The 229882-nt window shown below is 42.5% G+C and overlaps 5 protein-coding genes and 1 pseudogene across 11 annotated transcripts; 4 read left to right on the top strand and 2 right to left on the bottom strand.

The window, feature by feature from the left end:
• Positions 1-45005: 45005 nt before the first annotated feature.
• On the bottom strand, positions 45006-68831 carry foxm1 (forkhead box M1). 2 transcript variants are annotated; one of them, XM_078221180.1, is made up of 9 exons: positions 68208-68831; positions 64171-64853; positions 61149-61297; positions 60125-60283; positions 56398-56526; positions 54748-54816; positions 53818-53875; positions 51215-51414; positions 45006-47050 (listed from the first exon to the last, which is right to left on the bottom strand). In XM_078221180.1, the coding sequence occupies exons 2-9, from the start codon at positions 64844-64846 to the stop codon at positions 46187-46189; spliced, it is 2304 nt and encodes a 767-aa protein (XP_078077306.1). In that variant the 5' UTR covers positions 64847-64853; positions 68208-68831; the 3' UTR covers positions 45006-46186. The 2 variants fall into 2 exon arrangements, with proteins under 2 accessions (XP_078077306.1, XP_078077307.1); XM_078221181.1 differs by lacking the exon at positions 54748-54816 and having other exon boundaries at positions 45368-47050; positions 68208-68244.
• A 200-nt stretch (positions 68832-69031) lies between these two features.
• rhno1 (RAD9-HUS1-RAD1 interacting nuclear orphan 1) lies at positions 69032-77490 on the top strand. 2 transcript variants are annotated; one of them, XM_078219997.1, is made up of 4 exons: positions 69032-69109; positions 70147-70244; positions 73172-73356; positions 74315-77490. In XM_078219997.1, exons 3-4 carry the CDS (start codon positions 73192-73194, stop codon positions 75155-75157), a joined length of 1008 nt encoding a protein of 335 aa, XP_078076123.1. In that variant the 5' UTR covers positions 69032-69109; positions 70147-70244; positions 73172-73191; the 3' UTR covers positions 75158-77490. The 2 variants fall into 2 exon arrangements, with proteins under 2 accessions (XP_078076123.1, XP_078076124.1); XM_078219998.1 differs by lacking the exon at positions 70147-70244 and having other exon boundaries at positions 69054-69109; positions 74315-77480.
• Positions 77491-83897: 6407 nt separating this feature from the next.
• On the top strand, positions 83898-169893 carry LOC144498614 (tubby-related protein 3-like). 5 transcript variants are annotated; one of them, XM_078219992.1, is made up of 13 exons: positions 83907-84010; positions 102094-102145; positions 122830-122992; positions 134137-134265; positions 140991-141110; positions 146626-146787; positions 149038-149153; positions 151275-151472; positions 152881-152993; positions 156030-156144; positions 157643-157741; positions 163799-163970; positions 166556-169893. In XM_078219992.1, exons 1-13 carry the CDS (start codon positions 83991-83993, stop codon positions 166687-166689), a joined length of 1593 nt encoding a protein of 530 aa, XP_078076118.1. In that variant the 5' UTR covers positions 83907-83990; the 3' UTR covers positions 166690-169893. The 5 variants fall into 5 exon arrangements, with proteins under 5 accessions (XP_078076119.1, XP_078076122.1, XP_078076118.1 ...); XM_078219993.1 differs by lacking the exon at positions 140991-141110 and having other exon boundaries at positions 83898-84010; XM_078219994.1 differs by lacking the exons at positions 83907-84010; positions 102094-102145 and adding an exon at positions 105565-105655.
• On the bottom strand, positions 147500-147701 carry LOC144499334 (U2 spliceosomal RNA; annotated as a pseudogene).
• Positions 169894-186514: 16621 nt separating the features above from the next.
• On the top strand, positions 186515-196442 carry LOC144498613 (hemagglutinin/amebocyte aggregation factor-like). The gene is made up of 6 exons (XM_078219991.1): positions 186515-186602; positions 187497-187526; positions 189156-189234; positions 189574-189762; positions 193655-193807; positions 196270-196442. The coding sequence occupies exons 1-6, from the start codon at positions 186545-186547 to the stop codon at positions 196313-196315; spliced, it is 555 nt and encodes a 184-aa protein (XP_078076117.1). The 5' UTR covers positions 186515-186544; the 3' UTR covers positions 196316-196442.
• A 12087-nt stretch (positions 196443-208529) lies between these two features.
• LOC144499102 (hemagglutinin/amebocyte aggregation factor-like) lies at positions 208530-217545 on the top strand. The gene is made up of 6 exons (XM_078221179.1): positions 208530-208609; positions 210079-210108; positions 212165-212243; positions 212675-212863; positions 216256-216408; positions 217437-217545. Exons 1-6 carry the CDS (start codon positions 208552-208554, stop codon positions 217480-217482), a joined length of 555 nt encoding a protein of 184 aa, XP_078077305.1. The 5' UTR covers positions 208530-208551; the 3' UTR covers positions 217483-217545.
• The last annotated feature ends 12337 nt before the right edge of the window (positions 217546-229882 follow it).

The following is a 229882-nucleotide window of genomic DNA, read 5'->3' as shown; positions in this document are numbered from 1 at the left end:
TCTGAGGCTGGCTGACAGCAGCAGAGGTTGAGTGACCGACGTCTGCTGCTAGCAACCCGCACATGTACAGTGGCGCCCTCTGCTGCTCTCAGCCAGTGTTTGGGTGATTTAAGCCCTGCCCCCTCCCCTGACAGGCGAGAAACTGTTAATGCTGTTTTTACTCTAAGTGGATAAGATAGCAGATTTGAACTCATCCAATAGCAGATCTGAAACTCTCCCGTTTTCACGCCCATCCTGGACTTAAGATCTTTTTGGTAAGATCGTCCCCAATGTGCATTCATCCTATCTATCCACCTCATGATTTTATACATCTCAATAAGGCCACCCCTCATTCTGTTATGTTCCAAGGAATAAAGTATCATCCATAAATTTTGAAATTGTCCTCTGAACACCAAGATCTAGATCAATAACATATATCAGAAAAAACAAGGATCCCAATACTGACCCATGGGGAACTCCACTACTGACAAACCAAAACCAAACCGAAAAATATCAATTGACCATTTTACTCTCTGCTTCTCAATATTCAACCAATTTTGTATCCATGCTGCTACTATCCCCTTTACTCCATGAGCTGTACCTTTTCACACAAGCCTTTTGTCATTGAATCGAATGCCGTTTGGAAGTCCACTATACCACATCAACAGCATTACCCTCATCGATCCTTGTTGTTATCTTCTTCAAAATGCTCCCGTGAGTTAGTTAATCATGATATTCGCTTTAGCAATCCATGCTGGTTTGGCTCTTCCTAATCAATCCACATTTTTTCATGTGACTACTAATTCTATCCCAAATAATTGTTTCTAGAAGCATCCCCACCACTGAAGTTAAACGGGCTGGTTTGTAAATGCTGTGCTTATTCTTTTTTGCAACTCTCCAATCCTCTGGCACTTCCCCTGAGTCTAGAGAAGACTGAAAGGTTATGGCCAATGCTCCTGCAATTTCCATTCTCATTTCCTTCAATATCCTTGGCTACATCTCATCCAGTCCTGGTTCCTTGTCAACTTTAATCACCAACAGTCTATTCAACATTTCCTGCCTATCGATTTTGAACTCTTCTAGTGACAGAGTTTCCACATCTGTCACCATATCCTAGGTAGCATCTATCTCCTTGGTGAAGACAGATGCAAAGTATTAATTTAATCCCTCAGCCATTTCCCCAGCCTCCATGTGTAAATTCCCTTAGATCCCTCATCAACAGAGTTTATATGGAGCCAACTTTACAAGACTTTGCTGCTACAGCTTCAGTGTCCCAATATTGACCTTTACATCTCATCAGTCTGGGCCTGGTCTGAACCAAGGTCACAGAAGTGAAAAGCCCATTGAGATCATTGCTATAATCTATTAATAAGAACACAGGAACATAGGAATTAGGAACAGAGGACGACAAACTCAGCCTTTCAAGCCTGATCTTCCATTCAATCAGTTCATTGCTGATCTTTCCCTGGTCTCACATCCACCTCCCACATGTTCTCCTTATCCTCTTTCCTTTTTAATTAGAAATATATCTAACTCCCTCTTGAAACCATTCAATGATTCAGACTCCACTACGCAATGGGGCAGCGAGTTCCACAAATTCACCACCCCCTACGAGATGTAGTTCCTCCTCATCTCAGTTTTAAATCTACTGCCTCTCAACCTATACCTGTGACCTCTTGCTCTAGATTGTCCCATAAGAGGAAACATTTGGTCTACATTTACTTTATCAATCCCTTTTAAATTTTTATATACCTCGATCAGATCCCCTCTCATCCTTCTAAACTCCAGCGAGTACAAGCCCAAACTGTTTAATCTCTCCTCATAATGTCAACCCTTCATTCCCGGAATCAATCTGGTGAATCTCCTCTGAATTACCTCCAATGCCACCATATCCTTCTTCACATAAGTAGACCAAAACTGGACAAAATACTTCAGGTGTGGTCTCACTGACTCCCTATACAATTGCAACAACACTTCTCTACTTCTATACTCCACTCCCTTTGCAATAGATGCCAAAATCCCATTTGCCTTTTTAATCACATGCTGCACCTGCATACCGCCTTTCTGCGATTCATGAACATAGACACCCAGATCCCTCTGCCCGGGTGCATTCTGAATCTAGAGACACCCTCTGGATGGTAAAACCAACACCATCACCAAAAACCAAAACCAACACCTTTAAAGTTGGGCAGGATTTTTAACTGATGACACAGTCGATATCCTTTACAAATATTAAAACATTGTCAATGGATTCTTGATTTGCTGTTATTTTGCTTAGGGCACGTTTTCTTTTCATCTTTTTTACTCTTTTATGCAATCTTCACACATGCTATAGCATCACAGTATGTTAAGGATTACATGCTGTGTTGGAGGTTGCATGGTATGTGCCGATTGACGTGACAAAGGTCTTATAAAATACTGGGGTGAGCCCACACTCGCCATCCACATGAATGGTGGCAGAGGCTCAAGATTTGGTGAAACCCTGAAAGTTGTGGATCTCGTCGGTAAGATCATGACTTCCTATTTTCGCCGCCCCCTCACTGGGGCGTAATTAGGTTCACACCCATAATTCATTTGAATATATTTGCATGTCATTAACCCCCTCTCACCGTATATTAACCCCCCACCATGTATTCACCTGTCGGCACGGTTTACAACTGAGGACACAACAGGGGCCATAAATAGTCCTGGCTTGAGGGACATGACCAGGCAGAGTCCTGGCAATGCCCCCTGGCACTGCCCCTTGGCACAGGTTGGCACTGCCAGGTTGGAACCACCACTGCCAACCTGGCAGTGTCAACCTATACCAGGACAGTGCCAGGGTGGACCCCAGTGGGAGCCTCATGAGGGAGGATTCATTTATTTGTGGTGGTGTCTGGAAGTAGATGTGGGAGCTGGGGATGCTGGTGATGGTTGTATGCGGGAAGGAGACCTTCTTCCAGCCCTTCCAAATTGGGCAGAGGTCTGAACTGGGTGCCATAGCCGCAACTGTGACACCCGAATGTTGGGGGCCCCGGACCTCCAGGGGATGCCTGTCAAGGGCATCAAATGGCATGGGGCACGGAACACAGCTGAGCACCTCCACTTCCAATGTACATCCTGGGGAGTCACTTAGATGTAGTGGCAGGCCGCAGAAAATGAAGAAGTTGTCGGGTCACCAAATGGGCGTGGGTGAAGGTAGACATTGTAGTTGGGGATAGATTGCATTCTTAACGATAACAAATAAAGATTATTTCACCCCACAGCCATGACTCCTCTGTCTGTGACCCGTCTCCCACAAAGAGCTTTGTACCCACAGGCACTGAGGCATGGAGTGTCGTACAGGATGGGAGAGGCCCTTCAGCTCACCAACAATAACTACCACTGAAAGTCACATAATCCCATCTCCCAGCACCTGTGCCATATCCCTGGATGCCGCAGTTCTCCGAGTGCTCAGCCCAGTGTGTAGAAATGTCGTAAGGTCACCGGCCCCATCGCTGTCCCAGGCAATGCATTCCAGACTCCCACACGTGCTGAGTGCAGACTGTCCCTATAGATCCCCTTGAGACCCCTGTCCCGCACCCTAAAGCTGTTCCCCCCTTATGATAGCCCCCACCATGGGGAAAATCTGCTTCCTACGCACCCCACTCACACCCATGCACCTTGACAATGTCCCCCCTCAGCTTTGCGTTATAGAAAATAGTCCCAGCCCATCCTGCCTCCCCTGACGGCACCAATGCTCCATCCCAGTCAACAGGCTGGTGACCCCACTTTGGCAGCCTTCAGACATTGGTAGCACCAGGGCAGAATCACAGCTTACCTCACAGCGAGACATCATCACCTCTTGCCTGCCTAAGTCGCCCTCTGGCACGGCCAACCCAGGCCCATCACCCTGGTGTGATGTCAATGAGACCCTTGGTGGGGTGGGGGGTGGGGGCGGGTGCTGGGAGGAGTGTTGGAGCTACTGGACACCATGCCTCCTAAACTTGTGACCTTACGGTGATGAGAGCCTCCCTGATCCTCCTAGCTGCCTGACCCTTGCCACCTCCGGTCCTCCCATTATCCAATTCTTCTTCAGCCTCATCCTCCACACCCTCTTGGTCCACCTCCTCTGCAGGGACATCCGCCTGGTCCTCCAGGAACACCCTGCTGCTGCACCAGGTTGTGGAGCACACAGCAGACCACCCCCATACGGGAGATACTCTGGGGGCTGCATGGATATGACGTTGGCTAAGTGACAGGAATTAGGGAGTATTGATAAATAGTTGCTTATTGATCTGGAGGAAGATATATATTGGGATTCCCCAGGCATTGGTACAAGGACTAAATATGTTATTGACCAAGACTTCGGTGTCCAGGGCAGAATTTCAACATTTTCAGATGATTTACAAGTTGGGAATATTGTAAGCTGAGGTGATATTTCGAGAGGACATAGACAGACTGGCGGAATGGACAGACAAATGGCAGATGAAATTTAATGCATTGAAGTGTAAAGTGCTTCATTTTGGTAGGAAAAAGAAGCAGAGGCAATATAAAGGAAGGGACACATTTCAAAGGGGAATGCAGAAGCAGAGGATGCTGGAAGTATTAAAGGTGGTAGGACAGGTTGAGCAAACGGTTAATAAAGTATTCAGGATCCTGGACTTTATAAATAGAGGCACCAAGTACAAAAGCAAGGAAGTTCAGGTGAATCTTTCTAAAACTCTTGTTCAACCTCAACTGGACTATTGTATCCGATACTGGACACCACACCAGGAAAGATGTAAAGGTTTTAGAAAGGTTGCAAAAAAAGAATTATGAAAATGATTCCAGCGACGAGAGGTTTCATTTACATGGTTAGACTGGAGAAGCTGAAGCTATTTCCCTTGGAGGAGAAAAGATTGAAGGGTGATTTGATACTGTGTTAAAAATTATGAGGGATCTGGATAGGGTAGATGGGAAGAAAATGTTTCCATTTGCGGATAGATTGAGAATCAGATGACACTGATTTAAGGTGATTGACAAAAGAACCAAAGGCGACATGAGAAAAATGGTTTTACACAACTGATCTTACCATTGCGCCCTGCTGATGGGCGGGGCAAGCCAGTAAGATCACGGGAGAGCCGAGAAATCAGGTTTGTGCCCGATTCTTTGCCTCTCACGATCTTATTGGCACTGGATATCCGACACGATCAGCTGAATATATTATTTAAATATATGTAAAAAGTAATTTAAATGGAATTAGTGAGCCTGGGATGCTATCGTCCAGGTTCACTTGCCTCTGGGGCCTCGCTGGGGAAGGTTCTCTCCGGCAAGGATCAAGTATGTTCCCCCGACAACGGCGACCAGACGTGATGGCCTCGCCGGTGGAACTGGAAACCATTGAGACTCCCCCGGGAGGCCGGGGACAAGCGAGGTGCCCCTTGCGCAGTGCCAAACTGGCACTGCCAGCCTGGCACTCTGGCGCTGCCCGCTGGGCATCAGGCAGTGCCAGGGGGCATGGCCTGAGAGGGACGAGGCCTACTCAGGGTGGGGACAGACTGGAGGTGTGCCATTCGGTGGGGGGTGGGGGAATGTCTGCACACGCTGCACAGCGATCAGTTGGATGGTGGGGATGCTGTTGGGTTTGGCTGTAATCAGTCCGGGTGTGGGGGGGCTCGCAATCGTTCCAGGTGGGAGGGGCTCGCAATCGGCCGCTTGGCCCTATGGTAGTGGGGGTCAGGTTTGGGCCTTTGGAGATGGTTGAAAGCAGCAGAGGCACTGATAGGTCTCTGTTGCTCTCAAAGCATAGAAACCTGCAGATGCCCTCTGCTGCTATCAGCCAGCTTTTGGGTGATTTAGGCCCCACCCACTCCCCCTACTGGCGAAAAACAGATCAAGGGTTTTTTATTGCACTGAATGCCATAAAATCCTACTGTTGGCCTCATCGAAAAAACAGATCTGAAACTCTCTGGTTTTCACACTCATTCTGGACTTAGAATTGTTTTGGTAAGATCACCCCTACAACTGATAGGATCTGAGAGAGAGGTGGAGGCAGATTCAGTCATGGCTTTCAACAGAGAATTGGGTAATTACCTGAAGAGCAAAAGATGACAAGGCTATGGAGAAAAAACTGTAAGTGGACTAGTGAGTTACTCTTGCAAAGACATAATGGGCCAAATGGCCTCCTGTGCTCCTATCATTCTCTGATTCAATGAAATAAAGGACTCTGACAAAGGGTCATTGGCCTGAAATGTAAGGCTTAATTTTTCCAGTTGAACCACAATCCAGACATTGACCTCAGTTCTGGTTTGGTAACCCAGATATGGTAAGAGTTTTAACAACACCAGGTTAAAGTCCAACAGGTTTATTTGGTAGCAAATGGCATTTGCTACCAAATTTGCATTTGCTACCAAATAAACCTTTTGGACTTTAACCTGGTGTTGTTAAAACTCTTACTGTGTTTACCCCAGTCCAACGCCGGCATCTCCACATCATGAACCCAGATATGGCCATAGCAGGACATCGGAAGTGACTCTACCAAGTCAATTAGTGATGGTGGGTGGATCAGAAAAGCAGGAAGCCCAGTGATCGGCAGCCTTGCCAGGCAGGATATGTGGGCATTGCTGAGCAAGGCAGGAGAGAGTGCTTTCAAATGGAGGCATTTTCTGCAGCATTGGAAAAAAATGAAATAACATACACCGAAATAGCTGTCAGGCCTGTGTTTGCACCTGTGGGCATTGTATCCCAAACAGATCCATGCAGGTGTGAATGAGAGGAGGCATTGATTGTCCCCAGGATACCGCCTCCAGTTAAATGCTGACTGTATCAGGGTTCCCTTCTGCCATTCGGAAAATCAGGCCATTCATAGGCTGACTTGGATGTGATCTGTTGCTAGGCGATTAGCCTCTGCCGTGTTGACTTCATCCCCGACAGGTTCGCTGGGAGGTGGGGAACATGTCAGGTGGACAACCAGACCCATTACTTTATAACTTTGCTCATGGTCCCACCTCCTAACCTGCCTCCATGGGTCTGAGAAAATTCTGCCTGTTAACTCTGGTTTTACCTCCACAGTTGCCGCCTCACCTGTGAGTATTTCTAGCATTTTCCGTTTAAAATTCAGATTTGCAGCATCCACAGTAGTTTGCTTCCTTGCTAAATATTTGTTTATCTTTTGGTTTTCAGTTTTGGTGAGTGGCGTATTACCAAATTGTTAACTTGTCTTTTCTGAATAAAGATGCTGAGTGACGCCTGCACATTTCCATCAGATTTTATTTATAACTCCAGATTTCCAGTATTTGCAGCTTATTTTTATTTAACGCTTTCACTTCCTTGTCTGATTTAGGTATAACTACAAATTGATTGCTCTGGCATATGTTGCTTTCATGGTCTGGAATAATCCTGCCGCAGAGAATCGTGTGATCTTTATGTAGGAAGATTCTTCCCATTTCCTGAGGTTGTCTGTAAGTCAGCCTGCAGCTAATGGTAGTGAAGTGGAGGAGCCAAATGGCCTACCTGCTCTGATATATCCAGCTGGACAGGGGCAAGGCTGTGCTATACCCTGTAATGATGGGTCTTTCAATATTGACGGAAGTGAATGCACCATCTGAGTTATGATTGTGGTGTAAATGCTTAGATTCATACATTCATCCTCCTCGTCTGATTTATTGTAGCATTATGGGGATAGCTAAAGGAGTCTCAGTTAGCTGTGACTTAGAATGCTGCAGCAATTACTAAAACTGCCGAGAAGTGTTGCTTTGTATAAATACATAAATACACAAGTGGAAATGGATGCAAGATGTTCAATGCAGAAGGATATAATTACTCATTGCAAGTAAACTACACTCTAACATAAATGTAAAAACCACCAAGCTTTTGTTAAGAACAATTGTAAATCAGGCCTGGTCATTAATCAGCCACTTGCTCATTTTATATCAGTGAGGTGTATACAGAATGTTAACCCTGAATTATTGTTCAGTGTGGGATCACACTTTGATCATTTAAGTGTGCAAATCCAGTTAGTTATGCTTGTAGTGTTGCCTCCTTTCTAACCCTATAATTGTGCCTCATTGGGCTGAATTCTATCAAGCTCGATGGTGGGCAGGAGTCTGACTGGAAGTCAACGGATCGACATCCCGCCTTTGAAAGTAATCGGGAATCGTCTGATTGATGGCAGCTCAGTGTGGAGCCAACCAGCAGTTTCACAAGATGGTGGGCAGTGTGCCCAATCAACAAATGAAGATGCCAAACCAGCACAGTGGGGGCACGCTGTGACCTATAAGGAAATCACTGACATAAAGGGACCCCTGGCATGGGACTGTGTCAGGTGCACCGGGAAACAAAGGTTCTGCAAATCAGAATGTTATGTTGGTGAATTTGAATGTACTGAAAGAAGGTAAATGATCCCCACTGTTCTTATAGCCGGGAATCATCAGTACCTTTACCAGGGAAGAAACAGCAGTGGAATGCAGCTGAGCCATTACCCTGCTGAATATCGAGTGTTTAGGGAGATATTGAACATCTGGCTGTTAAGTCTCTATGTCTCGCCACAGATGGCCGAGAAGGGAAACAGGAGATGGAGAGGGTAACATTTCGAGGATGGCCGCAAAGTTTGATGATGACTCCCTGTGAGCCCTCCTCCAGGCATTAAATGATGGGCAGGAAGTCCTCAGGCCTGCTGACCCAAGTGGAGACCTCCCAGTCTGATCAGCCCGGTTGGAGGTTGCGGCGGAGATGCCTTGAGTTAATCTAGTGAAGCTGGATTCAGTGGCGCAAATGACTCAATAATTTTCTGAAATCTGCAAGAGTGAGTGTGCCACCATTCTGGAGATGGGTGTATATGGAAGGCCGCGTGCTGGCTCCATACTTGTGTGTTGCCCAAATGTGTAAGATAGCATGAAGTACACATACCACTCTGCATGGCAACAAGGCTTGTGAAAGGGTGGTAGGGGTAGGAAATTCCACACCAGTTAGTTGACAGAATGTTGAAATAAAGTGTGTTGCTGATGGAGTTCATATTGGCCATACAAGTAAAAGAATGATTGTGCCACAGAGTGATCATCATTAAAGTGTCCCTCTTAAATTGCAGGAGAAGGGAATGTACAATGTCAGGGCAGGAAACAAAACCGGAGGCACCTTGCCAAATTTATTAATTTCCATTGAGGAGGAGGAGCTGCATTGGGCTGCCAATGTCTGGTGCCCAGCCATTGGTTGAAACAGGATAGGAGGTAGGCCCCGGGGTGGTAAGATTGCAAGGGAGCAGCTTTATAAATGACTGCTGCCATCTTGAAGGACAAGTGCAGCAGACACCTGGAACAGCACAACCTGCAAATACCCCTTCAATCCACACACCAACCTGATTTGGAAATATATTGCCATTCCTTCAATGTTACTGGGTCAAAATCATGGTACTCTCTCCCTAACAGCACTGTGGGTGTACTTACAGGGGGGCTTGGAGCTCCGAAAGCTTGTGTGGCTTTTGCTACCAAATAAACCTGTTGGACTTTAACCTGGTGTTGTTAAACTTCTTACTGTGTGTACCTAAACCACATAGACATCAGGAGTTCAAGAAGGCAGCTCACCACTAACGTCGCAAGAGCAGTTAGGGATGGGAAATAAATGCTGGCATAGCCAGCAACATCCACATTCCGTAAATGACTTTTTAAAAAACGTGTTAAGAGGACGTGGGTGGGGAGTGTGCAAGATGAAAAAGCTGTCAGGAATGAATCATTGATGGTTAGTGACTTTGAAAGCTTTCATGCATCAGAGAGGAACATGTGAATGTTCAAAGATGCAAGGTTCAAACACTGAGTCATATCCCAGCCAAGGAGCCTTCGGAGCCTGTCTCCACCTCAGCTGGGGGCAAGGGGGAAGCATCTGATTTTTGCAGCATTTGGAAAGGACCCAAGAAAACCCCACATTAGTCACAAGTGGGTATGCCCGGATGTATTTGTCATTTGCACCTACAACCAGCTACATTCTCTTTCAAATCACTTATATATATATTACAAACAACTGGGTTCCCAGCACTGATCCCTGCAGTACACCACTGGTCACAGATCTCCAGTCAGAAAAACATCCTTCCACCGCTACTCTCTGCCTTCTATGACCAAGCCAATTCTGTATCCATCGCAGATCCCATGCGACTTCATTTTTTTTAATTGTTAAAGGGACTGTTTACATATTCTGCTCTATTCTGCAGGCAGTTGGTGTGTTTGGAAAATATTTAGCTCAGATGTTGGGGGAGCAGGTTAATTGCTCAGTTTATCCATGTAGCATTCACTTAGGATGGAGCTAATGGATTTTTATTTCTAAATGACGATTTCCACTGGGGGTTTTGATGAAAGTAATGGAAATTGAATTTAGGTAGGCAGGATCACGTGATGGTGTGGCTAATGGGAGGAGCTACTCCTGCAGCAGAATAACAGTTCCAGCTGGGAATTGTTTGAAGATAGGCGTTTTCTGCAAGCTGCTGAAATTATTTCTCTCTAAAAGCTTCAAGACTATCTAAACTCATTATAGCAAGTATATTTATGGTTGCAAAGTGGCATTGTAAGTCTGTAAGAGAAATGTTGCTTGTTTGGAACTGAAACAGTGATAAGTTTGAAATTAAAATTATTTCCTTTAATTCTAAAATATTGTTCAACTGTTAATAGTTGAGCTGCTTCATTTGTTAGAGTTATATTTAAACCGTGTTATTAAATGAAGTTTGTTTTATTATAAAAGATCTCTAATTTGTCAGTGAAATTACTCCTGGAACGAAGCATCCGATGCTCACATTTATCCCAAAATAGAAAAATTGTTGGGGTCTTGTCTGGCTTCATGATATACCTTGGGGTTCTGAACCAGGACTCTATCAAAAAATTGGGGGCTCTTGCCAGAATCAAAATGTATAATTCCTTGTTTGGTTTGGGATTATTGAATTTAAAGACAGTGAGTGTGAGGAAAGTGGCTTTATTTCAGCTCTTGCATTTGGTTAGTTTAAATCGGAAGTGACTCGTGAAAAATGGCTCTTTCAGTGGTTAAAGGTTTCCTGGGTATGGAATAGGTCACTTGGAGTGGCTTACCAGGAGAAGTTAAACCAAACCTTTTGGAGTTGGCAAACAAGCTGCAGTTGACTTTACCTGAAAAGGCGATGAAGGCAGAGATAATTTCAATCATAGCGCAGAATTTAAATTTGCCAGAGACAGTCTGAAGCATTGGAATTGGCTAGAATTCAATTATAAATGAGGCAGCTTGAATTAGAACAAAAGAAAAGAGAGAGATGGGCAATGGCAAAGGAAAGGGGAAGAGAGAGAAAGGCGCAATGGCAACGGAAAAGGAAAAAGAGAAAGGAAAGGAAAAAGAGATAGCGAGACAATGGCAGGTTGAAAGGAATGAGAGAGGGCATTTGAACTTCAAAAACTGGAACCGAAATCAAAACATTGACTTAAAATGGTGGAGGTAAAGGCCGCACTTGAGGAAAGTGATGAGGAAGAATTAACCATCTTAGTCAAAGGCTAGTGGGGATATGTTTAAATCTAATCAAGCACTGCCAAGTTTGACTAAAAGGACGTCTTTTTCATTTAATCCATCCCATGCATCCCTGTCACCCGGAGTGCCTGAGGATGTATGAGTTATGGCTGCTCCCTGGGTATTTTACACAAACCTGTATTATTAATTGTTAGTGGACGCACACTATCTGTACATTGATGGAGCAATACCACTTGTGGTTTATAAGTAACCCTAGCTGCCTTGCTGATACCTTCCTTGATTGGTACATGGGTACAATCAATGACTCCTTGCACCTTTTAGTGACCTCCTCATCCTTCTGCTTCGCCTCGTCTCCCAAAGAGTACACAATGCCAGAGGGGACAAATGGTGCAGTGATTTTTAAAAAATCAACAAATTTCTGGACACTCCACTGAGTTCTAATTATAATTAGGGATTTATGAACAGCAGTAGCCTGTCTTGCTAAAGTTAGTCTTGGAAGACTAAAGCTAATAATGTCTTCAGTCTATGCAATAAACGCCACTTCCTAGCCAAGGACTCCATCTCTCTCCCTGGATAAACTGGACATTTAGTGGTCATAATGCCATCACTAATGGTACCTGTCTCAGTAACATCGTTTGAGCCTAAACCTGCCTCAGCTCCTCTGCTGCTGAAACCTTCAACCGTGCCTTTGTTACTGCCAGAGTTGATCATTCCAGTGTGCTGCAGGCTGGCCTCCCAAACTCCACCCTCTGTAAACTAGAACTCATTCAAAACTCTGCTGTTCTTATCCTAACTTGCACCAAGTCCCATCCACTCGTCATCTCTGTGCCTTCTGATTTACACTTTGGTTTCTGGTTAAGTAGATCTTAAAGTTCCCCTTGTTTTCAAATCTGTCCATCGCCTCACCCCTTCCTATCTCTAATCTAATGTCCCACAACACTTTCAGACGTCTAATTCTGGCCTCTTGACCTCCCTGATTTAAATCGCTTTGCAAATGGTGGCTGTGCCCTCAGTTGTCTGGGCACAAAGTTCTGGAACTCCTTCACAAAATCTTTCTGTCTTTCTTCCTCTCTTTCCTTATTTAGGATGCTTTTCAAAACATACCTTTTTGATCAAGGTTGTTATTCCTTATACTGTCTGGTGTACAATTTTGCTTTTCCACAAGCTATGTTCTATGAGGGGGATTTAAAGGTACTATATAAATATAAGTTGTTCTTGTAAACTGCATGCATTAAGGCCTCTTTCACCCACTTTCAGCTTGCTTGAGCCTTTTCTGCCTTTGTAGTTGCCGTTCCAGGCACTCTTCATCTGGGAGCAATTGGGCCAGTCACGCAACCCATGTTTAGCAACCCTGGACAAGAAACTTCAAGAGCAAAAGCATCCTAGCTGACGAAAACAGAGGCACTTTTTGATGGAGCTGCTGCTTCGGAAAGCAGCTTCCTGGTTGTTCCTGTACTGGGGGGTTAGAGTCCCAGGCTAGCCACACCGACTCCTGCCAACTATGGCAAGGTCTGCAAGATATAACAGGCTACAAGATAAAGACATGTAAAATCGCCAGCTCCAACGCACCCCTCCCTGATGAGCTCAATGCATTCTATGCCCGTTTTGAGCAAGAGGTCAGTGAGATAATGCCCTCCACCCTGGAAGCCCTGGATGAACCTGAATCTGGGGTCACCATTGCAGATGTCAAAGCAGCTTTCTCGAAGGTCAACCCACGGAAAGCGGCTGGCCCGGATGGGGTACCCGGATGAGCACTCAGATCCTGCACAGATCAGCTGGCAGAGGTATTCACAGACATCTTCAACCTCTCTTTACAACAATCTGAGGTCCCTATCTGCTTCAAGATGATGACCATCATCCCGGTACCTAAGAAAAGCCAAGCAGCATGCCTTAATGACTATCGGCCGGTGGCTCTGACATCCATCATTATGAAGTGCTTCAAAAGGTTAGTCATGGCACAAATCAATTCCAGCCTCCCGGACTGCCTGGATCCACTACAGTTTGCCTCCTGCCGCAACAGGTCCACAGCAGCCATTTTCCTGGCCCTGCACTCAATGTTGGAACAACTAGATAACAAGGACACCTATGTCAGACTCCTATTTATTAACTACATCTCAGTCTTCAACACTATTAGTCCCACGAAACTCATTTCCAAACTCCGTGGCCTGGGCCTTGGCACCTCCTTCTGTGACTGGATCCTGAACTTCCTAACTCACAGACCACAATCAGTAAGGATAGGCAACAACACCTCCTCCACGATCATCCTCAACACCGGTGCCCCACAAGGCTGTGTTCTCAGCCCCCTACTATACTACTTATACACCTATGAGTGTGTGGCCAAATTCCCCTCCAATTCGATTTTCAAGTTTGCTGATGACACCATCGTAGTGGGTCGGATCTCAAACAATGATGAGACAGACTATAGGAATGAGATAGAGAATCTGGTGAACTGGTGCAGCAACAATAATCTCTCCCTCAATGTCAACAAAACAAAGGAGATTGTCATTGATTTCAGGAAGTGTAAAGGAGAACATGCCCCTGTCTACATCAATGGGGACGAAGTAGAAAGAGTCGAGAGCTTCAAGTATTTAGGTGTGCAGATTACCAACAACCTGTCCTTGTCCTCCCATGTCGACACTATAGTTAAGAAAGCCCACCAACACCTCTATTTTCTCAGAAGACTAAGAAAATTTGGTACGTCAGTTACGACTCTCACTAACTTTTACAGATGCACCATAGAAAGCATTCTTTCTGGTTGTATCACAGCTTGGTATGGCTCCTGCTCTGCCCAAGACCGCAAAGAACTACAAAAGGTACTGAATATAGCCCAATCCATCACGCAAACCAGACTCCCATCCATTGACTCTGTCTACACTTCCCGCTGCCTCGGCAAAACAGCGAGCATAATTAAGGACCCCACGCACCCCGGACATTCACTCTTCCACCTTCTTCCTTCGGGAAAAAGATACAAAAGTCTGAGGTCACGTACCAATCGACTCAAGAACAGCTTCTTCCCTGCTGCTGTCAGACTTTTAAATGGACTTACTGATGCGCGACAATCAAGCACGTGGAACAAGGCTTCAGTTATTGAAGGCTTTTATTATCAAACAATGGAACTAACTAACACGAGTACACCAGTTCAGACTGGAGGGGTCCTGCCGGAGCAGAGGGTCTTATACCTCTCCTCCGGAGGCGGGGCCCCACCGGGATGTGCCATAATAACATTTACCACAGGTAAACACCCTAACCCAACAACATTATACAACCCCCACAGTGACAACACCCTAACCCAACAGTAACATAAGAACAACCCCCAGTGGTAACCAACGATGGTTCACCACATTCACCCCTCCTTTAAAAACAAAGGCCGGCGGGGTGCAAAAAACAGGTCATATATGTACAAAATTCACAAGTCCAGACGGTCTGGAGGACCGCACCGTCGCTGTGATCTCCTCAACACCGGTTGCGAAACCGGAGCAGGTGCTTGCGGTGGCGTTCTCTCCAAAACAGCGTCCGGCTGTCCCCTCAAGGACTCCCGGGCCGGTTGACCCTGGTGAGGCGATGGTGCAGGGGATCCTGGAACCTTCTGTGGTGGCGCCGATCTCCGAGTCTCAGGCAAGCTGTACATGGGAGTATAACTGTTATGCACTGGTCCCGGTGCTGACCGCGCCACGTCTGGGGAAGAAATAAGTAGTAGGGGATTCGTGACAGGGGGTATGGGAGCGACAGGAGTTGCTACGTCCCCTGCGGGCGCCAGGTCTCGAATGGAGACTGTGTCCTCTCGCCCGTCAGGATATGCCACATAGGCATACTGAGGGTTGGCGTGGAGGAGTTGGACCGGTTCGACCAAGGGGTCGGACCTGCGAGCCCTCACATGTCGCCGCAGAAGGACGGGTCCTGGGTACGTCAACCAGGCTGGTAATGAGATCCCCGAGGACGACTTCCGAGGGAATGAGAACATCCTCTCGTGGGGAGTAGCATTGGTTGCCGTACACAGGAGGGAGCGGATAGAATGGAGCGCATTTGGAAGGTCCTCCTGCCAACGGGAGACTGGAAGGCCCCTGGATTTCAGCGCCAGTAGGACAGCCTTCCAGACTGTAGCATTCTCCCTTTCCACCTGTCCGTTACCCCTAGGGTTGTAGCTCGTGGTTCTACTAGAGGCAATCCCGTATGAGAGCAGGAATTGCCTCAAGTCGTTGCTCATGAACGACGAGCCCCTGTCGCTATGAATGTAGCAGGGGTACCCGAACAGGGTAAAAAGCTCACTGAATGCCTTAATCACGGTGGCAGTCGACGTGTCCGCACAGGGGACAACAAACGGGAACCGGGAGTACTCATCTATTATATTGAGGAAATAGACATTCCGGTCCGTTGAGGGAAGGGGGCCCTTAAAATCCACACTCAGCCTCTCGTAAGGGCGAGTGGCCTTGACCAATTGTGCCCGGTCCAGTCGATAAAAGTGCGGTTTGCATTCCGCGCAAATCCGACAGCTTCTCGTCACTGACCTGACATCCTCCACCGAGTAGGGCAGGTTGCGGGCTTTGACGAAGTGGTAGAGTCGGGTGACTCCAGGATGACACAGATCATTGTGGAGGGCCTTCAAGCGGTCCTCCTGCATGATGGCGCATGTTCCGCGCGAGAGGGCATCCGAGGGCTCATTGAGCTTCCCTGGACGATACATAATATCGTAATTATAGGTAGAGAGCTCAATTCTCCACCGCAAGATCTTATCGTTCTTGATCTTGCCCCTCTGCGTGTTACTGAACATAAACGCCACGGATCGTTGATCCGTGATCAGAGTGAACCGCTTCCCCGCCAGGTAATGGCGCCAATGTCTGACTGCCTCCACAATGGCCTGAGCCTCCTTCTCCACCGCTGAGTGCCGAATTTCGGGGCCTTGAAGGGTGCGGGAAAAGAACGCGACGGGCCTGCCTGCCTGGTTTAGTGTGGCGGCTAGGGCGAAATCAGATGCATCACTCTCCACCTGGAAAGGGATGGATTCATCCACCGCGTGCATCGTGGCTTTCGAAATGTCGCTTTTCAAAGCCTTGAAGGCCAATTGGGCCTCCGGCGTGAGTGGGAAGGTCGTGGACTTGATGAGCGGACGGGCTTTGTCCGCGTAGTTGGGGAACCACTGCGCATAATACGAAAAGAACCCGAGGCATCTCCTCAGTGCTTTCGTGCTAGCGGGCAAGGGAAGTTCAGTAAGGGGGCGCATACGGTCTGGATCAGGGCCAATGACCCCGTTTTCCACCACGTATCCAAGGATGGCTAACCTGCGCGTACGGAATACACACTTCTCCCTGTTATAGGTCAGATTCAGGCGAGATGCAGTGCGCAGAAAGTGTTGGAGATTCGTGTCATGGTCCTGCTGGTCATGGCCGCAGATGGTGACGTTATCCAGGTACGGGAAGGTAGCCCGCAACCCGTTCTGGTCCACCATTCGGTCCATAGCACGCTGGAAGACCGAGACCCCATTGGTGACACCAAATGGAACCCTGAGAAAATGGTATAGACGACCATCCGCCTCAAAAGCCGTATATTGTCGGTCCTCTGGGCGGATGGGGAGTTGATGGTAGGCGGACTTAAGGTCTATGGTAGAGAACACTCGGTACTGCGCAATCTGATTGACCATATCAGAAATGCGCGGAAGAGGATACGCATCCACCTGCGTATAACGGTTAATGGTCTGACTGTAGTCGATGACCATCCGAGGTTTGTTCCCGCTTTTGACTACCACGACCTGCGCTCTCCACGGACTAGCACTGGCCTGTGTGATCCCTTCCTTGAGGAGCCGCTGAACCTCAGATCTAATAAAGATCCGGTCTTCAGCGCTGTAACGCCTACTCTTAGTAGCGATGGGCTTGCAGCCTGGTACCAGATTCTTAAATAAAGAAGGTGTGGTGATTTTCAAAGTGGAAAGATTGCATGCGGGGCGCTTTGGGCAATTTGGAGGCTGCGGCTGATTCACTACTGCCAGTGAAGGGAGTGGCCCACCGTACTGTAGGATCACACTCTTCATGTGGACCATAAAATTTAGTCCGAGGAGAATTGGCGCACAAAGGTGAGGTAACACAAGGAGCCTGTATTGCTCGTAAATTGTGCCCTGTACCTCTAGGGTTACCATACACCGTCCTTGGATCGGTACAGACCGGGACCGTGATGCCATGGAAATTGTCTGCTTGGCAGGTAGAACCCGGAATCCACACCTTTTTGCAGTGTCAGGGTGTATGAAACTCTCGGTGCTCCCACTGTCAAACAGACAATACACAGTACGACCATTTACCTTGATATTCATCATTGAATTCTCAAGCCTGTGGTGCTTTGTCTGGTCCAGGGAGATCGACGCCACCGTTGGCCCCTGGGCGTCACTGCATGCAGCCGAGGTTGATGCTGAGGACCCCTGCTGGTCGCTCCTAGTCGTCGTGGACCATGATGGCCGCCCCCATGAATCGCACGTGGGTGAGGGCGCCAAACGTAGCGACTCCTGGTGGTCTTCCTCCTCCTCCGTCAGCCACGATGGCGCCGTCCTGGATTCGCACGTGGTCGGACCTCGTGGGTACTGCGACGCCAAAGGAGATTGTCTCCGCTCTGGAGGGTTACAAGCTGCACTGCCGTTTTTGGACTTCGACCTGCAAACTTTAGCATAGTGGCCCTTTTTACCGCACTGGCTGCAGATTGCCGTTTTTGCAGGACACTGTTGCCGTGGATGCTTGGCCCCACCGCAAAAATAACATCGCTGGCCGCCTGGAGCTGCCGCCGTCGTCGGATCGATATGGGAGCGCGAGCCCGCGGGGCGAGGAGGGATTTGAGCTTGCTCTTGCCACGTTGACTGCACGTGGTCCTCGGGGTACAGCGCCAAGCTTTTCGACGCCGCTTCCAGCATCTCAGCCATCTCCATCGCTTGGGTCAAGTTGAGGTTCCCTTTCTCCAGTAACTTAAGCCGGATGTACGAGGACCCTACCCCTGCTACGAACGCGTCTCGGGCGAGGTCGTACATATATTGTTCGGCTGATACGTCTTTACAATCGCAACCCCTGGCAAGCTGCAGGAGCTCATTGGCGTAGTCCTCCATGGTTTCGCCCGTGTAGCGAGGAGGTAACGAGCGTGTATCTCGTTGGGTGGTCTCGTGTATCGTTTCTTCAAGAGCTCGACGGCCCTCGGGTAAGTGGTGGCCGCACGAATCGCAAGATAAATCGTGTCGCTTACCCTTGCGTGGAGGACCTGGAGTTTGTCGCTGTCTGTAGTAATAGCTACAGAGGCTGCCAGGTAGTCTTCGAAACACTTCCACCAGTGGTCGAAGGTGTTAGCGGCACCGACCGCACGTGGGTCCAACGCCAGACGATCTGGTTTTAATATCTGTTCCATACTCCCTTTTTACTGTTGAGAGTTTTCTGTTTGATAATAAAATTGATGCGCGACAATCAAGCACGTGGAACAAGGCTTCAGTTATTGAAGGCTTTTATTATCAAACAATGGAACTAACTAACACGAGTACACCAGTTCAGACTGGAGGGGTCCTGCCGGAGCAGAGGGTCTTATACCTCTCCTCCGGAGGCGGGGCCCCACCGGGATGTGCCATAATAACATTTACCACAGGTAAACATCCTAACCCAACAACATTATACAACCCCCACAGTGACAACACCCTAACCCAACAGTAACATAAGAACAACCCCCAGTGGTAACCAACGATGGTTCACCACACTTACCTTGCATTAAGTTGATCTTTCTCTACACCCTAGCTATGACTGTAACGCTACATTCTGCACTCTCTCGTTTTCTTCTCTATGAACGGTATGTTTTGTCTGTATAGCGCGCAAGAAACAATACTTTTCATTGTATGTTAATACATGTGACAATAATAAATCAAATCAAGTCAAATCAAATAAGGAAGAGATGTATTAGGAGTGAAATGGTCACTAATTTCAGGAAAGCAGTCTGCTTCAGAGGCAGAACTCTGAAAACATGTACGACACAGTTTCAATTTCCACTCTGTTTTATTTCCGAACTGAGTCATCAGGTGAGCTAAATTTCTTCTATTGACATGAAAAATAAACTTAACAATAAATAAACACAGCTTGAACCAGAGTAACTCTCCTTTAGGTTCCCGGAAGTCAAAGGGTCCTAATAAATGTCATGCTCCTACATATATAGATTTTAAGCGATTTCATTATTTGTTGGATTCTTCACAACTTTGCAGAACTTAAACCTCACAAATAATGTTGGAATGCCTGCCCCAAGTTAGCCTGTTCAAGCAATACAGTCACCATTATCTCTGTGTCCCAATCTGTGGCCTGGTAAAACCTGTTCATATCAGACTAAGCAAGACAGACAAGGGGAAAAATCTGAGGGCAAATGAACATGTTCAAAAGAGTTCTATAAATATCTTAAGTACAAGATCAGGCTTATTTCTTTGATCAAGTTCACTGCTGTATTAACATTCCAGTATCAACTACTCCTTTAACATTGGCAGTACCTCCAACAAAGTCCAGAAGTAGAAAGTTTTCACTTCCAGTAAGTTGTGTTCCAGCAAGTAAAGAGCCAAATTATTTTCCCTACTTTTCCTATTTCCCTGCACCTCAGATGTCAAATGGGCAGCTGCACAGGGAAATGGTATCTGAAGCAGCTTTCTGGTACTTTATGCTGCAGGTAGTTGCCCTGGAACTCTTTGTATCAGAAATGATGCAGCCTGGTGGTAACTGTAGAGTACTGGGAGGGTACCTGTAAGAAATAATAACACGTTACTAACCGTATTGCAAATCTATTCAGTGTTCATATTCACTGGAGTTTAGAAGAGTGAGAGGGGATTTCATAGAAATTCTAACAGGGTATATTCAGTAAGAAGTCTCACAACATCAGTTGGTGCTGTGAGACTTCTTACTGTGCCCACCCAAGTCCAACGCCGGCATCTCCACATCAGAGTAGATTCAGAAAGAATGTTCCCAAAAGTGGGGAAGTCCAGAATTAGGGGTCATAGTTTGAGGATAAGAGGTAAACCTTTTAGAACCGAGGTGAGGAGAAATTTCTTCACCCAGAGAGTGGTGCAATTCTGTGCAATCACAGAAAGTAGTTGAGGCAAAAACGTGTGATTTCAAGAAGAAATTAGATATAGCACTTGGGGCTAAAGGGATCAAGGGATATAGGAGGAAGGGGGAATCAGGATATTGAATTTGATGATCAGCCATGATCATAATAAATGGCGGAGCAGGCTCGAAGGGCCGAATGCCCACTCCTGCTTCTAGTTTCTATGTTTCTTTGTTTCTATGGTCAAAATGCAGGCATGAAACGGCATTACGTCTCTGCAAAGTTAATAGTATCTGAAATATAAACACTTGGGGGCCAGAAAGATGATATGTTTTTTTGAACTGCTCCCACTCCTTCAGGTGTATTGTAGGTTTATGGCATTGTAGATTTGTACTTATTAGGTTTCTCTAAAAGACAAACTTTCCAAGCGTGTCAGAATTGTACATACTTGAGGATTGAACAGTAAGCACAGCTTGATCTTGAGCTATCTTTGAGGTCATGGAAGTTAAGGGGTCCCTGCTAGTTTCATAGAAGTCTACGTATATAGATTTTAGGAGAGTTCATTATAACTCAGTGGATTCCTCTCAACTTTGCAGAATTTCGAGAACTTTGCATGAATAGACCATAATACCATAAGAAATAGGAGCATAATTAGGCCATTCAGCCCATCGAGTCTGCTCCGCCATTCAATCATTGCTAATAAGTTTCTCAACCCCATTCTCCCACCTTTTCCCTGCAACCTTTGATCCCCTTACCAATCAAGAACCCATCTATCTCTGTCTTGCTATGTTAGAATCGGTTAGGGTGTTAGGGATTGGTGCTGGGGCCTCAACTGTTTACCATATACATAGACAATCTGGAGGAGGGGACCGAGTGTAGGGTAACAAAGTTTGCGGATGACACAAAGATGAGTGGGAAAGCGAATTGCGTGGAGGATGCGGAAAGTCTGCAGAGAGATTTGGATAGGCTAAGTGAGTGGGCGAGGATCTGGCAGATGAAGTATAACGTTGACAAGTGTGAGGTTATCCACTTTGGAAGGAATAATAGTAAAATGGACTATTATTTAAATGGTGAAAAATTACAACATGCTACTGTGCAGAGGGACCTGGGGGTCCTTGTGCATGAATCACAAAAACTCAGTTTGCAGGTGCAGCAGGTGATCAAGAAGGCAAATGGAATGTTGGCCTTTATCACGAAGGGGATGGAGTATAAAAGCAGGAAGGTCTTGCTGCAATTGTACAAGGTACTGGTGAGGGCACAACTGGAGTACTGTGTGCAATTTTGGTCCCCTTATTTGCAGAAGGATATATTGGCCTTGGAGGGAGTACAGCGAAGGTTCACCAGGTTGATACCGGAGATGAGGGGGTTGGCTTATGAGGAGAGATTGAGTAGATTGGGCCTGTACTCGTTGGAGTTTAGAAGGCTGAGGGGAAATCTTATAGAGACATAAACGATAATGAAGGGGCTAGACAGGGTAGAGGCAGAGAGATTCTTTCCACTTAGAAAGGAAACAAGAACTACAGGACACAGCCTCAAAATAAGGGGGAGTCAGTTTAGAACAGAGTTGAGGAGGAACTTCTTCTCTCAGAGGGTAGTGAATCTCTGGAATTCTCTGCCCATTGAAGCAGTGGAGGCTACCTCATTAAATATGTTTAAGTCACAGGTAGATAGATTTCTGATCAATAAGGGAATTAAGGGTTATGGGGAGCGGGCGGGTAAGTGGAACTAAACCACTATCAGATTAGCCATGATCTTATTGAATGGCGGGGCAGGCTCGAGGGGCTAGATGGCCTACTCCTGCTCCTATTTCTTATGTTCTTATGAATGAACATTGCTGGCATTATTATCATTTTGTATTCCTCACGCCCACCCCACCCCACGTGGTCTGGTACACGAGTTTTGCTCCTGAAAAATTATCTACCAATATCAACCAAAAGAGAATCAGGATGCCTCGGTGGAAGAGGTTTAAGGAAAAACTTAATATGCCCAGGGTGTGAAACCCTGAGATGCATTTTTTCTTTCAGTTTCAGTCATGGGTTTTATCAGAAGTATCTGGCTTATTCTGTACTTGATTCAGATGCAGCAATAACACAAGTAATATATTCATTATTCTGTAGCGGCAGACGGGACCATTATAAAAAAATAACCTATTTAGCATAGTGCTTTTCACAACCTCAAGAGCTACCAAAGTGCTTGACAATTAATGAAGCACTTTGATGCATAGTCCAGAGCAAAATACTGCATGCAGATGGTGGAAACCTGAAATAAGAACAGAAATGCTGGAAATACTCAGCAGGTCAGGCAGCAGCTGCGGAGAGACAAACAGAGTTAATGGGCAGAATCTTCCAGTCCCACCAGCAGTGGGATGTTTGGTGGGTGGGACAACCTAATTTGCTGTGTGGCCAAAAATGAGTTTCCTGACGCCAGGGTGAACTTTTGGAATTCTGTTCTTGGGACTTTATTTTTGCATGCATTAGCACGTCATGCATGCTGATTAAAAGGCCAGTTCATCGGAATTCAGTTCCCACCCCCAAGTTAAGTTCCCTGCCAGTGAAATATGAGAAAGTTGACTGTGCGCCTTTTAAATATGGTGCCCAGACCTCCAACTCCAAGAGGTAATGATGGGGACACTGACTTCCTGCCTACCACAAGAATCAGTGAGCTCCTCGCGGATGCAGTTTGAATTGAACAATGGAAGTTCACACGCTATCAGCTGTCCCACCTCCCCCTGTGGCAATCACTCCCACTTCCGCACCCATCATCAAACTTAGACTCCAGAATGGAAGATTCTGGCCAACGTTTCAAATCATTCTGATGGAAGACCATCAACCTGAGATGTTAACGCTGCTTTTCAGATAGTCAGGCATGTTGAAAAACAGGCACAAATTTAATGACACAAAGGTCCCAGATATCTCTTTTGATTTCCATTAGCTCTGCACTAGCAAAGCACTGTGTGGTGAGGAGCTCACACAAGCTCTTTGAGTTAGAAGGAAGTGGTGCTGGGCCTTTGCTAGGAGTGGAATGAATTCCTCCACGAGGCAGAAAACCTGCTTTCAATCTTGGGAGCAGAGGCTTGGTTGCTGCGTGAAAGGGAGAGGGAGAGGAGACAGCAGTGAGGGGAAACTCTGTATACAACGAGACTGAAGCCTCATAAGAGATGCTCATGTTCAGTTAGGATCATTGGAGAGCTCTTCTCCAACCTCCACCTTGGTCAGGAACAGTAAGTAACTCAGGTGTTTATGCCTCAGCAAGGAGGTGGCCACTGAACTGTGTCTTTCTCGCAGCTGGAGCTACAGCCATGGAGCAGGGTGCGGACAGTGCTGCTGTTGTCATCAAGGTTACTGAAAGTCTCAATTATTAAGCCTCAGAATCCTTCCAGGTTGGAGCCAATAACATCGTCAGCATCTCTCAGTTCACTGTGCATCACTATTCTGGGAATGTAGGTTTTGTGTCCGAAGGGAGGGACAACCCCGTCTGCCCTTTAAGAATAGAGAATTAGGAGGAGCTGCCAGGTGACTATTGGGCTTCCTAATATACCGGGAACTGTTGGCTGCATGCTCAACGTTCTGTGGGTGCCAAATCTCAGCGCAGAGATGTATATAGAACACCCTCAACATGCAGCTGGTGTGTGACTGTGCATAGAACATCATGCGGGTGAATGCCCATTTTCCTGGCAACGGTCATAATGCAATTTTCCTGTGCCATCCCACTCTCCCCTCCATCTTCAAGCCAATGGGTAGCTGACTGGCGACAAGGCCTACCAGCACTACAGATGGCTCACTGGCTCTTCTCCACCAATTGAGCAGAGGTGTACAGAGCTCCCACATGGACAGCCATGCTCCAACCAGGAACATCAGCATTCTGAATGATCTGCTACTTGAACCACTCTTGAGGAGCCTTCCAATACACACGAGAGCACGTATCCTGATTCATCTGCTCCATCCTCCAGAATATGGCAATTGTGAAGGTGCAGCCTTTGCCATCAGATCGCCGTCGACTGCCTCAAGAGGAGAAGGGAGAGTAGGCAGAGACGTCTGGAACATTATCTTGCCATCAGCTTCCAATTCCTACAATAACAAACTGCTCCTTTGAACTCTTTTAACCTGAAAAAAGTAAACCCCAAACCAAATATTCCATAACAACTTTATACATCAACGCTTCGGCATGGTGGCACAATGGTAACACTGCTGCCTCACAATGCCAGGGACCCAGGTTCAATTTCGGCCTGAGGTCACTGTCTGTGTGGAGTTTGCACATTCTCCCCGTGTCTGCATGGGTTTCCTCCGGGTGCTCCGGTTTCCTCCCACAGTCCAAAGATGTGCAGGTTAGGTGGATTGGGCATGCAGGCAGAATAAAGTGTGTGTGCTATGTGCATCAGAAGCAATGAACGCAGGCTAATTAGGCAGTACTATACCCATGCTCACCTTTGGGTCCTATCCAAGTTCACTTACTCCGTGGCCAGGATTTATGGCCCCTCTATGATGTGTCTCCCACTGGAGGAAGTGGCGGGTCATTTAAATTGCTGTTTACGCGGTGGAACGGTAATATCCCACTGGGTGGGAAGGGCTGCAAAATTTTGGACCATATCTTTGTTAAAGCCAGGGCTAGGAGTAAAGAAGAATTAATTATGATTTGTATTACTTTTTTCTTTATTCTTTCACAGGATGTGGGTGTCACTGGCTAGGCCGGTATTATTTGCCCACTCCTGATTTCCCTTCAGAAGTTGGTGGTGAATCGCTAGATTGCTAAAATGATTATAAAGTATCACTCACAGAGTAAATTTAATCTGTTGAGATATTTATAGGAATGTGCATGAGAATCACTCTGACCACAGATGATAGCGCAGAGGTCTGTCAGTGAGCATGGCTAGCGTAGATAAACTGCAATTTAAGTATTAAGTGTTGATAGAAGGTAATATGAAAGCTGCAGGAAAGTCTGTCACAAAATGAATGCCAGAACAAGTAAATAACTCACACTTTTGATTTGCTGCTACTATGCACTGTGTAAAAATTATTTTTCTTGGGATTTAATGGAGCCCGTCGGAGTGGGCTAGGCAGCAAGTGGGCCGGCCGTGCATCCCATTCCCTCCAGCTGGAAAACTGACCATTATCCCTCATCCCACTGGGATTTAGTGCTGACCCAGGGGTTGTATCAAACCCGCTTGGGTTTCTTTTGTTCCCTGAAGGTCACACAGCAAACCCTGTCTAGTTACAGGGGGGTTGGGGAGGGGGGTGCGCAGTGAGTGCTGTCCCTCTTTCAAAGGCTTAGTGCTTCATCAAAGATGCTGCGAGCAGGAAGGAGAGTGGCCGCTGAGAGCCGCCTTGCATCTGATCTTCCTCCGCAAACCCCTCTCTGTGAATCCCAACATGCTCACACTCAGCTGTCTCCAGCAATCCAGTGTTGCTCTCTGGTGAAAGCCTCACTGGATTATTGCAGCAGCCGCCACTCCCTGTCACGTAGAGCTGCCGGGGTGGAATTTCTGCCTCACTCGGGATTTAATTCTCGCAGCGGTGCCAACTCAAGTGCCTGATCACACTTAAAAAGTAGCTCAGCCAGCTCTTGCATTTCCCACCACATCTCACCAGTGGGCATCACTTACCCTAAAATCAGCCCATTGAGTAGATTAGGGACCAAATCAGAGATCCATTGGTGGAGGCAAAAGGCATCGTCCAGGAACGAAATGAGGAATTTGCCAAAGGAACGGTAACCAAGGAGATTGTCAGGGGACTGGATGAGATAAACATAGGTAGAGAGAAGGTTGTAAAGTATCTGGCATGACTTTAATTAGAGAAATCACCTGGTCTAGATGGGACGCATTTTACATTGCTGAGCGGAAATTGCCAAGGTGCTGGCAATAATTTTCCAGTGCTGCTTTTAGAGGGGCACTGTAAGAGTACTGGAGGATTGTGAATGTTACACCCTCATTAATTAAAAGGGGTAAGGATAAACCAGTCAACTGTAGCTGGTCAGTGGTGGGAATGGTTTTAGGAACAATAATCAGGAGAGAATTAACAGCCACTTGGACAAGTATAGATGAATAAAGAGGAGCCTGATGTATTTATTAAGGGAAAATTGTGTTTGACTAACTTGAGCTTTTTGATGAGGTGAAAGAAAGGGTGGATGAGGGTAAGAGATCTTATGTACGGGACTTCCAAAAGCTGCTTGATAAGGTATCAAAGGGTAGGATTCTTAACAAAACTGCAGCCCATGGGATAGAAGGGGCAAAAAGGCAGCATGGATATAAAATTGACTAAGGATAGGAAACAGAAGGTTGTGATGAATGGCTGTTTCTCAAACTAGAGAGTGGTACACAATAGCATTCCCCGCAAGTTCAGAACTAGGATCACTGCTGTTTCTGAGATCCATGAATGTCTTAGACTTGGAACTATAGGGCACAATTTCCACATTTTCAGATGACATAGAGCTTGGAAGTGCAGTCAACAGTGAGGACGATAGAGATAGACCCAAGGGAACAGGCTGGCAAAATGAGCAGGAAAATGGCAGATGGAATTCAACATCGGTGATAAGTATGAGCTCATACATTTTGGTCAGAAGAAGGAGGAGAAACCATAAATACTAAATTATGTAATTTTGAAGAGGAAGCATGAACGGAGAGACCTGGGGGTGTTTGAAAATGGAAGGATGGATTAATAAAGTATTTAATAGCGCGTAGGCAATCCTGGGCTTTATAAATAAGAGCAGATGTACAAAAATCAGGGGGTATAAACATACCTCTGGACCAGCACAGTGGTTAGCACTGCTGCCTCACAGTGCCAGGGACCCGGGTTCAATTCCGACCTCGGCTGACTGTCTGTGCGGAGTTTGCAAGTTCCCCCCATGTCTGCGTGGGTTTCCTTCGGCTGCTCCAGTTTCCTCCCACAGTGCAAAGATGTACGGGTTAGGTTGATTGGCCATCCTAAATTGCCCCTTAGTGTCAAGGAGATTAGCAGGGTAAATACGTGGGGGTTACGGGGATAGGGCCTGGATAGGATTGTTGTCGATGCAGCCTCGATGGGCCGAATGGCTACTTTCTGCGCTGTAGAGATTTTATGATTCTATGAATATGTAAGACACATGTGTGGTTCCAGCTGGCATATTGTGTTCAATTCTGGACACCTCATTTTAGAATGGGCATGAAGGCTTTTGGGAGATATGGGACAGTTTTACGAGGAAGGTTCCAGAAATAAGGGATTACAGTCATGGGAATAGACTAGTGAAGCCGAGGTTAATGTCCTTTGGCAAAGAGAAGCTTAAAGAGGAGACCTGCATAGAGGTGTTTTAAATTACAAATGATTTAGGTGAAGGGAAACTATTTCCAATAACTAAAAGGCAAAAGAATGAGGAAAAAACGTTCTTGTGTAATGCCTAGTTAGGATTTAGAATGCATTGAGTGATAGGATAGTGAATACAATTTAATAGCTGACTTCAAAAGGGAACTGGATAAATCCTTGAAGGAGAAAAGAATTGCAGGTGTATGAGAGAAAGAACAAGGGTATGGAATTAACTGGATTGCTCTTTGAATGAGCTGGTGCAGGCTCGATGGGTTGAATGGCCTTAATTTCCCAGTACAATTCTTAAAATTAATTATTAGCGTCACAGGTAAGCTTACATTAACACTACAATGAAGTTACTGTGAAAATCCCTTAGTTGCCACACTCTGGTGCCTGTTTAGGTACACTGAGGGAGAATTTAGCACAGCCAATGCACCGAACCAGCACGTCTTTCAGACTGTGGGAGGAAACCGGAACACCCAGAAGAAACCCATGCAGACACGGGGAGAACATGCAGACTCTGCACAGACAATGGCCCAAGCCAAGGATCGAACGCAGGTCCCTGGCTCTATGAGGCACCAGTGCCACTTTGCCACCCCACCACTGTACCATGTCTCTGAGTTTCTGATTCCATAGCTTGCAGAAGTGTTAGTGTCAGGTAGACACAGAAGAGGCAAAAATAAAAGAAAGAAACTTGTTTTAGAAAACATTGGCAAGCAATATTGAACATCTCTTACCCTTTCATGTGTTCTGGATGGAGAATGTTCCCGTGACTGTCAAGTGGAGGCATTCGGCTTTCACTCTTCATCTTCAGCTTCTTGTTATGTTCCTGCTCTTTTTCCAATAATGTAATTGCTTTCTTCTTCCCTTGTAAATCAATGTAAAAATTGCCACTGGACAGAAATTGCAGCCAAGTATTTTCCCCCATTTTTGAAGGGGGTGGAATGGCGATTGGATATGTTGAAGCAAGCAGCTTGGAAACACGTGCTCGTCCTGCAGTAGAACGCTGTTTGGAACCTTGGGAAACATAACATCTCCAGACATTACTGTCAACCTCTCTGTCTGACCTGTTAGAGAAGGTGGGTGTAAACTTTCCAATGTCCAGCCAATTGAGATGATTTAGAGAGGGGCATCGCTTCTGCAGAGATGCATGCAATCTTTGGAAGAATTCTTCCATCACATCTTTGTGGGAGGGTGGGTGAAGGGCATGTCTATGTCGTGCCTTGGGATGAAAGCCGCTGTATCTTACATGCTTATCTTCCAACAGAAATTCTCCGCCTGGACCTGCAAAAATTTTTGAAACCGGCACAGCATGTCGATTAGGTCTCTCCCAGGAGGAAAGTTGGAGCTGCATCAATTGGAAATAATTCTTTGTCAACTTGTGTTTAACATCAAACTTCAGAGTAGATGCTTAACTATCTCATTAAGATCGGCAGTAAATGCACGACAGTTGGTGTCAGTGACCCAGAGCTTGTAGATTGACATTCTTGATTTGCAACTCTTCATTTTGTTTATAGTTTATTTTTTTATTAGTCACAAGTAAGGCTTACATTATTGCAATGAAGTTACTGTGAAATTCCCCTAATCGCCACACTCTGGCGCCTATTTGTGTCAATGCACCTAACCAGCATGTCTTTCAGACATGGGAGGAAACTGGAGCACCCGGAGGAAACCCACGCAGACATTTGATTTGATTTTGATTTGATTTGATTTATTATTGTCACATGTATTAACATGGGGAGAATGTGCAAACTCCACACAGACAGTGATCCAAGCTGAGAATTGAACCCGGGTCCCTGGTGCCACTGTGCCACACCATGATGCTATAAACACAGATGATCTAACATTTTCCAGACCATCAGTGACGCGAATGAGTGATTTTCATACATTCCACAAATCTTAATCTTAAGAAGATACCCTTGCCTTAAGCTCACGTGCACAACACATGCCATACTATTCATGTTTAAACTCATTGTGCATTGATCCCATAAGGAGCCCAGGTGTACAGCTAGTGTGAATCCTCATTCATGCACTCTGCCTGTGGTGTCAGTAACCCACTCACCTTCCTATCACTGCCAACACTGCCTATTTATTGGGAGTGCTATTATGTAGTAATGCTTCCCATTCACTGCTCAGGCTTTGTTGGCATCTGATACGTGCTACCTCGTCCTGGAAAAGAAAGAGTAGTGGTTGTGAATGAATGTATTTGTGTGTATTCCACAGGTGGTTGAAAAGCTGTGAGATCTGTCTGAAGTATGTGTAGTGCGTAAATGTCAGTGTATAATTTGATGGTGGTTGCAGTGTGTTGAGCAGTGATGGGCAGTTTAGGCTAGTGAATGGGCTGTATGAGTGGCCCCCTTTCATCTCAGTGGGAGTGGGCCGCAAGATTGAAATCGGGTATGTGCATTAACCATTACCCCATGAATAAGGTTAACATTTAATACACATCAAATATTTCATAATGAGTTATAGAAAATGCGTTATCATTCGGCACGGTAGCACACTGGTTAGCACTGCTGCTTCACAGCTCCAGGGACCTGGGTTCGATTCCCGGCTTGGGTCACTGTCTGTGTGGAGTTTGCACATTCTCCTCGTGTCTGCGTGGGTTTCCTCCGGGTGCTCTGGTTTCCTCCCACAGTCTAAAGATGTGCGGATTAGGCTTAACACTGGTGTTGAGGTTGTGATGTTGTTGGCAGTGACGTCATTGAGCAGTAGGTGCTTATGGGATGGCCTCTTACTTTGACCATTCATGTCGTATCATTACACTTCTTGTGGCACTGGAGCCATTGGCCTGTGGCTTCCAGCTGCTCTGTTCTGGGCAATCCCTCCCATTAACATTAACATTATCTGTGGTCATTTTTTTTTGTTCGTTCGTGGGAAATTGGCGTCGCTGGCTGGCCAACATTTTTTGCCCATCCCTCGTCGCCCTTGAACTGAATGGCTCGCTAGACCATTTCAGAGGGCCATGATGTGGAGATGCCAGCATTGGACTGGGGTGGGCACCGTAAGAAGTCTCACAACACCAGGTTAAAGTCCAACAGATTTATTTGGTATCATGAACTTTCGGAGCGCTGCCTCTTCATCAAGTGAGTGAACACATTTCTGAGGGCAGTTGAGAGTCAACCACATTGCTGTGGCTCTGGAGTCACCTGTAGGCCAGACCAGGTAAGATGGCAGATTTCCTTCCCTAAAGGACATTCGTGAATCAGATGGGTTTTTCTGACAATTGACAATGGTTTCATGGTCATCAGTAGATTCTTAATTCCAGATATTTTTTATTGAATTCAAATTCCTCCATCTGCCATGGCGGGATTCGAACCCGGGTCCCAGAACATTAGTTGAGTTTCTGGATTAATAGTCTCGCGATAATACCACTGGGCCATTGCCATTGTCTCCACTGTAGGTAAAAAAGACATCCATCCTTCCCTATACTGCCTCCAACTGAATTTCCAATGCCACATCTAAGAGTCTGTGCCCTTCTCTGGGTCCCTGATCCAAACTGTGGATGCATGGAGATGACTTACTCCAGCAAAATTACTTCAAATCAGCGATTGAGTGCTAAGTGTGCAGGGGTCCAGTTTAGCCCCACCATGAATCTTTAAATCGTGTTGATCATCAATTAGCTCCAAAATGACATGCTACAATTAGGTTTTCAAACAGGTATGTCTTATTAACACAGCACACACTTAGGGCCAAACTTTCTCATCCCACCCGCCACGGGAATCATAGCGGGTGGAACAGAAAATTCGGCGAACCGTGCAAAGGTCTGGCCTTGGGGCGAACGTGGCTGGAAATCCCGTCCTTAGTGCCTGTTTATGACCATTCCCCAAATAACCTCCAAAACACTTAAATTGGCAGATATTTAGGCCTTCACTAACCTTACACTTCTCATATCGTTGAGAGCAGTTTCACCTCCTTGGTCAGATGGCAGCGCGGTGGCAAAGTGGTTAGCACTGCTGCCTCACAGCGCCAGAGACCCGGGTTCGAATCCCGGCTTGGGTCACTGTCTGTGTGGAGTCTGCACGTTCTCCCCGTGTCTCCGTGGGTTTCCTCCGGGTGCTCCGGTTTCCTCCCACAGTCCAAAGATGTGCGGGTTAGGCGAATTGGCCATGTGAAATTGCCCCTTAGTGTCAGGGGGACTAGCTAGGATAAATGCATATGGCTGTGGGGATAGGGCCTGTGTGGGATTGTGGTCGGTGCAGACTCGATGGGCCAAATGGCCTCCTTCTGCACTGTAGGATTCTAAGCACATTTGGACAACCTGTTGAGCCAGTTCTGCCATTGAATTAGATTATCGTTGAGCTGTATCTTAATGCCACCCACATTCTTTGGCTCTATAACTGTTAATACCTGCAATTTCAATTTTGAAATTGTCAATTCATATTTTAAAATAGGGAACAATAAAATCTGCTAATCATATCCAAGCTGTTCCAGCGCAGCCACAGCACTGGCATCTACCCAGTAATGTGGAAAATTGCCCAGGTATATTCTATACGCAGAAAGGGCAATGCAATCAACCAATAACCTCCCCATCAGCCTACTCTCGATCATCAGTAAAATGATGGAAGGGGTCATTAACAGTGCTATCAAGTGGCACTTACTCAGCAATAACCTAGTTACTGATGCTCAGTTTGTGTTCTGCCAGGGTCACTCAATTCCTGACCTCATTGCAGGCTTGGTTCAAATATGCAAAAAAGAGTTGAATTCCAGAGATGAGGTGAGAGTGACTGCCCTTGACATCAAGGCATCAGTTAATTGAGTGTGGCATCAAGGAACCCTAGCAAAGGGAGAAAGCTCTCTGATGGAGTCATACCTATCACAAAGGAAGATGGTTGTGGTTGTTAGAGATCAATCATCTCAATCCCAGGACATCACTGCAGGGGTTCGTCAGGATAGAAATGGGAATGGTCGCTGCTGATTGCACAATTTTCAGCACTATTCTCAACTGCTCAGATACTGAAACATTTCATGTCCAAATGCATCAAGAGCTGCACAATATCCAAACTTGGCCTGACAAGTGGCAAGTAACATTCGTGTCATACAAGTGCCAGACAACAACCACTGTCAGCAAGAGAGAATCTAACCATTGTCCCTGGTATTATCATCACTGAATCCCCCATTATCATCATTCTGATAATGATGGGGGTCACCATTGACCAATGTGGATCACCACTGACCAGAAACTTAACTGGACTAGCCATATAAATACCGTGACCACATAGGTAAGTCAGAGGCAAGGAATCATGCAGTTAGTAACTCACCTCCTGACTCCCCAAAGCCTGTCCACCATCTACAAGACGTATATCAGGTGTTTGATGGAATCCTCTCCCCTTACCTGAATGAGTGTAGCTGCAACGACACTGAAAAGGTTTGAAACCATCCAGGACAAAGCAGACTGCTTGATTGACACTCCGTTCATGGTCATTCACTCCCTTCACCACCGATGCACAGTAGCAGCAGTGTATGCTATCTACAAAGATGCATTGCAGGAACTCACCAAGGCTCCTTAGACAGCATCTTCCAAACCTACAACCACTACCATCTAACAGGTACATGGGAACACCACTATCTGAGAGTTTCCCTCCAAGCCACTCACCACCCTAACTTGCAAATATATCGCCGTTCCTTCACTGTCACTAATTAAAAATCCTGGAACTCCCTCTCTATGGCTATACCCACATCACAGGGACTGCAGAGGTTCAAGAAGGCAGCTCAGCACCATCTTATTGAGGGCAATTGGGATGGGAAATAAGTGCTGGCCTAGCCAGTGACGCCCACATCCCTTGAACAAATTTTTAAAATAATGAAATTTAAAACAGCTATACTCAACAAATTCTCCTACTAAGTGAAATACTATACCTCTGACATTACCATGTCCTTGCTGGACTCGTACTTAATTCTGTCAGCCCCAGATGACTACCTGTAGCTGTAAGTTTTCTGATGCATCTTCTCATTGCCGTCAGGAGAACAGATCCTCAATTTGTGAAACTAATAATGAACAGGAGCAGGATCTTTATTATGATGAAATAACAGTTGCTCAAGGACACTCAGACTGTCATCACCTTCCTGATTATTCGAGCGACCTTTTTATATCTGTTCTTGGCATATAAGCAATGCTAGCAAGACCATGTTTATTTCCCATCCTTAGTTGCCTGTGAAGGTGGTGTTGGATTTTCTTAAACCATTGTAACCCTTATGATGATGGTGCCCACGCTAGCATTAAGTTAGTCATTTCAACATACTTACCTAGCAACGATAAAGGAATGGATATGTACGATATCCAGGTTAAGACTGAGTGGAATGTGGAAGGGAACTTGGAGGTGATGGCATTTCTGCAACATTGCTGACCTTGTCCTTCTTGCTGGTATTGGTCCCAGAGTAGGGAAGGTGCTGTTGAAATAAATCTGGTGGATTGCTAGTGCATCCTGTAAATTGCATGTACTGGAACCAAATGTAGCAGCAGTGGACATTGCGCCCAGTGACAGGGACACTGACCAATATAAAGTTGCTGTTGTCAGTGATGCTGAGCTTGTTGAATGTTGTGGCTGAAACCAGCATGCAAACAGTGAGTATTTACACTCCTAACTTGAATCTTGTAGACGGTGATGAGGTGTTGAGGGGTCAGAAGGCAGCCACTCTCTGCTCTGCTGTTGTGGTCACTTTGTTTATACGGATAGTTAAATCAAGACTTCAAAATTCTTCCTTGAGTCGTGCCTTGAGAGTACTGTTTACAAAGTTTTACTTCTTAGCAGGATGCTAAAAAGAAAGCACTTAATTCCCAAACGGATCTGTTGATAATAATACATTGTCTCTGAAAATGAACGCTGTAACTCTTTGACAAACACTCCAACATTTATAAGACCATCCCACACATCATGGATGAATGTATCAAATGTGATGTTTTCTTTTTCTCTGAGCTGGAATTCACACCATGAGCAATGGTTTGACCAAGTCCACAAATCACTTCCAGCTTCTTTATTAGGGCTCAACGAGGTAGATAATTAGCCATAGTCACCAAGGGACCGTAGACAACTCTATTATATAGCTTGAAGGGTACCACTCCACATCAAGCATGGGCAGATGAATCTCAGTCCACTGATTTTTGACTCATCTGCCACTGGAATTAGTTTCCCTTTATGAACTGTACAAAAGCCTTTCATTATTTGAACAATTCTAACAATCTTCCATTAAGTTTCTCTGTTTTAAGATGAATAACTTTTGTTTCTCCAGTATTTCCATGTAACTGAAGCCCTTTAATCTTGGCATTATTGTAATAAATCTCTGCTGCACCCTCTTGAAGCCTTTAACATCTTACCTCAATGTGATGTCCAGAATTATTTACAATACTCCAGCTGGGCTCAAACCAGTGGTTTATAAAGGTTTAGCATAACTCCCTTGCTTTTGTAAGGTTTATAAAGCCAGAGATCTTGTATGTTTTCTCAACTTCTTCTCAAACCTTCTCAACCTGCCACCTTCAATGTTTTCTGTATGTAAAACCCAAGCCTCTCTGTTCCTCCACCTCAAATGTTGTCATTTACTTTCCATTGCCTCTCCTCATTCTTCCTGACAAAATGAATTATTTCAGTTTTCTGCATTTCCATCCACCATGCATCTGCTCAATTCATCTCCCAGTTCACATCCTCCTGATGTCTGTTACTATCCTCTTCACTGCAACATAATCCACCTCCTCTCAACTCAAAAACTGGCAAAGTGTGAGGATATTCAAGGAGGAACAGTAAGCTGATCCAGAAAGGTCAACAGACAAAACACTAGGCACTGTTTTATGAGGCAATTATTTATAACAGTGCGCTTTTTAAATTCATTTGTGGGATGTGTGTGTTGCTGGTAAGAGCAGCATTTATTGCCCATCCCTAATTGCCCTTGAGAAAATCACAGTGAACCACCTTTATAAAATGTTGCAATCCACAAGATGTAGGTATACCCACAGTGATATTAGGTAGCTCCAAGACCAGTGATGATGAAAGAACGGTGATGTATTTCCAAATCAGGATGGTGTGGGACTCGAAGGGATGGGCTTCCCATGTGCCTGCTATCCTTGACCTTTTTTGTAGGTTTGAGAGAGTCTGTCAAAGAAGCCTTGCTGATTTGCTACATTGCATCATATAGATGGTACACACTGCTGCTACAGTGGGCCAGTGGTGGAAGAAGTAACCGCTTAAAGTGATGGATGTAGCGCCGATCAGGTAAACTACTTTTTCCAGAAGCGTGTTGAGCCTCTCAATTGAGGGTCATTGGAGCTGAACCTGTCCAGGAAAGCAGAGAATATTCCTCTACAGTCTGACCTGTGCCCTGTAGGGAGTTGAAAAACTTTGTGTCAGGAGGTTAGCTCCTCACCACAAAATTCCCAGCCTTTGAACTGCTCTTGTAGCCACAATATTTATTCGCCTGGTCCAGTTAAGTTTTTGGCCAAGGTGTTCCCTAGACTATTGATAGAAATAATCCTGTGAATTGTCAAGGGGAGTTACTTAGACTCTTTTTGGAGATGGTCGTTATCCAGACTTGCGTGGTGTGAACGTTACTAGCCACCGATCAACCTAAGCCTGAATGTTGTTCAGGTCTTGCTGCATGAGAGCATGGATTGCTTCATTATCTGAGGACTCCTGAATAGAAATGAACACTCATCAAAGAACTTTTGACCTTTTGATGGCTGATGGTCATTGATGAAGCAGCTGAAAGTAGTTGGGTCTTGGACTCTGCCCTGAGGAAATCCTGCAGTGATATCCTGCTGAGATGATTGGCCACCAACAACCATACCTAGCTTTCTTGGTGATAGGGCTAATTCCATCAGTGGAGAGACTTCCCCTGATTCCCATTTACTTCAGTTTTGCTAGAGCTCCTTGATGCAATACTTGGTCAAATGCTGCCTTAATGTCAAAAACAGTCACTATCACCTCACCTCTGGAGATTAGCTCTTTTGTCCATGTTTGGACCAAGAGGCAATGAGGTCGAGGGCTGAGCGGTCCTGGCAGAACGCAAACTGAGTACTGATGAGCAGATTATTGCTGATTAAGTCCTGTTTGATAGCAATATCAACAATCCCAGTCATCACTTTGATAATGATTGAGAATAAACTGATTTGGCTGTAATTAGTCAGCATGGATTTGTCCTATCTCTTGTGGACGAGGCATACCTAGTCAATTTTCTACCTTGTAGGGTGGATGTCAGTGAGCTATACGGGAAAAACTTGGCTGAAGACACAGCTAACTCTGGAACACAATCCATCAGTGCTACATTCAGTTGTGGCCCGTAGCCTTTGCTTTATCCATTGCTCCAGCCATTTCTTGATATCACATAAAGTGAATCTAATTGGTATCTGTGATGCAGAGGAACTCAGGAGAAGGCCGAGAGGGGTCATCCACTCAGCACTTCCAGCTGAAGACAGTTGCAAAGGCTTCAGCCTTGTCTTTTGCATTCTCCTATTAGCTGTTTGATTGTCCATCACCGTTCATGACTAGATGCAGCAGGACTGCAGAGTTTTGATCTGATTTGTTGGTTATGGGATCGCTTAGAACTGTCTTTTGCACATACACCATCATACAATGTCTATTGTTTACACTAGTGTATATATGTACACTGTCATACCCAGTCCATTATTTAGTCAGTAAGACATCTGTCACTGTTATGGCTTGCATTTCACTTTAAGTAGCCCTGCTTGGTGTCCGCTTGGAGCCTAAGTAGACTGTAAAGCTCATGTCTTATCCTCTTGTAAGTTAATGAGAAATTCAGTAATGGAGTATAAAAATTACCATGTGGTAAAGGTTCTCTTTCAATCTGTTTCTCTTCAGTGAGCTTTCACATCCTGTCCGCAGCATGATTACACTTTATTTAGTCTTTCATCACGTTAGGTCTCCTTGGCAATGAAAAACACCACAATAATGTTGCTAAGTGACCAGTAGATCTGACTTTGCTGGAGGTTTATGATGTCACAGTGATATAGCTGACATTTAAACTAAGCAATGAAAAGGACTAAGTGGAGTTTAAAAAAAAAATTTACTCCAATAAATTGGCGGCACGGTAGCACGGTGGTTAGCACTGCTGCTTCACAGCTCCAGGGACCTGGGTTCGATTCCCGGCTTGGGTCACTGTCTGTGTGGAGTTTGCACATTCTCCTCGTGTCTGCGTGGGTTTCCTCCGGGTGCTCCGGTTTCCTCCCACAGTCCAAAGATGTGCGGGTTAGGTTGATTGGCCATGCTGAAAAAAAATTGCCCTTAGTGTCCTGAGATGCGTAGGTTAGAGGGATTAGTGGGTAAATCTGTAGGGATATGGGGGTAGGGCCTGGGTGGGATTGTGGTCGGTGCAGACTCGATGGGCTGAATGGCCTCTTTCTGTACTGTAGGGTTTCTATGATTCTATGATAATAGCATATTGAGATATTGCTGTCAAGTGCGGGTAAATCTCACAAACCTTGCTCTACAGACTTCAATCAGAACGTAACCAAAAAAGGATTGCTGATAACATTTTTAAGGGACACGCAAAATCAATGCTATGCAATGAGTAAAGGAGCTGCTGTGAAATGGTGCAAGAGGGAGGGATTCAGACTCCTGGGGAAGTGGGGCAATTCTGGGACAGGAGGAACATACATAGCATGGACAGGTTGCATCTGATCAGGGCCAGGATTAATGCCCTCACAGAAAGGTGAACTTGTGCTGTTGGAGAGGGTATAAACTACATTGGCAGGAAGAGGGGAACCAGGGTGAAGCGTCAATGGGTTGATTTGACAACTGAAGCCTGGTATTTGCAGAGGCATGTGAATGATGCACTTGTGGCTGCCAATGGAAGATAGTGGCAATGGCAACACAAACAGAAGTTAAGGTGTCACTTGAGACATGCAATCCTATTCTGTTACGCACACAGGAATATAGATGGTATCTGGGGATGTATTATCTCTAGACCAACTGGGATCAATGCAATCTTACCTGTAGTGCATGGAACACAAAATGCAATACTATAGTGATGGACCTATAATCACCCATCCTTCACCACAGTTTCTCTGGATTTAAACAAAGTCTGGAAAGACAAAGGGGGTGATCTTGGAGCAAAAATTCTTAGTACTAAAAGAGCGTGAAAACTGGAGAGTATTGCACCCATTTTATGGGTGAACTCTCTGACACGATCTTATGCCACTTAGAGAGAAAAATGAGGCAAAATGTGATTCACATCAGTAGAGGGAGTGGATGGAGTCTATCCACGCTGGGAAGCAGGCTGCTTGAGTGCTAGAGAGCGCCATCACGCAACCACTGATCTCCCAGTACACTCACTGTTTTCAAGAGTTCACAGTTAATGCACTGGGAGATATCTCAGTCTCCCCACTCCCCGGACATCACACAGGCACCCCCCTGATCACGACACCCCTCCCGCCTGATCGCCGTCCCCATTCCCCACATCCCTCAGTTGATTGCTGCTCCTGCGATCCCCCATCACAGAGTGTGCAGCCTGCCTCCCCTTAAGCCCTGCCCCCTCCCCTTATGCCCCTCCCTCTGCCACTGTCCGGTGGGCAGTGCCAGGCTGGCACTGCCAAAGGGGCACTGCCCCCAACTGCACCAGACCACCCAGGGGACCTCAATGGCCTTCGGTCCCACCGGCGAGGCCATCACGACAGGTTCCTGCTGCGAAGGACCATATGTGATCCTCACCGGTAACAACCTCCACCAGCGAGATTTAAATATAATCAATCTCACGCCCGTGGCTGATCACACTGGTTTCACAGTGCCGGCAGTATCGAGAGAGGCGAGAAGCCGGGCACAATCCTGGTTTTTGGCCTTTCTCGCAACCTTACCGGCTTGCCACACCGATCGATTGGTGGGATGAGCCGGTAAGATTAACCCCAAAATCTACAATTGTACTACTGGCTCTCACTGTTCATGTGAATAAACTTGTGCCTGTCCAATATTAAGCCATGTTGAATTCCCAGTGACAAATGTTTGAGATTTTACAGTCATATGCTAGCCCTGGCTGGAGAAACTATTTCCATGAGGGGTGGGATTGATGAAGGTAAAGTTCTAAGTGAAAAAATAACCAGAAATCCTTACTGTTGTGTGACATTATTGTACCTTTAAGAAAGATTTTTTTCAAAAATCATGATTTCTGCATCTCTCTGTTTCATTGGTTTCTTAGCTCACAGCTTCAGTGATGTCATTGTTACCAACTTGGCTGGAATTGCCCTTGTATTTCTTCTTAAGTGGTTTAAATGGGGTTGTTTGTGTTTACTCTGGGATTAGCTTTACGATCCTGCATTGTTAAGAGAAAAGGTCATGTGTTTTTGGACAGTTTTTTTGAGTTTAAGGTTTCAGTTTTGAAAGTTCTGAGGCTGCAGTTTAGGTTTTTTAGTTTTAGCAGGGGCATCAAGCAAGAAAGAAGCTGAAGTCTCTCTCTCTCCCTGTTCTATTTGGAAATTCTGCTTGTTATCTCAAGGTAGTGTTTTGCATTCCGGAAGGAAAGTGCAGACTTCAAAAAGACTCATTTCCAGTCAAGTGAGATTTTAATCTATGTTGTGTTAAGCCTGTGAAAAGGGTTTTGTCTATGAAAGGTTTTGGTTTGTTGGAACAACTTTAATATTCAATTAAGGGTTAATACATTATTGTGGTTGTTTTCTTTCTTTTTTTGTCTGCAATGGTTAAAAGGTATTGCTAATTTCCTTTCTATACATTTTAACTATATTCTTAAGTAAACTTTGTTTGATAACAGCTCTTTAGTTGGTTGTTGAATCATACCTGAAGTGAAATGTATCATGCTCATTCAAGCCAAATTCTAGTTGCAAAACTTATGGTTCAGGCGATCTCCATAAAGTCCTTTGGAGTTTCTAACCTGAACCATAACAGTTGCAATAAAAATATTAATGGCACCACAAATGTTTTACGGGTCTCTCTCTCTGCTAATTTATAACAATATTATTCCAGGTGACAGAGGTGAAATCCTCACCGCAGACAGCCAGCCTATACTGGAAAATAAAAATAATGAATAGCTGTGTGATATAAAACATGCACAGTACAGTATAGCTACAGAACATACCGACTCATTGCCACAATTTAGGTAAAGTCATTTTTTTAATTGACATTCCATCACTGTACAGCGGCCTTTTTTACCAATTAAAGATTAGACCAGTCTGCTTATATTTATTTTACATGTCTGAGGCACAGATTGTGTTTTTTTATTAAGGTGCATTAAAAGAATCTGGAGCATTTACAAGTAGGTTAGTATGAAATATTTACATATACTGCAAGCTGAAAAAACTATATTGTTCATAATTTACAACTATTGTTGCTGTTGCATGATCTATTGACTCAGCTGTGGGGATGTTTAACTGCCAAACTTATAGCTGTTGCATATTTGGGTCTGCATGGACTCAGAGAAAGGAGTTTCAGTAGTACATTGATAGGTTACTCATTGGGATGTAAAGCAGGAGCAGATAACACTCGATAAGAAATATACACACACACACACACAATCAGTCAACACTGCCATTCGAATATACATTTTCTATTGATTACACAGAGTCAACTCTTGCGGTTTATGATGTATGGCAGCAGTGGGAGCACAAGGCAGCCAATAATCTTGTCAGTCAGTCAATACAACCAATCGCACTATTTCAAAGTGGCTTTGATCATGATGTCACTATCTTGAACCCCACAATGAAAATTAATGCAAGATCATTGCATCGAAGGAGGCTCCAAACAGCACATGACGTGTGGAATGAGAAGAAAATGCAAAGTTTGTTAACTCGTCTGCATTATATAAAATGCAGTTTATAAACTCTCCTGCATTATAAAATGCAGTTTACTTTGCATTTCCTTCTTATTCCACATGTCAATAAATTATTTCTATGAATATCGGTTTTAATTGAATCGCTTTGGCAATAAGCTAAATGCTCCCTTTAACCAGTTGTCTGGTTAAGCATTTTAATAATGCAGTGCAGTCCATTGCTTCATTGCACAGCAGGTTCCTTGTCTTTGCTGCACAGAAACTTCGGCATGTGCCCATTTCTGAGGAAAATGTTTTCACAGGATTGACCATGAGAAAATGCAGAGGCTCAGCTGCTTCGATCTTCAGTAAACACTCCCACTACTGGTGGTGCAGTGAAAACTGTTCTTTCCTGGAATTTCAAGCTGCCTCTTGCTGCACTGATTCATGCTTCCTCAGAAGGAGGGAATGCAAGTGAAAATCTCTTGTCCATCTTCAAGCAGCATATTGTAGAACAGTAACAAGAGATACCTGGCCTGACATTTAAACTAAGCAACGGAAGGGGATGGGTGGAGTTTTTTTAAAAACATTTTACTCCCAAGAGCATATTTGACTATTTTGATCAAATAAGGATAAATCTCACTCAAATCTTGCTCTAAAGACTTCAATCAGATCAGAACGTAACTAGAAAAGGATTGAGGATAACATTTTAGGGGACAAGCAAAATCAATCCTATGTAGTGGTGAGTATAGGAGCTAGTGAAATGGTGCAAGAGGGAGGGATTCAGATTCCTGGGGCAGTAGGGCCAATTCTGGGACAGGAGGAACTACTTGTATAACATGGACAGATTGTATCTGATCAAGGCCAGGATTAATGCCCTGTTATCTTGTGCTGTAGGAGAGGCTGTAAACTACATGGGCGGGAAGAGGGAAACCAGCATCATTTAAGCATCAATGAAAAAGTAATAAGGTGTATAGAGTGGGAGAGACAAACAACATTAGAATAAAGTGTACTATAGGAAAAGGAGGAATCAGGAGGCAAATGCAAAGCAAACTAAGGCAGGATTACAATGAGAGAGCGTTGGTGAGCTGCATGCATGCAGAACTGGTCAGATAGGGATGTGATGTCTGATAATAATGGAGGCTTCTCTCCATTGCCATAGAATGCCTACAGTGCAGAAAGATACCAGTCCGCCCCTCAATTCTACACTCACTCTTTGAAACAACATCCCACCTAGGCCCTTCCTTTTGTCCTATCCCTGTAACCCTGCACATTTACCATGGCTAATCCACCTAGCCTACACATCTTTAGACACTAAAGGGGCAAGTTAGCATGCCCAATCCACCTAACCCGCACATCTTTGGACTGTGGAAGGAAACCGGAGCACCCGGAAGAAACCCACTCAGACACGGGGAGAATGTGCAAACTCCAGAGGCCGGAATTTAACCCAGTCCCTGGCACTGCGCCATTAAGACCATGAAGTGGAATTTCACATTCTAGCTACATTGTATTCAGGAGGGATGGGGAAAAATATGAGAAGTTGGAAACAGTATTAATAATAGATACTGTTAAATCTTAGAAAAAGGTGATGTGCTAGAGGGTTTAATGACAGAATCTATTTGGTTAAGAAGAGGAGTTGGGATTCCACTGTAGAACATCAAGTAGTGGGAAAGAGGTGGAGGAGCAAATCTGCAGCAAATTTCAGATAAGATAAAAATATTAGAATTGTGATGGCTGGTTACTTACAATATCCTAATACAAGTTACGGAGAAAATAAGATCAGGGTATGAGGGCAAGGAAGGGAGGTAATTCCTGAACCGTGTACAGAAGCAGCCGAGGAAAGGTCCTGGGCCGGAAAGGTCGGGAAGAATTTTGCTGGCTGGCATGAAGCAGGAACAAAGTGGGGGAGCCGATAAAAACCGCGGGGTGCTCTGGCAGACCCATTCTCCGCCACAAGGAGGTGGGAAACCAACTTAAATATGTAAATGCCCTTTTGAGAGCCCATTTACCAGGCTGTTGGCCTCCCACTGTGTGGAGGCGCTGCAGGCGGCTTCCCAGTGACAGCCTGGTGGGGATTGTTAGAGGACCTCAAGAGGCAGTCACCATGATTTCCGGGGGAGGGGTGGGGGTAGGCCTTCTCTTCACTTGAACATTTATCTTTAATATTTGTGGTGCACCTTTTCAATGCTGCAGGGCCCCTGCATGCCTCCACAGTGGGCACCATGTGGTGGTGATGCTGAGCCATCATCTCCCTAATTGTGCCAACAGCAGCTACTTAGTTATCAACCACAAAGACAGGAGGAAGATCTCACTGGCTGCCTGTACATGTCACTGACATGCATTGCTGGCTTATGTCTGGACGTCGACAATGTTGGTAAAGCGCTGCCTGTTAAACCGGTTCCTCCCCCCACAGATGCTGCCGGTCCTGCTGAGCATTTTCTGTTGTTATTTCCAATTATCACCCTTCGCAGTATTTTGCTTTTGAATCAGGTCGATACTCAACTCAAAAAGGACTAATTTCAGCAAGTTGGCTCAGGTGACTGAAATCAAATATTGGATGGTAAAACAGTAAATGAGCAATGGAATGCATTCAAGAAAGTGGTATAGGCAAGACACATTCCCATGAGGGAGAAAGGAAGGGCATCCAAAGTTTTGGCTAAACAAATTGTGATTAAAATGTAACAGAAAAGAGACTTACGGTCAGCATCAGGTTCATAAAACAATAGAGAATCAAGCTAAGGGCAAAAAGTGCAGAGGAGAATTGAAAAGGAAATCAGAGGGACAAAAAGAATGTCCTAGAAAATAGGATACGTCAGCTCTCCAAAGCTCTCGCTGCATCACAGTTCAGTGTACTGTGACAAGTTCTGACCATCACGTCTTAGAAATGATATATTTGACTTGGAGGGAATGTAGCATAAACTTACCAGAATGAAACTGAAAACCAAGGGGGAGAGGTTGCACAAATTAGGGTTGTATTGCCTGGAATTTAAAACGGTAATTTGATTGATGTTTTCAAGATACTAAGGAAACAGAGAGAAACTATTTCTGCTGGTTTTGGGGGGGAGGGGTGTCAGAATCTAGGTCAGGTGGCACAGTCTAAAATTCAGAAGTTAAATTAGGAAAAATTACTTTGGTAGAGGTTTGGAACTCAGTTCTGCAAATGGTAACTGTTGTCGAATCAATCACTGATTTTAAGTCCGAGAATGATAGATTTTTGCCAACCATACAGAAAGTAGCTGATGAGGATAGTGCTATTGGTGTGTCCCAAGGAGCTGCATTCCTGTGCCAGGGTGCCAAGCCATTGATCTGGTCTGTGATATAAACCTCCTACTGTTCCTCACACAATGGGCATCGGCCGGTACAGGCTGCGAGAGGCCAAGTGAGAGATATGCTGGTGTTCAAACAGTGAAGTGCCTTCGTTGAGATGCAGAATTTTCCTATTGGTCAAGGACAGGTGGTTTGGAAGCAGAAGGTTCAGGCCAAGGCCCAAGCATAATGCAGATACCAGTCCACATCTCAAAATCTCCAAGAGCATTTCTAGTTGCTATTGTGTAGAACTGCATCATAGTATTCTGTTACTCTATTTGTTAAAATATATTACAGGAAGGGACTGTTCACATTCAGTACCAATACCACGTTTAATCTGGAATACATCATATGTTTAAAACGCTAAACTCAAAATGGTGCACATTCAAATCTCTGCTCCAAAATATTGTAACAAGATCATTTGCATGCTATATAGCAGTGCACAGAGCAACTTGGTTTTACTGGTCAGGAAGTGGTGGGCTTGGTCTAGTGAGTAGATATTTGTTCATCAAAAGTTGAAAGCTGATATAGACACTAAATTTTTTCTGCTCTTTGGAAACTGGAGTTTATGAAGAGAAAACAAACGGCAAAAAAATTAGAAATCTGAAATTAAAAATCTGGAAAATACACCTGTTTGGCAGTTCCACACCCAAATCATTAACTAATTCCTAGCATTTTCTGTTTAATATAGTAAAAACTCTGGGGCTGGAATTGAACGCTGCTAGCTACAGGACACAGTGCAACTATTAATGTCAATCTCTGAGGTACATCAAAGACAGACAATTTACACTGATAGTGATCAACTACAACTGGCCTGCATTATCTCAAACCTTACAACAAACTTCAGTTAAGATCAGACAATCACTGAAACCAAGAAAGCCATTCTCCCCCATCCCTTCCTATGCATTACAAGGCTTCCATTCCTCTTCATATTGTTCTCTTCACATTTAAAAAAAATATATAAATTTACAAGCACAATATACAAAAGTTTCTGTCATCCCCTGAGAAGACACCAAGAATTAAGAAAATCTATAGTCAGAATCAAGGAATCTGATGAAAATAGTCAGAAATGAAGTGCTGGGGAAGCCTCGAGGCCTTTTAATCATGGCCTATTGTCCTGTGTACAGGAAGGCAAAGCAGCATCAAACATAGCGGGCACACGTACACACACACACACACTATCAAATCAATACCCTGTATGGCAGGCTCACACAGACACGTGCAAAAGATTATACATGGATAACAATGAACAGTGATTAATCTAGTTACAGTAAGCATAGTTCAGGTGGGCAAGGAACTAAGTACCTACAAGATACAGACGCTAGGAATTAATGATTTCAAAAACAACCTGGAATTTTGTCCAAGGGCTTAGTCCGGATTTTTCTAATTCTGCCTTAATATTTGTATCAGCTTGAACTTGAAACGGTTCTAACATCAAGAAAAAAAAAAATTTAAGCAGCAAGACTCCCTTCCCCCACCACACCCCACAAACTGATCTATCTCAGTTCTGGGATTAGTGTTGACCAGCTCATATTCCCAAGTTCATAGTCCTCATCCTCCAGACCGGTGAAGCTAATGTCCAGTAATATTTTACTAAGACTGTCGTTCAGGGTGTCCAAGACCAAGCCTTCAGTCAAAGACCTATTTGCTTTGGTATTACAGTTTGCATTTACCTGCAGTTCTCGGGAACACCTTCTCGAATTGTCCTCTGAAAGAGGGGAGGAGCTTGCGTCAGGCACAAGATCCTGAACCGGTGAGTTCAAGAGCTCACGCGGTGACTCAAAGAGAGCAAAGTCTTTAAAAGGTGTACTACTTAGACTCAGATATCCTGCGTTATTACGCAAGGGCGTTAGAAAGGAACCACATGGTGTCCTCACAGGACTGAACTCAAACAAGCTGTCATCTTTTTTCAAAGGGGTCAGTGCAATCTTCCAGCTGTTTGCTACAGTGACTGGAGAGCTTCCAGCGGTGCCTTTGCTGGGGGTGGAGGAGGCAGGCTGATCGCGGAGCTTTTCTTTAATGGGCGTTTTGAAGTTATAATCTATGCTGGTGCTGGCAAAATCTGAGCATTGCTCCATGGTTCTGGATTCCTGGAAGTCAGACACAAAACCCAAATCTAATCCAGTCTCTGCTGCAGGCTCAGTGGTTTCTGGGAACAGGATTACTGGCTCCTCAACAGGCTGAAGAACATGCCTCTGCTTTCGCCTGGAACTGTTCTCCCTGGACACCTCGCCGAGTTTTGCTGTTACAGTATTTTTATTCACGTCAGCAACTGGAGGGATTGCTTGAATCAGCTGTGGTTTCTCAGAGTTCTTTATTGAGGTCGCAGGATGATTATAACTCGCAATCTCACTCGGCACCTGAAACAAAAACAATCAAACCAAATACTTTGAAAGCATGGATGTTGAAGGATAGCATTACAATCTTCTTAACAATAACACTAGGGCACTAGGTGGTTGAAAGCACAGTGGGATGGCCCCTGTGCTTTTGGGGCAAAGAAACATCTTCTATATTCAGGTGATGGTCCCTTTGGGAACTAGGTTTCTCTTGAAGATTTCTTGTAAAAAGCAAGTTACTTCCAGTAACTAATCATAAATAATAGTACAGCAAAAGGCCAACAGGAAGTTAATTATTGAGTAAGTTCCTAAGTGATCCTGGTCTCAAGCAGGACTTAAGTTTAGAACAAGCGTGCAGAGTTTGGGTGAGAAACATTAGAACCAGGGAGTTCTGACCCAAAGTGGCTATGCTTTAGATGCTAGCGACACCTGTATTGACCACAGAGTTTAAAACTGGGGGATGGTTGGAACAGTTTAAAAGGACAACCTTGCCGAAGTAAGCGTAAGGCTCAAGAAATTTTAACCCATGTTCGAATCTTTGAAATAGGACTCAAAGTGGCTAACCCTCCAAGTTTTTTAGTTGGTATCTGACTTGAGTTATCAAATCAAGTTATCGAGTTGAGTTAAAGTCAAATGGGCACAGAAGGAAAGTTATGTTTAGAAGTTTGGTTTAGGTAATGGGTATCTGTATTCAGTATATTTTTAATATTTTTGATGTTAAATAACTGTTTAACAGTGCAATTATTATTATTCATCTTCTCTGATTTTTCTGGAGTAAAATTATTTTGTTTTAAACCATGAACTTTGTGGTTTCATTCTTTTAGTGAACGTTCAGGTTTTTGGATTTCCAAACAAAAAGGTAATAAAACATTACTGGTCTCAACTGAGATCATAACAGCAGCTACCAATGGTCGAGGCAGACAGAAATAGCACAGCATAAGAGACCAGCATTGGAGAAATGGCAAGTTCAAGGTGATTAGAATAATTAAGGGCACTGGAATAATCAAGTCCAGAAGAAACAAAGGCGTGGACAAGGCAGATGGGTTGCGGTAGGCAATATTATGGAGGTGCAAGTCATTTGTAATAACAAGGACATTGGGTTGGAAATTCAGTTCAGGATCAAATAGGTTATGAATAGTCTGGTTAGACAGGTGGAATGAAATTGATGGCAGATTCTTGTGATGGGACCAAACACTAAGGGTTCAATCCTCCTAATGTTTAACTGGAGGAAATTGCAGCTCAGTCTAGACTACATGTTAGACATTCAAGATGGCACAGAAGCAGTGAAGTGATTGAAAGAAATATGGTTGTGAGGTAAATTAGCATACACATAGAAACTGACCCTTTGCCTGTGATCATAGGACAGCATGTGGAGAGGGCCAAGGATAAACCCTTGGGAGATTTCAGAGTATAGACCAGGGTAGGAAGAAAAGCCAATGCTGAAGATGCTCTGACTATCTGATTAAATCTAATGCTCTCTCTGTTCCCTAAGAAGTTAATGACTTTCTAGGCCCTTTCCATGGTACTACATTCTGATCAACAAGTCAGTGTTGGTGTCTACGCTCCCCACAAGCCCCCTCCTATCCTGACAATATATCCTTCTATTCCTATTCTCTTCATATATTCATCTAGCTTCTACTTAAATGTATCTATGCTAGTCACCTCAACTACTCCTTGTGGTACCAAGTTCTCCATTCTAACCATTCTCTGACCCATCTATGAGCTACAGCAGCAGCCGGAGGGTGTTGATCTGATTTTCCCTCTTCCTCTCAATGTACACGTTCTTTGAGGCACTGTATAAAACAGGTGATAATGAGTCAGCAGCATTTGGACACTGGTTTCAATAAAACAAGCTGCCCATTCACTAGCACCCGATTTACACAATCAGATAAAGTCAAGGTCCACCCTACTGTGTGAGGAAACATCTAGCTTTCACTGTATCTCCCTATATAGCAGACTAGTGAAATGTCAGCCCAATAACTGTGAACAAGCAAAAATCATACCATTCTGGCACAACCATGTGCACTGTCACTCAGCAGCAACCTCTAACTGATCTGAGCCAGAGAGTATTTCATCCATTCAACTAAACAACCAAACTATCTGCAATGTGTTGCCTCCTGGATCCAGAGATGCACTTTCCTCTTTTTTAAAAAATCAGAAAGGAATTCAAACCTCTGGATCAGCCACTCAGTTAATTCTTGCTTTTCCCTCCGTCTCAGGTGTCTTTAAATGATAGTTTCACATTATGGAAATATACACAATATTACAATGTATAAAGTTAGTCCAGAGTAGTACTTTGTGGTATGCTCAGAAGGTTGAACTGGGGCATTAGCTAAAACTGATAATGGGACAATTTTAAAGAGATGTCACAAAGAGCTTTTCATGTAAACCTGTGATGAATTCTTTGAATATAGACTTCTGAACACTGAAGGTGAATCATGAAACAAAAAATAATGGTGGGAGTGGAGGGATTATGGAATATTTTCAAAATGGAAGTTCTAAATTGACCAAACTGCCTCACTAATCTGTATCAACGTTATGGCCATTTCTCTGTCACATAAAAACTGAACTACATTGAAAGGATTAGAATAATCTTTCTTTGCTTTATGAAAAGACAATTGTCTTAAAGGATGGGACTTGGCATTTGAGAGAGCATTATATATTTCCTTTAAAGTCACAAAACCCTTGCATGACTCACCTCTGCACTATGGAGGTCACACAAATCATATAAAATGCATTGGTGAGGCCACACCTAGAATACTGCAGTTTTGGTCTCCTTACCCAAGGAAGGGCAAACCTACCCTGGAGAGAGTGCAACCAAAGTTCCTGGGAGGAGGAGATAATGAGTAGATTAGGCCTACATTCCCTGGAGTGCAGAAGAATGAAAGGTGATCTAACTGAAACTTACAAAATTCTGACACAGGTAGATGCTGAGAAAATCTATTGAGGAATCTCGGCCATGTGGGGGGGCGGCGGGGTCACAATCTCAGAATAAAGGGTTGGCTATTTAGGACTGAAGCAAGGAGAAATTTCTTCATTCAAAGGGTTGTCAACCTTTGGAATTCTCTATCTCCGAGAGCTGTGGAAGCTCAGTTGTTGAGTACATTCAAGAAAGAGGTCAGTAGATTTTTGTATTAAGGGATATGGGGATGATTTGGTAAGGTGAAGTTGAGGCAGAAGATCAGTCATTATCTTATTAAATGGCAGAACAAGCTCGAAGGGCCAAAAGAGCTACCCCAGCTCCCATTTCCTATTTTGCCTTTTGTCTTCTAAACAGTAGAAAGTCACAATGTTTCAACACTGTGAACCAATCATGGCCAGACAGAGACCCTCACCCCATAACTATAACAATATGATTGGAACACCTGACAGTGCCAAAACTGAAACCAAAATTCAACAAACTGAAGTGTGGAACTTGCCTTCAATGCCATGTGAAGGCTCATTTAAAAAAACTTTTACAGTCCTTAGTCAGGACTAAGGGTTTGACAAAGAACTGGAAATTAGGAGAAGTAAGAACAGTACGTTGAAACTAAACAGTGGTGCACAATCACACTCTTATGTGTAATTGATAAGATGTCAGGGTTGTGCCTAAGTACCAATCCGCTGTGTTATTGAGCATATGTAGGATGCATGTGCACGCTCAATTTCCCTGATGCTGGTTCCTGAATCTTAGACAGCTGATCAGGTTGGGATGAGCAGACAGAAAACAAAGAAAAACTATGCCTCATTAATCTGAAGGTTACAGTACTGCTGCGTTGTTTCATTACGGGCTAGCAAATCCACATTTCTGAGCAGATTGTTCTTCACACAGAGGATCATAGACAGGCCATCATTACAGCTACACACTGCGATGATACAACATAATCCAAAGGCTGGCTGAACAAACTGGAAGAGGTCAAGCATTTTATCAATCAATGTTATTTGAGCCCAGATGTGTGTGGCATCCTTCAGGTACAGATTTTATACAAAAGAGAAATTTCTGGGGTGGCTACAGAATGTTTTACATCTTTGGAAAGTTTTAAGTTTCCCACTGGTAAGCATCATAGCATTAGAACCGGATACACTGATGTCAGGAGATATTGGAAGGCTGCATTCGTGGGTACCTTGGAATGCCTAAAATTAACATGTTGATTATTTGAGGACTGTATCCCGTGAGTGTGAACCACATTAAAGGAAAAATAATCTCACCTTTGGTGCAATCCGAACACGCTTGCGCTTCCTGGCCAGCTCGCTGCTGCTGGTGGCTGAGGAAGGGTGCCCCTGGATTGTTGGCATGGTGATGTGAGGAGATGGCTGTAGGATGAGGGAGGAGGTGACTGGTAGCTGAATGGGCACCAGGTAGGAGTCAGTCCGTGGCAACAGTGGCTTCATTTTTCTCAGATTAACTTCTGTGCAAAGAAAACAGTTTATCCAGCAGGCTTATTGAAGTGTAACTCACCACCTCCCCTCTAGCATTTGATAACCAACTAACATCCTTTTTCTATCTTATGGAATTCAACCCTAATTTAGCTCTATCATCATAGAATAAGGCTGGAAACAATAATTGAGCTAGACAGTGCTCAGAACTGAATACACTAATAATTGAAATAAAATAATTAAGATAATCTCCCTCTCAACTAATGACTTCATCTGCTTTGACACAAATTCACCTCTTTCACACAGCTGCGCCCTGCTTTGCTATTTGCTCCCACACCCGAGGTTGTCACCAATTTACACATCCTCAACTCCAAAATCAAGATAGATAACGACAATGTTGCGAATGGGGGTTGTAAATCCAGATCCTGTCACTTCAAAATATTGCTGGCGGATTCTAACAAACTGGGCTGATGTTGTTTGCTGATACCTCTGCAGTCAGTACTCATCTTTTTTATTCAGGTTGTCACAACAGAAGTTCCATGCAGCTTCCAGGCTGTCTCTGGCCAATATAGAAGAGGTTAACACAGATGACAGAACACAAGTGTTCTGTGTTTCATCAATCTTTAGAATGAAGGGGTAATCCAAATGAATACCCTCCCTTTAATTATTACAAATGGTCTTGTTGCTGAGCTCCCTTCAAGAGTGTCAGAATTTCCCATTTGTCCACTGTTTGGTATGGGAGTTGGAGATTGCAGCATTGGGATGTGGGCATGGTTTACACCAAAGTAACCATACACATTGTGCTGAATCTTTATATCAAAATGGTGGGTTGAGGTCTTGTCAGAGGTTTAGGAACCAAACATTGAATTAATGAAGAAATCAGCCATCATTCAATTCTAGAGAAATTTACAATGTCAACCTGAGTCCTCTTCCTGTAAACAAACACTCCTTAAAATAGGTTGATCTATTCTGTAGTATTTTAAGCCCTACACTGGGACCTGAATTTTACACCACCCTGGCTGGTTTGGGGGGCGGGGAGATGTTGGATTCTGACAAACTGGGCTGATGGGTATTTATTGCCTATCCCTAAATATCCTTGGACTAAGTGACTTGCTAGCCATTTAAGAGTCAGCCACATTGCTGTGGATCTGGAGTCACACGTAGGCCAGGCCAGGTAAGGATGGCAAATACTTTCTCTAAATGATATCAGTGAACCAGTTGGGTTTTATGACAATGGTTTTATGGTCATCATTAGGCTTTTTTAACTTCCAGATTTTTATTAAATTCAACTTTCATCTGCCATGGTGGGATTTGAGCCCAGCTTTCCAGAGCATTACCCTGGGTCTAGTCCAGAGACATGACCACTACGCCACTTCCTCCCCTCCCTTTCCCCCTCTACGAATGGTTTGCTTTGTCTTTGTAGCGCTCAAGAAACAATACTTACCACTGTATACTAATACATGTGACAATAATAAATCAAATCAAATTCAAAATCCCGTCTGCCTGACCTGGAAGCAATTTTATGATGGGGCAAGCTGGGCCTCAGACAGGAAGCTAGCGCTTGCCCCAATTAAGGCCCTTAAGTAACCACCTAGAACAGCCTATGAAACTTTGAATCCTCAATCTCGGGTGGGCGCCTTTCCTCAACGACCGGATACCTCCGGACATTCTCCCAGCCCATTCAACGATTCCCCAATCACTCCACTGCCAACTTCCCCAAGAGTCCCCTACCCTCCATGGGACGCCTGCCACTTATCTAGCCTCCATGACCCGACACTTAGTCCCAGGTATGTTGTGGCAGTGCCTCTTCCGGCCACTGCAGAATGCCAGTCGCAGCGTCACAGATTGAATCTGGTTCAGTCGGTGATAAACTGAATTGTTTTTATTTAACCTCCTATTATCTGGCTTTGCCACACCCTCAGGCTTAAAATTTTCAGATGTCAGGGGCTTGACCCCACAATCTGGGATGTGTTCCCCACTGACCTGGATGGGTCGGAGAGCTGTCTGCTCATCTGATTGGCTAGCAGCTCCACAAGGCGGGAAATCTCACCTGCTGCCAATCAATGCTCATTAAGAGTGTAACCATGCAGCAGGCCTGTTGAGGTCAGTGGGGAACACATCCCAGATTGTGGGGTCAAGCCCCTGACATTGGAAAATTTTAGGCCTGAGGGTGTGGCAAAGCCAGATAATAGGAGGTTAAATAAAAACAATTCAGTTCATTACCGAATGAACCAGGTTCAATCTGTGACGCTGCGACTGGCATTTCCTGCCCAAGTGACATTGGGTTGAACAAACAGAAACCCAACTCCCAGTCTCCCTCAGTGATATTATTAAACATGCCTAACCCTAGCAAGTGTCTGCACTTTATGGATGTTAACTCGTAAAAACACATTGAAATCGAAGCACTTCAAAGTTAAGTGGACCTTTTCACGTACCTGTGCTGATGGCTACGTTGTTCTTTGGCAGCTCAGTGTTACCAGTACGCTTTTGTTGCTAAAATTGAACAGATTTTTTAAAAGTATGTTTTCATAAATGCAAGATTAATAAACATGCCAGAACCACAGCACTTTTCTTATGCAGAGATGTAATAAGATAAGATGCATAATGCAGAAACCCTTTTTAAACTATTACAATGGATGTCAGTCAAGACAAAATTGTATTTGAATCTATGATTTAGATGTCACTGATCAATTCATTTTAATTTTTTGACACGACATGAATAGGCAATAATTTACTAAACATTCACATGCCAATATATTTGCTTTTAACGTATGAAAAATAACCCAAGGAAATGTTCCAAATATTTTTCCTTGCTTCATATTATTTTTGCTTCTGTGATCCACACACACAGTCCCATTTCCTTCCTGTACTCTAGGTCCCTTTTGCGAGATTATATTTCCTGAATCCATTTGCTTTCTGGGTTTTTAACCCATCATTTCCTTTTTTCCCTCGGTTTTTAATATCACCATTCTTTCCTGTTCATTTTCTTTCTCTTAATTCTTCCTCACCCATTTGTATACCTGACCCTTTGGTCCTGATGTAATCATATGTCATTCCTATTTTCCAGAAAAGCCAGAGTCGAAAGGCAGAAGCAAAACAACCTAATTTTAAAAAAAATCATCCACCCATAGTATGGGCAAGCACAGCTCACAGCAGCAATAGAACGCAGAGCCCACTGTCTACAAGTAAATTAATTAATGCATACTTGTTTTAAGTACTGAATTTTGTCAAAGAGAAATAAGAGCTGAGGTTATTGACGTCCCAGTATATAACATCAAAAGTAATGCCTCCCCTTCCATGGCCCACCTAAATAAAAATCAGGACAAAGAGGTGACAAGGTGCCACCAGTAGCACATGGGTCTTACTTGTTGACAGACCAGCACAGGCACTGCTTGGATCCAATGAGTCAGGTCAGTTGAGCTGTAATCCGATGACTGCATAAAACGTCGACCAAGAACGAGAAGTGTTGAAGGTTAAAATACATATATAAATTTTATAAAGCGGACATCCTACTGCAACGAGGTGCCTCCCAGCAACTGGCCATTTTTCTGAGCTCAATGAATGCAGCATGTCACTCAAGAGCCCCCTTCTATAATGAGCATCAAAAACAGCTGATACATATATCTTTCAAGTCCTCAGGATAACCCCTCACAGTCACTTAGTTTACTTTGAATGTTGTAGGCAAATGCTATAAAGGTTGAGGAGAATGGTTTGCAGAGATGAGAGACTTCAACTGTTTGGACAGATTGGACAAACTGGGGTTGTTTTCCTTAGAGAAGAGAGGGTTGAGAGGAGATTTGATTATGGTGTTCAAAATCACTTGGGGTCTGGGCAGTCAATGGGCACAAACTGTTCCTGTTGCCCAAGGATCAAGAACCAGCCAATCACCAACTTAAGGTGATTGGCAAAAGAATCAATGGTGATATGAGGTAAAACTTATTTTATGTAGCGATTGGTTAGGATCTGCCAAGCACTGCCTGAGAGTGTGATGGAGGAAGATTCAATTGTGGGCTTTTGAAAGGGAGTTAGGTAAGCACTTGAAAGGAAAATAATCGCAGGGCAATGGGGAAAGTATTGGGGGTGTGGGACTAACCAAGTTGCTCTTGCAGAGAACCACAAAGACATCATTCATTCTACATGTCGGCCTGCTTCTGTCACAAAATATTCATGCAAAACTACATCGATAGCAAATCTGGAATATTTAAATCTTGGAAATATGAAGGAACAGCTGATATAACACGAACACAGATGGATTGGCCGAGTTTACCAACTGAACAGAATAATCAACATTGCAGGTCTAATTAACATAAAACATACATAATTTAAAACAATTGTGTGCCATTCCTGATTCTCAAAGAAGCCAGAGTTGGAAGACACAATCAAAACATGCCTGGTTATAAAGACGTCATTTACCTGAGGAAAGATAGGTAAGCATACCTCAGTGACAATGGAGTCCAGTAAATTAAGCAATGTCAAGCACTTTCCTTCCGTTTGTTAGAAAGAAATTTGTCCTGGATTTTGACATTTGTTTTAATATTAATTTCAGGTAATTTCAAAAGGAGCTTTTCCCTGTTCTCCAGATAATTGAGAAAAACTCCTGACATCACCCGAACATTACAATGTATCATAACGAAATGATTAGGCATTTCCTTGACCTCAGAAACACAGATTCCAGGTTGTTCCATATTGTAATTGCGAATTGAATTGTCTTGACTAACCCTTACACTTCTCAAGATAAAAGCAACTTATTGCGGATTGCGGATGCTGGAATCTGAAACAAAAACAGAAAATGCTGGAAAAATCTCAGCAGGTCTAACAGCATCTGTGGAGAGAGAATAAAGCTAATGTTTTGGGTTTGGATGACCGTTCATCAGCGCTCTAAGATTTTCCAGCATTTTCTGTTTTTCTTACACTTCTCAATATTGTGATTAGCCAGATACTTATCCAGCTCCTGACAGGAAACTATAAATCTGCACAAACAAAGCAGTGTTTTTCAAAATAAACAATAAACGCACCTTAACAACCTGATCCAATGTCAGGAAGCGGTTGGCTTCAGCACGGATTGTCCAGTGTGAGATTTTGCCGTTGTGAGAAGTCTGACGTATGAACATGTCATGTAGAGATAGATTGTGCCGAATAGAGTTCTGAGGCAGGGAGGAAGGAGTTCGTTATGATGATAATCAGCATTCTAAGTTAACAAAGCAGAAATGAGAAGCATTGGCAACAAAAAACTTGCATTTAAATAGCACCATGACATAGTGAATTGTCCCGCAGTGCTTCACATGAGCGTGAACAGAATTTGGCATTAAAGAAAGACGCTCCTTGAATTTTTTTATTGTTTATAGGGAAACCTCCAGGATTGTCAGAACTGCCAAATGGAAGGAAAAATCTGCTCTTGAAATGGCATACATACTGGGCTGTAACTTCTAATGGAGTGGAAATGGAGATAGATTACCACTCTGAAATTACTTACCTGGAAATCCAACAAGGTACTAGTGGCGACACAGTTTTGCACAGAAGGCAGACCATATACACTTACTATCATAATGAACATTCGCCCAGCTTATAAATTATTTTTGGTTAAATGCATGGATTAAATTCAGCATGCCTTGTTGCTTATTAAATGTAATAATGTTTGGAATAAATCAATCTGGTAGGAAGAATTGAAAACAAATTATTTTTAAATGAGAAACTATTAAACATTATTGTTCAGAGGTCTATAGGTATCCTTGTACATGAAACACAAGTGAACTTGTAGGACAGCAAGCAATTAAGAAGGCAAATAAAACATTGGCCTTTATCGCAAGTCTGTTTGAGTAGAAGAGTTTTGGCGAGATTGCACATGGCTTTAGAACCACAGAATCTCTACAGTGCAGGAAGCTGATTGAGTCTGCACTGACCCTCCGAAAAAGCACTCTGCCTGGGCCCACTCCCCCATCCTATCCCTGTAACATAAGAACATAAGAAATAGGAGCAGGAGTAGGCCATTTAGCCCCTTGAGCCTGCCCCGCCATTCAATAAGATCATGGCTGATCTGATAGTGGTTTAGTTCCACTTACCCGCCTGCTCCCCATATCCCTTAATTCCCTTATTGATCAGAAATCTATCTACCTGTGACTTAAACATATTTAACGAGGTAGCCTCCACTGCTTCAATGGGCGGAGAATTCCAGAGATTCACTACCCTCTGAGAGAAGAAGTTTCTCCTCAACTCTGTTCTAAACTGACTCCCTCTTATTTTGAGGCTGTGTCCTCTAGTTCTTGTTTCCTTTCTAAGTGGAAAGAATCTCTCTGCCTCTACCCTGTCTAGCCCTTTCATTATCTTATATGTCTCTATAAGATCTCCCCTCAGCCTTCTAAACTCCAACGAGTACAGGCCCAATCTACTCAATCTCTCCTCATAAGCTAACCCCCTCATCTCCGGTATCAACCTGGTGAACCTTCTCTGTACTCCCTCCAAGGCCAATATATCCTTCCTAGTGGCAAATAAGGGGACCAAAATTGCACACAGTACTTTAGCTGTGGCCTCACCAGTACCTTGTACAATTGCAGCAAGACCTCCCTGCTTTTATACTCCATCCCCTTCGCGATAAAGGCCAACATTCCATTTGCCTTCTTGATCACCTGCTGCACCTGCAAACTGAGTTTTTGCGATTCATGCACAAGGACCCCCAGGTCCCTCTGCACAGTAGCATGTTGTAATTTTTCACCATTTAAATAATAGTCCATTTTACTATTATTCCTTCCAAAGTGGATAACCTCACACTTGTCAACGTTATACTCCATCTGCCAGATCCTCGCCCACTCACTTAGCCTATCCAAATCTCTCTGGACTTTCCGCATCCTCCATGCAATTCGCTTTCCCACTCATCTTTGTGTCATCCGCAAACTTTGTTACCCTACACTTGGTCCCCTCCTCCAGATCGTCTATGTATATGGTAAACAGTTGAGGCCCCAGCACCGATCCCTGCGGCACGCCACTAGTCACCAACTGCCAACCAGAAAAGCACCCATTTATTCCAACTCTCTACTTCCTGTTAGATAGCCAATCCTCAATCCACACTAACACTTTGCCCCCAACTCCGTGTACCCCAATCTTCTGCAGCAACCTTTTGTGAGGCACCTTATCGAATGCCTTCTGGAAATCTAAAAACACCACATCCACTGGTTCCCCTCTGTCAACTGCACTCGTTACATCTTCATAAAAATCCAGTAAATTCGTCAAACATGACTTTCCCTTCATGAATCCATGCTGCGTCTGCTTGATCGTACCATTTTTTTCCAGCTGTCCTGCTATTTCTTCTTTAATGATGGATTCCAGCAATTTCCCAACTACGGAGGTTAAGCTAACCGGCCTGTAGTTACCCGCCTTTTGTCTACTTCCTTTTTTAAACAGTGGCGTCACATTAGCTGTTTTCCAATCAGCCAGCACTTCCCCAGAGTCCAGCGAATTTTGATAAATTACAACCAATGCATCTGCTATTACTTCTGCTATTTCTTGTGCATAACCCTGTGCATTGATCATGGACAATCTACATAACCTGCACACCTTTGGGCTGAGAGGAGAAACCGGAGTACCCGGAGGAAACCCACACAGACATGGGGAGAACATGCACACTCTGCAAGATCACCCAAGACCGGAATGGAACCCAGATCTCTGGTGCTGTGAGGCAGCAGTGCTAACCACTGTGCCACCATGCCGCCCTACTTTGGCAAGACCAAAACTGTAGTGTTATGTACAGTTTGGTTTCTGTACCCAAGGAAACCTTGGAGGGACTGCATTGAAAATTTGTTGGGTTGATTTCTGCAGTGAGAAGGTTATCTTATGAGAAGAGATAACAGAATGGGCCAATATTTCTGGAATTGATAAGAATGAAAGGTGATCTTATTGAATATATAGATATTCTGAGAGGTCTTTGCGGGGTAGAACCTGTGAGACTGTTTTCCCTGGCTAGAAAGTCTACAATGCCTCTAAATAGAGGTGCCTGGAGAAATGTCTTCATTCAGAGGGTTCTGAATGTTTGGAATTCTCTACTCCAGAGGATTGTCAATGGGATGGTTGCTCAAGAGTTTATTCAAGCCTGAATCAAAGCATGTTTTGATTCTAAGGGAATTAAAGGATACTCCTGCTCTTGTTTCTTATGCATTTGTTCTCAAAGGTTTGTTCACTAGTCCTCAGCTCTGCACCAAGGTAGGACACCACACGCTCCTTTTTCTCAATGCTGCCATAAGATGTTCTGCAGTGTCTACCTGACACAACTTATCAGGAACTACTAAGAGATTTCAGGAGTGGTGACTGAACTTGTGACCCTCCACTCCACTGTTCATTTTTAAAAAATCATTGGATGTCAGTGTCACTGGCTGGACCAGCATTTATTGCCTCTCCCTAGTTGCTCTTGTGCTGAGCTGCTTGCAAGGCCATTTCAGAGGGCAGTTACAAGTCAACCACATTGCTGTGGCTCTGGAGTCACATGTAGGCCAGACCGAGTAAGGACAGCAGATTTCCTTCCCTGAAGGACATTAGTGAACCAGGGTTTTTTTTTGATAATCGGCAATTGTTTCATTAGTTGGCATTAGACTTTAAATTCCAGATTTATTTCTTATTTGAATTCAAATTTCACCATTCGCCTTGGTTGGATTCAAACCTGGGTCCCCCAGACCCTGGATCCCTTGATTATTAGTCCAATGATAATACCACTGCGCCTCCTCCAAAGCACTACCAATTTAAATACTTTCATCTTACCTTCCAACCTGGTTTGGCCACATGTTTGAAATAAGGGAAATGATCCTCAATCCAGGTGTAGATTTCTTTTAGGGTCATCCTCTTGCTCTGAGTACTGTTTATCGCAAACTGTATCATAGCCATGTAGGAGTATGGAGGTCGTTCATGAACTGACTCTGCCTGCAATAAGGAGAGCATCCATCACAGAAAATGGAAACAAAACCAAAATACTGAGGATATTGTAAAACACAGCCAGCAAGCATATATTTTGGACCAACACATCAGATTCACACAGAGCAGGGGGCAGGGGGGAATTTTACGGCTTCGCTCATCCCGAAACCGTAAAATCCCGCCTGAGATCAACAGATCTTTCCATTGTCCGCCCCTCGCCCGCTCCGATTCCCGTGGCGGTAAAATTCCGGCCAAGGTTTTTTAAACAATTGAATTCTAATGTTGGTCAGGTAAGTCCCAGGACAGTTAAAGCAAGGAAAGATTCATAGTAAGTATTCCTTTACACTGCCCCAAGCAGGTAGTCTACGTTAGTTATATACAGGGTCAAGTTAACTCTACATTCCCTAACCTTACTTAAGCCAACCAAAAGAGGCCGTAAAAAATAAACATTTAACTTCCTATACGAGCCATTCTGAAACACTAAGGAATCAAGACAAAGCTAAATACAACAGTCACAGAACTTGCTGCATAAAATATTCATCTCTTCTTTCAACATACCTGTTTCCAGCAAATCATTGCTTCTGCTGTCCCCAAACCGATTCCTGACCAGCACTCATTCACTACAGTCCAATCCCGTCACTCTCCCCTTCCAAATTCATCCCTTTTATGCGGTTTGCCTCCTCCTCCCTCAGTACTCTTTCTATCCACTTACTCAATAATTGTTCCTGACCCCAATGCGTCCTCAGATTGTTAATTGCTCTCTATGAATATGTGCATGTAAACTAAAGTTATCAAATGGGTAAATACTTCAAAAACGATGCAGCTTTTGGAATGCCTCAGAATTGAACACCAAGCCAGGATGAGCAGCACTTACAGTGGCACCTTCTGTTGGAGGCTCTTGGTTTTCTTTCTCAGTTTCATCCTTCACGCTGCAAGCACCCAGGCTATCCGTGCTCATCTTACCCAGCCACTGAATGTTGGTCAGGCTATCGTCCAGGAGAAGTCGCTCAGGAACTGTAGGAGCTAAGAGAAGGAAATAATGATAGAGCTTTTTGCATAAAAAGTAGAAACTTGCCTGACGTAGATCAGCCACTGTAGGTCACTTTGAGGCATCTTTCTTGTAGTTAGATTCTGTCATCAGGACCTATTACATTCTTGCTTTTATCCACTCCATTCCATTTATATTTTAAGCCACAATTCAAGTTTAGCCAGTTGCCCATTTTAACTGGTAGCAGTTCGCCAGAAAAATATAGCTTTCCCTGTCTGATTGTTCAAAAAAACTCAGTTTTGAACAAACTTAGTTTGACTGGTGAAAGCTACTGTAGCACTCAAACTATTTCCCATACCAAAATAACACAACCACAATTAGTTGTATATAATGGGGTTACTGGTAACGCTTCTAATTAAGGGCTACTGCATAACTACATCACCCTCTTAAGCTTTGCCTCCATAGCACATGGAGTCATCCAAATCCATTAACACTCATTGCTTGCAGAGTTTTGCACCACATTGAATGTTACAAAGGGTGCAATAAGCAGGACTTGAGTTTGAGATGCTGGGAAATGGCTGTGGTTTTGGAGGCCAAAAGACATTGCTGCAGAAATTCCTCAGGGTTCTATCCGAGGCCCAACCATCTTCAGCTGTTTCATAATGATCTTCCATCCATCATAAAGTCAGAGGTGGGATGTTTGCTGATAATTACCATTTAATTGTATCCCCTCAAATATTGAAGTAGTCTATGCTGAAATGCGTTAAGACTTGGATCATATTCTGGCTTGGGCTGAAAAGCAGCATTGTGCCACATAAGTGGTGAGCAATGATTACCTTCAACACCAGAGATTTTAGCCATCTCCTCTTAAAACCTATGGAATTACCATTACTCAATCCGCCACTATCAACTTTCTGGGTGTTACCATTGACCAGAAACTTAACTGACCTGTGTGGCTACAAGAGCAGATCAGAAGCTGGACATTCTGCAGTGAGTAACTCACCTCCTGATTCCCCTAAGCCAATGCATCATTTCAAAGTCAGGTGTGTGATGGAACGCTCTAACACTCTCCACTTACACTGACAAATGCAGCCCCAACACTCAAGAAGCTTGACACCATCCAGGACAAGGCAGCCCATTTGACCTTAAACATTCACCCCCTCCATTAGTGGTGCGCAGTGGCAGCAGTGTGTACCATATACAAACAAGATGCATTGAAGCAACTTGCCGCCTTTGTCAACATCTTCCAAATCCAAAATCTTTTCCAAGAAGGTCAAGGGCAGCAGGTGCTTGAGAACACTATCACCTCCAAATTCCCTTCCAACACTCATAATCGTGATTTGTCCCTCTTTTACTGTCAAAAGCTAGACCTCCTTTCCTAACAACTATGTACCTACACCACAGGGCTGCAGTAGTTCAAGGTGATAGCTCACCACCAAGTTCTCATGGGCAATTAAAAATGGGCAGCAAGTATTGGCATTGACAGTGATGCTTGCATCCCGTGAGTATAAACCAACGACTGGCTCCTGCCCTTCAAACTTCCGACCTTCATTGCCACAGGGGAGAGCGTGCATTGAGCAGAGAATAACCGCAATGTGTTCTGTGCGGTTTGGAGAAATGTTAGCAGAAAAAATAATGAGATTCAGAGAGGTAAAGGAAAAGCAGAAAATTCATTAATAAGCAGCAGACATAGGGGATGGTCTTACCGGTTTGCCACGCTGGTCGATCGGCGTGGTGAGCCAGTAAGATTGGGCGACAGGTGAAAACTTGGGCTCACGCCCGGTTTCTTGGCTCTTGCAATGTTACTGGCCCCGTTCTGCCACTGAAATCAGCGTCACAGCCTACAAGATACAGGCTATGTTCCAAAGAGGCGCGGGAATTTAAAACACTCATTCTTTGCATCAGAAGGTGACATTTCAAATTGGCGACCCATCCAGACTCATGGTGGTTCTAGAAGTTAATCCTGGTTTTTGGAAGGATGTTGAGGCATGCCAACATCCACAGTATCTCATTAAAAAGGTACAATTTTGAACACTGCTATTTGATCTCCTCTTCACTCTGTGAAGTTGATAAATATAGACATGTGGGTGCCTGGTTGGGAGCAGTGACAATCAGTGGGACTTGTTGCCCTGTGCATTCTGGTGCTTGGGGGGGGGAGAGGGGTGATAGAGAAGCAAACTATTTCTTCTTCCATAAAATGTTAAACATTGTAGACTTTCTTGCGTTCTGTCAGAAAGGCTTATCTTAGATTAAACAATGGTATCAGAGTAGTCTCCAACTACTGAACGAGGTTTCTACTGAAAATAGGTATGTACATGCTTCAAATCAGTAAGCACTTTTAAAGACAGCAATGTTTAAAGAGGTTGCAACTCGTTTCTGCTCAAAGTGGGAATTTAGCTTTTGTTTGCTTGAGGACTGGGGCTCATGACTTTCATTACAGCTATGGAGTCACCCACCACAGCAGGAATTTCCTCCGTATAATCCTGCCCCGCGCTTTGGAAAACTGGTTTACCACTTTGAACACATTGAAAAAGATAGCATCTAAGTTTAAACTGGAGTTACTGACTGGGGTTTATTGTGGGGGTTCAGATAACAACATTAAGTGCAAGAGGAATTCAAGTGGTTTCTAACCATTTTCTGAGGAAATCAATTTGTCTCTAATCACTCAAAAACTCAGAATAAAGAGCAAGTTCATAGTGTTTTGGTCTTTTGTCAGCAGCTAGGCTTGAACTGTCAGAATTGTTTCCATGATTATTTCAGCACATCCACATATGAACACTAAGTACATCACAGTTACTAATCTAATTTGCTGGAAATAATATGTACACACTTCCTCACAGAATATCTAGTCTAGTCTAGTCTAGTCTCCCTCTGCAGTATTACAATGAGACAAGGGACCGTTTCTTACCTGTACCAGTCTCTTGGTCATACAGAGCTGAAGATACCAGTGTTTGAGGGATGTGTACTGAGAAATCATCCTCTTTCTTGATGCTGACACTACTTGCAAAGTCTGCTACTGCCACTTTGCCACTTGGGTTAGCAATTGTTAAGTTTGACTCTTCCTGGAACTCCGTCGAATTTTGGCTTCTCTCCAGGAGTGTAGGAAAACTTCCTCGTGTTGCACAAGGATCATTACTTCCCAAAGATCGACTCTGACGAGAGGAAGAAGTTGCATTACTGCTCAAAAGAATAAATTTCTTGGGCCCATTAGAACCGCTCTCCTTTCCCTTTGCTGTGAGTGCTGCTATGATGCTTTGAAGGTCAGCATTTTTTGGAATTAACACAACTTGGGTGTTGGGCATCGATGGGTGGTTTACAATCCGAATCCTCTCAGGGAATTTTTGAGTCTCCATAGCTGTGCGCTTTTGCGTGCTTTCCATGTCATCTTTCCTTGGACAGGTGTTGGCTGTGCCAAAATCTCTGGACACAGATTTGAGTTTGCTCGGATCATTCTTGTCCTCAGCAGCATTCTCCTTTGGATCCGCTGGATTACTGAAGGTCAGGGGACGTTTCCTCCGTTTCAGAATCAAAGGCCTCCTTGGACTGGCTTTCATTATTATTGCAACTAGAGCTTCTTCAACCATACAGTGCCTGCAACATTAGAATTCAATCAGAAACTCTCCACATAATCAGAAATAAAGTTAAAATAAGGCAGAATTAAATGCCAACCATTAAACTAAATAGCTAAAGAGGAATATTTGTTAGCAACAAAAATGAAATATTTTAATGAAATAATCAGTCTCTTCTCTCTAACTCATAGGTGTGTAAAGTGAGTAAGCAGAGTATAATTCTTGCATGTGTTTGGTGCAGGTCAGAGTTCAGGTGAGTATTAGCTAAATTTTAAAATAAGATCGAAGCAAATGAAGAGCAGGGAGCCCAGTATGTCTAAATCTATTTGTACCAGTTCAATATTCTCTTCAGTCCTAACTCTTATCCATTGTCCCCCCATCACCTACATTTTGATTATTAATGAAAGCATGAAATAGCAACGGTGATAATATCATCTCTGTGTCACACAGCCAGTGACTGGTCTCCAAGTACATTCAACATCCAGCCATAAGGCTTTCAGACAGTTTTCAATCGAGCATACTAGATAACCACTAATTCCAGAAGATTTGATCAGAAAACAAAGTCTCTCATGTAGTGCCTTATCAAAAGCTTTTTTAATGTTCAAGCACATAACATGTACTGGGATTCCCTCTGTAAACTGAAAAATACAATTAGATTCATGAAATTCATGAAGGGACTTTTTGGGAAATCAGGTTGAGTGTTACTGACATGGCCTTCTCTGTCTATGTAGTCATTGTTGCACTCCTAAGAATTCCCTCAAACATCCACCCTATTATTGATGTCAAGCTAACAATTCAACAATCAGTACACTATTCCATCTCATCATAAACAGGTATTCTTTAAAAATGTCTGGAAATTTGTCAAACAAGAAATATCCAAAGCTTCAAAGGATCAGTAGGCAAAGTAGGACAGAAATTAGGGCTGGTGACCAAACTTACTGTGAAAGATGTAACCTTTGAGGAAGCTTTTAAAGATGAAGAAATTGGTGACAGGGTGGAGATTCAGGAAGATAACTCCGGAGCGCAGGAGCCACTAATGATGAAGGGAGCACAGAAACGCACAATGGACCAGAGTCAGTAAGGAGATCAACAACAAAGGGAAGTTAAGAATTGCAGATGGTGGATGCGGACAATGATTTAAAAATGAGGGTTCTGGATGGATATACTGAGGGATAGGTAACGTCAAGGTGACCAAAGAGGTGGATGAGGGTAAAGCAGTTGATGTGGTGTATATGGATTTCAGTAAAGCATTTGATAAGGTTCCCCACGGTAAGCTATTGCAGAAAATACGGAGGCATGGGATTGAGGGCGATTTAGTGGTTTGGATCAGAAATTGGCTAGCTCTAAGAAGACAGAGGGTGGTGGTTGATGGGAAATGTTCATCCTGGAGTTCAGTTACTAGTGGTGTACCGCAAGGATCTGTTTTGGGGCCACTGCTGTTTGAGATTTTTATAAATGACCTGGATGAGGGCGTAGAAGGATGGGTTAGTAAATTTGCGGATGACACTAAAGTGTTGTGGACAGTGCGGAAGGATGTTGCAGGTTACAGAGGTTATAGATAAGCTGCAGAGCTGGGCTGAGAGGTAGCAAGTTGAGTTTAATGTGGAAAAGTGTGAGGTGATTCACTTTGGAAGGAGTAACAGGAATATAGAGTACTGGGCTAATGGTAAGATACTTGGTAGTGTGGATGAGCAGAGAGATCTCGGTGTCCATGTGCATAGATCCCTGAAAGTTGGCACCCAGGTTGATAGGGTTGTTAAGAAGGCGTACGGTGTGTTAGCTTTTATTGGTAGAAGGATTGAGTTTTGGAGCCATGAGGTCATGTTGCAGCTGTACAAAACTCTGGTGCGACCGCACTTGGGAGTATTGCGTACAGTTCTGGTCGCCGCATTATAGGAAGGATGTGGAAGCATTGGAAAGGGTGCAGAGGAGATTTACCAGGATGTTGCCCTCTTTTTAGATCAAACCAAATAAACAAACTCAGATTAAGTCAGGACAAAGTAAAAGGGGCAGCTCCCCAAAAAGAGGGGGAACAGCCCGAACAGAAATCAAAGTACAAAGGAAACTTAAAAACATCAAATTAAAATGTGATTGTCAGGGTCAATAGTGCACCCCAACCCCTGCGGTGCCCAACGGGCATGGAAGGCGTCAACCGCGCCCATGGACACCGCATGCTCCTTCTCCAGGGACACCCGGCCACGAACGTAGCCGCGGTAGAGGGGCAGACAGTCAGGATGGACGGCCCCCTCGATCGCCCGCTGCCTGGACCGGTAAATGGCGCGTTTCGCCAGGCCCAGGAGCAGGTTCACGAGGAGGTCGCCATCCCTCCCCTCCCCGCACCGGGTGGATGGCTAGCACGAGGGGACATAGCTTTAAATTGAGGGGTGTTAGATATAGGACAGATGTCAGAGGTAGGTTCTTTACTCAGAGAGTAGTAAGGGCGTGGAATGTCCTGCCTGCAACAGTAGTGGACTCGCCAACATTAAGGGCATTTAAATAAACATTAGATAAACATATGGATGATATTGGAATAGTGTAGGTTAGATGGGCTTTAGATTGGTTTCACAGGTCAGCGCAACATCGAGGGCCGAAGGGCATATCCTGCGCTGTAATGTTCTATGTCGATAGGATAGAGGACGTCAATCAAGACAGGGATGGTTCATATCCAGAACGTCTAATGTATTTTCCTAGAATCGGAGAATCCCTACAGAGCAGAAGGAAGCCCACCGAGCCTGAGTCGGCAACAATCCCACCCAGGCCCTATCCCCATAACCCCATGTATTTACCCTAACACTAAGGGGCAATTTAGCATGGCCAATCAACCTAACCCAGTGTGGGAGGTAACCAGAGCACCCGGAGGTAACTCAGACACAGGAAGAATGTGCAAACTCCACAGTCACCCAAAGCTGGAATTGAACCCGGATTCCTGGCGCTGTGACCACTGTACTACCAAGCTGCCCATTTTGAAAGGGACAATAAGAGTCGTTCACCCAATGTGTTCAGCTCATATTGTCTCCGAGATGAAGACACCACCAATACAATTGGTCAAAGTGGAAATAAGTGTGTATAATGTGCGAGACAGGATGTGGGCTGCAGGGTTGAAGAGGGGTGAGGTTCAAAGTGGGGAATCCAATGTATTCTTGATGCTCCCTTAATGACTGAGCAACAACTGGATAAACATTCGTTAACAATAAAGCAGCAGTGGGCAGCTGGCCACAGTGAACAAACGGCCGGTGGGGGGGGGTGAGCTCTGGGCTGACACTGGACTCTGGAACCCGGGACCGTTGTTACAGTTTATTTCCCCCCTGAAGCTAATGCGAAAGGGCGGCATCCCGGGACAGGCCGCCCCAGGTACACACTCCCTGCTCACACTCACCTGCATATTACCGGGCTCCGCACGGCGGATCCAGCTCCCACTCCCGCTTCACGGCTGCATCCGGACCCGGGGCAGGGATCAGTGACCCAGTCAGAACTTCTCTCAGCCGCCGGCCCCTGGTTAGTGTGAAGTCCGGGATTCCCTCGCCGTCTCTGCCTGTCCTTTCGCCCGGGCCCCGGGGGTTTGCTCTCTCTGATCTCCGGCCCCGGGGGTTTGGCTCTCCGGCCCCGGGGGGTTTACTCTCTCTGATCTCCGGCCCCGGGGGTTTGGCTCTCTCTGATTTCCGGCCCCGGGGGTTTGCTCTCTCTGATCTCCGGCCCCGGGGGGTTTACTCTCTCTGATCTCCGGCCCCGGGGGTTTGGCTCTCTCTGATTTCCGGCCCCGGGGGTTTGCTCTCTCTCTGATCTCCGGCCCCGGGGGTTTGGCTCTCTGGCCCCGGGGGTTTGCTCTCTCTGATCTCCGGCCCCGGGGGTTTGGCTCTCCGGCCCCGGGGGTTTGCTCTCTCTCTGATCTCCGGCCCCGGGGGTTTGGCTCTCCGGCCCCGGGGGTTTGCGCTCTCTGATCTCCGGCCCCGGGGGTTTGCGCTCTCTGATCTCCGGCGCCGCTGCGGGTTTTTTTTGTTACAGTTTGTAGCCAGTTGGATGTTTTTTGAATTTCCAGCGTTCTGTCACTGCGGACCAATCCAAAGGTGGTGTGAAGGTCAGGTGGGTACACTCAACCAATCAGCGAGTTAGGAACGCCCAGCAAACTGACCAATAGGAGCAGTGGAACATAACCGACCAATAGGAGCAGCGGGATTAAGGCAACGGGGCGGGGCCAGGGCCAGGTCAGAGAGCGGGACAGTTTGAAGCGGACAGGCGCCATTGAGACGCTGCAATAGGAGCAGCTCAGAGTGGTAGCAGGTAAAGAGTATGTGAAAGGGGATGGGAGGGATGATAGCCAGCGGGGTAGGGAATAGTTTGTACTCCAGCACCTTGTAACTGCTACTCAGGAAGAACAACATTCTAAACAGTGCAACTAGTCAAATCAGAAATACTGTGACTCCGGAACAGGAAGGTCAGTGGGCAGTCACAGCCTGGCTTATTACATGTCATGATGTGGAGATACCGGCGTTGGACTGGGGTTAACACAGTCGGAGCCGAAAGCTTGCGTGGCTTTTGCTACCAAATAAACCTGTTGGACTTTAACCTGGTGTTGTTAAACTTCTTACTGTTATTACAAAGGCCAGCACTCTGCTACTGAGATCAGAAAAACACGGGATGGCTACTGGATGAAGATTTTTTTCTTAAACACAAGGTTTACAGAAACCGACCATTCCACCCAAATGGTGTTTATGCTCCATATAAATCTCCTTTTGCTCCACCATATGTACTCCTATCAGCATATCTGTCTGCTTCCTCGTTCATGTCCTTAACTAGTGTTTCATTAAATGCATTTGTTATTTGCCTCAATGAGATAATGCTGTATAATATAAAACAATATGATTTAACTACTATACAGATCACGCATTGTTTGCACTGTGTTGTAATGTTAAAATGCATTGGGAGGTACAACATTTAATATATCATGCCAATCTCTCCCCCGGATAGTATAACATACTGTTATGTTAGTATAACATAATACAGAGGGCAACTGAGTTAGGAGTAGCAGAGCAACGTAATACAACACAATTCAGGAAAAAAGGACCATGAAACTACACACAAGTGAGCTGCCCAACCTCCAAGTGTTTGGTATAGTGCATTCAGTGAAGCAGAGTTGTGGTATTTAATGAGCCTAACTTGTTGAGTCATTTGAGACTGTGGGGCCTCCTGCAAGATTTAGGTGGATTGTAAGCTGTGAGATAGCATATCCTTAAAGTTATTTTATTGTAATGGAGCAGTGTGAAAGTCAGAGGTTTGAGCATTATGATTTTTAAAAACATTTCTTATTTTTGATGCAGCAGGATGCTTAGAATGTCAACTAGGGAGGATACTGATGTTGCAATCCATCAGGATACATCTGAATTTTTGAGAAGACACATACTAATTTAAAAGACAGGTAAATAAAAGAATCTTATTCCAATAAGAAACTGATATTGTTGAGGCATAAATAGTTAGTGTACCTTTAAGAAAGGTTTTAAAATAAAACATGATTCCTGCAGCTCACAGATTCAGTGATGTCATTGTTGCTGGCTTGACTGGAGATGTCCTTTTATTGCTACGTAAGTGGCTTAAATTGGGTTGTTTGTTTACGCTCTGGGATTAGTTTTACAATCCTGCACTGCTAGGACAATGGTCATGTGTTTTTGGACAGTGTTTCCATTTTCAGTTTGGAGCTGCAGGTTTGAGTTTGGTTTTAGAAGGGACAGCAAGCTAAAAATAAGTCCCAGTCTCTCTCTCTCTCTCCCTGCTTTTTTTGCTTTGGAAATTCTGTTGTTTTCCTGAAGGATGAAAAATCTGCTGTTGTTGGGGGCTGGACCAGAGTGTCTCTGGTGTTTTGGGAAGCTGTCTTGTCTTCAAACCTGCTCTGAATGAATCAAGACTGCGAGTTTTCAATTCTCCAACCAAAAGACTCAATTTCCAGTAACACATGAGCATTAGTCTGTGCTCTGTTAAACTTGTTAAAAGGATATTTTGTCTATGGGATTGGTTTGATTGGAACATTGTAGATATCTTGGTTAAGGGTTATACATTATCATTGTTTGTAATTGATAAAAGTTCTTGCTAATTTTCTTACTATACATGTTAACTGTATTCTTAAATTTTTATTTGAGAAAAACTCCCTAGTGAGTCATTTGAACCATACCTAAGTGAAACATCTCCTGCTTATCCTAGCCAAATTCAAGATGCAAAACTGATCCAGGTGGGCTCCATGGAACACTTTGGAGTTTCTAACCTGAATCATAACAGACGGAACCACTGCTCTTAGGACAATCTCTTAAATTTTTCCTTAAATCCATTTGGTTTGTCGATCTTGTACAATATAGCATTTTTAAAATAAATCATAAACTCAAGTTCTGTAGACATAAGTAATTTATATTGGCTTTACATAGTTCAAAGTTATAAAACTGAAAGTTGCACTCTACACCTAAAAGGGGAGAAACCTATCTGTTTTTGTGTTTTATATTCCAAATAGAATCTTATTCTGTAATTGCCAAGAGGCCTCAGCCTCAAGACTACATGCAAACATACAAATTAGGATCAGGAGTAGGCCATTCAGCCCTTGAGCCTGCTCCACTATTCAATAAGATCATGGCTTATTTGATTGTAACCACAACTCTGCATTACCACCTAGCCCCAATAACCTTTCACCCCCTTGAATCTATCTACCTCTGTCTTAATATCCAAAGACACTGCTAAAGACTAATGACCCTCAGGGAAAATATTCTCCTCATCTCGGTCTTAAATGGGCTATCCCTTATTTTTAAACGGTGACCCCCTAGTTCAAGACCCCTAAAGATCTATGTTACAATCAAGTCCCCTCTTACTCTTCTGAACTCCAGTGGATACAAATTTAGTCTCTCCAACCTTTCCTCATGAGACAACACGCCCATTCCCGATATTGGTCTAGTAAACCTACCATGAAATGCTTTTAACTCATTTATATAAGGAGATCAATCTGTACACAGTACTCCAGATGTGGTCTCACCCATACTCTGTATAACTGGGTGGGATTGTGGTCGGTGCAGACTCGATGGGCCGAATGGCCTCCTTCTGAACTGTAGGGTTTCTATGATTTCTAACTGAAGCATAAGCTCCCCACTTTTGTATTCGATTTCCCCTTGCAATAAGTGATAATATGCTAGTAGCTTTCCTAGTTACTCGTTGTACCCACATACTAACTTTAGCGATTCATGCACCGGGAGTCCCAGACATCTTTGCAATCTCTCACCATTTAGATAATATGCTTCCTGCCAAAATGATTCTCATTGCTAAGCTGTTTTTGAGCTAATTAGGATAAAGGGTGTTTTATCACAAAAAGCCTGAGACCCAACAAGTTTATCCCCTTGTAAGACAATGTCCCCATCTATCTTGTCGTCTTAAGAAAATCAGGAGTATGTCGTTCACTCCCTCGAGCCTTTTAGGCCACTCAGTTAGATTATATGCAAATGGCTGCCAAATATTCCACAACAGAGCAGTTTGTTTTATGTGAAACTTCTTTAGACATATGATGAGGTGCTACATAAATGCAATTCTTATCTAAACTTATTTGAATCTAAATATTTCATACGTGGGGCATTTTATCACCCTTTTGTGGAAGTCGCATTGGAAGTTGAAATTATTGAAATAATTTTGTGACTGTGCTGTGCTCTCAGGATTGTCATTTTTTTGTCTGGCATGGAGAGCTGCTGTGAAAGTGGAGCATATTACTTCATTGTATATTTATGAAGGTCCTAAATTGTAGTTCTGGGGTAAAGCATTATTCCCGAAAGTCAGTTGAAGGACAGTACTGGAGTCATTTTTTTAAGCAATTGTTTACAGAGTCACACGTTACAAACATGCACCTCCTAATCTCAACAACTAGAGTTTGTTTGTGTCTATTTATATCTCTCTTTTTATCCAATTGGAAGGTTACCCATAAAGTGGAACTAAGAGCTACTTTTGAAAGGGACTCCACTAATATACTGTAACAAAATAAAACATTTTAAGAAGAAGCTGAATCACTAGGTGACATTTCCAGGGGTGATGATGCCAGTTTTCACTCCATTGTTCACTGGTGGACATCATGTACTCCCTCTGGCTGAGCAGCCAGTTTTTAATGCAGAGCAATGCCAACAGCGCAGGTCCAATTCTGCTGAGGTTATTCTAAAAGCTAGTACCTTCATTGGTTGAACACTGCTGAATTAGCAGATATCAGGGTTCAAAACTGCAGCCATTCTTGATCTTGTATATTTTTCATGCCATTTGTCCACTGTGCTATTGAAGGAAACCCAGTATTATTTACTTAACGATGTTTTTAAAAATTCTATTCAAATGAATTCCAAGGCCAAGATGCTGGGTGCTTGATGCCCCGCAAGAAGAAGCCCAGCCAATCCAAGAAGCCCCCTCTGCTGTTTCTGGAGAGTCCACAAAAAGTAGAAAAGTGCAGGCAAATGGTGCCTCTACCATCTGCCGTAAACCCACGCCAGGCATCCTGTGTGCCAGTTGACCAGCAGTCTTCATTCACTTGGGTGTGTTGTTTTGTGTTTCTCAATATTTTTAGTATAAGAATATACTACCATCTTCTACTATTATACAGTAAGATCTCCTATGCAATTTTAAAAGCCTTCAGAATGTAAATTTGGATTGTTAGATTGTGAAAGAGCATTTTTAATTGTCACAGGCCCCGAGCACTCAATTTGTGTGACTTTGTGGTCAGATCCACATTGTTAGCTATACATCTGAAGAAACTTGCTGCCCCACACCTGAATTTAATGAAAGAAAACTGGAAATTGAGTAAATGGTTTTCCTTTCAAAGTTATAAAGTAAATGTGTATTTCCCATGGACAAAATGTAACAAAATTCTACATTTTCCTCCTAAAATACATTTCCACAAGTATGTATATTTCAAGATTCACTTGGGTTTTTTTCAAAGCAGCGACACTTTGAAGTGTTAATCAATCATCCAAAGTTTATACTCTGAAGCAAAAGTAGTTCATCGTCCTTTGTTAATATTCATGTTGTGAAGGAAGGAAGGTGGAAACTGTCTTGATACTTTGTGTAATCTGTCATCTATTATATTTTTTCTATTGGCCATGGCTCAGTCGATAGAACTCTCATCTGAATCAGTGGTTGAGTTCAAGCCCCACTCTAGAAGTTGAGTGCACAAATCAAGGCTGCACTTCAGTGCAGTACTGAGGGGGTACCGTAATGTCAGGTGCTGTCAATCAAATGAAACATTAAATCAAAACCCTGTCTGTCCCCTTGGGTGGACACTAGGTGGCACTAATTCGACAAAGAGCAGGGAAGTTATTCACCGTGTCCTGGCCAATATTAAACCCTCAGCCACATTATCTGGTCATAGGCACGTTGTTTGTGGAAGCTTGCTGTGTGTAAATTGGCTAAGTTCCTTGGCTGTAAAGTATTTTGAGATGTCCATGGTCAAGAAAGGTGCTATTTAAATGCAAATCCTTTTCCTGTCTCTTGCAGGTGTTGCCACAGTTTGAATTTTCAGATACAACAATTCAAAGACCAAGACGAGGACAACACAAAAATAACACCTATGACAGCACAGCAAAACATAGGAACAGTAAAAAGAAGCAGAGTGTTGCACCAAAACCTGGAGCTGTGAGAAAAGCATATGTTAATTATGTCCCCTTGACCATTTTGGGCAGTGATGTAACAAGTAACATTATGCCAACAAGTAACACTTCAGGTATGGAAAGCACCTACCAAGGAGGTAGAGATGACAATTCCGTTGCAAGGGCTCAGAATTCGGACGCTGGGGGTCAGAAGCTCAAATGTAGGCGAGGGTCTGTGGCAAAGGGCATCTTGGTTGGTAAAATAAACGGTGCCATGAGTACAGAATGGAATATACCCTGCAGATCTGTGAAATGCTCCAGTTTCAGTTCTCCATTGTATTGTGTCAACCGCCAAACTAGTGCAGACCCTGGCGATAAGGAGATCTCCCTTTCTGATCATTTTACTCAATCATTTGATGAGGTATTCATCCTGCCACAAGTTAGCACTCCCACAATTGATGGCTTACTTCCAGTGGCTAGCATGAGAAAAAGTACTGATAGATTAAGAGACAGGGGATCTGACATTCACAATATGATTCCTTCCTATGGTAGACCAGAGGACAGCTTGGATACATACTCTGGAGTAAACAATGACTCTTCTGAAGAATCCCTGACTCCTGACGTTTGGGTACAAGACACTCCTGAGCATGAATATGGACTCAAAGCAACCTGGCGAAGACGGCCAGGCATTATGCAGTGGCTGAAAGATTGTGGAAAATTAACCAGTAGCGATGTGCTTGTTGGTACATAAGGAGACACCTGCACATTGAAAGAAATCAGTAATGCAAATTGTGACCTGTTCATTTTAAATGTTACCATCGGTATTATGATTATCTGGGTATTGGGCTTTTGTAGAAGCATCACCCTGTAACCTATGGCTGTCAAATCAGCTTATCCAGACCTGCAGTAGTTTGACAATCATCGGGTTCAAAATATAAAATCTCAATCCCTGACTTTAGTATCCCCACATCCAATCAATGCAACATTAGGGCCAGACTCCCATTTTAAATGCCTCAGATGTGGCATTCTGAAAAATCATTGTAATTGGCTCATGCCTGCAACAACCTGTGTTGTATATCTTTATTAGTGATGTATTTCAAATGATCACCCTTCTATGGATCTAAAACGTTTTTCCTTTTATTCCATATTTTTAGAATAAAAGTCACTTCCATCTGCAAAGTATAAAAATTCTATCACATGGATTTGTCAATTTCAAACCATTCCTAATGATTGTGGGTCATAATATAAAAATACCTGCAAAGTTGGCAATAAATTGATAATTTGAATCAAGTCAGTGGGTGGCTGATTGGAGAAATAAAAATGTTATACTGGTGTAGTTTTATGTTCTTCCAAAATTGGAATTACAACTACAATTTGGGAATATTTTGGCACGTTTGTCCTCCGACACAAATCTCTCTACCTTTCCCTCAGTTTAATGTGCGTTAAAATGAAAAATTACAAAAAAATCCAGGCGGAACGGAGGTTTATGTATAATTTCAACATTGTGAATTTCTCTCAAGGCTCCATTCAGAGGTAGGGAGTTGAAAAATTATCAATTGACCATCTCTGTCAACCTAGTTCCCATATTTTAAATTCTTATCTTATAAGTATCCTGACATGTCATTGTTCATTTAGAGAACAAGTAATATCTAGTGTAGCGAAAGTGAAAATGAGGAGCTGCAACAGAATCCAATAAATCAGCATATCCAATCTGTGGCCACTGTCTCTGGGCCTTAACCCACATCACACAGTCCTATTTGATCATAGATTCCTGATATCTTGGTTTGTCTTCTGAATTAGTGCCCCTGGAGGTGTTGGTGGTTTTAGTGTTGCTGCCACGCTGGTGGATAAATGCTAAAACGGAACACCTGGATTTGCAACTTTAGAAGTATACAGATTTATGTGGATTTAAACATTATAGTTGGGCCATGGTACACAGCTGTGACCCACAAGGATGAGAGTTTAAACACTCTGCAACAAAGGATTAGGAAATTCCTGTTGGCCAAAGATTTTCTCCAATCCACCAATTCTTATTGAGGAGAATGTTTGTATAGGATTAATAATGGAAAGTATTCACTAATTTCAGTACAATTCTTTAAAAAAAAGCTTACTTGTCAATGTTCTTCTCTCTTGACTCTTGTTCCTGCCCGTGGTATGGTTCCATGTGGTAAAGTGAGCCAATTGCTTTCAGCACCTTGGCTTAAATAGTTTTGAAGTGTGAGCCTTGATGTTGAGTATCAGCAGCTATTTAATAGAGAAATATCAATGAAAGCCTAAACTGTATCATTGTAATGTCTCCAACACAAACAATTTGCATTTACAGAGCCTGTAACATAGTAAAATATCCCAAGGAGCTTCATGGGAGTGTTTTCAAACAAACTTTGACACTGAGCTTCAGCGATTAGGACAGGTGACCAAAGGTTTGGTCAAATAGGCAGGTTTTAAGGATCAATTTGGAAAGAAAGGCAGAGAGGTTGAGAGTACATTTCAGAGCTAATAATGTAGGCAGCTGAAAGTAGTGTTGGCATGAAGGAAATCAGGGATGTGCAAGAAGCTAGAATTGAAGGAGTTTTAATATTTTTAAAAATTCATTTTTTTACTTGATGTCGGCATCACTGGCTAGGCCGGCATATAGTGTCCTTTAAGGTGTAGAAATCTGAGCCGCAGGGCTGGAGGAAGTTAGAGATGTGGAGGGGTAAGGCCATGAAAGGATTTGAACACACAGCTGAGAGTTGGAACATTGCCAGACGAAAGCCAAAGTAGGCCAACAAAATGGGTGAGTGGCACTTGGTATGAATTAGGACATGACCAGCAGAATATTTGCATAAGCTCAAGTTTAAGGAGTGAGTTAGGTGGGCAGTTAGCCAGGAAGCAGTCAGGTTCAGACACTCTGGCAATTTTTCATTTCTCTAACCGGTATGCTGAGGCCAATAGCAGTAATTTCTATCATAGCTTAGTGAGCGAAACATTGAATTTAGGTCTTGTATGTATGACTCAGCCATTTACTTGATAAATGCACTCAGCCATTCAGGCTGGTTTGACCCAGATTTTATAGAAATAAATTGATAAAGTGTGCGGTTTATTGAAAGGTGCCAATGTCCAGCTATTTTGACTCGAGCGTGAAAATAAACTACCACACCTCTACATATAATATTTTCAATCAGCATATAGCATTCCTAAACTGCATGCTGGGAAGTGAGTGAGACCAAGCTGAAGTGTCATGAACTTCATAAATATCTCCCTGAGAACTGCTTCCATATGGTGCCTCAGCACAGCAACTTTCCATACCAGCCCTTCTGATTTATCTTCCTTTTCATCAACTGAGGATTTCTCTTTCCATGATTGACATGGCCTGTGATCCTGTCTGTCCCTTTTCCCACACTACTTCTCTCCTTTCCTCTCCCTCTCAGAACCAATGTATGGTTCTTTTTGAGCTCATCTTCCACTTACTAGCTTATGTATTCAATAAATCAAACCCTTTGCCATTTCTACTGCTGCCACCTTTCTCCACCCCCCCCCCACACTCTTCCCTCACCACCCACATTGTGACTAAACACATCTTTTCATCCTCAGAATTCTGAAGGGATTGTTCACTCTGTGACACTCTGTTCCTGATCCTCAAATACTTTTCCATGTAAGTGGAAATGCAACCTGCCATTTTAGCTCCTATCTACTCAACATCCAAGGCCGTAAACACTGATTGCAGGTAAACAATGTTTTACATGCACTTCCTTCAATTTAATATACTGTATTTCCTGGTGTCTCACAGTTTGCTCTATAAAGAAGAATCAAATATAGATTGGGTGACTTTTGCAGACCACCTTCGTTCAGTCCACAAGCATAACCCCAAGCTCTGACTACTCGTCATTTAATTCTCCACCTTGCTCTCTCACTGATCTCCCTGTCCTTAAGCCATAGAAATAGGAACAGGAGTACGCCATTCATCCCTTCAAGTCTACTCTGCAATTTAATATCATTCCTGATCTCTCACTAAGTCCATTTTCCTGCTTCATCTCTGTAATTCTTCCCCATATGATTAAAAACATATCGTTCTCAGCCTTGAAAAGGTTCAAAAACTCGGTCTCCACAGCATCCTGGGGTAAAAAATTCCTAAGATTCACCACTCTTGAGAAAAGAAATTCTTCGTTAAATCCATCTTAAATGAGCACCACCTTATTATGTGACTATGTCCTCTGGTGCTAACCCATGATTGGAAATATCCTCCCAACATTTACCTTGTATACCCCTCTAAGCATTTTATATGTTTCAATCATATCACCTCTCATTCTTCTGAACTCCAAGGAGTATAGCCCCCAACCTGTTTAATCTTTCCTCATATGGCAGCCCCTCCATACTTGGATCATCCTAGTAAACCTCCTCTGTGCTGCCTTCAAGATAATATCTTCCCTTAAATAAGGCGACCAAAACTGTACATTGTATTCTAAATGTGGTCTCACTGCTACCTTGTATAGTTTCAGCAACACCTTATATTTCAGCCCCCTTGAAATAAAAGCCAGCATTCCAAATGCCTTCTCTTGGCTTCATGCAGTGTTCCAATGGAGCTGAACAGAAAATTACGGAACAGCGCTTCATCTTTTGATTAACGTGGAATCGTTATGGGTAGAGATAAGGAATAGTAGGGGAAGAAAGACACTAGTAGGCGTGGTCTATAGGCCCCCAAATAATAATGTTGAGGTGGGGAGGGCTATAAACAAGCAAATAATGGGTGCGTGCAAAAACAGAACGGCAATAATCATGGGGGACTTCAACCTGCATATTGATTGGCTGACTTAAGTTGGAAGGGGTGGGATGGAGGAAGAGTTCTTAGAATGCTGTCGGGATAGCTACCTTGAACAGTATGTTACAGTACCGACGAGGGAACGAGCTATCTTAGATCTGGTAATGTGTAACGAGGTAGGTAGAATTAAGGATGTTCTTGTGAAAGACCCTCTTGGGTCAAGTGATCACAATATGGACGGATTTCTGATACAAATGGAAGAGGAGAAAGTAGGGTCCCATACCAGTGTCCTCTGTTTGAACAGAGGGAAGTACGATAGGATGAGGGCTGAATTGGCTAAGGTGGACTGGGAGAGCAGACTGGTAGATAGGACAGCTGAGGAACAGTGGAGGATTTTTAAGGAGATCCTTTTCAGTACTCAGCAACAATATATTCCGGTGATAAAGAAGGACTAAGAAAAGGGATAACCAGCCGTGGATAAAAAAGGAAATTAAGGAGAGTATTAAAGACCGATGCGTACAGAGTGGCCAAAAATAGTGGAGAATCGGAAGATTGGGAAAACTTTAAGAAACAACAAAGAATGACTAAGAAAGCGATAAAGAAAGGAAAGATAGGTTATGAAGCTAGGCTAGCTCTAAATATAAAAAATGATAGTAAAAGCTTTTACAAATATATAAAAAGGAATAGAGTGGCAAGAGTGAATGTTGGACCCTTAGAGGGGGGATTTAATAGTGGGAAATGAGGAAATGGCTGAAGCTTTAAATAAGTTTTTTGTGTCGGTCTTCACGGTGGAAGACACAAATAGTTTACCGATAGAGGGTTGGTAGGAGGAGAGGTACTCAATACAATTAATGTTACCAGGGAGGCAGTGCTTGGTAGACTAACGGGACTGAAGGTGGACAAGTCCCTGGGCCCAGATGGAATGCATCCCAGGATACTGAAAGAAATGTCAGAGGTAATAGCGGATGCGTTAGTGGTTATTTATCAAAATTCGTTGGATTCTGGGGTAGTGCCGGCGGATTGGAAAACGGCTAATGTTACGCCGCTGTTTAAAAAAGGAAATAGACAAAAGGCGGGTAACTACAGGCCGGTTAGCTTAACGTCTGTAGTTGGGAAAATGCTGGAATCCATCATTAAAGAAGAAATAGCAGGCCATCTGGATAAGAATGGTTCGATTAAGCAGACGCAGCATGGATTCATGAGGGGAAAGTCGTGCTTGACAAACTTGTTGGATTTTTATGAAGATGTGACTAGTGCGGTTGACGGAGGGGAACCGGTGGATGCGGTGTTTTTGGATTTCCAAAAGGAGTTTGATAAGGTGCCTCACAAAAGGTTGCTGAAGAAGATTGGGTCACACGGAGTTGGGGGTAGGGTGTTAGCGTGGATTGGGGATTGGCTATCCGACAGGAAGCAGAGAGTCGGAATAAATGGGTGCTTTTCTGGTTGGCAGATGGTAACTAGTGGTGTGCCACAGGGATCGGTACTGGGGCCTCAACTATTTACCATTTATATAGACTATCTGGAGGAGGGGACTGAGTGTAGGGTAACAAAGTTTGCAGACGACACAAAGATAAGTGGAAAAGTGAATCGTGTGGAGGGCGTAGAGGGTCGGCGTAGAGGGTCTGCAGAGAGGGGCGGCACGGTAGCACAATGGTTCGCACTGCTGCTTCACAGCTCCAGGGACCTGGGTTCGATTCCCGAATTGGGTCACTGTCTGTGTGGAGTTTGCACATTCTCCTCGTGTCTGCGTGGGTTTCCTCCGGTTTCCTCCCACAGTCCAAAGATGTGCGGGTTAGGTTGATTGGCCATGCTAAAATTGCCCCTTAGTGTCCTGGGATGCGTAGATTAGAGGGATTAGTGGGTAAAATATGTAGGGATATGGGGGTAGGGCCTGGGTGGGATTGTGGTCGGTGCAGACTCGATGGGCCAAATGGCCTCTTTCTGTACTGTAGGGTTTCTATGATTTGGACAGGCTGAGTGAGTGGGCGAGGATCTGGCAGATGGTGTATAACGTTGACAAATGCGAGGTTATTCACTTTGGAGGAAATAATAGCAAATTGGATTATTATCTAAATGGAAAAAAAATTACAACATGCTACAGTGCAAAGGGACCTGGGGGCCCTTGTGCATGAGACGCAAAAACCCAGTCTGCAGGTGCAACAGGTGATCAAGAAGGCAAATGGGATGTTGGCCTATATCGCAAGGGGGATAGAATATAAAAGCAGAGATGTCTTGCTGCATCTGTACAGGGCATTGGTGAGGCCGCAGCTGGAATACTGTGTGCAGTATTGGTCCCCTTATTTGCAGAAGGATATATTGGCCTTGGAGGGAGTGCAGAGAAGGTTCACCAGGTTGATACCAGAGATGAAGGGTGTTGATTATGAGGAGAGACTGAGCAGATTGGGTTTGTACTTGTTGGAATTTAGAAGGCTGAGGGGGGATCTTATAGAGACCTATAAGATAATGAAGGGGCTGGATAGGGTAGAGGTGGAGAGATTGTTTCCACTTAGAAAGGAAACCAGAACTAGAGGGCACAGCCTCAAAATAAAGAGGGGTCAGTTTAGGACAGAGTTGAGGAGGAACTTCTTCTCTCAGAGGGTGGTGAATCTCTGGAATTCTCTGCCCACTGAAGTGGTGGAGGCTACCTCGTTGAATATGTTTAAATCACGGATCGATGGATTCCTGATCGGTAAGGGAATTAGGGGTTATAGGGATCAGGCGGGTAAGTGGAACTGATCCACTTCAGATCAGCCATGATCTTATCGAATGGCGGGGCAGGCTCGAGGGGCTCGATGGCCTCCTCCTGCTCCTATTTCTTATGTTCTTAACCACTGTGAGAATGGATGTTTCAAAATACCTTTGGGGGGATATTGTGTGCTTATGAAGAAGTCTGTGTGTGTGAGTGTAATTGATTTAATTAAGCTGGGGAAAGTTACTCGAGAGGTTTAAGACATTAAAGGATACAGATGTTGGTTTGTGCATTTGTAATAAGAGATTGGGATTGAGGTACAAGTAAATAGGTTGGATCAGACATTTAAATTTTTAGGTAAGTTGAGAGTTTGTTTGAATATCAAAGGAAAGTCAGTGATGACAAGAAACATTGCAGCTTACAGGAGGGTAAACAGAAGAGGGTTCGTTATATTTTATTGTCCTGAAAGCAGAGACAAAATAGAAATAGGAAAGATTTCATATTCAGAAAGATTTGAGTTTCAAAGAGGTGTGAGAACAATGGAGCCTGAGGTGAAAGGGGTGGGGGGAGGGGAGGGGAGGGGGGGGCAGTGGAAGAGAATGTATTTGAAAGTTAGTGGGGAGCTTCGGGGTTGGCTTGTGCAAGGAAGATCTCTTAAAAACAGCTCTGGGCTGGGAAAAGATGCAGTTTGAATCAGCCATCCAGTCAAGCCAGAAAACCTATCTATTGGGGCGGCACAGTGGTTAGCACTGCTGCCTCACAGCACCAGGGACCTGGGTTTGATCCCCAGCTTGGGTCACTGTCTGTGTGGAGTTTGCGCATTCTCCCTGTGTCTGTGGGTTTCCTTCCACACTCCACAGATGTGCAGGTTAGGTGAAATGGCCATACTAAATTCTCCCTCAGTGTATCTGAACAGGCGCCAGAATGTGGCGACTAGGGGACTTTCACAGTAACTTCATTTCAGTGTGAATGTAAGCCTACTTGTGACTAATAAATAAACTTTAAACTTTTATCTATCTCTGTCCGGCGACCACAACCTTCTGTGGCAATGAATTCCAGAGATTCATCACCCTCTGCCTGAAGAAATTCCTCCTTATCTCGGTTCTAAAGGGTTGTCCCTTTACTCTGAGGTTGTGCCCTTGGATCCTAGTCTCTCCTACTAATGGAAACCTCTTCCCCATGTCCAGTGTACCCAGGCTTAGTATGTGAGAATGAGTTGCATAAATTTAGACGGCATGGTGGCACAGTGGTTAGCACTGCTGCTTCACAGGAATCCAGGTTTAATTTTGGCTTTGGGTGACTGGAGTTTGCACGTTCTCCCCTTGTCTGCATGGGTTTCCTCCAGGTGCTCCAGTTTCCTCCCACACTCCAAAGATGTGTGGGTTTGGTGGATTGGCATTGCTAAATTGCCCCTTAGTTTCAGGGAGGTTAGGAGGGGGGTTACAGGGATGGGCTCTGGGTGGGATTGCTGTCAGTGCAGACTCGATGGGCTGAATAGCCTCCTCCTGCACCGTAGGGATTCTATGAAACTTGGTTTATAGTCCCTTGGGTTTAGAAGTGTTAGAACTATAAAGGGGTTCGGTGGGATAGATGCAGTTGGGTGTATGGCGGGGACATCCAGAACAATGGAGCATTATCTTTAAAAGAGCTAGTCTATCAGAAATCACTTTATAGGCTGGATATTTGTTCGTAACATTTACCAAATCGACTGGAGCAGTCAGATAGCCTGTGCATTGTCTCCTGGTTGTTCAAAGCTCCTGCCAGGGTCTCCATTGCAGCAGTGCAGTCTGAAGCTCTGTCCGCAAGCCAGGCCAGAGGGGAGCCGCCCACAAGCACGAAGATAACCCTGAACACATTGTCCATTAACTGTATAAACATCACCCAGTGAGTGGGATGAGTTCCCAGACTTTTTGGGGGGGGGGGGGGGGGGGAAATCTGGCGGATAATCCTCAGGGGACTGGCTTCAGACCGGGACTTTGATCCGAGGGCTGAATGGGATGACGTGAGGAGAGAGGGGGGACCAATGGGAATGGTTTTTGTTGGAGGGTGCGTTGCTAAGGGGGCCCGGGCTGCTGGAGTGAGTGCAAGTTGAGTGACGGAGCGGGGAGCGGGAGGCAGCAGCGGGGCCGCCAGCACCATAGCAACGGGCGCCCAGAGATGTCCTATTACAGCGTCAGGTAGAGGAAGAGCGGCCGGGAGGGTGAGGGTGGGCCTGGGGAGCGGGGTAATGGTTGCTTTATTCAGCAGTCTGAGCCCCGCAGTATCTCCGCCCGTGTGCTGGGCTGCCTCTGCATGACTTTAATCGGATGTCTGCACTCCCCCACTGAGTTTTGGACAAACATTTGTCGTTAATGTGTGGATTTTCCACTGTGTGCAATATTCGGGGCTATTTGCCACTCTTGCACATCAGAAGGCGCGGCGATTTTAGTACAAAATCCTCTTATACTGCCGATTTCCTTTCCCATTTCTGATCTTTTTAAAAAAAATTGTCGGTGCATAAATGCAGTGCAACAACTGGGAAGACAGGACTTTTATGTTGAGTTTTCTTCCCCTGTTACTTTACTACATAAACTTAATTTGCACAAGACTTTGCAGCACTTGTGTTGTCTCTTGTTGCTTTGATAACCTTTATAAAACATGTTAATAAATCCATTTGCAACGTTCCTTAGTTTGAATAGTTTTGAAAATATTAAAGTCAGTTTTGTAACGTGGAGTTCTTTTGACTGGCACAATCTTCAAATCATTTATGGGTGGATACCAGTTACAATTCTTAGTCCAAAACTATGAATTAATTCTGGGTGTCTGGCTCTGAGTGAGCGTCCATTATAAATGTGTTCCTTTGGACACTCTCTAAATACTGCTATGACTGGAATGTTAAACAACTGTATCCCATTGGTCCATGATAAAGTTGATAATGTTATGACTCAGCGGCTAATCTTTGAGGTTTTGTTGCGAATTGTAGCTTTATTGTTTGTGTTTAAGATTTAGTTACCCACATTGTAGAAATAATAAAATTGAACTATTTATGAATTTAGTTTTCAGGGATAGACAACTAGAGAAACTTTCAGATGGAGTTTTTGTAATTGATAATTCTGTGTGGGCTATTTATACTTAATTTCCATCTGCCAAATTAAACTGGAGCTGACTAATTAAAGAGATGGTGGTTAGAGGACGGTGTGCTTCCATTTGTAACATTTCTGTTCTATCCATTGTGTTTATTGTGACATTTTTATTGTTACAAACCCTTTACATCATACATGTATCCCTAGTAATACCAAGTTATTGTGATGCCATAACCTGGACTGTACAAGATATTAAGGCATTTCACTTAATATCAAAAAACAATGTGTAGTATTTATAATAACTGATGTCATAATGGTTTTGAAGCTCTGATATTTTGTGAAGTCATGAAGCAGCTTTCAATGTTGAGACCACACATGGAAGTTAATGCTTATGATCACCTAGAGTACTGTGTACAATTTTGGTCCCCTTATTTAAGAAAGGATATATTAGCTTTGGAGGGGGTACAGAGAAGGTTCACCAGGTTGATTCCAGAGATGAGGGGGTTAGCTTATGAGGAGAGATTGAGTAGACTGGGCCTGTACTCATTGGAGTTTAGAAGGTTGAGGGGAGATCTTATAGAAACATATAAGATAATGAAGGGGCTAGACAGGGTAGAAGCAGCGAGGTTATTTCCACTTACAATGGAAACAAGAGCTAGGGGGCATAGCCTCAAAATACGGGGGAGTCAATTTAGAACAGAGTTGAGGAGGAACTTCTTCTCCCAGAGGGTAGTGAATCTTTGGAATTCTCTGCCCAATGAAACAGTAGAGGCTACCTCGTTAAATGTGTTTAAGTCACAGATTTTTAACCATTAAGGGAATTAAGGGTTATGGGGAGCGGGCGGGTAAGTGGAACTGAACCCACCATCAGATCAGCCATGATCTTATTGAATGGCGGAGCAGGCTTGAGGGGCTAGATGGCCTACTCCTGCTCCTATTTCTTATGTTCTTCTCACTCTTTGTGTGAATTACATAATTGTATAAAATTACAGCACAGAGACCATTTGGCCCAGCTGTTCTTTGTCACACAAACCTCTTTCAGCCCTACCATCTAACCCTATCAGTATATCTTTTTATTCCTGTTGCCCTTGTTGAACCTGTTCTGCTATTCAGTGTGATCATGGCTGATCTTGAGCTTTAACTCCACTTTCCAGCCCATTCCCCATATCCTTTGATTCTCTGACCAAGAATCTGTCTATCTTAGCCTTAAATATAATCAACAATGGAGCAACCACAATTCTTTGGAGTAGAGAATTTCAAAGATCCACACCTTTTTAAGTGAAGAAATTTGTTCTCATCTTAGTCTTAAATGATTGACACACTATCCCTGTGTTTTAGATTTCGATGCCAGCAGAAAAAAATTCTGTGTTAACCCCGTCAGACTCTTGAATTTTGTATGATTTAATGAGATCACCTCTCATTGTTCTAATCTGTGGAGAATATAGGGACAATTTACACCGCCTCCCACTATAGGACAATCCTCTTACACCAGGGACCAATCTAGTGAATCTTTGTTTTACCACCTCCAATGCAAGTATATTCATCCTTAAATACAGAGACCAAAACTACATAGAATCATTATCTACAGTGCAAAAAGAGGCCATTTGGCCCATCGAGCCTACACCGACAACAATTCCACCCAGGTCCTGTCCTATCCCCGTAACATACAATATTCCAAGTGTGTAGTCTTGCCAAACAACTTGTACAATTGTAGCAAGACTTTCTTCCTGTACCCCAGTACTCTTGCAGTAAATTGTTTTGATTCCCTTGCACTAGCACACCCAAGTCTTTCCGATTATCAAGGTTCACACTTTAAAATAAAATCTACTTTTCTATTACAATCAAAGTGAAGAATCTCACACTCCACCACATTATAATTCCATCTGTCTTGTTGTCCACTCATTTAACCTCTTTGCAGACTCTGTCCTCTTCACACACACATTTCTATTTTGCACAATAAGCCAGAATTGGAGGAGTGCAGGTAGCTCACCAAGGGTTGTGGCATTGGAGGAGATTATTGATATAGGGAGGGGTAAGGCCCTGGAGGACTTTGAAAACAATAATGAGAATTTTAAAATCAAGTTATTGGCTTCTGTCAAACTGTAGGTCTGTGAGCACAGTTGATGATAGAGGAATGGGCAAGAAATAGCTGTGAGTTAAGATGTGGGCAGCAGAGTTTCAGATGACCTCAAGGTAATTGAAGAGACTGTGTGAATTCAGTCAGTATTTCATTGACATAGTCAAGTCTAGAGGTAATGAAGGCATAGATGAGGATTTTATCAGCACTGAGCTGTGACAGGGTGAAGTTGAGCAATGTTACATAGAAGTACCAAAGCAGTATTTATGTAGCTCAAAAGCCCTTGTATTATTGTTCCATAGCTTGTGTGGAGATGAATCTGTGGAACTCTATGGGTCATTTCTCAATCTTCACAAATTAGTTACATTACTGACAGTATTATTAAAACTAAGCAAGTATTGTCTCCTTAGTTATGCTTGGATTAGAGCCATAGTTAAAAAGAATCTGTAGAAGTACTACACACTGCGCATTCACTTGTTGTTCATTTGTTACATCTAATAGTTCTGTAGTTTATATCACCATCTTGCTGGAGATCATAAGAGGAAATGTTATATCCAGTGAGATAAGGTACATAGGATAATTGTTTTAGCAATTAATGTCTATTTTCAGTAAAATACACTTTTGTCTATTTAAATAAAAATTCCTCCTGAATTTGAGTGAGCGCTCCAGAAGTCTCCCACTTTTTCCTTACCAAATATTGGCTCTGGAGATGTCACCCACTACATTTCTGCCAACCCACACTCCTTAAACTGCTGTGTGTGCCATGCTCATGCAACGTGCACCCTCTGGGCCAGATTTTCAGCAGATGAAAAACCAAAACACCTAAATAACTTAGATTTTTAACAGCATTGATATAGCTGTGAGGACCATATTGTTTATGTTGTAGCAAAGATCACCCTTCTGTTTCTAGTTGAGCATCGATAGCAGTGAACTTGTGCAATTACCACTTGATAGACCTCCTAAAGACTAAGGTCGTCAGATCACACACTGAGGTATTGTTCATTTAAGATTGCAACTATTGCCCCCTGCATAATCTCCAACAATTATTAGTGGCTGGTAACTGGCTGGAGTCAAAACAGTTAGCATAGCTATCTGGAGGGTAGAGTTGATGAGGGAGAGCCAGTGAATGTGGTTTGTTTGGACTTTCAGAAGGCTTTTGCCAAAATCTCTCACAAAAGATTAGCATGTAAAATTAAAGTACATCGGTTTGGAGGTAATGTAGTGAGAGGGATAGAAAACTGGTTGGCAGACAGGAAACAAAGTAGCAATAAACAGGTCTTTTTCCAAATGGCAGTGGGGTACTGTTGGGATCAATGCTGGGACCCCAGCTGTGCACTACATATAAAATGAGCAAATTAAATGTAATATCTCCAGATTTGCAGATGACACAAAGCTGATGGGAGGGTGAGCAAGTGAGGAGGATGCAGAGATCCTTCAGTTTGATTTGGACAAGTTGTGAGTAGGCAAATGATTGGCAGATGCAGTATAATCTGGATAAATGTGAGGTTATCCACTTTGGTAGCAAAAACAGGAAGGCAGATTACTATCTGAATGCACATTCACCTCTCCAAATTTATGGCCAATGAGACATGGGTGTCCCGTACACCAGTCACCTGAAGGTAAGCATGCAGGTTCAGCAGGTAGTTAAAAAAGGCAAATAATGTGTTGGCCTTCATAGCGAGAGGATTTGAATATAGGAGGAGGGATGTTTTAATGCAGTTGAACAGGGCCTTGGTGAGGCCACACCTGGAGTATTGTGCAGTTTTGGTCTCCTGATCTGAGGAAGGATGTGCTTGCTGTCGAGGGAGTGCAGAGAAGGTTTACCAGACTGATTCCTGGGATGGCGGAACTGAAGTATGAGGAGAGATTGAGTCAGTCAGGATTGTATTCACTGGAATTCAGAAGAATGAGGGGGGAATCTCCTAGGTCTGCACCGACATTGTTGGTTTAGTAATGTGTATGCTGATGGAAATAGCATGCTCCGGGACCTTCGCATTGGTGATTTTGACATGTCACGTGAAGCTGAGGATACATCTGAGATGGCGAAAATGAAAACTATTCAGTCTTTTCTCCTGCCTAGTGTATGTCTCAACACTGTAGAGGAGTATGCTAAGGACTCGGGCTTATTAGACTCACGTTTTGGTGTTCTCTGGTCACTGTTGCTCCACACTCTCTTAATCAGCTTGGCCAATGACTGTTGATTTTAGCATCAATTTTCAGATTGCTGATGGTTATGGAGCATAGATATGTGAAGCAATTATCAACCTCCACCATCACATTGTCAATGCTGATAGATGGCAGGATGCTGATGCTATTTACAAACAAGAGAGAGTCTGTCCATTTTGCTGAAGGTGTTCCTCGGTGTGGAGAAACATGTATGCTAGCACAGCCTCATCAGCATAGAGCAACACTCTGATCAGGATTTGGTGCACCTTTGTTTTTGTTCTTGGGTGAGCAAGGTGAATAGCTTTCTGTCAGCTCTGGTAATCTCTGTAGATGGACAGAAGGCATATGACAGACCAGTGTCGGCCCCAGAATGCAACCTTGCTTGACACCACTTAAGATCTTGAAGCATTCCGATGTTGCCCCATCACAGCTGACCTTGCTCATCATCTTGTCATGGAAAGAAGTGATTACACAAAACTGCTCTGGTGGACAGCCAATTTTCTCCAACTTAAATAATCACTTCTGCTCACATGTTTGAATGTCTTGATGAGATTGATGAAGGTAATAGTGGGTCTCCATGGCATTTCTCTTGCAGCTGCTGGACTGAGAAGATATGACAATTGGTAGATTTTCCAGTTCTGAAACCACAGCAGGGTTTGGGGTAGATGCATTCACCCTCACTTTCTGCTACTTTAGCACAAGTATTAAAATAAAAACTCTGGAAGTAAATTAAGAATCATCATAGAAACCCTACAGTGCAGAAAGAGGCCATTTGGCCCATCGAGTCTGCACCAACCACAATCCCACCCAGGCCCTACCCCCATATCCCTACATATTTACCCTCTAATCCCTCTAACCTACGCACCTCAGGACTCTAAGGGGCAATTTTTAACCTGGCCAATCAACCTAACCTGCACATCTTTGGACTGTGGGAGGAAACCGGAGCACCTGGAGGAAACCCACGCAGACACGAGGAGAATGTGCAAACTCCACACAGACAGTGACCCGAGCCAGGAATCGAACCCGGGACCCTGGAGCTGTGAAGCAGCAGTGCTAACCACTGCGCTACCATGCCGTCCGAGTAGCGCAGTGGGCTGGGAAAACCGCACCCATTTGCATGTTTGGGGGAGCGGGGGCGAGGGGGACTTTGTCTTTTTCATTGGAGATTGGAGTGTCCTTTACTGGGTTTTCCGGGTCACGGCGTGAGCCACGCATCACGATTATTTTTCATCCAAGTGCTCACAATGTGTCAAAAAAATCTGGCACTCCAGCTGGCGAGCTGCACTCCGCTTTTCTTGCCCGAGCCAGCACTTGGCTGGAATGTCCCTTTTTTTCTTATTTGTAATTATTGAAGTCAGAAGTGCTGGGCGGGATTCTACAGCCATGCTCTCTCCTCAAAACTGGAGAATCCCGCCCGAGGTCAATGGACCTTTGCATGGTCCGCCCACCCCCCAACCACTACAATTCCCATGGCAGGCTCGACGGAAGAATTCCAGCTGTGATTTCTCAAATTCTTAGTGTGCTAGCAGCATGTCTGTATTGCCAGCTCATGCAATGTGTTGCAGCTGTGCTTCTCCCAGCAGACACTGTTGAGGCTTATTTGGTTCTATCTGACAAGGCTTGTAAGGTTTTTCAAGGTCATTAGCTAGTAAGTGCTAGGAATGTTTTGAACAAAACACAGCAGCAGGGTGTAGCTCCTGATCCTAAATTTATTTTAATACTTATTTGTCTGTCTTCAGGTCTTCCTCCCTGGAAGTCACTATTTCCTGGTTTCTTGTAAGGATCTCGCCCACAAACCTACTCCCACTTCTCATGTATCCCAACTCTATTTTCACTGAGATGGCTGCAATGGTTGTATGAAGTTAATAAAAACAGTTTGGTTTGGCAATCCTTCAGTTTATTTTCCTCCTTCCTTCCCTCTCTTTCCCTTCCAGAAATTACTGCAATCGCATATTTGTCAAGTGGAGAATTCGGTGGGAAACATTTAAAGAAATGATTCGAAAGTTCAACAAAAATGCCTTCAATTAAAAAAATAAAAACTCAGCAACAATAACCCATTTGTGATCTACCAAGGAACTTAAGAATAGTATAACATTAAAAAAAAGCTCATAATGTTCCAAAGAACAAGTAGCAGGCCTGAGGATTGGGAGAGTTTTAGAAACCAGCAAAAGGCAACCAAAATGTTGATTGGAAAAGAAAGCTGAGAATGAGGATAGCTCGTCAGGAATATAAAAAACTGATGGAGCTTTTACAAATACATAATATGGAGAATAACGGAAGTATATATTGCTTCCTTAGAGCCAGAAACCGGAGAAGTGTGGAATGAGGAAATGGCAGAGATATTGAATGGATATTCTATATCAGTCTTCACAATAGAAGTCTCAAATTATACTAGAAAACAGAAGTTAACCACAGGGCTAATAAGAATGAGGAATTTGAAGACATCAAATTACATAGGCTTCTCTGTTGGGAAAGTGTTTGAAAGGATTATAAAAGATAACATGAAGGAGCATTTTGAGGATCACGAGCTAAGTCAGTCAGCATGATTTTATAAATGGAAGTTTATACTTTGCTCATTTTTTTGAGGCCAAGGCAGGCCTAGTGGATAGGGGAAAGGCAATGATGTTGCCAGAAGGCATTTGACATTGTCCCACATAATAGGCTACTACATAAAGCCAAGCCATGAGGTTAGATTGGAATATATTAAAATGGACTTTCAGATGGCTGGTCGGTATACAACGATGAATATTGGTGCATGGTATATAGTTGATGTTTCACAAGTCAATGATGAAGCTATGGCTTCTACATTTTATTAAAAGAAATTGCGGCGCAAAAATGAAGCATTGTCATAAGAACATAAGAACTAGGAGCAGGAGTAGGCCATCTAGCCCCTCGAGCCTGCCCCGCCATTCAATAAGATCATGGCTGATCTGACGTGGATCAGTACCACTTACCCGCCTGATCCCCATAACCCTTAATTCCCTTACCGATCAGGAATCCATCCATCCGCGCTTTAAACATATTCAGCGAGGTAGCCTCCACCACCTCAGTGGGCAGAGAATTCCAGAGATTCACCACCCTCTGGGAGAAGAAGTTCCTCCTCAACTCTGTCTTAAACCGACCCCCCTTTATTTTGAGGCTGTGTCCTCTAGTTTTAACTTCCTTACTAAGTGGAAAGAATCTCTCCGCCTCCACCCTATCCAGCCCCCGCATTATCTTATAAGTCTCCATAAGATCCCCCCTCATCCTTCTAAACTCCAACGAGTACAAACCCAATCTCCTCAGCCTCTCCTCATAATCCAAACCCCTCATCTCCGGTATCAACCCGGTGAACCTTCTCTGCACTCCCTCCAATGCCAATATATCCTTCCTCATATAAGGGGACCAATACTGCACACAGTATTCCAGCTGCGGCCTCACCAATGCCCTGTACAAGTGCATCAAGACATCCCTGCTTTTATATTCTATCCCCTTCGCAATATAGGCCAACATCCCATTTGCCTTCTTGATCACCTGTTGTACCTGCAGACTGGGCTTTTGCGTCTCATGCACAAGGACCCCCAGGTCCCTTTGCACGGTAGCATGTTTTAATTTGTTTCCATTGAGATAGTAATCCCATTTGTTATTATTTCCTCCAAAGTGTATAACCTCGCATTTCTCAACGTTATACTCCATTTGCCATATCCTCGCCCACTCACTCAGCCTGTCCAAATCTCTCTGCAGATCTTCTCCGTCCTCCACACGATTCACTTTTCCACTTATCTTTGTGTCGTCTGCAAACTTCGTTACCCTACACTCCGTCCCCTCCTCCAGATCATCTATATAAATGGTAAATAGTTGCGGCCCGAGTACCGATCCCTGCGGCACGCCACTAGTTACCTTCCTCCAACCGGAAAAACACCCATTTATTCCGACTCTTTGCTTCCTGTCGGATAGCCAGTCCCCAATCCACTTTAACACACTACCCCCAACTCCGTGTGCCCTAATCTTCTTCAGTAGCCTTTTATGGGGCACCTTATCAAACGCCTTTTGGAAATCCAAAAACACCGCATCCACCGGTTCTCCTCCATCAACCGCCCTAGTCACATCTTCATAAAAATCCAACATGTTCGTCAAGCACGACTTTCCCCTCATGAATCCATGCTGCGTCTGATTGATCGAACCATTTCTATCCAGATGCCCTGCTATCTCCTCTTTAATAATGGATTCTAGCATTTTCCCTACTACAGACGTTAAGCTGACCGGCCTATAGTTACCCGCCTTTTGTCTCCTTCCTTTTTTAAACAGCGGCGTAACATTAGCCGTTTTCCAATCAACCGGCACTACCCCAGAATGCAACGAGTTTTGATAAATAATCACTAACGCATCCACTATTACCTCTGACATTTCTTTCAATACCCTGGGATGCATTCCATCCGGACCCGGGGACTTATCCACCTTCAGTCCCATTAGTCTACCCAGCACTGCCTCTCTGGTAACATTAATTGTATTAAGTATTTCTCCTGCTGCCAACCCTCTATCGTTAATATTTGGCAAACTATTTGTGTCCTCCACCGTGAAGACCGACACAAAAAACTTATTTAAAGACTCAGCCATATCCTCATTTCCCACTATTAACTCCCCCCTCTCGTCCTCCAAGGGTCCAACATTCACTCTAGCCACTCTATTCCTTTTTATATATTTATAAAAACTTTTACTATCATTTTTTATATTAATTGCTAGCCGAGCTTCATAGTCTATCCTTCCTTTCTTTATCGCTTCCTTAGTCTTTGTTGTTTCTTAAATTTTTCCCAATCACTTGTTTCTCCACTATTTTTGGCCACTCTGTACGCAGCTGTTTTTATTTTAATACTCTCCTTTATTTCCTTCGTTATCCACGGCTGGTTCTCCCTTTTCTTACAATCCTTGTTTTTTGCTGGAATATATTTTTGCTGAGAACTGAAAAGGATCTCCTTAAAAATCCTCCACTGTTCCTCAGCTATCCTACCTGCCAGCCTGCTCTCCCAGTCTACCTTAGCCAATTCATCCCTCATCCTATCATATTTCCCTCTGTTCAAACAGAGGACACTGGTTTGGGACCAAACTTTCTCCTCTTCCATCTGAATCAGAAATTCGACCATATTGTGGTCACTAGACCCAAGAGGGTCCTTCACAATAAGATCCTTAATTCTACCTACCTCGTTACACAATACCAGATCCAAAATAGCTCGTTCCCTCGTCGGTTCCGTAACATGCTGTTCAAGGAAACTATCCCGACAGCATTCTAAGAACTCTTCCTCCATTCCACCCTTACCGACTTGAGTCTGCCAGTCAATGTGCATGTTGAAGTCCCCCATGATTATTGCCGTTCCGTTTTTACACGCATCCCTTATCTGCTTGTTTACAGCCCTCCCTACCTCAACATTATTATTTGGGGGCCTATATACCACACCTACTAGTGTCTTTCTCCCTCTACTATTCCTCATCTCTACCCATAATGATTCCACGTTTTGTTCCTCAGAGCCTATGTCATCCCTCAGTACTACCCTGATATTATCTCTTATTAATAGCGCGACCCCACCACCTTTTCCTTCCTGTCTATTCTTCCTAAACGCCTGATACCCCTGGATATTCATCTCCCAGTCCTGGTCACCTTTCAGCCACGTTTCTGTAATGGCCACTAGATCGTACCCACTCGTGCTGATTTGCACCATCAACTCATTTAACTTGTTCCGAATGCTTCGTGCATTCAGGCAAAGTGTCCTTATTCCAGCTTTTATCTGGACCCGCTTTGATGAGTCGCGAACACCCTCTCCCTCTACTCCCTTATCTAAATTACCGCCTTCATTCACTTGCACCCTCTCCTCTACCATTAATTTTGTAATTCCCCTTACCCCTGCATCCTCCACCCCATCAATTAGTTCCTTGATCCTAGTCAACTCTTCTAGCTCCCCTCCCCCCAACCTATCTAGTTTAAATTCTCCCCAGTAACCTTAGCCAACCTACCGGCCAGGATATTGGTCCCCGTGTGATTCAAGTTCCACCCGTTTTTTGTATACAGATCACCCCTGCCCCTAAAGAGGTCCCAATGGTCCAGGAACCTGAATCCCTGCCCCCTGCACCAGTCCCTCAGCCACACATTCATCTTCCACCTCACTCCATTCCTGCCCTCACCTTCCCGTGGCACAGGCAGTAATCCTGAGATTACTACCATTGCTTTCCTCTTTCTCAGCTGTCTCCCTAATTCCCTGTACTCCCTTTTCATGACCCCTTCTCCCTTCCTACCCACATCAGCGGTACCAATATGTACCGCTACCTCAGGCTCCTCTCCCTCCCACCTCAGGATTTCCGGGACGCGACTAGCGACATCCTGGATCCCGGCCCCAGGGAGGCAGACCACCATGCGAGAATCCCGCCTACCTCCGCAGAAACGCCTGTCAGTCCCCTTCACCATCGAGTCCCCGATTAATACCGCCTTCCTCCTCTTTTCCTTAGCCCTCTGAGTTACAGGGCTGGACTCCACTGCGGAGACACGGCCACTGCTGCTTCCCCCAGGCGGGCTGTCCCCCCCAGCAGTACTCAAGCAGGAGTACTTGTTGTGCAGGGGCAAATCCACTGGGGTGCTCTCAACCACCCTAGCCTTACCCTTCCTGGCCATCACCCACTTGGCCTCCTCCCGTTGCCCTGGTGTGACCACCTGATGATAGCTCTTGTCTATCACCTCCTCATTCTCCCTCATCAGCCTAAGATCCTCGAGCTGCAGTTCCAGCTCCCTAACACGGTCCCTCAGGAACCGCAGCTCGACACACCCCTCACAGATGTGGATGTCCGGGAGGCCAGATGCCTCCAGGACCTCCCACATCCTACACTGGGAACAACACACTGCTTGGAAAGCTAAAGATGCACTTTAGATACTTAAACAGATCTGGAGGCCTTCACTATGAGAAAGATGATGTGCTGGAGTCCACACAACCTAGTGCTGGAGGAGGAAGAAGAATGTGGTGTAGCAAGGGCACCAGCTGTTGTCATATTACTGCTTGGGATAAGTACATATATTCAAACATATGAATTAGGAGCTGAAATAGGCCATTTGGCCCCTCAAGCCTGCTCTGCCATTTGATTAAAATCATGGCTGATCTCACTGTGGCCTCAATGCCACTTTGCTGTCTACCCCTCCTACCCTTTTGATTCCCTTGTTAATCAAGAATCTGTCTACCTCTGTCTTCAAAATATCAGTGACCCTGTCTCTGCCACTCTCTGGGAAAGACATCTCCACAGACCTTCTGAGAGAGAAATTCTCCTCGTCTCTATCTTAAATGGGAGACACCTTATTTTTAAACTCTGCTCCCATTTCTGGTCTCTCCCACAAGGGGAAATATCCTCTCAACATCCACTCTGCCAAGTTCGCTCAGAATCTAATATGTTTCAATAAGATCACACTTCATTCTTTTAAACTCCAATGGATACAGCCCCAACCTGTCCAACCTTTTCTCATACGATAACCCCTCATCCCAGGGATAGCTCAATTCTGGTAGTGTTCAGCTAGATTGAAGTGGTGTACTCATCTGGCAATCACTGTGGGAACCCATTTGCCCCCACCCCCAGTTCCCAAATATAAAGCATTGCTGTCATAGATACCCATCATGTCCCCTCAGATACTGAAGCAGTCCATGCACAAATGCAGTAAAATCTGGGCAGTATTCAAGGTTGACAAGTTTCAAGTAACATTTGTACCACATAAGTGCCAGGCAATGACCATCTCCAACAAGGGAGAATTTAACCATTGCCCCTTTATATTTTTACATTCAATGGCATCACCATCGCTGAATCCTCCACCTTCAACATCCTGAGAGTTGCCATTGACCAGAAACTTGGACTAGCCATATAAATGCTCTGGCCACGAGAGTGGGACAGAAGGTAGATATCCTGTGGCAAGTAACACATCCCCTGGCTCTCAAAACCCTGTCTACCATCCACAAGACACAAGTCAGGAGTGTGATGGAATTCTGTCCCCTTGCCTGGTTGAGAGCAGCTCCAACAATACTTAAGAAGTTTAACAGTATCTAGGACAAAGCAGGGAGCCTGATTGGCACTCAATCCACACTCCCTCCCTCCATGACCGATGCACAGTAACAACAGCATGTACCATCTATAAGATGCACTGCAGGAACTCCTTAGATAGCACCTTCCAAACCCAAAATCACTACCAGCTAGAAGGACAAGGACATCAGATACTGAAGCAGTCCCCAAAAGTGATGTAGCCGTGGCCAAGTGGTTAAGGTGATGGACTCTTAATATATTACGGTCCCCTTGGTCAGGTTCAAATCCTGAGGCTACCCTATCCATAGTTCCCACTAAGTTTAAATTTTGACTCTATTAAAAAACATTTAGATAGTTACATGGGTACAATGGGTATAGAGGGATATGGGCCAAATGCGGGCAATTGGGATTAGCTTAGGGGTTTTAAAAGAAAAGGGTGGCATGGACAAGTTGGGCTGAAGGGCCTGTTTCCATGCTGTAAACCTCTATGATTCTTTCACACTCATACTGGACACTTTATGTCAAGTAAGACAGTGAAAAGTTAATAAAAGTGTAAGGAAACAAAAACTCACCCCTGCTCGTCCAAGCCCTGTGAGCCAAAGCCCTGACAGCTCACTCAACTTCCCACTCACTCTGCTGCCCGCTACGATGCTGCCCGCTGTATACTTTGGTGCGCTTTTAAACCCTCCAAAAACTGCCCCAGGCCTCTCCTGGCCCGACTTCCGGTTTTGAAAAAAACCTCCGATTTTAAACCCAAAATTAACTGAAAAAATAAATAATTAATTAAAGTCAGAAAACCCACTCTCTTACCCTCAGCCTGCTCCTGGGAACAAATCCCTGATATTAACAACTGATATTAAACCCAAACAACTGAGATTAAACCCAAACAACTGGGATTAAACCCAAACAACTGGGATTAAACCCAGAACAACTGGGATTAAACCCAGAACAACTGGGATTAAACCCAAACAACTGAGATTAAACCCAGAACAACTGATATTAAACCCAAACAACTGAGATTAAACCCAGAACAACTGATATTAAACCCAAACAACTGTCATAGCAACAAATTGTCAACAAAAGAGTAATTGATAAAATTGGCCAGTGTGTGAGAGAGAGAAAGAGAGAGTGCGTGCCAGGCTCAGTTCCAGTCTCAAGCTGCACATTTACTCACCCTGTTGGCATATGGTGATGAGTGATAAACCTAGAGTAGGAATAAGGCAGTCACACCCTCGTGCTCTATCATTCCCACACACACACAGTCCCTCACACTCAGTTGTGGGCTTGGAAGGTGCTTCTTGTGGAGTCTTGCTGAGGTTAACTTGTATCTCTGAGATACTTTTTAACATATACTTTGTGGCCAAAGAGAGAGATTTTATATATCACACTATTGCATGTTGTTTCAGAAGGTTACCAATAAAATGCTAGATCCAACTCCAGTGCTTGCATTCACACAAGGGAAATTCTAGGCTGGACACCTCCTGTATCTTCAGCATTTGGTTCTAACATGTTTTCTGTTTTTAAAGAAGAATATAGCTCCAAACCAGTGAGAGAAACATCCAGTCACAGTCCTGCAGGCTTGAGCCATTTAACACAGTATGAAGAATCAACGCTGGAAACATTTGATTTTTAGGCAGGGAAGAGTGTAAAAGAGGAAGGACTTGATAGCTTTTTGACAGTACAATAAACCAAATGTTCAGCCTACTCTCGATCATTAGCAAAGTGATGGAAGGTGTTGTTGAGAGTACTGTCAAGCTGCATTTAACACAGCAACAGCCTACTCGGATGCTGAGTTTCATTTCTGCCAGGGCTACCTGACCTCATTATTACCACCTTGGATGTAAAGACAAAAAGCTGAACTCCAGAGGTGAGGTGAGAGTGACTGCCTTTGACATCAGGGCAGCTTCTGACCGAGCGTTGGATGAAGGAGCCCTAGCAAAAGTGAAGTCGGGATGGGGGAGATCTGTCCACTGGTAGGAGTCATACTTAGCACAAAGAAGATGGTTGCAGTTGTTGGGAGATTAATCACCTCAGTTCTAGGACATCACTGTAGGAGTTCCTCGTGATACTGTCCTTGGTCAATCCATCTTCAGCTGCTTCATCAATTACCTTCCCTCCTTCGCTGATTGTGCAATGTTCAGTGACTTCTCGGTTACTGCAGCAGTCAGTGTTCATATGCAGCAAGACCTGGACAACATTCAGGTTTGGGCTGATAAGTGGCAAGCAACATTTGTACTGCAGAAGTGCCAGGCAATGACTATCCCAACAAGAGAGAGAATGTAACCATTTATCCTTGAATGGCATTACCACCACTGAATCCCCCACTATCAACATGCTGAGGGTTACCATTGACCAGAATTTTAATTGGACCAGCCACATAAATGTGGCAACAAGAACAGGTCAGAAGCTGGAAATTCTGTAGCAAATAACTCACTTCCTAACTTCCCAATCCTATCCATCATGTAGAAGGCACATATCAACAGTGTGATGTGTGATGGAATACTCTCCATGGATAGTTGCAATACTCGAGAAATATTCAGGACAAAGCAACCCATTTGATTGGCATCCCATCCACTACTTTAATAATTCACTCTGCACAGTGGCAGCAGTAAGCAGTGTATGCAAGATGCACTGCAGCAATTCATCAGGCCCCTCTCAACCTTCCAAACCAGTGACCTCTACCACCAAAAAGGACAAGGACAGCAGAGGCATGCGAACACCAGTACCTGCAAGTTCCCCTCCAAGCCATATACCATCCTGACTTGGAAATATATCATTGTTCCTTCACTGTCATTGGGTCAAAATCCTGAAACTACCTCCCTAACATCACTATGGGTGTATGGACACCACATAGACTGCAGTGATTCAAGAAGGTGGCTCCCTACCAGCTTCTCAGGGCACTTGGGGATGGGCAATGAATGCTGGCCTGTCTAACAATACCCACATCCCATGAACAAATATTTTTAATAATCATAGATGTGAAAGTTTGGTTGATGCTAATATTGTTGGAGACAGTGCTTTGGCATGCTCTACTGTAGATTTAATTTGTATTGATATAGAGAAGCCAATCTTAAATTGCCAATTCTCATGTCTAGATTTCTTTTGCATCTCTGTCTACTTCTCTTTCAGACACTCCTTGAAATTTAACTCTGACCAAGCTTTTGGTCATCTGACTTTTTTCTGATAGATTTTCCCTCTTTATCGTGTACCTTTTACGTGGTCTAAAGCTGATCTCACGCCATTTCATTGTAGTAGCATTCTAATCATGAATGATGAAACTATTCTTTCAAACCTCATTGCTTTACCCCAATCTGAAGCTGTCAAAAGTATCAAGGTGTTCAGATCAATTTTGTAATGACAAGTTTTTTTAGGCAGAAGTATGAAAAAATACCTAGACGATAAGCATATGTTAATTATTAATGTTACGATGATTGTGTGCTATTACTATAGATATATTTTTTAAGTTGAAGGGAATGTTTAGAATACAGCTTTCTGTAGGCCCCTGGAGTGTCTGGTAAACATTTAGCTCAGATGTTGGGAGACCAGGATAATTACTCATTTTAGCCATGTAGTGTTTACTATGAGAAAGAGCTACTGGACTTTAATTTACAAAAAAAAGATCCCCTGGGGGTTTTTGACTAAAGAAATAGAATGTGGATTCAGATAGACAGGGTCATGTGATGTGGTTAATGCAAGACACTAAGTTTGTAAGAGAGAAAGTTGAGTTTTGACTTTGAATTGCTTGAAGATGGAGGTTTTCTGCAAGCTGCTGAAACTCATTCTCTCTCTGAAAACTTTAAGACTGTCTAAACTCATTATAGCAAGTATATTTATGAGTACCAACTATATTTAAAGTGGCATTGTAAGTCTAAGAGAAATGTTACTTATTTGGAACTGAAAGTGTTAGAAATTAAAGTTGTTTGCTTTCATTTTTAAATATTGTTCGACTGTTAATAGTCAAGCAACTTCATTTGTTTTTTGATTTGATTTATTATTGTCACATGCATTGGGATACAGTGAAAAATATTGTTTCTTGCATGCCATACAGACAAAACGTACTGTTCATAGAGTACATGGGGGAGAAGGAAAGGAAAGGGTACAGAATTTGGTGTTACAGTCACAGCTAGGATGGAGAGAAAGATCAGCTTAATATAAGGCAGGTCCAATTGTTTTATTAAAGTTTGCTTTACTATAAAAGATCTTTAATTTGTCAGTGAAATTACTCCCAGAGTAAAGCATCCTATCGTCACATTTATCCCAATGTTGGGGTATAGTCTGGCTTCATAATAATATACCTTGGGGTTCTGGTCCAGGACCCTAACAGTGTGTTAATTGGATGTAGTTTCACTTCTCTGGATAATTGAAAAAGCACCTGGTGTTGGCAAACCTTTTAGTCCCTCGCAATGAAGAGTGAGATCTCCGTAAAGGCAGTGTCCGAAGAGCTGCAAGGAAGATAGAATTCTCTAGGCTGTAGGTGAGAATGCAGTGAAGGTAATTTATTCACGTCAAGTAAGATGATCCATTGATAAGGAAAACATAGAACGTAGCAGATCTATTGTTTCCCTGTTCACAGAATGTGAAATGTAGCAGTTTCATTATTTGTATTAGGCCACATTTCACCAAGTATTTTCTCACTCCACCTTTTGAATGATTGACTTGTGTGAACAGCACTAATATCTGGATTAAGTCACATGGGGAAATAAGTTTGTTGCATTGCAGCTTATGTCACTGTGTCAGTATAAAGTAGTTCGGGCCAACTTCCATAAAACTAAAATGCTCAGATTGCTTAAGGGAGCAACTGAGGCTGCTGAACCCAAGATGCCATCTATAATAGACTTGAATTGAAACATTATATTACCAAACGTTTTGCCTCACAATTATTCACTAAGTTGTTGTATTTTGTATGGCCAGTAACTAGGTTTTTTTTCTCTTTTAGTGTCCTTGAGGATGAAAATATTAGTCTCCGACAGCAGAAACTGGAGAAGCAGGTATAAAATTCTTGTAGGGGGAGCAAACATTTGCTGACCAATTGACTTTATTTTATGTCAAGACTCTATTGTCAGCCTGTATTCCCAGCCATTGGTTGCATTAACTACGGTAGGAAAACATTCTGTTCAGTTATTTCAATTAGCTGTGCAAACATTTGGGATCTGTTTTAAAGGCTTTTATAATTATGGTTGAATCTGAGGGAAATTTGGAAAATTAGTTGAAATATGCTGGGCTAAAACTTTACACTTGTTCTTAGAAAAAAAATAGCAATTTCTATCCAGTGAATTGAAATGTAATGAAATATTTGATTACTTCTCTCTCCTAAAGCCATCGATAACTAGTTTCTAAACAACAGTACAACTGTGAGAACAGGTTCTGCTGAGGACAGTAGGCTAGAATGCAGAGGCATTATTCTCTTTTAAGCAAAATAATCCATTGATGTGAGGAAGTGTCATGTTCAATATTTTATATATTGCAAATATCAGTTATACCAGTATTCAAAATAAACTAAATTGCTAAATACATTTGCAGTGTTAGAAGGAGAAGTTGACACGGGACTTCAGAACAACAGTGGAAAGTTTTGTTAAAAAAATTGTGGGGTTAGCGAATAAATCTATTAGGAAGAAAGCAACTGATTTCAAAAAATTATGTATAAATGTTATAAACCAACAAAAATTAAAGAGCATTCATAAGGACTAAAAGAATAATTATGGATATATGAATTGTAATATAATAAACGAGAGTAGGAAAAGCAAAGGTGAGAATGGATGACATTTTAAAGTAATAAAGTATTTTGCTACCACAGCGGTACAAAGAAAACTGTTGAAAATTAGAGACAATTCTCACCTTTGTAGGTGATCAAAAATAGCAGCGATTTTTAAATACTTTACATTTACCTTTGGTGAAGGGGAGGATATTAGAGAGTTGGGGAATTTTGAAGTGGCTGAAAGCAAAATGAGGATACTTTGATCAATAAAAGAGATGTTTCTACTTGAGCACCGGCAGTCCTCTGTATTTTTGACATATCCAATGTCTGTACTACCTCTTCCTTTGCTGTGACATTCTCATCCTGTTTGGATGCCCTTCCTTTCTCCCTCATGGGAATATGTCTACTCTGTATCTGAACCGGTGAATTGGGCAGGCATATGACAGGATGAAATTTAATGCTCAGAGATATGATCTGACACATTTTGATGGGAAGAATGAGAGGCAAAATAACCAAATGGTACAGTTTTGAAGGGGTTGCAAAAACAGAGACACCCGGGGGAGGGGGGCGGGGGGCGGGGGGGATGAAGAGTTGCAACTGTATGTACAGAAACCTTTGAAGATAGTGAGATAAGTTGAAAATACTTTTTTAAAGAAAAGTATATTCTGAGATCCTTTGCATTCTAAATTGAGGCATGGAATGCAAAGCCTCTTTTCGAATATTGTGTTCAGTTCACTATAGGAAGGATGTTCAAGGCCTTAGGGTGCAACAAAGGGTTTATTGGCATTGTGCCACATTTATGTAGAGAGACTAGTTTGTTCTCCTTATTCAGCACCGTTTACGACTATTGAAGCAGTCCATATGCAGCAAGACCTGGACTGTATTCAGGCTTGGGCTGATAAATGGCAGGTAACATTTGTGCCTCACCCAAGTGTCAGGTAATGACCATCTCCAACAGGAAAGAATCCAACCATTTCCTTTGACATTCAAGACATCACAATCGCTGAATCCCCAACTATCAACGTCATGAGGGTTACCATTGACCAGAAACTGAATTGGAATAGCCATGTAAATACTGTGGCTACAAGAGCAGGTCAGAGGCTGGGGATTGTGTGGAGAATAACTCGCCTCCTAATCCCCAAAGCCTTCCACCATATATAAGTCAGGAGCGTGATGGAATACTTTTCACGTACCTGGATGAGTGCAATTGCGACAACACTCAGGAAGCTCAATACCCTTCAGGATAAAGCAGCCCATTTGATTGATACCCCATCCACCAACTTAAATATTCACTCCGACCACCACTGAAGTACAGTGGAAGCAGTGTGTACCATCTGTAAGATGTACTGTAGCAGCTCACCAAAGCTCCTTTGACACTACCTTCCAAACCCACAATCTCTACCACCCAGAAGGACAAGGGGAGCAGATTCATGGGAGCACCACTATTTGCAAGATTTCCTCCAAGTCACACACTATTCTGACTCTGAATTTTATCACCATTCCTTCACTGTCGTTGGGACAAAATAGACTGCAGAAGTTCAAGAAGGTGGCTTGCTACCACTTTCTCAGGGGAAATTAGGGATGGACAATAAATGCTGGCCTAGCCAGTAATTCCCATAAATAAATTTTAAAAGACTGGGATGTTCTCCTTTGAACAGACAGACAAACAGTAAGGGGAATGTGAAAGGATTGTTGAATATCATGAACAATTTTGAGATCAGTAACCAGAGGGGACACTGCTTTTTGGAGAAAGAACAAGAAGCGACATGAAATTTTATTTTACACAATCTGGACTACATGGCTTGATAGGATAGTGGGAGCCATAACAATAGGTTATTTCAAAAGAGAATTGGATCAATACTAGAAAGGGAAGAAATTACATAAGGGCGAAGAATATGGGAGTGTCACTAATTGGGAAGCTGCTTCAAAGAGCTGGCAGAGACCCGCTCATTCTGTGATTCAAAGTATATGCGAGCCAGAGAGGAAACGGGTAAAATAGAGATTGAAAGGGCTTGAAAATGGGGATTATTTTATATCTTCTTTCCTTCCATAAGCCCCAATATAAAAGATTGCATAATTTTGAAGTATGCTGCACAGCAGCATAAAATAGTGAACCAATTAACTAGTGACTAGAAATGACTCGTGTGATACTGTTCGAGCTCTGTTAGCTTTGCCCAGCCCCTGACAATGGTAATGCTTCCTGTTGAACTTATTACTAGATTTAAACCTCAACCATAAAAGAAATTCTTAATGATCAGAAGAGTTTAGTCAGGTTTGCAAGATAGCAATTTGGTATTAAAATAATGGCCTTTCTTTTGGGAATTTCAAATTAAACAAAATTCTTTTGGGAAGAAACAACATATATTGTAACAGATCCATTATTCCGGAGAACATTCTCTGAAAATTTATAGAACCTTTTAATTAAGAATTCTAGAAGATTTATAAGGTTCGTGAGGTTTACAGATTGAACCTACACCTTTTTAATGGTTACTATACTACTTTGTGATAAGTTTAAAATTTAGATTACATTGTAGTTCTTAAAATGATATTATAATATGTATACAAGATAAACAAATTCATTTAAAAGTACTGACTTTAAATCTTAAATCCACTTAACAATGAAAATACTTAAGATATCCAAACAACTAACAAAACTAATTTTATAGTTACAATCCAAAGTATAAAGCGTAACTTTTGTTCTCCCTATCTCAGTTTAGGGGGAAATCTAATGAGGCCTCAACCCTATAACTGTGGAGATCTGACTTCCTCGTGGATATCGCAGATCTGATCCAAAGATGTGCAGGTTAGATGGATTGGCCATGCTAAATTGCCCCTTAGTGTCCAAACATGTGGAGGTTAGGGGGATTAGTGGGGTAGATGTGTGAGATTATGGAGATAGGGCCTGCGTAAAATGCTCTGAGTTGGTGCAGACTCGATGGGACGAATGGCCTCCTACTGCACTGTAGGGATTCCATGATGATTCTGGCTAGTTGTTTACCTATGTTTCCAATATAAAGAAAATCTGTTGCTTTACGAATAACATACAGGCTTAATATGACGCTTCTTTGAGTGAGAATCCCTGAAAATTAAAATGCAGCTGTGCATGTGACCTTAAGCCTTTCAAGGTCTCTTATCTGTTTCTGTGTCTGTGGAAATAAAGTGCATTTCTCACTGAAGGCTTTTAGCTGTATTTTATTTGAGTTAAATTTTTAACCCTTTCATAAACTTAATCTTGTGTACAATTCCTTTAAAAATGCTGTAGTTCCAGTTTAAAAAGACATTTTGATCTTGTACTCTAAATTTAAATGGATTAGCAGTTTTCATTGCTCAGTAATGCCATTTGATTTTTTTTCTGTTGACTGGAACATTTTTCATTTGTCTAAATCCACAACAGTAATAATTTGTTTAATATAGCCAAGAACATGGTTCAATTTTGAAAGCAGCATTGTTTAATCATTTGATGGCTTAGGGTCCAACAATATCTCTGGCAGCATAGTGTTTAAGGAAGAAATTGTGTGTCTTTCACAATTCAGCAAATAACACTTCAATTTGCTTAAATAACAACTGCTCATTCTTGAAAGGCAAATTGCTTAAGAGCCTTCTAAAGAATTTCAATCTCAGCCTCAGCTTTTGACCTGTGAAGATAAGGAAATCTTCATATTTAAAGACAACACTAACGCTTTAATTTAATTTTTTTTTTGTGTTTCTGAAAGCAGAAACATAATGCTGTATTGAAGGGAATGGAATGGGCTATGTATTTAATACCACCCCTTCTGAATTCAAATGGAATGTTCCAGCTCTCGCCCTTTCCTACTGTGCCGTAGCTGATGTGGTTAGATATAGAAGAAGACAGCCTGTGCTAGGCAGCATCGCACTGAATTGACTCAAATATTCTTTTCCATATGATGGTGGTCCATGGAGCTGATGGTGGTAGACAAGGGGTGGATAATAACAATGCTCTGTCGGCCTATTTGATGCTAAATGTGTAGAAATAACTATTCCTGCGGTAGAAATTGAAATGAATTTATTGGTCTCACTGCACAGTGGCAGTTTTTAGCTTGTTTGTCACTACTCTATTGTTCTGACGAAGGATGTCGCTTGAAAAGGTAAGCCATTCTATTCAAAACCTTTTCATATTTATGTAGAGCATTAACTCTTTCACCAGCACATTGAGAACTCAGGGAGGCTTCCATAAAGCATTGAAGTTGAAGTTTGTTTTTGTTTGTTTGAGATTGAATCTTGAAAATTGTTTCTTTGGGTCAGTTGGCATGCTTGGTCATGATGATACAGAAAGCATGTTTTACCAATTACAAGAAAACAAAAATAATTTAACAAAGCAATCGCAAATGCAGTGAAATTGTCCAAAAATGTCAATGGTATAAACTGACTGGCTGTTTATTATATTCACCGAACGATTAAGAGTCAGTATTTGAAGGGCAGTTTTTAAAAAAAGAACAGCAGTGCTTTGACATTCAGGATTTTGAAATATCCGCCGCATATGCAAAGTGATACTGGGGGACCTGCACAGTTTTTAAGGCCGATCCTTTACTTTGGTTGCAAGTCTTCATGTTTGAATACTGATTACTGATGACACTACTGGAGGAATTGGTTTGGAGGAGTTCATGTGGTTGACATATGAGAGGGGAGCTGGTCAATAGAGATGGAGTAATTAACCCATAGGTTGTAACGCTCCCTATCATTAGCACCCATTTGGACAGTGCCCATTGTTTCATTCCTTCACACTTGCTAACAAAATGACCAGTTAGTGATGATCTCATCAGCACTTTTAAAACTGAATAGGAAAACATACAAGATGTTGGTGTAAAAAAGCTGTTAACTTGCTGATTTTAGGAGGGAAGCATTTGCCAAAACATTCTCCTTTTCAATGATTTAGGCAAACCTATATCGAGAGACTGCTAGCTTAAACAGATCATGTGCACTTAGTTCCAAAACTGGTAATAATTACAGATGGTTTTCATTGGAAAGCTCTATTCTGTTACAATGGCACACCATGGACAATCACTGAAAACTTATTGCAAAGGGACACCTGCAGCATTAATGTTGGCAGCCCTAATTCTGCCAACTCTAGTTTTTTTTTTACATTGGACTTGTTGGCGCTTTTTTCTGAGACTACGTATTAAGCTGGCCTTCACTTAATTACAGCTCAGCTAACACAAAGACTCGCAGAGACGGTACTCTAACATTTCTTTATTTTCCAGGCCAACGTACAAAGGAGAGAGATTTGAGGCAGTTCCAAATCACTCTGAAATAATATTACAATTATACAATTTTCAAAAGTCATTGCTCGCCCTTCTGCCCACCCCAGCCGGGCATGAAGCAATCATTATTAGTATGGATTATTTACCTTGGCCAATAACATTTACCCTCTGACAGCATGGGAATACTTCGAGTCTTTCTCACAGTCTCTCTTGATGCTTACTAGACAGCTCTTACCTCATATAATGCATGATCTATTCATTGGCCTGTCTGAGATTTCTAATACTGACCTTGGCTTAGTGGACATTCTATTCATTTAGGACCATCCAGAGATACTGATAAGAATTTCTTTCTCCGTTCACTCAGTAGCTGCATTGATCCGAAGAATGTGGTTCTCTTCACTTGATTACATCCCCTCATGTCGTAGAGCAGTGTGTCATTAGTCAAGGTGTATGCTTTTAATACAGACTATAATACGTTTTCAAAAATACATGTTTAAATTCTTTAACAGTGGCTGTATTGTGCAAACAATACCTTTTATAAAATAGTTTCTGTAAGGTTGGTCATCTAGCACAATACATATCATTGTCAACGTCAGCAAGAGAGAGACCGTGAATGTGTGCGAACCAAAAACTTTGAAACTATTACAAGAGTATTAGTATGAGGGAAGGGCACCTACACCCAGCATTTATTATTTATTTTTAGTGTCACAAGTAGGCTTAACAGTGCAGTGAAGTTATTGTGAAAATCCCCTAGTTGCCATACTCTGGCAGCTGTTTGGGTACACTGAAGGAGCATTTAGCATAGCCAATGCACCTAACCAGCACCTTTTTCAGACTGTGGGAGGAAATCGGAGCACCCGGAGGAAACCCACGCAACATGGTGAGAACGTGCAGGCTCCACACACACGGTGACCCAAGCCGGGAATCAAACCCGGGTCCCTGGTGCTGTGAGACAGCATTGCAAGGCACTGTGAGGCAGCAGTGCTAGCCACTGTGCTGCCTGCTGTATATCAACACAGACTCCAGAGCCTCTGGACCATTCTCAGCTTGATGGACTGACTGCAGCAGTTTTTAAACCTTTTTCCTCCCGAACAGTTGATTAATGAATAAATAATCTACAGTATTAACCTTTTCTAGTTGGGTCCTCAGAATCTGCTTTGGTGTCAATACCAGAGTCCAGCATTAGACGCCTCTCTTTTTTACTTATGACAAATAGACTTTACATCATTGGCAGGAAGGTTTTAGATTAATCTGCAGAGATTGTAATGAGCACTTAAAATTCTAGAAAGTGGTTTGGAGTTGGAATAGCATTACTCAACACTCCACAACAAGAACATAACCTCAATCAAAAAAATAATAAGACCAGGTCTTGAGATTACAAATAAAATAGAGACAATCTTCTTCCCTTTTTGATGACGTGATGGGAAAGTAAATCTAATGCTTGCGCATGATTCTTTGAGGCTGATGTTCACTGATACTTAAGTATCCATGGGAACTTACAGTTCAACAACTGCATGACTAAATATCATGAATGAGATGTCCTGTTGTCAAGGAAACCCTGCTGCTTGCATGTGCGTAGCTGACTAGTTTTATATTTTAAATTTAATTGAAAACAGTAAACCCTTGAAGAAATGATTATAGCTCGACTCGTGCATTCTCAGACTCATTAGCGCAGTTAGTTAAGCTGTATATTTTATGATTGTGGTATCAAAAACATGGAAGAGCTAACGAGCATTTGAAGGCAGAGACAAAGAACTTGCAAATAATTGGTTGCTGTGTGTCATTATCCTTAATGGTATTTGTTAAAGCACACTTCAAAGAATTCTCCATGCTGTATATTTTAAAAATTAAGCAAGCTGGAGTAGAATTTCTGTTTTGGGTGTAATTCGGCGAAGTTGATTTGTGCACATTTTAAAGTGCTATCTCTTTTCTCAATTTTTCTGCTTGAACCTATTTACATATTGTTGAATGTAATATCTGCTATGAACCAATGCAATTGGGCAGTTTTTTAAAAATTAAAAATGTGCTTTTTAAAATATTCCTTCTTACTTTTAAAAGAAGTGGTACCCGGATTTAGTTTGATTTTAATATAGTTGAAACTGAGTTTATCACAATTTGAATTTTTAATCTGTGTAAATCCATCACCTGTGATTAACTTAATGTTAAATGACTGAAAATAACTTCTGGAGAAAAATCCTTGTTAAAATGGGGTACGGATGTCAAATTCTTTTTTTTAAAAATTGTATTCAAAAGTTTTGAAAGCTATCCTATTGGTGAAGTAGCTTAATTTTAGACACTCCTCAAAAGCCAAAACAAGTGGAATTAGTGGAAATTCCCCATATTGATGAGGATGTGACCAGTTTTGGGACGGAATCTGATTCTAGTGCAATGTTTTCAAAACTATTGTAAAAACTTGAGTTGTGTTGAATGCAGTTCATGCTTAAAATTCTGCAATCTTTTGTGCCATTTAGTTTTCTATGCTTCTATTAGGTAGGCCTAAAAGGTAGGGATATGTTCGGCACAACTTGTGGGGCTGAAGGGCCTGTTTTGTGCTGTAGTTTTCTATGTTTCTATGTTATGTTGATTTCAGGCATTGTACTAAGAAAACCATGCAAACAAGTGGAAACTCCAGACCACTACATTTAACACAAATTCAGGCCACCATACATTTGCCTTTGTAAGGTTACTGCCATTGACTGCCCTTCATTAATTGATCTCTCCAAAAATTGCCACTACATAGGAAGTGAAGCACGGGAGAAGAATCAAAAAATATTGCTAGGTCTTTGGAAAAGTAGGAAGTCTAAGTGCCTGATAAGAGATATGATTGCTAAAATTGCTCCCCTTATGCCCAGGACTGGAAAGATCCAGTGGACTGGAAGTTCCCTCTGCCTGTCCAGGCTTTGGTGGATCAAACTGTTGACATAATCTAACAGGGCCTTGAATCAGCAGAAGCAGGATTGCAGCTGCAAACCTGGCTGCTGGACTTTGGGCCATCTGGTTGCTATGCTGCCAGCAACTATCAGAACCTTCTGGACCAAATAGTCCAAATTGACCTACAATAAGGTCACTTACCTAAGGTTCACCTCATTTGGGTGCAGACCCTACTGTAACTCTTGATGAAAGCCCTGGAAACTCTGGGTAGTGAAATGGGGTGGGGACTTAACTGGCCCCACCATCCTTTCCCCTCTGTAGAATCTGAGAAGCGAGCATTCCCCAGACAAGATGAGGGATAATATTGGAGTTTTTGTGTCAGAGAGTAAGGTTCCGATTTCTGGAGCATTAATACTAGTTCTGGAGCTGTGAGATGTATGATGGGATGACCAACACCTGAAAGGAATTGGGGCCAACTTTCTGATGGGGAAGTTAACTATCACTAAATTGGAGTATCTAAAATCATGTGGTGCAGGAAGCTAGAAAACAAGAGAGTACAAGAAGGAGAGGCAGCATGGGATAATAAGAGTAGAAAATGGTTGAAAGACATAAGGATACCAAACAAAATGGAAAGAAGGCAAATAAAGGAGAAATTGTCAAACTATGGAAATCCAGAACTAAAAGATATATTAATACGCAAAGTATAATAAAATAGGAGAGCTGGGACAGTTTTAATCTGGTTCACTAATATCCATGAACAAACTTTAAAAAAATGCTTTTTTTTGGATTGGAAGATGTGTACGTCAGAGGTTAATGTTAAAAACCTTTCACTAACTAAAATACAGAAAATTGTACCAAATACCTTAAACTGAGAAGAGTTGACCTGTTCCAAAATGAGCCATAATTTCTTTTTTTATTCATTTGTGAGGCATGGGCGTCGCTAGCTGGCCAGCATCTATTGCCAATCCCTAGTTGCCCTTGAGAAGGTGGTGGTGAGCTGCCTTCTTGAATCACTGAAGTCCGTGTTCTGTGGGTTGACCCATAATGCCACCAGGAAGGGAATTCCAGGATTTTGAACCCAGCAACTGTGAAGGAACGGCGATATATTTCCAAGTCAGGATGGTGAGTGGCTTGGAGGGGAGCTTGCAGGTGGTGGTGTTCCCATGTATCTGCTGCCTTTGTCCTTCGAGATGGAAGTGGTCGTGGGTTTGGAAGGTGCTGTCTAAGGATCTTTGGTGAATTGCTGTAGTGCATCTTGTGGATAGTACACACTGCTGCGACTGAGCGTTGGTGGTGGAGGGAGTGGATGTTTGTGGATGTGGTGCCAATTAAGCAGGCTGCTTTGCCCTGGATGGTGTCAAACGTTTTGAGTGTTGGAGCTGCACCCATGCAAGCAAGTGGGGAGTATTCCATCACACTCCTGACTTGTGCCTTGTAGATGGTGGATAGCTTTGGGGAGTCAGGAGGCGAGTTACACGCCGCAGTATTCCTAGCCTCTGACCTGCTCTTGTAGCCACTGTTTATGTGGTGAGTCCAGTTGAGTTTTTGGACAATGGTAACCCCAAGAATGTTGACAGTGGGGGATTCAGTGGTAACACCATTGAATGTCAAGGGGCGGTGATTGGAGTGTCTCTTATTCATGATGATCATTGCCTGGCATTTGTGTGGCATGAATGTTACTTGCCACTTGTCAGCCCAAGCCTGGATATTGTCCAGATCTTGTTGCATTTGAACGTGGACTGCTTCAGTATCTGAGGAGTCGCGAATAGTGCTGAACATTTTGCAATCATCGGCAAACATCCCCATTTCTGACCTTTATGATGGAGGGAAGGTATTTGATGAAGCAGCTGAAGATGGTTGGGTCTAGGACATTACCCTGAGGGACTCCTGCAGGGAGGTCCTGGAGCTAAGATCACTGACCCTCCACAACCCCAACCATCTTCCTATGTACCAGATATGACTCCAACCAGTGGAGTGTTTGCCCCCTGATGCCCATTGATTCCAGTTTTGCTAGGGCTCCTTGATGCCACAGTCAAATGAGGTCTTGATGTCAAGGTCGTCACTCTCATCTCGCCTCTAGAATTCAGCTCTTTCGTCCAATGTTTGAACCAAGGCTGTATGTAATGAGGTGAGGAGCTGAGTGACCCTGGTGAAACCCAAATTGGGAGTCACCTGAGCAGGTTATTGCTGAGCAGGTGCTCTTGATAGCATTGTCAATGAGCCCTTCCATCACTTTACTGATCGAGAGTAGACTGGGCGGTAGTTGGCTGGGTTGGATTTGTCCTGCTTTTTGCATGCAGGACATACCTAGCAATTTTCCACTTATCCTCATTGGTTTGTTTCCATCATATCAAATTACAGAAAACTGTGAAGAAAACAATCAGCAACATCAGGAGGGTATAGACTAGTAAACTAGGTAGACAGATGAGTAAACTGGGCATGTCTGATTTAAAATTAATGTTGAGGAATCAAGATTTAACAGTGGGAGAAAAAATTAAAAGGAAGCATATGTTGGGTGACAAAACATTAAAAAGACTGGGAGCATAGGGTGGATGATAAAGTTTAACTTTGGACAATAGCGTTAGGCAGTTTTGAGTTAATTACCTATTTTGCACCAAAGCTCAATTTCTTTCCTTTCATTAGGTCAATCGAAGGGTAATTGGCTAATTCTGTAGTGTTCGCTTTACACCACCGTCCATGGTTACAATTTTAAAACCAATTTTGAAACACAAATATAAAAACCTTGAAACCTGAGGAGAGTTGACCTGTTCCAAAATGAGCCCTGATTTTATTCTTGTCCTCATTGGTTTATTTCCATCACATCAAAATGAAGTAAACTCTGTTACCTGGCACTCTACCTAATGGAATTCTCTACTGTTGTACCCGTTAATTCTCAGATGCTTTCGACCAGTTTGCTTACTCCAAGGTTTTACCCCGGTGCCCTTATTTGCAAGATGGACAAAGACAAGTAAAGGTTCAATAAGTTTATGAATAATAACACTATTAACCCTTAAATTACCCACATAAAACAAGAGGATACCCCAGATTCAAATATACTACCCGCAAAGATGGTTTGGTTAAACTGCAGGCTCAATCCTCTGAGGCCCTCTGGTCTGTCATCACGAAGGTGAGTCTCGATGGCAACTTCCTTCCTTCTCTGGTCAGTCTTTTTTTTCTGGTCAGTCTTCTGAATGGTCAAGGTCACCTCCCTCGTCGAGTCTTCGCTCCTGATGTGTCTGAGATGTGTACCTTTATCCTCCTGCCTGCCTGTCTTTCCAGAAACTTCTCTGGTTTCCGGCCAATGAGGTCCCAGGAGGGGGTTCCAATACCCAATGGCTTTCTTGATGTCCGCCTGACTGGGGCCCGCCCCCAGGTGTCCATCTCCAGGCTGTTGCTTACATGTAACCTGTTGCCAGATAAGGTAACTGCAGGAACTCTAGGTGACAGAAAGTCTGGCCCGATCTGGACTTCTAACAATAGGCCGGTGCATTTCAATGGGGTACGATGATCTCCTGCTGGGTCTCAGTAGAGTGCAATGATCTTTGATGGGCCAGGCCCAGACATTTTTGTGTATTTGTATAATTGGCCTGCCGGAGGTTTGGCTGTGTTTGATTTTAATATGCCCAATTCTGAAATTTAGGATATCCAATTTAATCAGCCTTAAAATTAGGCCCTGATCATATTACCACACTACCAATCAGTATTTCTAATGTTCCCCCAATACAAATCATCACTCTATCAACCAGAAACAATTCCAATGTTATTTAGAGCCCATAGCTGTACACTGCATTGTTTTATACTTAAATTATGTTTTAATGTACTGTTGAAGATTAGAAGTATAAAGAATGCTGTTCTCAATTTTCCGAGTATTTGCATCTTTGTCAAGCTCCAAGTAATGCACTGTATTCCATTGGTAAATGGAACTCTCTGTTAACTCGCATTATTGATTAACTGGCACCACCATTCTTAGTGCATGCCAGATAATAAAGATTTTACTGTCTTAGCTGCACTATTTTAAAGTGGAGATATTTTATTTGATAATTCTCTCAAAATAAATAGGAACTTGTATTATAATTTTGTAGTCCTGGTTAGTTATTTTGACACAAAAATATGGGACTGTGAATCCCATGGACAAAGACATTTGCTTCATAGCAGGTCTTGCCAACTTTTACAATGGAAATGTATTTACTTAATTTGAATATACTACCATGCAAAAGTAGCTTGGACTGTAGCATAGTAAAAGCAAAATACTGCAGATGCTGGATACCTGAAATAAAATCAGGAAGTGCTGAAAAAGCTCAGCAGGTCTGGCAGCATCTGTGGAGATGGAAACAGAGTTAACATTTCAGGTCCAATCTTCTTCAGAACTGAGTTCTAAAGGAGAGTCATATTGGACTGTAGTATATTTGGCTAGGGAACACAAAAGCTTGAGGTAGCAGCTGCTAAAGGATTGCAGCTTACCATTTAAAAGGAGAATTTGTGGCAGGACTAGTTTGTTTGCTATATAGACGAATGGATCATGCTGGTTGCTTTTGATTCTCCTCATCTTGGTTCTAAATGATCATCCCATTATCCTAAGACTATATCCCTAAGTTTTAGATTCCCTAGTCAATGGAAACATCTTGTGCGTCTACCCTGTCAAATCCCTTCAGAATCTTGCATTTTTGAATGATATTACCTATGATTACCCAATTCCAGAGAACGTAGTCCCAATTGACTTATCACCTCATTGGAGGACAACTTATCCCAACCTGTACTGCCTTCAATGCAAGTTTATCCTTCCTTTAAAAAGGAAACCAAAACTGCACAATGGTCACCAATTTCAAACCAAAAATTCTGCTTTTGTATTCTTACTGATCAAAGTGAAAAACTTCAGACTTCTCCACATTATACTGCATTCACTATTGTGGTGCCCATTCACAACCTGTCTTTGCAGCTTCACAACTTATATCTCCACCTAGCTTTGTATCAACAGCAAACTTGAATTACTATCTATTCATCTAAGACAATATAGATTGTAAATATTGAGGCCCCAGCTCTGATCAACCCAGCACTTTCAGCCTGGGCTTTTTGAAAGTGACACGTTTATTCCTACTTTTTGCTGCCTGTCCGTTATCCATTTCTTGTGGAGGTCTAATGAGTATTGCGCTTTTCTTAACTGGGAGCTGTACAACCATTGCCTTTTAGGTAGACTTTTTCATTGTAACACACTTTTTGAAGGCATAAGGAGCAGCAAAAAAAAAATGTTCAAGCTCAGATACTCCTCAGATATTAGGACGTTTCTCCAAGGTATGCAACTCCTTGTGCAGAAGATAGCCATGTTTTGCTGACCAACACCTACCCAGTATTGTTTCTTCAAATAATGTGTGAACATCATGGGCATTATGCATGATGAAAGTATTGTAGCTGCTTCCTTGATAATGATCACTGATGGTGATTAATGTTTCTGTTAAATCCAAATTGTCCTTTTCCCATTACTTCTATACAGGAAAGAGACTACTACTATTACTCCTAGTTCCTTAAACAATACCTCCCACTATTCCCAAGCCCAAAGATTGTCTAATGCTACCAGATCCCACATCTGTTCTTTTCTAACATCAGCCTTCTTCAAACAGGACCACCACTGTGATAGTATCAAACCACCTGCACTGAAATGTGATCTGAAGCATCTTTGTTATAGACATTGAGGTTTCAGAAATCTGCCATTGACTTCTTTCTAGCCTTCAGACCAGAACCAGCTTTGAAAGAAGAAATGTGAACTGTCAGTCACTGACAGTTGCTGAGGATAGGAATTGCTTTGGACAGCTTTCTGGTTTTCAGCGGACATTTTTTTTAAAATTGGGGATGTCAGGCCTTTCTTGCTCTCAGCAGCTGTCAGTTTAAAAAAAAATATATTAACTATCAGTTAAACTGACTGTTGCTGGGAGTCGAAACTGAATGCAGAACAGTGATGGGAGAAATAGTGAGTGCAGGTAAGTCAGAGTTGCTCCTCTAACCATGGATTCTGTCTCTCCCGTGCAGACTGCTCCTCCAGTTGCAGGTTCCCTCTTTACCAATTTTGTTGCTTCTCCAGTGAGAGAAAATATATTGGAGGAGTAGCATGGGTGGGAGGGAAGGGACCTGAGGTTGATGAGCAGGTATTCTGGCTGGTTCTGCTGCCGACATGCAGGAGACAGCACCGTCGCCCATCACTTTGCTTGACAAACCATTTAGCATCCTTCATAATGCTGAAGACAAGAAGCTGAATAAGAAAAGAGAAGAAGCAAGAGATGGGTTGAAACCCCAGAGCAGGGTAGAGGTGGGAGTTTGCACTGGGCTAGTTGTCGCTCTGGAGGATCCAGGCTCGCTGTGTTCCAGAGTGGGAAGCTAGTCTGGAATTGTCATGGTGACATTCTTGACCATTCTCTTGGTTTACGAGGATCCCATGCACAGACCTTTGTACATGGGTCTATGATGAGCTTAGTAATATTGAAAATTGTAAGTGAGGGATATATGCTTTTAGAAAATATGGCTGCCCTCATTCCTGCAATACTGCAGCCAACTGAAACTTGAATGTATTGATTCGAGGCTGCAGTGTATAATTATAAATGCAGAATTTTTATTCATTCTAATATGCAGTATTCATTTTTTAAATTTAATTGGGTGGGGAGGACACAGGGCTGAAGGTTCGCCTATGGTGCCTAGTATTCTTGCATAGGCCTACTTTCTTACCATCTTGTTTGTCTTGTACCTTAAGCAAAAGTAAAGCTTTATGTAACTGAACAAATAAGTAATAATCGCTCGGGGGCTGCAATACAAAGATGATGAAATTATGTTTCAGCTCTACAGAGCTTTCGTCAGACATTACTTGAAGTAATGCATTCACCTCAGTGAGAATAGATTGGCTTTGTGGTGAAACACAGATTCGCCAAAATTTTCAAAAAAACACTAATGGGATTTCCAGGCTTTAACCATCAAGTATAGAATATAAAAACAATCCTTTATTCGTATCTTTTAAAAATGGCAATTTTTCAGAATGCACTTTGAGCATTTTTTGGTTTAAGGTATAATACGGCTCCACCCTGTGGCCTGATCATACAAGTATAGTGCGATAAGTTACTAAGTTTGCATTAGAAATGTGACCATAAGAATTTACAATAAAGAAAATAATCAATACAAAAGTATGACAACAGTAAGTCTGCACAGATTTTTTAATATTCGATATATATTTACAATTGTGTTAGCCTTGGCTCAGTAATGACACATTTGCCTCTTGGGTTAAATTTGTGGGTTCGAGCTCCATTTCAGAGACCGGAGCACATAAGTAATGCTACACTGCTTTGGGCAGTGTATTTCAGAAGAGATGTCTGCTGTCAGGTGCACATAAGAGATCTCGTTGGAATATTCAAAGAAGAGCAGGGCATTTTCTAGGTGTCTTGGTCAATATTTATCCTTAAATCATCACTAAAATAGTGAATTGGACATTTATCAATTTGGCTATTTGTGGGACTCTGTAGTGCAGCTTTGGCTAATATATTTTCCTACAATACATTTCAGCTTTGAAAGAAGAAATGTGAACTGTCAGTCACTGACAGTTGCTGAGGATAGGAATTGCTTTGGACAGCTTTCTGGTTTTCGGCGGACATTTAAAAAAAAATTGGGGATGTCAGGCCTTCCTCGCTCTCAGCAGCTGTCAGTTTTTTAAAAATATATATTAACTATCAGTTAAACTGATAGTGACAAGCTGTCAAGAACTTTGGGACATCTTGAAAGTAAAAGGTGGTATATAAAATTAATTTCTTTTTAACTGAAACTGCCTAAGTAAATGTTTACAATGGAAATTTTGTATGTAAGCTGTTGTCTGTCTGTCATGATCCGGTTGCAGTTGGTCCATCGCGTGTTGGGCTTGTCTCCATGAGTTCTACAGCCCTCCTTTCTGCAGTTATTCAACTATAGAGTTGACCCAGGGTTTTTATCTTCCTCCTGTTCTGTACATCTACATTTTGAGTCTGGGCTGCTGGATAGTGAGCAAGGAAGGAAACCTAATGATTTTCCCATTTCTGCATGAAAGCACATGGATCAACGTAATTGGCACTTATTGTTACTCTGCACAGTAAATTTATCCTGATCTGTAAACCTCTGTTCCTTTTACATTTATTTATGTGATATAGATGTTCCTGGCTAGGCTGTCATTAACTACCCAACTCTAATTGCTTTTGAGAAGTTGGTGTTGAGCTACCTTCTAGAATCGATGCAGTCTGAGGTGAAGGTACACCCACAATGCTCTAAGGAGGGATGTTCCAGGATTTTGACCCAGTGACAATGAAGGAAAGACAATATATTTCCCAGTCAGATGGTGTGTAACTTTGAGGGCAACTTAAGAGGTGGTGGTGTCCCCATATATCTTTGTCCTTCTAGAGGTCACGCGTTTGGTAGTTGCTATTGAAGCCTTGGCAAGTTGCTGCGGTAGATAGTAAGGGTGGCACAGTGGTTAGCACTGCTGCCTCACAACGCCAGGGACCCAGGTTCGATTCCTGGTTTGGGTCACTGTCTGTGCGGAGTTTGCATGTTCTCTCCATGTCTATGTGGGTTTCATCTGGGTGCTCCAGTTTCCTCCCACTGTCCAAAAGATATGCTGGTTAGCTGGATTGGCCACACTGAATTTCCCTCAGTGTATCCAAACAGGAATCCGGAGTGTGGCGACTAAGGGATTTTCACAGCAACTTCATTGCAGTATTAATGTAAGCCCAGTTGTGACGCTAATAAATAAACTTTAAAGCATATACTTCAGCCACACTGTATTGATGATGAAGGGAGTGTCAATCGTTGGGCAGTTCTGCCCTTGATATTGTTGAGTTTTGTGTTATTGTAGATGCATTCATCGAAGCAAGTGGAGAGGATTCTTACCACATCCAACCTTGTGTCTTGTAGATGGTGGAAATGCTTTGGGAATTCTTTCATTTAGTGAGCCCTAGTAAAATTTGAAGTCAAAGAAAGTGAGGGAGTGTGTCTCTCCACTGGCTGGATTCATGCTTAGCAGAAAGGAAGATGGTTGTGATTGTCCGTGTCACATACCAACTTGACTTGTAAGTGTGTTGCCATTCCTTCACTAATGTCCCTACATTACTACAGTGACTATATTCAATAGTACCTAATTGGCTGTATGGAGATTTGGGATGTCCTCTAGTCATGAAAGGTGCTATATGAATGCAAATCTTTTTCTTTCCTTTTCTGTCAGAATCCTGGAACTCCTTTCCCAGCACTGTGGGTGTTCCTACACCACGTGAACTTCCGCAGTTCAAAAAAGTGGTTTATCACTAACTGAAAGACAATTAATGATGGATAATAAATGCTGGCCTCATCAGTGATGCCAACATCCCAAGAATGACTAATAAGAAAACAAATCAGGATGAGTCACACTGCAGAATGCCCAGCTTCTGATCTGATCTTGTAGCTCCATTATTTATACAGCTGTCCAGTTAAGCTTCTGGTTGTGGTGATCCACACAGGATGTTGATGGTGGGGTATTCAGTGATGGGTAATATCATTGGATGTCAAGGGAAAGTGGTTATATTTTCTTTTGCTGGATATGGCCATGGCCTGACATTTGTGTGGTATGAATGTTACCTACCACTTATCAGCCTGGGCCTGAGTTTTGTCTGCTTGAAGGTGCGGACTGCTTCATTGACCTGAGGAGTTGTGAATGGAACGAAACTTGGTGTAATCATCAGTGTAGATTCCCACTTCTGAACTTGTGATGAAGCAGTTGAAGGTGATTAGGCCTAGGTCACATCATGAAGAACTGCTGCAGCAGTATCCTGAGGCAGTGATTGTCTACCAACTATAGCAATCTTCCTTTGTGCTATGTAATACTCCCGGTGTTAATTGTATATAAGAACATAAGAATTTAAGAAATAGGAGCAGGAGATGATCATATGACCTATTGAGTCTGCTTTACCATTCAACACGATTCTGGCTGATCTTGGGTTTCAACTTCCTTTTCCTGTTCAGTCCCCATATCTCTCGATTTGCTGAAACACCAAAATTATAGCCTTAAATACGTTCAATGATGGAGCATACCTGATTCCCTGGGGCAGAAAATTACAATGATTCAGAACACTTTGAAGAAATTTTTCCTCATCTCAGTCCTAAATGATCTAGGAAATGACATTTCAGTATCTATCATGTCAAATGCCTTCATAATTTTGACTATTTCCCTGAGATTACCCCTCAAACTCCTGAGAAAATAGACCCAATTTATTCAGCCTCTCATCATAGGACAACCCTCTTATTCCAAGGATCAATCTAATGAACATTCACTATACTGCCTCCAATTCAAGTCTATTCTTTCTCGAACATGGTGACCAAAACTGCACAAAGTATTCCAGGTATCATCTCACCAAAACCCCATACAAGTGCAGCAAGACTTCTTTATCCATGTACTCCAAGACCCTTGCAGCAAAGGCCAACATGCCATTTGCTTGTTGTACCTAAATGCTAATTTTTTTGTGTTCATTGTGTAAAAATATTTTACTTTTCTATCCTCCTGACCAAAGTTAATAATCTCACACTTCCCCACATTATCTGCCAACCTTGTTAGCCACTCATTTAATTGTATTTAATTTTATGCAGGTTGAGGACATTAATTGGGGTATCACTTATTGAAATTATTGTATGGTTGAGTTACGAGGTGTAATGTATCACTCTGTAAATAAATATAAGACTAAGTAATGATTGACTCCATACTTCATCAACTGGCTTTTTGGAATAGACCATCCATTCAGTGGCGAGCTTTCCTCCTGATGCCCATTGCCTAAGTTTTACCTTGTTGTCATACTTCATCAAATGCTGCATTGATATCAAGAGTAGTCATTTTTTTTTCACCTCGCTTCTGGCATTCAGCTCTTCTGTCCACGTTTATACCAAGGTTGTAATGAAGGCTGAAACTTAGTGGTCTTGACAGTGCAGACTGACCATTGATGAGGTGAGTAAGTGCCACTTAATATCAATGTCAATGATGCCTTGCATGATTTCATTGATGATTGAGAGTAGACTAAGGAGGCAATAATTGGCCACATTGGATTTGTCCTGTTTTTTTTGTGTACAGCATTATAGCTGAGCAATTTTCTGCTTAATTGGCTGGATGCCAATAGTTGTACAGAAACATTTGGCTAGATGTTAGTTCTGGAGCACAGGTTTTCAACACTATAGTCGGGATGTTGCTGAAGACTAAAGCCTTTCAATGTGCTCAACTTCTAAATATTGTGTGGAGTGATTCAAATTGATTGAAACGTTGGGAACCATGACTTCCTCCTTTTAATGTGAAACAGATATAAATTTTCCTATTCAAAGATTTCCTCAGGAAAGAATTCAAGCTGATCTTTGGAGAAGAGAAAGTTCAAAGGAAATGTAAGAGTTGCTTAAAATGCTGAGGGGTCTAGACAGATGGGATGAAACTGTTGCGGAAGGGTCAAAAACTAACTTGGTTCTTTTGCTGTTTGCCTTAAATCAACGGTGAGAAAATCTTTTTACATAGTGAGTAGTTAGGAATGTGCTGCCCAAGAAGGTGTGGGGGCAAATTCAGTTGTAGCTTTAGAAGTGAACAGGATAAGCATTGAGAGAGAGAGAGAATTTGTAGTGCTACCGGGAAACAGCAGGGAAGTAGTATTTGCTTTTGTAGGGAGACAGCATAGTATGACAGGTCAAATGGTCACCTTCTGTGCTGTAACCATTCTGCGATTCTATTAATGAAAGTTTCCAAAACTGATTGCTGAGTTTGTAATTAAGGTTCGATTTCCTAAAATATCATGTTTCCTAAATATATTGATTTTTATTTAATTAACATTTCCTCTTTCTCATGTTTTAAAGCCTTATTTCATAACAAATTGATTTAACTTTATTTCTCCAGCGTGCACTACTGGAACAGAAGCAAAGGAAGAAACGACAGGAACTTCTCATGGTTCAGCCCAACCTTGAAGCCAAGCCACGGAGATTGAAGCCAAAACGATGCGAGGAACAATCGCTATTAGTAGAATCCCGCAACAATATCACCAGTAACAGAATATTAGATGGTATGTATGTGTGTTTTAAATAACAGTCTGCATGAAAGGCACTATATAAATGCAAGTTGTTGTGGTGTTCTTGTTCTGTACGGTACATTAAATGTGTGCATTACTCAGTTTAACACTATCGGTAACATGATCGCAAACGTCCCATGCTGGCCAACTGAGAAGGGATCATTTGCACAAGTGAAGTCTGTGTGTTTACTGATGTGGGGCTGGCTGTTGCACATTTATATTAACAACAACCTCTGTGGTCATTGGAAAGTTTTAAAGTCCTAACCAAGGTAAAAGTTGATTTGTTGTTAAATGTTGTTTCGATTTCTTGAAAATTCTACCCAAATTTCATTCAATCTTTTTCGGGAACTGAGATTTAATTGAGGCTGTTGATAATTTCCATATCCAAGAGGATCAAGACCTCACTTAACATCGCTTTTACCTCCAAGATAGGTGTATTTTCTGTCCACTGTCTCAGAATTGGCAGGTTAATTCAGTAAATAAATTGTTGGTTCTTTTGCGTGGTTGATCATTTTCATAATTGCTCATTTTGTCAGGCTGGTAAAGCCTCTCTCAATTTGAAAAGACAAATAGACTAGTTGTATAATGGCAATGGAGTAGCCATAATGCATGTGCATGGTATTTTATTAGTACAATAAATTTGGTCATAATGCAGCGCGCTGGTTTAGCAATTTAGTAAAGCAGCTTTGACTTCTGTAGAACGGTGCTGCATGTGGTTCAGCATGATGTGGAGATGCCGGCGTTGGACTGGGGTAAACACAGTAAGAAGTTTAACAACACCAGGTTAAAGTCCAACAGGTTTATTTGGTAGCAAAAGCCACACAAGCTTTCGGAGCTCTAAGCCCCTTCTTCAGGTGAGTGGGAATTCTGTTCACAAACAGAGCATATAAAGACACAAACTCAATTTACATGAATAATGGTTGGAATGCGAATACTTACAACTAATCAAGTCTTTAAGAAAAAGAACAATGTGAGTGGAGAGAGCATCAAGACAGGCTAAAAAGATGTGTATTGTCTCCAGACAAGACAGCCAGTGAAACTCTGCAGGTCTAGGCAACTGTGGGGGTTACAAATAGTGTGACATGAACCCAATATCCCGGTTGAGGCCGTCCTCGTGTGTGCGGAACTTGGCTATCAGTTTCTGCTCAGTGACTCTGCGCTGTCGTGTGTCGCGAAGGCCGCCTTGGAGAACGCTTACCCGAATATCAGAGGCCGAATGCCCGTGACCGCTGAAGTGCTCCCCAACAGGAAGAGAACAGTCTTGCCTGGTGATTGTCGAGCGGTGTTCATTCATCCGTTGTCGCAGCGTCTGCATAGTTTCCCCAATGTACCATGCCTCGGGACATCCTTTCTTGCAGCGTATCAAGTAGACAACGTTGGCCGAATTGCAAGAGTATGTACCGTGTACCTGGTGGATGGTGTTCTCACGTGAGATGATGGCATCTGTGTCGATGATCCGGCACGTCTTGCAGAGGTTGCTGTGGCAGGGTTCAGCACCCAGGCAGTGTAGTTACCAGTGTGGTTACCAGTGTGGTTCAGCACCCAGGCAGTGTAGCTTTATATTAACTGCAAATGATTTGTTTCTATCTTTTAAGATAAAGAAAAATTTGCATTTACATTGCATCTCTCATAAACTCAGGATGTGCCAAAACCCTTTATAACCAATTAAGTATTGTTGAAGTGTAGTTACTGTTGTAAGGTAGGAAAGACAACAGCCGATTTGTTAACAGCAACTTTCCACAAGCAGCAATGTAATAATGACCAGTAATCTGTTTTATTTTCTACTGATGTTGATTATGGATAAGTATCAGCCAGGGCAAAACATAGGATTGTCATAGGATTTTTTACATCTCCTGAGAGACCTTTGTTCAACATCTCACCCAAAAGATCGCACCTCTGACAATGCAACATTCCTTCAGTGGCGCACTGGATTGATGACCCAGATTTTTGTGTTTATGTCTGAATTTGAACTCAACCTCTTGATTCAAAAGGAAGACTGCTATCGACTGAGATATTGAGATGGTGCAAGCAGCATAAAACAGAGTGCTTTTTACATGCAACTTCTTTGCATACTGCAGAAAGTGAATTAAAAGATTTTGATCTAGGGAATGCAGGTCCTTGACTTGGAAGTAAGGGATTTTGCTTGCTGGATCACAGACTGATCCTAGCGAAACATCATCAGTTTGGATAGCTCTGAAGTGAAGGTTTTGTGACTGAGTTGAAAGGGAAAAGATATTAATGAATTATGATGCAATGTGATACTTCAATAGAATATGAACAGTATTATTGTAAGGCAAAATATATAACTTCCTGACTCCCCAGTATTGGATTGGTGGGGGGGTGTTTACATCAAAGATGTGCTGGGGAATCCCTCTGATAAGTTACCAGGTAAGGACTTAGGTGGCAATTGCCCAGAAATGCTAACTTCTCCTGGACAATTGTGCTGTGCTAGGAACCACCTGACAAAGCGATTTGAATCAACAACTTCAGATTGTTCTGCCAATATTGGGCTAATAGTTACTATGAAAGAGTTAGTAGAAATAAAAACACTCATAACTTCAGCATAACCATTTTAAACACTCAGATGAGGTCACACAGGATACCACACACTGGACCCCACAAGAGTATTCCCAATCCCCCCATGAGATTTTCCTCCACCTTCTGACCTGAGCTACGTGGGCCACCCCCTCCCCAATCCGCTGGCCTGACTATGGTGGTACAGCAGTTAGCACTACTGCCTCATAGCACCAGGGATCTGGGTTTAATTCCCAGCTCGAGTCGCTGTCTGTGCAGAGTCTGCACGTTCTCCCCATGTCTACGTGAGTTTCCTCCGGGTGCTCCGGTTTCCTCCCACAGTCCGAAAGATGTGCTGGTTAGTTGCATTGACTATGTTAAATTCTCCCTCCGTGTACCTGAACAGGCGCCGGAGTGTGGTGGCTAGGGGATTTTCACAGTAACTTCATTGCAGTGTTAATGTAAGTCTACTTGTGACACTAATAAAAAATAAATAAAGTTTGCTGAAGTTGCAATACGCTGGGGTCTGCAACGATAGGGGCTCCAAGCAACTCCAGCCAGCTGAGGTTTCAACAAAGTTTTCTAGAGCAGGTAGATGCACTTTATATCTTTATATGTAACTTAAGCGGGCCATGACTTTCCGCTGCTTGTGGAAAGTTATGGCTCATTGTGTATTTATGATCATTTACAATTCATTGTTAAACTTCAGTAGAAATTGTTGCAGTATCAGTACACCAGCATTACAGTCACCAGTATTGGACATGGCACTGAATTGGAACTTGTCATGTGTTGTCATTTGTTATGTTCTTCAGCTGCTTCAGAAGTTATTTTTATATCAGTAGCGCTGTGTATTTTAGATTTCATCCTAGATTCAAAGGGATGTAAATAAAAACAGAAAATGCTGGAAAAACTCAGCAGAGAAAGAGTTAATATTTTGAGTCTGTATGACTTATTGAGAGCTAAGAAGAGGGAAAATTGTAATGAATTTTATACTGTTTCAGAGGGAGTGTAGCAGGTGGAGCAAAACCCCAGACTATGAACTCTCTCCTCCACCTTGATCGCCTTTTTTTATCCCAATGACCTCCCCACAGGGCCATTTGTCACTTGTTCTTGAGTTTTGCTTTCCAAGAGTACTGACCTTTGTTCTGCTATTAACTTTTACGCCAGTATTAGCACCTTCTTTAATCTTCAACACTCCCTTTGTCTTGAGCCCACAACATCCTTGTCAAATTTCTCCAAGTTTCCACCAAGCCCTGATCTTCTATTCTACTCTACCCCCTCTTAAACAGTATGAAATCCATCATATGTCCCCCTGTCTTCAGCTCTGAAGAAGTCATACAGTCTCAAAGCTTTAACTCTGTTTCTCTCTCCACAGGTGCTGCCAGACCTGCTGAGTTTTTCCAAGATTTTCTGTTTTGGTTTCAGATTGCCAGCATTTGCAGTAATTTGCTTTTATTTCAGAAGGATTTAATTGGACAGTGAAAATATGAATCACAGCAACAGTAACTGTCCTGTAGCTCTCAAATAATTTGTACTTTTTAAGAAATGTGAAGGAATGTTTTAATAATTATGAAAACAATGTTGTGTGAACCATTTGTTGTTACCTTTTGTGACCATCCCATTGTTAAATTGTGTAATGAACATGGCAGCAACTAATAAGCATTCATGATAGAGTATGCAGATCTTGTTTGTGTATGTTCTTGGTGATCTATGTTGTAAGACAGGAGGCAATATCATCTTGTGCATGACACAGAGTTAACAATATGAAAATTAATATGGAATCTAGTTCAAGATACCTCTCAGAAATGATCCTTCTAATTTCAGCTTTATGATACTTTGTTGTTTCAAGCTGGTGATTTAAAATTAAAGTTTATTTATTAGTCACAAGTAAGGCTTACATTAACACTGCAATGAAGTTACTGTGAAATTCCCCTAGTCGCCACAATCCGGCGCCTGTTCGGGTCAATGCACCTAATTGGCACATCATTCAGACTGGGGGAGGAAACCAGGGCACCCAGAGTAAACTCATGCGGACACGGGGAGAACGTGCAAACTCCACCCAGACAGTGGCCCAAGCTGGAAATCGAACCTGGGTCCCTGACACTGTGAGACAAAAGTGCTAACCACTTTGCTACTGTGCCACCCCTGATTAATGCAGTAAAGAGTAAAATTCTTAAGATGTGTTTCAACATATGATTTTAATATAAGCAATTTTTGTAGTGCTTTTTGCTACACTGGACCTGATATAGCAATGCTTTGAAATGATGAGGGAAGAAAAAATTGAATTATTCATCAAACTGTCCCCTCTTTTGTGGCTTGACATGTATGGAAAATAATTAGGTTGAACCTTTCATATTGTGGCTTCCTGATGAAGAGTGTGAGATCAAACAGTGGTTGTTTAAAATCCATTCAGATAATAGTGAGTTTCTCATGTGTCATTCCTTATTTAAGTTAGAGGGAACTATAAGACCTAATTAATAATCACAAAATTATCCTTTTTGTTGTGTATACCTGCAGCATTTGTTTTAACAAGCTTGTTCCCTACTGCACTATCAGTCTAACTGATTGCCGTTATGTACCATAAGGCACATGTTCAGAACTGTTTTTGAACAGCCAAAGTTTGGAGGGGGCTGCAATTTGAGTTTTCATTTTGAAGCTGTGGGTGAGACTTTGCTAGTTTCCTAGGTTGGTGCTTGCATGTTCATTATAGAATCATTGAATCCCTACAGTGCAGAAGGAGGCCAGTTGGCCCATCGAGTCTTGCACCAACCACAATCCCACCCAGCCCTATTCCCTTAAGATCACATATTTACCCTGCTAATCCCTTTGATACTAGGGTCAATTTAGCATGGCCAATCAACCTAACCCGCACATCTTTTGGAGTGTGGGAGGAAACTGGAGCACCTGGAGGAAACACACGGGGAGAATGCGCAGACTCCACCACTAACACACACAGTGACCTGAGGCCGGAATTGAACCCGGGTCCCTGGCACCGTGAGGCAGCTGTGTTAACCATTGTGCCACCGTGCCACCCTTATCCTCAAAGGACCAGAAATTGCTGCCTGAAATTTTGAAAAGAAATATGCCAGCTCTCTGCTGTTCCATTTTGGGCAAGAGAACGTGATGCAACTTGAAAGGTTGCCTGCACTAGACAACATCACAGTATTGTTATCACACAGAGGAGGCCATTTGGCCCATCATGCCTGCACTAGCTGTGTAAATGAGCATGATGACTTAGTGCCGCTCCTCTGCCTTTTTCCCATACCCCAGTTTTCTATTCAAATCATCATTCAATGCCCTTTTGAATACCTCATGTGAACTTGTCTCCACCACACTTCCAGGAAATGCATCCCATTTGCTGTGTTTAAAAAGTTTTTCCTCGTCACATTTGCTACTATTAAAAATCACTTCAGATCTGTGCCCTCTCCTTCTTGATTGTTTTATGAGTGAGAACAGTTTCTCCCTATCAATTCTGTCCAGTCCCCTCATGATTTTGAACATCTCTATCAAATCTCCTCTTAGCCGTCTTCTGTCCAAGGAAAACAGTCCCACCTTTCCAATTCATCATAACTGAAGTTTCTCATCTCTGGTACCCTTCTTGTATACCTGTTCTGCCTTCGCTCCAATGTGTTCAAATCCTTCCTATAATGTGGCACCCCGAACTGTATACAACACTCCAGCTGAGTTCTAATTCATCTCTTGTATAAGCTCAGCATAACTTCCTTGCTCTTCTACTCTATGCGCCTAGTAATAAATCCCAGGATACTAAATTCTTTATTAACTGCTCTCTCTACCTATCTTGCCAGCTTCAATGATAATTGCACATATACACCTAGGTCCCTCTGTTTGTTCCTGTACCACCTCTTTATACTGTTTCTCCATGTTTTTCGTACCAAAATGCATCACCTTGCATTTCTCTGCATTGAATTTCATCTGCTGATAAGCTGACTGATCTGTAATTGTTGGTGCTTTCCTTACAACCTTCTTTGAACACATCCTCTAATGGTCTACAGTGTCTACAGAAAGAATGGTACCCCACTAGAAGTACAAACTTCTGTGTCCATTATGTTCTAGTTTAACTGTACCTGATGTCGAGAGCATTATCTCCCTTCACTGCTCCTGATGGCTTTTAGCTACTGAGCTTGTCTTAAACACAGTGTCTGCCTATATTTTCCTTGCAATCAGCCTGTGCTGTAGCACCTCCAGTTTCTTGTAGAATTGCTTTGCTCGGACTTGACAGTGTGCTTGTGACATTATGTATATTTCCTTTGCATCATGTTTAAGTTTCTTCCTTCTCTGTCCCATTCCCACTCTTTCTTGGGTCATATTACGATGTCCAGGGTTGAAAGGGTTAATGGAAGGGACTGGAAAAACAGTATCGCCCACATGATGATGTATGAAAGAGTCACATGACTGAGTCCAGGCAGAGAATGCTCATGGTTTAGACTGAGTAATACGTGTTGTCTTGTATATCTGTAAATAGCTGTGCTCATACATTAAATGAATTACTATTCGGATTTATCTATGTTTCTTAGTCAATCACAACCAATACAACAATTTGAGGTTCTGGTCTGCTTCTTAGCAAATATGGAGTAGAGGGGTATAGCAAGCCTAAATATTGTGCCTGTTCATGTGTGGTCGTACAGTCACAATGTGAACAAGGTTTTGATGACGGGGTGCAAGGCAGGCATTCCTGGTCCTTTCAGTCCTGCAACCTTAAAAGGACCAATGATGCCAGATTTTTGATCTGATCAATGGGACAGTTATGTGATTGAGTGGCTCTTCCCATAACATGCTACTTCCGTTGTTTAATATGCATGCCTTGGTTGGCATCTAATTTTTAGGTGTGTTTCGTGTTGGTCCTGGCATGCTCTCCTACACTCATTGCATCAGAGTGGTGTTGGTCCCCTGGTTTGATGGTAATAGAGATGGTAATGAGTGATTATACCAAGCCTTGGGGTTGCAGATTGTGGTGAGATACAATTCTGTTGCTGCTGAGGGCTTATGGTGTCTCATGGAAGCTGTTGGCTCAGTTTAAATCTATACTGCTTAGCATGATTATAGTGCCACACAACATGTTAGAGTATTCTTGATGTAAAGACAGTACTTGGCATATCCAAGGACTTTCCACTGGTCAGTTTTACCAATACTGTCGTTGATACATTAATCTGCAAAAGATAGATTGTTGATGATGAGGTCAGGTAGATTTTTCCCTTCGTGATTGTGATTTCATCATCTGCCATAGTTTGGTGAATATGTTTTCAGGACTTGGCCAGCTCGGTCAGTAGTGGTTTACTGAGTCACTCGTGGTGGTAGTGGACATTGAAGTTCTCTTGCCCAGAGTAATTCTATGCCCTGATACCCTCAGTGAAAACATTCCTTGTGGTTTTCATTGGCTGAAAGATGTGATTATGATGATGCCTTGACTAGCCTGTAGGACCGCTCTCCAAATTTTGGTTCAAATATCCAAATGTTAGTCTGGTGAAATTCGCAGAATCAAATGGACTAAACCTGCCTTTGTAGTATCTGGTACCAAGGTCTGTTCAGTTTTATTATTTGCTGATTTTTTTTGTAGCAGTGTGATACAACTGAAAGGGTTGTTAGGCAAGTTAAGAATCAACCACATTTCTGTGGGTCTGGAACCATAATGTAGTCCAGGCCAGGTAGAGATGGCATATTTCCTTTCCAAAGGCCGTTAGTGAACCAGATTGGATTTTACAATACCATCATGGTTACCATTACTGTGACTAGCATTTTTTAAAATTCCAGATTTAATTAACACATTGAATTTAAATTCTCCAGCTGCTGGAGTAGGAAAGGGGGATAAAGGAATATGGAAACTGGAAAAACACAAAGATCAGGATTTTATGGTTGTCATGACATGGAACTGTCTGCACTTGCCATCATTAATCTGTGAAACTGCAGTTAGTTCTACATAGAAATCTAAAAGTTATCAGTGATTCCCTGCTCCTCCTCAGGGACACTTTTGATGATTTCCATCTGTGAGAACTTTTAGATATCTCTGAATTTATGTGAATTTCTAGTTTTCATGTTATTCTCGCCATTAAAAATCCTGGCAGAAGTTGCACCTTGTTGGACGAGGCATCACTAGATTTTGAACACATACTAAATCACAATTGCTCTCAACAACCACTCTAGTCCCAATTAACTCGTTTAAACCAGAGATCTTGTTCTCTCCTGCATCCTGCCAACTTGCTTGCAAAGGACCTGCAGCTTTCTCTTTCTGACCACACCAGCTGCAGCACTGTCTCTGTGAAACTTCTCTCTCTCTCTCTCCAAAAACATGGACACCGTGGATGTCATCTATATGGACTTTAGTAAAGCGTTTGACAAAGTCCCTCATGGTAGGTTGGTGCAAAAGGTTGGATCTCATGGGATAAAGGGGGAGGTGGCTAGATGGGTGGAGAACTGGCTTGGTCACAGGGCGGCACGGTAGCACAGTGGTTAGCACTGCTGCTTCACAGCTCCAGGGTCCCGGGTTCGATTCCCGGCTCGGGTCACTGTCTGTGTGGAGTTTGCACATTCTCCTCGTGTCTGCGTGGGTTTCCTCCGGGTGCTCCGGTTTCCTCCCACAGTCCAAAGATGTGCGGGTTAGGTTGATTGGCCAGGTTAAAAATTGCCCCTTAGAGTCCTGGGATGCGTAGGTTAGAGGGATTAGCGGGTAAATATGTGGGGTGGGATTGTGGTCGGTGCAGACTCGATGGGCCGAATGGCCTCCTTCTGCACTGTAGGGTTTCTATGATTCTATGAGAGGGTGGTAGTGGAAGGGTCTTTTTCCGGCTGGATGCCTGTGACTAGAGTGTTCCACAGGGCTCTGTATTGGGACCTCTGCTGTTTGTGATTTATATAAACGATCTGGAAGAAGGTGTAACTGGGGTGATCAGTAAGCTTGCGGACGACACGAAAATGGCTGGACTTGCAGATAGTGAGGAACATTGTCAGAGGCTACAGAAGGATATAGATAGGCTGGAAATATGGGCAAAGAAATGGCAGATGGAGTTCAATCCAGATAAATGCGAAGTGATGCATTTTGGTAGAACTAACGTAGGGGGGAGCTATACGATAAATGGCAGAACCATAAAGGGTGTAGATACGCAGAGGGACCTGGGTGTGCAAGTCCACAGATCCTTGAAGGCAACGTCACAGGTGGAGAAGGTAGTGAATAAGGCATATGGCATGCTTGCCTTTATAGGACGGGGCATAGAGTATAAAAGTTGGGGTCTGATGTTGCAGTTGTATAGAACGTTGGTTCGGCCGCATTTGGAATACTGCGCCCAGTTCTGGTCGCCACACTACCAGAAGGACGTGGGGGCTTTAGAGAGAGTGCAGAGAAAGTTTACCAGGATGTTGCCTGGTATGGAAGGGCTTAGTTATGAGGAGAGATTGGGTAAACTGGGGTTGTTCTCACTGGAAAGACAGAGGATGAGGGGTGACCTAATAGAGGTGTGTAAAATTATGAAAGGCATAGATAGGGTGAACGGTGGGAAGCTTTTTCCCAGGTCGGTGGTGACGTTCACGAGGGGGGGGAGGTTTAACACGGATATCAGAAGGACATATTTTACACAGAGGGTGGTGGGGGCCTGGAATGCGTTGCCGGGCAAGGTGGTGGAGGCAGACACACTGGGAACATTTAAGACTTATCTAGATAGCCATATGAACGGAGTGGGAATGGAGGGATAGAAAAGAATGGTCTAGTTGAGACCAGGGAGCGGCGCGGGCTTGGAGGGCCGAAGGGCCTGTTCCTGTGCTGTATTGTTCTTTGTACCCCCCCCCCGCCTCCCCACAACCATCTCCATGGTAACCAAGTCACACAGATTTGTTGTCAAGCAGGACTCTACTCTCTTCACTGTCCTATTTTACCTTGAATTAAAGGGATGATTTAAAACATAATATTGTAAAACCTCGCATTCGTAGTAACAAGGTAAAACCCACTCTAAAGAACTTGTCCGAGTTCTTTTTCACTCTAAAACACTTTGGAATCCTAACAATTAATAATTTAAGTGCCTAACAGCCCCATCTAAATGTTGTTTAAATTCCTCCTAGATCCCAGACTTAATCCCATTACTTTACACTTAATCCATGCCATTTGTCTATAATGTGAGGTGAATCACAAACTAGGGCCCAGGAAAACCACAGCACCTTAGTCTACTGCAGAGGCCCTGTCCAAACAAGTCAAGGTAAATTCTTCCTGGTCCTGTGCTATTCAGGTGCAGGGCTAATTGATAGTTGGTTCTTTGAGAGTTTTAGATCAGCTTGGTGATTGATGAAACAACAGTTAAACATTGTGAATGCTCACTGATGTGCACCTCGTTCTGCTATTAATCAGGGCTAATGTAGCGAGTTATTTCAGTGCATTTATGATACAGATGCTGGCTAACAAAAACTTGGTACTGATGTTTACAGGATTTATGATTTTGCAAGAAATAGTATGCAGAGTAAATCTTCTAAGGTCCATTTAGGGAGATGGAAAAATTATCTCCAGACGTGGATAAATTAATCCACATGCATTTTGATGTGCTTAAGCTAAATTGATAAAACATGAGGGAACTAATGTTGCGAAAGACTATGTAAAATATTCTCTTTCCTTTGTTAATTTATATTAGCGGAAGGAGATAGAAAGAAATCTGACGAGGCACAACCTACTGAGAAATCATTACGACCAGACAAGCTGAAACATTTGCGAGAAGGTATCAAATTGGACAGAGGCATCGAAAGGGACAAAGGCGAGCCAGGTTAGCTTTAAGACCATGGAGTTGGTAGTTTCTAATTATCATGAAATTTAAACTGTTAAAATCTGGTTCCCTACACACTCATTGCAATGTGATTTCAAAAATATAAACAATCTGCTTTAATGTCTCTCTCAGCATTTATAAACAATACACCAAAGTTAAGCGTAGTTTGAACCCTTCATTAAAATAGGCAAACATTACAGATGATTGGCTTAGAAACATAGAAAAACTACAGCACAAAACAGGCCCTTCGGCCCCACAAGTTGTGCCGAACATATCCCTACCTTTTAGGCCTACCTATAACCCTCCATCCTATTAAGTCCCATGTACTCATCAACAAGGAATTAAAAGGGAAGGAGGAAAATACTTGTGAAAAAAGTGGTCTGCTGAATGGAATGTTGAGAGTTGTAATGAACATAGAACATAGAACAGTACAGCACAGAACAGGCCCTTCGGCCCACGATGTTGTGCCGAGCTTTATCTGAAACCAAGATCAAGCTATCCCACTCCCTATCATCCTGGTGTGCTCCATGTGCCTATCCAATAACCGCTTAAATATCCCTAAAGTGTCTGACTCCACTATCACTGCACACGCAGTCCATTCCACACCCCAACCACTCTCTGCGTAAAGAACCTACCTCGGACATCCTTCCTATATCTCCCACCATGAACCCTATAGTTATGCCCCCTTGTAATAGCTCCATCCACCCGAGGAAATAGTCTTTGAACGTTCACTCTATCTATCCCCTCCATCATTTTATAAACCTCTATTAAGTCTCCCCTCAACCTCCTCCGCTCCAGAGAGAACAGCCCTAGCTCCCTCGACCTTTCCTCATATGAGAGGAACTTATAATATTTATGAGATACAGAAACATGAAGCAAGTGTTAGATAATTCAGGATTTTTAAAAAAATTATTCATTAATGGGATGTGGGTATTGTTGGCAAAGCCAGTATTTATTGCCCATCCCTAATTGCCCTTGAGAAACTGAAAATGGACAGACAAAATATTTGGGTAGCAGCCAAGGCTACAACATCCCAGGAATCTGAGGGGTGAAAAATGTATGTTGACATCGCTTGACTCAAGAACAGCTTCTTCCCTGCTGCCATCAGACTTTTGAATGGACCTACCTCGCACTAAGTTGACCTTTCTCTACACCCTAGCTATGACTGTAATACTACATTCTGCACTCTCTCCTTTCCTTCTCTATGAACACAAAAAACAATATTTTTCACTGTGTACTAATACATGTGACAATAATAAATCTAATCAAACGATGTCCGACCAGCACGGTATTTCTATAGAAGGTGCTCACCCAAAACACCAATCTGATTTGATTCAATACCGGGATACAGTGAAAAGTGAAATCTATCTTATTCCATCCAATGCTAGGAGAAAAGCTGTTAACTTTGTCAACATTTTCTGCTAAAAAGAACTTGGAAGCTGTAGTTAAGATCAGAAATTATTGGAGCCAATATTAATCAAAAAAAGTTCCGTGGCGCCCAATGGAAGGCTAAAATGCTGTTCTTGGCTTCATGGAACAATGTACAAGTCCAAAAACAATGTGGGAGTAGGAATGGGAACTGAAATGTCAAGTGACACGAATGTTGCAGTTACATTGTGTGACGCACTGATATTGAGTGGGAACAGATTAATTAATTGAGAGTTTTTGGAAGGTTTTTAGGTCAATTTAGGTAATTGATCAAACAAAACTAAAACGCCAAGGATGCTTAGTGAGATTCCAGGGTGTAGGGGGTGGTGGGAGGTGTGTGTTGCGGGAGGAGGGTGGGTTGGTGCAGATTAGACTGAGGGGGTGGGGGGTTCACGGTGAAAATGCTGTGGTGAGTCCCTTGAGGGGGTTGTGTCTGTGCAAGGTGGCTTGTGTAAGGCTCGGTCTAGGTGATTAGGTAGTTACTCTGGAGTTAATTTTTTTTTCCTATTCTAACTTTCAGAGTAATTACCAGGGTTAAAGTGACAGAACCATCTGAACTTAGCGACTTAAATGGCTTGTGTCAGATGGTTCCCAGCACAGCGCAATTGTCCAGAGGAAGTTAGCACTTCTGGGCAATTGCCGGCTAAACCCTCGTGTGGGAACCTCCTACCTAGAGGAATTTCTCAGTGCATCATTGGGGTACCCCCTAAATGCAACGCTGGGGAACCAGGAAGTTGTGAGCCAATATTTTGAGTTGAATATGACTCTTTGGTTTTTAATTAGAAAATCTGATTTTGATTTCAAAGTCTAAATCATTAAAATAAATTATGATCATTAGTGTTCCAAGCAGTAATGCTTGAGGGACCCCATTTTTATCTTTAAATGCTCTGAATAGTTACTCTTGACCTCTACTTTCTGCTTCAAGTCTTTTAGCCAATCTTCTACTTGTCTCCTGATTTCCCCATGCTCTGACATTATGCATAAGTCTGTTATCCTGCACCTTACCACAGCATTTCCATAACTCTCTGGATGAATTATGTCTGCCGCATTATCCATGTCAATTGTCTTTCTTACCCCTTCAGAGTTCAGCAAGGTTCATCAGGCAAGACTTCCCCTTTTGAAATCCATGCTGAACATTAATTGTTATATATTTGGTTTCTGGATGTTCTATTTTCTCCTAATAGGTATTCTTTGATATTTATTTTTGTTACCACCAATATTATGCTAACTTGTCTATAGATTCCTGAACATGTCCCATCTCCCTTCTTGAATGTAAGTATTGTTATGGACAGGAGAGAGAGGTAAAACTAAACTCCTTTATTCCCTTGCTGAGGTGTTTTCTGTTTTAAAAATAGGCAATGGTGTTTATTGTAAAACACTTTGTTTGTGTAATCAATTTTTAAAATGACTTGTAGCATTTCGGCCCACCTTGTCCATGACACCCAGTTTTTACCACTTAAGCTAGTCCCAATTAACTGCGTTTGGCCCATATCCCTCTATACCCATCTTACCCATGTAACTGTCTAAATGCTTTTTAAAAGACAAAATTGAACCCACCTCTACTACTGCCTCTGGGAGCACGTAGCAGACACTCACCACCCTCCTAAGTGAAAAAAATGCCCCTCTGGACCCTTTTGTATCTCTCCCCTCTCACCTTAAACTTATGCCCTCTAGTTTTAGACTCCCCTACTTTTGGAGAAAGATGTTGACTATTTACCTTATCTATGCCCCTCCATTATTTTATAGACCTCTATAAGATCGCCCCTAAGCCTCCTACGCTCCAGGGAAAAAAATTCCAGTCTATCCAGCCTCTTGTTATAACTCAAACCACCAAGTCCTGGTAGCATCCTAGTAAATCTTTTTCTGCACTCTTTCTAGTTTAATAATATCCTTTCTATAATAGGGTAACCAGAACTGTACACAGTATTCCAAGTGTGGTCTTATCAATGTCTTGTACAATGAGATTGTTATTCAGAAACTTGTTCCACCTGACAGGCGGATTGGGGACCAGTGGCTTCCAGATGAACAGGTATTGAGGCGGACTTGTTGCAGACCGCTTGGTGAGCCTCGAGTCCTGCTGTTAGATATTTGCAAATTGGAGGTAAATCAGCAGACTGCCCTGCTTCTGAGTTCTCAACCATTATATAGAGATTTCAAAATGGTCACTTGTGTTATAAAGGATTTGATGAAGGTTGTAATTTCATAAAGGAATGTTTATCTGGTGTCAGGACCTCGCTTTTGATTTGTGGCTTGTAATGTCCCTGTTGTTAGCATCTGAAAGAATTATTATCCATATTGATGACTCTGTTCCAGGTAGCTAATGTCAAGGTAGACTTGGACTCTGCTAGAGGGTAAGCTTATAAAGATGCACATGGCATCTGTTTAGTTTCAATAATTACTTTGTCGAGAAAGACCTCGACAGTCCCCGGTGTGAGATTCCACAATCAAAATGTCAGTGCCTGACTTCAGTGCAATCCATGTCATACAATTCTAAACATCAGGGAGCCACCCTTTGATTCAGCAAAGTTCATTTTTTAAATTAGCAAAAAATAATTAAGTTTGATTTGCGTAGTTTATGATTTCTTTCATGTCTTGGGGACATGTCAGTACATCAATCATTAACTATCTGCCTGTAGCTGGCACCACTTCTTTTACTACTGAATTAAAATGTGTACAAATGACTTTGATATCTCTTTAGATTATTTTAAAATGTGAGGATGCAATCCATCCAACAAAGGGGGTTGATCCTCCCTGAGTTTGAAATTTTAATTGCGTGCATATTATTTTCTTCGGACGTCATCCACCTGAGGTCCCTACTAAATACCGCAGCAAAGCATTTTTCAAATTTTGCCATTGTGTTAGCTGTCTGTGATTTTTATCTTCTCCATTCTTTCTCTTTGTAGCCATGATGTAGAGGTGCCCACATTGGACTGGGGTAGGCACAGTAAGTAGTCTCACAACACCAGGTTAAAGTCCAACAGGTTTATTTGGTAGCACGAGCTTTCGGAGAGTTGTCCCTTCATCAGGTGAGTGTCACCTGATGAAGGGGTAACGCTCCGAAAGCTTGTGCTACCAAATAAACCTGTTGGACTTTAACCTGGTGTTGTGAGACTACTTACTGTTTCTCTTTGTATTTAGAGTTTGCTTTTTTGTGTGCCTGTAAAATATTTTACCGTTTTTGTTGGATGTTCCTTGGTTCAATTTCATGGCTCCTCATTGTCTTCCCAACTGTTCTTTGACTTCTCTCCCAGCTTCTTATTCTCCCTTGTCCTGCAGTCTCTTGCTGTCCAGTGCTATATGTATGCCTCTTTACTTGCTCTCAAGTTTTCCATTAAATCTTTATTTATCCTTGGTGTCTCATTAATATTTGGTTTATTTTTTTAGTGGAATATATTTTCCTGGACTATGAACATAATTTTAAATATTTTCCATTGCTTTTCTGTCTTATTTGCTAATATTGTTGCCCATTTTATTTTCCCAAGTCCTGTTTGCACCCCCTCAAAACCAACTTTTCTTCAATCTATTGCCTTGGTTTTTGTCATGCCTCGTCGTTGTCGTTTGCTGTCCATCAATTTCAGGATAACATCTATTTGGGGCTGCCATCGGTCGTCATGTGACAGAACGGACTGATTCTTGCATATCTTTGGGAACATGGGGCAGGATGTCCCACAAGTTAGTGGGATCCGGAATGCAGGATTTGCATCCTTTCTTTCCTTCTCTGCTACCACTCTGCCTCATCATTAAACTAGTGGGATTCAGCAGCTTGATGGACAAGTTGCCACCATTCTGAACGATTGGTAGCCAGCTCCACACAGTCATTAAGGTCAATGTCGCCACACTACAAAGGGAACTTCAGAGTGTCTGTGAAGCATTTTCCTTGCCTTTCCCTAGAACAATAGCTTTTTGAGAGAAAAGGAGCTGGCAGCAGAAGTAATTTACAGCCACGTGGACACAGTATCCAGTCCGTAAAAGTTGACTTGATTTATTATTGTCATATGTATTGGTATAGAGTGAAAAGTGTTGGTTTCTTGTATGCTGTACAGACAAAGCATATAGCTCATAGAAAACATAGGGAAGAAGGAAAAGAGAGGGTACAGAATGTAATGTTACAGTTATAGCTAGGGTGTAGAGAAGGATCAGCTTAATATGTGGTAGGTCCATTCACAAGTCTGATGGCAGCAGGAAAGAAGCTGTTCTTGAGTCGGTTGGTACATGATCTCAGACTTTTCTATCTTTTTCCTGACGGAAGAAGGTAGAAAAGAGTATGTCCGGGGTGCATGGAGTCCTTGATTATGCTGGCTGTTTTTCCAAAGCGATGCGAAGTATAGATGGATTCAATGGATGGGAGGCTGTTTTGCGTGATCGACTGCTTTTTGTTCTCGACCCTTTGTAGTTTATTGTGGTCTTGGTCAGAACAGGAGCCATTCCAAGCTGTGATACATCCGGAAAGGATGCTTTCTATGGTGCATCTGTAAAAAAACTGGTGAGAGTCGTAGCAGACGTGCCGTATTTCCTTAGTCTCCTGAGAAAGTAGACTTTGTGGGGGGCTTGCCTCTGAATGCTTGTAGAACTGTATTCAAGAGTGGCCATGAGTGTTTGTTTGACAGTCCTTCCATTGAATCCAGATGGAATGGCAGAGGCATTGCTGATGTAATTTATCTAGTGCTCTTAAATATCAGTGATAGACAGTCCAAGCCTCTCTGAGGTTCAGAAGCATGGTGATGACAGCTGCTCTATACACAATTACTTGTTGACCTCCTTGTCTTTGTCAAACATCTGCAGCCACAATTTATAGAAGGCTATGGAAGATGTATGCTATTCTCAGTTCTCAAGTCTTAAAATATATTATGGCCATTATTGTCTAGATGCCCCCTCTACTTTTCATCCTTTTATCTGTTCTGATTAATTCCATTTCATTAGATCCAGTGACAAATCCTCCCTTACAAGGCTTCTTACATACTGAATTAAAGAGGAGTCCTGCACACATAGTTGGAACTTAATTTCCTTATCCCTTTTACCCACCTTTTCTGCCAATTGATTTTGGGGTAGTTGAAATCCACAAAGACTATAGTGTTTTTTCACTTGTTTCCCTAAATTGTTTGTGTATTTCTTCCTCCACCTGCCTTCCACTTAGAGGTGGTTTGTAGACTACTGTTATTAGTGCTAACCACAAGTGAATTATTTTGGAGGGGGTCAGTATTTTCTGCTGCTATTATGTTGTCTCATAATGAAAAGGTAAGGAAAGGAATTTTAAGAATGACATCCTCAAATGTTCTCTTTGCTTTAATTTATATTAGCTGAAGGAGATAGAAAGAAATCAATTGAGGCACAGCTTCCTGAAAAACCTTTACAGCCGAAAAGCTTGCAAGAAAATGGTAATTTGGATAGAGACATCAAAGGAGATAAAGGCGAGCCAGGTTAGCTTTAAACCCATAGAGCTGGTATTTTCTAATTATCATGAAATGTGAGCTGTTCAAACTGTCTTTACAGTAAGAAGTCTCACAACACCAGGCTGAAGTCCAACAAGTTTATTTGGTAGCACAAGCCACTAGGATTCGGAGCGCTGCCCTTTCATCAGGAAAGTGGAAGTTCTGTTCACAAACAGGGCATATAAAGACACAAACTCAAATTACAAAATAATGGTTGGAATGCGAGTCTTTACAGGTAATCACGTCTTAAAGGTACAGACAATGTGAGTGGAGAGAGGGTTAAGCACAGGTTGAAGAGATGTGTATTGTCTCCAGCCGGGCCAGTTAGTGAGATTTTGCAAGCCCAGGCAAGTTGTGGGGGTTACAGATAGTGTGACATGAACCCAAGATCCCGGTTGAGGCCGTCCTCATGTGTGATGAACTTGGCTATCAGTCTCTGCTCAGCGACTCTGCGTTGTGTGTCGTGAAGGCCGCCTTGGAGAACGCTTACCCGAAGATCAGAGGCTGAATCAAGGCGGCCTTCACGACACACTCCACCAAGTGGAGCCGAGCACCCGTTTGAACACCCATATGCTGCTGCAACCTTCAACTGCATGATAAAGTTGAATGGTCGTTCCAAAGATATGGGCAACAGAACAGTAACTTCTATTTTCCAAGGAGTATTGACAAACAGGGTACATGGGAAACTGAGGCACATATTACATATTGTTAGTATGCCCTCTTCTGTTTGACGTGTTAATGTCACTTAATGTCTGTTAACAAAGGGGCTTAGTAGATGAGCTATGTTCTGTGAGGAGTGTTATGTAGAAATTCAGGAGAGCTGAGTCTACATGCATCTTGTTTGGGGAGATGCTTTGAGGGGTGGGGAGTGTGTTTTTAGTGTTTCTATTGTCTCTTCATTTTATCGTGCTTGGTTGTCTAATGTTTTATAAAAGTTGTTTGGTATTATAACACCACTTAGCATGTGCCATATTATCTTTACAATACATACTCCCCTTACCCATCATAATGACTGAAGTTATTGTTTCTCGCTAAAAAAAATATGACTCAATCTAAAAGTTTGGGGGATGTGCTCTTAGGTTTGTCAGCTGGAATGTTATGGGGTTGAATCACCTCATCAAGCGCAAGAAGCATCTCCAAGATCTGTATGCACAAGGTTTTCTCCTGGAAACCCACTTTATAGTCTCGGATCACTTTAGACTTTGCAAAGAGTGGGTGGGCCAACGTTATCATTCAACTTCTCACAGTAAAGCAGGGGGAGCAGCAATTTTATTGCACAAGTACTTGCCTTTTGTAGCTTCAAATGTTGTGGTTGGTTCGAATGGTCGATATATCATTATGGATAGGATATATAACACTCTCTTAATTCTTGCTAATGTATATGCCCCTAATTGGGACAGTGAAAATTTATTTTGCTCATTTTTATCATCCTACCAGATATGGGTTCATATTTCTTATATTAGGGAGCGATTTTAATTGCTGGTTGAATCACACCCTTGACCGCTCCTCTACTAAAACCAGCAGACCTTCAAAGTCTGCTGAGATGATTAAATTATTCCTTCAGGAAAATGTAGTCTCAGACCAATGGTGTTTCTTCAACCCAACTAGCAGGGGGTACTCCTCCTTCTCCCCTGTTCATCATACATATACACTTATTGATTATTTTTCCTTAGATAATAAACTTCTTCCTACTGTTCCTGTTCATATAATGCTATAATTATTTCTGACCACCCTCCTCTAACAATGGATTTACTACTAGGTGGCAAAGCTGAATCATGTTTCCCCGGTGAGTTAATACACGTAAGCTCTCAGATGATGATTTTGAACTTTCTGTCAGCCCAGATGCATGCTGTTATAGCAATTAACGCTACCCCTGATATCTTCATCTCTGTTCTATGGAAATCCTTGAAGGCTTATTTAAGTGGGCAGATCATACCCTAGCTACCTATGAAAGAAAACAGGAGTTAAAAAAAAAAATCTGAACTATCAGAAAGTATTCATTTGGACAACATATATACCACTAATCCATCTCCAACTGTATATAAGGAGCATTTCCTATTAAAAGCTGACTTTGATACCATATCTACACATCAAGCTGAGGAGAAGCTATTTAAGTCATGACATGTACATTATGAACATGGTGACAAGGCAAATAAATTGTTGGCCCACCGACTCAGTCAGTCATCCTCGACTCTTTTAATTACGCAGATTCAAACCCGTGCAGGCATATCAGTTGATCCTCAGCAGATAAACAATCAGTTTGAAGAATATTATGTTCCCTTATACAAATCTGAATGTCTTACTGACACATCAGCCTTTGAGAAATTTTTTGATCTTTGAATGTTCCCACTATTGATCTCGACTCAGAGTTGCTTAGAGGAGCCTTTCATCATAGAGGAAATTACTCAGGCAGGTAGAGCCATGTAATGTGGAAAATGTCTAAGACCAGATGGATATCCGATTGAGTTTTATTTAATAAAATTCTCAGACAAACTGAATCATTACTAATTAATATATTTAATTAATAATTTGAATCACAATGCCTCTCTCAAACCCTAAGACAGGCTTCAAAATCTGCTGAGATGGTTAAATCATTCCTTCAGGAGAATGCAGTCTCAAGCCCGTGGTGTTTCTTCAATCCAACGAGCAGGGAGTACTCCTCCTCCTCCCTGTTCATCATACATATACGCTTATTGATTATTTTTTCTTAAATAATAAACTTCTTCCTGTTGTCTGTTCCTGTTCATATAATGCTACAATTATTTCTGACCACCCTCCTCTAACAATGGATTTATTACTAGGTGGCAAAGGTGAATCATGTTTCCCCAATGATTTAATACACACATGCGCTCAGATGATGACTTTGGACTTTCTGTCAGTCCAGATACAAGCTGTTATAGCTATTAACGCTACCTCTTTTTAAGATCAATTTCATTGCTCAATGTGGTTCTTAAGCTAATAGGTAAAATATTAACTATGTTTTAGAGTCTATTTCTCCTTCCATTATTTCTCCTGACCAGACTGGATTTATCAAAAATAGACACTCCTTTTTAACATTCGGCAACTCTTTAATGTTATGTATAGCCCCTCAACCACAAAACCCTCAGAGATTTTAACTTCTTTAGATGTCGACAAGGCCTTTGATCATGCCAAGTGAAGCTATCTTTTTAATGGTTTGGAAAAATTTGGATTTGACATACTTCATGTCTTGTGTTATATTGTTATATTCTGCCCCACTGTGATCGACCAAAACAAATAATACCCACTCTGAATATTTCCCTCTTTGTTGAGCTGCCAGGCAAGGGGGCTGCCATTTTCCTCAAGTAAATCATAGAAACCCAACAGTACAGAAAGAGGCCATTCGGCCCATCGAGTCTGCACCGACCACAATCCCACCCAGGCCCTACCCCCATATCCCTACATATTTTACCCACTAATCCCTCTAATCTACGCATCCCAGGACACTAAGGGGCAATTTTAGCATGGCCAATCAACCTAACCCACACATCTTTGGACTGTGGGAGGAAACCGGAGCACCTGGAGGAAACCCACGCAGACACGAGGAGAATGTGCAAACTCCACACAGACAGTGACCCAAGCCGGGAATCGAACCCAGGTCCCTGGAGCTGTGAAGCAGCAGTGCTAACCACTGTGCTACCGTGCCACCCTAGTACTTGCTGTAACGTTGAGCCCATCATTATTGCACTTTGTGATAGCCAGTGCATGACAGGAATACGAAGGGGTGGGGTGGGTCACTGAACAGCAGGTCTCATTTTATGCAGAAGGCCTTCTCCTTTATATTACAGACCCTGCCATGTCTTTGCCTAATGCTTTGTCTATTCTTGAGGAATTTATAACCTGAAATATGATCAAACAGCAATTTCTTTTCTTTGAATGCAGCAACCTTCCACTGCATACACTATCTTTTAAGATCTCCTTTAATCAATTTACCTATCTGCGGGTACATGTAACAGACAAATTTGATCATCTCCCACTGTCCCTAGCAGGTCACATTAACCCTGTCAAAATGAATTCCTTCATTTTCATACTTTTTTCAGTGTATCCCAATTTTTAATCCCTAAATCATTTTTCATAAACTTGATCGTTTCATTTCAGACTTCATTTGGAATAGAAAGATTCCAAGATTTCGCAGAGCAATTTTGCAAAGACCAAAATTTTTGGGAGGCATGGGTTTACCCAATTTCCAATTCTATTACTGGGTTGCCAACTTTAGGGTTGTCGTATATTGGTTACAGGCAGACACTCAACTGGGTGCCCCGGTCTGGTTGCGCTTAGAATTGTCATTGTATCCCTTCCTCCTTGGTGGTAGTCCTTCATTATCAACTGTAAAGACTTTATGGGAGCCAGAGTTAGGTGACTAATTCACAGATGAGACTTGGGATGCAGAATTATATCACATTCATTCCTCATCCATCTGCAGTAAACATGGCATGACACAAGGGGCGGGATTTTACAGCCTCTCTTGTCCCGAAACCGTAAAATCCTGCCCGAGGTCAACGGACCTTATCATGGTCCGCCCCTCACCTGTGGTGGCCGGTAGAGGGTGGGAGGGACATTCCGGCCAAGCTTCCACTGATTGAATATCAAGGTATCGATTGATTCTGTGACACGTGTCATCAGGCCCCTGCTACTGTAGTATATATATATTGGCCTTGCCCATCCTTTCACAGTTACTGGACGGCCATCTTTAAGACTATTTCTGAAATATTGCAAACACCTGTTGGCACGATTCCATTGATGGTACTTTTCAGTGTTCTACCAACAATCCTTCCATTGGCCAAATATGGAACTGATTTCATGGCCTTTGTGACTCCCCTGACAGAATGTTTAATTATATTTAGATGGAAGTCATGTGCTCCTCCATCCCATTCCCACTGGATTGAAGATGTGTTAAATTTCATTAAATTAGAAAAAATAAGGTGCACACTACAAGGCTTTACTACAAAATTTTACAAGATTTGGCTACCATTCTTGGCATATTTAGAGAAATTACAACTCACACCCACACCACTGTATGTGGCCTGTTGTTTTCTATTTTCATTTAAAAAAATCTTATTTCATTAGCCCAAATTCCCATTTCATTTTTCTGTTTACTAAGAAAACCAACTTGTGTATGCATGTATTTGGAGAGGACGTTGTACACAAGTTGATTTTTTGCAAAGATCATTTTTTTATACTGTTCTCCCTCCTCTCTGTATCACAAGACAATGCAACCTGATATTTATATTTTGTGTTTTTGTCTGGAAAATCTTAAATAAACATAACATTTTTTAAACATCTGTGCACTCTCGCTCTTATTCCTTTTGTGAGTGGGAACAGTTTCTCCCTATCTACTTTGCCCATCTCCTCAGGATTTTGAACATGTGAATTTATAAAATTCATTCTTGGGATGTGAATGTCACTGGCAAGGTAATATCAGTATTATTATTAATGAGACAGGCATTACTGTGAATTACTAAAAAAAATCGTTTTTCTGCTGCAGGTATTGATGGGCCAGGAGCCTTCATTAACAATGAGGTACAGGAAGTTAGCACCAAAATCCAAATCCTTTCAGTTGGACAATCCATGACCGCTTGTAATGAAGTAGAATCAGTCCTGGACTCTGCATCAAAACCAGACATCCAGGAAGTAATGGAACAAAGAGGTAAGGCGGTTCACCAATCTTGTTTGTCTCTGTTTCTTTTAACCGAATGTAATCTAAATAATACCATTGTGAATATGCTAAACAGAGGATGAGCTGGATAACTGTTGTACCTTATTATTGATTATATCTTTACATTTTCTACTTTTATGCTGGCTGAGTAGTCACGTGCTTTCCTCCAGTCATATGAGTACCTAATTCCAGGTCAACACTGAGGTACAATGTTCAAGAAGTGCTGGACTGTCAGAGGGGGCTGTATTTTGAATGAGAGCTTAACCCAAGATTCTATCTACACTCGAGTGAATGTAACACATTCCAATTGTAATATATCCAACAACCACTGTTAGAATTGGCAAATTACTGTTTGTTTAGAATGACTCAATCCATCCATTCATAAATTTAGATAATTTTATCAGCATGTCCCTTGATCTCTTCTGTTCTACAAAAACAGCCACAATTTCTCATCTCTATCTTTGCATTTGTGGTTTCCTCATAGTAACAACTTCTGGGTTACACCTCCTGTATTGCCTCAACATTTGTATAGCGTGGAGTCCAAAAATGGAAAGGATTTTTTATTTTAAAAAATTTTTTGTTATACTTTTCCAATTCAATCAAATCAAGTCCAATTCAGAGTCTCAACAAGTTGAGACATTTCCGATCCAGGCTGGCAAGACAGGGCAAGCGACCATTTACCCTGTCCCGGGCCTGATCTACATGAGCCAAGCTGATTGGAGGAGGGAAAGCAATTCCTCCTCCAAGACTTGAGCTCATTTGCATCTTAGCCAAAAGGCCGAGATACTGCTTTTAAAAATTGCTTCATATGAAACATATGAAGCTTCAATGTAACCTAATGACCTCAACCAAGTGCAGCATCTGCATAACTACACTTGATCTTAGCCAAAAGGCCGAGAAAAATGGAAAGGATTCTCACATTTGATTGTATACAATGCAGGTGACGGGATCTCACCTACTGGTTGGAGAGCTGGCAAGAGCCCTGCGTCACCTCCTTTTGGAAAGGCTTATTGCATTAAGTACTCATTAGGCACTTAAGTGGACAGTGATGGGTCTTCCTTGGAATATAGAACTTTCATAGAAACCCTACAGTACAGAAAGAGGCCATTCAGCCCATCGAGTCTACACCGACCACAATCCCAACCAGGCCCTACCCCCACATCCCTACGTATTTTACCCGCTAATCCACGCATCCCAGGAAATTAAGGGGCAATTTTTTAGCATAGCGAAACAACCTAACCCGCACATCTTTGGACTGCAGGAAGAAACCGGAGCACCCGGAGGAAACCCACGCAGACACGAGGAGAATGTGCAAACTCCACACAGACAGTGACCCAGACCGGGAATTGAACCCAGGTCCCTGGAGCTGTGAAGCAGCAGTGCTAACCACTGTGCTACCTGCCTACTTTGGCAGTGGACGTCCTGCCCACGAGAGATAACACCAAGTGGAGACTGGAAGCTATGCTTTGTGGGCACTGCCAGAGGGAGTGGTGGCTGCTGCTGGCAGTACACCCAGGGTTGAGGCTTGGGATCAACGAGAGATGCAGGCCACAGGTGTGTGAGGGCAGGATTGGGATTGTGGAAAAGGGGTTATGGAAAGTAGTTGGCAGCAAGGGCAGGGGATGGTTCACAGCGGGCCTGCCCATTCCCAACACCAGGTCCCTCGAACAGGTAGTGTGCCTTTGAATGAGGGACCCACTCCCCACTCCCGAGAACCTGGTTTGCAAAGCAACAGGGCCTGACCACCACCCTCCCACCCAATTAAATTCCACAACCCACCTCCAAATTCGCTGAAATCGTCTTACTAAGGTTTTATATAGATTAAACTCAAATCATATATTCCATATCACTCTATAAAGCTAAGTGTTCTAGTTAGCTTTTTCTAATTGCCACATGAGGTGCCACTTTCAATGACGGTGCAGGCTTGATGGGTTGAATGGCCTCTTTTTGCACTGTAGGGATTCTATGATTCTATTCCATGGTTCTAAACTTTTCCTATTCCCCATTCAAAATGCAATCTTTACTCTTTGTTTTTCCCTCGGACTTAAGTGATGTCGAAATCCATATACCCCTTTTTGTATTGACTTCTCTAATCGCAAGAGACAGTGATGTCTATGTGGTCAAGTAGCCTACTGGCATTCACTGTCAACTTTTTATTTGTGTAGAAATTCCAATTTTTAAAAAAGTATACATTTTTTGAAACCTTTAAATATGGGGTAAATAAACAATTTATAAATACAGGAATCTCTGGAAGCATGAACTTTGAAGAAGCTGATGAGGAGAATGACAATACTTCAAGCTCACAGAGTTATGAAAATGTAAGGCCCTTGTCTGCAACCAGCAAGCAATCAAACAAGGTAAGCGATTAATTATGCTTAAGAAGTTTGACTTTAAAGAAATACTGTAGTCCCTTCAGAAGAGAAAGCGGTAAAACAATTATGTGATGCTGCTTAAAATAGTCCAAGATGTTAATAGTACTTTCTCTCCATTGCATAGAATATTTTCTGAAATTGAACACAAAAAGGTCACAACACCTAGGCCTCTTGCTGAGTTATTTTGTAATTATCAATCTGGTTCCTAATTTTCATCCTTTGTTCTCCTATTTATATAAAAATATATTTTTTTCCCCCCATTCTCAGGAGAAATTTACAGCATCCTGTCAGCAACTTCTCTGACAATGTAGCTTAGAATTCACTGTGGTCTATATGGGCATGAAGTTAAATTTCTTCATTCTATGATATCGCGCTGCTGTGCATCTTACAGATAGGCTTTTAGCTCTGAAGTGAAATTAAAATCTCTGCACTTTTGTATAACTGGGTCATGGTTCTGGGGAATATGCCTGGTGGAGGTATTGATGTGAGGGGAGATGTGTTTCTGGGCTGCTGAGAGTGGGTTTCATTTTGTAACCAAAGAAGAAGGTGTAGCTGGTATTTTTCTATGCTCTGTTGTAAACCTGTCAAAAAGCACCAGTGCTTTGAAATGCCAGACATCGTCCTGAAGGAAAATTTCTGGAAGAAAGCACTGACCTAAGTAAGTGGGCAAAAAAAAACCTTCCCGAAAGAAATGTTCAAAATATTAGATCATATTTTTTTGTCCACGGGACCTAAATTAAAATCCCAGGGGTGGATTGTAAGCGTCCCTTCTGGCTATTAGTGTTATTTGTATTACTTGAGGTTAAGCACATACAGGTGGAGTGCATTGACTGGATGGTTACTTGAGCACATATAAAGAGACATTTACTGATTCAGGAATGGAGTCAGGAGATGTTTCCCTGTAATGTTTCACTCTGTGGCTAAATGTATTCCAGGTAAAGACTGGTTCTGGTTTCTTCCTTCAACAACTGACTATCAGGACAATAAATTAGGGCCCCATATGAAAAACGTTTAGACAATTTAGTCTTGAGGATATAAGTATGTTCTCTTTGTCATGTAAGTGATGTCCCAACTCAATTCTTTAGCAATTTCTCAACAAAGGCCAGCAATTTTCACTGAGGAAAAAAGAAGATAGAGAATTGTTTTAATATAAATGGAATATGAATTTTTTGCAAAAATATGAACTGAGGTACTTCCCCAAGCTGCTGCTCGAGCTTCAGAAATAGTTTTCAGTAGCCTAGAGACTGGTTAAATTCACCAATTCTGCACCTCTACTGGGAGCTGGACTCGGAGTTGAGTCATTAGAGATAGGGTCACTCACTATAGCTCTGATTCATTGACCTGTATTCCTTTTCAGCATAGTTTCCAAATGGTAAATTTATCTCTTGTCTCAACATTGTTTCAGTGAGTACAGCCCGACGACGCAAATTTGCCAATATTTGATAATACTCTCAATTTTGTGATGGTCAAGAAGATGATGGCAACACGAGTGTATTACTCAGCCGTAGACATCAGATGTCTCTGGTTTAATTCTCAATTCTTACTGCCCTCCCCTGGAGCGGCAGCTGAGATGCTATGTTTTTCTTCAGTTCCCAGTCTAAAGCGGAGAGAAAATCTGTCGGCTTTTTCACTTCCATTTTCAAACATGACTGCTCGAAAGTCCTTCAGTGCAGATTGGTTACACAGAGGTTTGAGACTCCATTGTGATGTCCTGTTTGTCTGAATTGTCTACCACCTCTATTCCGACACTCATGAAGAATGCTTGCTTAATCAAGATATCAAAAGGGTACTGGAACCATACCATCATCCAATAAATTAGAACCTTCAGATGTGGGTAAAAGAAAATTGCTTTGAAGAAATTAGTAATGTGTCTCTGAACTCCTAATGAGGGAAATAAGTGTTCTGCTTTAGTGGGTCAAGACTTTTTTTGAGCAATCAGAAGAATGGGTCACTAAAGAGTTGGGTTAATTGCTGTGACGAGCAGGAAAATTCATGATCTCCGTTAGTGATCCTGTTTTTGCTTGCAAAGCTTCTGGACTCAGCCCAAGCAGTGCGACACTGATTTGACAGATTGATTATATTTAGTTCTCCACTTCTCATTTATAGGAATCAGCTGCTGCCTCAGTTCCTTCTCCTGGCTCTGGCTTAAGCTTGATTGAGATCGACAGTTTGGAGGAGTTTGCACTAAGGCCTGCCCCTCGGGGAATAACTGTCAAATGCAGGATAACACGGGACAAGAAGGGAATGGATCGAGGTCTCTATCCAACCTATTTCATGCATCTTGAACGGGACGACGGAAAAAAGGTGAGACAGCTCATGTCCGTAGCTGTAAACTTCGGTGGCAAAAGCATAAAATATAAATTCACAATCTTCAATAGTATTGATGTTTACCAGTGTTTCAAATCAAATTTCAGCACACTCTGTGGAGGAATTTGAGAACTTTTAAAAGAGGGCAATTAAATTGTCATCTTATGTTGCCTGATAAGACAAGAAGTGTTAAGAGTAGGATCTTAAATGATTAGGAAAAATATCAATTAACAGGAAAATCACACTTGGTGCGAATTATAAATTACACCTGGAATAGCAGACACCACAGAAACTATTTCACGAACCTTCCAGACCAGGAGTTCCCAAACCGTGGATTGTGACCCTGCTCAACAACTCTTCCCCATTGCTCACATTCTGGGATTGCACCAATTTCAAACATTAAATGAGGCCACCGTGGGGAAAGGGGGAAACGCTGTTATTCGCAATCCTAACACCTATACGATCCCAGTTCTAGCTGATCAATTCGGCTAAGGTGAATTCTAGTTCCTTTCCTTTGAGAGCTTAGCTGATTATCCATAAGCAGCAACTTCCATATAATTGGGGTTCTGCCCATGCAATCTTCCCTATATTCAATTTCTCAATACCACACTCTAGCTCTCCTGTTTCTAATTCTCTTTATCCTGTCTGCCACACAGTCTCCATACTTCAACCGCCGCCTTGTTGGTACTGCTTCCAGGTCAAGGGTCACCAGATCACATGGGCCCATATTTATCATCCAAAAATTATAGTTGGTCCTTTTGCATATGTTACAAACTCTTAAAAGTAGCTTTCAAACATTTTTAAGAACAATTATACATTCCCTAAACATAGTTAAAAAGTTTCCTTACTGTCACTGCCTCGGGATCAAAGGTTGCCACAATTTGACATTGCAGGTGTATTGTTTTCTTTGTATCCGAAGCTTATGTTCATACAGTATCTGGAATGGTACAGACATCATGGGTTAACATTGCAATTCAGTTTTTTTTTAACAGACATGTTGAGCATATTCAGTAATTCCCTAATAATTTTGATAACGTAGATGAGAAAACTTTACTCCGAATCTGACTTGGGCGCGGTGGGGGGAGGCGCTGGTCCTGTCTTGAAGCTGATTTGGGGTGTGGGGATAATTTTCCCAATTGTGGGGATAATTTTCCCAAATATGTTTCCCTTGGGACCTCACCTGACACTAATACATACTTGGAAGATTAATCTTGACTGCCATTAGTATGCCTATTTTTCAGCAGTGTTCATTGTATAGCTGGATGAACACATTGAATAACCCAAAGCTTTGAAGAGAAAACGCATTTCCTACTGGGTTGCTGTTCTGTCTGGAGAATGATAGAGTGGAGGAACTGGCTGTGATGAGAGGAGAACTCTGAAAATGTTATTGCTTTATTTTACACAGCTGTTTTTGTTAGCTGGAAGAAAAAGGAAAAAGAGCAAAACTTCCAATTATCTGATATCCGTTGATGCAACAGACTTGTCAAGAGAAGCTGACAGCTACGTGGGGAAATTAAGGTTGGCATCTTTTGATGGGAAAGTAAATTACAAATTATCATTTATAAAGTCTTGTACAATCCTGTAAAGGGTTTTGTGACCTGTGCATTGACATGATTAATGTCGCTGAGTTGCATTAATATGTTATATGACTTTCATTGGTCCATCAGTACACTGGGTTTTGTGGTACATGATGTGGAGATGCCGGCGTTGGACTGGTATAAACGTTGGGCTGACTCACCTGACGAAGGAGCAGCGAGCGCTCCGAAAGCTAGTGGCTTTTGCTACCAAATAAACCTGTTGGACTTCCGTGGTGTTCCGCAGGGCTCTGTACTGGGACCTCTGCTATTTGTGATATATATAAATGATTTGGAAGAAGGTGTAACTGGTGTTATCAGCAAGTTTGCGGATGACACGAAGATGGCTGGACTTGCAGATAGCGATGAACATTGTCGGACAATACAGCAGGATATAGATAGGCTGGAAAATTGGGCGGAGAAATGGCAGATGGAATTTAATCCAGATAAATGCGAAGTGATGCATTTTGGAAGAACTAATGTAGGGGGGAGTTATACAATAAATGGCAGAGCCATCAAGAGTATAGAAACACAGAGGGACCTAGGTGTGCAAGTCCACAAATCCTTGAAGGTGGCAGCACAGGTGGAGAAGGTGGTGAAGAAGGCATATGGTATGCTTGCCTTTATAGGATGGGGTATAGAGTATAAAAGCTGGAGTCTGATGTTGCAGCTGTATAGAACGCTGGTTAAGCCACATTTGGAGTACTGCGTCCAGTTCTGGTTGCCGCACGACCAGAAGAACGTGGAGGCTTTAGAGAGAGTGCAGAGAAGGTTTACCAGGATGTTGCCTGGTATGGAGGGTCTTAGCTATGAGGAGAGATTGGGTAAACTGGGCTTGTTCTCCCTGGAAAGATGGAGAATGAGGGGAGACCTAATAGAGGTGTACAAAATTATGAAGGGTATAGATAGGGTGAACAGTGGGAAGCTTTTTCCCAGGTCGGAGGTGACGATCATGAGGGGTCACGGGCTCAAGGTGAGAGGGGCGAGGTATAACTCAGATATCAGAGGGATGTTTTTTACACAGAGTGGTGGGGGCCTGGAATGCGCTGCCAAGTAGGGTGGTGGAGGCAGACACGCTGGCATCGTTTAAGACTTACCTGGATAGTCACATGAGCAGTCTGGGAATGGAGGGATACAAACGAATGGTCTAGTTGGACCAAGGAGCGGCACAGACTTGGAGGGCTGAACGGCCTGTTTCCTGTGCTGTACTGTTCTTTGTTCTTTGACTTTAACCTGGTGTTGTGAGACTTCTTACTCTTTTTGTGGTACATACATTGGTCACTGATGACTTCAATTTATCTTAAAAAGCTAGCCTATTTAAAGAAAGCACATTGAGGAATGGTTGAGCAGGCACTAATTCCAGTCTCAGCTTTCATTTTGGATAGACCTTTTAAGTGTTTGGTGATGCATTGCGGTTTTGCAGTATCCTTTTCCTCAGAGACTTGGCCATGTTGATGGAAGAAAGTTTATTTGATGGAGAGTCTAAAACAGTTTCTCAGTACCTGTAAATAGTAAAATAATCACAATTAATAATCTTAACTCAGTAATGGAAATAGCAATATTCCACTGGTAAGCTGTGCTATTGGGTTGGCTAAACTGACATTCTTGGGCTGAATTAAAATAAGCTTCTTTTGTTACCTGTCTTGGAAAGGCTTGTTGGAGAAATATAAACTTTTATTAATCTGCACCTCACCTGGTATGTTTCTGACATTAGGAGTGGATAGGTGTTCCATTGCATAGCACCAACGTCCTTCATCTTTATTAACTAAAGACACGAGTAGCAGGTAACCCTCAGCAAGGCTGATTTCGTTCCATAGGCTGCAAGGGCAAGGTGCAGTGCACTCATTAATCAAGAGAATATCCTTTCTCAAATAGATCTCTGGGTTGTTGAATGGCAGCATCTTAAAGCACCCTCAGGGGTTCCAAAAATATAAGAATTGTTGTGACAAATCCTGTTAAACAGGTTGTTGATTTTGGCAGGGAGACTGTTATCCCTTTGCAATAAAAACCTTCTCAGAGAATCATAGAATATCCAGCCCATTGTGAATGTCTGCACTGGCTTTCCGAATGAGCAATTCACCCAGCTGTTAAAGTGCTGGATACAAATGTCTGAATAGCTAGCAATCAATATTTTGATTGTTAACCTTTGCAAGTAAGTAGCAATGAGGGTACAAACTCTGTTGAATGACTCTGATCTTGCTTTGGATCCCTCCAAAAATTTATTGCAGTCCTTCAGTGTGGAACAGGTCTCAATAGAACCTGAAACCAGGAAGAATTCTTATTAATGGTTGCGAATCAGTATGATCTGAATTCAAAGCAATTGAGAATTTCAAGGGCTGTTTAGAATTGTAAAATGGAGCCTTGGATGTCACATTAAAAGCTTAATTCATTTCCCATTAATTTTCCTGTATTTCAACTTATTTTTACTAACATATCTTGGCGTTCTGGTTTAAGACATATCCACTGATTAGATATCTGGATCAAAATCATTTCCTTCTAAACCATCAAACTCTTCAATTCAAACAAGGTAAGGTAGGAAAAAGAAATATTAACAGAAAAGGCATGAGTTGTCTGGTCTCGACTACAGATTTGGAGTTCCTCGTTTTAAGTTTTAATTCATTTTGCTATTCCTGCATCATTGTGGACCTATTGGTCCAACTTACCTGTTTCTGTGCTGTAAATACTTGGCTATAAAAACATCTGATTTCACATGACTGATACAAAACCAGGGAGTCTCGCCACAGAGCAAGGACAGGCTGATATCTATGATTCACAATGATTTTTAAATGGGCATTACAGAGCATTGCATAAAAGATTGAAAATGTCACTGGAAGTATCTTATTGTATGGTAACTTTTATATAATTGTTCGTTTTTAGTGGTGCAAACAAACAAAATTTCTTATGTCTGTGCATTTCCAACTATTTGATCACTTGTGCCTTAATACTTTGTTCATATTGTGTTGCATTTTCTTTTCATCAGGTCAAATTTAATGGGGACTAAGTTTACGATCTATGATAATGGAGTAAATCCTGCAAAAGCAGTTGGGTTGCTTGATGAAGCCAATACTAGACAGGAGTTAGCAGCAATTTGCTATGTAAGTATTACAGCAGTGGATATTTCTCCATTCTAAAGTCTGCAGTGCCTAATTTGGACAGCCCAATAAACAGTAACTGAAAGGTTGTCAAAATATATCTTTAATGGTGTTGCGGACCATTTACAATTCTCTTTGTGGTCTCGTTGCCCCATAGAGAAGGTACAGTTGTGTGGGAACAACAGTGATGAGGAGTTGTTACAGGCTATGAACCTGCCAGGCTATGCACATAGGTAGGTGGCTGTGCAACTTCACAAAAAAGCATTGTGCACACCATCAAAATTTCACACACAATATTGGTAATGATGGCTAGTTACTCTGCCATCAATTTCTGAATGTAGTTACATAATGGTGACAATAAAATGACCAGGTTGTCACAAAAATACATCTGATAACACAAGTGACCTTTAGGCAAGGAAAGCTTCCATCTTTATTTAGTCTGACCCTGTATGTGAATCCAGACCCACGTCAATGTGATTTACTCTTAATTGCTCTCTGAAATGGCCTAGCAAGCCATCCAGCTGGTACACAAGGTGGTTCACCACAGCCTGTTGAAGGCAATTAGGGATGGGTTGTCAAAATATATCTTTAAGGTTGTCAAAATATATCTTTAATGGTGTTGCGGACCATTTACAATTCTCTTTGTGGTCTCGTTGCCCCATAGAGAAGGTACAGTTGTGTGGGAACAACAGTGATGAGGAGTTGTTACAGGCTATGAACCTGCCAGGCTATATCTCATGAACAAATAAGAAATAGTGAATGTGAGACTAGATGGTGTAAACTGGTTAATTACAATTTTGTTTAGCTCCTGAAGCTTAGTTAGAAAGTCAATCCAGCCTCAATAATGAAGTGTAAGGATTCTAAATTTAAATCAAGTATAAATCCTCAGTACGAAGCTGCTTCTGGTTTGGCACCAATTGGCAGTACAATATACTTGTAAGTCTGCACAGAGAGCCATTGGGTTGCCAGTAGATCCAATAATCTAGTACCAATTGACTGAAGCAGAAAATTCTCCTTTTTGCAGTACAACATCCCTCATCTAGAGCACAAAAAAGAAGGAAAAGTCTTGTTGCTACAGATATATTCAGACTGGGGGTAACCACACTGGCATAAAAATAATTATAGTGAATGATGTATATTCAAAAGCACAACAATAGTTCAGTATAAGGATAATTACAGTGGATAATGGGCTCTTGCCCAGTAATTGCCTGCAGGTACAACTCTGATATATTCAGCATTACTCCTCAATATGTTCACATCCATCATTATTCTCTGCTGGCATCTTGGGCAGAAGTCTGCTGAACCTGCAGACCCTCTTCAAAAACATACACTTTAAGCATGACTTTTGTTTCTCAGTTCTGATGATTAATAGTTCCAGGAGTCATTGTCAAATTACATTTGATTTTAAATTTCCCCAGTGATATGAATGAGAATTCTGCGCCTATGAATAAGGTTACCATGAATTATTAATAGAATCCGTCACATGTTTCATTCTTTCTAGGAGACCAATGTCCTTGGCTTTAAAGGACCACGGAAAATGACTGTTGTCATTCCAGGGATGAGTATGAATCATGAACGGGTGCCCATCAGACCTCGCAATGTAAGTCATTGAAAAAAGAAGTGGATCTCCGTGGTTAAGAGGTCTTTAAAATCAAATTATACGTAATCATACCAGTAGGGTTTCACGGAGGTGTTGGCATGTTGAGTTAATAGTATTGCTGTAAGAAAACAGGTACTCTGAAAATATATTTAAAATCTATGCAAGGTGGAATCGGAATGTACAATTAGGTTCCACAGGTGAAGGCAGTGATTTAACTAAATTTGAATCCAGAATGTGTACGAATTTCTGCTAGGGCAAGAGTTTGAAGAGTCATTGGCAGCCTTAATTCAGAATTATTTGAAATTAATACAGAACAAAGTACTGCAAATACTGGGAATCTGAAATGAAAAACATAAACAAATATACAGCAGGCCAGCTAGCATTTATGGAGAGAGAAACAGTTAAAGTTGCAGGCAATGAATTCTGAGACTTGAGCATGAGACAGACACATGCACACACATCTCACACACACACGTGTGTCAAACAAATGTGTGTCAGACATGTGCACTCCATAAGAGCATAACGAATTGGAACAGGAGTAGTGCGGTTGGCCCCTCAAGCATGCTCTGCTATTCAATAATATCATGGTTGATCCGACATTCCTCACGACCACTTTCCTGCCCTTTCCCCATAACCCTTGATTCCCTTATTGATAAAAAAAAATCTATCTCTCAGCCTTAAATATACTCGAGGACTCTGCCCCCACAGCCCTCTATGACACGGAATTCCAAAGACACTCAACCCTTTGAGAGAAGAAATTTCTCCTTATTCCAGTCTTAAATTGGCGCCCCTTTATTCTGAAACTATATCGTCTAGTCCTAGACTCTCCCATGAGGGGAAGCATCCTCTCAGCTTTCACCCTGTCAAGCCCCTTAAGAATCCTATATAGAACTATAGAACCATAGAAAATTACAGCTCAGAAACAGGCCTTTTGGCCCTTCTTGTCTGTGCCAAACCATTTTTTGCCTAGTCTCGCTGACCTGCACTTGGACCATATCCCTCCACACCCCTCTCATCCATGAACCCGTCTCAAGTTTTTCTTAAATGTTAAAAGCATTTACCACTTTATCCGGCAGCTCATTCCACACTCCCACCACTCTCTGCGTGAAGAAGCCCCCCCTAATATTCCCTTTAAACGTTTCTCCTTTCACCCTTAACCCATGCCCTCTGGTTTTTTTCTCCCCTAGCCTCAGCGGAAAAAGCCTGCTTGCATTCACTCTATCTATACCCATCAAAATCTTATACCCCTCTATCAAATCTCCCCTCAATCTTCTACGCTCCAGGGAATAAAGTCCCAACCTATTCAATCTCTCTCTGTAACTCAGCTTCTCAAGTCCCGGCAACAACCTTGTGAACCTTCTCTGCACTCTTTCAACCTTATTTACATCCTTCCTGTAACTAGGTGACCAAAACTGTACACAATACTCCAAATTCGGCCTCACCAATGCTTTATATAACCATACCATAACACTCCAACTTTTATACTCGATATTCTGATTTATAAAGGCCAATGTACCAAAGGCACTCTTTACGACCCTATCCACCTGTGACGTCACTTTTAGGGAATTCTGTACCTGTATTCCCAGATCCCTCTGTTCAACTGCACTCTTCAGAGTCCTACCATTTACCCTGTACGTTCTACTTTGGTTTGTCCTTCCAATGTGCAATATGTCACAGTTGTCTGCGTTAAATTCCATTTGCCATTTTTCAGCCCATTTTTCTAGTTGGTCCAAATCCCTCTGCAAACTTTGAAAACCTTCCTCACTGTCCACTACACCTCCAATCTTTGTATCATCAGCAAACGTGCTGATCCAATTTACCACATTATCATCCAGATCATTGATATAGATGACAAACAACAATGGACCCAACACCGATCCCTGCGGCACACCACTAGTCACAGGCCTCCACTCAGAGAAGCGATCCTCCACAACCACTCTCTGGCTTCTTCCATTGAGCCAGTGTCTAATCCAATTTACTACCTCCCCATGTATACCTAGCGACTGAACCTTCCTAAATAACCTCCCATGAGGGACCTTGTCAAAGGCCTTGCTGAAATCCAGGTAGACAACATCCACCGCCTCCCCTTCATCCACTTTCCTGGTAACCTCCTCGAAAAACTCTAATAGATTGGTCAAACATGACCTACCACGCACAAAGCCATGTTGACTCTCCCTAATAAGTCCCTGTCTATCCAAATATTTGTAGATCCTATCCCTTATCACACCTTCCAATAACTTGCCCACCACCGACGTCAAACTTACTGTAATTTCCCGGATTTCTTTTGGAACCTTTTTTAAACAACGGAACAACATGAGCCACCCTCCAATCATCCGGCACCTCCCCCGTGAATACTGACATTTTAAATATGTCTGCCAGGGCCCCTGCAAGTTCAACACTAGCTTCCCTCGAGGTCCGTGGGAATACCCTGTCCGGTCCTGGGGATTTATCCACTCTGATTTGCCTCAAGACAGCGAGCACCTCCTCCCCTTTAATCTGTAAAGGTTCCATGACCTCCCTACCTGTTTGCCCTATTTCCGTAGACTCCATGCCCGTTTCCTCAGTAAATACGGATGCAAAAAAACCATTTAGTATCTCCCCCATCTCTTTTGGTTCCATACAGTCTACCACTCTGGTCTTCAAGAGGACCAATTTTATCCCTCACTATCCTTTTGCTCCTAACATACCTATAGAAGCTCTTTGGATTTTCCTTCACTCTGTCTGCCAAAGCAACCTCATGTCTTCTTTTAGCCCTCCTGATTTCCCTCTTAAGTAGCTTCTTGCACTTTTTATACTCCTCGAGCATCTGATCTGTTCCTTGCTGCCTGTACATTTCATACAACTCTCTCTTCCTCTTAATCAGTGTTACAATCTCCCTCGAGAACCAAGGTTCCTTATTCCTATTTACTTTGCCTTTAATCCTGACAGGAACATACAAACTCTGCACTCTCAAAATTTCTCCTTTGAAGGCCTCCCACTTTCCATTTACATCCTTACCAGAGAACAACCTGTGCCAATCCACACTTCCCAGATCCCTTCTCATTTCATCAAATTTGGCCTTTTTCCAGTTCAGAACTTCAACCCGAGGATCAGATCTATCCTTATCCATGATCAGGTTGAAACTAATGGCATTATGATCACTGGATCCAAAGTGTTCCCTCACACTCGCATCCATCACCTGCTCTAACTCATTTCCCAATAGGAGATCCAATATCGCATCCTCTCTAGTTGGCACCTCTATATACTGATGTAGAAAACTCTCCTGAACACATTTTACAAACTCTACCCCATCTAAACCTTTAACAGTATGCGAGTCCCAATCTATATGTGGAAAATTAAAATCCCCTACTATCACAACTTTGTGTTTCTTGCAGTTGTCAGCTATCTCTCCGCTGATTTGCTCCTCCAATTCTCACTGACTATTGGGTGGTCTATAATACAACCCCATTAATGTGGTCATACCTTTCTTGTTTCTCAGCTCCACCCATAGGGCCTCTGTAGACAAGCTCCCTAATCTATCCTGCCTGAGTACCGCTGTAACATTTTCCCTGACCAACAATGCCACCCCCCCACCTTTTATCCCTCTGCCTCTATCCCGCCTGAAACATTGGAACCCTGGAACATTGAGCTGCCAGTCCTGCCCCTCCTGTAGCCAAGTTTCACTAATGGCTATAATGTCATATTTCCATGTGTCTATCCACGCCTTCAGCTCATCTGCCTTCCCCACAATATTCCTGGCATTGAAATAGACACACCTCAAAAGATTATTTCCACCACACTCTACCCTTCCATTTGTGATTTTGCTTGAACTAACCTGTCTTTTTAGCCCTGCTCCACTATCTGCTCTGGCACTCTGGTTCCCATCCCCCTGCAAATCTAGTTTAAACGCTCCCCAATAACACTAGCAAATATCCCTGCAAGTATATTGGTCCCCTTGTAGTTTAGGTGTAACCCGTCTCTCTTGCACAGGTCCCACCTGCCCCAGAAGATGTTTCAATAAGATTAACTCTCTTCTAAATTCCAATGACTAGAGTCCCAACCTATGTGTCCCTAGAGTCCCACTCAGCCAGCATGCATGTGTATCTACCCACCCCGTGCGCACACTCACGCATGACCACCCCGTGCACACACACGTGCATGACCAACCCCTTACTCAAAATTCTTTGGCAGCCCCAATTGACACCCACGTGTTACATGCTCTTGCCCTGCTATGGCATGCCCCCGCCCCCGTCCCCATCCCCCCCCATCCCCCCCATATCCCTGCTGTGATCGACACCCCTCCCCCTTGCCCTGGCTGGATTCCCTTTGAATTACTTTCAGGAATAGCATTAATTCAGCATTTCTCGAATCTTCCATTTGTTTTTTCTTGAGACAGCAGAATGGTTTCAATCCACAAAAACGAAATCTGTTGCATATTTATAGTGATTCCTTACCAGCCGCATTGAAGCTGAACAAGACACCTTTAAGTTAGTGTACACAATGTCATTGGATGTGACGTTATCGACGTTTTGCATGGGTAACTGTGCAGAGTAGGTTTGTAGCCTGTTAGAACCCATCTCCTTATCAATGCTCCTTAGATTGTTGAACCTCCATGGCCACCTAGCCTCAATCCTGCAAACATCAATATACACAACAAAGCAGCCATCTTTTGAAGCCTTTTGTTCTGTTTTAACCATACAAAATATTGACTTTACATTGACTTTAAAAATTTGATTATCTGAAGTACTAAATAAAGTTAAAGTTTATTTATTAGTCACAAGTACTAAGTTCATGATATACTGTAACATGGCACTTTTCTTATGGCAAGCCAACCAATGTCGGGCAGGCCAATTATATCCCAATCCAAATTGGTTGGGATAGGGAAATTACTGAAATGCTACGATTGGCTTATTAGTGGTTGTGGCTAAGGGGCAAGTTGCCCAACCTCTTTCCAGGGGAAAAGACATTTTGAGGGTGAAGGAATGGTTTGAAGGTTTGGCTTTTCTGTGACTCGTATAAAGAATCACGAGGGGTCATAGGTTCAAGGTGAAGGGGGGGAGGTTTAACACAGATATCAGAAGGACATATTTTACACAGAGGGTGGTGGGGGGCCTAGAATGCGCTGCCAGGCAAGGTGGTGGAGGTGGACACACTGGGAACGTTTAAGACTTATCTAGGTAGCCACATGAATGGAGTGGGAATGGAGGGATACAAAAGAATGGTCTAGTTTGGACCAGGGAGCGGCACGGGCTTGGAGGGCCGAAGGGCCTGTTCCTGTGCTGTATTGTTCTTTGTTCTTTGTAATACATATCAAATTTAAAGGCCATGTGGAGGACATCAAAACTGTACCTTCAGGTGTAATTTTTACACCAGAATTAAGGCATTTTGCATACTGGTATAGTTTCTCTGAGAATGAGGGTGACAGTCTTTATGATGGTCAGTGTTCTATCAGTGTCATTCCCCACTGTACAATGAAAATCTATAAATTCAAAACAAAATTTCAACAATGGGCAGCACGGTAGCACAGTGGTTAGCACTGCTGCCCCTCAGCTCCTGGGGCCTGGGTTCAATTTTCGGCTTGGGTCACTGTCTGTGTGGAGTTGGCACATTCTCCCCATGTCTGCGTGGGTTTCCTTCGGGTGCTCCGGTTTTCTCCCACAGTCCAAAGATGTGCAGGTTAGGTGCATTGGCCATGCTAAATTGCCCCTTAGTGTCCTGGGATGTGTAGGTTAGAGGGATTAGCAGAGTAAATATGGGGGGTTATGGGAATAGAGCCTGGGTGGGATTGTGGTCGGTGCAGACTCGGTGGGCCAAATGGCGGCCTTCTTCACTGTAGGGATTCTATAATTCTATGAAACAGCAATTGAATACTTAAAACACTGAGGTTGTAATTTAATTCCATTCTCTTGTTCTGTGTACCAAATTTGCAACTGTTCTTACAACTGGCCACATTTTGTAAATTTAAATTTTGCTGTTTAATAATTACCTAATTCTCCAATTCTGTTTTGCCTCATCTGAATTCTCTCTGTGCTGAATATATTGCCATTTTCTGCAGTGATTACTATTGCTTTCAAACAGGAGCACGAAAGTTTGCTATTAATGTGGCAGAACAGAAATATGGAAAATCTCATTGAGCTGCACAACAAGGTGCCTGTTTGGAATGATGACACACAGTCCTATGTACTGAATTTCCATGGAAGAGTTACACAGGCATCTGTCAAGAACTTTCAGATTGTTCATGACAATGATCGTAAGTATCTAATCTCAAACTTAGACCTGCAGTTCATTGCGTGAGATCTGAATATGAAATTCATCTTTAGCTTCAGTGTGTATGTTGGAATAATTTGATCAGTACTTCCCTTTGTTGCACCTTCACAGTGCCATTTTGCATCAAAGTTGGATTACAATGGTGCATTCTGAACCCATTCTGGGTCAGTGCTGAAGTAAAATATTTTTTGATTTGCCTAGCTGTTTGTTCCTGTGAAGTGGATTGAATTGAGCTGTGATGTGGGGGGAACCTCTGGAGGACATTGAAATGGGTTGTCCACTTGGAACTTTGGCTGAAGATGCCTTATCGTTTGCACTGATTTTCTGGGCTCCTCTATCATTGAGGATGGGGATATTTGTGCAGCCTCCTCCTACAGTGAGTTGTTTGATTGTCCTCCACCATTCATGACTGGAAGTGGCAGGACTGCAGAGCTTATCCATTGGTTTTGGGATCACTTAGTTCTGTCTTTTGCTTGCTGCTCATACTGTTTGGCATGCAAATAATTCTGTGTTGCAGCTTCACCAGATTTTTTTAAAAATTCATTCATGGAATGTGGGTGTCACTGGCAAGGCCAGCATTTGTTGCCCATCCCTAATTGTCCTTTAACTAAGTATCCATTTCAGAGGGCAGGAAAGAGTCAACCACGTTGGGTCTGGAGTCACGTGTAAAATGCCTGAGAGATTGTTTCTACTTTCCATTACTACTATATTGAAATTACTTGTCTACACTTGGATTCTCCTAGATTCACTTCAGGTTTTGTTTCTTTACTAACTGCTCATTGTTCCACTTTTGACTTATTGTTTTTCTTTTTTGGTTTATTCTGAATGTATCTTTTCCCCCCACTCCTTCTCATGTGTAAACTCTATTAATCTGTTTATCTCTATCTATCTGTCTCTCTTTCTCTCTATATCAGATTCCCTGTGACCAATCTTCATTCATTCTTTGATTTTCCACCTGCTATCCCAATAAAGAAGAATTACACTTATTCAGTAAAAGCTGGATCTTATTTTAGCCTTGTTGTGCATGAAATATTTTGCATCAGCTGTCATTAGGTGCAGGAGCCAGCACCTCGCTCCTACCATCAGTGTAACAGTGTTTGGGGAAAGAGCTATGTGTCTTTTTATTTTCAAAATTGTTACACAGGTAATGCGATGATGTGATTCTATCTGGTTCAGGTCACCGTGTTTAATAAACAATTGGCAAATCTTGACTCAATTGTGCCATCCTATCTTAATGTATGATAAGTGTAGTCCGTAAATGGAGATATCTTCTAGCTATCGATATGATGCTTATAACGCAGTTATATTTGACTGCAAAAGCCACACGGAAATCAGTAAGTCATGAAGTTTATGAATGTTGAGAGTTATGCAGAATTTCATAAATAAACTTAAAAGTACTTGCAATATCATTATTGCCGTTTGGCTTATCTCTGGTGAAGGATCTATATAATACTCGGATTAAGTAGTGGTGATTGCAGTCTGTCATTAATAATAGTATCAATTGCAGGTGTTGGTTAGAGGACGACACAAGTTAAATGTTTTGGTGGTTCAGTAAAAGCAGCATGTGACCAAGTTAAACAAACCAAAAGAGCTTGTTTTCTACTGGCGGTTTGTGTTGATTTAATTTATCTCTGTTGAGGTGGTAATGGGAAAATAGACTTTGTGTTAATGACAGGGAGAGAAAAATCGACATTTGTTCCCATTCCTTTTGTTATCCAATTTACCCCTGCCTCAACCTAACAGTCACTTGCCAAATTGGAGGTCTGTGGTGCCAACCCCACTGCCAGTTTGCTATGCAGCCTGTCAAATATTGTGAATTCCTTTGTGGTCTCAAGTTATGGATTTGTAATAAACAGCATACTGGGTTGGGCATTTCTTTCAATCTATAACATTGCATTTATTTTTACTCAGACTAACTCAAACCATTATGCTGATCTGAGGGTAGTTGGCACACGGTTAATAGTCACCTTGAAAAAACCCTTTTCCTGTTTATCCCATCTGTTTGAAGGCTTATGCTAGAGCAGAGTTCCAAAGGTTGGGGTGGCCGCCAGATGCACTTGGCCATTTTTCATGTTGCACCTAGATAGTAAATGTTAATAAATTGAACCAACCTAACCTGGTCCTTATCCAATATCCACAGAGAGGCACTTCCAGTAGTGTTGCCAGATGGTCAGCAGGTCAAACAATCCTAGCTGACAGCAACCGTGGAACCCCCATTGGTGCATTAGCTGAGATCAATTGTCCTAGCAGAATCCAGAGTTTTCTTCTTTGCATCTGAGCACCTTGGGAATGTGTCCATGTTAAATGCACTATATCAATGCAAGTTCTTGTTGAAACATGGTTGTGGCACAATAGGTGGTGCATTTCCTCATTGAATCAGAAAAGTAGCTACACAGAACATGATGATTTAGTTATTTTTTGACCCTGGACTTGATCACGTCTTTTGATGTTTCTGCTAAGTTAGTCAATTTAGTGTTGCTGTTACAGCTGGAGTACAGAAGATTGTAATAAGTAATGCAAAGAAGGCAGTAGTCTCACAAACAATGTTTTCCCTACTTTCCTCACCAGCTGACTACATCGTGATGCAGTTTGGACGAGTGGCAGAAGATGTTTTCACAATGGACTACAATTATCCAATGTGTGCACTACAGGCCTTTGCAATAGGATTGTCCAGTTTTGACAGTAAATTGGCATGTGAATGAGGACAACGGTGGATGCAGGCCTCCACTTTTTAATGACAACGAAAACAAAAGGGACATATTTATTGTATTGTGCTCGTTTTGTGGTAATCATGCAAACAGATCTACTATGGAATTGATTTAAATCAAAAATGGAAAAAAAAAGAAGAATAAAAATTCTCCAAATGTCAGAAATAGATTCCCCAAGTGGCCTAGCAATCATGGCAAGCTGATCATGCTTTTAATGGACCATATTTTACACTGTTGTACTTGAATAAGATACTCTGCCAAATTGCAGTACGCAAGTGATCACTGTTCACATTTGCCCATAGAGACAATAGGGGAACTATTCAAAACATGGATGCAAATTAAATAGTAGGTAGAACGAGAAGGGATTCCTCCTTAAATTATGTCACAAATGTATGGCTGAAATAATGACAAGCTTGAAGCCTGTATTGTTTTAATTTACATAATGTTGTATTTGCTCCAATTTTTTTCTCTTTATCCCACCTTTTTGAAGGCTTATGCTAGAGCAAAGTTCCAAAGATTGGGGTGGCCGCCAGAGGCAATTGTCCATTTTTCATGTTGCACCTAGATAGTAAATGTTATTAAATTGAACCTATCTAACTGGGTCCTTATCCAATATCCACAGAGAGGCACTTCCAGCAGTGTTGCCAGATGGTCAGCAGGTCAACAATCCTAGCTGACAGCAACCATGGAACCTCCATTGGTGCATTAGCTGAGGCAGTTGTCCTAGCAGAATCCAGAGTTTTCTTCTTTGCATCTGAGCACCTTGGAAATTTGTCCATGTTAAATGCACTATATCAATGCAAGTTCTTGTTGAAACATGGTTGTGGCACAATAGGTAGTGCATTTCTTTATTAAATCAGAAAAATAGCTACACAACGTTATTCAGATATGTTTTGACCCTGGGCTTTCAAATAAAGAGGCCATATTCAATAAAATGGAGGTTTAAAGAGCCTTAACTTCATGAAGAATTATTGGTGATTCAAAGTGTTAAAATATTTAGGTAGAAGAAATACAATATTCCATTCTTGTAAAATTTAAAATATTGATTTATGGAAGACACCCAGGTTGCCAGGTAATCCTAAATATAATTTCTATATGTATTTTTTAAGTTAATTCTGTCTTTATTGTTTTATCTTTCAAAACTGCTGATCAGAGAAAATCAGGATGGGGAAATTTTGTTTGGAACCCTAGATTGATATGAAATTCTTCTTCTGGGACACTATACTATGCACATTGGGGACATACGCCATTCTCATTCTGTTTGTAGTATCACTAGAATATCTACTTCTTCCTTGGCTCTGACCAGCAGTTGTCAACACAGTCAGGACCAAGGAAGTATTTAGAGATATTTCTCCAAGAAGTAGTTACAAGTTGGCATTCAACCATCACACAGAAGGAAATTAAGCTGATTTCAATTCATGTAGCTAAATCATGGCACATGCTGTGCATTATTGTCTGTTTTGTTGCCTTATATCAGCTTAAAAATAAAGTCACTCCTATGAACTAAAGGGATTGTGTTTCAAGGGCAAAAAATGTCTTACTAGTTATGAGATATTAATGAACTGCCTCTCTGATCTCATTATATAATGTGAGCTCCTCAAACACATTCCTGCCTGTGTTTTGGCCTTCTGTGACAAATACCAGCCTTGGTGTTCTTGCCGTAACATGCTCCAGCTTGTTTTGTTCCATGGCATGCTTCAGCCTGTGTTGTCTCTACAATTTGCTACAACCAATGTATTTTTCCTATATGATGAGCTCCAATTTGTGTGTATGTAATGTAATCTTCTTCAGCTTGTGTTCTCACCATGACATGCTCCAGTTGTTTCTCTGATACATTCCAACCTGTTTTTTTCGCATTCTTCCGTCTGTGTGTCAGCACTAGATGGCACATCCCAGAATCTGTATTAAGTTATATAATTTAGGATTTTGTGGCAATTAAAGTGAATGCAGTTTTCTATATCTGATATATGCAGGATTTTGTTTTTTAAATCCTGGCCATTTCTATCAATATTTAAGCTTTGATTCTTATCCAAATAGCTTCTAAACCTTAATGTCTAAACCTATTTTGCCACAATGATGGATAATTTTTATTGCCTTTATGATATCTACATCACATCCATACTTGCACACCTCAATATGCCAGCTGCGGTGGTAGTTTACAGTGCTTTGTATCTGTATCATAAAGGAAGCCATCCTGTGGATGTTCTGATGTACACCGACTATGGAAAGTATGGTTGATAAACTAAGCAAAAGCCAATCAAAAGCCGTGTGTTTTTATTGTGAATTTGAAGAATAATTGATTTTTCCACTTGGTGTGAAGACAATCCCTTTTCATTTATAGTGCAATTATTGTCATTTAATCTCGTTAAAATGGTTGCTATTTTCACAGTAAAAATGCAATATTTTTAAAGCCAGTATATTAATGATGTGTATAGTTTGTACAACAATGCTTTTGAATTTTTTTCGAAAGGATTTTTCAATTGGACAGTACACCAAAAAGTAAAAAAGCATATTCACATTGGGTTAAAATCCATGTGTTCTACAATAGATGAGCAATCCATTCCACCATTTTACCACCCAAACAGCTTATAAAAATTGCTTTTTCTGATTCCCTACACATCCAATCCCTAATGTCAGGCAAGCTTTCTGGGAGAAAGAGGCAAGACGCAATGTACAAGCTTTTAACTCTTCAAAACCCAACCACTTGTAGAATTGAAATAAGGCCCAATGATTCCATGCCTGATGCCATTGCTAATCCTTTAGTAGCTACTCAGAAGCCGAGGAGTTAATCTGCTTTGCCTCCTTAGTCAAGCAATTGCGAATTATACAAATGCATCTGAAGATAGTGCAGGAGAAAAGTAGCCTTTAAAAAGAGAAGAGACAATCAAGAATTTAGAAGCTCACTATGTCTGATTTATTTTACAAACAGACATTTTTAACATCCTTAAGCTACATACCATCAGAGAATTGCACTGACTCACACACACAAATGTTCAGTAGCTTAATAAATCCCTAACAAGAACAGGCATATGGTTTACTCATACCTCTAAGCTATGGCATTGATTGAAGTTTGATCATTATGATATGTTTTCAGATCCATCCAATCCTTCATTGCTAGCACGTTTCTCATCTGTCTTTTTTGTTTATAAAAGATCAGTTTGCAGGAAATCTATTAAATCTCCAAATTGTGCAAAATGCATTGATTTGATTTGCTTGAATTTATTATTGTCGCGTGTAGAGAAAGATCAACTTAATGCGAGGTCGGTCCATTCAAAAATCTGGTGGCAGTAGGAAAGAAGCTGTTTTTCAGTCAGTTGGGACTTGTCCTTAGACTTTTGTATCTTTTTCCCAGTGGAAGAGAGTATGTCCGGGGTGCGAGGGGTCCTTGATTATGCTGGCTGCATTTCTGAGGCAGCAGGAAGTGTAGACAGTGTCAATGTATGAGAGGCTGGCTTGAATAATGGACTGGGCTTCGTTCACGACCCTTTGTAGTTTCTTGCGGTCTTGGACAGAGCAGGAGCCATATCAAACTGTGATACAACCGGAAAGAATGCTTTCTATAGTGCATCTGTCGAAGTTGCTGAGAGTTGTAGCGGACATGCCAAATTTCCTTTGTCTCCTGAGAAAGTAGAGGCATTGGTGGGCTTTCTTAATTATAGCATACGCATGGATGGACCAGGACAGGTGGTCAGTGATCTGGACACATAAAAACTTGAAGCTCTCGACCATTTCTACTTCATTCCCATTGATGCATACATGTATTATGATATTAGCAGACAGGATACTAATCGGTTTCTTATAAGTAACTTTTAAATATTTAGCTTAGTCAATATCTAGCTAGTAATTAAAAACGGGAAATGCTGAAAATACTCAGATTTTGTAGCATATGTGGAGAGAGAGAAACAGTTAGAATTTCAGAATTTCCAAGCTGTCTAATTTTTAATTATAAGATTCATAGACTGGAACACCAGAAATAGATCTATTTAAATAGATTTCCTAATTTCTTTGTGCTCTTTGATCTTTCTCACCCTTCTTCACTGGGAAAGTACATGACAATAGAATTTATTCAAGAGATGACATGATGGAAAGAATCAGGACGAAGGATGAGATGTTGGCTAGGAACAAAGATTCTGGCTCAATACCAAAGAGAATGGATTTGCAGGCAGACTTTGTGAGGAGTTTGGTTCTGCTGGGATTTCCTCTTCTAAATCCTGTCGTAAATTTCACTGGTGGAAGTGAGCGTCATGACTTCCACCCTCTGTCTTGCTACCCCAGGGATTTTTTCTTAACATCCTTTTATCATCTATGACCTGCAAGATTTCAATTAATATCCCAGGCCTTGCGTGGGCAAAGTTACCCACTCCTTAAGATGTTTGCTTACGTTAAAATCAAAGTTAGAGATTTCTTCGAGATCTGATGATTTTCCAGTCCATCAAGCACAAAAAATGTCTCCAGCAGATGTGGATGTGGCTCCAAAGGATCCTGACAGGCAATAGTGTCATTTCCCTGAGCTTACAAATAACGCTGTCCTTGTGATTTGCAGATGATGCATTAGAGTTTTGGCTCTCTGCTGTTTTGAGATGGATTGGAGATAGCAAACTGACTTGAAAGAAAATCTGAGACAGTCAAGATTCAAGAATTCACAGTCAAAATATGATGGTTCCCACACACTACAAGCACCTAAATTCCAGAGCTGTTTCTAGACTAAAGCATTCAGTTAGCCTTGCGTGCTTTGTTTTTTTGATCAGTATTTATCTGCATTTACTTTTGCTCAGAGCAGAATTAAGTGTTCAATTTTGAAGAATAACAAGGGAAATTCTCCTTGGTGCCCTCATCAATGTGTATCCCTCAAGTAACATCCCCAGAACAGATTATCTGATCATTATTTCATTGCTGTTTGTGGGACCTTCCCATGTGCAATATGACTGCTGTGTTCCATATATTATAGCAGTAATTACACTTCTAAAGCACTTCATTGACTGCAAAGTGCTTTTGGATATCCTGAGGTTGTAAAAGGTGCTAAATAAACACAAATATTTCTTTTACTGATGAGTTATTTTTATTCGTCCCTCCTATCAGAGCTGCCTGTTTCTCAATCCTTGGTGGATTGAAGAGATTGAAAGCGTGATGTGTAAGGGAAGGGTGAGGGTTATGAGAAGTAAATTCTATTTCTTGCTATTTCATGACATACATTGTTACAGTACTGGTGAAATGGGATATACAAAATGGAAATGATATTGTGAAATTCTTTACTAGTTCCATTTCTATTGCCTTCCAATTTTTTTCTCAAATATACTCTTGGCTTCCCAAATGTTTTCACTTCTCTTCTATGTCTTGCTTAGTTTCCTGTTGCACTTGTCATATGCTTTTAAGTCTGTTTTCTATTCATTCCAGGAACTCCAGCTTTAGCTGTGCAATCATCATATGATGATATATCCAGTCTACATTCTACATCCATTAATTCCTTTATACTTTTCCCATTGTTTATATATTTATTACCTTATCTGAAAGATTTTCATTTCACCTGCCAATTCCATTTTTATCTAATTAAAATAGGCATTTTTCTTGTCAAGTACCTTTTAACTTTTTAAAATATATTTATTCTAATATCCATGTCCTAGAGACTCTATCTACTGCCCCATTTGATTCCTAGAACTGCTTTTCTTACTGGACTAAATCTAGAAAGAAATTCTTTGTTGCCTTTTACTTTTACTCGAGACTATTTTTGACTAACTAAAATTTCCCATTATTCTGTGTTATTCCTGCACTTTTCTTTAATTTCTCTATATATCTCTTCCTTTGTTTCCTTTCAATGTTATATGCATGGACTTTAGCAAGGCCTTTGACAAGGTACCGCATGGTAGGTTGTTGCATAAGGTTAAATCTCACGGGATCCAGCGTGAGGTATCTAAATGGATACAAAATTGGCTTCTTGACAGAAGCCAGAGGGTGGTTGAAGAGAGCTGTTTTTCAAACTGGAGGCCAGCAGTGTGTCTCAGGGATCAGTACTGGGTCCACTGTTATTTGTTATTTATATTAATGATTTGGATGAGAATATAGGAGGCATGGTTAGTAAGTTTGCAGATGACACTAAGATTGGTGGCATAGTGGACAGTGAAGGAAGTTATCTCCAATTGCAACAGGATCTTGATCAATTGGGCCAGTGACCTGACGAATGGCAGATGGAGTTTAATTTAAACAAATTCCAGGTGATGCATTTTGGTAGATTGAACCAGAGCAGGACTTATTCAGTTAATGGTAGGGCGTTGAGGAGTGTTACAGAACAAAGTGGAGTCACAGGTGGACAGAGTGGTGAAGAAGACATTCGGCATGCTTGGTTTCATCGGTCAGAACATTGAATACAGGAGTTGGGACGTCTTGTTGAAGTTGTACAAGACATTGGTAAGGCCACACTTGGAATACTGTGTGCAATTCTGGTCACCCTATTATAGAAAGGATATTATTAAACTAGAAAGAGTGCAGAAAAGATTTACTAGGGTACTACCGGGACTTGATGGATTGAGTTATAAGGAGAGGCTGGATAGACTGGGACTTTTTTCTTTGGAGCGTAGGAGGCTGAGGGGTGATCTCATAGAGGTCTATAAAATAATGAGGGGCACAGATCAGCTAGATAGTCAATATCTTGTCCCAAAGGTAGGGGAGTCTAAAACTAGAGGGCATAGGTTTAAGGTGAGAGGGGAGAGATACAAAAGTGTCCAGAGGGGCAATTTTTTCACACACAGGGTTATGAGTGCCTGGAACAAGCTGCCAGAGGTAGTAGTAGAGGCAGGTACAATTTTGTCTTTTAAAAAGCATTTAGATAGCTACATGGGTATGATGGGTATAGAGGGACGTGGGCCAAATGCGGGCAATTGGGATTAACTTAGGGGTTTTTAAAAAAAGGGTGGCATGGACAAGATGGGCCGAAGGGCCTGTTTCCATGCTGTAAACCTCTATGACTCTAACTGCCCAGTAGTGCTGCTGTAACTCCTGAAGATCCATCTTAATAAGACAGAAGTGCCTTGAAAGTATTGGGTGTGGAATAGAAAAAATGAGGAGGCTGGTAAGGCCATCTTCCTCTCTGGAGACACTTCATGGCTGCTGGCACCACTTCCTGAGACTTGTTATCACATTCACCCATAGAAGCTCTGAAAAGTGACAGTAATGCGGATGGAATAAATAATCTACAGCTCTGTCCCCCCACCCCTGCTGCTACTTTGTGTGGCAGATGGGAAAAGCATGGGCAGCAGTGGACTGAGAAAGGGAAAGGAGATCCTACAGATGTGAAGCAATGACCGGTCTCAAACTCACTCCATTTTCCTACTGCTTCCACTGAAATCTTGTCCAATTTCAGGTGGGATTAGGATGGTGAAGGGTTTGCAGATGAGCAAAGATAAAACGCTGGAAAACATAACTGGAAAAATTTGCCCATGTCAGTCAGCATCTATGGAGAGAGCAGGCATTGCTTAGGGTGTAACTTTTCATCAGGACTGGAAATATGGATCATGACGACGCGGTTCAGCAGTTCCACATATAAGGTGAGGGTTTAGGGCGCTGGGTTGATGTATAGACAAGAGAGATGAGCCATCAATTGTTAAAATGAAGCCAGGGGATGGTGAGGGTGGATGAGAGCTTTCCACAAGGGAAGCATAAATGGAGAATTTAATGGTAGGCGATTAAGACAGAGGGAGGTAAATAGGTCTTGAAAGACCAACAGCTAATAAAAGCTTTGAGGTAAGGGTGTAAAATGAATTTGATAACTCTGTGAATTATTGTAGCTATGATGGCAAACTGTTGTTTTTTCTTCTGTACAGTTTCAACACAGAGCAAAAGCCATATGCGATCTCACTGGTGAGGCTGTTTCTTTGATATCAGTGGCACCTAACTAGAATTTAAAAATTCCCCACCTTCAGTGGAAGGTGTGAAGAATCCACATATATTGGCCCATAAAAAATTATATCCATCAACACTCAACTACTACCGCCTCCAGGCAAGTTTAAATTATGGTATACAACAACTGGGGACCAAAGTTGCAAACTAACAAGAGATTTTAAAATCCTCACTGCTTTATAGCTTTAACTAGGTCTCCATCCACTGGGGCCTGAAACAAGTTTTCCACTTACAGGATCTATTTGTGTGAGTGTCATTGCAAGAATAATTTGGTGTAGCGTTGAAACCCAATTAAGATCAGAAAGGACTAGAGGAGACATCAAGTACCTGTATCAATTAGTTTTTACTGCAGGGTGAACGGAACGTGGAATTGTTATATATTTTCCCTGTTTACTTTTGGTTCTCAAGTTCGATTGCAATTGTGGAAGGCTTGAGTGGATTGAATTTCTGTTAGTTGGCATTACTTTGTTGTACTCTCACTTTTTCATGTTGGTGACTGTGCACTGACACTGAAAACTTTGTCTTCTAAAAAGATTTTTAATAAACAATAAATGGAGAATAAGTCATTGTCTCTGGGATGCAAACAGGCTCACAAACTAACCATGTTCTGAGCAAACAATGCATTGTACATACAATATATATGCATTGTCTATACACGTTACATATTCACAGATTTGCATCCTGTAACAACACAGTATTCACATGCTGAGTATACATAAATTACTTCAAGTAAATTAAGCTGGTATGTTAAGTAGAGAACTGCTGGGAGGGGCAGTTATTTGTCAATCACCTGAAAGCGGTTGGTTTTGATGAACGGTGTTGATCAGTGTAGCAGGAAGTTAAACTGGTTACTCACAAAGGGCCTATAAAAAAGGCAGCTTTTCAAACCACACGAGTGGATGGAGTGGCACAGTGGTTAGCACTGCTGCCTCACAGCGCCAGAGATCTGGGTTTGATTCTCGGCTTGGGTCGCTGGCTGTGAGGAATCTGTACATTCTCCCCGTGTCTGCGTGGGTTTCCTTGAGTGCTTTGGTTTCCTCCCACAGTCCAAAAGACGTGCTAGTTAGGTGCATTGGCCATGCTAATTTATCCCTCAATGTACCCAAACAGGCACTGGAGTGTGGCAAGTAAGGGATTTTCACAGCAACTTCATTGCAGTGTTAATGTAAACCTACTTGTGACAACTTTAAAAAACTAAACTTTAAACTGAGTAGCGAATTAGCTTCACATGGGAATTTGGTACACGGTGGAAAGAGGTGTGGTATAAATGTGAATTATTCTAAGTTAACTTAATTAACTAAATAATGTAAGTTGCAATGGCAGGGCATGTGTTATGCTGCAGCTGTGGAATATGGGAATGTTTGGACACCAAGGCGATCCATGACAAACACTCCTGCAGAAAGTGTAAGCAACTGGAGGATTCCCATATCAGGATTATTGATCTCGAAGCTGAACTGCAGATACTGGGCACCATAAAGGGGAGAAATATCTGCACACTTTGTTCCAAAAGATGGTCACACTTCTTAGCAAAAGGTCATCTGTTTTATCATGTGTATAAAGATGGTATAGGAAACTGTTCAAATTTTGGTTGGGGGGGTGGAATAGGAATAAAGTGGTAGAAGGGGCCATTTTAGTGAAGGGGATAGACATTATTAAGTGCAGCAAAAAGCGAGAGTCAGGAAGGCCGTGTAGCCAGCATGGTGCCAGGGTTTGAGAATTTCTCAGGGCTGGAGCGGAACTTGCAATGGAAGCTGGAGGATCTGGTCATCGTGGTTTATGTTGATACCAACCCGAGGCAGGGTGAGGAAAGAAGTTCTGCATAGTCCGCAAAGCAAATTAAGAAGCAGAACTTCAAAAGTAATCATCTCTGGATTGTTACCGGAGCCACATGCAAATTGGCATAGGGCAAATAAGATTAAAGAGATGAGTGTGTGGCTCAAAGACTGAAGTGGGAGAAATGGGTTCCAGTTCGACGGGCTATAGCACCCGTAATGGGGAAAGTGAGGACTGTATCATTGGGGCAGCTGCATTGGAATTGGGATGGAATGAGTGTTCTTACTCTCCAGTTGTCGTGGTCCATGTAGGTGCCAATGACATAGGCATAACAGGAACAAAGGATGTGCAGAGGGAGTATGAAAAGCTAGGAATGAAATTAAAAAGCAGAACCAACAATGTGGTGATATCTGGATGACTACCTGAACCACACGTGAATTGGCACAGGTCAATAGGATTAAGGAGACGAATGCTTGGCTCAAGGATTGGTGTGGGAGGAATGGGTTCGAATTCATGGGACATTGGCACCAATATTGGGGCAGATGGGACCTGTTCGGATGGGATGGTCTCCGTCTGAATCGTGCTGGGACCAGAGTCCTGGCAAATCGTATAACTAGGGTTGTTGATAGGGCTTTAAACTATGAAATTGGGGGGGAGGGTGCAGGGGTATGGGGAATTACAAAATCGAAGGTAAAGGAGAGAGTACAAGTGCAGGTTAATGTTGAGGACATTCAACTAGTTAAAGGAGTAGAGGGCTTGGGAGATGTTAGTAGCGTTTCAACAAACCAGATCCAGATAAAGGCTGGCATAAAGACACTTTGCCTGAATGCACGAAGCATTCGAAATGAAGTAAATGAGTTGTTGGCACAAATCCATACAAATGAGTATGATCTAGTGGCCATCACAGAAACGTGATTGCAGGGTGACCGGGACTGGGAACTGAATATCCAGGGGTATCAGACATTTAGGAAGGATAGACAGGTAGAAAAAGGAGGTGGGGTAGCTCTGTTAATAAAGGATAATATCAGGATGGTAGTGAGAGACGACATCGGCTCTAAGGAATCGTTGCGGGTGGAGATAAGGAATAGTAAGGGGAAAAAGACACTGGTAGGCGTGGTCTATAGGCCCCCAAATAATAACTTAGAGCAAATAATGGATGTGTGCAAAAACGGATCAGCAATAATCATGGGGGATTTTAACCTGCATATTGATTGGTCGACTCAAATTGGACATGGAGGGCTTGAGGAAGAGTTCTTAGAATGCTGTCAGGATAGTTTCATTGAACAGTATGTTACAGAATCTATGAGAGAGCGAGTTATCTTAGATCTGGTACTGTGTAATGAGACAGGTAGAATTAAGGATCTTCTTGTGAGGGATCCTGTTGAGTTGAGTGATCATAATATGGTTGAATTTCTGATACAGATGGAGGGTGAGAAAGTAGGGTCCCAAACCAGTGTCCTCTGCTTGAACAGAGGGGAGTACGATAGGATGAGGGCGGATTTGGCTAATGTAGATCGGGCGAGCAGACTGGTAGGTAGGACAGCTGAGGAACAGTGGAGGATTTTTAAGGAGATTTTTTTAAGTACTCAGCAAAAATATATTCCGGTGATAAAGAAGGACTGTAAGAAAAGGGATAACCAGACGTGGATAATGAAGGAAATAAAGGAGAGTATTAAAATAAAAACAGATGAGTACAGAGTGGCCAAAAATAGTGGAGAATTAGTGGATTGGGAAAGCTTTAAAAAACAACAAAGAACAACTAAGAAAGCGATTAAGAAATGAAAGATAGATTATGAAACGAAACTAGCTCAAAATATAAAAAATGATAGTAAAAGTTTTTACAAATATATAAAAAGGAATAGAGTGGCTAGAGTGAATGTTGGACCCTTGGAGGACGAGAGGGGGATTTAATAGTGGAAAACGAGGAAATGGCTAAGACTTTAAATACGTTCTTTGTGTCGGTCTTCACGGTGGAAGACACAAATAGTTTACCGAATATTAGAGATCGAGAGTTGGTGGGAGGTGAGGTCCTTAATACAATTACTGTTACTAAAGAGGTAATGCTTGGTAGACTAATGGAACTGAAGGTGGACAAGAGCCCGGGCCCGGATGGAATGCATCCCAGGGTACTGAAAGAAATGGCTGAAGTAATAGCAGATGCATTAGTAGTTATTTATCAAAATTCACTGGACTCTGGGGTAGTGCCGGCTGATTGGAAAACAGCTGCTGTTATGCTGCTGTTTAAAAAAGGAAGTAGACAAAAGGTGGATAACTAGAGGCCGGTTAGCTTAACGTCCGTAGTTGGGAAGATACTGGAGTCCATCATTAAAGAGGAAATAGCAGAGCACCTGGATAAGAATGGTTCGATCAAGCAGACGCAGCATGGATTCATAAAGGGAAAGTCGTGTTTGACGAATTTACTGGATTTTTATAAAGATGTGACTAACGCGGTTGACAGAGGGGAACCGATGGATATGGTGTTTTTCGATTTCCAGAAGGCATTCGATAAGGTGCCTCACAAAAGGTTGCTGCAGAAGATTGGGGTACACGGAGCTGGGGGTAAAGTGTTGGCGTGGATTGGGGATTGGCTATCTAACAGGAAGCAGAGAGTTGGAATAAATGGGTGCTTTTCTGGTTGGCAGTTGGTGACTAGTGGCGTGCCGCAGGGATCGGTGCTGGGGCCTCAACTGTTTACCATTTACATAGATGATCTGGAGGAGGGGACTGAGTGTAGGGTATCAAAGTTTGCTGATGACACGAAGATGAGTGGGAAAGCGAATTGCGTGTAGGACGCGGAAAGTCTGCAGAGAGATTTGGATAGGCTGAGCGAGTGGGCGAGGATCTGGCAGATGGAATATAACGTTGGCAAATGTGAGCTTATCCACTTTGGAAGAAATAATAGTAAATTGGAATATTATTTAAATGGAGAAAAATTACATCATGCTACTATGCAGAGGGACCTGGGGGTCCTTGTGCACGAATCGCAAAAACTCAGTCTGCAGGTGCAACAGGTGATCAAGAAGGCAAATGGAATGTTGGCCTTTATCGCGAGGGGGATAGAATATAAAAGCAGGGAGGTCTTGCTGCAACTATACAAGGCACTGGTGAGGCCGCAACTGGAGTACTGTGTGCAGTTTTGGTCCCCTTATTTGCGAAAGGATATATTGGCCTTGGAGGGAGTGCAGAGAAGGTTCACCAGGTTGATACCGGAGATGAGGGGTGTAGCTTATGAGGAGAGATTGAACAGATTGGGTCTGTACTCGTTGGAGTTTAGAAGGCTGAGGGGTGATCTTATAGAGACATATAAGATAATGAAGGGGCTGGATAGGGTAGAGGTGGAGAGATTCTTTCCACTTAGAAGGGAAACCAGAACTAGAGGGCACAGCCTCAAAATAAGTGGGGGCCGGTTCAGAACAGAGTTGAGGGGGAACTTCTTCTCTCAAAGGGTAGTGAATCTCTGGAATTCTCTGCCCATTGAAGTGGTGGAGGCTACCTCGTTGAATATGTTTAAATCACGGGTAGATAGATTTCTGATCGATAAGGGAATTAAGGGATATGGGGAGCAGGCGGGTAAGTGGAACTGATTCGCTTCAGATCAGCCGTGATCTTGTTGAATGGCGGGGCAGGCTCGAGGGGCTAGATGGCCTACTCCTGCTCCTATTTCTTATGTTCTTATGTTCTTAAATGTATAAACGGATAGCAAGTATTTCTATAGGTATTTAAAAAGAAAAAGAATAAGTAAAGTGAATGTTGGTCCTTTAAAGAGTGTCAATGAGGAGTTAATAGTAGATACTGAGGAAATTGTGGATGACATTAACAATTATTTTGTATGTCTTTCACTGTAGAGGATACAAATAAACATTCCAGTAATAGCTATAAAATCAAGAGGTGGAAGGGAGAGTGGAACTTTGTGAAATTACAATCATGAGGGAAGTTTTACTGAGTAAACTGATGGAGCTGTGGGCTGACAAGTCTCCAGGTCCTGGTGGATTTCGTCCTGGGATCTTTAAAGATGGGGTAGATGAATTGTTGTTAATTTTCCAAATTAAAGAGGTTGTAGCTGGGTACTTAGGGAAACACAATGTAATCAGGAAGAGTCAGCATGATTGTATGAAAGGAAGACCATGTTTAACCAATTTATTGGAATTCTGTGAAAGAGTACCATGTGCTGTGGATAAAGGGGACCCTGTAGACGTACTGCATTTGGATTTCCAGAAGGCATTTGATAAGGTACCTCCTCAAAGGTTATTGAAGAACATAAAAGTTCAGGTAGGGAGTAATATACTAGCATAGATAAAAGATTGGCGGGTTGGCAGAATACAAAATGCACGGGCAGCACGGTGGCACAGTGGTTAGCACTCCTGCCTCACAGCACCAGGGACCTGAGTTCAATTCCAGCCTCGGGTCACTGTCTGTGTGGAGTTTGCACATTCTCCCCGTGTCTGCATGGGTTTCCTCCGGGCACTCTGGTTTCCTCCCACAGTTCAAAGATGTGTGGGTTAGGTTGATTGGCCATTCTAAATTGACCCTAGTGTCAGGGAGTTTAGCAGGGTAAATATGTGGGGTTATGGGAATAGGGCCTGGGTGAAATTGTGGTCTGTGCAGACTCGATGGGCTGAATGGCCTCCTTTTATCAAAATGTATGCGTAAATGGGTTCATGTCTGATTCATAGAATCCCTACAGTGCAGAAGGAGGGCAATTGGCCCAGCGAGTTTGCGCCAACTCTCTGACAGCATCTTATCTTGGCCCACATCCATACCTTATCCCCGTAATCCCACATATTTACCCCACGAACCCCCCTAGCCTACACATCTTGGGACAGTGAGGGGCAATTTAACATGGCCATTCCACCCAACCTACACATCTTTGGACACTAAGGGGCAATTTATCATAGCCAATCCATCTAACTCGCACATCTTTGGAATGTGGGAGGAAACCGGAGCACCCGGAGGAAACCCACGCAGACACGGGGAGAACATGCAAACTCCACACAGTCAACCAAGGCTGCAATCATACCTGGGTCCCTGGCGCTGTGAGGCAGCAATGCTAACCACTCTGCCACCGTGCCACCTTTATTGCCAGGATGTGACAACTGGAGTCCCACCATGGCCATTCTGAGACCTCAGCCTTTTAAAATTCAAATCAATGACTTAGATGAGGGGAATGAAGACATGGTTGCTAAATTTACAGATGACATGAAAACAGATAGGAAAGTGTGTTGTGAAGAAGACATAAGGTGGTTGCAAACAGATATATATCAGTTGAGTGAGTGGACAAAAATCTGGCTGGTGGAGTATACTGTGGGAAAATGTAAAGTTGTTCAATTTGGCCACAATAATAAATGAAGAACAGCTGCAGAGTGCTGAGGTGCAGAGGGATTTAGGTCAATGAATCACAAAACATTAACACGCAGCTACAGCAAGTAATCAAGAAGGCTCGTGGAATGCTATCCTTTATTACAAGAGGAATTGAACATAAAAGTAAAGATGTTATGACTTAGTTATACAGGATATTGATGAGACCACATCTCAAATAGCGTGTGCAATTTTGATCTCATTTAAGGAAGGATGTAAATGTGTTGGAGGCAGTTCAGAGGATTGACACCTGGCATGAGTGTGTTGCCTTATGAGGAAAGGTTAAACAGACAGGACCTGTTTTCACTGGAGCTTAGAAGAATGATGAGTGACTTGATTGAAGTATATAAGATCCTGACTGGTCTTGGCAAGGTGGATATGGAAAGGATGTTTCATCTCATGGGAGAGGAGGGATGGCATGGTGGCACAGTGGTTTGTACTGCTGCATCACAGCGCCAGGGACCTGGGTACAATTCTGGCCTTGGGTGACTATCTGAGTGGAGTTTGCACGTTCTCCCCATGTCTGTGTGGGTTCCCTCCAGATGCTCCAGTTTCCTTCCACAGTCCAAAGATGTACAGGTTAGGTAGACACCAGGGTAAATTGCCCCTGGTGTCGCAAGATGTGTAGGTTGGGGGGATTAGTGGGATAAATGCATGGGGTTACTGGGAGGGTGGAGGGTAGGGCCTGGGTAAGGTGCTCTGTCAGAAAGACAGTGCAGACTTGAGGGCCAAATGGCCTCCTCCTGCACTGTAGGGATTTTATGATTCTATATGCCCAGAACTAGGGGGCACTGTTTTAAAACTAGAGGTCGCTTTTTTAGGACAGAGATGAGGAGAATTATTTTCTCCGAGGGTTGTGCAATTTTGCCTCAGAAGGTAATGGAGACCGGGCCATTGGATATTTTTAAGGTGGAGATAGATAGGTTCTTGTTAGGCAAGGGAATCGGGGTTATCGGAAATAGATGAGAATGTGGAATTCAACACAAACAGATCAGCCATGATTTTATTGAATGACAGAGCAGGTTCGAGGGGAGAAATGGCCTACGTCTGCTCCTATTTTCCATGTTTATATGTTGGTATTTATACACAGAGTATACCACATTTTATCTAAGTATGTGTATTGGCCACAAAGTCAACCCTAGTATGCACTGAGTAAAGGTGGCTGTTCATTTGCATCTCTTACTGTGGAACTTGAATACCTCAGTGTCTGACTGTGTATGCCATGATGTGGAGATGCCGGCGTTGGACTGGGGTGGGTACATTAAGAAGTCTCACAACAGCAAGTTAAAGTCCAACAGGCTTATTTGGAATCACAAGCCTGCGGAACGCTGCTGCTTCATCAGGTGAATCACATTCACCTGATGAAGGAGCAGTGCTCCGAAAGCCCGTGATTCCAAATAAACTTGTTGGACTTTAACCTGGTGTTGTAAGACTTCTTACTGTGACTGTGTATGTGCAGAATTCACAAGGGTTAAAAAGGATCAATTTACTCCAAGCAGATGTTGTAAAGCTTTGCTTATCATTGTTGGCTCCAATGAACCTGTTCAAGTTTAAAATTACTGCACAATCGATATAACTTTATTATTAAACTAACCATTCAGCAAAGGAGCGGGTGATTAATGATTTTACCCACAGAACGAACGGATACAAGGCCATTGTGATCACGAGGGCCTGATGCAGCTGCTAAATAATTGTATAATCTTTATTCTTGCTGAAGATTTTCTTTCAAGATTATGCAATTGCTTCAAATAATGAAAATAGTATTGAAATTATGTTACAAATCTTTTTCTGAGAAGAATTTGATTTACAATTTTCCCAAGTTAGGGAGCTGTTTTGATACAGTTTTGGGTGACGCAAGATCAGCCCTTCTGTCTGCCAGTGTTGTTTGGCTAAGCTGTATCTATTGTTGGCTCCATTCAGTGAGCTTCTGTTTGTCTTGCATTTCTAAGTGAATCATTCATATCCTACTTTCTGGTATTTTCGCCAAAAATAGTTCTCTCGAATTTTAATTCTGATCCAGTCAAAAATTTCCACGTCTGGTGCAGTAAAAGGTAAAATCACCATAGTCCCAGGTGACAATAGTGGTGATTTAACCGCATCTCAAGTGAGGGACAAGGTTGAGAAGGAGGGGCCTTTATGAATAACCTCAGCCTGTACGGATATTGAACCCACACTGTTGGCGTCACTCTGCATCACAAACCAGCTGTCCAGCTAACTGAGTTAAACCACGGTACAGGTCTGAGCAAAGCAGCAAACTCTTGGGTTTGTTGTTCCCTGTTTTTGTGATCATTTTGCTGATCACAACTATGGTTGCAGTTGGGACACTAAAGCTGACTTACACAACCCTGAATTAGATGACAAACAGATCAGCCAAGGTTCCCATTCAGGACTGCTGATTAATATTACCCTCTGAAAAGTAAATGTGTGTGTTTCAGAAAGGGCAGGATTGGCCTTGTTGTCCAATCTTTCACAAATGATACATTCCCATCTCTATCACCTTCCTGATCAGCCCAGACAGCCACCTTTATCAGGACAATTATGCTAACTCCTCTACTTTGAATTATTAATTGTTAAATGATAAAATACATGGAAACTGCCAGTACCGTGAACAAACTTTCACTCTAGATATGGGGGGCATTAATGGAGTTTTGCTCTGCTTTTACCCTGTTCTGCATTTGGGCCTCAAGATATTTTTGTTCATTGACCAAAGGTGATATCTGACTTGGGAACACTTTTAAAAAGTCTTTATTCTTATTATATTTCCATGGGAAGCGCATGTCACTGGCATGGCCAGCATATATTGTCCATCCCCAATTGTTCTTGAATTGAGTAACTTGCTAGGCTATTTCAGAAGGTATTTCAGAGTCAACCATATTGCTGGGGTCTGGAGTCAGATATAGGCCAAGTAAGGATGGCAAATTTATTTCCCTAAAGGGCATTAGTGAAGCAGATAGAATACTTGAAGGAACAATATAGCAGGAGCTTTACCCTGTATGAAACTGAGCTGGGAGTGTATTGCCCACTGTCAATCAGCACTGTGTTCAACTTGTTTGGTGGAACTGGAACCATTTAGAGACAGGTTATAGTAAATTTGAAGAAGACTTGTTGTGGCTTCAAGGAGGAACAGTTTATTAACTAATGTACTATGTATATATGATAAAGGTCTGACAGAACCAATACACAAGCTTATTCTCTTCTCCCCGGGTCCGACTGAGGTTCCTGTCTGTCCCAGGATGCGCACACTTGTTCCCAATTGGCTTGGCTTCCCACACAGCCTCTCCATAGGGTCCAGCCCAATCATGTGGCCAGCAAAGGATCACCCCTTTAAAGGGGCTACACTACCACACTCCTTTTGCCCTAACACTTGAGTCCATCTATGATTGAAAACAAAAGAAACATGATTATAATTAGGCAAAGAGATACAATAACACTTTAAGGACACCTAATGAAAAAGGTCTGTTCACAAAGTCAATCAGTCTGGGGACTTCCGGACTGTGGAGAAACGTTTCATTATCTGTACTGGGTCCTTCAAGGAGCATCAAATCCAGGCAGGCAGATGCAAAAGACAAACTCATCAATCCTGGATCGACATCCTTCTCAGTAGCTTCTTCCTCCTTGGCTTCTGAAACCACTGGTTACCTAGGCTCCACATTAACCATACATATCCCTGTATCCGTAGCTGCCATTCACTGCAGGACGCTCCCTGGATCAGGCCCAACTTTCTTCCTCAAATGATCCACATGCTTTTATACACGGTGACCTTGTACTTCTGCAATGTATGAGACTGCTCCCGTTCTTTGTACAATTTTGCCCTGCCACCCATGTCGGTCCACCACTAAAGTTCACCACAACTAAATCATCAACATGGAAAACTCTTTGCCTCGAGTCACGGTTTTCTTTCTGAGAGGCTTGCCTTGCCTGACCCTCCCCGCCAAGCGGGTTCGTAGGCGGTGCCAGATTAAAACAAACACGCCAATATCTAAGATCAATTGTGCTTCTGCATTCTCAGCAAGTGGGCTGCCTGGAGCAGACAGATTGGCACCATAAACCAGAGTTAAATTTTAAACATACCTTTCACAAGAAACATGACACAAATACATTTCTTAAAGGAATAGTATTATCACATCTGCTGCTATGGTGAAGTGTCTACCATATACATGAAACTTCTTCACTGCATAATTTACCATCAGACTCTCTTTGTCAATTTGAGAATATTTCTTCTCAGCATCTGATAAAGTCTTGATGCAAATGCGATTGGTCTCTCTATTCCGTCTGACATCTTGTGGGACTGGACTGCTCCCACTCCACATGGTGATGTATCACAGGCAATTACCAATGCTTTGGTTGATCAAAATGTACAAGTGGTGTCAACCACTATTTATATTGTGCATCTTCAATCCTATCTAGAAGTGCTTACTACTGAGACTGGATTAAAAAACTGAAAGTGTTTCAATCCCCAACATTGGCATCCTTCATCTAAATGAGGATAAAGTTAACTTCAAGGAAAAGTATGTAAACTATCTATGGGGGAGAGAATTAATGCCTGTTGCTGGGCTGTACGGTTAGTGAAATACATGACTTAGGACAGTCTATCTGTTTCTGGCTGGATCAGACGTGGGTAGAAAATCCTTTCCCTCCGAAAATCACCTGCTGTTCTATCTTTGCCCAGATTTTCTCAGCAGCAGCTGTAGTTAATGGAATTTTGAAACTCAGGTTCACATGGTGTGTTTGTTAAGCAGCTGATAGGGATATGAGTTTGGATATAAAAGCCATGAATAGGAGATCCTTCTCCTCTGTTCTGCTTTCAGAGTCAGCCCTTTGATCAGGAACAATGAGGACACTTGGTCTTCTTTTCGTCCTCATTGTTGGAATCCATGGAGAGACTCCAGGTAAATGGAAAAAAAATAGTTTTACTAATCCAGTGTAACATTTTCATAGCCTAACCAGCCAATCTGGTGGCTTCTTTCAATAAAATAACTACTTTAGTGCCAATAAATGTCTGTTTGGGAATATAAAGAGCTGTTTGTAATTGTTGGTTTGTGAGCAAGTTGCTCATGGGAACTGGATTGGGTCTCCCTAAGCTAATATTATGCAGAATGCTTGAAGTCAATTGAAACAGGAGAGTTTTATCTGTTTTAGATCTATTAAAACCTGGGCCCCACAAGATCTCCAATGTATATCACTCCAGCATCAGTGTGAGTGTCTCTTCTGTATGTTGTTGCCTGGGCTGTACATTTATTTCAGCTGTTTGACTTTATAGGTGCAGTTTTTGTAGGACTCAGGTAACTTTATCAAAGGGAGAAATAGAGGTTACATCCTCATCAAAGCAGGAAAAACACAGCATAAATCAAATGCTTGCTTTGTACAAAGAGGACCCAATAGTCTGTGATTTAATCCCTTTACTGTTCATTGAAGAGGATAACAGGTACACTGAGAAGTTACACAGACTGGGAGTGATGTGAGTTCTTATACCAGGAACATATTTCAGTAAAACTTCAACTTGCTCTTGAAGATTGCAAGTTCACACTTGGGTAACAAATGCACAACTAAATCGTGGCCATAACCGTCCTAGTACTAACCACATACAACTATATATATTGAGATACAAAATAACCCCTGCAAACAAATCTTGCATTCTGTTTGTAGCTGAGAGGTTACAAGGCATGAGACAAAACCTCACTATATAGGATTTGTAAATTTTCAATATATGATATTTGTGTCAGAGTTAAGAAATTTACAACAGATTCCATCTAATATATCCTCAATAATGTTATCTTTTCTAGCACAAAAACTCAACGAGGTCCAAAGTCCTGGTGAGTTCCCATTAATCTTTAATATCCAAAAGAGAATATGAATATTGTACCTTAGCCGCCTATCCGCTGTATAAGTTAATATTATCCTCTCCACAGATAAGAACATAAGAAATAGGAGCAGGAGTAGGCCATCTAGCCCCTCGAGCCTGCCCCGCCATTCAATAAGATCATGGCTGATCTGAAGCGAATCAGTTCCACTTACCCGCCTGCTCCCCATATCCCTTAATTCCCTTATCGATCAGAAATCTATCTACCCATGATTTAAACATATTCAACGAGGTAGCCTCCACCATTTCAATGGGCAGAGAATTCCAGAAATTCACTACCCTCTGAGAGAAGAAGTTCCCCCTCAACTCTGTTCTGAACCGGCCCCCACTTATTTTGAGGCTGTGCCCTCTAGTTCTGGTTTCCCTTCTAAGTGGAAAGAATCTCTCCACCTCTACCCTATCCAGCCCCTTCATTATCTTATATGTCTCTATAAGATCTCCCCTCAACCTTCTAAACTCCAATGAGTACAGACCCAATCAGTTCAATCTCTCCTCATAAGCTACACCCCTCATCTCCAGTATCAACCTGGTGAACCTTCTCTGCACTCCCTCCAAGGCCAATATATCCTGTCACAAATAAGGGGACCAAAACTGCACACAGTACTCCAGTTGCGGTCTCACCAGTGCCTTGTATAGTTGCAGCAAGACCTCCCTGCTTTTATATTCTATCCCCCTCGCGATAAAGGCCAACATTCCATTTGCCTTCTTGATCACCTGTTGCACCTGCAGACTGAGTTTTTGCGATTCGTGCACAAGGACCCCCAGGTCCCTCTGCACAGTAGCATGATGTAATTTTTCTCCATTTAAATAATATTCCAATTTATTATTATTTCTTCCAAAGTGGATAACCTCACATTTGCCAACGTTATATTCCATCTGCCAGATCCTCGCCCACTCGCTCAGCCTATCCAAATCTCTCTGCAGACTTTCCCCGTTCTCCATGCAATTCGCTTTCCCACTCATCTTCGTGTCATCAGCAAAGTTTGATACCCGACACTCAGTCCCCTCCTCCAGATCATCTATGTAAATGGTAAGCAGTTGAGGCCCCAGCACCGATCCCTGCGGCACGCCACTGGTCACCAACTGCCAACCAGAAAAGCACCCATTTATTCCAACTCTCTGCTTCCTGTTAGATAGCCAATCCCCAATCCACGCCAACACCTTACCCCCAACTCCGTGTACCCCAATCTTCTGCAGCAACCTTTTGTGAGGCACCTTATCGAATGCCTTCTGGAAATCGAAAAACACCACATCCATCGGTTCCCCTCTGTCAACCGCACTAGTCACATCTTCATAAAAATCCAGTAAATTCATCAAACACCACTTTCCCTTCATGAATCCATGAAGATGATAATTTTTCACATGCAAGTCTAAGTAATAATTAAGGGTTGTATGGGGAATCCCAGTAAAACCCACGATTATCACCAAACAGCTTCACACATACACAGGAGGATAATGATCAGGGTGCTGAACCTCTATTCCACACTTCGTGCTGGTAGTCAGTGAGATACTGTTCCACCTGTTCTCTAAATTTATGTGCATTAGAAAGTCAAATGTGGTTAATAACTGTGCTATATTGCAGATAAACGTTGGGTGAATGGCTTTGATAATAGAATCGATTTCAGTTGCCCGGCACATGAGACAATTTATAGAATTGTCAGGTAAGTGGCTAAAGATCACTGCATAATAATCTGGTAGGAACCTGTTAGCTTCAAAGAAAATGTCACATTTCCTCCGTGGGCTGCCCTTTGATATTCCATAATGACAAAGAGATATGGAGACAAACAGGGTGTATAAGTTACACACAGGTTGACTGTGTTGTGGAATCATAATCTTTGGGTTAATTCTGCCTTAGCTCAATTTAGTTTATAACAGAGGGAGAAGGCCATCATCCTCTGAGTTTGAAGTTTAGTTTAAGCATAAATGTAAGCTCACACATCCATCAAACTTCTTTTGACATTAGTTGTCGTAAAAATGCTTTTTGCGTTTTTTTGTTCTAGTCAACATAACAATCACCATGAGGATCGCCAATGGGATTTCGAATGCAAGACTACATTCGGTGAGAGGCCAACGTGTGAATGGACCGACTATGTGAACTACTTTGATGGAGAGTTTTCCTTCACCTGCCCTTTCAACTCCTTTATTAGCGGTATGATGTCTTATCACGACAATCATCATGAGGACAGGAGGTAATTTGAAATCTAAAGCATTGGTTAAGTTTATTTATTTATTATCTCAAGTAGGGTTACATTAACATTGCAGTGAAGCTACTTTGAGAATCCCCTACATTTAGAAACACTCCAGTGCCTGTTCGGATACACTGAGGGAGAATTTAGCATGGCCAATGCACCTAAACAACATGTCTTTTGGACTGTGGGAGGAAACTGGAACACCCGGAGGAAACCCACGCAGACACGGGGAGAATGTGCAGACTCTGCACAGACAGTGACCCAAGCCGGGAATCGAAGCCAGGTCCCCAGCACTGTGAGGCAGCAGTGCTAACCACTGTGCCACCGTGCCGCCCTGTTTGTATGGAAGTTTAACATCTGTATTTTTAAAAAATTATAATATGCCAGTCCAAAGATGTGCAGGTTTGGCGGATTGGCCATGCTAAATTGCCCCTTAGTGTCCAAAGATGAGTAGGTTCACTGCTTACTGAAGTTTAGGTCTGAGGCGTTCAAGTCAGGTGACCCTGACCTATACAAGAAATCCAGATATGACCTACTGAGATCCATCAAAGATGCCAAAAGACAGTACCAGACCAAGCTAGAGTCCCAGGCTAGCCATATGGACTCCCACTGATTATGGCAAGGTCTGCAAGACATTAGAGGCTACAAGATGAAGGTATGTAGGATCACCGGCACCAATGCACCCCTCCCTGAGGAGCTCAGTGCATTCTATGCCCGTTTTGAACAAGAGGTCAGTGAGAGCACACCGTCCACCCCGTGAGCCCCAGCCGAACCCATATCCGAGGTCACTATCGCAGACGTTAGATCAGTCTTCTCGAAAGTCAACCCACAGAAAGTGACTGGCCCGGATGGGGTACCCAGGTGAGCATTCAGATCCTGCCCGGACCAGCTGGCAGGGGTATTTACAGACATCTTTAAACTCTCTTTACACCAATCTGAAGTCCCTATCTGCTTCAAGAAGATGATCATCGGTACCAAAGAAAAGCCAGGCAGCGAGCCTTGATGACTATAGTCCATTGGCTCTGACATTCATTATTATGAAGTGCTTCGAAAGGCTAGTCGTGGCGCAAATCAATTCCGGCCTCCCAGATTGCCTGGATCTATGCATCATGCAATTATGAGCAAGCAGTCTAATTCAGACCCTGCATAATATGAACATAGAACATAGAACATAGAACAGTACAGCACAGTACAGGCCCTTCGGCCCACATTGTTGTGCTGAACCTTTTCCAAAACCAAGATCAAGCTATCCCACTCCCTATCATTCTAGTGTGCTCCATATGCCCATCCAATAACCGCTTGAAAGTTCCTAAAGTGTCCGACTCCACTATCACAGCAGGCAGTCCATTCCACACCCCAACCACTCTCTGAGTAAAGAACCTACCTCGTACATCCCTCCCATATCTTCCACCATAAACCTTATAGTTATGCCCCCTAGTAACAGCTACATCCACCCGAGGAAATAGTCTCAAGAAAAGAGAAAGCTAAGGGGTGATTAAAGATTTTGGTAGAGTAGATGTACAGGTGGGTTTCCACTTGACTACAGCTAAGTTTAATAGATGTAAAATAATCATTAACAAATCCAATAGTAAATTGTGGAGGATCTTGTTTGTCGTAAGAGTGGTTAGAATGGGAAGCTAACTGAGGCAAATAGTAACCTGATGCATTTCAGGAGAGAGAAAGTGAGGGAGAAAGGAGGAAATGCTGATACAGTCAGATGAAGATGGGTGGCAGGAGGCTTGTGTGGAGCAAAGACATTGATTGGACCCATTGAGATAAATGGTCTGTTTTGATGGTGTAAATTGTACAGAATGCCATAAATGTGTTTTGTTGCCATCGGAATCTGAGATGTGATTGTGTTTCTAAAATATTATTTTCTTTGACCAGCCTCTCTGTTATGTTCAATATATTGTGTACTTTGGTCTAGATTTATACATAGAATATCACCAAATGATTACATTTGTAACATAGATACATAACACAGAACCTGCAATCTAATTGCAATTTCAAACTACTGAAAAACCAGTTTAACGTTGGCTTTTTAATTCACGTTAGCAAATGAAACATCTTAGAATCATAGAATCCCTACAGTGCAGAAGGAGGCCACTCAGCCCATCGAGCACCAACTCTCCAAAAGAGCATCCTTCCCCCACCCTATCCATGTAACCCTATACATTTCCTATATCTAATCCACCTAACCATTTGATTTGATTTGATTATTGTCACATGTATTGGGATTCAGTGAAAAGTATTCTTTCTTGCTCGTGAAACAGATGAAGCATAAGGAGAGGGTGCAGAATGTAGTATCACAGTCAAAACTGGGGTGTGGAGAAAGATCAACTTAACATACAGTAGGTCCACTCAAAAGTCTGATGGCAACAGGGAAGAAGCTGCTCTTGAGTAGGTTGGTACGTGATCTCAGACTTTTGTATCTTTTTCCCGACTGAAGAAGGTGGGAGAATGTCCGGGATGCATGGAGTCCTTAATTATGCTGTCTGCTTTTCTGAGGCAGCGGGGAGTGTAGACGGAGTCAATGAATGGGAGGCTGGTTTGCGTGATAGAGTGGGTTCATTCACGACTCTTTGTAGTTTTTTGCAGTCTTGGACAGAGCAGGAGCCATACCAAGCTGTGATACAACCAGAAAGATTAATTGAACAGGTATTTTGCATCGGCCTTCACTGTAAGGGATACTAGTTAGATCCCAAAATAGCGGTAAATCCGGATTTGGAAGCAAGGGAGGAAATCAGGAAAAATACAATCATCAGGGAAGTGGTACTGAGCAAACTGTTGGAGCTGCAGGCTGAAAGAAATGTAGTGGACTATTCTCCCAGGAGACATCAGCAGAGGCCTTTTTGCAAGCTTCCCGCTGGTCGCCACAGCATCCGCGCATCTCCGCGGCAACATTTTTCAGAGTAATATTATAATAGGCATTTACATTTCATTAGTGGGTCCGGGATGACAATGACCAAAGGGTAACTTGGCACTGCCCGCTGGGCATCTGGCAGTACCAAGGGAGTGGGTGCAGAGGGGGTGGCGCCCATTGAGTGGACGGGGCCTATTGGGGATGGTTGGTGAGGGTGGGGGGATCCACTACCACTCTGCAATCGGGATCACTGGATTGCTGGCAGAGGGAGGGAGGACGGTGATCGGGGCTGGTCATCCTGGTGGGGTGGGAGATTGGGACTGCCGGGGGGCCGGGGCTGCCAGATGGAGGGTGGGGTAACATTGAGACTGCTGGGGGAATCAGGAGATCGGGGCTGGCTGGGGAGGTCTGGGAGACCTGCGATCGGGGGGCGGGTGCAGGTCAGGAAGGGCAGCAATGGGGAGGGGGTGCATGGCTGGCCGGTGATCGGGAGGCCGGCAGTGCGAGGCCACTCTGCATGCACCGATCTCGGCACTGACAGATTGGCGCATGCCCAGCAGTCTATATGCTGCCGGCGTCTCCAGTGGGAATAGGACCCGCCCCCTGATTTTCAGAGGGAATCTGGCTCGGGCACTCTGCAGTGCTCAGAGTGTGGGAGATTTAATCTGAAAATCCCACTCAAAAAAACCAGCGACAGTTACTCCTGTTTTCACTCGAATTGGGGACTTAGAATTTTTTGGGAGAGTCCCGTCTGCAATATATTATTATACAAATGAAGGAACCTTCATCCTGCTTCCTCTCAAAGGGTGATGCTGTCATCTCCAACTCTGTGCAGCTCTCCACATGTACCACACACCAACCCGCCCTCCCCACCCCCCAGTGCTTTTTTGACAAATGAACGCACTCTAAACTACTTTAGATTGTTCATCTACTTTCTTTATGTGATCATATTGTTACTGGATCTAGAACTCCAGTATTGTGTCTGAAATGATTGTAGCTATCACTGTTTCACTGCTTTATCATTCTCAGGTGGAGATTTTACTGCTGCCATGTGAAAAGCTTCTGCAGAGGTTACTGTCAATGGACAAGCTATATCAATGGTTTTGATGCTTACTTCAAATGGAAGGTTCCTGACTCTTCCTACCTTGTGGGTGTATCCAGTTACCATGACAACCATCATGAGTAAGTAACTTGTTGCTTATTAAAATTTTTATTTCTCTTTTTGTGCGCGGTAGGTTGACTAACGACAACTCGAGTCAATGATAGCAGGATAGATACTCCAGAGTTTCACCATGCTGGTTGCTGGGAAGACAGTGATTTAGGGAAATTGTACTGTGGTACCAACAGGCCAGTCATAGAGACCATATAGTTTAATCTAAACTCTGACCACTTTTTTAAATATTTATGGAAAAGAGACCACTATTTAGACCAGAACATGACAGTAGAGAGTTCTGCAAAGGAAGTTCAGTGTACATGTCTGTGATGTTGTAGATGATGGTCTCTAATCTAGATTCAACATAATTTTCTCACAATTAAATATGATATCGCCTCTACATGTTTTCTTATTGTTTTTAGTGTCTGTAAGCCCCATGGCACAGATACCTGTGGGTCAGGTGTTACCAATCACTTCACTCTCTTGGCTTGCATCCTTCACTTCTACACAAACAATAAAATCTCCACAGCAAAATCTATTAACTGGCTGTGAGGAATGTTTGATTTGATTTGATTTGATTTGATTTATTATTGTTACATGTATTAACATACAGTGAAAAATATTGTTTCCTGTGCGCTATACAGACAAAGCATACTGTTCATAGAGAAGGAAACGAGAGAGTGCAGAATGTAGTGTTACAGTCATAGCTAGGGGGTAGAGAAAGATCAACTTAATGCAAGGTAAGTCCATTTAAAAGTCTGACAGCAGCAGGGAAGAAGCTGTTCTTGAGTTGGTTGGTACGTGACTTCAGACTTTTGTTTCTTTTTCCTGATGGAAGAAGGCATGTCCAGGGTGCTTGGGGTCCTTAATTATTCTGGCTACTTTGCCGAGGCAGTGGGAAGTGTAGACAGAGTCAATGGATGGGAGACTGGCTTGCGTGAAGGATTGGGCTACATTCGTGACCTTTTGTAGTTTCTTGCAGTCTTGGGCAGAGCAGGAGCCATGCCAAGCTGTGACACAACCAGAAAGAATGCTTTCTATGGTGCATCTATAAAATTGGTGAGAGTTGTAGCTGACATGCCAAATTTCCTTAGTCTTCTGAGAAAGTAGAGGCATTGGTGGGCTTTCTTAACTGTAGTGTCGGCAATGAGGGGACCAGGTCAGGTTGTTGGTGATCTGCACCCCAAAAACTTGAAGCTTTCGACCATTTCTACTTCGTCCCCGTTGATGTAGACAGAGACATGCTCTCCACTATGCTTCCTGAAATCGATGACTATCTCCTTCATTTTGTTGACATTGAGGGAGAGATTATTGCTGTCGTGCCAGTTCACCAGATTCTCTGTCTCATTCCTGTACTCTGTCTCATCATTATTTGAGATCCGACCCACTACAGTGATGTCATCAGCAAACTTGAAAATCAAATTGGTGGGGCATTTGGTCACACACTCAGGTTTATAAGGAGTATAGTAGGGGGCTGAGAACACAGCCTTGTGTGGCACCGGTGTTGAGGATGATCGTGGAAGAGGTGTTGTTGCCTATCCTTACTGATTGTGGTCTGTGAGTTAGGAAGTTCAGGATCCAGTCGCAGAGGGAGGTGCCGAGACCCAGGCCACGGAGTTTGGAGATGTGTTTTGTGGGAATAATGGTGTTGAAGGCTGAGCTGTAGTCAATAAATAGGAGTCTGACATAGGTGTCTTTGTTATCTAGGTGTTCCAGGGTTGGGTGCAGGGCTAGGGAGATGGTGTCTGCTGTGGACCTGTTGCAGCGGTAGGCAAACTGTAGTGGATCCAGGTAGTCCGGGAGGCTGGAATTGATTTGTGCCACGACTAACCTTTCGAAGGACTTCATAATGATGGGAACAGAATGTTCCTTAAACCCTCAGCACATTTCACAAGGTTCCTTTAAAAGCTCAGAAACTGCAGCTTCAGAATAGAGACCTTTCACCTTCTCCACCTTCCCACTGGTCACCTCAATAACAGGCTGAGCAATTCCCCCTTTTATAATGGGGATGATTTTCTGGGGTAGTTAGTGCACAGAAGTGCAGAGAGGGTGGGGGGTGGGGGTCACACAGGCCAAGGTCCAAAAATCATTTAAATGTGATGTGGGATGCTTCTAGCAGGCTGAGTAGGGTGACAGTGGGATCGTGGGGGTGGGATGAGGGGAGGGGGGGGGGGGGGCGGGGGGAATGGGGATGACAGCCACTTTTATAAGGAAATGGAAATTTTGATTGGGGTCTCAAATGTTTTACTTATAAGACTGTCTCTGTACTACCTAGTAAGAAGTCTCACCACACCAGGTTAAAGTCCAACAGGTTTATTTGGAATCACGAGCTTTCAGAGCACTGCTCCTTCTTCAGCTGAGTGACTGGACTACCTGTAAATCCAGACCAGAGCACCAGAAGTGAAGGGATATGGAGAGCAGCCTGATATGGCTGCAATGCATTGCTGGTCTATCAATAATGACCACTTGTCTTTATCATCTTCCATTACAGGGACCGTCGATGGAAGTATCAACATTGCACTAAACAACAGTGTTAATTCAGTAGAGGCTGTTGGAAAAACATTCACCAATATCCAGACAGACGTCTTAATGAAATATATTCCAACTTAAAAATTGAATAAAAATTCAAATGAAGTAAAACCTGACAATAAAGAAATTAATTTGATTTCTCTGTATTTTCATTTTGGGATGATGTTATATTAAACACGATAAAACATGTTGATGATTAGGAAATGGGACATACGTTTTACACAAAGCATCAGCGACATGTACCGTCAACTCGGGAAGAGTAGAGGTGAAACAGGCATGAAGGCCCCCTCTGTGCTGTCCAGTATTGTGCCTGATATTTCTGTTTCCAACACCAGCCACTCTCCTACTTCCCCCCAAATGAGAAGGACAGTGTACTTCAAAGGGTAAATTTTCAAGGCCAAAGGCACAGCTTGTCACTCTGCCAAGGGCAGTCACAAAGTACTCATTTCAAGGGGCAAGATTTGGGGCAGCTCTATGGGCAGTTTTCCTGGTTTGTGTGTGGTTGCAGAAAATATTTAAACAATTAGTTTCAGGGGTGAATTTCCATGAGGATCCATCCACGACCAAGGGAGTGGCTGAGGGCATCTTGTTGAATCTATTAGTCCAACAAAATTTAAACAGGACAAACAAATGAGTGAGAAATAAAAGTGGAAATAGAACTGCATTGCTTGTGCTTCATTGCCAAGTTTTCTGTCTCATTCAGAGCCAAAGCTAGACATCGCCATAAAATGCACCAGGTCTGCTTGTGATGATATTTTCTGCTCCCCTTTGCATCTGCACCTCTCCAAGTTGCAAATCTTCCCCAATATCCAGTCACCCTTTCTCCTAACTTCTCTCCATTTATAACTGGGAGGAAATTGCGGGTCCCCTAGCCAAGATATTTGAATCATTGATAATCATGGGTGAGGTGCCTGAAGATTGGAGAGTGGCAAATGTTGTGCCTTTGTTTAAAAAGGGCTGCAGGGAAAAGCCTGGGAACCACAGGCCAGTGAGCCTCACATCTGTGGTGGATAAGTTGTTGGAAGCTATTTTGAGAGACAGGATCTACAGGCATTTAGAGATGCAAGGACTGATTAGGGACAGTCAGCATGGCTTTGTGAGTGGAAAATCATGTCTCAAAAATTTGATTGAGTTTGTTGAAGGGGTAACCAAGAAGGTTGATGAGGGCAGTGCAGTTGATGTTGTCTACATGGACTTTAGCAAGGCCTTTGATAAGGTACCGCATGGTTGTTGCATAAGGTTAAATCTCATGGGATCCAGGGTAAGGTATCTAAATGGATACAAAGAAGCCAGAGGGTGGTTGTAGAAGATTGTTTTTCAAACTGGAGGCCTGTGACCAGCGGTGTGCCTCAGGGATCAGTGCTGGGTCCAATGTCATTTATCATTTATATTAATGATTTGAATGAGAATATAGGAGGCATGGTTAGTAAGTTTGCAGATGACACCAAGATTGGTGGCATGGTGGACAGTGAAGAAAGTTATCTCTGATTGCAACGGGATTTTGATCAATTGGGCCAGTGGGCTGACGAATAGCAGATGGAGTTTAATTTAGACAAATGCGAGGTGATGCATTTTGGTAGATTGAACCAGGGCAGGACTTACTCAGTTAATGGTACGGCGTTGGGGAGAGTTACAGAACAAAGAGATCGAGGGGTACATGTTCATAGATCCTTGAAAGTGGAATCACAGGTGGACAGAGTGGTGAAGAAGGCATTTGGCATGCTTGATTTCATCAAACAGAACATTGAATACAGGAGTTGGGACATCTTGTTGAAGTTGTACAAGACATTGGTAAGGCCACACTTGGAATATTGTGTACAGTTCTGGCCGCCCTATTATAGAAAGGATATTATTAAACTAGAAAGAGTGCAGAAAAGATTTACTAGGATGCCATCAGGATTTGATGGTTTGAGTTATAAGGAGAGGCTGGATAGACTGGGACTTTTTTCTCTGGAGCGTAGAAGGCTGGGGAGTGACCTTATAGAGTATATAAAATAATGTGGGGCACAGATCAGCTAGATAGTCAATATCTTTTCCCAAAGGTAGGGGAGTCTAAAACTAGAGGGCATAGGTTTAAGGTGAGAGGGGAGAGATCCAAAAGTGTCGAGAGGGGCAATTTTTTCACACAGAGGGTGGTGAGTGTCTGGAACAAACTGCCAGAGGTGGGTACAATTTTGTCTTTTAAAAAGCATTTCGACAGTTACATGGGTAAGATGGGTATAGAGGGATATGGGCCAAATGTGGGGAATTGGGATTAGCTTAGGGGTTTAAAAAAAAGGGTGGCATGGACAAGTTGGGCTGAAGGGCCTGTTTCCATGCTGTAAACCTCGATGACTCTATGACTCTAACTGGATATAATCCAATCCTCTTCACTGCTGAATTCCTCTTCAGTCAAAAGTTTAACTTCTTGGAGTTTCCATTGGTGCTGCAAAGTTGCAACTTCCTCCGTAACTGTCCTTGTCTCCCTGGTCTGACAGCTGTTTGAGACCTGCACCCTCTGGAAGTGTTAGGTCAGCTCAGTATTCATTCAAGCTGTGGGTGTCAAGGCACAGCTGTCGCCGGGTCTGCTGCAGCTTAACTAGTTTCCACCTTTTTTTGTGTTCAACATGCCATAACAAGAAGAATTCCAATACACATGCACAAAATCTGCTTAGTATGTGAGTGAGGTATCCTCAATCTTTTTGTGTGATTTTCCTTCCACAAAATATGCACTCTGTTGAGGAGGTTAGTTTCTGAGTGACTCTATCAACTTTTTACACCCTTGATTCACAGTGACCATGACGACTAGTCATGTTTTTCAATAAAAATATTCAAATAACATTAGGATTATGCAGGGGTGAATTAACAGGGTTGGGATGAAGAAGAGGGAATGGGAGATGAAGAGAAAGTTGGGAATAAAGGCCAGAGAATGGGGGATGGAGGGGGGATTTGGAGGGGTGCAGGGGGATGGGGTAGAGAGGGTTAAATGCATGCATTGCGACTTCCTGTCACCTGGGGCTGTACTTTTTTGTTATTCATTCATGGCATCAGGGCATTGCTGGCTAGGCCAGCATCTATTGCCCTTGAGAAGGTGGTGGTGGATTATCTTCTTGAACTGCTGCAGTCCATGTGCTGTAGGTACACCCACAGTGCGGTTAGTGAGGGAGTTGTAGGATTTTGATCCAGCGTCAACTAAAGAACAGCGATATATTTCCAAATCAGGATGATGTGTGACTTGGAGGGGAGCTTCTAGGCAGTGGCGTTCCGATACATCTGCTGCCTTTGTCCTGATAGATGGTATTGCTCGTGGATTTGGAAGGTGCTATCTAAGGAGCCTTGATGGTTTCCTACAGTGCATCCTGTAGATGATACACACTGCTGCTACATTGGTGGTGGAGGGAGTGAATGTTCCTGGAAAGGGTGCTAATGAAGCCAGCTGCTTTGTTCTGGATTACATCAGAGCTTCCTGAGTGTTGTTGGAGCCACATCATCCAGGCAAGCGGAGAATATTCCATCACACACCTGACTTGTGCCTTGTAAATGGTGGACATGTGCTGGGAGTCAGGAGGGGAGTTATAAACTGTAGGATCTCAGCTTCTCTGGTAGCCACAGTGTTTATACGGCTAGTCCAGTTCAGTTTCTGGTCAATGGTAACCTCCGGGATGCTGATGGGAGGGAGGATGCTTTCTTGCTTCGCAAGTGATGTGCTGTGGCTGATGAGGCAATAGTGTGGATCTGAAAATAAAATAAGTGGAGGATTGAGATGGGGAAGGGGGATTGGGGTGGGATGTCTCAACTCCATGTACCAACCTATACTCCATATCTCAATTCCAATGGTTAACATATTAACTCAGATTTAAAATGAACTATTGATCTAGATTCCTTTGCCATTCAAACTGCTCCCACCCTTCCAATGGGTGCACTGTGGAGATACAGAGTGCATCAGAGGAGAGATACCATGTTGCACATTCAGTCACCAGGTCCTTAACAGAGCAATGTATTGGCCTCTGAAAGATGCTTTTCAGATGTTTGGATGGGTCAGATACGGCTCTCATCATGGAGAGTGTGCTGCATCATTGTGTTTTTGTTGCAACCTGCACAATCTAACACTATAAAGAGGGAATGTGTTGCCACAGAGTAACATGGAGGAGCTAGACATCTCCTCGGATGAGAGAATGTTGAAACGGATGAACCTGAGAGGTTGGGGATTCAGATGAGCCGCACGAGGAGACCATTGTACAGGCATAGCAGCCAGTGATCCAACATGAGGCAAGACCCTGCTTTTGGCCCTCTGCTAAACCCCTCCCCCACCCTGGGGCTGACCAAGTGCAAACGCACCTCAGGGCCAGCTCCACGGCAAAAACATTGGCCGGTCCCCCCATCAATTCCAGTGCTTGCTAGGACCCCGTTTCCCTAGCCCCCCCCCCTCACACCCGCCTAGGGCCAAAACCAGCTCCTGAACAAAAGCCTGCAGCCTCACAACACAAACTACAGCCATCTCTCCCTTTCAACATTCGGATATTCCTTTGGAAAGAAGTTTCTGTGCATGGACAAAAATAACTGGTGTGACTGAGTCAAAGGGGTCCTGTGGTGACAGTTGAGGCTTGTCAGGTGGCTTGATGCAAGGGTGTATGCACGGGAATGCCAATAGCCATGGCATACTTACACCCTTCTCATGGTGCACCATGGCACAGTAGTTGGGAACCACTGCCCTCCACGGATACTGTTCGAGTACACTGAGGGAGAATTTAGCATTGCCTAGCAAATGTACGGATCCTGCACGGATATTGACCCTGTACGGATCAATATCCTGTACGGACATCCTGTATGGATATCCCTGTGGGACCCCACTAGTTACTGCCTGCCAATTTGAAAAGATACCACATCAACTGGGTCCCCCTTGTCAACTCTACTTCAAAGAATTCCAACAGTCAAGCATGATTTCCCCTTCATAAATCCATGCTGACTCTGTCTGATCCTGCCACTGCTTTCTAAATGCTCCCCTTTAAAGTCCTTGATAATAGGATGGAGGGTTATAGGTAGGCCTAAAAGGTAGGGATATGTTCGGCACAACTTGTGGGGCCGAAGGGCCTGTTTTTGTGCTGTAGTTTTTCTATGTTTCTATAATGGATTTGACAATTTACATACATGCAATCTACATATGGCATATATACATTGACCTAAATCTTTCAATCCTGCTCACCACAGAAATCATCATGGTGAGTTGGAGAACGGACAAATAAAAGACCTATTGACCTCAGGTGGAATTTTCCAGTCCAGGGGTGGGCAGGACTGGAAAATCCCATCCATAGTTGTTTCACACTTGCATCCTGTAAAACCACAGTATTCACATACTGAGTGTACCTAAATTATTTATACTTAAGCACAAATTTAATTCTATATATATGTAACATGCACTGATTAAAGGTGGCTGTTCATTCACCTCTCTTATTGTGGAACTTGAATACCTCAGTGTCTGACTGTGTATGTGCAGAATTCACAAGGGTTAAAAAGGATCAATTTACTCCAAGCAGATGCTGTAAAGCTTTGCTTATCATTGTTGGCTCCAATGAACCTGTTCAAGTTTAAAATTACTGCACAATCGATATAACTTTATTATTAAACTAACCATTCAGCAAAGGAGCGGGTGATTAATGATTTTACCCACAGAACGAACGGATACAAGGCCATTGTGATCACGAGGGCCTGATGCAGCTGCTAAATAATTATATAATCTTTATTCTTGCTAAAGGTTTTCTTCCAACATTATGTAATTGCTTCAAATAATGAAAATAGCATTGAAATTATTTTACAAATCTTTTTCTGAGAAGAATTTGATTTACAATTTTCCCAAGTTAGGGAGCTGTTTTGATACAGTTTTGGGTGACGCAAGATCAGCCCTTCTGTCTGCCAGTGTTGCTTGGCTAAGCTGTGTCTATTGTTGGCTCCATTCAGTGAGGTTCTGTTTGTCTTGCATTTCTAAGTGAATCATTCATATCCTACTTTCTGGTATTTTCACCAAAAATAGTTCTCTCGAATTTCCATTTGGATCCAGTCAAAAATTTCCACGTCTGGTGCAGTAAAAGGTAAAATCACCATAGTCCCAGGTGACAATAGTGGTGATTTAACCGCACCTCAGGTGAGGGACAAGGTTGCGAAGGCGGAGCCTTTATGAATAACCTCAGCCTGTACGGATATTGAACCCACACTGTTGGCGTCACTCTGCATCACAAACCAGCTGTCGAGCTAACTGAGTTAAACCACGGTACAGGTCTGAGCAAAGCAGCAAACTCTTGGGTTTGTTCCCTGTATTTGTGATCATTTTGCTGATCATAACTATGGTTGCAGTTGGGACACTAAAGCTGACTTACACAATCCTGAATTAGATGACAAACAGATCAGCCAAGGTTCCCATTCAGGACTGCTGATTAATATTACCATCTGAAAAGTAAATGTGTGTGTTTCAGAAAGAGTAGAATTGGCCTTGTTGTCCCATCTTCCACAAATGATACATTCCCATCTCGAAGACCTTCCTGATCAGCCCAGACAACCGCCTTTATCGGGAAAATTATGCTAACCTCCCTACCTCGAATTATTATTAATTGCTAAATGACAAACTGCATAGAATCTGGCAGTACAGCAAACAAACCTTCACTCTAGATATGTAGGGCAGCATTAATGGAGTTTTGCTCTGCTTTTAACCTGTTCGGTATCTAGGCCTTTAGATATTTTTGTCCATTGACCAAAGGTGATATCTGATTTGGGAACACGTCTTTAAAATCTTTATTCTAATTGTGTTTTACAGCCATTCAGGTAGCAATCTACCTTCTTGTTTTTGCTTCCAAAGTGAATAACCTCACATTTATCCAAATTATATTGCATCTGCCATTGATTTGCCCACTCACTCAACCTGTCCAGATCATGCTGAAGGATCTCTGCATCCTCGTCACAGTTCACCCTCCCACCCAACTTGGTATCACCTGCAAACTTCAAGATGTTATCTTTTGTTCCCTCATTCAAATCATTAATATATATTGTGAATAGCTGGGTCCCAGCACCGATCCCTGTGGGACCCCACTAGTTACTGCCTGCCAATTTGAAAAGGATCCATTAATTCCTACTCTTTGTTTCCTCTCTGCCCAACGAGTTTTCTATTCATCTCAATACATTTCCCCCAATCCTTTAATCTTGCACGATAATCTCTTATGTGGGACTTTGCCAAATGCTTTCTGAAAGTCCAAAGATACCACATCAACTGGGTCCCCGCTGTCAACTCTACTAATTACACCTTCAAAGAATTCCAACAGTCAAGCATGATTTCCCCTTTGTAAATCCATGCTGACTCTGTTTGATCCTACCACTGCTTTCTAAATGCTCCCCTTTAAAGTCCTTGATAATGGATTCAACAATTTTCCCCACTACTGATGTTAGGCTTACTGGTCGATAATTCCCTTTTTTCTCTCTACCTCCCTTTTTGAATATTGGAGTGACATTAGTTACAGATTGACATCCTCCTCAGTAGCTTCTTCCTCCTTGGCTTCTGAAACCGCTGGTTACCTAGGCGCCACATTAACGCTAGGTATCCCTGTATCAGGAGCTGCCATACACGAGTACACTGCAGAACGTTCCCTCGAACAGGCCCAAATTTCTTCCTCAAATGATCCACTTTCTTTTGCACATGTTGACCTTATACTTCTACAATGTATGAGACTGCTCCCATTCTTTCTACAATTTTGCCCTGCCTCCCATGTCAGTCCATCACCAAAGTTCACCATAACTAAATCATCAACATGGAAGACTCTTTGCCTCGAGTCACGGTTTTCTTTCTGAGAGGCTTGCCTTGCCTGACCCTCCCCGCCAAATCTGGAAATACTGAATCCAAGCGGGTTCGTAGGCGGTGCCAGATTAAAACAAGCATCCCAATATCTAGGATCAATTATGCTTCTGCATTCTCAGCAAGTGGGCTGCCTGGAGCAGTCAGATTGGCACTGTAAACCAGAGTTAAATTTTAAACATATCTTTCACAAGAAACATGACACAAATACATTTCTTAAAGGCATGGTATTGTCATATTTGATGCTAGTGTTTACCATATATATGAAACTTCTTCACTGCATAATTTACCACCAGACTCTCTGTCAATTTGAGAATACCTCTTCTCAGCATTTGATAAGGTCCTGATGTAAATGCATTAAAAAAATACAATGGTTAGTTTAACACCATTAAAATAACTGGCTGAGGAATCCAATAAGGGATCCGAAACTTATACTATTCCATCTGACATCTTGTGGGACTGGACTGCTCCCACTCCATGGTGAGGTATCATAGGTAACTATCAATGGTTTGGCTGATCAAAATGTACAAATGGTGTTGATGACTATAAGACTTGCCTTACTTTAGCAAATGTCCCTGTTTGTGCCTCTCACCATTTCCATCGCTAATTCTTCTTCAAAAGCTGGTGACATGGGGCTAGAGTTGTAGATACGTTTTGTAGGAATCTGCTGTAATAATTCACCGTCCCAAGGAATGATTTTAATTCTGACATAACTTAGGCTGCGGTATTTCATTTATGGCTATAATCGTGTCCTCCAAGTGATTTAAGATTTTGGCGTCTACCCTGAAACCCAGGAATATAACTTCATCTGCCTGGAAAGTGCATTTCTCTTGTTTTAAACAGACATCTGCTTCTTTTAGGACCTTTTCGAGGTTTGCCCTCTGCTCCTCAGGGTATGCTCCAGTAATTAAGACATCATCCAGGTACACCACTACTTTGGGAATGCCCAGCAATAAACTTTCCATTGTACGCTGGAAAATGGCACAGGCCAATGAGACTCCAAAGTGTAAATGTGTGTACTGGTATAACCCTTTGTGGGTGTTGATAGTAACCAGTCGCTAGGATTCTTCATCCAACTCCAGCTGCTGGTAGGCATGACTGAGATCTAACTTGGTGTACTTAAGGCCCCCTGCTAATTTTGCATAGAGGTCCTTCATTCTTGGGATAGGGGCTCTATCTATATGAGCTCCTCAGTTTACAGTTAATTTATAATCCCCACAGATTCTTCCAGTGTGATCTGGCTTCAAATTGTGGACTATGGGTGCAGCCCATTCTGAGAACTGTACAGGTTTTGTGACACCCAATTCTTCCAATCTCCCTACCTCCAATTCTACTTTATGATGGAGTGCATAAGGCACTGGGCAGCTCGAAAAAATTTTGGCGTTATCTCAGGATTCAAATAAATTTTGGCTTTAGCCCCTTTTTGTTTGTCCCAGTTCCTTCTGGAAAACATCAGAATACCTACACAGTAGCTCTTGAAAACCTCCATCCTGAATATTCAATATCGCAAACCAGTCTAATTTTATCTGTTTCAGACTGTCTCGACCCATCATAGAAGAAGAAGAAATCATAGAAACCCTACAGTGCAGAAGGAGGCCATTCGGCCCATCGAGTCTGCACCGACTACAATCCCACCCAGGCCCTACCCCCACATATTTACCCGCTAATCCCGCTAACCTACGCATCTCAGGACTCTAAGGGGCAATTTTTAACCTGGCCAATCAACCTAACCCGCACATCTTTGGACTGTGGGAGGAAACCGGAGCACCCAGAGGAAACCCACGCAGACACGAGGAGAATGTGCAAACTCCACACAGACAGTGACCCGAGCCGGGAATCGAACCCGGGACCCTGGAGCTGTGAAGCAGCAGTGCTAACCACTGTGCTACCGTGCCGACCATGAGACAAGGTCTGTGACTATCAATCACTAGAACAGGTTTGGTTTTTGTAGGATATCGTTACTATAGCTGACCTTTCTATCTTCAGCGTCTCTCCTGTATGTGTAGAGAAAATACCCTCTGAATTACTCAACCTCAAGGATTGCAGTCCTTTCTGGAGGTATTTGAATGCTTGTTCCTCTATGACAGTAGCCGTGGCTCCTATGTCAACCTCCATTTTAAGAGATCTGCATGTGACCAACAAGGCTATTTGTATAGGTGGCCTTGAGTTGGACCTGGTTTAAAGTATAAGTTTTGAATCCCTCAGCCAGTTGCTTTAACGGTGTGAAACTAACCTTTGTTTTTTTCTTTTGTGCGTTCAGTCTACCTGCTTCCTTCTGCCTGTAAATGGTCCTTCCTGTTGCAACAGAAACATGCATAATTCCTGCATCAGCAAGTTTCCTGGAAGTGTTCTCCCAGCATCAAGAGCAAATTTCCACCTCCGGTGCCGTACTGCCCCTCTTGGACTCTGTTGCACCCTCACCCAGGCTGTTCCTCTCAGCAGCTGTTTCCCACCATAAACAATTCACCTTGTTGGACACGTCTTGTAGTTCATTCAGTGCTCAGCGTATTCAGTCACCTGGGCCATTCTGCAGTTTTTTCCAAATAGATTTTAGTCTCAGCCAGCAGCTTTTCTGTATTGTCAGGCTGTTGATCCCGCAAACCAAATGGAGGCTGAAAATCTCCCCCAAAGTTGGGCCGAACTTGCAGTGCTCTGCTAACCCTCTCAATTTGGCCACGAACTGAGAGATGGCTTCCCCTGGCTCCCTCACAGCAGAATGAAACTCATACCTTAGCATTATGATTGAAGGTTGCAGGTTAAAATGATTTCACTAGCTGGAGCATCAGGCGAGGTTAGACTCCTCACTGGGCTGTAGGTTTGCGGACCACAGACTGTGAGTAGTATCACTTTTCATTTTTCCCCCTACTGTGATCTCATTAGCGATGAAGAAATAACGCAATCTTTTGATATATTCCCCTCAGCACTCTGGGTCAAACGGCCCAACCTTCCCCATGAAAGACACTTTTAGGGTGTTTCCCCCTTTAATTGTACACTGTGATCTCCCGACAACTGATGTATTTTTTCCTCATCGCCAATGTAGTATATTTGAAGGCGACTTGTGGCTTCAACAAGGAACAGTTTATTACTAATATATTGTATACAAGACAACGTTCTGACAGAACTTTGAATACACAAGTCTATTCTCTTCTGCCCCCTGGCTCAACTGAGGTTTCTCGCCATCCCAAGAGGCATGTAGGAAATAAAACAAAGAAAGAGGTACAACTTTTATAATCACTCTTTAGTATAATTCAATTCACCAGGCAACTAATTATTCAATGTTGTTTGAGTCTTTTTAAGATTCAATTTCACTCAGAATTTCCACCTGTGATATCAGGTCCATATTTAGAACGTTAATCTGTTAGAAGTTCACAGTTTGTAATCTGAGTACAAAGTTTATGGTAATCAGAGTGTTGCAATTTTGAGAAAACGTATTTGTTTTTCCATCTTTTCCTTCTGATTTCCTTGTAGTTTGTAGTTTAACCAATGTAGAGTATTATTTTTTAAAGTTTATTTATTAGTCACAAGTAAAGAATACATTAACAATGAAATTAAGTTACTGTGAAATTCCCCACAGTCCGACACCTGTTCAGGTCAATGCACCTAATCAGCACGTCTTTCAGAACGTGGGAGGAAACCGGAGCACCCGGAGGAAACCCACGCAGACACGGGGAGAACATGCAGACTCCACATAGACAGTGACCCAAGCCGGGAATCGAACTCGGGTCCCTGGCGCTGTGAGGCAGCAGTGCTAACCACTGTGCCACCGTGCTGCCCAACATTTATCATTGGTGCAGGAGCAGATGGTGGGAATCCATATTGCAAATCTTAACAATGAAAAGATTCATTCTTCAACTTGTGTATCAATTCCTATCTTCTTTCACATTTTAAGTAATATTTCAATTCACAGTGTGCACTGTGAAAAAATGTATCTGGTCCAAACTTGAACTGTTGGAGGACATTATGGGGCAAATTATGTTGTGCATCCTCAATCTAATCTAGGAGTGTTTACTACTGAGATTGGATTAAAAAACTGAAAGTGTTTCATTCTCCAACATTGGCATCCTTCATCTAAATGGGGATAAAGTTGACTTCAAACCTCAAGGAAAATAATGTAAACTACCCATGGGGGAGAGAATTAATGCCTGTTTCTGGGCTGTATGGTTAGTAAAATGCGTGACTTAGGACAGTGTATCTGTGTCTGGCTGGGTCAGACGTGGGTACAAAATCCTGTTCCCTCAGAAAATCACCTGCTGTTCTATCTTTGCTAGATTTTCTCAGCAGCAGCTGTAGTTAATGGAATTTTGAAACTCAGGTTCACATGGTGTGTTTGTCAAGGCAGCTGATAGGGATATGTGTTTGGATATAAAAGCTAAGAACAGGCGATCCTTCTCCTCTGTTCTGCTTTCAGAGTCAGCCCTTTGATCAGGAACAATGAGGACACTTGGTCTTCTTCTCATCCTCATTGCTGGAATCCAAGGAGAGATTCCAGGTAAATGGAAAATAAATAGTTTTACTAATCCAGTGTAACATTTTCATAACCTAACCAGCCAATCTGGTGGCTTCTTTCAATAAAATTATTACTTTAGTGCCAATAAATGTCTGTTTGGGAATATAAAGAGCTGTTTGTAATTGTTGGTTTGTGGGCGAGTTGCTCATGGGAACTGGAATGGAACTCCCTAAGCTAATATTATGCAGAATGCTTGAAGTCAATTGAGACAGGAGAGTTTTATCTGTTTTAGTTGTATTAAACCTGGCAGGTTTATTTGGTATCACGGGCTTTCAGAGTGCTGCTCATTCGTCAGGTGAGTGGGCTGTATGGTTAATGAAATGCGTGACTTAGGACAGTCTATCTGTTTCTGGCTGGATCAGACTTGGGTAGAAATTCCTGTTCCCTCAGAAAATCACCTGCCGTTCTATCTTTCCCCAGATTTTCTCAGCAGCAGCTGTAGTTAATGGAATTTTGAAACTCAGGTTCACATGGTGTGTTTGTCAAGGCAGCTGATAGGGATATGTGTTTGGATATAAAAGCAAAGAACAGGCGATCCTTCTCCGTACAGCAGTTCTCCGAAAGCTCGTGATACCAAATAAACCTGTTGGACTTTATCCTGGTATTGTGAGACTTCTTGTTATTCTGGGCCCCACAAGATCTCCAGTGTATATCACTCCAGCCTCAGTGTGAGTGTCTCTTCTGTATGTTGTTGCCTGGGCTGTACATGTATTTCAACTGTTTGACTTTATAGGTGCAGTTTTTGTAGGATTCGGGTAAGGTTTATCAAAGGGAGAAATAGAAGTTACATCCTCATCAAAGCAGGAAAAACACATCGTAAATCACATGCTAGCTTTGTACAAAGAGGACCCAATAGTCTGTGATTTAATCCCTTTAATATTCATTGATGAGGATAACTGTGAAGTTACACAGACTGGGAGGGATGTGATTCCTTATACTAGGAACATATTTCAGTAAAACTTCAACTTACTGTTGAAGATTGAAAGCTGGGACCTGGACTCTCGCCTTTTGGTTAAGATCAAGCATAGGATCAAGCTTGGGATCAGGTGTAGTGTCTGTTCTTGTCAGTTTGGATCTAGTATATCTTTTTTGTGGTTTGGTTTCTGTTTGAATTGGCTTTTGGAGCAAGCAAGGAGAGGGATTAAGGGCTTACCCTGTCCACATTGTCTTTGTAACTTTGAGAAAGGAATAGCATTTTCTTTTAAAAGTTGGGATTTGGATAACAAACACACAATGATATTGTGGTTATAACTGTCCCTGAGGACAGACAACTAAATGTTGAGATATAAAATAATCGCTGCAGACAAGCCTTACATTCAGCCCAGAGTTTGCCATGCATGAGAGGAAGCCTCATGATACACAATTTGTAATTTTTCAATATATGATACTTGTGAAAGGATTAAGAGGTTTGCATCTCACTAATATATTCTCAATAATGTTATCTTTTGTAGCACAAACATCCAATGAGATCCGACATCCTGGTAAGTCCCATGAATCTTAATATTCAAAATAGAATATGAATATTGTACCTGAGTAGATAAACACCACACGCTGGTAGCCTATCCACTCAAACATAGTATTAGGACCTCCTTGTAAGCCTCGTCCTGGGATTAGCAAAATTGGCCATTAACAGGTTCAGGCAGTGGACGGTTGAAGGGGTTGTCTATCCCGACAGTCAGCCCCTCTACTACGGACACATTGTTGGTGGGTGGCCTTGGAGTGGGACCATGTGGTTTCCACAAACGCTTCAGACCTTCTGCAACTGGTGGGTGCTGTGGGGGCGGGGTCTGACATGTTGCTTTCGTTTATTAAGTTTCTTTTTGATCTTCTGTTTTAGTTACAGTGCCCCACCAGGGACTGTCACAGCCTGTTGTTGCCGTCAAACTCGGGTCAACTGACACCCTGGACAAAGACACTCAAACTCTCAAATTATTGTACAACAAATATCCATTATTGTACTCTTACCAAATTACCACAAAAGTATCAAACTCTTACTACACAAACTTTAGTACATAAAGTATCAAACTTCATTACACACACAATATTCAACCTCTGTCTTGCATTGTTGTATTCAAAGTACCTAACCTCTGATTTACTTTGATATACACATCGTATTCAAAAGCTTCACAAAATATCCAAACATACGATCTGTACTTAGATACTGCCAGAGGTGAGGCAAGGTGATCAGACATCCTCCCGGTAGGCTTTGTTCCAATGTCTCCAAGTCCCAGACTCAGGGGTCTTCTTGCAATGGGTAGTCCTGAAGGTTGTCATTCCAGAAATCCCTATGTTTCTCCCTATGGAGATCCTGCTCCCACTGATCAAGTTTCCAGGCACATATTCATAGGACAGGCACTAATCAATCACTGTCCTTCTGCATTATGGATTCTATGCTTCTAAGAATGCTCGGAGTTGTGTCTCTCTCAGGAGCATGACAGACAGGGGTCTCTGTTCAATCATCTACAGGACTAACCATCGCAACAAGACCCCCAGAGTCCAGGAATTGGAGACATCAGAACAAAGCCCATAGCAACAGCCGCTGTCCAATCAGCTCCTGTGCCTATTCTTCACTGTAGACCCCAGTGTAGCCTTGCTGCTCCCACAGTCCTTAGCCTGATATAGAGTTAGCTCTCTGAACCATCAGGCTTTACTGGTGACTTCATGGATACCCATCAGGCTACACTGTCATTTGTGTTTAATTTATTGAAGTTCTTTTGTTCTAATTGGAAGAGTATGAATGGGTAATGGCTGAGGAACAATGGGTTGTGTGATAGGATAGCTGTATTTCTGAGCAAGCCAATAAACTTTCTCAATAAAGAAAAGCTCTGTGTCTTGGTTTTGGCTTGACTAACCGGCTTGAATCCCATCAACACTCTTCACTCATTCATAACTTACAATCACCAGCTTAGAATAAGATTCACTTTCTGGGGTGTGAGGAATGTTTAATGGTTAGTGACAACTCCCAAACTGCTTGGAAATCCTCTCACCATTCTTCCATCTCTCTTTCTTTTTCTCCTCTCCCTCCCTTCATTCCATCTCTCCTTCCCTGACCACTCCATCCTCTCATTTTCTCCCCACCCTCTTCCTACTTCTCTCCCTTTCTATGCTCTTATGCATGCATCATTCTGACCTGAATCATTTAAGCAATGTGTGTAAAATAAATCACATTATAAGTATACAGGCTAGGGAGACCTCACTTCTTTGTAATTAAACCAAAAATGTTGGTATTAATGTGGTGGCCTAGTCAATATCTGATCAGACATATTAAAGTTTTGAGTGGGAGACCTTTCTAGTGAATCCTAGTCTCAGATACTCATGCAAATTAGTGGGTCGCATTTCGTGTCATTGCTTGATAGAGGCCCCAAAGAGAACCATAGCATGAGGTCCCCATGAGGTACGCATTTCCCCTGCAGGGTGCTGCACTAGTATTCCACACTTGTGGGGGTAGTCAGTGCCCTGAGATATATTCCATTTGTCCATATTATATTGAATGCCTGTTGAAAGTTAAACTTGTTCAATAATTGTGCTCTATTTCAGATCATCGTTGGGTGAATGAGTTTGATGACAAAGTGCTTTTTACTTGTCCCACATTTAATACGATTGTTTCAGTTAGCAGGTAAGTGAGCTAAGATCACTGCACAATCAGCTGAGGGGGGACCTATTAGGTCCATAGGAATATATCACAGAACGTTTTTAATATTCATAGTTTCTGCATTTCCTCTTTGTGCTATAATATCCAGCAACTACAAAGAGTGTGGCCAGATCACCTTTGTTCACCTCTTGTTTTGGATGTAGAGATGAACAAGATGTCTAACTATGCGCAGGTTGACTGTGATGTGGAATCATGATCTTTGTGGGTTAATGCTGCCTTAGTCGATTTAGTTAGTTTCTTTATAACTATCAGAGGGAGGAAATGATCATCCTCTGAGTTAGTCTTTCAATTTGAAGACACATTTTCGAGTAAAGACAGCTGGCAAATTCACAGACCCACCAAAATTCTAACACTTGTAGTTGTCCTGAAAATAATTTTTGTGTTTTCTGTTCTAGTCAACATCACAGTTACCATGAGGATCGCTTGTGGGATTTCAAATGTAAGTCAACATTCAATGCGTTGCCAGCTTGTGCATGGACTAACTACGTGAACACCATGGATGAAGAGTTTAGCTTCACCTGCCCGTTTGACTCTATCGTTACTGGTGTTGAGGCTTATCACAGCAACTATTATGAGGACAGGAGGTAATTGGAAACATTGGAAAATAGCATTGTTTGTATCAGAGGCTAATATCTGGATATGTTTTGAAATAATTAGGCATAATATCCTCCGTTTGTTAATGCAAACAAAGCCAATGTTTATTTCTTTCTCAGCACCTTAAATGCAGGTTTTACTGCAGCTTCTGTGTTATGTCGATGTTACAAATGTATTCACTCAGTGGTTATGTATAAATCTAGACTGAAGTATGAAAAATATTGAACATAATAGGGAGGTCGATTGAGAAAAATATTTAAGAAAAATAATTTCATTTTAAGATTCTGGTGTCAATGAATCATATTTATACTATTTTACAAAATTTACAGCTAAGTAACAGACTATTCGGCCCGACCATCTACAGGAACCTCCTCTCACTCCTTTTCATCTAACTCTAGCAGCGTATCTTACTGTTGAAGTGGAAATGTTTCCTGCTTCTTGACTGTGAAAGATAGACTCTACAAAATTTGCTTCGTCAATATAACAAGCATTTATTTACTAATAACTGCATGCAGTAAATGGCTGAAACTTGGGGTCAGAGAGCAGTTGGTTCAACTGCTGATTCTTCCACGAGTCCGAACTCACACAGAGAAACTGTTCAGTATTTATACATAATCATTATCAGTTTTCATGACTAGAGCATATTCAGGAATTCGATTAGTAATAGAATCGTGAGCAATATCAATAATCATGTTTTAACTTGCTGACCTTCCAGAACTCTCTGTCTCATTATTCATACCCTTATCTTGTCCTTTGATGGAACTGAAGAAGGTCGGTGACTCCTTCCTCCCTGACCTTATCTTGTTTTATTTACTCATACAGCCTTATTAACCCTTATAAGGGTCTGGCATTTCGAAATAGCTTTGGTCAGCCGTTCTTTATATTGTAACAAATAGTTGACCAATTTTCCCAGCATGCTACTGCTTAGTTCATACAATTCCACACTACCTTTCTCCCTCTTTAATACATCTATGCTCAAATCTCAACTATTTGAATATTCCACGTGCTAATTATTCTTTGGATAAACAAGTGCCTCCTCACTCTCCAGTTGGATGTATTGGTGACTCTTTTATAGTCCCTAGTCTTGGGCTTCTCAACAAATGGAAACATCACCTACACATCTATCCTCCCAAAACCTATCGGATTCCTCTCGTCTTCCTCTCTCTTGAGATTGGGATAAAGCAGAGTCTTGGTTTGGACTGCGTTCACCCATTAACCTACACCTCACTTTGCCACTGCTTTCATTATGGGGATACTGTTATCTAAAATTAAGTACAGTTGATAAACTTATCACTGATTAGAGCATCAGCGCACATCGACACAGTATAACTGTGGCTTCAAGTTACCAGTTTCAGGCTACTTAGAATTTTCCAGGTGGGACAGAGAACCTAAAAGAGGTTGCTTCACATTGTTTTGGTTTCAGACAGCCACATTAGAGCTGCCATATTTCTGGGCTGCCTTTATGTTTTGAGGCCTGTACTGAGTCAGCAGGATAATTGACTCTTCACTAACTTTATAAGTTTGAATTTGGAGCTGCTACCAGCATTTGCCTTTCAGCTCCTCTTGGCTCGAGCACAAGAGGGATCAGTGTTGTGTGAGGCTGAAAATTCTCACAATGCCAGTTCCCCAGCTTCACCCGGCCTCTGGAACATTTTTAGGGCTATATCCGCACATACCCAGTGGGGGTGAGGAGGGTGATAGCTGATCAGGTTACTGAGGCAGAATGTAATTTTCCAATTGGCTTCAGAATCCCACAATGGCAGTTTAAGTGCCTAGAGGTGCACACACACAGTGGCAGACTGGGGGGAGGAGGGCTAGGAAGGGGCTCATCAGTGGTCTAGGCCTGCCTAGAGTCCCTGAGTGTCTGGGTGCAGAAGCAGCCATGGGTGCCCTGTGATGAGTCCTTCCCCTCCCCAAATGCCCAACACTCTGTGGTGACCTGGCTATGCTGAATCAATTTTTAAATATAAAAAGTCAGTTTGAGTGAAGACACCTCCATATTGAAGCACTCTCTCTGTTATTCACCTTCCATTGCAACCTGCTGCTCACCTCAAGCTGCAAGGTTTCTGATTGTCCATCTGGATTCCAGTACTCACCCTTAATTGCACAGAGAATCAATCTGTAAGCCAGCTAAGGATGCACCCCCAGTGAAAATCCTAATGTGTATCTATATCGTCCTGGGGCAGGTTCAGAAAGAGTCTTGACATCGGTTTCCCACCCTGCAATAGAAATTCAGCTTAGTGCCACCAGCTAGATACTTAGAAAAGAAAATCTGCAGCCGAAATGTGCCTAAAAGGGTACCCGGTTTGGGGAGTTAAAAGCCTTTAAAACCCCTGTAGAAGTCATCACTGTTGAGAGCAGGCTACCAGGACTGGTGTGTAATGGTGGAATCTTGTCCATCAGAATGCGTCTGCTTGACAAAACAAAGTCATTTATACAATAAAATACTACTTCTGCCTTCATCTCTGTGTAAGCGCTGTTGTGGTCTCGGTATAACTTACCTCCTGGGATACACCTCTACATTCAGTCAGAATTTAGTTGACAGTTGGCCCCATAGCTTTCTGGCAATTGAGTTTAATCTACTTTGGCCACTTGGGATTTCGAATGTAGCTCTGGGCAGGGGTGCAAAGTGGAATGGGGATGTGTCGTGGTGCATTTTACCTCTGAAAAGAGTGCATACTTTCCCCCGGAAGTGACAGTGATTGTGGGAAAAGATGTAATACATTATTATACAAATGAAGGTACATTCATCCTTCCCCCTCTCAAAGGGAGGTCTGTCATTTCCAACTCCACACTGCTTAGTGAGCAGTCCAGGGCTTCAACTCCTACCCACCCTCCTCTCAGCAATGAAGTAACATTTATCCCCTCTCCCTCCCCAACATCCTCGGTGTTTTTTTGACAAATGTACACACTCTCAGCTATTTTAGATTGTTCATATACTTTTTTTATGTTATCATATTATCACAGGGGAGACAATGGCCTCATGGTATTATCGCTAGATTATTAATCCAGAAACTCAGTTAATGTTCTGGGGACCTGGGTTCGAATCCCGCCACGGCAGATGATGGAATTTGAATTCAATAAAAAATATCTGGAATTAAGAATCTACCAATGACCATGAAACCATTGTCAGTTGTTGGAAAAACCCATCTGTTTTACTAATGTCCTTTAGGGAAGGAAATCTGTTGTCCTTCCCTGGTCTGGCCGACATGTGACTCCAGAGCCACAGCAATGTGGTTGACTCTCAACTGCCCTCTGAACAAGTGGCCAGCCAGCGATGTCCATATTTCATGAATGAATTTTTAAAAATATTGTGACTGGATCTAGAATTCCAGTATTGTGTCTGAAATGATTGTCTCATTCACTGCTTTATCATTCTCAGGTGGAAATTTTACTGTTGTCGAGTCAAGAATAGCTGCAATAAAAACTGTTTCTGGACAGACTATCTTAATCTTTTTGATGACTACTTCAGTTGGGTTGTTCCTAACGCCACGTACCTGGTGGGTGCATCCAGTTACCATGACAACTATCATGAGTAAGTAACCTGCTACTTATTACATTTTACTTTGAGTCTCTTTTTATGCGCAGAAGATTGACTAACGACTTGATAGTCAATGATACCAGGACAGATACCTCTAGAGTTTCACCATGCTGGCTGCTGGGAACACAGTGATTTGGGGAAATTGTACTGTGGTACTGATAGGCCACTCGTAGAGATCATATAGTTTAACCTAAACTCCGGCCATTTGTTTTAATATTTATGGAAATAGACCAATATCTAGACCAGAACATGGCTGTAGAAGTTCTGCAAAGGAAGTACAGTGTACATGTCTGTGATGTTGTAGATGATGATCTTTAGTCTGGATTCAACATGGTTTTCTCACAGTTAAATATAATATCGCCTCTACATGTTTTCTTACTGTTTAGCCCCATGGCACAGATACCTGTGGGTCAGGTGTTACCAATCACTTCACTCTCTTGGCTTGCATCCTTCACTTCTACACAAAGAATAAAATCTCCACAGCAAAATCTATTAATTGGCTGTGAGGAATGTTCCTTAAACCCTCAGCGCATTTCACAAGGTTTCTTTAAAAGCTCTTTAGAAACTGCAGCTTCAGGATAGAGACCTTTTACCTTCTCCGTCTTCCCACTGGTAACCTCAATAACAGGCTGAGCAATTCCCCCTTTTATAATGGGGATGATTTTCTGGGATAGTTATGGACAGAAGTGCAGAGAGGGTGGGGGGGGGGGGGGGGGGGGCGGTCACACAGGACAAGGCCCAAAAATCATTTAAATGTGATGTGGGGTGCTTCTAGAAGGTTGAGAAGGACCACAGTAGGGTCACTGGAGGGGGGGAGCAACTGTGGCAGCCACTTTTAGGGGTGGAAATTTTGATGGAGGGTCTCTCTTAACTGTTTTACTTATAAGACTGTCACTGTACGACCTGTAAATCCAGACCAGAGCACTAGAAGTGAAGGGATATGGAGAGCAGCCTGATATGGCTGCAATGCATTGCTGGTCTATCAATAATGGCTACTTGTCTTTTATCATCTTTCATTACAGGGACCGTCGGTGGAAGTATCAATATTGCACCCAACAACCGTGTTAATTCAGTACATGCTGTTGGAAGAACGTTCACCAATATCCAGATAGACATCTGAATGAAATATATTCCAACTTAAAAATTGAATAAAAATTGAAATGAAGTAAAACCTGACATAAAGAAATTAATTGGGTTTTTCTGTATTTTCATTTTGGGGTGAAGTTACGTTAAGCAAGATAAAACATGTTGATGGTTAGGAAATGGAACACATGTTTTTTACACAAAGCATCAGCGACATCTACCGTCAACTCGGGAAGAGTAGAGGTGAAACAGGCATCTGTGCTGTCCAGTATTGTGCCTGATATTTCTGTTTCCAACACCAGCCACTCTCCTACTTCCCCCCAAATGAGAAGGACAGTGTATTTCAAAGGGTAAATCCTCAAGGCCAAAGACACAGCTTGTCACTCTGCCAAGGGCAGTCACAAAGTACTCATTTCAAGGGGCAAGATTTGGGGCAGCTCAATGGGCAGTTTTCTTGGTTTGTGTAGGGTTGCTGTAAATATTTAAACAATTAATTTCAGGGGTGAATTTCCATCAGGATCCACCCACTGTATTAGCATGGGAGCAACATGGCCAAGAAAGTGGCTTAGATCTTAAAACTGGTTTCTTGTATTTTGGCTGCATTATAAATCACTTTCGTGGGATGTTTTACTGAATATTTCTGTCCTTATTAGTCAGAATACTTTGTTTTCTACATCTTAGTTTACTTTAATAGGCAGATTCTTGGTTACTTACAACCTCAAGGATGTGTTCACTAACCTTGAAAATTATGTACATTAAGGTTATGCGCCCCAAAAAAATGCACTTTTTGTTTATGGTCTTACGACCACAAGATTGATGATTGATATCAAATTTGGTGTCATGCAGATATTTACAGACTAACTACACACTGTTAAAGGGAAAATTCTTGTGATGCTTGAAATTTGCAAAGCGTAGATGCACACAAGGCATAGTTCTGAACTCACCCACAAGAGGAAACATCCTTTCCATGTCCACTTTGTCAAGACTGTTCAGGATGATATACTTCAATCAGGTCACTCTTCACTCTTCCAAATGCCAGTGGAAACAAGACTAACCTGTTCAACCTATCCTCATAAGACAATCCACTCATTCCTGGTATCAATCCTGTAAACCTTCTCTGAACCACCTCCAACGCATTTACATCCTTCCTTAAATAAGGGGATCAACACTGCACACAGCATCGAGAGTAGTCTCAACGATGCTGTGAATAACTGAAGCATAACATTTTTACTTTTATGTTCAGTTCTTCTCTTAATAAAGGATAGCATTCCATAAGCCATTGTAATTACTTGCTGTAATTGCATGCTAACCTTTGTGACTCATGCACTTTAACCCCCAGATCTCTCTGCACCTCAGAATTCTGCAGCTGGGCGCAAAGCCAATCTCGCCGGCAAAACAGAGCCGGGAAGATTGCGTGCGGCGCAAAAACAATTTGCGCTGGGCGTGAATCAGATTTTTGGTCTCACACGCGGTCTTGGTGCGGTGAGCTGATAAGATCGCACCCATGGATATTTTTTGGGATAATTACACCCTAGTTGGAAGTCAGCTCAATTAAATAACAAGCCTTTGATGGAAGGTTCCAGAGAGTGCTGGAAAAAAAATGCAGCCAGTTATTGGACACAAATGTCAGTATTTATTTGTATTGGGGGTTGTGATGGTTTCAGAATTAATTAAATTTGAGGTTAAAAAAATGGAAGTGCAGACTCTATTGGGCACATCAAATGGAAACAAACACATTCCTTGCTTTCTTTTATATCAAAAGCAAACGTGTTATAATTTATAAGGTCATAAGTAACTCAAGAGTCCATTTTTCTCAATGCACTGAACGATAATGATAACAAATGGATATCAGTTCCCCTGTCAATCAGGAACATACAAACATGAAAACTCATGGGCAGGAAAAGACACATTTCATCCATCACGGTACATGTATTGCCCATCCCACTTCAAGTCTGTAAATCCCTGGCAGAGGAGATTTTTAAAAATTAAATTAGGAAGGGGTGGGAGTGGGGTGGAAGATGTTTCTCTTTTCACCTGACGGCAGCGGAGCTGTTTTTATGATAGAACTTTTACTTACAGTTCCATTTCCAGAAAAATAAATACTCAAAGAGAGTATTGTAAATGTAAACTGTGAAAAACCAAGATAAAATAACATTCACTGAAAGACATACTTTTACTGTTGAGTACCACACAGTTTGTAGTCAGGTCAGATTGGAAGGTTCATCTTTCTACCATGCCGTGTAATCCATTTTTGTTCCATCATTCCAAAGGATGTGTCCCTCCTGCATTAGATCAGAAATATTTTATCACACTGGAGATTGCAAGATTATTTAGAAAGATAAATCCTCTCGTGGAAGACTGATCATGCATTGCTGGAAGTGGGGCTACAGGGCTGCTGTTCTTTAGGTGCTACCTGTCTCTGCCATGCTTTGGGTGCTATGTGTCTCTGGCATGTTTTGGTGCTACATGTCTCTGTCATGCTTTGGGTGCTATGTGTCTCTGGCATGTTTTGGGTGCTACATGTCTCTGGCATGCTTTGGGTGCTACATGTCTCTGTCATGCTTTGGGTGCTACATGTCTCTGTCATGCTTTGAGTGCTACATATCTCCATCATGCTTGGTGCTAACTTTGCACTACAATGTAAGGTTAGCGCATTTAATTAATTAATTGCCAGTTTCGACATTCAGCAGAATATGTTCTAAGGGACAAAGTATCAGAGCACTAATGATCTTACAGGATGCTGCTACTACTCACTGCTATTGCGAGGGAAATTGACTGAATGCAAGAAATGTTGGAACTCTTATTACTGGAGATTCTAAAATGAAAAATGTACCTTTTTTGGAAGTGAGCAATACTCTGCACTAAAAAGAAGCACTGGGGTAGCATTCGGAGAGCTGAAATTGTCTTACCTGTGGCCAGAACCTGGGAGCAGTCAGGCTGGGCATGGTTGTCAAAATTGGGGTGCTAACATGATGGTTTTCAATACACCTTAACTGTTTCAATCTAAATGTGGACACCATCACAGAATTCAGATGTGCTGCACTGCCAACCATTCACATTCAACTTAACTGCACAGATAGGCTCATTTTGTTAACAAGAACTGTGTAACGTATCCACTGTTTCATAACCATGGCAAACAACAGATACACTCCCAACAACAGGAGCCAAAATGTTATGCCTGTACATCACATAAAGTGTCCAGTGACCTGTGGACTTAACATGGCAAATATCTTCTGTTATTTTCCCCTTACTAAACCACACACCCTTCTATCCCACATATCCACTTCAGGAAAAGGTGCCGATAAGAAGAGGCAGTCTATGCAGATTGAGGGGTGGGTCACTTAAGGTGCAATTCTTGACTCGATCCTTTAGAGAAAACAAAGGGGATTCTGGGCAGGATGAACATGGAGGGAAGGATAAGTTTGAAGAACTTCACTAATCGCATGGCTACTAACTTTCCTTTTCCATGCCTTTTGTTATGGTTCATTAATTCATTCCCTCACATGTTTGGGCGTGCATTGCCATCAACACCCGACAATGTAAACTTCAGTTTTAGGAGCTGTTGGGTTTTACTGATGACATTGTAAAATTAGATTTACAGATGACAGCATTGTTGCCACTAACAGCTCATCTTTATGAAGTAGAAGACAACTGCCATATACTTACAAGATGAAGACCCACAACAACCTTCTCAGGAAAATGAGGAGTGGTGAATCGTGCCAGCAACGCCCACATCCCAGAAATTAATTTTTAAAAAGCACCAGGGATAACACACTAAGAACATTGACACCACACACTGTAAAACCTAGTTCACAAAGCTGCACCTTCTGGAAAAGCATATGTCCCAAGCTACTTGGTCCAAGCATGAGACCATTCAAAATAGAGCCTTACAATGGAACTTGGAGTTGGAAGTAGGAGCACAATTATAGGCTTGAGAGGCTAGGAATTCAGCCTTTGACCTTGCTATTATTGTAACACTAAGTCCATACTGTTGTATGTTCTGTTCAGTAGGTCTCATGAAGAAGTTCTGAGGCTTATTAGATTGAACATGTTTATTGATAAACCATGATATATACAGAGTATAAACCAGACTATGAGCTAATTCCATGCATAATTCTACAGGTCCCTGCCTAGTTCACAGTTGACCCTGGTCTCAGGTTACATCACACTGCAGGTGGTCCCATTCTCCAGTCCCACATTAACCCTTGCTATGCCAGACACCCTTATACTACATACATCTGCTCCAAATACAGGCCAGGAAATGCTTGGATAACACTAGGGACTGAACATGTAGTTTTCACTTCTTTATTGGGTCTGGGGAATGATGCTTTGAGGAAACTCCATCCTGTTCTTATAGACATGCTGCATGAAACCAATTTATGCACAGGAAGGAGGAAGCATCTGGGGTAAAAGCCTGCCTTGCTCTATGAGCCACCAATAGTTCCATGAATAAAAGTCAAATACTCCAGTTGCAGGGAATCTGAAATAAAAACAGAAAATGCTACAAATACTCAGCAGGTCAGGCAGCTTCTGTTAGTGACATTTCATCAGTGGTTTTGTGAACTGTGGAGAATCTAGACAGAATATGAAAGTGTACATGTTTCTGCCGTGTGTGTTCCAAGGAGGCCTGGGACACTTGTGCAGGTGCTCCAGACACACCATGAAACATTGTATATTTTCTGGGCCTTCAACGTTTCTTCAGTACCGAAGTACTTCTGGTGTATGCACACTGAGCAATTCCTACGCCGCAGTTGTCCATTTTGTGGAATGCCAGCATCTGAAATGCACCAGTGTCAAGGACACCAAAGAATATATTTTTAGCCTCCATACAAACAAAACACTAGAATTAGTCCAGTTGGATTAGTGGGATGCCCAGCTGTCATTTTCACACAATCTGACCACATGGGCAGTCAAAATGTTTACCTTTCAGTTGGTAGACGTTTTTAACATAAACGTGACTATAGAGATGCCTGGATATAGTGAGTTTTACCTTTGGGCCAGAAGGAACAGGACTACAACTCCAGGCAGACAAGAATGATTGGACCCCTTCTGCCTCAGGCTCCTTTGCCCATCTGCCCATTCCGTGATCACAACACTTTCAGTTTTCACCCTTTGCCCACACCTGGGATTTATCTTGCTGCCGGCATCTGGGCCACCTGATGTCGGGCTGGCCTGAATTTAATGGCTTGTCCGTAGAGTGCCCACAACTTGCTGCTTCCATTAAAATGAGATCCAGCATCAAAATGGCTCCAGCCTGTTTGCAACCGGAATGAGTAGACGGCTGGCAGCCTCTGCTGATTAACCAAAGTGAAAATGAACCTCATGCTTTCAGACATATTGGATATGTCTGCTTTCTCCTCGATTTCACAAAAGTGTCCCCCATCCCAGAAAGCATAAAGAATGGGCTGATAAGTGGGATGAAAAGCATCAAAGCAAGAAGAGAAGAACACATAGCTAGCAGCGGATGTTGTCTGACATGCTGAGTATTTCCAGCATTTTCTGTTTTTATAACTAATACTCACTTTGCTAGAATCAATCAGACCAAGCCAAGTTTGTGGACCTTCAAAGTTTGATTCCCTAACTGCGTCTGCGACAAACAAATGATTTAAACGACACTGTCATATTCTTCTTGGTAAAAAAGCTGAAGGAAATAAATAAATTTGCAAGTTATTATGCACACTGGCAATACTTTCACATGGCTGGCAGTATAAGAATCCTGTATTTGGAAGCAAAGGTAAATGTTTTCTGTCCAAGTTAATAAACTTTTGTTTATTTGTAGAGAAACATTGAGGGAGATAGGACTTGCTCAATGGAAAAAGAACTAAATCCAGCTGCTTCATGTTTCACTATCCCAGCAGAAGGTAATGAAATTATTAACCAGTCAGAGTAAACAATAGTCTAGGTAAAGTCTCCATAATCCCAGTTAACCATGGGCTCCTCTCCTCTTTGAGTGAGGAACCGACTGGTGGTGATTTAACCTGAGGATCACCACACCTCAGGTGGGGCAAGGTCAAGAAGGCAGGGCCTTCATGAATAACCCCCGTCACCCCAGGAATTGAACCTGCGCTGTTGGCATCACAAACCAGCTGTCAGCCAATTGAGCTAACCGACCCACAGTCAAATACCTGAGTAACTCCACAACTGACCCCCCTATCACCCCGCCAACCTCCCAATTACACTCCCGGCAACTTCCCCCTAATTGATTATTCTCCCCCACCCAACTACCCCCTTGACTGTCCAAATTCACCGACTCACTCAAATTCAAAGACTGGACCTTTAAACTTAATCATAGGGCAGCCAGTGCTGTAAAAAGGGGATGTGTCTAACTTTCTCCCGACTCTACTCCACTCTTCACTAAGGGACATTGAGCTGCACATCTCTGTGAAAGCCAGGGTCATAAAGCCCCGGAAGAAATGTGCAGCAGCGTCAAGTTGGGGGAATTTTCAAGCAGTGGAAATCTGACCATCATTGTCGCTGCTCAGAAGATGTTTTTTTTGCATCCGTATTTACTGAGGAAACGGGCATGGAGTCTACGGAAATAGGGCAAACTGGTAGGGAGGCCATGGAACCTTTACAGATTAAAGGGGAGGAGGTGCTTGCTGTCTTGAGGCAAATCAGAGTGGATAAATCCCCAGGACCGGACAGGGTATTCCCACGGACCTTGAGGGAAGCTAGTGTTGAACTTGCAGGGGCCCTGGCAGACATATTTAAAATGTCAGTATTCACGGGGGAGGTGCCAGATGATTGGAGGGTGGCTCATGTTGTTCCGTTGTTTAAAAAAGGTTCCAAAAGAAATCCGGGAAATTATCGGCCGGTAAGTTTGACGTCGGTGGTGGGCAAGTTATTGGAAGGTGTGATAAGGGATAGGATCTACATATATTTGGATAGACAGGGACTTATTAGGGAGAGTCAACATGGCTTTGTGCGTGGTAGGTCATGTTTGACCAATCTATTAGAGTTTTTCGAGGAGGTTACCAGGAAAGTGGATGAAGGGAAGGCGGTGGATGTTGTCTACCTGGATTTCAGCAAGGCCTTTGACAAGGTCCCTCATGGGAGGTTAGTTAGGAAGGTTCAGTCGCTAGGTATACATGGGGAGGTAGTAAATTGGATAAGACACTGGCTCAATGGAAGAAGCCAGAGAGTGGTTGTGGAGGATTGCTTCTCTGAGTGGAGGCCTGTGACTAGTGGTGTGCCGCAGGGATCGGTGTTGGGTCCATTGTTGTTTGTCATCTATATCAATGATCTGGATGATAATGTGGTAAATTGGATCAGCAAGTTTGCTGATGATACAAAGATTGGAGGTGTAGTGGACAGTGAGGAAGGTTTTCAAAGCTTGCAGAGAGATTTGGACCAACTAGAAAAATGGGCTGAAAAATGGCAAATGGAATTTAACGCAGACAAGTGTGAGATATTGCACTTTGGAAGGACAAACCAAAGAAGAACGTACACGGTAAATGGTAGGACTCTGAAGAGTGCAGTTGAACAGAGGGATCTGGGAATACAGGTACAGAATTCCCTAAAAGTGACATCACAGGTGGATAGGGTCGTAAAGAGTGCCTTTGGTACATTGGCCTTTATAAATCGGAGTACCGAGTATAAAAGATGGAGTGTTATGGTATGGTTATATAAAGCATTGGTGAGGCCGAATTTGGAGTATTGTGTACAGTTTTGGTCACCTAGTTACAGGAAGGATGTAAATAAGATTGAAAGAGTGCAGAGAAGGTTCACAAGGATGTTGCCGGGACTTGAGAAGCTGAGTTACAGAGAGAGATTGAATAGGTTGGGACTTTATTCCCTGGAGCGTAGAAGATTGAGGGGAGATTTGATAGAGGTGTATAAGATTTTGATGGGTATAGATAGAGTGAATGCAAGCAGGCTTTTTCCGCTGAGGCTAGGGGAGAAAAGAAACAGAGGGCATGGGTTAAGGGTGAAAGGAGAAAAGTTTAAAGGGAATATTAGGGGGGGCTTCTTCACGCAGAGAGTGGTGGGAGTGTGGAATGAGCTGCCGGATAAAGTGGTAAATGCGGGGTCACTTTTAACATTTAAGAAAAACTTGGACGGGTTCATGGATGAGAGAGGTGTGGAGGGATATGGTCCAAGTGCAGGTCAGTGGGACTAGGCATAAAATGGTTCGGCACGGACAAGGAGGGCCAAAAGGCCTGTTTCTGAGCTGTAATTTTCTATGGTTCTATGGTTCTAAGATCTAGGCTATTGTATTATTTTCTGAAGGCACTCTGTCTTGTAATTGAATGGATGCTAATAGCTTGCACTATGGCCTGAGGGAGCCTGTTCCATAGATTGACCTCTTTCCAAGATTAGTTCTGAATTTGAGATCGCCTACCACCCTCCACCACCCCCCCCCCCCCCCCCCCCCCCACTCACCTTCACCTCACCATCTTGCAGGTATAAGCTGTGCCCTGTGCTTCTATTATTTTGGACAAGGTGAGGTAGCTTTCCATGGCCTGGTCTACATTATCTGATGAAAAGTGAATCTTTATTAATTAAACAATGGATCATATTGGCTCTATTGGGCACTAAGTTCTCTTCATCTCAATATCTGTGGGTATTATTGGCTATGTTTGGAAATGGATAATAATGAATTGCCTTCAATTATCACAAGGTCACATCAATGACACAGATATAAATGACAATGATTTGTTATTTTATTCATTCAGCTCTTGTGATCTGCTAATTTTTCTTACCATATACTTGTATCTTTCCAACTGTCCTTAAAATTGTTCTTGTTCTATGCCATTAAATCATATGTTAACTTATTTTGGTTACGTTTTTCTACGCATTCCGTCCTTTATTTTTTCCCTGCTTTCTTTGTAATCTGTAGTGCTCTCTGAATGTTTTCAGTTTATTTCTCTTTTAATGTTTGTCATCCTTTCTTGCAGCGATCCCATGGAGTCTTTCCAGGTTTTTTTGTAGCTAGCTGTTGTATTGTGATTTAAGCGACTTAGTACTGCCATTGATGTTTTGTTTTGATGCCTGTCTTTCTAAAACATTCCCCTTCTAAAACATGCCCAAGCTTTCTTTGGGTACCTTACATTACTCCTTCCCTATTTATCTCACTCAAAGCCTCCTGTAAAGAATATGCTGTACCCACAAACACAGATCTAAGGCCATTCTGATTTCTTCCCTCAACAATAAAACGGTGTCAGCTCTTGGTGAATTACTGTCAAAGTCAATTTTGTGGTAGATGTATTTGTAACACACATTATTGAAACTATGGAAACGCTTGCTCCAGGATCCTTTAGCAGATGCTTCTTTTGTCCTCACAAACACAGCTAGCTGGCAGAATGAATTTTTCCACAGGGACTGCATCCAGTGGAATTGAGTCATAAGAAGGTGCTTTGTCTCCCGGTACAGGTGCTTTGTCATAAGTTCCTGTAGTATACACTTTTGAATTAACTGGCATGTGTGTCGATCTTCTAATATAGGTTTAAATTCTTTATTTCAGGTGGTTCATACAGTTCTTCAGTTTTCAGATATGGGTCATATTCTGAAGAAATATATCAGTAGTTAATATTAATAGTGTCGTGGATGGTAAGAATTGCATAGTCTTTTGACATATTTTCTTTTTGCCTTGCGATTCTCATGCTTATTCGTTGACAATTTTCAGCTGGAATTCAGTGTAATATTTTGCAGTTATTTCCTCAGTTTGTTTTGATTTATTAATACCGCATGTATTGGATACAGTGTGAAAGTATTTTTTCTTGCTCGCGATACAGACAAAATATACCATTCATAGAGTACATAGGGGAGAAGGAAAGGAGAGGGTGCAGAGTATAGTTTTACAGTCACTGCTAGGATGTAAAGAAAAATCATGAAAGACCATTGATTATGCTGGTTGCTTTTCCGAGGCTGTGAGAAGTGTAGACGGAGTCAATGGATGGGAGGCTGGTTTGGTGATTGACTGGGCTACGTTCACAACCCCTTTGTAGTTTCTTGCAGTCTTGGTCAGAGCAGGAGCCACATACCAAGCTGTGATACAACCAGAAAGAATGCTTTCTATGGTGCATATGTAAAAATTGGTGGGAGTCGTAGTGGACAATCCGAATTTCCTAAGCCTCCTGAGAAAGTTAGGGTATTGGTGGGCTTTCTTAACTGTAGCATCAGCACAGAAGGACCAGGACAGATTGTTGGTGATCTGGACACCTTGAAACTTGAAGCTCTCAACCATTTACACTCCATCCCTGTTGATGTAGACAGGGACAAGTATTCCACCCCCACCTTCTACCTTGGAGAATTCAACAGACAGTAAAAGAACAAGTTCCTATCAGTTTAATCAAAAAGCAAAAAATGAGGCTTGTTCATCTTCTTCACAAGAAAATCAATTTAAATGTTGATAATTGATTTGTGTTTGACTAATGATGTGTGAAGTCATAGAAGCACAGATGTTTACCCTACTTAGGAAGCCTATTGTGCACAAACTATCTTTTTACTACAGCAATCCAAAATTAATCTCACTGGCCTGTTTTCTCCTCATAACTTCAAAAGTTTAAGTTTAAAGTTTTAGAGTTTATTTATTAGTCACAAGTAAGGCTTATATTAACACTGCAATGAAATTACTGTGAAATTCCCCTAGTTGCCACACTCTGGCACCTGTTCGGGTCAATGCACCTAACCAGCATGTCTTTCAGACTGGGAGGAAACCGGAGGAAACCCACGCAGATATGGGGAGAACATGCAAACTCCACACAGACAGTGTCCCAAGCTGGGAATCGAACTTGGGTCTCTGGCGCTGTGAGGCAGCAGTGCTAAAAATGCACTTGTCATTGACCCAATTACTCCATGTGGCAACACATTCTGTCAAAGGAATTTGTACTAACTTCTCTTCTCATTTACTTAGTGGCAATCTTAAGTTAATGATCATTTGTTACTCCCAATGAAACAAAACGGACATAACCATTTCACCTTATTGAATTTTAGAAACGTCCAATGAATTTCCTCTTAAGCTTCTATATTCAAATAGAAATGGCCCAAAATATGGGGACTGAGAGCTGTAGGTTTTCACCCTACTTTCATCCTTGTGAACCTACATTATATAGTTTCTAAAGCTTTAATGTCTCTTCCATTAAGTGGCATCCAGAACTGAACTCAGTACTTCAACTGTGGACCAACCATAGGCTTGTACAAATTTATGTAGAATATACAGCATAGAAACAGGCCAATCAGCCCAACTATTCTGTACTGATGTTTATTCTCGATACAAATTTCCTCCCATTCTGTCTGCCTCATCTCAGTCTTTCAGCACATCTTCCTATTATTATTCTCTCATTATCACTTTACTCCCTTATTGTCTGTCCTGAATAGCAATGGCTGTTTGTCTTTCTAATGGCTTCACCTTTCCGCAGTCACATGCTCAATGAATTAGGTTTTTGAGGCCCCAATCTCTTTTTTCACCCATACTCTTCAGCATGCTTCCATTAAACGTATATTCCTATTCCTCGTTACTCCTCTTAAACTACATTGTCTAACACTTCTCCACATTGAAGTGCATCGACTCCCCTTAAGGTTAACGTGCAGGTTCAGTCGGCAGTTAGGAAGGCAAACGTTAGCATTCATGTCGAGAAGGCTAGAATACAAGAGCAGGGATGTACTTCTGAGGCTGTATAAGGCTCTGGTCAGACCCCATTTGGAGTATTTGAGCAGTTTTGGGCCCCATATTAAAGGAAGGATATGCTGGCCTTGGAAAAGGTCCAGAGGAGGTTCATAAGAATGATCCCTGGAATGAAGAGCTTGTCATATGAGGAACAGACGGGGAGAGGATGTTTCCACTAGTAGGAAAAACTAGAACCAGAGGGCACAACCTCAGGCTAAAGGGATGATCCTTTAAAACAGAGATGAGGACGAATTTCTTCAGCCAGAGAATGGTGAATCTGTGGAACTCTTTGCCGCAGAAGGCTGTGGAGGCCAGGTCATTGAGTGCCTTTAAAACAGAGATAGATAGGTTCTTGATTAATAAGGGGATTAGGTGTTATGGGGAAAAGGCAGGAGAATGAGGATGAGAAAAATATCAGCCATGATTGAATGGTGGAGCAGACTCGATGGGTCGAGTGGCCTATTTCTGCTCCTATGTCTTATGGTCTAATGGGCCAACAGGTATATTGTGCAAAGTCTTTTACAATGCTCTTTATAGTGCTGAACTCTTAACTTTAGCCCTGTTGGCAAAGTTAAATGCCACGCTCTGTATGTCCAAATGTAAATTGTCTGTACATACTGGCAACAGAAAAGGAGACAGGGCTGATCCATTAGATCTTAGATATAAATTCCAATCCTTCTGCAATTGGAACAACACTGATTAAACCTTTTGTTCATAAACTAATTTTCTGACCATGCTGCTAGATTTATGCCTGAACTTTTGTTACAAACCTTCAAT

This window comes from Mustelus asterias, chromosome 9, assembly GCF_964213995.1.
Source record: "Mustelus asterias chromosome 9, sMusAst1.hap1.1, whole genome shotgun sequence".
In the NCBI taxonomy this organism is placed as follows: domain Eukaryota; kingdom Metazoa; phylum Chordata; class Chondrichthyes; order Carcharhiniformes; family Triakidae; genus Mustelus; species Mustelus asterias.
This window is presented reverse-complemented; position numbering and strand designations above follow the sequence as displayed.

Bases quoted from the DNA above. Each gene is read 5' to 3' on its own strand.
- foxm1 (XM_078221180.1), bottom strand. From the start codon at position 64,846: ATGGTTGAAGAAGCTCTAGTTGCAATAATAATGAAAGCCAGTCCAAGG. The intron at 61,298-64,170 runs GTAAGAAACGGT...TCCTTCTCTTAG, and splicing joins TGACCAAGAGACTGGTACAG to CTCCTACAGTTCCTGAGCGA. The intron at 53,876-54,747 runs GTAAGACCCATG...GTTCAATTTTAG, and splicing joins CTGTGCTGGTCTGTCAACAA to CAACAAAAGCGTACTGGTAA.
- rhno1 (XM_078219997.1), top strand. From the start codon at position 73,192: ATGCCCCGCAAGAAGAAGCCCAGCCAATCCAAGAAGCCCCCTCTGCTG. The intron at 73,357-74,314 runs GTGTGTTGTTTT...TGTCTCTTGCAG, and splicing joins AGCAGTCTTCATTCACTTGG to GTGTTGCCACAGTTTGAATT.
- LOC144498614 (XM_078219992.1), top strand. From the start codon at position 83,991: ATGTCCTATTACAGCGTCAG. The intron at 141,111-146,625 runs GTTAGCTTTAAA...TTTCTGCTGCAG, and splicing joins AGGAGATAAAGGCGAGCCAG to GTATTGATGGGCCAGGAGCC. The intron at 149,154-151,274 runs GTAAGCGATTAA...TCTCATTTATAG, and splicing joins CCAGCAAGCAATCAAACAAG to GAATCAGCTGCTGCCTCAGT.
- LOC144498613 (XM_078219991.1), top strand. From the start codon at position 186,545: ATGAGGACACTTGGTCTTCTTTTCGTCCTCATTGTTGGAATCCATGGA. The intron at 189,235-189,573 runs GTAAGTGGCTAA...TTTTTGTTCTAG, and splicing joins ACAATTTATAGAATTGTCAG to TCAACATAACAATCACCATG. The intron at 193,808-196,269 runs GTAAGTAACTTG...CTTCCATTACAG, and splicing joins TACCATGACAACCATCATGA to GGACCGTCGATGGAAGTATC.
- LOC144499102 (XM_078221179.1), top strand. From the start codon at position 208,552: ATGAGGACACTTGGTCTTCTTCTCATCCTCATTGCTGGAATCCAAGGA. The intron at 208,610-210,078 runs GTAAATGGAAAA...TATCTTTTGTAG, and splicing joins AATCCAAGGAGAGATTCCAG to CACAAACATCCAATGAGATC. The intron at 210,109-212,164 runs GTAAGTCCCATG...GCTCTATTTCAG, and splicing joins CAATGAGATCCGACATCCTG to ATCATCGTTGGGTGAATGAG.